Source organism: Hippopotamus amphibius, chromosome 1, assembly GCF_030028045.1.
Source record: "Hippopotamus amphibius kiboko isolate mHipAmp2 chromosome 1, mHipAmp2.hap2, whole genome shotgun sequence".
Classification (NCBI taxonomy): domain Eukaryota; kingdom Metazoa; phylum Chordata; class Mammalia; order Artiodactyla; family Hippopotamidae; genus Hippopotamus; species Hippopotamus amphibius.
This window is the reverse complement of record NC_080186.1, coordinates 232932606-233163922: the sequence shown is the minus strand read 5'-3', so window position 1 is coordinate 233163922 and position 231317 is coordinate 232932606. Positions and strand designations below refer to the sequence as shown.

The 231317-nt window shown below is 37.0% G+C and overlaps 3 protein-coding genes, 1 non-coding gene and 1 pseudogene across 11 annotated transcripts; 3 read left to right on the top strand and 2 right to left on the bottom strand.

Moving 5' to 3' along the window:
- Positions 1 to 35350: 35350 nt before the first annotated feature.
- On the bottom strand, positions 35351 to 131172 carry SLC38A9 (solute carrier family 38 member 9). 8 transcript variants are annotated; one of them, XM_057743376.1, is made up of 16 exons: positions 131044 to 131137; positions 130375 to 130488; positions 110895 to 111041; positions 93020 to 93152; positions 88114 to 88235; positions 87915 to 87978; positions 87585 to 87678; positions 85782 to 85952; positions 80659 to 80718; positions 77893 to 78087; positions 68757 to 68864; positions 52294 to 52400; positions 42789 to 42902; positions 41059 to 41207; positions 37262 to 37351; positions 35351 to 36072 (listed from the first exon to the last, which is right to left on the bottom strand). In XM_057743376.1, the coding sequence occupies exons 3-16, from the start codon at positions 111005 to 111007 to the stop codon at positions 35907 to 35909; spliced, it is 1686 nt and encodes a 561-aa protein (XP_057599359.1). In that variant the 5' UTR covers positions 111008 to 111041; positions 130375 to 130488; positions 131044 to 131137; the 3' UTR covers positions 35351 to 35906. The 8 variants fall into 8 exon arrangements, with proteins under 8 accessions (XP_057599359.1, XP_057599366.1, XP_057599370.1 ...); XM_057743383.1 differs by lacking the exon at positions 131044 to 131137 and adding an exon at positions 130754 to 130980; XM_057743387.1 differs by lacking the exon at positions 131044 to 131137 and adding an exon at positions 130806 to 130980.
- On the bottom strand, positions 54432 to 54562 carry LOC130843354 (small nucleolar RNA SNORA18). Its single transcript, XR_009050928.1, has one exon. It is a non-coding gene; the product is annotated as a small nucleolar RNA SNORA18 (small nucleolar RNA).
- Positions 59721 to 60901, top strand: LOC130857705 (ras-related protein Rab-27B-like). The gene has a single exon (XM_057743411.1). The coding sequence runs from the start codon at positions 59751 to 59753 to the stop codon at positions 60405 to 60407; it is 657 nt and encodes a 218-aa protein (XP_057599394.1). The 5' UTR covers positions 59721 to 59750; the 3' UTR covers positions 60408 to 60901.
- Positions 131173 to 146670: 15498 nt separating the features above from the next.
- On the top strand, positions 146671 to 214105 carry DDX4 (DEAD-box helicase 4). The gene is made up of 21 exons (XM_057700722.1): positions 146671 to 146742; positions 155393 to 155453; positions 170561 to 170638; positions 173737 to 173814; positions 175903 to 175953; positions 179114 to 179173; positions 187860 to 187961; positions 188915 to 188995; positions 190046 to 190087; positions 191787 to 191834; positions 191938 to 191985; positions 192214 to 192356; positions 192997 to 193149; positions 194298 to 194452; positions 197988 to 198117; positions 199507 to 199673; positions 203971 to 204116; positions 211326 to 211425; positions 212213 to 212483; positions 212635 to 212745; positions 213419 to 214105. The coding sequence occupies exons 1-21, from the start codon at positions 146671 to 146673 to the stop codon at positions 213503 to 213505; spliced, it is 2184 nt and encodes a 727-aa protein (XP_057556705.1). The 3' UTR covers positions 213506 to 214105.
- An 11417-nt stretch (positions 214106 to 225522) lies between these two features.
- On the top strand, positions 225523 to 225983 carry LOC130835505 (cytochrome b5-like; annotated as a pseudogene).
- Positions 225984 to 231317: the final 5334 nt, after the last annotated feature.

Here is a 231317-nt window from a genome sequence, read left to right as displayed (position 1 = left end):
ACCCACCTATAATCTCACCATTTAGGAAGAACCAAAGCTTACATTTTGGTATATAGCCTTCTAAAATTTTTCTGTCCACATATACACACATGCTTTTTTATACAAAAATAACATTATTCTATTCATGCAGTTTTGTGATGTGCTTTTCCTTTTAACAATAGTTGACAGAATCAAAACTACAATGAGGTATCACCTCACACCGGTCAGAATGGGCCTCATCAGAAAATCTACGAACAGTAAATGCTGGAGAGGGTGTGGAGAAAAGGGAACCCTCTTGTACTGTTGGTGGGAATGTAAATTGATACAGCCACTATGGAGAACAGTATGGAGGCTCCTTGCAAAACTAAAAATAGTGTTACCATATGACCCAGCAATCCCACTACTGGGCATATACCTAGAGAAAACCATAATTCAAAAAGACACGTGCACCCCAGTGTTCATTGCAGCACTATTTACAAGAGCCAGGACATGGAAGCAACCTAAATGTCCATCAACAGATGAATGGATAAAGAAGATGTGGTGCATATATACAATGGATTATTATTCAGCTGTAAAAAGGAACAAAATTGGGACATTTGTAGAGACATGGATGACTTAGAGACTATCATACAGAGTGAAGTGAGTCAGAAAGAGAAAAACAAATATCATATATTAATACATATATGTGGACTATAGAAAAATGGTACAAATCAACCGGTTTGCAAGGCAGAAATAGAGACACAGATGTAGAGAACAAACATACGGACACCAAGGGGGGAAAGCGGAGGTGGGGGGGGTAGGATGAATTGGGAGATTGGGATTGCCATATATACATTACTTATAAGAAAAAAAATCATATTGTATATACACTTTAAATATATGCAGTTTATTATCTGTCAATTATATCTCAATAACAGTTCTTAAAGAAACAAAAATGGTTGACAGATAACTTTCCATTTCAATAAATTTAAATTTGCATCATCCTTTGTCATGGCTGTAGAATATCTACTATATTTATTTGTTTATGTGTTCAATGAATATTCATATATGTACCAGTCACTGAGCTAGAGTCTTGAGATACAATCATAAGTAAGCAAGTCTTTAAAAACACAAATTTACCATAATTCGTTAAATGAATCCCCTATAGTTGAACAGTAAAATTCTTCAGTTCTGCTCTTATAAAAAAGAGTTATGATGAATACCCTGTACATACATTTTTATGCCCTTGCCTGAATAGTTCCTTAGAATAAATTCCTAGAAGTGTTAATTGCTTGATTGAAAGTAAATGTGTTTTAAATATTGATAAAAATGCAGATTGGCTTTCAGAGAAGTTGTTCCAGTTCACATCTCATCAACAGCACGTACTGCTCTGTATTCTTGCCAGCACCAGGTGTTAGCAATTTTTAAAATCTTTGCCCATCTAGTAGGCAAAAATTCAAATAAGCTTTATCTCTGCCTCTCTCTCTTTTGTAAATTGACAGCCCATATCTTTTACCTTTTTTCAGTCATTTGTAAAAGTAATTATGTACATTAAAAGAAGTGCCATGTATTTTATAAATACTTCCCAATTTTTTGTTTGTCTTTGGACATGGTTGTGGTATTTTAACCATATTGAAATTATTTTTCCCCACATGGAACTACCCATAAATTTCAATGATGACTGATGATGAATAAGGTTATTGAGTTGAAAGAGTTTGAAGTGACCAGGATCCAGGGCTTTGTGTGTAGAAACACCAATGAGTGTGCAGATCTCCTGTTGAATTCTTTTCTTTTTTTTAATAATTACATTTTTAAAAAGTTTATTTATTTATGGGCTGTGTTGGGCCTTTGCTGCTGTGCACTGGCTTTCTCCAGTGGTGAGCGGGGGCTACTCTTTGTTGTGGTGCTCAGGCTTCTCATTGCCGTGGCTTCTCTTGCTGCAGAGCATGGGCTCTAGGTGTGCGGGCTTCAGTAGTTGCTACGTGTGGGCTCGGTAGTTGTGGCTCAAGGGCTCAGGCTCAGTAATTGTGGCACACGGGCTTAGCTGCTCCGTGACATATGGGATCTTCCCAGACCAGAGATCAAACCCGTGTGCCCTGCATTGGCAGGTGGATTCTTAACCACTGCACCACCAGGGAAGCCCTCCTGTTGAATTCTTGGCAGAGTGAATTGAGGCCCTCAGGAACATGCGAGAGGACCAGTAGAATGACCTGAACGTCCGTTCCCTTTGCACGAGGCAGCGGTAGTTTCTGCTGAGTGGAAAATGCAAGCTAAGTGATTTAAAGAAAGGGAGGAGGAAAAGAGGAAACAACCAGTTTGGCTGTGAGACGTCTGGGGAGGAAGACGGGGCAGAGAGACAGAAAGAGATGTGGTGCCTGTGGTGAGGAGTAGAAATTTGAGGAAAGAGAAAGAGGTTCACAGATAATTTTTAGGAAGTTGGTTGGTATGATCGCCGGTTCTCACAAAACCTGTGGAATACAAAGCGCATTACGCATCCACCTTTGAAGTTGGGCTCGGACATATTTTTGGATTCAGGAGTGGGAGACGGACCCCAAGGCAGCTGCTGGTGAACGCGCTGCCGGCCCAAGGCACCCAGCCGCCTTCAGGGTCCCCACTGTGCTCACACTGAGCTTGACTCCCCAGCGCTCCGTCCGGGGCACGGGACTCATCCAGGCCTCCAGGACTCTGCCCAGGAGCCTGTGCCCATGAGACGCCAGGGAATGCTTGCTGGGCTCTCAGGAAACGGAAGTAAGTGTCCCTCCTGTTGAAAAATAACAGGGAAACCTGTTGTCCCAGGTTGTTTGGCCTCAAGGGGAACCTGCCTTAGAGAGTCGCTGAGCGGGTAATCAGCAGAGAGACAGACAGAAAGAAGCTGGGTCCCTGATGACATCGTGAAGCCACCGGGTCCACCAACCCTCACGTCTGCCCACCCTGTCATATGAGATACTAGAAGTGCTTAGTCTTTAAAGCTGTGGGAGTCCGTCTCTGTTACTTGCAGCTGCAAACGTTCTGACTGACACGCAGAGTAAAGTGTGAGCAAGCGGGAACCCCGGCAAAGTGCTGCATTCCTAAACAGGATGGTCTGGCCTCGACGCAGACCGAATGTTCAGAGTGGACCTGAGCTGCTTCCGGTTCCCAGAACCTGCGCTGCTCTCGCCCGCCTCAGGGTCCTCGCAGGTGCCGTTTTCTCTCCCCCCCCCCCCCCCACTCTGCTCTTTGCATCCCTGACTCTGGCTCCCCTTCTGGCCTCAAGAAGGAAGCAGGGGCTCCAGAAACATTCCCCCGGCCCATCGTGTCTGAATGGGTGTCCCTTCCATCTGCTCCCACAGAGCCACGTGCTGTGTTGAATTGTCCGTATCTGCCTGTGAAGGCAGGAATGTATCTGTGTGGTCACAGGTTGGATGAACCTTGAAGACTTGTAGCTAAGTAGACGAAGGCAGACACAAAAGGCCACCTGTATATAGTATGATTTTATCTATATGAAATCTCCAGAGCAAGGAAATCCATAGAGGCAGAAAGGAGATTTGCAGTGGCCAGGGGCTGGAGGGTAGGGAAATGGGGTGAGACTGCTAATTGATATGAGGTTTCTTTTTGGGGTGATGAGAATGTTCTGGAATTAGGTAGTGGTTATGGTGGCAGATATCTGTGAATGTACTAAAAACTACTGAATTTTATGCTTTAAAGGGGGGGGGTGGGGGACTTCCCTGGTGGCACAGTGGTTAAGAATCTGCCTGCCAGTGCAGGGGACACGGGTTTGATCCCTGGTCCTAGAAGATCCCACATGCTGCGGAGCAACTCAGCCCGTGAGCCACAACTACTGAGCCCGTGTGTTGCAACTACTGAAGCCAGCGTACCTAGAGCCCATGCTCCACAACAAGAGAAGCCACCGCGATAAGAAGCCTGCACACTGCAATGAAGAGTAGTCCCTGCTCGCCACAACTAGGGAAAGCCCACGCAGCAACGAAGACTAAATGCAGCCTAAATAAATAAATAAATAAATAAATGGGGGGAGGTTATGCTATGTGAATTGTATCTCTAATTAAAAGAAAGAAAAAAACCTCCACCGTTTTCCTGTTTTAGCTGATGAAACCAGCTGAAAGAAAATGAAAAATATCAATGTATACTCATTTATTTAGTGAAATACATAGCATTTTACAATAAAAATGTCATCCTAATTGTAGCATGTCAGTGCTTCATTCCTTTGTGTTTGAATAACATTCCATTGCACGCATATATCATCTTTTATTTATCCCTTCTTCAGCTGATGGGTATTCATGTTGTTTCGAGTTCTCAGCTTTGATGGATAATGTTGCTATGAACATTAGTATACAAGTTATGTGAACATATGTTTTCAATTCTTGCAGGTATATACCTAGGAGTGCAATTGTCGGGTCATATGGTAACTCCATGCTCAGCTTCTTTGAACTGATTTCCAAAGTGGCTGCACTGTTTTACATTCCCACCAGTAATGTATGAGGGTTCCAACTGCTCCACATCCTAGTAAAGATCCACCTGGGTGAATTTAGTTTAGGCAAACAGGATGCTGACTTGGGGACATAGAAATGATACACTTCATACTCACATAGTTAATGTGCAGGAATCAGTGATCAGTAATGACCTCGCCCATCTGTCTTTTGACATCCGAGAGCTCATAGGAAAAGGCAAAAGAAAAGAAAACGACCAACTTGGGAATGAATGGTTGATGTTATCTGTTACATTTTTTTTTTTAAAAAGCACACATATTGGCTAAAGAGCCTGCAGTAAATTTAAACTTGAAAGTTATAAAGCAATGGCCTTAGCTTAAGCCTAAGCCGTCCCCTGCTGGGGTTCCCATGTGTCTGGGCCTGTTTGGTGAACCGAGCCGCCAGAAACGGATTTTTCACAGGAAGAATAGACTTGAGAGAGAGGACTACTTTAAGGGGAGACAGACGTAAACAGAAAAGCTTTCTAAGGCTTTTGGGGTGAGGCATAGTTCCGAAAACACAGGACTCCCCAAACCCTGGTCTTGCCTCCATGAACCCAGGACTGAGTCCCAGAAGAGAAAGGCCTGTGCGTAAAAATCTGAACGCATGATTCTATGGTTTGAAGGTTTGTGTCCTCCTCACATTCATCTGTTGAAATCCCAACCTCGCGATGTGATGGTACTAGGAGGTGGGACTTTCGGGAGGGGATTAGGTCAGGAGCTTGGAGCCCTCGAATGGGTTGAGGGCTCTTATACAAGAGACCCCACAGGGCTCCCTAGCCCCCATGCCAGGTGAGGACACAGCAGGAAGTCAGCAGCCTGCCGTGCGGAAGAGGGCCCTCCCTGGAACCCACCCGTGATGGCACGCTGATCCAGGACTTCCACCCCCAGAACGGTGACGAATAGATTTCTGGTGCTTATAAGGCCCCTCGTCTGTGGTACTGGTGTGATAACAGCCTGACTGGGCTAAGATAATTATTCTCATCAAAAACTCTAAGACACAGGATGAAAGGTAGTACTGCCTCAGGATTCCATTCATATAGATATATTACACAAAAGGGAGAGGACTTTCTCACATTTTGTCCCCAAACTTCATGACCTCCAGAATATTCCTCTCGACATGGGTACGCTGAAGGCCCCTGTGCCTGAGTGATGGAGGCAGCACGGTGCCTTAAGGAGCTGCTAGCAGGGGACATGGGAGGGGGGCTTGAGGCACAGTCACACAGTTGCCTGGGCAGTGCTGGGTCGCTGACATCACCGGAGAGGAACAGGGCAGAGGAAGACGGTGGTGGCAGCCTGTGGTGGCCCTGAGCTTTCTGGTGACTCCAGGTGAGATGGCCTCTGGGGACTCCCAGAAGGGACATTGGTGGGGATTAGAGGTGAGGATAAAAACAGGAGACACCTGAATCATCACTATTTGTATATTCAGAGTGCACAGCATTCTGGCTGGCGTGGCCTAGGGAAATACAGTCTAACCACTATTGAAAAAAAAAGGGAAAATAAGTAGGTAGCTGAGGAATGAGCCAAATTTGAAATGAATGGCTAAAAACACATTGTTCTTTTGGAATGACTGGTAATCTTCTAAAATGATAATTTTCCACCCCAAGAGCCTTTGCTATTGTGATAGCTGATGTAATAAAGCTGTTTAGTGGCCTTTCCCACCATAGGTTGCTGTGTTATTCTCACATTTGGGAGCTTTCCATTGCTTCAGAGTTGAACTTTCCCACAGTCTTCTACCCCGTGACGTCTGAGGTTATAGACGAGAATGTAACTAGAGGTTAATGGCAGGAAAACTAAGCGGCTGATAACAGTGTGTAATAATCAAAAAATGAAGCAAGTTCAATTCAGTCCAAGATGTTGCATTAACACAAAGCCAATGCAATAGAACTGGGGAGCGTAGCCACACCCTAGGTTCTCCCACCTCATGAGGGAGGTGAGAGACCATCCGTAAATGCTGCCTTCTCGAGCGCAAGGAAATGAAACCACGTGATCACACTTCTGTTTTTGTAGGAGAATAAAATTCATCAAGTTCAGGCCAATGCTGTTTTTTTTTTTTAATAAATTTATTGACTTATCTATTGGCTGCGTTGAGTCTTCATTGCTGCACACTGGCTTTCTCTAGTTGTGGCAAGTGGGGGCTACTCTTCATTGTGATGCGCGGGCTCCTCTTTCGTGTGTCTTCTCTTGTTGCAGAGCATGGGCTCCAGGCGGGTGGGCTTCATTAGTTGCAGCACATGGGCTTACTGTGGCTCACAGGCTCAATAGTTGTGGCTCACAGGCTCTAGAGCACAGGCTCAGTAGTTGTGGCGCACGGGCTTAGTTGCTCCGCGGCATGTGGGATCTTCCTGGAGCAGGGATCGAACCTGTGTCCCTGGCATTAGCAGGCAGATTCTTAACCACTTTGCCACCTAGGGAGTCCCAGAATAAAATTCATTAAGTTCAGGCCAATGCTGATTTTGAAGATATCACAAGTTATCATTAGACTCATTTTCCATCAAAGGACACTTGCCAACGTTTAAGAAAGAAATACAACAGATCTCACCCCGTTAAGTTCTTGGCGTGTGTTGAAGCATAAAACCAGTTTGGGGGAGGAGTGGGGAGGTGTTGTTTGAGGAGCACCTGACGAGTCAGGATCAGAGATGCCATATTCCCTCTGTGCGAGGGGAAGACAGATCAAAGCAATGGTTTTCAAACCCTCGATCCCGTAGGGCTGAGCAATACCCTGAAATTACCCTGGGGTGACGGGGGAGGGGCCACATGGATCCACAGCCCCCACAAAAAATCAGATGGGCAGAGTTTTGATCTCTTTTGGTGTATTGGTTCTTATATAAACTGTATATTTGAACATAGGGAAAAGAGAGAGAGGGCATGAGAGAGAGAGATTGAGGTGGAAAACCACCGGAGTTTGCTTGAATCCACTTCTGCAAGTGTTATGGTTTCTCAGGAGGGGCCTTCTCCCGGCTGAATCCTGCATGTTCATCACAGTCGCAGCAAACTCGGTTGCTGTTTTCCTTACTCGCACTGGGAATTCATCGACTCCTGGCGCCCAGAGCATGGTCTTGGCAATACTCGTCTTGGCTGCTTTGTTTCTGAGCCGCGTGGTGGAAACTGAGCAGAGCTCTGGGCTGGACTCGTCAGAACGACCCCTGGCTGACCTTCCCAACTGTACATCTCCACGTACAGGGGCAGAAAGCTCAGGAGCCCCAGAGAGGAGAGGGCTGACCGGCTGGTCCTGTCCAGAACTGGGGAAGCTCTGCTCAGGACGGCTATTAAAAAGAAGAGTCAGGAAAGATAAATCAGTGATTCCTTTAGGGCCCAGAGAACTTATGGCAATGCCAAAACACGACAAATCCAGAGGGCCTGGAAATTTGGTCACTTTAGCACTCAGCTCCCTGACCTTTGGAAATGACGTGTCACAGTATTAAGTCCAAAACCAGCTTTGATAGATTTTTTTGTTCATCTTTGTACTCAGGCATTTTAAGACACCACAGAGAGGGCTTCTAATGTTTTCCACACATCATAATGGCATAAAACCAGGAGAGGCGCAGCGACAGCCAGAAAGAATTACAAATAGGGAATAGAAGACAAAAAAATGTTGGGTGGGGGGGGAGGCGGCCAAGGGGACGTCTGTGGGCTTCATCAGTAATTTACTCTGGCAGTGCAAAATGTAACCAGTTAAGAGCAAACAGAACCCAGTTAGGCCCCTGCCTCCTCATCAGCACTTACCCCTACCCCGGGCTTTCGGGCTCTGGAGCCAACAACACGCAGACGTGTCCGTTCCTGCGGGTGTCAATCCTGTCTGGCCTCTGGAACAACGGCCAAGCACTTGATCATTCAGCATCTCCCAGCCCTGAGCCTCCGGAGGCTCCATGTGGCATTACTGGGAGCTCTTGGCTTGGAATTTGCCTGCTGTACGCACATCTGGCTCCCAGGCAGTGGGGCTGACCCAGGTGTGCACTCAGCTGTAGGTCCCCTGCGTTATGGTCAGTCTGCCTGCCTGGCCCTCGCTTTTTCACTGGAACTAGAACTTAGTCCAGAGCTGGCTGGCGCTGCCATGCCTCCCCTGGCTCCTGCCCGTCTGCTCACGGCACCTTCTCCCTCTCACTGCCACGCTTCCACCCTACAGCACAGATGAGAAAACAGAACGATGACTAGCCACATATCCCTCACTTAGATTTACTAATTGTTAGCCCTTTACCACATCTCCCCGTGCACACACACAGACGCACACGCAATTGTCTTGCTAATGTCTTTTATGGCTATATTTCTTTTCAGTTCAGGATCCAGTCAAGGGTCATGCATTATGTTTAGCTATCATGTCTCTTTAGTTTTCTTTAGTCTAGAGCAGCTCCGTTGTTGTTGTTTTTCATCTTCCTTTTTTAAAAAGTATTTTTTATTGGAATATCGTTGATTTACAATGTTGTTAGTTTTTGCTGTGCAGCAAAGCGAATCAGTTATACATAGATCCACTCTTTTTTAGATTCTTTTCCCATATGGGTCATTACAGAGTATTGAGAAGAGTTCCCTGTGCTATACAGCAGGTCCTTATTAGTTACCTATTTTTTATATAGTAGTGTGTCTTGACTTTGATATTTTTGAAGAGTTCAAGACAAGTGTTTTGTAGAATGTCCACAGTTTGGATGTCTCATTATTTCCTCCCAATTAGATTCAGTGGGGCCACAAGGATTTTTTTTCCCCATCCCCTGCTGCACATGCAGCATTTTTGGCAGGATTACCCTCTAGGTGTGAATACCTCTTAGGCATAGGCTGTACCCAATGCCCACTTGCTTTCCTCTGTACGTCGCTGCACAGTAACCGCCTCGCCACCGTCCCTGCCAGAAGGCGACGCAGTGAGGGTGGCTGAGGAGCCTGTGCCAGGCAGACCTGGGCTCCCAGGGGGTTGGCACGGCTGCTGTACCAGACACCACTCTGACGATTCAGCCCAGCTGGATTGGTTCCGAAGGGAAATAGCTTGCATGTTCTCCTTTGGCGCCCACTTTCATCTGTCACAGATGAGCTCTCAGATATACTGGGCCCTTAGAACTCCGTCACAGTCCAGTGGTGGTTGGCTGAGGAAGCAAACAGGGCAGAGATCCCACAGAAGCAGCATCTTAGAGCCTCCATAGGCTATAACCTTTGGTATGTGGACAAAACTTCTGAACTCAAGTGGAAACTCCAGGCAAAGGGCTGCTGTGCTGGGCTTCAGAGACAAGAAGAACTAGGAGAAGTTGGGACCAGACGTCTGGTTGAGTTCAGGGATTTGGCATATATCCATGTTCTGCATTAGCAAGAAAACCCGGTTCGTCCTTGGAAAGGAAGCATGGATGTTATAAGTTCAAAAAGTCAAAGTCAAAACCCCAACCCAGAGCCCTCATGGGTTGGAGGAGACCTGGAACCAGGAGCTCCTCCACAGTAGGAAGCCTTTCCTGTTTTCCCGTGCATCCCCGTGACGGAGGGCCATGCTTGGTGGATGGGAGACACCCAACCCTTGCTGTTGAATGAATGCAAGGATAAATAAACAAGTAGATATGATTTCTAAAGAAGCAGAGTCAAGTTTAAAATCCAAGAGTTCAATTTAATTGGGAGGATTTAAGAGTCAGTATCTGAGGGTATAGATGGGGAGAGATGGCAGAATGTAGAATTTGTTGATACATACTTCAAGGGTAACTGAGTTGAAAAATGGGGTTAAACCACAGTAAGTTATTGAAATGTATTATAATTCAGCCTCAACCCACTTAACTCCAGATTTTTCTTTCATGATGCGCTCGTTGGTGTCCTGGTTTTCTTCGGGCAGAGAGAGACCTTTTGTTCAGCCACTGTGTTGCCCAGCGTGCCTGTCCCCTCAGACACACAATCGGCTTCTGAGGAGCTGGGAGTGGGGCCACAAGGATGATTTTTTTTTTTTTCTCTTTCCCTCCCTGCTACACGTGGCAGAAACAGAAGGTGAGATGTGGACACACGCATATAATATCCGGGCTTTTCAAACATCATAGGGTGGCCTGCACACTCACTCTCTAATATCATAAAAGATGGGGGGAAAGTCCAGAGTGGTAATGGAGAAATTCCATGGAAAGAAAGATCAGGAAACTCCTAATAAAACAGAGCTTAAACATAAAAATTTGGCACTTTATTAAGACGAGGGAAATAGTGAGGGGGTGACTGAGCTACAGGCTGCGTTCAGTATCTGGAGTGCTGGAAGCTTCCAGCAGGACCTGCTAGACTGATAAAGGGGCTCTGGAAGATCTCTTAATGGATGTAAGTGCTGTGCCCGGGGTAAAAAGACTTGTCAGGTGATTCAGAGGAGAAGTATTTTTAAGTCGAGAAGAGTGCAATTGTATGACCATCCCCACATTTAGAGATGAATAAAAAAGGCACAGAGAAAGGAAATGGGCTGTTACTGGGCCTCCCATAACTACAGTCCAGCTCAGCTTCCTTATATAGGTTTCTTTGTGCACACATGCTCTTCGTTTAGGTTTCTGAAACCCATGGTTTTTATTTATGGGTTAAGCAAACCCCAATTTTTCTAAATACTGAAGACGATGCTGGCCAGACCTTAATTGGGGTTATCCTTGCACCCTCTGCCTTCCTGTCTGAGTCCCTTTGGGAGGAACCTGGGTGGCCTCTTCATTTCTATAAACTTTCCCAACTTTCTTCTGCCTTTCCTTCCTTCTTCCCTTCCTTCCTTCTTTCTTCTTTCTTTCTTTTTTTTTTTTTTTTTTTTTTTGCCAGCGTGTCAGTACAGCTGAGCCCTCCTGATCCCTGTGGGCTGCTGCACAGACCCAGCTCCAGGTCTGTCCTTCTTTTACTGGGGAACTGATGTCAGCCTGGCTGGATTGCAGCCCAGCAACCGTTCTGCTGCTAATGAATTGGCAGGGAGAACAAAACACTGCAGCTCTCCTGGAACAGTTTTGTCATCTATAGTTGGAGCACATAAAACCTTGGGATTTGGAAAAGAACAAATGTCATTCAAATTTGCTTATCTGCCTTCAGATAGTCAGGACCCCTGGTTCACCACGCCCTGAATGTTTATCTGATTACAGAACTCCTGCAAATAACAAAAGGTTAAAGGAAAACTCCACCCTTGTAGCATTTCCCAACACATTTCCCGCCCTCCAGAACTGGCTGGCAGCCTTGAGTCGGGAAAATTTTTAGTATTTATAGTCCTGTGAATAGGGGGGCCAGACTTGGCAGCTTCCAAAGGGCTGAGTGAATCTTGGAAAGCTGGGATTGAAAGAGCCCTTAAGGAGCGTTAAGGCCAAGATCCTTCTCTAAATATGAGAAGCTGAAGCCGGAGAGGTTGCTGGGTGCTAGGGGTTGAATTGTGTCTCCCCAAAGTTTGTTTATTGAAGACCTAATACCCAGGATCTCAGAAAATAACCTTATTTGTGGGTAGGGTCTTTACAGACATATAAGTTAAAGTGAGGTAATTGGGATGGGTATAATCTAATATGAGTGGTGTTCTTGTAAGAAGGAGAAATTTGGGCAGAGACAGCTATACAGGGAGAAAGTATGTGACATGAAGCCGGCCGTCTGCAAGCCAAGGAGAGGGCCGGGGAACAGACTCATCCCTCACAGCCTTCAGAAGGAAACAGTCCTGCCAACACTTTGATTTTGCATTTCTAGCCTCCAGAACTGTGAGACAATAAATTTTTATTGCTTAAGCTCCGTTTGTGCTACTCTGTTGCAGCAGCCCCAGCAAACTATTACATCTGGAATCGCAGTTCCAGAATGGCCATGCCAGTTGGGTCTTCTGACTCCCTTGCCCAATGCTTCTTTGGTCACATTGCCACCTAGACTAGATACATGCTATGAAATTCCTATTTACAGAAAACAAGAGTCATTTTCAAGAGGGACAATTTGTCTAAGAATTTGAAGAGCGATGTCTGTGATCGTCCACGCTGGAATCTCTATCTGCAAATAGAGGCAGGAAGATGCGCCCCACCTACCGCCATCTTACTCAGTTTGAAAAGCTGCTTCCATTGAATTTATTTCCTCGGAACCCAGGAAATAGGCATTCCCTTTTTATATGACTGACCTCATGTTTGGTACTTGTCTCAAACTCCTAAAAAAAATTACGTGGCCTTAAAAGACCATGACTAGAAATACAGAAATTATGAAAGAAAAACATCTCATAGGCAAAGGCAAATATACAGTAAATGTTGTAGATCAACCATGTATAAAGCCTGCAGAAAGGTTAAAAGATAAAAGGAGTGTAATAAAATCGCAGTTAACTTATAACTTGATAGCAGTTGTTGAAATGGTTTGTTTATTGGCAACACCTTGCTCTGAAAGTTACTAACATTCAGTATATTTCTATAGGAGAGAATTACAATGAAATAAAAAATTGTATTTGGCATCGTAAAAAAAAAAAGTAGTGTGCTCGTCCACATCCACGATAAGTAGTTATGGAATACACAAAATAAAAACATGTCAAATATGATGTCAAAAACATTACTGAGGAGGGGAGGGAGCAAAAAGTCAGGGTTGTTAAAAAAGTCAGGGTTGTTAAAATGTATGGCCTTTTTCTATGTCTTATGGAATTCAGTTCACCAATATTTTGTTAGGAGGGTTTGCTACCTATGCTCACAAGTGAGAGGACCTATGAACTGCATTTCTTTTCTTTTTTCTTTTTTTCAGTTAAAAAAATTATTTTTTGGCTGCATTGGGTCTTTGTTGCTGTGCATGGGCTTTCTCTGGTTGTGACAAGAGGGGGCTGCTCTTCCTTGTGGTGTGCAGGTTCCTCATTGTGGTGGCCTGTCTTGTTGTGGAGCATGGGCTCCAGGCACGCAGGCTTCAGTAGTTGTGGCTTGTGGGCTCTAGAGCACAGGCTCAGAAGTTATGACACGTGGGCTTAGTTGCTCTGCGGCATGTGGAATCTTCCTGAACCAGGAATTGAACTTGTGTCCTCTGCTTTGGCAGATGGATTCTTAACTGCTGCACCACCAGGGAAGTCCAAAGTGCATTTATTACACACACACACACAAAATTAAAAATTAAAAAAAATTACCTAGCCTTTCTCTTTTTGTGAGAATAGTCTCCGTTTAGCCACTAGCATCCTCTATTGTGTCCAAAGTTGTATTTCTTATTTGTCATTAATTGTATCTTTGGTTTCTATCAATTTATAATTATGAATGGGCTTGAATTTTATTTGTATGCAGATAAATCATGGCACTTTTTCATTGGAGGAACATATTTGAGGAATGCAGTGATAAGAATAATTTGCATTAACTTTTCACAATAGATTAAAATTCTGCCCTCAAAGTAGTTAAAACAACATCATCAAGAACAAAAACAGCCTCTGTTATGATGGCAGGCTCTTTTCCAAAGTGAAGTCCCCCTAACGGGGGTATTAGGAGATGAGGAAACTGCCTGAGAGCGAGAGAAGACTCTATTCTCTGCAAGTCTCCATGCTGAGGGAGAGGCTGGGGCAGTAAAGCATTTAGACGAAGCTTAGGAACATCCCAGAGAAATCCTGAGGGACAGGTGAAGAGCCCAAGGACAGACACTGGGTGTAAGGGGCCAGGGATCTGCCAGCTGGCCCCAGAAGAACATTGTGTGAGAAATCTGTGCCTCTGCTGTCACCCCAACCCATGGCAGTCAGGCTGGCCTGTGCTGCCAGGGACCAGCCACTCCACTGACTTTACCACGTGGCTAGTTTGTATAAACTCCTGTGTTAGATAGCATGTTCCCATGTGAGCTTGCGATCAGTGTAGGATTTCATGACACTGTCCTCTTACCCCCCTGCCCAATAAAAGAGGGACACTGGCAAATGATTGGCAGCTTTTAATTCTGGAAGATAAGACTATTATTTAAAACATAGTATCTTCTATCAATATCATTTCATAAAAACATGAACACTTAAACAATTTTTTAAATTAAAAAGGCAAAACCTACGAACAGTGACAATCTTCCCATTGTGGCCAAAAAATGTCGCCTGCCAAATAAGTAAGCAAAGGATGTTTTGGCCATCAAGCCATCAGCCACTGCAGCTGGTGTGATAACTTGGTATGATATTTTCATAAGTTACAAAATAAAGGTAAATGAGATAAAAATTTTCAGGTGAACTCTTTAGGAATAATTATGCTTTGGGTATGTCTATCTAAAATAGTTTCTCCAGATTTTTGGTAACTTGAAACTTTAGAGTTTTGCTAAATTAAATGAAGAGAATTCAGTGAATATCCAGGTCATTTCAAATAAGATAAAATACTGGAACGCTATTTGCTAAACAGGCGTACTTTTGTCTTCTTATGAGAGGAAAACTACAGATGTTTGCGGTTTTATTAGACATGTCTCGCACCACACTGAGAAAAGAAATTATGCTATCAGAAGAAGTATGTTTCTAGAGGTTACGAAATATTCCTAAGTTTGCCTACCAGGAAATGCTGGTGTGACAAACAGTTCACAATGACTTGCTGCTTGTCGGTTTTCACTAGAGATTAAGGTTTTTAAGGGTTAAAATTGTAATATGTAATCAACGCTACTAGAAATAATAAGGGAAACATGCAAGGAAAGTAGGATGTGTGTTTTCCACAAGAGAAGGTATGAGAAATGGAACTATATTATCTTAAGGGCAAAGAGCGATTTTGTCCTAAAGCTGGTTATCTCTAAATCGAACAGGAGAGCAAGAGATAAACTAATATAGACACAGAAAGTTGTGGAAGGTTTGTGGAAAGGGAGTCCTAAAAAAAGAGTTTTGTACCTGGTAGGCTGGGATCAGGTTTAATTTAATTAGGTAAATAAACTTTGTTATTGAGAGTGGACTGGGGCAGGACTGGAATTTGTTTCTTTCTCTCTATTAAGAGAACAAAATTTTCTTGGAATGTGGAACGACTTTTGATAACAAATTATGAATTTCTTTGCCTTCTAAATGATCTGTATTTGCCTTAAAAACCTTTTATCGTCACGTTGGTTGAATAAATAAGTATGAATTCACAGCTACCTATGATCCTATTTAACCAAGTGTTTTCAAACTTTTTGATATCTTTGACAAACTTTCCCAGTCAAATTCTAAATAAAGTTCATTAGACCTCCAGCTAACTGTGGGATGCTTCAAAGCGCCCCTGAAATATCCCAAAGGGAGATATTTTATTACTAGGTTTATTTACATTAAATTACATGAGAAACATTGTCAAGTAAGTGGTGATAAAACCTTCTTAGATTAGATGTCTTTAATATGTATATATTCCAAAATTTATATGGCATTCCTAGAAGTCTGATATGTTCTGGTATAACGTTATCAGGCATAATTCTAGTTATTATCTTAAAATGTTGCATGTAATAGAAATATCCAAGTTCCTTGTCAACTGCATTGTAATCAAATCTTTAACCGTGCCATTTTAAGTCTTTTGTTGTTTATGAACAATCATTGTTTTACTCTGATGCTTTCATAAAATGAAGATCTTCAAGAAGGTTCATAAGAAGGACTTTCTGATAATTACAAGTTTCTGATAACTTTTAGGTCATACCACTGAACTGGGTAAGAAATTACAAAACTCTAATGGAAAACCTGATGATTTCATTCCAGGTCAACAGGAATTAATTATACAGAACTAAATGAATTGATAAATATGGTTTATAATTTTATGACTTTTTCTAAAATATACGGGCTTTTAATCTTTGTTTTCTACAAAGCCTATCCTCTTACACTAATTATGACCTACAAAAAATTGATAAAGTATACCTTCGTAAAGAAGATGAAGCATTTATCTTTTTCCCTCAACTGGATCCTTCCAAAATTTGGCTTCTCCAGCTGGCTTCCCTGTGGACCTGATGGCTTATTGCGACCAGATTACAAACAGTTATACTAATCATTGTTTTAATGTGCTCTCTCCTGTTGTTTTCAAATTATTTATGCCATGTGTCTCTCTCTGTTGCACTGTGACTGTATTAATGTTGCTAGGTGTATTACTTATACCCTGTCTGCTTTATAAGATTGTTGTGTCTTGCATTATGAATGTGTAACCAGGCCTCCAACAAAATTAATGATGTCTCAAGATAGTTGATCATATATATAACTCTATGTAGAATAATTGTTATAGTGCAATTCTAGGTATGGGAAGAAGCAACAAGGGAAAACATTTACTGGATTATACTAAACTAGTAAAACGGGCAATCCAGAGACTTCTAGGTTATCAGCACACTGAGTGGCCCAGAATTCTTGCCTGGTCTAGGAATAAGAGTTCCTAGTGCCGTGGGACAAAATCGCTCATGAAATGCCTCCCAAATCTTGGTTGAATTTATGACCATGATGAGGCCCTGTGGACAAAGAATGTTGCCTTATCAGTATACAAAGGACGTTGTAGCCATCAAATCTTCAGTCACTACAACTGCCCCCCAGTGGTGCGCCCTGAAGGGAGTCAGGTTGGAGAAAAACAAAATACTAGCCCTAGATAGTTAAGATGCATATGAAAGGAAAAATTTCATTAAGCCCAGACTCTTGCATCTTCTCATACCTAGAAAAGTACTAAATTCATTAACCTGAGATGTCTTTTTTTTCTTTAACAGTAATCTTTTGGTGTTTGACTACCTGTTTTTCTGTTTGTTTTGCAAAAACTCCTATATATCCTGGCTCCTCCCTTACTTCTTCCGAACAGTCCCTCCGAGCTATCAGAGAGCCTGTCTCCCGGGCTTACATCCTCAGTAAGTCTGCTGAATAAGAACATAATTCTCAACATTTAGGCTGTGCGTTTTTTTTTTTCAGTCAACGCCATCACACAGCATTTGGCAACTCTGAAGGGACTTTTTTTGAAACAAGGATATATGTATAATTTTTTCAAATGGAAAAATCACAACATAATGTTTTATTTATCACTGCTGCCTCTGGTACAGTTACTGGTGCTTGAGCCTGGACCTGTCTGTGGTCCCAGGCTCTTGGGGAGATTCTCTTAGCAAGCCCAGCAGCCCCACTGATTCAGCTAGATGGTGTCAAGTATGATGGGGGTTCCTTGCCCTGAGATTCACCTCTTCCTTTTATAGCTCCCTGGTTTCTACAAAACCAGAAGAATCTTTGCATCTCTTTACGGAGTGAAGAATTAAAATTCATTATTACTTATAGGTAGCTCCTTAAAATGCTTTGTTAGCTAGTATCAGTGCTCAAGAAGATAATGTCATCCCCCACCACAAAGGTGATGTCCCCTCGTGTCTTAGTTTGGTTTCTCCCAGAAGTAGAGACAAGGATTGACGTGCAAGTGGGCTACTTGGAAGGGGATCTTGGTTGACGAATGGGGATATGAGACAGTTTGGAAGGGGATGTTGATAGAGGAATAGGGATGTGAGACAGGGAGGGCAAGGCAGTTCATAGAGAGGAAGCATTCACGAGCCCGCGGCCACTGGGGCAGCTGGGAGACTCCTCGGAAACGGCAGAGTACCCTTAGAGCATTGCACCGTAATTCCCACCTGTGGCTGGTTGAGTGCTGCTCCTGAGGGCATGGCTTGCCCTGTGCACAAGCCACGTGAGCTTCTGCACCCAGAGCAAGTCTTCAGGAAGAGGCACAGAAGCTACATGCTTTAATCATAGCAGAGAGTGCTAGAGTATGTGGGCGTGGCATCAAAGGCATCCTCTATCCCCACATCGGCAACCTCTGAACTCTTGACATGAAATCATATCACGGAGCCTGCCCTTTGATAGATAAAGCAGGAAGAACTCTGACTCACCTCAGCCCTTAAAGGAAAAAGGGAGGGCCTTCTCTTTCCCAAAGTCACATCCTGCTTTTCCGTGGGTGGCCAGAACACTTCCAATACCCTTGTATTGAATCTGTGGCCAAGACCACGGATGCACCTCATGGTGATAAAATGCATACACTCAAGACAAAAATCTTCCACTGATACCACAGGACTTTTACTAACAGTGACCGAGACCAGAGATGGCAAACTGATTCCACCCGTGTGTCAACCCTGATCAGCTGGTGGTGGCTGCCCAGAGCGCTGTGTGGAGAATTCTGAAACGTGGAGAGAGAAACAGGGTGTAGATTATGGATTGGGGCAGCTGGGTACCCATACGTGAGGGATGCAAAAAAAAAACCAAAAACTGAGACCATCCAAATACAATGAGGCAGAGAAACCTGTATTTTCAAGATCCTTTCAGGAACCTATATATGTGTACATATGCTATTGGAAGGAATATTTTCACAAGATCCTTGGAGGGTGTGGGGGGGGGGCCAGGCATGCACTGAGACTCTCGGAGGGCAGCACGCTCTAGGTGCAACGCGAGTGGGAGTTGGGTGGGTGGTGGGGCGGACAGTCCGGGTCTTATTGTTGACATGGTAGGCAAAATTATATTTAAAAGTCTTCTCTTAAAATGTCGCTCGTGTCTGGGCCCTCAGAAGATTACAAGCCTGTACCGTTAAACCCCGAAATGCATGTATGATGCTACTGTTCCGCTGTAACATGTGGTGCCTAACTAGCCTTCTCAGGGGTCCACAGGGCTCAGGTTTGGTAGGCTGAGGGCTTTTATTTTGCTGGGTGGATCATGTAGCCTGGTGGCTGCCTCTAGCGGCCTCCCTTATTCTTCCCACACCTGGTGCTCTGCTCCTCCGCTCAGGTTCAATACTGGCCAAATGAGCAAGTGAGGCCCCCATCTCACATGGTACAGGAAATCACATTTCAGACAGATTAACGAGCTACAAGTAAAAGACCAAAATTATTTTAAAAACTTAAATTAGGGGAGTTCCCTGGTGGTCCAGTGGTTAGGAGTTGGTGCTTTCACTGCCGTGACCTGGGTTTGATCCCTGGTTGGAGAGCTGAGATCCTGCAAGCCGCATGTTGCAGCCAAAATAAGAGAAAACAAACAAACAAGCAAACAAAAACCAAAAGCCAAAAAAAGCCCTTATGGTTACAATTTCCTAAGAGGATGATTAAATTTTTTACTTCATTTCTGGTTATTTATCCTGTAAAAATACTAAGTAAATCCTAAGAAGCCTGTACAATGTTATTCACTGCAGCATTGTTTATAGTAGTGAAAAAAAATTGGAAATAACCAAAATAGTCCTCAAAGAAATATGGCTAAATAAATTAAGATACATCCTTATAGACTGTTACACAGCTTTTTTTAAAAAAATAAGGTACATGTATACACATTGGCAGGGAAATAGCTCTAAGACACGTCAAAACTTACTTGAGTTCAATTTCTTCATCTGTAAGATGGGAAGGTTGGACTAAAAAAAATCTCTTAGATTCCTTCTAACTCCATTCTGTGAAAGGGACATACATCATGTCGCTCAAGATTTTTGTGCTCCTCGAGGATGGAAGATGCCTTAGAGGACTGGGGCAGGGAGGGTGGGGGGGACTTGAGGGGGGGCAGTCAAGGAAGGGAGGGAATACAGGGATATGTGTATAAAAACAGATGATTGAACCTGATGTACCCCCCCCAAAATAAAATAAAATAAAAATTAAAATTAAAAAAAAAAAAATAAATAAATAAATAAAGATTTTTGTGCTGCTGAAAATAGAGTTGTCCTCTTCTCAACTTTTTCCCTGGGAAAATCTAAAATTCACAAAACCAATAACTCCCTCTCTACTTTTTTTCCTTTCTCAAGATGAAATCTTTCTTTCTCAGTTCAGATGATTGAAACGTCTTGGAACCTAAAAGTAAATACTAAAACTCTGAGGGTGAATATGTTCAAACAGATTTACTAAGCGAAAAAGCCCTGAATGCGACCAGCGGCTGAGTGGATCACCCCCACACCCTCTGGGCGATGCTGGTGACATCCATCAGCGATGGCCTGTACGCCAGAAGAGGGCTGTGTTTATAGGCGAAGGAGAGGCCTAAGAACAGGCTCCTCACAACCAGTGCCTGGGGTGTCCTGGAGAAAACCGGTTCCAATCAGAGGGAATTCCGAATTTATATGTGTCAAAAACAATCTCCTAGGAACTGATACAATGGAAAGGATTTAATTAAAAAAAAAAAAAAAAGCAAAAAAAAAAACCCCAACCCCTCCCCCGCCCCCAAAAAAACAAACCCAGGAAAAACAACCTAAGGAAGCAGAAGTTCCATTTCCATTTTGACTAGATTTCCATAACCACTTGAGAACCCAAGAGTTCCTTTGTTGCTCTGGTAGGGAATTTGCTTAACCTTTCTGGGCCCCGGCTTCCCCATATGGAAAGCAGGTATGGAACTTCTGACTCATCTTTCAGGGTCATGTTGAAGAAAGGTGGATCTTAGGAAAGCCTTCTGAAAACAGAAGAGAACATATCAATCACTGAAGGAAAACCAGGACATAGAGCATAACAATAAATTATCCACTGCCTAAGAAAGTCCTGGATCCAATATAGACAATCCTTTTGGTTCTTATTTACAGCCAGAGAGGCCTCTGAAACTCATTAGAGTCTGGAATTACTTCACACACTGAGCTGGAAATTTCAAAGGAAAAATTTCAAGAAATGTTAAAGGAAACTTCCAAATCCACTAGCTGGTTTGTGCTTCACTAGATATTAACTGGATCATTTACTTTTAAAAATCAGGCTGAATTTTGCACTGGCTGAGCCAGATTCTGTCTCTATCTCTGAGCAGCTCTTGCTGTTGTCAGTGGAGCTCCGTGTGTGGACAGGAGAAGAGAATACGGCCCCTTGTCCTACCAGATGCAAATTATGGTCCTGATTCAACAAAAACATCTGTCCTCCACGCAGGAAAATAAGAACAGACTCTGAAGCCAGACCGGTCTTTTGTGACATGGCACCCTCGCTCTTGCAGAAATTCACACTGTGGTTTGTGATTAGCAAGCAAAAAAAAAAAAAAAAAAAGGATTCCGAAATTCACATGATTTGTAATTTTCCTCAGTTTTGAGACCTGTGCTAATGTTAAATCTCCATTAAATTTTACTTAGAATAAACTTATAGTTTTTTAAAAGAGAGAAGAATTTGAAAGAAGAAATTGTTGTTTCTGACACGGCTGGATGTGACAAAGGTGATGCCTCTTTCCAACATTCTCTCTGGGTCTTTGGGAAACCAATACCCAATAAAAGCAGTATCAATAATATAAGTGATTTCATAATATTCTGTAGTCACTGATGCTTCTCTCACTGAAGGTATGAATGACTGAGATTGTTGGAGGACTGCATACAGATCATACCCCTCAAATTAATAAATTAATATATTTGATCCCTACCTACTTGTAATAGAATAGTACTATAATATTAATCTTATAGTTCTCAGTTCTTTGTACTCCTACCCATCTCCCATCCTTTCAGCAGCAGCGAGGGCTTTTGTTTTGTACTGCTCCTAAGGTAGGATCTAAACAACTAAAGTGCAGAGAAAGAAACTGATTCAATGCCTAGCTTTGAGTTTGAAAAACTTGGCTTTAAAGATCAAGAGCAAATATGAGGGAGTGTGTGCAACTTACTGTACCCTCATCAGTAATGAGTACTCTGATTTTTTTCTTTTTGTTAATAGTAGTTGTGAGAAAATGATTTTTGTTATTTTATGACCTAGTCATTCATACTTCCTCTTTTGTGAATGGTCTGTTTTTATGTTCTTCCCATTTTTGAACTGGAATCTCAGTTTTTCTCCCTTATTTACTTTCCCACTGATATGCCATATATGTAGCCAATATTTTCCCAGTTTGATATTTCTTTTTAAATGTAGCTTATGATTTTTTTTTGATCTGTAGAGTTTAACAGTTTCATGTAATCAAATCTACAGCTTTTTTTCTGTATGATTTTTTCCATGGCTTTTAAACTTGATAGTTTTTATCCATACACAGTGGAGAGAAACATTCACTCATACTTTCTTCAATTTTGTCTGTAGTTTGATTTGTTACAACAAATTCTTTATTTTACCAGGTATCTTATTTATTCCATCAACAAGTCTTTCCTGAGTGTTTATCTGCGTGTGACAAGGTAACAGATGTTGAGAATAAAACAGTAACCAAAACACTTCGAGAATAACAACAGGCAGCTTCCAAACTGTTGAGAAGTGCTTGGGGAAGGACGTTTGGCTGCTCTCGGTTCAGTATTGAGCCCAGTGAAGTCGGTCAGGGTTCAGAACTCCTGCAACCTCTGCAAACCTTGGCTTTTTTCCTCCAAGAATCCCCATGAGTTAACTTGATAAACTGAAAGAATTTCTGCAGAGGGCTGAATCTGATTAACCACAGAGCATTAATTATACTCCAGGTAGTAGGCAAAAAGTCATCAGAAAAAAAAAGGAACCCAGAGAGCTATTCAAGAAGGACTTAGAGAAACAACAAAATATACTTTCAGCAGGATTTCAAATCAGGATTCAGAGTAGCAGGGCTGTCAGAGATGATTTAGACTTGGGCTTCGCATAATAAACAATTAAAGGAAACCTTAGAACCACCAGTAAATATGGAAAAAAGGGAACAATCTCAACTGCAATCACAGAGGGGTCCAAGTGTTTCACGAGTGTTGTCACCCAAACTGAACCTGACGTTGCCTTTTGGGCTCAGTCTGTGGCCTGGGAGGTGCTGGGCCCCATGGACAGGGGTTAGAACGGCCTTGTCAGGGCAGTGTTTGCTGCTGCGCCTTGAGCAATGGCCTGACCTGAGGATCCCTTCCTGCACCTCACTCCTGGTCCCAGGGTGGCTCGTCCCTGGAAGCCGTCCCAGTTGGGCCTCATCTCTCAGTGTTTCAGAGCTGCTGTCTGCTGGACCTGCTATCACATGACGTGCTATCTCCCAACACGGCACACCCAGCATCACCCTTGGACATTCAGCCTTAAGAAATTCCTGGAAGACTGACAAGGAAGGGAGAGGGAAACTGTTTGCAACCTGCTGCTGTGGTTTGTAAGTCGATGAGTGTGATGCTTAATCTTGCGTCATCTTGGCTGGGCTATGGTATCAGCTATTTGGTCAAACATGGCTGGATGTTGCTGAGAAGGTCCTTTTAAAATGAGATTAACAATCAAATCAATAGTCTCTAGTAAAGCAGAGTCTTTACTAGATAGTGGGTGGGCCTCACCCAGTCGGCTGAAGGCCTTAAGGGAAAGATTGACATCCTCTGAGGAAGAGGGAATTCTGCCAGCAGGCTGCCTTCAGACTGCAGCTGTCACGTCAACCCTTTCCTGGGTCTCTAGCCTGCCAGCCTGCCCTGCAGATTTTGGACTTTCCAACCTCTACAATCACAGGAATCAATTCCTTAAGATATCTCTCTTTTCTTCCTTCCTTTTTCTTTCTTTTTCTCCCTTCCTTCCTTCCTTCCTTCCTTCCTTCCTTCCTTCCTTCCTTCCTTCCTTTCCTCTATCATCTATCTACCTATCATCTATCTATCATCAATCTATATCTATCTATATCTATCATCTATCTATCTATCTATCTATCTATCATCTATCATCTATCTATCATCTATCTATCAATCATCTATTTATCTATCATCTATCTAATCTCCTATTGGTTCTATTTTTCTGAAAACCCTGACTACTACAGTGAGTAAAGAGCTCAAGTGACCCTACTTTGGGCTTAGACTGAGGAAAGAGCTGAGGAGTAGGATGTCTCCTTTATCTTTTTTTTTTTCTTCCTTAAGAACTTTTATTGAGATACAATTGACATACAATAAACTGCATATATTTAAAGTGTACCATTTGATATTTTTTTTCTTATTAGTAATGTATATATGGCGATCCCAATCTCTCCTTTACTTTTTTAAAATTAATTATTTATTGGCTGCATTGGGTCTTCATTGCTGCACATGGGCTTTCTCTAGTTGTAGCAAGTGGGGTCTACTCTTCATTGCAGTGCGCAGACTTCTTATTGTGGTGGCTTCTCTTGTTGCAGAGCATGGGCTCTAGGTGCACGGGCTTCAGTAGCTGCGGCATGTGGGCTCAGTAGTTGTGGCTCACGGGCTCTAGAGTGCAGGCTCAGTAATTGTGGTGCACAGGCTTAATTGCTTTGCGGCATGCAGGCTATTTCTGGACCAGGGATCGAACCCGTGTCCCCTGCATTGGCAGGTGAATTCTTTTTTTTTCCTTTTTTAATATATTGGCTGCACTGGGTCTTCGTTGCTGCAGGAGGGCCTTCTCTAGTTGTGGCAAGCAGGGGCTAGTCATTGTGGTGCACAGGTTCCATTGTAGTGGCTTCTTTTGTTGTGGAGCATGGGCTCTAGGTGCGCGGGTTTCAGTAGCTGTGGCACAAGGGCTCAATAGTTGCGGCTCGCAGGATCTAGAGCACAGGCGCAGTAGTTGTAGCGCACAGGCTTCGTTGCTCCTCGGCATGCGGGATCTTCCCGGCCCAGGGCTCCAACCCGTGTCCCCTGCATTGGCAGGCGGATTCTTAACCACTGTGCCACCAGGGAAGTCCCCCTCCTTTGCGTTTTATTTGTGTACATGTAATATAATCATGGTTTCGCAAAAAATGTCAGGACTAACTAGGACTAAATAGTCCGGATTTGTGTGATGTAATTAAGTGGATCAATATTTTGTGTTTCTATGATCTGCAGATGTTTTACCATCCACGCGCACTTGAAAACCACTCATCTGACTGTGCAAGACAAGCTTTCACTTCCCAACCCACTGCCATGCTTCTCTTCTAAGCTGTGCAGCCCCTCAGTAAGAGGAGCCTGGCCAGTTCCACGACGTGTTTTCAAGAATGTAATGATATAATCGCCAAACTGAGCATTTGTACAGCATATCACAGTTTAGTAAGGTGCTTTTACATACAGTGTTACGTATTCTTGTAAATAACTACATGGATTAGGTAAAAGAGATATAATTACTCTAACCACATGCATTTTGCCACAGAAGAAACTGAGGGCCAAGAAGTATGAACGTGTCATAAAGCTATTCAGGGACTTCCCTGGTGGCGCAGTGGTTAAGAATCCGCCTGCCAATGCAGGGGACACAGGTTCAATCCCTGGTCTGGGAAGATCCCACATGTCGTGGAGCAACTAAGCCTATGTGCCACAACTACTGAGCCTGTGCACCGAAACTGCTGAAGCCTGCGCGCCTAGAGCCTGTGCTCCACAAGAGAAGCCACTGCAATGAGAAGTCCACACACCACAATGAAGAGTAGCCCCTGCTCGCTGCAACTAGAGAGAGCCCACATGCATCAACCAAGATCCAATGCAGCCAAAAAAAAAAAACACAAATAAATAAGAAAATAAATAAATAAATAAAGTTATTCAGTGAGTCTCTGGCAAAGCCAGGATTAGAAACCAGTTCTCCCATGCCTCGCAGAGCACTTTTCTTACCACCCAAAGATGTATCTGACCAGGTAAGCAAACTCTTTGTCAGATCAGAATGCCAACTCAGCATCCTAAAAAGGAAATTTACTGTCAGTGATTTTGGACGAGATGAGAGGAAAGGGAAGCTGGGGCAGTGGGAACCAGGCTTAGTTAGGGTTGAGGATAGCTGGAGAGCTGGAAGTTCAAGGAGTAGCTGGTGAGTCATTTCCATTTTTCTTCAGAATGAATTTCTGAAGTGTAACAAGGGCCTTGAGGCTTTTATTCCTTTCTTCCTCTGCACTTGTCAAAATAAGTCTAATTCAAATGGACCCCATTCTGGAAAGCAATTCCTAATCACCAAGTAAAAATTAATCACTATCTCTTCTGTATGTTCATTCACATCTTTTATTAAAGGACTAATATATTAGACAGGCATGTCTCCCTGACTACAAGTAACTTAAGGGCAAGGGCTGGGTCTTTATGCGCTCATTCAACTGAGATTGCAGGCACTTCTATTTCAGACAATGTGCTAGAAGCAGTGGATACAAAGGTGAACTTCCTCATCTGGATGGTGAAATATACAGCCAGTAATTACAATACAACGTGATAAATGCTATAAGAAAAGCATGTGTGAAGTGGAGAGCATAGAAAAGTGGGCACCTAAACTATCTGGGAGGCAGTTAAGAAGGCTGATTTCCAAGCAATGTCCTGGAAGATAAACATTTGTCAAGTGTACAAAAGAGAAAGGCCATGTCAGGCCCAGGGCACAGCATATACAAGAGCAGATGGAATAAGAGAGCATGGCCAGTGAGAGAATTAGTCGTTTTGTATGAAGTGGTGTGAGGTTCGAAAGGTATAAAGAGCGTAATAAAAAGGGCCTTGGTTACCAAGCTTAAGCATTTCTACTTTATTCTCTAGGTTGGTCCTTCCCAACCTGCAGACTATAGTGTTGTTTCAGTTTGTAATGTAGACTAAATAATTAAGTCTAAAAGCTGTGTGTGTGTGCAGGGGGTGGGAGGTGCTTGTTTAAATGTTTGTAGATACTTTAATAGTATATTCAAAGCTATGTAGAAGTGGTATAGAAGTTATAGTAGCTTTTGGCCATTATTTTTATCAATCAATAAATACTAAAAACAGAACTACTAGTGTGTGAGTATCCAAAGGATTTTGCTATTAATATCGAAAGGCATCCTTATAGTTAAAAAGTATGAGAAGTCAGTGAAAGATTTTTTTAAGAAAAAAACCTTTTATTGCTTTTTTTCATAAAACATGATACATTTAAAAACTTTAGAAAATACAGATACACAAATGAGAAAAGAAACACCCAACAGTCCCAGAGATTACCAGAGATGCGTAATATTCATGTTATATAAACTTCCAAATATATACATATATATACACAAATGTTTTAAATTCTACACATAATTGTACTCTCTTCCCTTTAAACATCTTTTTGACACATTACATAAGGGCATTTTCATCATCATTTTAAATAGCTACACAGTGTTCTACTGATGGGTGTTCTATAATTTACCTCCTATTGTTGGACATTTATTTATTTTAAATTTATTTATTTTTTTATTTTATGGGCTGTGTTGGGTCTTTTTTGCTGTGCGAGGGCTTTCTTTAGTTGTGGTGAGTGGGGGCTACTCTTCGTTGTGGTGCGCGGGCTCCTCATTGCCGTGGCTTCTCTTGTTGTGGAGTACGGGCTCTAGGCGCATGGGCTTCAGTAGTTGCAGCACATGGGCTCAATAGTTGTGGCACACGGGCTTAGTTGCTCCGCGGCATGTGGGATCTTCCTGGGGCAGGGATCGAACCTGTTTCCCCTGCATTGGCAGGTGGATTCTTAACCACTGTGCCACCTAGGAAGCCCTATTTATTTTAATAAACTTATTTATTTTTTGGCTGTGTTGGGTCTTTGTTGCTGCACACAGGCTTTCTCTAGTTGCGGTGAGTGGGGCCTACTCTTTGTTGTGCGTGGGCTTCTCATTGTGGTGGCTTCTCTTGTTGCAAAGCACGGGCTCTAGGCGTGTGGGCTTCAGTAGTTGTGGCACGTGGGCTCAATAGTTGTGGCTCGTGGACTCTAGAGCACAGGCTCAGTAATTGTGGCACATGGGCTTTGTTGCTCCACGGCATGTGGGATCTTCCTGGACCAGGGATCGAACCCGCATCCCCTGCATTGGCAGGCGGATTCTTAACCACTGTGCCATCAGAGAAGTCCCAATTGTTGGACATTTAGGTTGTTTCTAATTTTTCCGTTAGTAAAGAGATAACTGTGTTTATATATCCTTACCTTCCAATTAGGATATACATCTGAAAGTGAGTCAAAGTATATGAGCATTTTGAGGCTTTGATGCATATTGTCAAATTACCTTCAGAAAGTTCGCACCCACTTTTACACCTACCACTTGTGTATGAGTGTTCATTCCCATACTTTCGTCAGTGTATAATAATAATGTTATTATTATTTTAGTATTTGACAAATAGAAAGCGTTTTAAATTACTTTTCTACTGAGGTTGAACTTTATTTTTAAACTGCTTCAAGGGATAATTTAGACATCATAAAATTCAATATAAGTGTACAATTCAATGATTTTAGTAATTATATACTTGTGCAACTATTACTGCAGTCTACTTTTAGAACATTTCTATCACCCTAGAAAATCTCCTCCCCGTAGCCATTTACAGCGAAACCCTGCTCCCACCCCCAGTCATAGGCAACTACTATTTTGCTTTCTGTTCCTATTAATTTGCCCCTTTTAGACACTTCATACAAAGGGAACCATAAAATGTTAGTCTTTTGCATTTAGTGTCTTTCACTTTCATAATGTTTTTGAGGTTTATCCATGAGCACAGGTTAAGTATTTCGACCCTGAACTTTTTTAATCTTCATGTTTACTTGCAGTTGTGCCTCTGAAAGCTGCCTGTTGCAAAGGCCCTTGTCCATTTTTCTACTGGGGCACTGATGGATTTTACAGAGGAGGGATATACTCGGGGTCATATTACGTAATGAGAACCCTGGCAGCACTGGGAAGGATAACTCTATATTTGCAGTTCCAATTCTAGGACAATCAATACGTTTACTGCATTGAATTAGGCTTTATCTACCTACAATAAAGAACTATAATATAAACTGCAAAGAATATAAAATTATAAAAAGGTATAATTATTTGAAGTTTCCTCTCCTTAAGCAGTGTCATAAATTTCTAATTTAGTCTCTAAAAAAAATAAGAGACTTCAAGTTAATTCTTCAAAGTTGATTTTACTTTATTGCAGTAAAAATAGGTCCTTTCTGGAACACAGTGAAGTATGAATAAATAAATGTTGCTTTATTTTACTGTTGCTCTTGGTGGTTTGTTTTCTGCATCAAGAGCCCTTAAAATGTTCCTCATCTCTAAGATTCATCGAATAGCTATTTGACAAACGGTATATTTGAAATCTTTATTATTTCTGTAAAGTTAAGAGGAAAACCTCCCAAGCAAAACCCATCCCTAAGTAAAAACTTCTAATCTAAAAAAATGTCCTATTGTGATCCCATATTAACTATTACTGAATTTTATCCCATGCTAAATCCAATCAGACTTCCAGAAGTAAAGGTTCAGGTCTGGTGAAAGTTGCAGTGTCTCAAAGGAGACACTCGGGCTTCCCTGGTGGTGCAGTGGTTAAGAATCCGCCTGCCAATGCAGGGGACATGGGTTTGAGCCCTGGTCTGGGAAGATCCCACATGCCGTGGAGCAACTAAGCCTGTGCACCACAACTACTGAGCCTGCTCTCTAGAGCCCTTGAGCCACAACTACTGAGCCCACACAACCCAACTACTGAAGCCCATGTGCCTAGAGCCAGTGCTCCGAAACGAGAAGCCACCGCAGTAAGAAGCCTATACACTGCAATGAAGAGTAGCCCTTGCTCACTGCAACTACAGAAAGCCCATGTGCAGCAATGAAGACCCAACGCAGCCAATAAATTAAAAAAAAAAAAAGAACAAAGGAGACACTCAAAGCTTGGACATATTAGAATGCTGAAACTTTTCTTCATCACACCTTCTTCAGTCTTCTAAATCCCGTCCTCACGACCTAGAGGGGTGGGATAGGGAGGGTGGGAGGGAGGCGATATAGGGATATCTGTATACATATAGTTGATTCACTTTATTGTACAGCAGAAACAAACACAACATTGTAAAGCAATTACACTCCAAAATAGACGTAGTTAAAAAAAAAGAGAGGTGAGGAAAGGCTAGCTGGAGAGGCTACTTCAGCAAAAGCAGTCAATGCAGCTGACATGCTGAGTGGGCCACCATGACTTCTTGCAGGGTTAACTTTTGTGCATCTGTATACTTGCAAACCATACTGGGAATGTGTGAAATGATTCAATAGTGAATTCCCAGAACTGCTTTACTCTGTCTGAGAGGCTGCATTAAATAGGGTTAACTGGAAGTATTTAAAAAAAAAAAATCCCATCCCCAGAGCTGTCTGTGGATGATCTACCTTAAAGCTACAAAAGTTAAAGCAAGGGATCCTCACTTGTATTGGGTTCTTCCTAATTTTGTATGTTTTTCCTTAAGAAGGAAGTACAAATTATACAAGCTTCAGGCCCCACAAAACCTGGACGTGCCCTGTAACCAATGATCTCTATCCCCCATTCCAAATGTTCTTTGTAAGTTGGTCCTTTACTTCATGGGCTGAGTGTAGATATATTTCTACAAACCTTCTTTTTCATGATTTATAACAGACACCCTTTTAGGAAGTTTGTCATACAAATAATAAAGTAACGACATAAATGATTCACCTAGAATCTCATCACTTCAACAGGTAGCCCATGTTTATTCTTCTGTGGCCCCTTGCAGTTTGTGTCCATATATCTACATAACGTTTTGTGATTATAATGAAAGCTGTATCGTAATAAACAACATTCACTTCACGAAGTTGCATTTATTGCACCACTGTTCTACAGTCATCTCTTCCCAACACGTATATGACGGGACTACACTGCAGCATATGCCAGAGAGAGGGCAGCAGAAGAGGGTCACAGTCTGGCCTTCGCAGAGCCCAGGGGAGAGGAACAGCTGCCGGCATTCAGAGGGTGGGCAAGGACGCAGGCTGTCAGGGCCACACCCCACCTTGTTCACCACTGGATGCTGCGTGCTTAGCGCAGGGTCTGGCATTGCATTAGTGCTTACATATTGGCCGAGAGACTAATCCTGAACCTGACTGACCCCATTTTTCTTCTTTTTTTGGTATTGAACTCCAAGTAGAAACAAAAAAAAACTGCTAAAAAAACCAGCAATTGTTGTTTTCCATTACAGTAGAATCTTGCCTCATTAATTGATTAAGTACACAAGTATATATTGAGTGTCTGTTAGAACCAAACACAATTTGATTACTTGGGATATCAAGAGAGACCCAAAGGAGGGAAAAATCTGCAGAGTGTGTGCTCTTTCTAATCCCTTGGAGAAATCTGTAATCTTTTAAAAAGACACAGCCTTATTTTATCTTTGCAGAAGAGTTGAGAAATTAAAAAAAAAAAATGACATTGGGAAAAAAGGGAATTTTACTTAAGGAAGGCAGATGAGCAGAACTCTCTATTGCCTTAAATGGCTCTGTAAGATTATGATAGTAAGCTCTTTGCCAGAAACTGGGCTACGCTTATCTGAAGTGTCACATGCATCCCGAGATGCTCTTGGAGAAGGCACAACAGTTTAGCATCCGAAAGGGACGACCATTCTAGGTTTTGGCTAACGTAAAGAAGCACTGACTTTTCTTTAGGAGCTAGAACACGGGGCAGGGCATGTGAGACACGCGTTGGTCACTTGAGTGACCTGATGTGACACATGCAGAGTCACTCGAGAATTCTGACCCTGTAGAAAAAGACAGACTCCTTCTGCCCTGGGGTCATTGTTACTAGGCAATGGCATTTCCTGGCAATGTTCAATTAAACAAAATCCCAGAGTTGTTTTTCTTCAAAGTAATTTTGATTTAATTTCTTCTTTTATATAAAAAGACAACAAATTACATTTCAGAGAACACTGTTTAGGTTACGAGGTTCCCGTCAGAGCGGTTGTGCAATACGTGTTTACATAATCGGAAGTGAAGTGGGCAGTCAACTGTGAGACGGGGGCCAGCCAGGCCGCCTCGTGTGCCTTCCATTTTGGACGACAAACGAATGTAACATTCTATTGTTTAGGTGTCAGCTACATTTGGATTTTGCTTTGTACATTCCAATTGGCATGAGAAAACACACCACCACCACCACCACCACCTATTCTAAAAAGCAATAGGTCAGTGCTTTGTAAAGAAAACAAGCTGCATCAATATCTTCTCCTTTAATTAATAAGTGCAAACATTTGACATTTTGAATACTGATATTTAAATAAGCCAAATTTTTGGAGAGAAAATTTTATAGAATCTTTCTGTTTGTACTGCCCAATGAGTTACTGATTATTTCCCCTATTGATCGACTGTACTTTGCTGTCCAAGATTCACAGACGTGAACAATGCAGTGCTAAAATGCAAAGAGAACAATAAATAGTATACAGAAGCAGTTAAATATTTCTTATAAAACTTATCTTAGAGGCAATTTGCCAAAATAAAAGCAATTACACTTTACAAGATCCCACTTGATGGTGAATGTATCAAATACCTAAAATTTTGGACTGTTATAAGGAGACAGCTGAAAATGGGTCTTTGCAGCTTTACCACTCAGCTTCCTTCACCTGTGCTCCCTGAGGATCCCGACTGGAAGGGATCTGTTTCTCTTCGTCTAAGAGTGCCTTGCATTATAGTTAACATGGGCATAGTTCCTTTACTAGACTAAAAGTTCCTTTAGGATATGAATGATGTCTTATACGTATTTGCCTCCCCCAAATTACTGAACACTGCAGTGCTGGGGCTCAGGGCAGGCCACCCCAAGACACGCCACAGTGGCATACTGATTATTTTGAATTAGAGTTACCTGAGAAAGAGCTGGTGGAAAAAAAAAAAGATATAAGAAACACTCTGACCTCCCCCTTCCCCATGAAAGTGAGAAATAAATCTCCCAGGTGAAGGTATCCTCCCTTTCCCAGGAGGCTAGAAAGCATCCTTATCACTAGAGCTAGGGAATTCAAGTCTTAAAAAGCTATATAAACAAATGCTACTTCTTCATTAGTTTATTACCCTAGCATAAGTTAAATCTTCACAAATCTTTCGTTGCCTTAAAATGATATATTCAGTATAAACAGCTTGTTTTGGTCACTTCGAGGGTCCCAATTCTAAGAGAATTCTACACATGCAAATTAAATTGTTTTGTTTTTTTCCTCCTGTTAATCTGTCTTGGGTCAATTTAACTATTAGACCAGCTAAAAGAACTCAAGAGGGGGACTTTCCTGGTGGTGCAGTGGATAAGACTCTGTGCTCCCAATGAAGGGGGCCTGGGTTCAGTCTCTGGTTGGGGAACTAGATCCCACATGCACGCCGCAACTAAGAGTTCACATACCACAATTAAGGAGCCCGCCTGCTGCAATGAAGGAGCCATATGATGCAACTAAGGAGCTGGCGAGCCACAACTAAGGAGCCCGCCTGCTGCAACTAAGACCACACGTAACCAAATAAATAAATAAATAAATAAAGCACTTAAAAAGCAAAAACAAAAAACAACTAAAGAGGGATGGGGGAAATTTTCCCTCCCCTGACAGTAGTTGTTCAATTACTTATGGAAATGAGTAAGTCAAAATACAGATAAAACGTTCTCCTAATGAACTCCCAGCAGAAACAAAAAACTCTTCTACCTCTACATTGAGTGGCTGTATTGTATCTGCAAAATATATTTAGTGTAAATACAGTGAATATTTCCCTCTAATACAGTCCCTTTTGTGGGTAACTTTATTCCTTACTCCGGTACACGTTTTGGGTGTGGTGCTGAAACTGACTGTGCATGATCACTCACAGGTGTCGAATGTCAAAGCATATTTCCTTGTCCTTTCTGGCTTGGTATTAGCACACCACACACTCATGCAGAGCCCTTCCAAGGAAGAGCTCTCTAAACAGACTGTTTTAAATTTTTTAAGGTCCTCAGTTATGTGTTAAGTAAGCTAAACTCAAAGAAACTAAGATAAACACATCAGAGCAAAAAGTAAAGAAATTTAATTAGAATATTCAGAGAGATGACAGAGAAAGTCTGAAATTAATTGTAATATGACTGGAATGAGATCTTATCTCATCATTCTAATGTGTGAGCCAGGACACACATACTCACACAACGAGTGCTCCCCACCAAGCTGATGACAGGCCAAAGGAGCTGGTTTTGTGAAGAAAAACCGGAGGAGGCACAAGTCATTCAGCATAAATCTAACATAGGACTTTGGAAGTTTTAAATTAGCAAGTCACTGAAAGAAAGCAAAAAGCAAATATCCACGCTGTTTTTTAGTTTGATAAATAGTATTCATTTTCATATTCACTTTGATATTCAATGGGCAAAAATATAACCAAATCACTTTTCTATGTGTTGAAACATTTGAGTGTATCACTGAAAAAAGGCAATGCAACTTTGAAGTTTTTAAAGAAAAGGGAGGCAACTAGAGATAAACCAGGATTAAGGATTAAGCTTGGAAGATCTCTCAAGGTCTGGCTTTTGATTCCTAAGTCTCTAACTGAACAAAACTCTCAAGTCATAAAGATGCAGAGACAGAGACACACTTTCTCCACACCTCATACTCCTGTTCTAAGAGAGGTTAACAAAGGGATCCAGACACCTAACTTCTACCAGGAGTTTCTGCCGACAAAAAAGACAATAAACATAACTAAGTTCAAGAGGCTATTAGTTTGTAGAGATGAAATGACATAACGTCCAAGATTGACTTTAAAATGTTTCAGCAGAAAAGAAAAAACGGGGGGTAGGTGAGCAATGTGGCAAAGTCTTATAATTATTAAACATAGGGGATGGGTATGTGGGGGATTTATCATATTATTTTCCCTACTTTTATGTATGCTTGAGAATTTTCATAATGAGACTTTTTAAAAAAGCTTTAAGCAATATAGTTCATCAATACAGGTATGGGTCTATGGTCTAGGCAGAAAGCTCTGCTAAAAGAAAGAACAGCTGGTCTTCAATCTGGGGCTCTTTACCAGTTTTAAAAAACCATTTCACTTGTCTTTCTCAAAGGAAGGAAATAACACAAATCTACAACTATCTTGGGATGTGCATTAACACAGTACACTGTTTAATGTTATCATAAAATTAGAGAAATCTAATTTTTCCAGGTAAACATGGAGGCTGTATTACATAGAAGACATGGATTTGGACTTTGGCTTAGCTTTTAGTTTGAAAGAAAAAGAGAAGAGTGTTAATTACAAGAATTCAGATTCCCTAATCCTTTTCTCAGATCCAAGTAGTTTTTCTGATGGGGATTTAACCTCTACCCTGCCAGTTACAGAAGTAAGCTGAGGGGTGTCTCCTTCTAGAGGGAATCCTTTCCTGTGTTGAAGAAATCAATTTCACCCCCCAGCAGAGAACACACTTTTAAGGAGGCGTCAGTCTTTCTAGCCCCTCTCTATTCCCCTAAACCCTCATATATCCCTCTCTTTCATGCTTCCTATACTCTTCCCCACCGGTCCGTCATCACATCCAGTGCAATCCTCAGGGATCCAAAAAGCAAAAGAGCCCCCTGGGTCTATGAGGACAATCATACTTGTTCCTATGCAAAATGTGGCTGGGGGAACTGGAACTGGATTACAAACAAAAGAGGAGTCAGATAGCAACAAACGCGCCTCGTTCCTTTATTTTGTCTAAGTTTCATGACCATGGGCCTGTTCTGACGTTGTTTTTTTTTCTTTCTTTTCTTTTCTTTTTTTTAAAAATAGAGATTAAGGACTCACATAAGAATTCACTCTACTAACACCAATGTCATGGACACTTCTTTTTTAAAATGAGTTATTTGGTTTGCTGTCCAAAACAGTAAAGGTTTGGGCAAACTGCAGGAATTACCTAGCAAGGAAAAAAATGAAAGTTAATCACTGAAACATCAAACAGAAATGGGATCTGGCAATACAGCTGCTATGACACCCTGAGAATCTTTATTGTAGCTAAAATAAACCCACCCACCTTACATCTCTAAAAGCAAAACCCAGCATGATTCTTCCTAGGGGCATACATTTCTCCTCAGAAAAGACAGTGAGAATGAAGAGATGGGTGAATATGAAAAAGGTAAAGAGAATCAAGACCACTCTTACTGCCTTTTCCCCACTCTAATTGTAATTACTCAATAATGGACCACTATTTCCCTTATTTTCAAATTACTTTAGGAAAACATTTATAATTACGGCAACAACAGCATTTACAAGTGAATTTATGTGGAACTGTTGTCCAAGTTCAAAATACCATGAAAGATCTTGAGAAGACAGTTGACTATTTCACATAAAAAACTGAACAATCAGGTTGGCCAGTCCCAAAATAATGATGAAAACGTGGAAGATTAATTTAGGCCATGTTAGACAGTCTTCTTGGTAGAGGGAAATTATATAGATGAGGGATGGATATATGAATACAAAGGCCAGGCCACATGCTGCTCCTGAATATCTGCAAAATAAAAGCTTTTGGGTTAATATTCATCCTGCATTTTCCTTATTTACAATTATGGTAAATATAGTACAATTTAAATCTTCCTCCATCTGATATTACAATAAAATTATTTTTGATTCATTTATTGTTGACATAAAGCATTTGAGTTTAAAACATTTTACTTGCTAAGTTAATATAAAATATTATTTCCTGTTCATCTTTATAGCATCTGCTTGACAAAGAGTTTTTATTCATCTCTCAAATCTCCATAGTTCCTCTGTATCCCAGTGATTATGGCTACTTCCTCAGAAACATCTGGAGATAGGCTTCCTATCTTTGATCTTTTATAAACTAATTATAAATTCTGAGCTGTTGAAGGACTGCTAGCATCTGCTTAAGACTGAGAACAGATGAGTGCCTCCTTGGCATTCAGCATAATTATCAAAGATAGTAACAAAAATACCTAAACACATGACAAAGGAAACTATACTTTCTTCTCTCCTTCCCTATACTTAGTTTTCTTGAAAACAGCTTAATGGGAACTTGTCAATCCATTATATTCAATAAGCATCAGGCTAAAAGTCCCCCCTTTTGTTTCTTGCTACTTTCTTAGGTAAACATGACTCAGTCCTGCTTTCTACAGGTCAAGGAAATCAGATCATTCTAAACTTCAGTTTTCCATGAGAATCTGAGGTCACAACTTTATTCCCAATCTACTCAACCTATTACAATGTATTTGGAGAAAGGATATTAAGGAAAGAGCCATCAGGGATGCAAACTCAGTTTCTGACTACAATTGACACTGAAATATCTTGAGTAGAAATGGATTAAGAAAGTTAGGACATGGCCTTGACATATTAGAGACATTCCAGGTACCCCAAGAAGTTACATATTATATATTAAAAATAGCTTTATTTTGGATAAAGAGAAAGGAATACAGTGGAAAATTATGAGAAAAAGGAAAAGAGCAGGGAAAGGTACATAAGGCTAAGGGGTAATGGGGCCTCTAGAGTCAGGAATACGCGGGAATGGAAGGTAAGGAGTGCCCTAACCGACACCAGGGAACTGCATTTGCATCTTATCAGTTTTAGATACTCACAGGAATTTCATACAATTACATAAAAACAACAACAACAACAACAACAACAGGAAAAGCATAAAAATAAAGACCAATATATGAAGGGACAAAGTTCCCTTACAGGCGTACCTTATGATTCCTCCTATGTTTGGGTAGAAACAGGCCATGAGTACTCCAGCTCCCACAATAACTAGATTAAGAATCAACACGTGGAAAATGCTAAAGTGGAAAAGAGAGTTTGGAGGAAGAAAAAATATAAAAACAGGCAAATTATAACAATTAATATGAGAATAAAATTCCATATTATTATCTTTAAAATAAGACTGTCTTAAACTTGGCAATAAAATTATAGCATAAATAGAAGGCAACAGTAGTACTCAATATACTCAATACTGGTGATGGGACAGTGATACTGGCCCTTTTGTGCAATTATATAAATAGGTTAAATTTTGTAGGCGCAAACTGGTAGTGTGTATCAGGGTTCACATTCTTTGATCCATAATTCCATTTGGGTGGAATATCATAAGAAAATAATCAAAAAAGCTATTAATATAAAGATATTTGTGAAAAGACAGAAGCATCCTAGACATATAGCAGGGTAACAATTTACTTGATGGAATATATTAAAAAATATTAAAAATAAATAATCACTGTTACCTACATGGTAAAAATCCATCTAGGCAGCTTGAGGAAAAGCTAGTTAAAATTTTACTACACAAGAAAATCTGAAAACACTTGAAAAAATAGCAGAAGGAAATACACTGAAAAGGGAGTAGTGATTGTGACTGGGATTTGGGGTAATTTTTCTTCATTTCGATATTTAACAAATTTTATTTTACTTTTTTACAATATTTCTTTGTAAAGTGTTTATTTTATTTTATACTTAGAAAAATAAATTTTTATTAAGGCAAAGGCATAATGGGCAGGCTTTTATTTTTCACTTAAAGCTATTCAGTATTTACCATGAATAGAATACCCACTAAATAACTTGAACTAGATGTTAACAATTCAAGGCTTGAGACTCAATTCTGGACACAAATAAACATAATGTGATGCTTACTCAATTTCCCCAAAAAATGATCTTTAAAAGCCAAATTTATATACCAAAGCAACCTTCTGAGCCCAGGTTATCAGAGGTTAATTACTCCCAAGTAAAGATTATGGAAAGAATTAAAAATAAGGAAAATTATTTACACAAATAGTGGTTAGTCATCCATCTTGATGAATTACAAAGATATTCAGGCTTCCAGATCTTACTATTTATCCAGAAACTCCAATCTTAAAATTGCTTCAGAGCTTTGAGACACTGGCGGGGCCTTTGTTATTTCTGTATTGTAAGAGGAAACAACTTGGTGTATTTTCCAAAGCAGTGGTTCTCAAAGTGTAATCACGAACCCTAAGGAAGTTTCCGATTCCCTTTCAGGAAGCCCTGAGGTAAAGATTATTTTCCAGCTGGACAAAACATTACTTGCTTTGCAAAAGCAATGGTGGAAAAACGGCTGCCCCCTTAGCATGATTAGGGGCCGCTGCGCCTCTCTCTACTCTACACCGTATTCCTTACCGTCAAACACTCTCAAAAAAAAAAAAAAGTTTTATTAAAAATTGTCCTTGATAAAGGAGTAACAACTATTAGTTTTATTAAATCTCATACGTTGAACATACATGTTTTGAATATTCTGTATGATCCAATAGGAAGCGTATAATAAAGCACATCTGCTGCACACTGACATATAATAGTCGTCTTGAGGAAAAGTACTTGTGCAACTGAGCTGGGGGACAACCATGCCGCTTTTTCCAAAGACGGCTATTTTTACTTGAAAGGCAGATAAACTATGGTTCTTTAGACTTGGGTATCTGACAAACATTTTTTTGAAAATGAACGATATGATCTTATCACTTCAAGGAAAACAACTGGTAGTTTGTGTTGTCAATGATAACATTTGAGCTTCTGAGTGAAAATTAGAATTCTGGAGAGTTTGTATTTGCCACTATGAGAGCTCGACAGTTTTCCAAGATCTAAAGACTTCTGTAATGCAATTAGTGGTAATATTAATGAACGTGGGTTTTGATATTATATAATGAAGTGTGTCAACATTTGGAAGATCTACAGAACTCAGTGAACCAATATTTTCCAAAGGACTAACCCTGATGTTACAAAATCATGCATGGGTAAAAGATCCAAAGTATATGATAGACAAATGAATTTTAATGTAACTGAGTTTCAGCTTCAAGTAACTTTTAAAAAACTACCGCTTGTCAAGGTTTGGCATAGTATCAAAGAAGAATATCCACAATGATATGAAAAGGCTACTCAAAGTACTCTTTCTTGTTCCGACTATTTGTCCGTGGAAAGGTGTATTTTCTTCATATATTTAAATGAAAATTACATATTACAACCGAATGAATGCAGCAGAAGATAGGAGAGTTCAATGATCTACTAGCGAATTAGACATTAAAGTTTTGAAATGTAAAAAAAAGTTTTTTTGGAAATTGTTATTTTTCAAAAATGTTATTTATGTTAGTAATGGTTTTATTACTGCTTTTTAAATAAAGTAATACACTTTTTAAAAATTCTGTTCTAATTTTTCATATGTTAAATATTGATGGATATAAGCCACACAAACCGAAGTTCCTGGGGTCCTCAGAAAACTGACTCAGTTCTGCTTTCTACAGGACTTTACACTTTTAAGGGGTCCTGAGACCAGAAAGTATGCTCCAAAGTATATAGTCTGTAGGGTACTTGTAACTGTAGGATAAATGATAACGTGTTCTTGGTGGTAGGGGGAGAAATGCAATGTGAAAAGGGAAATTCCAGACTTTTTCCAAGAAGAAAAAACATTCTTACAGCCAACATTATGCAAAATAATGGCAGAAAACAGGAATAATGCATTTACCTAGAATTTTTTTCATCTATGACTTCACTGTATTTATTTTATTTTGGTGAGTGTAAATACAGCAGGGTGTATAAACACAACAGGAATCTTATATTTATTGAAATCCAGTGTGAGACCTGTAGCTGCTGCTACTGTCAATGCTAGAGGCCTGGTAACCCTTGATTTCCGCTTTTAAAAGCTTTCTGTTTTTAAGCCTACGTATTTATAAATAATTATTTACTAAATGAGGGGAAAGACTGCATTAGTTCACTTAAAATACACTGATTGAGACCACTTGATTATCTGGTTACTGTAAATGTAATTTTTTTTCAAATTTTATCCAAGAGTTTTCTTCATTTAAGATCATTTATTCCCAATAAAATAGGTTAGGACTAGGTTTTACTATAATGAATCTATAATAAAACTTAATGTAAGAGTAGGAGTTAATCAGGGGTCCACAAGAAAGTTTCAGGGAAACCTGAAACACTTCTCTTGGATGAGGATGACTAGCTTTGAACAGATTTTCGAAAGGACTCACAACTCCTCCATCACCAATAAGAGATTAAAAATCACAACAGTTACAGAAGCAAATAAGAATTTAAATCTGTTACATATCTCTCTTTTAATCCTAAACAATGACCATTTATGTAAAAACACATGAATGTTAATAAATATACAAGTAAATAGCAATAATCAATAATTAAAATAAAAGAGTTGCTTCTCATTAGCCATACACTGCTAACACAGGTACTACATACTATTAACTTCTTGGCCAAGAGTAGATTAATAGCAACTAAATCATAAGATAAATATAACTCGTATCAGAGCTAACATAACTACACTGGAAGGAATTAACTTTAAATCATTCTGGACAAGGGAGTGGCTTCTATTTTTAAAGCTCTTCTGGGAAAAGAACACCAATGATCTATCCTTAGTAACCATCTTCATTAGACAAATTTTTATAGCAAAAGGATCAGTCACATTTTAAACTGACCTGTTTGCACAGTCATTTGTTGCTTGGCACATCTTGCTGGTCAAGAGAAGAGCCCTTACCTAGGATAAACGTCACCGAAGACGTGGCCCAATAGCTGAACACGAGCCAGGTAGCCCAGGAGTGGATATACAGTCACCATCTGGAACAGCAGGAATATCCTTGCAATGAAGGAGAGGATGTCACTGCTAGGGAAGTTGTCTAAAAAATTCTAATTCAAGAAAGATAAGAAAGTAATGTTACAAATCCAATTCAGTATATACGAATTTATAAAATGGAATTTTGTTGCTTATTTTGACCATAGGTGCCACTCAAATTGTGGTTTGTGGGGTGGTACCCGTCCATAAATTGTTAACTATTATTCTTCAATGAGCTAAGCACAGAAATTGAAAGTAAGTGTTTGAAAACTTACAGAAATTTGACATTGCCACATTTTTTATTCTATTTTATAAGAGTATCAGTCTGCAATTGGTTTGACATTGAAACAACTACAAAGACCTTGTCTACCACCGACAGTTTGAGAAGTACTGCTCTATAAGGTTCAAGCACAAATTTGTTTGAATAAATTTAAATAGCTAATTCAATGCTATTTCATCCTCAGTAGTTCTCTTGCTTTTCCTCCTCTGAAGCACTGTAGCACTTTCAAAGTAAAGATTACATTAGGTGAGAGTGTATCTATCACCTACTATCATTATTATGCATAGTCTATCAATAAATAGAAAATAATTTATTTCTACTTCCTTTCATGACTTTTCTCCATTTTTGTTTGGCATCTAAGAAAAAAAGCTAATCACTCAGATTTCTTTTTTTCCTTTCAAATACAAATACCACAGATATTCTTATTCCCAAGGGAGTGGGCTTTATCTGGGATTGTTCACATCAGGGGAATTTTCTGAAAACATTTGGCTGCCAAAGAACTTCTGGAATCAAGGAAATCAAGAGAATATTTCAAGCTATCATAACAGCAATAACTCAAACCTATTTATCTTATAAAGATGTGAACATTATTACCACTATTATGCTGAAATAACCTTTACAGTTCATCAGTAATAAATCACATTGCATACTCCACTACACTCTACTAGAGGAATTTCTTCTAAGTAGAAAGAAAAGCATCTGTGAATGCTATTTTTTGTGAGAAATTCTTCAGTTACATAAAACTAGAGATTATACTATTCCCAGGTTTATGATAGGCCAAAGCAAAGAAAATACTATTTATGGCAACCTTTTAGTAAAAGAATGTTTCTTTTATTCTTTCTGTCTTTCCCTCTGTCTTTTTAACAGTCAAATAATCTTTCTTTGCTTTGATGCTTGCCACATAGTACCAAAATGAATGTCAGACCTATTATTAGAGACTGATGAACTAAGACCCCAATTTACTCAGGATATTTCCAGATCTGGACTTTGGAAAATAAGGGAATTGAATATATTCTCTGTGGAGGGTTTATAAATTTAAGACTTCTAGTAGTACAATTCTCTTCACACACAAAAATACTATGCATATAATAGGAATCATTTATCTGAGTACCACAAGATGCCAGCATGCAGTAGGTTTTCTCAGAGAGTCCATCTAAAAAATCTATGGAGTACCTATTATAATATTTAATGGAAGAGGAAACCGAAGCTCACAAAGGAGGGGAAGGTGCCTAAATTCCCACATGCAAGGTAAACAGGAGAGATTGTGTTCAAATCCAGGCCTGTTTGGTATTATGTTTTGCTACTGTATCACACTGCTTGCTCTGCAGGTATGAAGGTGTAAACAATCACACAGAGAGGGCACACAGTGCCTTACCTGCTCTATACAATCTTTGGATAATGGTGGTGAAGGAAACGAGGCAAAAACCAGGACTCCAATATAAAGATAAGTTAATGTCACCAGCATATAAGCAATGGACAAGTCCCTCACCTGTAAAGAGAGAAGAAAATTCCCACAATGTTGAAGAAATTTTTAGTAAATAAGTATGCCTGAAGAGGTTAAATAATAAGACTGACAAATAAATTTATCTTTTTGCTCCATGTATGTGTATGTACCTCCTAGGTATCCAGTTTGTTCTGAGAAAGTAGTTAAAACAAAATTCATGTACTTTACAATTAGTCTGACAACTTTTTCAAAACTATTCTGCAGTATGTAGACTAAGCTACCTGTTGGCAGACTTAGAAAGTTAACATAAATGGTGATTTAACATGATTGAAATTCTGACTTAATTTCGAAATGTAATTTATTTACCAAAATATAAAATACTTAACGAAAATAATAAAGCTAAGGGACAACAAGAAATCAAGAATAGGCTACTTTCTGTATGACCTATGGAATTAAAAAAATTTTTTTTCTTTTAGAATTAACTTGTTAAATTATCAAAGTATACCTAGACCAAAAGAGACTGGTATATATTAAAATGTATTTAATAAAGAAGGAAAGTTAGTTAAAAAGCAGACAGTAAGCAGGTATTAAAGACAAGCTTAATAAACCTAAACAGTAAACAAAAGGAAATAAAAAGACAGCTGTTCAAACAGCTGCACAATGTTATGACTGGAACCAGTAAACAAATGCAGAACATTAAATAAGTGGATTGCTTTCTTCCACTGCTGTTCCCATCCTCCCAACCATCCCCTTGCAAAGTAAAAAACTCCAAGATATTTAATGCGGCCAGCTGTCAGATCCAAACAGGACAGATCCCACAGCTCATAAATCTGGTCTCCATCACCACTAAAGTTGTGGCCAAACAATTCAGCACAACTAAATTATGGCAATAAGCCTATTCATTTTTCATTTTAAACACAAATTACTTTGAAAGCTAAGAAAACAGATAGGAAAAAAATTATATACAATTTTGCTTTAGTTTGATACCACAATAAGAAAACTGGACATTTGGTATTAGGGAACATTTCTGATTTTTGGGAAAATGTTCCTCCTTAAGTGGGCTAAAGCAATAGTAGAGAGTTATAAACTTAAATGTTGATAAATTCACTTAAAAAGCAAGTAACAAGCTACAAGAAATCTGAAGTTAAGTCTAAGTTGACAATCAGCTTGAAAACAAAACAGGGATTTCAAACCCTAAATTAGACGGTGGATAGGCTATGGAACCTGGATTATGGAGACTGCTTCCAGCCTTTTCAGACTTTCTAATTGTGTAGGGTTGAAGAAGGAGAGGCTGATCAAACCTCCAGGGAAGCTTCAAAGTTTTTCCTCTAGTTCTTGAAGCTCTAGGGCCCATCTCAGGCTAGACTTCAGTCACCCCTTGGGTTGCCTGATGGTCTTATGTAGTATGAACAGAAATGAACCAGGCAACTGTTATTCTCATATCAAAGGGTAGTTGTCTCCCATTATGATATCTGAAAATCATTCTACCGCCAACTACTCAATGTCACTCAAGAACAAGGAAGTTTTGCAAAGCGCAAAATCTTGGAAGACCAAAATGGCAGTGTTAGAGAGAGCTATATATAAAGAGGGACAGCTACCATTTCATGGACAGTCTTTAGCCAGTATACCACCTGATCAACACATTATTTTGGGCAGGCTTCCTGCAAAGATGTGTACCTTAGCAAGTTTGGGGAAAATCTGATGGAGATAAAAAGGCAAAGATGCAAGAGCTTCCTGATAAGAGTTTCCCCCTTCTGCTTTCCTGTTCTTATAGCACTGTATACATATCTGAAATGTAGTATCTACTACCCTATACAGCAATTGACATTAATTTTTATTATAAAAGAATCTATATTTATGATATGAAGATGTCAACTGGAAAGAAAATGTCCTTTGACACCCAAAAAGTAGTCAAGGTTAATAGTTCTTCTATCATGTTGTTGGTATTTTAATTTTTCCATATCTAAGTTGGTCCATACCACTAGACTGTGAGATCCCTGAGGACAAGGACTGTGTCTTCTTCATCTTTATATCCCCAATATCCAGGAAAATACCTGGAACTCAGTAAATGTAGATAAAAATAATCATGTTGTCCACAATTATTAAGTGCTTCTAGGTACTAGGCTCTGTGCAAAGCACAGTCCATATATTATTTCACTTAATGTAGGTACAATCCTTTTCTTTATTTTATGGATAAGTAAATTAGTGCAGCTAGGTTACAACACTTTTCATGGTTATACAGTGAGTAGTTGGTGAAGTCAGTACTCAAACCAAAGACTTTCTGGCTCCAAATTGCATGCCCTTAGCTACTACAATAGAGAGATAACCAGTTTCTAACACATCTGTGTCACAGTTAATAAACAATAGTAAAGAAAACAGTGAAAGGGAGGTAACAAGTTATGAGTAACAAAGGATACAATAAAGCTCACATATAGACACAAGAGAAATAGTATAATCAGAAAAATTCTATTTCACAGTAGTCTAAATGTACATTCAGTAGAACTAGGTCAAGAGTTACATATCTGTTTTCATCTGAAAATACTCTAATGAACAGAAATGATGTTTCAATATAAAAGCAGCTGAGATTTAGCACGATTCCGGGAAACATGCCACCTATGAATAGCATGCACACATGTGGGCTTTGCTATTCTCTGGCTTGAACACAAGCCATCACTATTCTAGGCCTGGAGATATGGCCTCTTAAAAGCCTATTTAATGGAAAATGGTGTAAAAAAAACCAAACAAACCCATCTTTTAGAGAATGAGGCTTAAAGTAAAAATATATATTTAAAAACAGGCACAAGTGACCATATGCACTGATAACGCGTCAAGAATCCTATACATTAATGAGGTAACTTACTCCGCCTCACAAATAAGCAGTGGCTGGCAGGGCTGGCAGTAGAGAACTAATGACAGGAAGAATGACAGCTGGGGCCCAAGTGGGGCTGGGAGCACACTCTGTTTCTCAAATATGTTTTATAATCTATCTGTTCCACGTATTGTTCATAGTGAAAATACTATCCAGTGGAGCATTTACTAAGAAAATGACAGACCTGCCCCAAACATTTACATAAAAACTTCCACTGATGTATATAGTTAAGTAAACTACACAGATGCATAAGAAGCAAAAAGTAAATAATAAATTAAGATATAAGGCATCTCAAATAGTTTTGAAAGAAGTAGGCAGGGTATAAAACTAAACAAAGATAGGCAAAACAAAACAAAAAAAGCACGGTATAGATTCTGATTGAAACATAATGAGGAAATTCAAACATGGTGAGGAAATACCGTATCCAGGATGGTTAGAGAGGACATCTAATCTGATGATAAGAAATGAGTTGGATGATCTTCAAGTCTGCAACTTTTTTTCTTTGGTAAGGTATGCCTTACTAAAGAATGGAAATTATATCTCATTTCGATATACACATAAGAAATTATGTTTAGTGAAAAAAAAAACCCATGAAATTAAGTCAAATTTGGAAAACCTGGAAAATTTGAGCCTCAGTGTTCTCCATCACAAATGTCTTTAGATCCACATACAACTATAGCTTATATAGAAGAGAATGAGGCCTTTTCTATTCATATGTCTTCTTTTCTATTTTCAAACTTTTTTAAAAATGATCTCTGGATTACTAACCCAATATCAACATTAAGAATTCAGAGTTCCTGACAAGCTTCACATTTTCTGACTTGAATCTCAAGAAAATAGTGTATCATGATACTAACAAAACTTCTATGAGTCAAATTACTTACCGAAACCTGCTTAAAAGTACAATCATTAAATAAGTCAAATGACAAAGTTTTTCTCAGAATACAGTACCCATTTAGCTTAATTTATGCAATATATAAGTATAATCAAAAGGAGGCTATACATATGTACAAGTGTTTAAAGTGTTTAGAATTTTGCTGGCACATAGTGCTTCATAAATATTAGCTTTACCATTAGTAATTATTAATATTTTTAGACATTAACATGAAGTATAACTGACTTTTTTGAAAGCTGGGCCACATTTCATACACTAGTTTCAACCAATTAAGACAGTAAGAAGACATCACCCATTTAAACTTTTATTTTTAAGCCTTTAAAAAAATATTTTCCACAAGTGACAAAAGTTGAGTCAAATTTTATTAGCTGAACCTCACATATTAGTTCTACAAAACGCTAGTCTCAAAACTCAGTAGAAACAAGAACTCGTTTTATGGTATTTACATATGGAATACAGATTTCAAGGCCCATTGAGTGGTTTAGCACAAAAGGCAGGCAAGGACTCTTCCCATGACCTTCGGGGACCATGAACAGAAACATTCATCCCTTTTATCCAGTCCTGAGCTTCCCACACTGAGGAATGCACACCTTCAGATAACCTGGTGTGGATTTCCAGAAAAGCTATTCCACTTAAGAATTTTCAGCAGCAAAGTTAAGTATAAGACAATCCTGTCTCTTCATGTGAGTGTGAGGCTGTGGAAGTGCCTGGACACGTCTCTGAGGAAGATGCCCTCACAGCGGCAGCAGCCGGGGTCGGCCTGCTCCTGCCTCACTGCTGTTCACTCTCACCCGGGAACAGCTCAGTCAGGCTGCAGCCAAGGCTTGCAGATACTGGGAAGACCCCCCAACACCTCACCTAGGGAGAATTACGCCAAGGGTGTGCTGACGGGCTCAGAGGCACAAAGGAAAAGAATCTAAAAGCGAAAGGACAGTTCGGATGCCAACCACAACTCTGGGAGTCACTACAAGAAAAACTCCTTGAGGTGAAGGTTCTGAGACTCTAAGATTTTCCAAAGTTGGTTCCAGACGAGGATCCATAAGTGATTCACTGACTTGCACAGCCTTTCAGAGATTAAGCAGGTTACTTCCATCCGTACTGAGCAGCTGAAATCACCATTGCAGATGCTTATATCAACTATTTTAATAGATTAATGGTTGTTAAAAAAAAAATGACCATGCAGTGCCATCATTATAATCAATGGGAAACATTATGATTGTTCCATGACGCTTCCTCTCTCTCATGGTACATATAGAAGAAGCTTCTTTTCTATGCCTTGGTTAACTGACATATTCCTTTCTTCTAAGTCTGCATCAACTTCCAACATTTCATTTTTTTGTGCTTTCAATGTTGTGAAGTATTGCTAAGAATTCTTTCAATGTGAAGTTTTTTGATAGAGTCACTTCCTCTGGGACATCATCATCCTTTTCATCACAGCCACTTTCCTCATTCATGCTGATAAGCTCACCTTCCCTAAGTGCCTCTGGCTGCATCCCTAGAGTCTCTTCAATGGCAGCAGTGTCAACATTTCCACAGTCAAATATGTTTGATTCAAATTTCATTTCCAGCATTATTACTTTTTTTTTCATTGTTGCACTTTTGTGTTTGTTTGCCAATTTCCTCTTCATTCTCCATTTTTGTAAAATATAATGTGGGTCTACCACCTGGTGACAGGGAGGCAACTGAACTATCTGCTTTGCCGCTTGGGTGTAAAGTGAATAACAGATGGGCAGTAACCAATCTCTGACAGACTTGGAAAGAAGTGGTGTGACTGGCAACGAATCATGTTGTGCATCTGTTATTTATGGAGTGATTTATGAACTGAAGGGCTGGTACCTACTGCTTTATGCAAGTACTCATAGTTCAAATCCTGTGGTAACCTAAATTTGAACCATGTTGTTAGGGGGTACTGATATAACGTAACTAAGCCATGGTAACTGAAATTTAAGTGTATGGTAACTGCACAAAGTGAAGTCTGCCTGTAATTTAACTCATTATTTTAAAATTGTTTTCTAGTAAGACAAACTAATTACAAGCACAATAAAAATATGCATGAGTGTTTAAGATGAAATATGAGAGTTCACTGACATGGTGTTCCTTACCCCAGATCCCCAGGTATACAGGTGTTGACATACATTATTTCTTTGTCATTAAGGGGACTTTAATGGTGGTAAAGTTTGAAAAACACAGCCTTATGGATAGAACGACGCAATATACATGAGAATCCAACTTGACAAGGTGGGTTTCTGTGGGACTTGGCTTAAGCTGGCATAGGTGATTAGGATAGATAGGTAATTGGCTGACACAAAGGTATACACTGTTAATGATATACATTATTTCCTGTGAAGATAAAATAGATACTTTCCAAGTATCTCTAAACTTCCTAAAACTTGTGGTAGGCAGCTTAGTTCAAGTGGCAATGAGTCAGGAAATTTGTGGAGGAGAGAGGGACTTAAAACTAAAGGCCAAAGGTATATCCTCAATTTTCCCTCTATACCGCAAAGTTCCAAATGTTTACTTAGAATAAGTAAAATTTTCTTCCTATTCCCTCAAAAGATTTAAAACTATTTATGACAAAAATACAGTAAGCCTAAACATTTCCAAAATAAAAACGGTATCTAAAGTGTGAGGGATACGGGGAAAGATAAAAACTCTAAAAATACATTTGCCTAAGAAAAGTTATAGAAAATAAGAGAACTTAATATTTAAGTTTTCCAAAAGTCAAAGCAAAAATAGAAACAAGAATAGTTATATGACCCTTATTGTCAAATACTGAGTTTATTAAGAGAAACTTTTTCCTCGCCTTGAACACAGAAAATTTTCTCTCCACAGTCTTTGTATAAAGGACATTGAGCAATTTAACAAAGAATAACGCAATTACGGTTCTTATGAAACACTGAAGCAACATTTTGCACATGCCTTTCTTGTATCACCATGAACCCTTGGTAAAAAGCCACTTTTAACATTAAAATCTACTGCAGTGATGAGAGAAGAGAGAAAGAAAGATTTGATGTGGTTCAGTTATTTAATTTTCTGACACTCTAACATTAATATCATAGGAAGAAATCTTACAGAAGACTTAATATGTTCTCATCACAAAAAAAATTTAAAGGCACTAGAAAAAATCTGAAGGATAGTCTCTCCTGTGAACAGAAAGATCCACAGCTTGTAAATGTCAGGAAAGCGAGGGTAAGAGAGGTAGAAAAGCTAAAAATGTCTAGCCCCTACTATACACCAGGGCATGTTAAACCCTTTTCCTATTTTATATATTTAATTATGATTAAAAACCTGAGATAGGCATCAAATAAGGCTATTTTTATACACAAAGAAAACAAAATTTGAAGATCACCAAGTTAGGAAGTTTGGAGAATCAAGATTTACTCAATCCCAACATCACTCACACAGGAATATGCCAGATGTATATAACCAGGTAACAATAAAGATGAAAATGGAAGAGCCTGGCTTATATTCTTGCCCTAAATTTTTTCTCTCTTTTTTTTAAGAACTTTTATTGAGATACAATTGACATACAATAAGCTGCATATATTGAACGTGTACAATTTGATATTTTTTTCTTATTAGTGATGTATACATGGCAATCCCAATCTCCCAGTTCATCCCCCCCCCCCCCCCCCGCTGGCCACCCCCACTGCTGCTTTCCCCGCTTGGTGTCCATGTGTGTTCTCTACATCTACGTCTCTACTTCTGCCTTTTCTTGCCCTAATTTGAGTCCTGACTTCCTTCTACTTAGAAAGGCCTTCAAAATGACTCTGCCAAACATTACTTAAAGCCTTCTCAGAATCCCCAGGCACAGTGAACCCTTCTTTTCTATGTATGTCAGTAACAATTGTATAGACTCCTGTTAGAATTTTATCATTTTTGTTTACATGGTTAGAAGCTATCAAATTGAATTCAAATTCTACACACAAGGCCACAGGTAACTGGTTAAAATTTGCTTCCTTTGGGTTTAGTTTGCTCTTCTTTTTCCAGTGTCTTAACGTAGAAGGTTAGGTTACTGATTTGAGACCTTCTTTTTTAATGTAGGTGCTTACAGCTATAAGTTTCCCTCTGAACACTGTTTTAGCTGCATCCCACATATTTTGGTATGTTGTGTCTTCATTTTCAGTAATCTCAAAGTACTTTTCTAATTTTTCTTGTGCTTTCTTCCTTGACTCATTAGTTACTGAGGAGAATGTTGTTTATCATATTTGTCAATTCCCCAAATTTCTTTCTGTTGTTGATTCCTAACTTCACTGTGGTCAAAGAACATACTTGGTATGATTTCAGCCCTTTCAAATTTATTGTGATTTGTTCAGTGACTCAGCATATGTTCTATCTTGGTAAATGTTTCACATGCATTTGAAAAGAATGTACATTCTGCTGTTGTTTGAGAGAAGACTTTTATAAATGCCAATTAGATCAAGTAGGTTGATAGTGTTTTTCATGTTGTCTATATCCTTACTCATTTTCTATTTGTTTTATCAATTATTAACGGGGGGGAAATGAAAGCTCTAATTATAATTGTGGATTTGTCTACTTCTTGCAGTTTTGACAGTTGCTGTTTCATTTACTTGGAAACTCTGTCACTGGGTGCATACATTTTAGGGTTCTTATGTCCTCTTGATGAATTGATCCTTAAAGATCATCATATAATGTTCTTCTTTATCTCTGGCAATACTCCTTGTTCTGAAGTCTACTTTGATATTAAAACAGCCTCTCCACCTTTCTTATGTTTAGTGTCTGCATGGTATATCTTTATATTTAAAGTAAATTTCTTGGGACTTCCTAGGTGGCACAGTGGTTAAGAATCTGCCTGCCAATGCAGGGGACACGGGTTCGATCCCTGCTCCAGGAAGATCCACATGCCGCAGAGCAACTAAGCCCATGTGCCACAACTATTGGGCCTGTGCTCTAGAACCCGTGAGCCACAACTATTGAGCCTGTGTGCTGCAACTACTGAAGTCCACAGGCCTAGAGCCTGTGCTTCACAACAGGAGAAGCCACTGCAATGAGGAGCCTGCACACCACAATGAAGAGTAGCCCCCGCTGGCCGCAACTAGAGAAAGCCTGTGAGCAGCAATGAAGACCCAATACAGTCAATAAATAAAGAAAGAAAGAAATAAGGAAATTTCTTGTATATAGCATATAGTTAGGTTTTGTTTTTTAATCAGACCGACAATCTGTGTCTTTCAATGGTAATATTTAGACCATTTTTAATGTAATTATCAATACTACTGGGTTTGAATCTACTATCTTTCTATTTATTTTCTATTTGTCCCATATATTCTTTGTTTCCTTTTTCCTGTCTTCTTTTAGCTCACTTGGGTATTTTTAAAGATCTTATCACCACTGTTGACTATTAGCTATACATTTTTTTTTTAAAGTGACTGTTCTACAGCAAACTATGGCCAATGGGTGAAATCCAGACCACTGTCTGTTTTTGTAAATAAAATCTTCTTGCAACACAGCCATCACCCACTTGTTTACATATTATCTACGGTTACTTTCATGCCACAATAGCAGAGCTGGGTAGTTGTAACCACATGGCCTGCAAGACCTAAAATATTAACCACCCGAACCTTTACAGAAGAAGTTTGCTGACCACTGTTTTGTGGTTTAAATTTAAAAATTAAGATCTGATAACATAAGTCAATCCTCAGGTAATTACTCACATTGTTTTCTTGGTTCTTGTTGTTCTTCAAGAGTGTGATAATACAATTATGAATAAAGAAAGCAAGGGTAAGTACCCCAGTCAGCTGTGGAAACTGAAATCTTATCTCTAGAAGAAAAAGAGAGGGGAAAAAAAAAACACAATTAAAGCTGATAATTGAAAAATGAATATTAGTAGCCGAAAGTTGATTATTAAAAATCAGTTGTCTCTGTTTTGTCTAGAGAATAACAATATTAAAATGTCTTTACAAAGTTCCTCAAGGTTAACATTATACTAGCAAATACTTGAAAAGGGAAAGAAAAGGAATCAAGAAATGAGTACTCTGTGAAGCTACTTTATATCAGTTATTTCTGTTTGAGGTCATACAACTAGTATGTGGCAGAGCAAGATCAAATTCAGGGTCTGTCTGATCAAAATGGGCAGAAGACCTGAATATACATTTTTCCAAAGAAGATACACAAATGGCCAATAGGCACATGAAAAAATGATCTACATTGCTAATCATCAGAGAAGTGCAAATCAAAAGCACAATGAGCTATCACCTCACATCGCACAAAATGGCTGTCAACAAAAAAATCTATAAATAACAAATGTTGGCGAGGATGTGGAGAAAAGGGAAACCTAGTACACTGTTGGTGGGAATGTAAATTGGTGCAGTCAATGGAAAACTAAAAATAGAACTACCATATGAGCCAGCAATTCCATTGCTGGATATTTACTGAAAAAAATGAAAACACTAATTTGAAAAGATAATGCACCCTAATGTTCATAGCAGCATTATTTACAATAGCTAAGATATGGAAACAATCTAAGTGTCCATCAACCGATGAATGATAAAGATGATATGGTGTATATATATACAATAGACTATTACTCAGCCATAAAAAAGAATGAAATTCTGCCATTTGCAGCAACATGGATGAACCTAGAGAGTATTATGCTTAGTGAAATAAGTCAGACAGGGAAAGACAAATAGTGTATGTTATCACTTATACATGGACTCTAAAAGATAAAACAAATGAATAGAACAAAACAGAAACAGACTCACAGATATAGAGAACAAACTAGTGGTGAACCAGTGGGCAGAAGAAAGGGAGGAGGGGCAAGATAGGGGTATGAAATCAAGAGATACAAACTACTATGTATAAAGTAAATAAGCAATGAGGATATATTGTACAGTACAGGGAAATATAATCGTTATTTTGTAATAACTTTAAATGGAGTACAAATATATTGAATCACTACACTGTACACCTGAAACTAATATAATATTGTAAATCAACTATACCTCAATAAAAAAATATTCAGGGTTTGTCTGACTCTAAAGTCCTTCCTCTTCTATTACTTGAATTTGCCAGAAAAATACAAAAGTAATCAAGGAAGGGAGAATTTGTCATTTAATATTCTTCAATGGCTAATCTAAAAAGCATTGCTTAAAAATACTGGAAATAATTTACATAGAAGGGGATGGTTAAACTATGACACAGTTTCACCATTTATGCCCAGTGGTATACATTATGCAAGAATTATGTTCTGGAGAAAGATTTTATGCTATGGCAAATGTTCATGATTCAAATAGCATGTGTAGTACAATTTTACTTTTATTTTAAAAAGTGTGTGTATGTAAACAACAAAAAAAACCTGTAAAGATATCTTTTTAAAAAAATTATGTTGTAGCATAGGCAAAATTATTTGTCAATAAATTTTAAAGGAATTTCACATGTTCTGATTCTTTCCAATGCCAACCACCTTAGTTCCTCCAAAGTCATAATCTTCAAGATAAGTGCGCCCTTTCAAAAAGAAGTTTTGCTCAATCCACAGTTGTCATGTCAGTCAGTCCACAATTCTTTTAGTTGGGTTTCTTTGATCTCCAGTGGAATATGGACACACTTCAAAATTCCCCACCTGTATAATCTTTGGGATTCAATTTCCTCAAGCAATTTACTTTAGGACCATGTTTAGGGTCAGGAGATGGATCTGCCTGGTTCTGAATTTTAGACACCCTCTAAACATGCACTAAGTTCAAATCATATTCACTTCTAAGCTATCACACCCTAGAACAGTACAAATCGTTGGGATGTGCCAATACCTAAGATAAAAAAAGTTTGACTGTTAGGTTTTTCATAGTTTATTCAGCAGCTCTGTCTAGTAGTTTTTTCCCACTGATCTAACACGAAGTTCTATGAGTAAAGGAAATCACATAGTTACTCTATGAGATGCTTCCAACAATGTAAGTTTACAGAAAAAGCCCCATCAGGATAGATCTCAACAGAAGGATACTTAGTCTTAACAAGAAAAAGAATGATTGCTTCAGTTCAACAGTTAGCATTATATTTATATAATTAAATAGAGCCCCAATTTGGGGGAAGATGATTTATACATGACAGGCCTACCTCAAGAAATAAGAAAAATCTCAAACGGTCTAACTTTACACTTACAGAAACAAGAAAAAGAAGAACAAATGTATCCCAAAGTTAATAGAAGGAAGATAAATAACAAAAATCAGAGTGGAAATCAATGAAATAGAGACTAAAAAGACAATAGAAAAGATCAATGAAACAAAGAGCTGGCTTTTTTTGAAAGATAAAACAGACAGACCTTTAGTTAGATTAACCAAGAAAAAAAAAGAGGACTCAAATAAATAAAATTATAAGTGAAAGAGGAGACGTCACAACTGATAGAACAGAAGTATTACAAAGGATCATAAGAGGCTACTGTGAACAATTATATAAGAACAAACTGGGCAATCTGGAAGAAATGGATAAACTCCTAGAAACATGCAACCTACCAAGGCTGAATCATGAAAATACAGAAAATCTGAAGAGACCAGAGATTGAATCCATAATCAAAAACCTCCCGAGAAACAAAAGCCCAGGACCAGATGGCTTTGCTGTGAATTCCACCAAACATTCAAAGAAGAATTAATACCAATCCTTCTCAAACTCTTCCAAAAAATAAAAGAGGAACAAACACTTCCAAACTCATTTTACAAAGCCAGAATTACCCTGATACCAAAGTCAGACAAAGACATACAAGAAGAGAAAATTATAGGCCAATGTACCTGAGGAACACAGACACAAAAATTCTCAACAAAATATCAGCAACCCAAATTAAACAATACATTAAAAGGATTACACACCATTATCACGTGAGATTTATTCCAGGGATGCAAGTATGGTTCAAAGTGTACAAATCAATCAATGTGATATACCACGTTAACAAAATGAAGAATAAAAATCAAATGATCATCTCAATAGACGCAGAAAAAACATTTTACAATATTCAACACCAATTTATGGTAAAAACTCTCAACAAACTGGGTATGGAGGGAATGTACCTCAACATAATAAAGGCCATATATGACAAACCCAGAGCTAACATCACATTCAATGGTGAAAAGCTGAAAACTTTTCTTCCGAGATCAGGAATAAGACAAGGATGCCCACTCTTGCCATTTTTATTCAACACAGCAGTGGAAGTCCTAGCCAGAGGTGTGCCTATAGACTGTTATTCAAAGAAGACATGCAAATGGCCAACAGGTTCATGTAAAGGTGATCAGTATCACTAATTACCAGGGGAGTGCAAATCAAAAACAATGATAGTGCTTGCTCTAGCAGAACGTATATGGAGAAAAGGGAACCCTTGCGCATTGTTGGTGGGAACGTAAATTGGAGCATCCACTATGGAGAACGGTATGGTCGTTGCTCAAAAAATTTTAAATAGAACTACCATATGACCCAGCAACCCACTTCTGGGTATATATCCTAAGGAATATCTTGAAGAGATATCTGCACTATGTTCACTGCTGCATTATTTACAGTAGCCAGGATATAGAAAAAAACCCAAGTCTATCAACAGATGAATGGATTAAGGTGTGGTAAATATATACAATGAAATATTATCCAGCCACGAGAAAGAAGGAAATCTTGCCATTTGTGACATGAGTGGACCTTGAGGGCATTATGCTAAGTGAAATAAGTCAGACAGAAAAAGACAAATAGTGTATGATATCATTTATATGTGGAATCTAAAAAAGTTGAATTCATAGAAACAGAGATCAGAATCCTGGTTATCAGAGGCTGGGGAGGTGCTGGTGGAAGAGTATAAGCTTCAGTTATAAAATGAGTAAGTTCTGGGGAGCTAATGTACAGCATGATGATCACAGTTAATAATACTGTATTACTTGAAAGTTGCTAAGAAAGTAAATCTTAAATGTTCTCACCACAAAAAAGGAATGGTAATTATGTGATGGAGATGTTATGTAGTGCTATGGTGATGATCATTTTGCAATATAGAAGTGCATCAAATAAACACATTGTACACCTTAAACTTATACAATGTTATATGTTAATTATATCTCAATAAAGCTGGGGAAGAAAAGAGTTCAAAGTAAGGAAGCTAGAAAGAAAATTTTATATAAATAAATATACATTTATGAAATCAACATCTTTCTTATATACCTATAACTGATTAGAGGAGGTAAAGAGAAATTAAAGCATTCCATTCACAATAATAAAATAAGCATACATATTGTTAAATGTTGTTAGTTATTCCTAGGCCATAACCAGGAATAACATTAACATGCCAAATTTATGTTAAAATACTATAAAACTTCACTGTGGCAGCCATGTAAATGTACTACTCTGATATCCTTTCAAGTGAGAACCTGATGCAAGGAATGCAGTGAGCAGAAAACCTCCAGCTGAAGCCTCTTTGGGCTGTGCTCTCCCTGGGCAGCCAATGACTGAGCAAAGCAGAGTGCTAGGGCCTGACCACTTCTGCCCCACCCTGGACTCCTCTGCAGGCAGTCTTTGACAGAGCTTCACACTGGGTTAGCTAAGACCTTCTTAATTTATTCCTACCCAATCCTCCTTTTCTTTTCTCCTTTTCGAATGTGAGCTACAATGTGGTCTCGTGTAGCCACCTACTCCTGCTCACTCTCTATCTTTCATAAATGCTCCAATAAACTTCTTGTACTTCTTTTTTTTATTTATTTTTTTTATTTTTTTTGGGGGTACACCAGGTTCAATCATCTGTTTTTATACACATATCCCCGTACTTCTAACTCCATTTTGATGTCTGCTTACTGATAGTGAAAGTTGTCTAAGAAAGCAGACAGTGAGATGGGATTTGGACACGGGATTAGTCATCGCTCACTTCTGAATTACCATCTCAGCAATGCTTTAGTGATGTCCCAAGGTTCTAACAGTGTTCTCACTATCACTGCTTTTCTACAGATTCTGTTGATTCAAAGAGAGTGATGCCTCAACTTACCTCTTTTTTTCTTTTTTGATATTTGATTGTAGCGGCTCCATTATGAATCCTATTTTTAGGCAGGGAATTATAGGACCCCTCTTCCTCTACCCTATTCACCTATGGACACAGAAGCCTATCTCTTGGTTCATCCAATCCCAAATAAGGGGGAAGGAGGGTCTCATAGCTAACAAGAGAGTAATTTTTAGCTTCAAATAGAAGGCTCTTCATGATCTGGGCTTTGCCTCTTTATCTGTTATCTCCTATTACTTCACCAACAAGTATTCTTTTTTCTGTAATTAATTAATTAATTAATTGGCCGCATTGGGTCTTTGATGCTGCACAGGGGCTTTCTCTAGTTGCGGCGAGCGGCGGCTACTCTTCGTTGTGGTGTGCAGGCTTCTCATTGCATTGGCTTCTCTTGTTGTGGAGGAGGGGCTCTAGGCGCGTGGGCTTCAGTAGTTGCGGCGCACAGGCTCAATAGTGTGGTGCACAGGCTTAGTTGCTCTGCAGCATATGGAATCTTCCCGGAGCAGGGATCGAACCCGTGTCCCCTGCATTGGCAGGCAGATTCTTAACCACTGTGCTGCCTAGGAAGTCCCCACCAACAAGTATTCTTTCACTTCAGCCATGCAAATTCTTGTAATTTCCTAAATGGGTCATGTTACTCAGGCTTTAACTGTTACTTATATTGATGCGCTGACTTGGCATAAACCCCTTCCTCCGATTCTTCATTTAAAGAACTCCTTTTGGCCTTAAATACTCTTATTTAGAACCCTTCTCTGATTCCTAATTCTTATTTACATGCAATTCCTCTACACTACTATGTCTCTTCTGTATCTTCATACTGTGATCATTAACTCACAAAGTGGTCTTACTGCTCAACTGCAAGCTCCCGGACGGCAGTGGACCATGCCTTTCTGGACAATGTAACACATAATCAGAGGCATTCATTTACTTCCATAATAAAGGACTCTCAGCCACGGAAGCAGTCAACATTCTACTTTAAACCGTTCTTCAGAATGATTTTGCTTTTTGCTAAGATTTACTAGTTTTCAACAAGCTCTCTTCAATTTAGCTGATCTTTCCTGTCTTTTGGAGCACTCAGCATCTGTTATTTCTAAGTTGCCTTGTGAAGCAACTTGTTAGTTGATTCTTCTCTAATTAAGGCAGGTGATACCACTGTTATTTCTAACTTGTCAAATCAGAGTCAGTGAATATTCAAATTTTTCCAATTAACTAACAAAACCTCTCTGAATAAATTTCTTGAAAACCTAAGATTAACAGCTCTATTGAGATAAAATTTATATACTTTTCACCCACTTAAAGTGTACAATTAAAAGTTTTTAGAATATTCCCAGAGTTGTACAACCATCACTACAATACCTTACTCGTTTCTATTGCCAAATAATATTCCATTGTATGGATATACCACATTTATTGATCCATTCATCAGTGATAGATATTTGGGTTGTTTCCACCTTTTGGCTACTATGAACACTGCTGCTATGAGCATTCGTGCACAAGTTTTTGTATGAAAAATATGCCTTTTAGAGAACCCAGACATTCATACCATGATCAATGTGTAATAAATTAAAGAAGGCAGATTCCTTCACAAAGTGGATTTAAAGAAGCCCCAAACCTCCAATCATTCTCAAACTGCCTACTTTATTCCTCTGCGAAGTCATATTAAGAACAGAATAAGCAGAGGGGAGAAGATAATTGAATGCATTAATCTGACAAAGGACAGGTACTTAGGAAGTGTAAAGAACTCCTATAAATCAATAAGAAAAAAAATAGAAAAATAGGCAAAAGACTTGAAGAGGCATTTGACAAAAGAGGAAATTCAAATTGCCAATGAACATATAAAAAGGTGTTAACTTCATTAGCCATCAGGGAAATGCAAACTAAAAGCACAGGACCAGGAGCAGAGAGGGAGGGGGCTGGCTGAACGCCGGGCGGGGAAGGATGCCCGGGGATGCAGTCCCACCACCATGGGTCCCAACCACAGGCATGGGACCATTCCCCTTCCCAACACCCAGGGGAACCCGCACGGACCACCCACGGAGCAGGGAGCCCCAAAGGGACTGCAGTGGCGCAACTGCGGCAGGAACTCTAAATGAGGCACAGGAAGCCCAGAGAAAGAGCATCAAATGCCACATCCAACAGGTTTTCAAGGCAAAAAGGCCCACCAAAACCATCACCATGACCGATGGGGACTATGATTATCTGATCAAACTCCTGGGCCTTGGAGTTTCAGGCGTGGGGAAGACGACATTTCTTTATCGATACACAGACAATAAATTCAATCCCAAGTTCATCACAACAATAGGGACAGACTTTCGGGAAAAACGTGTGGTTTATAACACACAGGGACCAAATGGGTCAACAGGGAAAGCATTTAAGGTGCATCTTCAGCTTTGGGACACCGCAGGACAAGAGCGATTCTGGAGTCTCACCACTGCGTTTTTCAGAGACGCCATGGGTTTCTTATTAATGTTTGACCTCACCAGTCAACAGAGCTTCTTAAATGTCAGAAACTGGATGAGCCAACTGCAAGCAAATGCTTATTGTGAAAATCCAGATATAGTATTAATTGGCCACAAGGCAGACCTGCCAGACCAGAGGGAAGTCAACGAACGGCAAGCCCAGGAACTGGCTGACAAATACGGCATACCATATTTTGAAACAAGTGCAGCCACTGGCCAGAACGTGGAAAAAGCTGTGGAAACCCTTTTGGACTTAATAATGAAACGAATGGAACAGTGTGTAGAGAAGACCCAAGTCCCCGACACTGTCAATGGCGGCAGCTCTGGGAAGCTGGATGGTGACAAGGCAGCAGAGAAGAAATGTGCCTGCTAGACTTTACCCTAGGACCTGATCATCCAGAACCCCACGAAAACATCACTTCCAAGAAGAGCGACAAACCACACAATTGCTGATGAGTAGACCATGCATAATGGCATGGCTTTCTTTTTCTGTCAGAAAATCTACTTTAAGAACCAGAATAGTCAACAGTGTTCAAAAGAGTTGACCAGTTGTCCCTGAGGCCCCTCCAAACGAGATCACAGATTTCCCAGTGTCATCATACCATCATGGACACTCAGCTCATTTTTCTTATAAAGAAGATGAGTATGTAAGAGAGTATACAAGAAGAAATACCAGTGAGTTTTCAATTAGAACCAAAGGCACCTTGTCACATTGAGGACAAGAATAGGCTTCTAAAGGGATAATGTAGAAAGGTGACTTTCTAAAAAGGTTGGATTTACTTCTTATATAGAATTTGATTTGTACTTTTAGGTTTGCCTTGGGGGAAACATATTAACTAAAAATGCATATACACAATAAAGAGTTCTAAGTGGCAAAAAAAAAAAAAAAAAAAAAGCACAGGACCACTACACACCCACCAGCAAGGCTAGATGAAAAAAGAAAACAGAAGTGTTGATAAAGACATGGAACAACTAGAACACTCTCAATATCACAATATAATGCTGAATGGAAGAAGCCAGATACCAAAGAATACCTACTGTATATTCCAAATATAGTCAGTGAAAAACAGACAAAATTAATCTTTGCGCTTAGAAGTTAGAGCATTTGTTATCTCTGCAGGGAGCTCGCAACTGGCAGGGAGCATGAGGGGGACCTCTGGGGGGCTAGTAATTTCTGGTTTTGATTCTGGGTGCTGGTTATCTGGTTTGTTCAGTTTGTGAAAATTAAGCTGTACACTTATGAATTGTGCACTTTTATATATGTATGTTATACTTTAATAAAAAGTTCAAAAGCAAACACAAAAAACGAAGTAAGGCATACACAAAAATAAGATGAGAGAAATTCCATTATATTTTGAGGCATTATTAATATCAGTGAGTGGTAAAATGTAGTTTGCGCCTAATGGAAAGTGAATAAAAAAACTATTTAAAGTATATGTGTTAGAAAATTATTTTATTTTTTTAATTAATTAATTAATTATATTTATTGGTTGCACTGGGTCTTTGTTGCTGCGCACAGGCTTCCTCTAGTTGCAGTGAGCAGGGGTACTCTTCATTGCAGTGACGGGGCTTCTCATTGTGGGGGCTTCTCTTGTCGCAGAGCATGGGCTCTAGGCTTGTGGGCTCCAGTAGTTGTGGCACGTGGGCTCAACAGTTGTGGCTCATGGGATCTAGAGCACAGGCTTAGTAGTTGTGGTGCATGGGCTTAGTTGCTCTGTGGCATGTGGGATCTTCCTGGAGTAGGGATCAAATCCACGTCCCCTGCACTGGCAGGCGAATTCTTAACCACTGCACCACCAGGGAAGCCCAAAATATTATTTTTTTTTCTGGTTGCAGAGGAACACAATGGTGCTATCAAATGGCAAATCTCCCCATAATCCTCAGTGTCTGAGTCTCTTTTTGAAGTCAGTTTCAAAGCCTTTAAGTTCTTCATTTTAAAAATGTAATCTTAATTGCAGACTTAAATGCATGCATACTAATTGTTAAAAGTTAGTAAGTATCACAAGGTTTCTCAAACAACCCAGTCAAAAAATGGGCAGAAGACCTACATAGGCATTTCTCCAAAGAAGACATACGGATGGCCAAGGGGCACATGAAAAGCTGCTCAACATCACTATTAGAGAAATGCAAATCAAAACTACAATGAGGTATCACCTCACACCAGTTAGAATGGGCATCATCAGATAATCTACAAACAGTAAATGCTAGAGAGGGTGTGGAGAAAAGGGAACCCTCTTGCACTGCTGGAGGGAATGTAAATTGATACAGCCACTATGGAGAACAGTATGGAGGTTCCTTGCAAAACTAAAAACAGAGTTACCATATGACCCAGCAATCCCACTACTGGGCAAATACCTAGAGAACACCATAATTCAAAAAGACACATGCACTCCAATGTTCACTGCAGCACTATTTACAATAGCCAGGACATGGAAGCAACCTAAATGTCCATCAACAGATGAATGGATAAAGAAAATGTGGTACATACATAAAATGGAATATTACTCAGCTGTAAAAAGCAATGAAACTGGGACATTTGTAGAGACATGGATGGACCTAGAGACTGTCATACAGAGTGAAGTGAGTCAGAAGGAGAAAAACAAATATCGTATATTAACATGTATATGCAGAATATAGAAAAATGGTACAAATCAACCGGTTTACAAGGCAGAAATAGAGACACAGATGTAGAGAACAAACATATGGACACCAAGTGGGGAAGGGGGGGTTGGGGGGGAATGAATTGGGAGATTGGGATACCAAATTGTACACTCTAAATATATGCAGTTTATTGCCTGTTAACTGTATCTCAATAAAAGTTCTTTAAAAAAAATAATCACAAGGTTTCTAACAAAACCCATCATTCTCTTGCTTCATACCTCGCAATCTGAATCTCGTTTCCCAGAGGCAACTAATTATAGCTCTTGGAACTATTTAGCATATCTTAAATTTATAATCTAGTTTACTTTTAAGTAATATCCTTATATTCCTTTTCCTTTACTTTTAAATTTTAGACATGATCCATTGATTTTCCACCAGAAGGCCTTAGGATTTTTATCTCACTATGACCCCTCACTTCCCCATGTGCTATCCCCCCAGTATAATCATAATTTTGATTTTATAACATCAGAGTTTTCATTTTTATGATTGTTATATATTATTCATAGTTAAGCCATGGAATGTTATTATTACATTTTTCTTTCTTATATAAAAATACTTTTGTTGACCTGTTTTACTGAAGGTAATAATTGACTTTTTCCCTAATGGTTGCCTAATTTTCTAGTTAACACTGATTCCTCCCCAAACTCTCCAAAAGAATGGAAAAACTCTGCTTTATAAAACGCATCAAATAATCTTTTCCATTTTACTTTTTTATTCGGAAAAGTGCCTCTTGGAGCCATCTGTCTACCTGCTGTATTCTGGGCTGGTTGCTCGCTAGGCCTGCTGCACAGCTGTTTCCTAGGATCTCCCTTTACCATCATTCTGAGAATTTCTTGATATCCTACTTTTTTTTTGCTGGAGCATGCTTTGCAGTATTTTCCTGAGAAAGAGTGCACGGAAGGTAAAATTTTGTGAGACTTTACTTTCCGAAAATACCTTTATTGTACTCTGTCAAACGACAATATGGTGAGATGTAGAATTTTAGGTTAAAATAATTTATTTTGAGACATTGGATGACACTTCTATTGTCTTGCAGCTTTCAGAGTTGTTAATTAAAAAGTCTGATACTATTCTGATTTCAGACCTTTTTTTTTTTTTTGATTTCAGACCTTTTGTACAGACTTGTTCTTCGTCCTTGAAAGCTCTTCTCTTTATCTCTGGTGTTGTGAAATTTCATAATGATATGCTTTGGTGTGGATTTTATTCACAATGCTGGGCATTTTGGGCCCTTACATCTAGATACACATGTTCTTCAGTTCTGGGGAAATTTCTTAAATTATTTCTTTGATAATTTCCTCACCTTCATTTTCTCTCTTCTCCATGGCACTACTGTCAGCTGGATATTGAACCACCTGGATTAACTCTCTATTTTTTCATCTTTTCTGTCCTATTTTTTTCCCTTGCTTCCTTCCAACCATCCATCCATCCATCCATCCATCCATCCATCCATAATTTCTAGTCTTCTGGGGAAGTTAATTTTATTTTCCAAATTTTCTTCAAATTCTTAATTTCTATTAAATTTTTTATTTCCAAGATCAACTTCCCACTTCTTTCCTTCCTTCCTTGGCATCCAAATATTGTTCATGTATATCACTGTCTTTTGTCACTTCGAGGATGTAATTTTTTGGAATTTTGCTTTTGTCCCCTTTTTTGTTATTATTTTCCCTTTAAGTTCCTTTTCTTATCTTTCTTGTTTTATTTTTATGTAAGAGGTTTTCCACAAATATCTAGTGGTCTTTGTTTACATTTAAAAGTGCACACTTTGTGGACATCTAAATGGTCTGATACAAGCAAGGTATCAGCCATTTCTTTGGTAGAACCCAAATATCTGAGGCTCTAGGTCTTTCTTCTTGGGCTTATCAGTTTCTCCTGAGGAGAATCCTCTATTATCCAATGCTGTCAGCGTTCTGGGAACCAAGAAGTAAAGAAAAGAGAATTGGAGGGGCAGAAGGTGGGGTATAGCCTCACCATTTCGCTCAACCTGTTTTCAGACCAGAGCCTTATTCCTACCCTTTTGTTGTGCTTGGCAAACCCCAGTTCAGAGCGTGTCTGATTTAGTTTCTTCCACCTCTTGCTAGATTGAAAAGGGAAAGGGGGTGGATTATATCTAATTATTCCTGATAAAAACTTGCAGGGAATTCTCCCATTTTAAGACCTTCTCCTTTACCTTTGCTTTCAGAGTTACCCAAATGTCTCCAAATACTCCGGCTTTCAAGGACTGTGTAGTTCAAACTGGCCTTCTCTCTACAGGTACTTACATTTCAGCTTTCTCTGCTTTGCTGTCAGTTACCAATCATGTATCAGTTTTCTAGCTTCTAAAAATCTACTGCTCTCTCTTGTTTGCTATTGTCTCTTCTATAGAGTCTCTGTGTTTGTTTTTCACATTTTTTTTTTTACTGTTGTTTTAATGGGATTTGGGAAGGAGTAGCTATAAACACATTAACTCATTTAATAATTATTTATTGAGCATTCATTATCTGCCAGAAGTATTATAGGCCTTGGGGATATAATAGTAATAGAGAAGTATAAAACACACACAAAAAAACCATTTCTTTTCTTAGAGAGCTAACATTTTAGTTAAGGAAGACAGATACACAGGTGAAAAAATAAATAGAGGTATTTCCTACCATCTGAACTTTTCACTATCTGAATTCAAGAACCAAACAGATTTGGCAACATTTTTAGGTAAGTCTCTTGTTGTCTTAATGTCTGCAACTTTCTAAAATCTGAAACTCAGAAGCCAAGTTGATTAGAATAACAGACATACCTCAGTATTCCAACTAGTCAGAATCAGGAACTTAATAGACTTAGATAACCAGGGATACCTGTATATAAGATTTGGTAGTGATGAGAGCTTTAAAGAAAATAAGGACCAGGAAGGAGGTGTGAAGTGGGCAGGAAGTCAGGGAAGACCTCTCTAACAATACCAACCATATAGATACCTGAGGAAAAGACAACGACATCTCATGTGCAGGGAATCCTAAGTGCAAAGATTCTGAGCTAGGAGTGTGCTTGGCATTTTTGTGGAACAGAGAGGAAGACAGTGTGGTTGCAGTGGACTGAATGAGTAGGAAAGTAATGCGGGATGAAATCAGAGAGGAAGCTAGGAGTCAGATCATACAGGGCCTGTGGACTATGATAAAGACGTGCCTTTATTCTGAATGAGATGGGAAAACATTAGAGGTTTTTGAAGGTTGTATTTAAAAAACACCAGTCCATCTGCTAGGTGTAGAACAGACTATGGAGAAGGAGGCAAAGTAGAAACAGTGAAACTAGTTATAAGGCTACTGCAGTAATCTGGCTGAGAGATTAGGAGCTTAACATAGTTCTTTTTGGTGGAAATGGTAAGAAGTAGTCAGATTCTTAATTTATTTGAAAAGTAGAAAGCAGATTGTGTAGATATGGGGGGTGGAAAAAAAGAACAGTCAAGTATGACTCCACAGTGTTTGGCTGATCAAGTGGTAAACTGGAGCTACCATTTTCTGAGAATGAGAAGCCTGGGAGAAGGGCAGGTTAAGCAGGCTGGTGGAAGCAGGTGGATGAGGAAGAAAACCAGTATTTGGTTTTTGTAAATTAAGTACACAAAATGGACATCCAAGTGGAGATGTAGAAGGGGCAGTTAGATATATGAGTATGGATTTCAGTGGAGAGATCTGGGCCAGAGATAAAAAATTGGGACTAGTCACCATATAGACAATATAAAAAGCCAGGTGACTAGATGGCATTATGTAGAGATTAAAGGTAGAGAGAAGTGGGGTTTGCGTACTAAACCCTGGCTGACTCTACCATTTAGAGGTCAGAGATATGAGAAGGAACAGTTATGTAGAAGAATCAAGAGAGAATAAGGTTTTAGAAGTTAAAGAAAGAAAGTGTTTTAAGATGGAGGGAGTGACCAAATGTGCCCCATGCTGCCGACAGGTTGAGTAAGAAGAGGTGTGAGACATATATGTGGAATCTAGAAAAATGATACAAATCAACCAGTTTGCAAGGCAGAAATAGAGACACAGATGTAGAGAACAAACATATGGACACCAAGTGGGGAAAGCGGGGAGGGTTGCGGGGGAATGAATTGGGAGATCGGGATACCAAATAGTACACTCTAAATATACGCAATTTACTGTATGTTAACTGTATCTCAATAAAAGTTCTAAAAAAAAAAAAGAAGAGGTGTGAGATTTGGCCTTTGGGTTTGGAAAGATGGAGTCACTGTTCGTCAGTCAGCGGAGTGACAGGAGCAAAAGCCTAACAGAAGTGAGTTCAAGGCAAAACGGAAGGAGAAATGGAGAGAGTGAACACGGACAACTCTTACAAAGAGTTTTCTTGAAAAGGAAACAATAGCTAGAGAAGAATGTGGGGTCATATGAGTTTTTGTTTTTAGATTGAGAAATAGGCTTGTATACTGGTAGGAATAGTTCAGTAGGAAAAATCTGACGATACATGATTAAAAAAGAAAGAATAACTGCGAAAGTCAAGTCCCTGAGTAGGCAGGAAAGGATAGGATGAAATACATGAGTAGGCTTTTCTCATTATTTTTCCAGCTACCTGGGAAGAAGTGTGATGGGATCTACTGAACTGAAAAATGATTTTTCAGAAACACGAGTACATAAAGATTCAATTCGAACTAGACGTTTATGAGAATTCTGCATCAGGACAGTAAAGATTCACCCCCCCCAAGTTCTCTGATTTTTGATTAGCCTTTACTGAAAAAGATTTATGACATATTTCCTTTCCTGAGAAATTTTTCAATCACTAAAGTAATTTCAGGACCACAAATATTTACATGAATCTCTTTTAATCCTCATGATTCTCCCTTTATATCTTTTAGAAATAAAGTGAAATAAATGGCTTGATATCTACTTAAATATGTTCTCTTTTCCATGTTTTAAATAACTACTTATACTCTCCCTTTCTCCCATATTTGTCTCTAATGTCCTATCATTAGCAGAAACTTTTATCACCAACACTCAATATAAATCAATATGGATCTACTTTTAGAAAATAATATCCTAGACGATTTTTATTAATCAACGGAAGAACTACTTAAAGTTGCCATTTTCATCACTGTCCAATTTTAAATACAATATCTGAGAGAAGGATGCCTTGCAAGCCCTAGTACTTCCTTTATCCTGAATTTCCACTGACTTTTTAGTCTTTGTGGGCTTCTAATAGAAATTAAAAAATCAAAGCTGATGCAGTCAGATGATCTGAAAACAAGTAACATAAATAACAACTTCCAATGACCACCAACTCAGCACACCTGGAAAACTCAGGAATGTTATAACAAAAGAAACAAAAGAAACAAAAGGGGTGGTAGATATAATTGCAGGCTTTCATACTAACACCAGAAACTGAATAGAGACTTGAAATTCTAGACTGCCAGAATCAACAGTTGAAGAACGGAAAGAAAGCAGTCTTTCTAAACCAACAACAGAATTTTGTACTACTTTCCCCTTATTATTAGTTTTTAAGATACAAGCATAATAGTCATTTCCATTCTCTACTCTGTCTCCTCATTTAGCATTATGCATTCATTGCTTCACGGTGCTTCTATCATGTCCAAAATCCTCTACATTTGGGTGAAACTTAAGAAATTGCCAGGTTAGAGCCATGAAAAAAAAAAAAAAAAAGGAGGGAAAGAACACTTCATAATCACCATCTCAGCCAGGAAAACATCAATATTAAAAGAAAAAACCCACAAGGGGAATAATGATGTGAACTACGAGCATTATGCACATATATTTATCACTGACTATGTTCTACGTCTCTGAAATTCTAGGGGTGTGTTTTCTAAGAGAAAGTCTAGGGAATGAGTTCTTGATTTTCCAACTGCATTGTAACTTTAACTCCCAGGTAGAAATGACAAAGGGCCCTGGCAACCCCTAACTGTAAGAAAAGCACAGTAATTTCAACTGTACTCCTGTTTTCAGCTTAACACCACTGGTAAAGATGCTTATCACAAAAACTACCATTACTTGTTTTATAGTAACAATAGTTAACAACAGTTAACTGAAGAACACATTCTTGTAATTTATTAATTCTTTACTTGGCCAATATAGCTCACCTGGGACAAAAAATTCTGTTGGCATAAACCAATGAAACTCCAAATGAAATCCCAAGCGAATAGCCTTCAAGGTGACAAGGAAAATCAAATAGAGAACGGATACTGTGCCTGTAAGGAAAAATTCAGAATCCATTATCATCTTTGTGTGTTTTACAGACTACTTCAAAATCAAGTTTTGTTTCTACATTCTCAGCAAAGTTTGGAAACTTACTACCTTCATTGTTTATGCTAAAACCCAGGTGAGATCTAAAGAACAGAAACAAGCTATGGGAGATATCAAAAATCAAAGCAAAAAACTATGTAGTGGGTCTAAGAAGAACTTATGAGCTGAGTTTAGCGGAAGATACATGAGGAGAATCCATTACAAAATTGTAAGGTTATATAGGAGAGAAAAAGAACCTGAAGCTGACTCTTATTCTTTGTATTGAAAGTATTAGAGGGGAATTTCCTGGTGGTCCATTGGTTAGGACTTTGCACTTTCATTGCTGAGAGTGTAGGTTCAGTCCCTAGTAGGGGAACTAAGATCCTGCAAGCTGCGTGCCGTGGCCAAAAAATATATCAAAAATAGAAAATAAAAAAATGAAAAAGGGACAGGTTAAATTAACTGAAAATTATTAGAGACAGTAAGTTGGAAAAGCCTGTCAAAATATTTCGTGTAAGAAAGAAAGAAAAGTAGTCAATGTGGATCATAAACTTATTTGAGAAAGGCAATAAGCCAAGTAATCCATGGACAATCTGATCTAGTATCTACGAGGGTGAGTCAAAAATTATCCGCACTCCAGTTACATTAAAACTTCTGTTGGCCCCACTGTCTTATCAGCGCTTTCTGTTCAAGGCTACTGTCTCCCCAGTCACTGCTGTGCAGGTGTGAACATCAGTTCATTTGTAACTGTGGTGCGAGCAAAAATGGATGCCCCGCTTGTGATCTGTACAAAAGAGGAGCAGCGTGCAGTGATTTGTTTTTTGTGGTCTGAGGGTGTATCTGGTGGGGTTATCTATCGAAGCTTTTGTGCGCAGTATGGAGAAAGTGTTTTGTTGTGAAGAGGTGTGTATAAATGCATAGAGAAGTTCAAGGAAGGTCACACAAATGTCAGCCATCAAGAAGGAGCCAGGAGAGGAAAAGATGGCGGCGAAGTAGAGAGACGTGGAGTGCATCCCTCCCCACAGATGCATTGGGAATGCATGGAAGGACGCAGTAATTCTCACAGAGAACCAGCTGAACACCAGCAGACGGCCTCGGACACCGGATGGGACTGCGGGGAGCCCGACATAGCCGGTAGGGAGGCATCTACGAGGGCTCAAAGAGGGTGAAGCGGCGGAGCTGTGGCAGACGGGAGGGAGTGAGAAACATTCAGAGGGTCCGCAGCGCAGCTCAGCGTTCCCGGACCAAGACATCGATCCGCGGCTGAACGGAGGGTCCAGGAGCGGGAGTGTGGGAGCAGGAGAGCTGGTTCAGTGTGGGAAACATTGTTGCCGGACCGAGAGGACAGGAGGGAGGAGGCCTGCGGAGAGGAGTGCCCGTTCCTGAGAGCTGCCTGGCCATGATGGCGGCTGGAGGCTACAGGCTCACTGGCGGCTGGGAGGAGCCACGCGCATAGCCTCTCTCTCTCTTTCCGCGCCTCTGCAACAGGCAGTGGAGAGACGCTCTGCCGGCCACCTAAGGCGCTCAGGGATAACAAGTACCCTCAGGCACTCGGGTGGGGCTAGATTAAAACCCCTTGCAACGCCAGCAGCAGGGAGGCTGCCGAGAGGAAAAAAAAAAAAAAAAAAAAGAAAAGAAAAAAACCCCCGAGAGAGGCCCCAACTCTAAGACTTTCTGTTTACGCCTGAGCCACCGGCGCCCTCTGCAACAGGCACCTCCAAGCCTGACTGAGACATCAGTGCGCCACTGCTCACTCCCTCCCAGGAGAAGGAGCCACTGTTGTACCCTCTCCCTCCCCACACACCGACGCTTACAGACGAACAATAAAGGAACCTCTGCTGGTCACAGAATAACGCAAAAAAACCCAAGGACAAGCAACCCCAAAAGTTTGGACAACCATGAGGAAACAAAGAAACACCATGCAGGCAAAGGAGCAAGAAAAAAACCCACAAGACCAAATAAATGAGGAGGAAATAGGAAAAATGCCTGAAAAAGAATTTAGAGTAATGATAGTAAAAATGATACAAAATCTCGATAACAAAATAGAGAAAGTACAAGAAACAGTTCATAAGAACTCAGAAAAACAAACAGCAATGGACAACAAAATAACTGAAATTAAAAATACTCTAGATGCTATAACCAGCAGAATGACTGAGGCAGAAGAACGAATAAGTGAGTTGGAAGATAGAATGGGGGAAATAAATGCCACAGAGCAGGAAAAAGAAAAAATAATAAAAAGATTAGAAGACAGTCTCAGAGACCTCACTGATAACATTAAGCGTACCAACATTCGAATTATAGGCATCCCAGAAGAAGAAGAAAACAAGAAAGGGTCTGAGAAAATATTTGAAGAGGTTATAGTGGAAAACTTCCCCAACATGGGAAAGGAAATAATTAACCAAGTCCAAGAAGCACAGAGAGTCCCATACAGAATAAACCCAAGGAGAAATACACCGAGACACATATTAATCAAACTAATGACAATTAAACACAAAGAAAAAATATTAAAAGCAGCAAGAGAAAAGCAACAAACAACATATAAGGGAAAACCCATCAGGATAACAGCTGACCTTTCCACAGAAACTCTGCAGGCCAGAAGGGAATGGCAGGATATACTGAAAGTCCTGAAAGAGAGAAACCTACAGCCAAGAATACTCTACCCAGCAAGAATCTCATTCAGATTTGAGGGAGAAATCAAAAGCTTTCCAGACAAGCAAAAGTTAAGAGAATTCAGCACCACCAAACCAGCCTTACAACAACTGCTAAAGGAACTTCTCTAAGTAGGAAACACAAGAAAAGGAAAACACCTACAAATACAAACTCAAAACAATTAAGAAAATGGTAATTGGAACACACATGTCAATAATCACCTTAAATGTAAATGGATTAAATGCTCCAACCAAAAGACACAGACTGGCTGAATGGATACAAAAACAAGACCCTTCTATATGCTGCCTACAAGAAACCCACTTCAGACCAAGGGATACATATAGACTGAAAGGAAAGGGATGGAAAAAGATATTCCATGCAAATGGAAGTCAAAAGAAAGCTGGAGTAGCAATACTCATATCAGACACATTAGACTTGAAAGTAAAGACTATTAAAAGAGACAAGGAAGGACACTACATAATGATCAAGGGATCCATCCAAGAAGAACATATCACAATGGTAAATATCTATGCCCCCAATATAGGAGCACCTCAATACATAAGGCAAATGCTAACAGCTATAAAAGGGGACATCGACAGGAACACAATAATAGTGGGAGACTTGAACACCCCACTTACATCAATGGACAGATCATCCAAACAGAAAATAAATAAAGACACACAAGCTTTAAATGACACATTAGACCATCTCGACTTAATTGATATCTATAGGACATTCCATCCAAAAACGACAGAATACACGTTCTTCTCAAGTGCACACAGAACATTTTCCAGGGTAGATCACATCTTGGGTCACAAATCAAACCTCAGCAAATTCAAGAAAATTGAAATCATATCAAGCATCTTCTCAGACCACAACGCCATGAGACTAGATATCAATGACAGGAAGAAAACTGCAAAAAAGACAAACACATGGAGGCTAAACAATTCACTCCTAAACAACCAAGGAATCACTAAAGAAATCAAAGAGGAAATCAAAAAATATCTAGAAACAAATGACAACGAAAACACAACAACCCAAAACCTATGGGATGCAGCAAAAGCAGTTCTAAGGGGGAAGTTTATAGCAATACAGTCCTACCTTAAGAAACAAGAAAATGATCGAATAAACAACCTAACCTTACACCTCAAACAACTAGAGAAAGAAGAACAAAGAAACCCTAAAGTGAGCAGAAGAAAAGAAATCATAAAGATCAGAGCAGAAATAAATGAAAAAGAAAGGAAAGAAACCGTAAGAAAAATAAATAAAACTAAAAGCTGGTTCTTTGAGAAGATTAACAAAATTGATAAACCATTAGCCAGACTCATCAAGAAAAAAAGGGAGAAGATGCAAATCAACAGAATTAGAAATGAAAAAGGAGAAGTCACAACGGACACCTCAGAAATACAAAAGATCATGAGAGACTACTACAAGCAACTATATGCCAATCAATTGGATAACGTGGAAGAAATGGATACATTCTTAGAAAAATACAATCTTCCAAGACTGAACCAGGAAGAAATAGAAACCATGAACAGACCAATCACAAGTACGGAAATTGAGGCAGTGATTAAAAATCTCCCAACACACAAAAGCCCAGGACCAGATGGGTTCACAGGCGAATTCTATCAAACATTTCAAGAAGAGTTAACACCTATCCTTCTCAAACTCTTCCAAAATATTGCAGAAGGCGGAGCACTCCCAAACTCATTCTACGAGGCTACCAACACCCTGATACCAAAACCAGGCAAAGATGTCACAAAAAAAGAAAACTATAGACCAATATCACTGAAGAATATAGATGCAAAAATCCTCAACAAAATACTAGCTAACAGACTCCAACAGCACATTAAAAAATCATACACAATGATCAAGTGGGGTTTATCCCTGGGATGCAAGGATTCTTCAATATACGCAAATCAATCAATGTGATACATCATATCAACAAATTGAAGGATAAAAACCATATGATCATTTCAATAGATGCAGAAAAAGCTTTTGACAAAGTTCAACATCCATTTATGATAAAAGCTCTCCAGAAAATGGGCATAGAAGAAAATTACCTCAACATCATAAAAGCCATATATGAAAAACCAAAAGCCAACATTGTTCTCAATGGAGAAAAACTGGAAGAATTCCCCCTAAAAACAGGAACAAGACAAGGGTGTCCACTCTCACCACTATTATTCAACATAGTTTTGGAAGTTTTAGCCACAGCAATCAGAGAAGAAAAAGAAATCAAAGGAATCCAAATTGGAAAAGAAGAAGTAAAATTGTCACTCTTTGCGGATGACATGATATTATATATAGAAAACCCTAAAGACTCTACCAGAAAACTGCTAGCACTAATTGATGAGTTTAGTAAAGTAGCAGGATACAAAATTAATGCACAGAAATCTCTTGCATTCCTATACACTAACAACGGAAGAGCAGAAAGAGAAATTAAGGAAACTCTCCCATTCACCATTGCAACCAAAAGAATAAAATACCTAGGAATAAACCTGCCTAAGGAGGCAAAAAATCTGTATGCAGAAAACTTTAAGACATTGATGAAAGAAATCAAAGACGACACAAACAGATGGAGGGACATACCATGTTCCTGGATTGGAAGAATCAACATCGTGAAAATGTCTGTACTACCCAAAGCAATTTACAGATTCAATGCAATCCCGATCAAATTACCAATGGCATTTTTCACAGAACTAGAGCAAGAAATCTTACGATTTGTATGGAAACGCAAAAGACCCCGAATAGCCAAAGCAATCTTGAGAAGGAAAAATGGAGTTGGTGGAATCAGGCTTCCTGACTTCAAACTATACTACAAGGCCATAGTGATCAAGACAGTATGGTACTGGCACAAAAATAGAAAGGTAGATCAATGGAACAGAATAGAGAACTCAGAAGTAAGCCCAAACACATATGGGCACCTTATCTTTGACAAAGGAGGCACGAGTATACAATGGAAAAAAGACAGCCTCTTCCATAAGTGGTGCTGGGAGAACTGGGCAGCAACATGCAAAAGAATGAAATTAGAACACTTCCTAACACCATACACAAAAGTAAACTCCAAATGGATTAAAGACCTGCATGTAAGGCCAGACACTATCAAACTCCTAGAGGAAAACATAGGCAGAACACTATATGACATCCATCAAAGCGCCATCCTTTTTGACCCACCTCCTAGAATCATGGAAATAAAATCAAGAATAAACGAATGGGACCTCATGAAACTTAAAAGCTTTTGCACAGCAAAAGAAACCATAAACAAGACTAAAAGGCAACCCTCAGAGTGGGAAAAAATAATTGCCTATGAAACAACGGACAAAGGATTAACCTCCAAAATATACAAGCAGCTCATGAAGCTTAATACCAAAAAAGCAAATAACCCAATCCACAAATGGGCAGAAGACCTAAATAGACATTTCTCCAAAGAAGACATACAGATGGCCAACAAACACATGAAAAGATGCTCCACATCACTAATCATCAGAGAAATGCAAATCAAAGCCACAATGAGGTATCACCTCACACCAGTCAGAATGGCCATCATCACAAAGTCTGGAAACAACAAATGTTGGAGAGGGTGTGGAGAAAAAGGAACTCTCCTGCACTGTTGGTGGGACTGTAAATTTGTACAGCCACTATGGAAAACAATTTGGAGGTTCCTTAAAAAACTACAAATAGAACTACCATATGATCCAGTAATCCCACTACTGGGCACATACCCAAAGAAAACCATAATCCCAAAAGAAACGTGTACCATAATGTTTATTGCAGCACTATTTACAATAGCCAGGACATGGAAGCAACCTAAATGCCCATCAACAAATGAATGGATACAGAAGATGTGGCATATATATACAATGGAATATTACTCAGCTATAAAAAGGGATGAGATGGAGCTATATGTAATGAGGTGGATAGAACTACAGTCTGTCATACAGAGTGAAGTAAGTCAGAAAGAGAAGGACAAATATTGTATGCTAACTCACATATACGGAATCTAACAATGGTACTGTTGGACTCAGTGACAAGAACAAGGAAGCAGATACAGAGAATGGACTGGAGAACTCGAGGTAAACCCAGATTATTTTTTTTTGGCCACGAGGTGAGGCTTATGGGATTTTAGTTCCCTGACGAGGGATCGAACCCCGGGTTCCTCACAGTGAGAGCACCAAGTCCTAACCACTGGATGGCCAGGGAATTCCCCTAAACCCAGATGTTTTTAATAAATATCAAATACTTCGTTTTCTTCAACAAATTATGTATTTATATAAAACAACAAAGGTCTTCTAAGAAAAAAAAAAAAAAAAAAAAAAAAAAAGAAGGAGCCAGATGCCCTGTCCATGTCCACGGCTGATGACAACACTGAGCGTACACGTGAAATGATTCTGTCCAACAGACGAATGACAGTGGGTTATGTGGTAAATCATTTGCAAATCAGCCATGGCTCTGCCTATGAAATAATCCATGACAGACTTAGGTTTCGAAAAGTTTGTGCTGAAGCCTAAACTTTGGATTAAATGCAGAGGACTGCTCTCCAAGGAGGTTGTGATCTTGTAATGACAATGCACGTCCACACACTTCTGTCCACACTGTCGACACTCTGCAAAAACTTTGTTTTGAGGTGTTAAAGCATCCTCCCTATAGTCCTGATCTTGCTCCATCGGACTTTCACTTGTTTGGTCCCCTAAAGGCAGGCCTATGAGGATGAAGATTCACTTCTGATGAAGAAGTGAAGACAGCAGTGCATTCGTGGTTCGCAGCTCAGCCTAAAACATTTTTTAATGAGGGAACACGAAAGCTTGTTGACAGATGAACAAAGTGTATTGAAAAGCAAGGAGATTATGTCTAAAAATGATGTATCTGTCTTTACTAAAAGTTAATTAAAATAAATTCTACAGCCAGAGGGTGGATAATTTTTGACTCACCCTCATAGATGAAGTTTTGATTGAGCAGTACTACTTGTTAGATGGAAAGATTCCAGATTCCACTCACTGTGTAAAGGGTAGAGTGCACATTCAGAATTTTAGGATTTTTTAGTGGTCTAGAAGTTGCAGGATTTAAGGAATTAAGTCCAGTCATTATGGAGTAGAGTCAAGAAATCCAGAAAGGTTTCTAGAGGAATTAGATTCTAACTTCTCCAAAGAAGCTATATGTAGTTTTAGAAGGGAAAGCACCAAGAAAAAGGGCAAAAACAAAATATCCTTAAGGAGGTGGAGAATAATTAACCTGGTTAGAAGCCTAGTGATTGTTCTGCCCAATTGAGCAAATTCTTCTATAAGTTTACATGCTAGCTTTTAAAGATCTGTTCCATTGGAAAGTCGGCAAGCAAATCAGGAAACCACAAATGAGCTGTACAAGCTCTACTGTGGGTTTGGAGGTTAGCTGATTCAGAAAGGATAAATACAAGAGGCTGAAGCTTTTATGACACAAGTCTTCATTTCCTGTGTGTGTCTGTGGTAGTTAGTCTTACGGTGAATCCTGTTGTGAGGCAGAGGTATAGAGAAATATCCTTACCTCTTCCTTTGGTCTTCTGAAAACCCAAAGCCACCTCCTTGATGTGATCAGTAATCTATTTCATACTCTAGGCTGCCTATCAAGAGGTCAGATCTATGGGGAGGAGGTGAAATCCTATTATCTGTTTAGGTTATCAATTCTTTATGAATGATATCCTTGTCTTCAGTTAACCAGAGCTAAGCTTTCATAGGGGTTCCTTTTCTGAAATTTCTTCGGTGATTTCAGAAATTTCTGAAAAACAGGTCTCACAAAAAGAAGTCTGTTCCTTTAAGGAGGCAACAATGTTCTAAGAAAGAAAAAGCACTGAGGAAGAGAGCAAAAGCAGAATAAACCTAGGGAGCTTGAGCTAGAGAACAATATCCCAGGTTGAAAGTCAAGTGATAATTCTGTGCTATACTCTTAAATAGAAACTGTAGCAAAAAAATATTCCATAACCTCCACTTAGTAAGTTCTGATATTTCCAACCCTTAGAATTGAGAATTCCCAAAATATCCACTTTGGATCTCTTTTGCTGAAATCTTAGTCTACTTCCTCTAGTTGTATTCTTAGAGGAAATGAAGAATAGTTGTTCAGTAAGGATAGAATGGAAATCTAGGCAACTCATCTTAAAAAGGGACTTGGACTTGAAATGGTCATCTATATTTTTCTCTGTGCCAAATTCCATGAAGAAAACCAAAAAGCAGGGTAACATATGAGTGAACAAATTAAACATAGATGAACAGGCCTGGAAGGTAACTTGATATTTCCCCAGTCAGACCATACTTCCACAGAATCCAACATGTATTCTACTACACAGAGGCTCTATAACACAGTACTTTGGCTTACCTAGGATATTAAATTTTGAAAAGAATGAAGGAGATTTGAAATTAAGCAGTGGCAGGAGGAGTCCTATGAGGTAAAAGGGCACTGTCTTGGACTTATTCCACCACTTTTCAAACTGTTGGAGTCCTGAGTCATTGGCGTAGAGAATCATAGAGCCGTTGTCAGGATGGCCGCCACTCCTGGCACTTGGACAAATCACTGCAATAGGGAAGCAACAGATTAGAGAAGGCAGCAAAGAACAGAAAGTGATTACCCCCGAGACTGACACTTGTTCTACCAGTCTCAATTTTTACCATGAATGCTAAGTTTCTCCTTTCTGGAAAAAAACAGAGGGTTACATTTAGATACATTAGAATCTTTTAAATTTATTTTTATTATTTATTTATTTTTATTGAAGTACAGTTGATTTACAACGTTGTCTTAGTTTCAGGTATACAGCAATGTGATTCAGTTATTTATATATATATATACACACACACACACTCATATATATACACACTATACACCGTGTATACACTAGGTCCTTGTTATCTGTTTGATACATAATTATATTAGAAACCTTTTACCTATAAATAATTAAAAGTAGGAGAACATTAGAAAATTTTGAAGCATAGCCTTACTTTCTACTGGAAACTATAAAATTACCCTACCAAATATCCTTTGGTCCCATTGCCAGAGAGAAAATATTAAGTTGGATGATATTTGACCTTACTTACACAATAATATAAGAAATATCATTCAGGATAATTGTTCGTTGTGCTAATAACCCACACAAAGGCCAAAGAACAGGTTTCTTCTAACAATAAACAAAATCTGTGGGTTTGGAATAAAAAGTGGACACCATCAAAGCATCTGCCATGGTATTGCCAAAATCGAATTATTGCTTATAGCTTAAGAATCCTGAATTCCAGCAACCCCAGAGTAATTGTCCTGGAAGTTTATCACACCTTATAGCAGCTTAAGAGCCCAGGTGATATCCAGAGAACTGGGAAGTGAGTAAAATGTATTTTTCCTAACACTGATCTACAAGTGGCAGTTTCTTCTGTTAGCAGAGAGAATACAAATCATTCTCACTGTGTTTCTAATTTCATAATAGTACTTTTGCTAATAATCAGCTCCTTGTAAAGAATGTTTAATGCTAGTGAAAAATGCTAAGCCACAATTTTACTCCCTATCCATTATTTGGCATACCACAAAGCCAAACAATTTATTTTCACCTTCTTTCTTAATCAGCACTTTAACATTATGCTCTGGACAGAGGTAAATTAACTTGAATTTTTCTTGTGCTAATAATTACAGTGGTAAAGAGCACAGGCTTGGAAGTATGCTGACTGAATAAAGAATCTCGACTCTGTCACTAATGTCTCCGTACCTTGGTTTCTGCATAGAAAATGAAGAGAAGAGTATCCACCTTATGGAGTGGCTGTAAAGCATTTAGAATAAGGCCTGCACACAGTAAGTATCCAATAAATGTCAGCTGTAATTTTTAATATTAACTGAGATGGATTGTCTCATACCCTCACTATTTAATACATTGTTCAAAATAAACCGAAGAATCAAGAAGTGCTACTATCAACGTGAGATATCGCGATGCAGAGTAAACTCACGCTGCGGATGGTGCTCCCCAAATTATCAGTGTGTTTGTGATATTTATGAACTCAACAATGAACTGACTCTCTACTGAAGAAATTCGATTAGACATTAATAAACTAGTTTTATCAATTGATATCAGAATAGCTATACTAAAATGAATTTCTTTTTTAAGACAAGTACGTTACTGGGTCTTTTGAAAATTATGAAGTAAGGAAAAAGGCGCAAGAGATGTATGTTTCAATTATTATACTAAAATACTTTAGTATAATAATTGAAAAGTGTGTGTGTGAAGCTGATACTTCACTCATTTTCTAGGGTTAACAAATGACAGGTTAATCAGTTTAATTAAGGTGTAAAGTAAGACACTGAGTAGCAAACTTTGGAATGTTTGCTTCAGGAGAGGAGAGGCTCTTATCTGTCCATTATATCCCAGAGCCTAGAACAGTTCCTCACAGGTAATAGGATTAATAAATATGCATTGAATGAACTGTCCTCTCAGTGACCAACGTGTGCGTCCATCAAAATGATATCAATTCATATCTCTGAAACTTAAACATATAAAAGCTTTAGGTGATGTCAGTTATACTGTTAACCAGGTTATATTAGCTTTTCTGTTCACTTTTCCTGTGACTGCCAACCTAGATAAACCCGTAGGCCACAAACATTTATTTTTAATAAATTAATTAAAAGAAACTTTTCTAAGAAACTAAGGGTTTTTTTTTTTTTTGACAAATCTTCAATTTATTTTTCTGTATTTACTAACCTTGGTTCATCACTAGGAAACTTAAGACACAGATTTGTGTATCTTAAATATTACTAACTGTGGTTCCAGGCTTCCAAAACAATTAGCAGTGTTATAGGTTCTTGAAAATATGTATCGATCATAGGCAAATATGGATACTACAGATGTGAGCTATAATTGTGAACTGAATAATGTGAACTAAATACTGTTTAGATCACATTGTTAACACAAACTTTAGAGGAGGTTTTTTTTTGTTCTGTTTTGTTTTGTTTTGAACATACTGACTGCCAACAATTTAATAGTGGCTTAGGTAACATAATGATTTTATGCTGGCCATTTACCTAAAATGAAGTTACAGGTTCTACCTTAAATCATTTTTGAAGCGAGGTAATGAATAAAGAAACAAGCCAAACTTTCAGTTCCAAACCACTCACCAGGGTTGCTGTCGTTGGTGCTCAGTACAGCATCTGTGTCATTAATGTGATGGATAAAATCTAAAAATTAAGCGGAAATATAGTTTAATACTGAATGAAAGATGCTAAATCAATCACCCTCTAAAGTCTTGTATCTATAGAAATCTTTTAAGATCTACTGTATGGTGATATTATCTAGTGCACTGAATGAAGACTACTTCATTGTTAACATAGCTTCATCTTCTTCAGCTTTCTCTACTTAGAGGAACCATGTTATCGGCGTCACAGTCCCACTGTGTTTTAAAAAAACTGAAAATTAAAAAAAAAAATACTGCCCAGAAGGCTGAATTTACATAAAAGCCCTGGAATAAAGATAATGTGCACAATTTTTCTCCTATACTGACACTAATTTATATAAGTATAGTTATATCTTACATAGTAAAGTTCTGAAGTCTGCGAAAGGGGGAGAGCCAGTACTCATAACGGCTGAATTTATCTGGAAAATCACTTAAAAGTTTTTACAAAGTATAGGACGTGCTTTTATAAACTGAAGGCTATATAGTAATGATTGCTCACGAGTACCACTAAGAAATACTAAAAGAAGTAGCAAAATAAAAAACTAATGTAGATGCCTGAGCATTCGTATCATTCTATAGTGAATGAGAGAATGGGTAAAGAATGTTTTTTACTTGCCTGAGGGAATTTACTTTATTCTGTTTGAAGTTAACCTTTTATAACCTTAGTAAACATTAATAAAAGCAATGTAAAATTTAAAAATAAGAATGTAAAAAATATTGAATTAGATTTTAAGGTAAGTTAAATATGTGAATTATTCAATTATTCATCTACATTGTATGCTTCTCAAGACAAAATAAAAGAAATAGCCTAGTGCTCTAGGTTTTTACAGTTTCTCCAGGGGTTATTAGTGATTTAAGATTGGAAGTTATTAATCTTTACATAATTCCTAATGCCAAAGACTTACATAAGGCTAGAAAAACCTTGATACAAAGTATACTGGGTTGAACAGTATTCTCCCCAAATCCATGTCCACCAGGAAACTTAGAATGTGACCTTATTTGGAAACAGAGTCTGTGTAGATATAATCGAGATTAGGTTATACTAGATGAGGATAGGCCCTAAATTCACTGACTGATGTCTTTAATAAGAACAGGAAATTTTGGACACAGAGACACTGAGGGGAGGTGGCCATGTGAAGGCAGAGACTGAAACTGGAGAGAGACAGTACAAGTCACGGAACGCCAAGGACCGCCAGCAGCTGATCACAGAAACTAGGAAGATGCAAGGAAGGCTTCTTTCCCAAAGGCTTCAGAGGGAGCAGAGAGCCCTACAGACACTCTGATTTTGGACTTCTAGTTTCCAGGACTGTGAGCGAATAAACTTCTCTTGTTTTAAGCCAAACAGTTTACGGTAATCTGTTATAGCAGCCCTAATACATCAAGGCTCAGTGAGCACATATGAGAAAGAATTCTAGGCCAGTATCTCTTATGAAAAAACACAAAAGTTCTAAATAAAATATTACTCCTACTCCTCGCCAAAAGTAAACTGAATCCAGTAAGAAATTTTAAAATATACAATCATGACTTACAAACTAATTTGTCTGTCCCAGAATATAAGAATGATTTAAATATTACAAAATACACTCATTTAATTCTCCATATTAGCAATTTAAAGGAGAAAAGCTTTACAATCATTTCAAGAGGTGTAGATTAAGTCTTTGATAAAATCCAGCACACGTTAATAACAATGCTTAAGAAAACAACAGGCTGGAGCATCTTTAAATTACTAAAGGGTACAATCCTTTTATCCTAACAACCAATGTAATATTTAATGGTGAAACATTTGAAAGATTTCCTTAGGAACAATATAAGGATGTCTACTAGCACTGCATCCATACAACCTTACAGTTTAAAAAACGATAAACATATCTATATGTGTATATATATAAACATACAGGAGTGTGCACGTGTCTGTGTGTATATATATATATATATATATACTAAATATAAATGTATGCATATAATCATTCAAAAATAATAACCAAGCAATTATATTCCAACAAAGAACTTAAAAAAATAATAATAACCAGATAGGAAGAAGTTTTCACTATTCATGGATGACATAACTATCTAAGCAGAAAATCCAAAGTGAACCGACAAAATTATAAGTGATAAGAATTCAACACATTTGCTAGATTCAAGATAAACATTAAAAAATTAATTAGGTTCTTTAATTTTAATAGCAACAAATAATCTGAAATTTTTATAATTAAAAAATTTATCAGTACTTTCTGGGAAGATGGAAATGTTTCAAGAAGGGGGTGTGGGTTACATGGATGTATCCATTTGTCAAAATGGTTTGGCCAAGATTTGTGTATTTGAATGAATGTAGATTCTATCTAAAAAAGAGAATTGTATTTATTATTGTATAATAATATAATGTATATTATTATAATATGTACAATCACAATGTTAATTGGGGTAAAGAGTGAGTATAGACATAGGTCATCTTTTCTAAATGGATACCATTACTTAAGCAGGAAAAAATTCATTCTTAGGGGATGAAAAAGAACTTACTCTCTTTACATACAAAGCACAGATATATATATAGTTTATAAATGGATATACAGTATATCTGTGATAATAAAATTTCATGGGAAGGCAATTAGGAAAAAGATGTCTAAAAAGACTCAAGAGGGTAATATTGAAAAAGAGGTTGAGAAACATTGGTATCATCTGATCCAAGAATGGCAGAATGTCGATAATTGTTGAAAATAGGTGAGAGGAACATGAAGGTGGCTTATACTGTTTTGTTTACTTTGTACATGTTTGAAATTTTCTATAATAAAAAGTATGTGTATTTGAATATTAAACTAAAACTACTTTACCAAAAAAAAAAATTTAGGGTACTGAGAATAAAATAAGTCTAAAAAGAAGATACGTAAGACCTTTATCAATAAAAATTTAAAAGATATTTAAAAAGACCTAAATAAATGGAGAACTATTCCATGCCATGATCATGGATAGTAAGATTCAGTATCCTAATGACATTACTCTCTCCACATTTATAAATCCTATGCAATCCAATCAAATTCTAAACTCAGTACCCTAATGACATCAATTATGGTAGTGGTTGATACATTATGGTACACTGACTGATAAATTCTATACAATTTCAATCAAATTCTGATTTGAATATTTTGTGGAATTTGACAAGCTGATTCTAAAATGTATGTGGAAGAGTTGTGGACCATAATGAAAAAGACTGAGTAATTTGAAAGTAAAAGAAAAACTTCTGAACCATAGAGCCACCATATATAAAGTGAAGTCACTAACGAGAAGATATTTGCACATATTAATGAATAAATATTAGTATCCGAACTTTACAAACAGCTCCTATAAACAAATAAGAAAAAGACCGACAATCCAAAAGAAAGCGGGCGAAGGATATGAATAAGTTATATACGGTCCAATTGAGAAAAGATGTCTAGATCACTCCTTATGAGGAGAAATGCAAATTAAAATCATATCCCAACTGGCAAAATTTAAGTCTCATAATATCAAGTGTGGATGAGGATGTGGAACAAGGGGAACTTTCATAAACTGCTGGCAGGAGTATAACTGGTATAAGAATGATAAAGAACAATTTCAAAATTTCTAGTAAAGTTGAAAATGTGAATAATCTAAGTTCCAGAAATTTGTCTTATAGGTACATAGTTTGAAGAAACTCTCCCACATGTACACAAGGAGACAAACAATGATGTTTAACAAAATCTTGTTTGTGACAGCAAAATACATACCTGAAAACAAATTAAATACCAAGAGAATGGATAAAGAAGTCATGTACATTCATATTATGGAATAAAGCAGTTAAATTGAAGTAGAACAATGTATTATTGAAGATGATTACAGAAAAAAAGCAAGTTACAAAAGCATTTATACAGATTAAAAACATGCAAAATAATACAGCAAGTTGCTTGTATATTTATATAGTAAGAGAAAAAAAAAATGCATGTACCATATTTTGTACCAAAATTAAGGAATAAGGCAAATGAGGTTGAAAAGTACACTTGGGGCTTCAATTATGTGTCTACAAGAATAGAGAACTAATGTAAATACGGCCAAATGTTAAGCCATGAAAACTCATTTAGTGAGTACACTGGTATTTATATTAGCCTCTCCATTTTTTTGGTAGTTTGAAATATTTCATAATTTCTCATACAATAAAAATGCCTGATAATTAAAAAAATCTTAATAAAAATACAAATTTTATGGTTTAAAATAAAAAACAAAATTATCTTCCTCACTCACCTGCCTCTCAAAAGCTCTTAGGAAAATTAGCTGTTGTAGTTATGTTAGAAGTTATTTCAAAATTTGGTTGTCATGTAAATCTAGGTTTTAAAGATATAGGGCTTATTTAATAATATAATAACCACATAAATTCCATTATTCTATTATTTCCTAATTTTAGATCCTAATATTTTGAAAATACGTGACTGAAATTTGTTTCTTCAAGACTACACGTCAAATTCTTTAGTGACAAATGCCAATAAGCTTTGTAAGTTTTTCTGTTACACTAAAATTTTGTGGTAATATTGAGCCTGCTCTCTAGAGCCCATGAGCCACAACTAATGAGATGCTCCGCAACTATGAAGCCCATGCGCCTAGAGCCCAGGCTCCTCAACAAGAGAAGCCATCGCAATGAGAAGCCTGTACAGTGCAACAAAGAGTACCCCCGCTCTCCACAACTATAGAAAGGTCACACACAGCAATGAAGACCCAACACAACCAATAAAATAAAAATAAATAAATCAATAAAAAAATTTTGTGGTAAAAATTGAAACAATGCTTAAAACATCTGTTGGAACTTAGAAATATTTTATGTTAATTAGAGAATTTGAAGGAATATTATTTATTCAAAAACTAGTTTTTGAAAATTAACATAGATATTATATTTGAGATCATAACCATAGAAAACAAACTGAATCAAGGGTATCTTCTAGAATTACAAATATTACTTTTTACTTTATTAATTCCAAGTCCAGAATTTAAGGTTGAAACTGAAACATTATAGTAATTGCAGTATCTGAAAGTAACTGTGTTAAGTCATATGATATGGATACTTACTAAAAATAAATTTTCCAGTATTAAAAAGAAAATTAGACATAAGCACCCAATACACTATCATTGCTCCAATGAGAGACACCAAGGAGAAAAGGAGACTCGACCACTGGCCAAAGGAGCCAAAATAATATCTGCAGACATCTGGATATTCCCAGGTAGTGGTATCAACTGATGCTAGACAAAATATAGAAGGTAAAGAATAAAATTAGATGTTAATCATATATTCCATATTCATAATTTGTGTTATCCAAATTATTCAAAATATTTAGCAAAAGATTATAGTTATTCCACCACCAGGTATCAGACCATATTATGAAACAACAGTAATTAAAACATTATATACAGCAGAAATTGACACAACATTGTAAATCGACTATACTTCAATAAAAAAACAAAAACAGAACAAAAAATTATAGAACGAATACATAAAAAGAAATGTAGGTCAATGAAATAGTACAGGTAATCTGAGAAGTAGATTATATAGTATCATAAAATTTTATAATTAATAAAAGCAAGTGATAAACAAAGGCTAGACAAAATCATCAATAAGGGACGGAAGACATTACCCAATATTTAGCATACTTAATAACAATATAGAGGAAAGTTTTCTTGAGTCATACTTCATACCACATGCCAATTTAAATTTCAGACAATGAGGGAAGTGGGGAAGGGCAACAGAGTAGTAGAATAAGAGGTACAAACTATATATTATGTATAAAATAAGCTAAAAGGATATACTGCATAACATGAGGAATATGACCAATATTTTATAATAACTATAAATGGAATATAATCTTGCAAATCACTATATTATACACCTATAACTTATATAACATTGTACATCAAACTATACTTCAATGTAAAAAAATTTCAGACAATTGAGTTAAGAATTTAAAAATTAAACAACAGAAAATTTAGATGACAATGTAAAAATAGAACCTGAAAAGTTATCCTTCTCTATCAACTGAAGAAGTAGAAAGTACAGTGGAAAAGATAGGCAGATATAAACAAATATGATACAAAAGCCATTCAAATATTGAATAGGAAAGAAATTAACAAAAAATAACAGATAAAGGGCTAACTGCCTACCTCATATAAAGAATTTAGCAGATCTATAAGAGCACCAAGGGACTTGTGGATAAATGGGAAAGGAATATGACTAAATAATACCATTAAGAGAAAACATAGAGATAGTAGTAGAGATAGAAAAAAACTGGAGGCAAAGCCTGGTCTGCTGATTCATACTTTTTCTAAGATTCAAAGAAATAATGTATGTCTATTTAGGTCCTAAACTAATTTAAAACAATCTAAAAAGGTATTTCCCTGATCTAGAAGTATAGAAATGAGTGGAGGTGATGTGTTGGTACAACTTTGAGAATTCATTATAAAGGACACATTGCTCACATTTTCATTTTCACAATTTCCACTTTTAGGAGATTCCAACGTTTAGATCTTTTGGTAGGGAAAGGTCAAAACAAGTCACCATTAACTGATAAGAATCATAGAATTCTCAATTTAGTTCTGGCAAAGACTTTATTTTTAAAATACGATTTTTTAAATTACTCTTATGAGGAAATTAGCACCAAAGTAAATGCATGCTGCAAAGAACTAGCCTCTCAGAATTTCAAAGGCAGCCACTAAATTCATTAATATATCAGTTCAGCCAAATGCGATGAATTAAAGAAGTAAATCTTTAGGCACAAAATAGTTAACACACTTGTGAAATGTACATTAGTGATCTACCTCAACATAAATTCTTATTAATACCCATAGCATTTATTTGTTTTTACAGTGGCTAATTCTTACATATCATAGCCCGTGATTTCACTACTCTGTAGCAGCAATAAAGGGTTAACAGGCCCATCAGCATGATGACACACACTCCAGTAGTAAACCCAGCCTGTTCAAAAAAATAAAAATATAGAACATATATCATCTTGTTAGAATAAATTCATAAGCAACCACATTATGTTACCCTAAACAATTATGATAAAAACCTGACAACTGATGTAAAATTAAATATAGTCATCAATTTTCTTTAAGAAATTTATGTAGATTTATTAAAACCTCTATTGTAAAATTTACAATACAAAGAAAAAAAAATTCTGGCAAAAAGTGTGCTGAAAATTATATTACCTGTTTTATGCCCCAAGGAATACTTAGTATAGATGTTCCCATCATGGTATTCCAAATCATAAAACTGAAAGCAGAGAAACAGTAGTAAAAAAATGAAGTTTGACTCTTCAAACATTTTAATTAAGACAAAAGTTAAAATAGTCAATTATTTTTATTTACATATAGTTTAAGTTACACTCCAAAAAGTAGTTTTACTCACATGGTTACTAAACTGGTGTTTTTACCATATCCTTCAGTATAACTTTGAAGTTTATAAGCAGAACCTAGTGGACTATACACATAGCACTCTTCTGGAGCTGGAACTACATGATCTGGGGCAACCTGGTTAAAAAAAAATGTAGAGAAATGTTAGCACTAGTAACTGTTCAACACAGGATATTTTCTATAAACAGAGCATCTGACTCTAGACACATTTCCAAATATGAACAAATAGTGTGTATCCCTGATTAATAAATATAAAAATTACTTTTCAAATATAGTAGAAGATCTAAAGAAGCAAGAGTTTAAATACTATAAACAACAAATTGTTCATCTCAAAAGAGAATGAATTCCTAGAATATGCAACTGTCAAAATATTTTTCTCTTCATTTTCATGAGAAGGGAGGAAGAAGAGCCAACAAAGACCGAGATTAAGTAATTCTAGTTGGAGGAAACTTGGGCCTTAAGTGAGGTGAATTGTAAGAATCAAGTGTTACCAAACGCCTATGTGAAGGTGGTTTTAGCAAAGAGGTAGGTAGGGAACTCAAGCTATAAAGAATTGAGGCGTCAATAGAAGGGAAAGAGAGGAATAATAAATATAGACTATTCTTTTCATTGCTTTGGTAGCAGAAGAAAAAGGTGAGCTAAAGAGGCTTAAGGAAAAGGCAAGGCAAGGATTCTTTTTTTTTTTTAAGAACTTTTATTAAGATACAATTGACATACGATAAACTGCATATATTTAAAAGTGTACAATTTGATATTTTTTTTCTTATTAGTAATATATATATGGCAATCACAATCTCCCAATTCATCCCACCTCAACCCCGCCCCTGCCTTCCCCACTTGGTGTTCATGTTTGTTCTCTACATCTGTGTCTCTATTTCTGCCTTGCAAACCGGGTGATTTGTACAATTTTTCTATAAGGCAAGGATTCTTAAAGACAGAAGATATGAGCAAAAGGGAAGGATCTGGGACTTCCCTGGTGGCCCAGTGGTTAAGACTCTGCGCTACCAATGTGGGGGCCTGGGTTTGATCCCTGGTCAGGGAACTAGATCCCACATGCATGCTGCAATTAAAGAGTTTGCATGCCACAGCTAAGGAGCCTGCCTGCTGCAACTAAGGAGCCTGCCTGCTGCAACTAAGGAGACCGCCTGTTGCAACGAAGACCCAGTGCAACCAAATAAATAAATAAATATTAAAAACAAAACAAAACAAAATGGGAAGGAGCCAGCAGAGAGAGGTTGAAGACGTACAGAGAGACTGAATAGATATACATTTCTTATAAGCGTAGCTCCCACCTCACTCTGACACATTTCTAATCCTATCTCCCTATTTTGGAGGGAAAAAAAGTATGGTTTCCTGATGGAATTCTGACCATCTCCCTGAGAACTACCTTTTGAGAATATGTAGTCCTTTCATATAATATTAAACACATAGGAGCTGACTGGTATACATCAAAATCTTTTATATCAGTACTTGTTATGTAAATCTACAACTCTGTGCTAGGTTTAGTGTTCAAGAAAAAAAAAAAAAAAGCCCCTAACTTCAAGAAGGTTAAATTCCAGCTGAAAAACATATGAAGCAATTAGACAAGGCTATAAGAATAAAAATTAAGCGTTCAACCCTGGAACCCAGGAATGACAACAACAACAACAACAACAACAACAACAACAGGGTCTAGAATAGTTGGGAAAGGCCTCAAGAAAGTGATGGAACATTAGGCCTCAGTAGGCAGACAGGATACGAACTAGTGCAAAAAGAAAAAATATCAAATCCTTCTCTCTTTATGCATATGATTGGTGGTGTCTTGTGGGCAAAGGATGTCTTGAATGCCATGCCTGGTGTGGCTTTGGAAACAACTATTTCCTAGAGATACAAAAGCATATATGGAAATAGGTCTGCTGCCTTCTCTTTACCCTCAGTCCTCTTGGGTCTGCATTCTGTGGTCTTCTACAATGGAGTAAAAAGAAGAAGGAGGCAGGACCATGTCTGTATCAAGCAGGAGATAACAATGATATCTAGCAGAGCAAGTTCAGAAAAAGTGAAAATCAAAAGTTATCAGGGATAGGATTAGAAGCTAGAGGATAGGAAATTATTAGAAGATACAGAAAAATTGGAAGATTGGATCCCACACTCTGTCAGTGGTCTAGGACAGTGCTTTTCAAACTTGAATGTTCTTGTGATTCACACAGAGAATTTGTTAAAATACAGATTTTGATTCAGTAGATCTGGAGCAAGGACTGAGATTCTCCCCTTTTAACAAGCTCTCAGTGACGCTGATATTGCTAGCCTGTGCAGGCCACACTTTCATTAACAAGAATCTAGGAGAGGTTGGCAGCCAAATATTTTACTACCTTTCCCCAATTTAGAGTAACAATGTTAGGGTAAGTGGGGAAATTTTCAGAAATAAAAGGGTATAACTCTGTAAAGACCTGACACCTGTGGTTTCATATTACTGTTCCCTGAAAAGTCTTTTAGGAAAAATAATTTTGGGATTCTCAGAAAATGAGTGTGAATATATACACACAATCATAAGAATGGTCATATCATATTGTTAACTTTAGATCACTGTTTATATATTTTGATTAACTAGACTCATCTCACTGTCAGTTAACAAAAGGACTCAACTTGGTGTACAATGCTGACTTAATTTCCAAGCAAATAACATACACTCAGATCTAAGCTAGCCCAGCTGGTACCTCTGAAGTTTGCTTCCACAAGTACAGTCTCTAGGAGGTCTGATCTAGACCCAGATATACCAGATTACTTCAACTCCCCAGAAGGCTTAAATAATTCTGATATGGAACTAAGACTTTACTATAACTACTGATGTAAAGGCCCAAGGGAGGAAAAAGTAAAAAAAATGGGGAAAAAATTATCCTACCCAGAATATTTTCGAAGTACCTACTTTGACTACACAAAAGGAAATCTTAATAATTCACAAGGCTTAAAATGACTAGCCCCGTCCTTGCCCCTCAGTAAACATCTGGAGTGTTGAATTCCCTTCTCTCTTTTTATTATTACCTATAAAAAATCATTCCCTCAGAGTGGGAGAAAATATTTGCCAATGAAGCAACTGACAAACGATTAATCTCCAAAATATACAAGCAGCTCATGCAGCTCAATGTCAAAAAAACAAAGAATCCCATCCAAAAATAGGCAGAAGACCTAAACAGACATTTCTCCAAAGAAGACATACAGATGGCCAACAAACACATGAAAAGATGCTCAACATCACTAATCATTAGAGAAATGCAAGTCAAAACCACAATGAGGTATCACCTCACACCAGTCAGATTGGCCATCATCAAAAAATCTAGGAACAATAAATGTGGAGATAAGGGAACCCTCCTGCACTGCTGGCGGGACTGTAAAGTGATACAGCCAGTATAGAAAACAGTATGAAGGTTCCTCAAAAAACTAAAAATAGAGCTACCATATGGCCCAGCAATCCCACTACTGGGCATATACCCAGAGAAAACCATAATTCAAAAAGATACATGTACCCCAATGTTCATTGCAGCACTATTTACAATAGCCAGGACATGGAAACAATCTAAATGCCCATCAACAGATGAATGGGTCAAGAAGATATGGCACATATATACAATGGAATATTACTCAGCCATAAAAAGGAATGAAACTGAGTTATTTGTAGTGAGGTGGATGGACCTAGAGTCTGTCACACAAAGTGAAGTAAGTCAGAAAGAGAAATACAAATATTGTATGCTAACACATACATATGGAATCTAAAAAAATGGTACTGATTAACTCAGTGGCAGAGGAAGAACAAAGATGCAGATGTAGAGAACAGACTTGAGGACATGGGGAGGTAGGGAAGGAGAAGCTGGGACAAAGTGAAAGAATAGTATTGACATTTATACACTACCAAATGTAAAATAGATAGCTAGTCGGAAGATGCTGCATAACACAGGGAGATCAACTTGATGACTGGTGAAGATGTAGAGGGGTGGGATAGGGAGAATGGGAGGGAGGCTCAAGAGAGAGGGGATATGGGGATATATGTATAAATACAGCTGATTCGCTTTGTTGTACAGCGGAAAGTGGCACAACAATGTAAAGCTATTATACTCCAGTAAAGATGGAAAGAAAAAAAATCATTTTTTTCTCAGAATGTTTCATTTTTCTTTCAACATTCAAATTTATGACTATCTTGTATGTGGTAATTCTTATAAGCAATGAAATTACTTGTAATATATGTTTTTGATCCTAAGATAATAATACAAATTTTCTAAGATCAAGAGTCAATAAACCATAGCCCATGGGCCCAATTTAGCCTTCAACCTGATTTTAACAGCCCTGTTGGTAAGGATGGTTTTTACATTTTAAATGATCATAAAACAAAAGTAGAGAAGACTGCAACAACAGGTTACCCGCAAAGCTTAGTATCTGCTCTTTGACCCTGGTTTTTGATCTATAAAAGGATATTACCAAATAGGAAAATATTATATGTATGTATGTATATATTTCAGTTTCTCATTCCTGTAGAAAATTATAAAAACATTTCCCCTGTGGCTTCAAACTTAAAAATTGAATTGACTAACCAGAACTTGCTATTATTTATGTTACTAATCAATGACCTAAACTACTACAACAGATTATCCTCCTCAAAGCTTTTAGGATTGTGGATTAGCAGAACTGAATCCAACAAATCTCTAACGCTGTTGTCAACACAGAGAGATTGTTTTAAATCTTTCTATGCCAGGCTAATAAGAACGAACTAGCCTGAGATGTAAGGCGCATTAATTAATATCTCTGACTTTCCATGATTCCATCCTTGGAATATGGCCAGCCAAAAGTTCATCCACTGGGAGTTGCCGTGGCTTATGTTGTTCACTGTTCATTTCAACTTAAGCTTAGACAATTAGCAATGCTTTGCCCCTTACCAGTGCCTTGTCTGCAGGAGCGGTGAGCCGGCTGTAGTAATGAATCCTCTTGTTCATGGCAGAGGCATGGTCACTAACCCTCTGAATGACATCATTCACATTGACGATGTTTGTGGGCTCTATATAGAAAGGCCTAGAGAAGGGAATATACACTTGACAAAGAACGTTCAGGCAGAAATTCTGGAAGTCAGCCATTGAAGAAAATAACTTCTTGTCCTCCATTAGAAATGGGATGTACCAAGGCAATGCATTCACTTCTCACTTTCGGTGGGAAAAGAAAATGTCACAAAAGAAGTATTATCCAATCCAGAGAATAAAGCTTTTGTTTCATAATGCTATTACGTTAAACACACTTTTTTAAACTTAAGGAATTTAGCAATAGAGGAGATATAACAGAAGGAGTTTCAATCAGTTATTAAAAAGAAATATAGCAGCTGTCAGTTTTCAACAGTGAAGCTTTGAATATTTTCTCAAAAAGCATTTGGCACTAAATCAGAGAAATTACGGACAAAAATGTTCCTCTACTAAAGAGTCTCTATTTCTTTATGGGCCAAAGTTACTTCCTATGATAAACACAATTCTTATTTGTTGATTCATGTACTAAGCATTACTGATCTCAATCATCGCCCTTATGAACCTTAATCCAAAGTACTACCAAATGGAACATTAAGACACTATAGAGATATTTTGTCTCATTCTACTTTTCTTAGATTTCAGTAACATGCCATTATGTTACTATTCATATGCATGCTTTCTCCTCATAACTGTGTCCCCATCAACTGCAGATTCTGAGCTTCAACCCTTACTTTCAGTCATTAACCCAGGCAGTTCCTTACTGAAGCTCCCTCCATTTGCTTTCTTTCCAGTAATAAACTACCCGAAACGGAAAGATCTGGCAGAGGTGCGTGAAATGACTGCATTCCTCAGATCCCCTTAAGTCACAAATGACACTGTCTCCCAAACTGTATATACACAGATCCAAATAACAAACAGAAAAAAAAGGCAGGAGAGCTACTTCCCTCGTGGCGCAGTGGTTGAGAATCCGCCTGCCAATGCAGGAGACGCGGGTTCCATCCCTGGTCCCGGAGGATCCCACGTGCCGCGGAGCAACAAAGCCCGTGCGCCACAACCACTGCGCCCGTGCGCCCTAGTGCCCGCGCTCCACAACAAGAGAAGCCACCCAATGAGAAGCCCCAGCACCACAACAAAGAGTAGCCCCCACTCACCCCAACTAGAGAAAGCCCGCCTGCAGCAACAAAGACCCAACACAGCCAAAAATTAAAAAAAATAAAAAACAAACAACAACAAGAAGAAGCCAGGAGGTCTATCACTGGTTCCATATGTCTTCTACATTTACATTTCTGAAATAAGCTTAACATTTTTTAAAGTATGGCAACCATTTTTGGCGATACTGTTAATCTAATCTTATGGGAAGCACTTGAAAAGCTAAGTGACCAGAATTGTAGTTTATGCTATTTTTCCAAATAACTCTGTGATATTAGGGAAATTAAATTTAGCCTAGTCTCTCTAGTTAGCATAGAGAATCTTTGAATCTTTTTATTATTTACTCCCCACCACAGCACCTAAATATGGTGGGTACTTTCTAGTTCAATCCAACAAGTATCTAGGAGCACTTACTAGAGCAAATATGTGGATATAGAGATCAACATGACATACTATCTATAGTAACCATATAATTGCTAAATGAATTCAGTGGTGTCAATAAATCTCAAGGGGATACAATGAAAATGAAGAGGGTCAGAGGCCAAATAAACCATCCCAACTTATATATCTGGTAGCCTGATAACTACCACTCCTTCCAAAGCATTAAGGTGTTTTATTTTACATCTCTACTGTGACACTCAGTAAACTAAAAAGCAATGTGAAAATATTTACGTCTGGGAGACAGTGTGTGGTCGCACTCTACAGGGCATTCCCTTGTTTTGTAAGAATGATATCCCACAAAATTAAAGAACAAACTACAGCTTTAATGCCAACATAAAGCAGAGATTTAAGCTAATCAAGGATTACTAACAGAGACTAACAAGTATGATATTGATATAAAGTGACGTAGATCTTCTACTTGTAGCTTATTACATCTGAAAATTCAATGGTATTAATATCAAGCACTAAGTTGGCTTGAAGGCCTGTTGAAAAGCTGTCCAGGAAGTGCTACATTTTTTGGCTCCTGGCCTCTTACAGAAGTGTTAACTGTACCAGCTTAGTTGGCTTGGGTGCTCAGAGAGCAGAATGACTCTGAAAGTTTTTCTTTCCCAACAGTTTTCATCAAGATGCTGAGTGCCTGTTCAAACAAATATTTTGGAATCTTTTCAATGCAGATTCTCTTTAAAAATATACAACTCAGCATATTTTAACTGAATTATTAGAAACATATGCTTAAAGCTTCACCTGAGAATGCAATAAATATAAATTATATTTCTAAATTGAACTCTAGTTGGATCTGAAAGAACTTTTAAAATTAAAACTATACAGAGAACAACATTCAGAATAAAGTATTTTCTATGCTCCCTATCAATGTTACTTCCCATTTGAAATGTAGCTCAACTGGGCCACACTGAAAATAAATTATAATATTTCATGTAGAAGTTATATTTGTCTCACCTTAAAAATATTTATGGCCATGCTACAGAAAAAAATGCTTTTAACATTCAGCAAAATTAAAAAAAATATTTTAAAATGTGACTCAAAACCCTATATTTTCATTTAACACACTTATAAACAGAGAAACCTTATTTCTACCTAACACCTTTTCTAGGTTCCACTCCTTAAATTCCTTAAAAATTTTTGGCTTTTAAATGTCTCCACCCGTCTGCTGACCAGTTATGCTTCTCTGAAGTTTAATAATTCCATGACTCTCAAGAAGGTTCATACTCAATATGAAGACCCTTGATATAAAACTATTCCTTTATGCACATCCCTATGGAAGCTGCAACTCTCAAACACCTGCCACACTGGTGTAGTTTGTTAGAAAGTGAAAAGGGAATCAAGGATTCAAAAAATCTTATGCAAATAAACATCCAAAATAATGAACCCACTGTACTCATTTCTACCTGCCTGGTAAAACACTATGTCTGCCAGGCAGTTTTTCAATAAAGAAGACAGAAAAGAAGTTAATCAAGCCATTGTACCTAGATATTTACTGCTACCAGAAAAATATTAGTAACCTCTGGCTTGCTGACATGTTTCTTGCTTCCTCTGATGTCTAAATAACACCCTCTTTCACGAAAACCCTGCTCTACATTTAATTATATACTGTTATAAATATTTATGTTATAAATAAAAATATATAAATTATAGAGAAATTGTAGGCGTCAACCTGCAACGTCATGCCAATTATTACTCTCCTTCTTATACAAATCTACCAACAGAATTTCTGGAAAAGAAATGAAATTTCTAGTTTCAAAAACCTAATTATTACCCATTTTTAAAAAAAAAAAGCAGGGAAGAAGAAAATTGCCAGGCCAGTATTTTAACTAAAATTTCCTCAAAAACTGGAAATGTAATAAAAGACAGTAAATGTTTCAGTAAATATATGTATTGCGATAAATCTTATTTTTAATATATACATGTGATTCTTCAGATGAACAGTAAAATTGCTTTCTTCATTATCTTAATTCTGTTATCTAGAAATTGAAAACACAAAAAACAAAATCCATCTACTCTTTTTTTTTTTAAATTTTATTTATTTATTATTTTTTGGGGGGTACACCAAGTTCAATCATCTGTTTTTATACATGTATCCCCGTATTCCCTCCCTCCCTTGACTCCCCCCCACCGTCCCTCGAGTCCCCCCCACCCTCTCCGCCCCAGTCCTCTAAGGCATCTTCCATCCTCGAGCTGAACTCCCTTTGTTATACAACAACTTCCCACTGGCTATCTACTTTACAGTTGGTAGTATATATATGTCTGTGCTACTCTCTCGCTTCGTCTTAGCTTCCCCTTCACCCCCTGCCCCCTCCCAAACCTCGCAAAATCCATCTACTCTTTAAACAGATTACCAAAGAAAAAGAGCCTCTTTCTTATTTCTCTCCTGTAACTTAAGAAAGGGATACTACTTATCAAGCCTTAGAAGTCTTTACCATGGCTCCCAAGAAAGGTAAATGGGCTGAGAGAACTTCTGCTTTGCCACTAGGAAGACACTAGCAACAAATGTTCTACACAAACTGGCCTTTCAGGTGACGATGGCTGTACTTTCAACCCAGACGGCAAATACTGCAGTAGCCTGACCAGAATCCACTGTTGCTTGTATGGCATGTTACTCAGTAAACCAATCCCCAAATAACAGAATATAATGATAAAGGCAAGAGTCCAATGGGAAACCTGCTGCCAACTGGCTCTTATCAACCAACTTTTACATATAGGAACATTTTAAAAACAAAATATAGGATATTTTAGTAATAGAAGAAAATAAATAGTGCTAGAAAGGGGATTTTGAAACAGGAACTTTCACACATTGCTGGTAGGAGTAGAAAGTGGCACAACCTTTCTAGAAAACAATTTGGCTATATATATCTATCAAGAACCTTATTGTGCTTTACATCCTTTTATTCCAATAATTATGCTTTTGAGACTCTATTAGAAGGAATAAAAATATGGTATAAATATAGTATGTAGAAAGCTGCTAATTGAAGCATCATTTAAAATAAGTAAAATTATAAACAACTTAGTTAAATATTGTTAAATTATGATATATTTAAGTAATACATATTTATTTAAATGATATTTAGAAAGAATTCTTAATATGGAAAGATGCTTGTAGCTTTTTGGGACATTTCAGTGATTCTTAAGGATAATTTTTATTGTAAAATTTTTTACTATTCCTTGAAACCTGGTACTTTACCCTTATTTATCATTCTTAGCCTCACTCACTAACTCTAGAGTTTATTCTAAAATCCTTGGATGACCTTGCCAAAGAACTGTAGGTTTGCTGCAGGGGCGTGAGGTTCGGAGAGAGACTGGAGACTGTTTTGCTTTCCAAAAGGCTACTTTGATTAGAACAACTTTATTGAAAGCAATTATGAGGGTGAACTGAAATGAAGGTGAGTGGGCCTCACTTTTTTAACATCTCCAAAAGCAAGGCAAAAGATACCCTAGGGGTCACAGCAGTAGGAAGTACCAGTCCCTATGGCTGCTTACACCTGAGTCCAGAGTCTCTCTTTGCAGACCAGAGGTTGGTAGTTATGGCCAGATAGGATAAATCTGGTCCATGGTCTGTTTTCATAAATAAAGTTTTATTGGAACACAGCAAGGCCTGTGCAATTACGTGCTGTCTATGGCTGCTTTCACTCCACAATGGCAAAATTGAGTCCATATGCCCACAAAGCCTAAAATATTTACTATCTGGCTCTTTACAGAAAAAAAAAGTTTGCTGACTCCTGCCCTAGACCACCGAATGTTCTTACACAGAGCAATGCCTGCACAGAAACCCCCAAAACACCTAGCCATCAGTACCACAAATGACCTCATTTTACGCCTGGCTGGACTAAGCCAGACCCTACAGCACAGTTACTCACTGGGATATGATTCCGTGAGTTCTTGGTAATGCTGGATCAGGATGGGTTAAATCAGTATTTTTTTTCCCATTGAAAAATGAGTACTGCGTTAAAATATGTGTGTGTGTGTGTGTGTGTGTGTGTGTGTGCACATGCGTCTGTATATATACATAACAAATCAAATATTTGTAACCCCTCATCATTTATAACTCCTTCATTGCTGAGTGTCTATCTCCTTCCCCAAAGTGTCTGACACCGAAAGGAGCTTAGTGAATGTTTACTGACAAAAAGAAGCAATAGAAGAACAACAGGAAGGGAGAAAGGAAGTAGAGAGGGAGGGACAGAAGCAGAGGAGAGAAACAGGCAGGCTGACAACTAGGGAGTAGTTTGCAGAAGTAACAACAGCATGTAATAGAAATTTAAATTGAAAAAGTAGCACATTCAGTTGTATATAGTATATGATCTCATAAAAAATTACAGAAAAGAAGGATGGAAGAAAATATACTAAAATGTTTTAACAACACTTGCCTCTGTATGATGGGAATATGTTTCTTTATGCTTTTGTTTTTTCCCAGAACCTTCTCTATACAATAAGAACAAAATAATAACAAAATGAAACCTCCCCTAAATAGAGAAAAAGGATAATTTGTATCATCTGATAGAAGCACAGGTGATTTAAACATTGTTTCTAAGAAAATGGGTTTTTCATTTCGTATATACTATTTTTATCCTAAATTATATGAATGCTATATTTTCTGAATAACTTTTTTCTCATTATAAAAGTAGTACATTGTTTATATTGAGGATAATATAGAAGTTAGAGAAGAAAATAAAAATCACCCATTAGAAATAATCAGTTAACACTCTAGCATATTTTCAAAGGAGTGTAGACCCATATACATGCCCACAGGTGCACGCATACATGTGAAATTAGTTTTACTTGCTTTTGAACTTTACATAAAGTGGAATCACAAATCACACAATATGTATTTTTCTGTATAGCTTCTTTTGCCAACATTATCTTTCTGAGATTCATCCATATTCTTGTATGCAGCTATAGACTGTTAATTTTCATAGCTGTGTAATATTCTATTACGTGAAAATACAATTTATTTAACCATTCCTGTTTGGTGGGTATCTGGGTTGTTTCCAGTTTGGCACTCTTATAACTTATAATCTATACTTTTGTACATATCTCTTGGTGAAATGTGCACACATTTCTGTTGATTACAAAAAGCATATCCTCAATGTTAGCAGATAATTACAAACTCCTTTACAAAGTTATCATACTAATTCACACTTACTCTAGTACCGCATAATCATTCCCACTGTTCTGCATCCTTGCGTTGATTTTGTTTTCATCATTGATTGATTTCTTACCTTAGGTTACTGTTTTTTGTTATTTTTGATTTTTAGTTTTCAGTTTCGGATTTTTCCATTTGGTTATTTTTTTATTCAAGAAACATTTTCCATGAATTTGGTTCTTTTTTATATTCTAGCCAGTGCCAAAATTCTCAACCTTATTTCAATTTCCTTGAACATATTAAACATAGTCTTTAAAAGTCTGTTTCTCATAACTTCATTATCTGGATCACCTGTCAGTCTTTATTGTTTATCAAGTCTCTTAATTTCTAAGCATGTTGTCTCATCTTCTCTTATGCCTAGCTATTTTTGATTAAGTACCTGGCATTGTACTAAATGGAATTCTAGTATACAGAAAACAGTATAAATATGTTGAAGCCTAGAATAATAATATTTTCTTTAGAAAGGGTTTACGTTTGCTTTTGGGAGCTGATTTGAGACACTTAGCACTCCTAGATTACCTTAATCCAGTTTTAGGTATTGAGATGAGTTAAAGTTGAGCTACAGTCCCTGAAAGAAGGCCATTCTATTTCCAGTTCACTCATATTTCTAGGCTTATAGACCTTAGGGCTTCCAACCTAAAGTTTGCATGGGGACTACCTACTCTTAGTGAGCCCTGGATTCCATTTTTTCTCCTGCTAGCCTTGTAAAATGTCAAAAGCTCTGATAATTTAATAGCTTCTCAGCTAATAAACTGGAATTGGCGGGTACTCTTGAGGAATTGCTGGACTCCCCTTCTTGGTTTCCTCTTCCTTCTTGATCTAGACTCCATTGTCTTAGTTCTCCCATGTCTTTAGGAAGATTAAAAAAATATTTTTTGTCAGTTTTCCTAGTTATCCTCAGCAAGCTGACTTGTCCAAATTCCTCAATCTGCCCTTGTCATAAGCAGAAATCCCCCATGCCCTCTTTAATTTTTTTAAAAACTAATAGATTATTAAGATATTAATTCCCATACCATAAAATTTACCCATTTAAAATGTACAATTCATTTTCACAGAACTAGAGCAAGAAATCTTACGATTTGTATGGAAACGCAAAAGACCCCGAATAGCCAAAGCAATCTTGAGAAGGAAAAATGGAGTGGGTGGAATCAGGCTTCCTGACTTCAAACTATACTACAAGGCCATAGTGATCAAGACAGTATGGTACTGGCACAAAAATAGAAAGGAAGATCAATGGAATAGAATAGAGAACTCAGAAGTAAGCCCAAACACATATGGGCACCTGATCTTTGACAAAGGAGGCACGAATATACAATGGAAAAAAGACAGCCTCTTCAATAAGTGGTGCTGGGAAAATTGGACAGCAACATGTAAAAGAATGAAATTAGAACACGTCCTAACACCATACACAAAAATAAACTCCAAATGGATTAAAGACCTACATGTAAGGCCAGACACGATAAAACTCCTAGAGGAAAACATAGGCAGAACACTCTATGACATAAATCAAAGCGCCATCCTTTTTGACCCACCTCCTAGAATCATGGAAATAAAATCAAGAAGAAACAAATGGGACCTCATGAAACTTAAAAGCTTTTGCACAGCGAAAGAAACCATAAACAAGACTAGAAGGCAACCCTCAGAATGGGAAAAAATAGTTGCCTATGAAACAACGGACAAAGGATTAACCTCCAAAATATACAAGCAGCTCATGCAGCTTAATACCAAAAAAGCAAATAACCCAATCCACAAATGGGCAGAAGACCTAAATAGACATTTCTCCAAAGAAGACATACAGATGGCCAACAAACACATGAAAAGATGCTCAATATCACTAATCATCAGAGAAATGCAAGTCAAAGCCACAATGAGGTATCACCTCACACTGATCAGAATGGCCATCATCACAAAATCTGGAAACAACAAATGTTGGAGAGGGTATGAAGAAAAGGGAACTCTCCTGCACTGTTGGTGGGAATGTAAGTTGGTACAGCCACTATGGAAAACAGTTTGGAGGTTCCTTAAAAAACTACAAATAGAACTACCATATGATCCAGTCATCCCACTACTGGGCATATACCCAAAGAAAACCATAATCCCAAAAGAAATTTGTACCATAATGCTTATTGCAGCATTATTTACAATAGTCAGGACATGGAAGCAACCTAAATGCCCATCAACAAATGAATGGATAAAGAAGATGTGGCATATATATACAATGGAATATTACTCAGCGATAAAAAGGGATGAGATGGAGCTATATGTGATGAGGTGGGTAGACCTAGAGTCTGTCATACAGAGTGAAGTAAGTCAGAAAGAGAAGGACAAATATTGTATACTAACTCACATATACGGAATCTAAAAATGGTACTGATGAACTCAGTGACAAGAACAAGGATGCAGATACAGAGAATGGACTGGAGAACTCGAGGTTTGGGAGGGGGTGGGGGGTGAAGGGGAAGCTGAGACGAAGTGAGAGAGTAGCACAGACATATACATACTACCAACTGTAAAACAGATAGTCAGTGGGAAGTTGTTGTATAACAAAGGGAGTTCAACTCGAGGATGGAAGATGCCTTAGAGGACTGGGGCGGGGAGGGTAGGGGGGACTTGCGGGGGGGAGTCAAGGAAGGGAGGGAATACGGGGATATGTGTATAAAAACAGACGATTGAACTTGGTGTACCCCCAAAAAAATAATAAAAAAAAAATGTATGATTCAATAGATCTTAGAACAGTCATGGAGTTACGCCTGCATCAGCACAATCAGTTTTTGTTTTTGTCTTTTGTTTTTTTTGGCTGTGCCATGAGGCACACAGGATCTCAGTTCCCTGATCAGGGATCAAACCCGTGCCCCTTGCAGTGGAAGCACAGAGTGTTAACCATTGGAGCACCAGGGAAGTCCCACCATAATCAATTTCTGAACATTTTCATCACCCACAAAAGAAATCCTGGACTCCATTATCCCGTCTCTCCAGCTTCTGGCAACTATTAATCTGCTCTCTGTCCGTATGACTTAACCTAATTTAGGTAGTTCATATAAACTGAATCATACAATACATGTCTTTCTTTGTGTGGCCTCTTTCACAAAGCATTTTTTTTAAATTAATTAATTAATTGGCTGCATTGGGTCTTTGTTGCTGTACATGGGCTTTCTCTAGTTGCAGAGAGCAGGGGTTACTCTTCATTGTGGTGCGTAGGCTCCTCATTGTGGTGGCTTCTCTTGTTGTGAAGCACAGGCTTTAGGCACACAGGCTTCAGTAGTTGTGGCACATAGGCTCAATAGTTACAGCTCACAGGCTCTAGAGCACAGGCTCAGTAGCTGTGGCTCACAGGCTTAGTTGTTCCGAGGCATGTGGGGTCTTCCTGGACCAGGGATTGAACCTGTGTCCCCTGCGATGGCAGGCAGATTCTTAACCACTGTGCCACCAGGGAAGCCCTTTCACATAGCATGTTTTCAAGGCTCATACATATTGTAACATATATTGATACTTTAATCCTTTTCTATGGTCAAGTAACATTCTGTTGTATGGATATACCACATTTGGTTTATACATATATCAGTTGAAGGACATTTGGATTGTTTCCACTTTGGGCTATTATAAATGTTATAGACATTTCTTTATATTTGTGTGGACATATGTTTTCAATTCTCTTGGGTATATACCTAGGGGTGGAATTGTTAGGTCAAATGATAATTCTATATATAACACTGCTAGGAATTTTCAAACTGTTTTTCCAAAGTGGCTATACTAAAAAAAAAAAAAGTGGCTATACCAGTTGCAAAAGGACTCATGGGTATGAAGTGAAGAGTATGGGGAATACAGCCAGTGCAATAGCTTTGCGTAGCGCCAGGTTGTAACTAAACGTACCGTGGTGGTCATTTTAACATGCACAGAAATATCAAACCACTATGTTGTGTAACAGGAAGTAACATAGAGCTGCAGGTCAATTATACCTCAAAAACAAACAAACAGACAAATTCATAGAAAAAGAGACTGGATTTGTGGTTACCAAAGGCAGGGTGGGGGTGGGGAATGGATGAAGGCAGGGAAAAGGTACAAACTTTCAGTTAAAGATAAATAAGTACTAGAGATATAATGCAGAGCATGATAAATATAGTTAAATATAGTTAACACTTTTGTATGTTATATATGAAAGTTGTTACGAGAGTAAGTCCTAAGTTATCATAAGGAAAATTTTTTTTTCTATTTTTAAAATTTTGTTTCTATATGAGATAGCAGATGTACACTAAACATACTGTGATAATCACTTCATGATGTATGCAAGTCAAACCATTATGGTGTATACTTAAACTTATACACCGCTGGATGTCAATTATATCTCAATAAAACTGGAAGGAGAAAAGAGTGGCCATACCGTGTTTCAATCCCACTAGCAATATTTAAGGATCATGCCCTCTTTTTAAGCAAATATTTTTAACACCCAAATTTACTAGCCTTAATAAAATAGACAAATTATGCCTCAATAAAGCTGAAATAAATAAAATAGAAATTATTTATAAAAATAAAGATAATTCTCTTAACTATAGTAAAGGAGAAACAAAATCAAAGTAATGTAATAAATTAATGTAAATTTTAATATGTAAGTGGTAGGGCATAACAACACTCAAAGACAGAATGAAGACCAATGCCTGCATCAATTTATAATGAATAAGCCAGGATTTAAGAGAAGATTAAGTTATTCTATAGAAGAGGTATAAGAAAATAAAAATCAGAGATATTGGTAGATATAAAAACTTGTGTTAGAATAAACAATAAAAAGTCAGATATGAATTTGATAAAAGAAATAACCTTAACTGAAGTAGTGATAACACGCCAAGATAAATTATAAACTAACTGAAATAGAAAAAACAAGAAAGTGTGACGCCGTTGCAAATGAGTCAGATTTTTAAAATAAGTACAGCGGGGCTTCCCTGGCGGTACAGTGGTTAAGCATCTGCCTGCCCATGCACGGGGGACATGGCTTCCATCCCTGGTCTGGGAAGATCCCACATCGCAGAGCAATGAAGCCTGTGCGCCACAACTACTGAGCCCTCGTGCCACAACTACTGAGCCCTCGTGCCACAACTACTGAAGCCCGCACACCTAAAGCCCATGCTCCGCAACAAAGAAGCCACTAAAATGAGAAGCCCATGCACTGCAACAAAGACCCAATGCAGCCAAGAAAGAAAGAAAGAAAGCAAGCAAGCACCAAAGTAATTTTCTATATTACTTTATAGAAAACATATTTCCTAACTTGAAATGTTGAGGTATTCAGTTATCTCTTAATATTTAAAAGACCATGGAAACCTTATCTTGTGACAAAGGAATACAGAACAGATTGCAAGAAGAAATCTTAAAATAAAAAGTTATAGAAAAATTATGTAATAGACTTTTAGGGACACTTGCAGACTAAGACTAAAATATAACAGGCAAGCCAAAGATACATAATCTCAGTATGTTATTTTTACACCAATTCCATATCTTTGGGTTACAGTCATCCATCAGGCTTTTAATAAGATCCCTAAATTTCATGTGTCTCCATAATTTTAAAATATTTGATTGTAAGTCTGTTAAAAGGAGTTTCAATTTTCTTATTGTACACTTGCAATTGGCCTCATTGCTTTTGCAGTAATAGTGTAATTACTTGTGAAAGAAAAATCCAAATGAAGTTGGTATTGCTGAGAGCTCTCTAAAATGGAACCAGGAAGCCATTAAGAAATTGTGACTTATCCACCTCTCAGCCCGGATGGAGTGTGACCTTTTGACCTTATAGCAAGTCATCCAGAACATCTGCCAGAAACTCAAGATACTTAATCAGACCCTTACCCTAAAAATAACTAGTGACAGTCTACCTATTTGTAGGATCCCTATCCTAAAACAACTTGTGATTCCTTAAGGATAAATCACAATTCTTTCCAGGCAGTTTTTAACAACCTTGCGGCTTTTTGTCTTTATAAGCCCCTGAGTCTTTCTCTTCCTCAGAACACTCTTTCAGGATTACCTGAATCTGTGTCTCTCAAACTGTAATTTTAAGCCTCCCACCCCAAATAAACTCTTTTCTTATTTGCAGCCCCCTACATTTTTTTTTTTTTTTTTGGTTGACACACTAAAAGCCTTTTCAACTATATACTTGGAGATGTTATAATCCTGAATAGAACTGAGTAGACAGAGAAAGATGCTAGCCCAACTCTTCATATCCTTTCCTCCCAACAAAACACACTTGATTGGCCCTAATAAGCACCAGTCAAACTCATTAGGCTCCCTCTTGAGGCTTGTCCAAATAATGTTAATGAGGGAGGAAGAAGGGGAAGAAAATAAAGCACTAATTTACAGGCAATGAAAGAAACAGCAAAATCAGACCCCAAACAGATCTTGGAAAAGAAACAGAAGCAACTCAGGCAAGCATATATGGATACAGAAAGATAGTTAAGCAAACAAAGACATCTGGAAAGAGAGAAGTAAAAGAACCTATGAACTTGAGGGAATAAAAAGGTTCTGATGGGACTAGAAATAAGATTCCATTCTAACAAAGTCCACAGTTAGATTTAAAGCATCTCTAAATCCATGGCCAGGATTGCCCTCTTCGAGCATTTAGCAAAAAGAGTTCCATTGGAGAAAAATAATCATGGAAAGTGGGGGGAAGAGAGGCAAGAGAAGTGGACTAAAGAGGGAGAGGAAAGAGGAGAAGGAAGAGAATAGGGAGAAAAGGAGGGAGGAGAGGGAAGGGTACAGAAGTTGTAATACAATCAGCAAGTTGGTCATCAGCTCCATGGCACTGATAAATAGTCCCGTCTACTTAACATGGATGGCAAGTTCCTCAAAATGCAATTCACGTAGCTCTGGAAACCAACCCTCCTGGGAAAACTACTTTTCTAGCTCTGTATAAATCCCCAACTACAAAACTACCAAGCCTCAATAATCACTTCCAACCACTGTTATTGGTCCAGGACACATTAATAGATAAACTCTTCACTTTGTTATACACCCCCTTCCCCCTCCCCCAGACCACAAATACCAAAAACAGTCAATTCGGGCTGCTATTCAGAGATAGTATTATTGACAGATGAAAGCGAGAGAGGCCAGTTTACAGAGGCACAGACAAGTAGACACTATAAAAAACACAGGGGCCATAAGCATGCAGCGAGTGTTTAAAGGGCACCAGGAATGCTGCCTATTTTAAATGTCTACCTCTACCCCACTGGCTTACCAGAGTACTTGAAATGTTATCAATTAGAAAAATCTAACCTTTAGGTTAGGCTTTTCTATTACTAGGATTCCCCCTACTAAAATGCAAATAGCCATGGAAAAGTAATAGACTAGGTCTTTGACACATCAGATTGTTTGCCATCATAACACTAAACAGACAAGAGCCCTGCACGAATAGGACAGATACGCACTAGTGAATAAAGGGAGGAAGAAAAAGTATAATTTACAAAGCATTGTCTAGAGGGAATTTTTAAGTGAATTCCCTGAGAAAAACTGGGCACACAGAGAGGAACAGGAAAGTCCTACTTCCTGGGAGAAATGGAAGAGGTCACAGAGTTTGAGAAAACTGAAAAAGGGAAGTTCAAAACCAAAGTAACCACTTCACAACTTGGTTTCAGGCTGGATGGGGTGGTCAACTCCCAGAGGTCATAATCCCAGAGCAGCAGCAGAGCATGAAGGAATCCTGAATACCAGGTCTAATATGTGGTTACCAGAAAGTCTGGGAAAAGCAGGAAAACAATCTCTAAGACCAGCGATTGCCAATGGAATATATCAAATACAGTACAGCAGATTTCTAAACCTTTCTGTCCCTCTACCCACATTCCTCACTCATCCCCAACCAGGCAAAAAACTAATAGGGCAGGAGAGGGGAGGGGAGTGGAGGCATGCAGAGGGAAAAGTGGATTTGCTGTGTTTACAAAAGTTCCCCAAATGCTCATGACATATATTGTTCCGCTACAGTGACAAGCTCCTTCCTCCAGCTAAGTCTAATTAGACCCAGGGCCACCAAAATGGTAATCAGGTCCAGCACAATATCAGTCTAAAGCAGTTCTTGAAATTCTTATATTTGAACTGAAACAAGATTTTGATTGCCACCTAGTGGAAGAGGGAGAGTCAACCACAAACTAAACCGAGGATCAGCAATCTAAAAGTATCAAATGTTGTCTATATTCTAGTTTCCAAAAGTGTGGTTATATGTAAGATTTTAGGTAGCACAAGGATAAACACTATTTTAACTACTTGGTAGTTATTGCAACGCACATTAGAAAAAAATATAAACAATATTTCATCATTTCTAAATACACGAAGAGGCTAAATTAACCCTAATTTTTCAAAGTTAATAAACTAAAAAAAAATTAAATTATAATACTACACAGTATTATAATGGGTAATGGGATATAAGCAAAGTCATATGGTTACTAAAATGACTGAAGTTTTGGAAATAGTTGCCTACGTTCGTCTAATTGAAGACACTTTTTTCTCACTGTCTCTGAGATTTATGTATATAAAGTGAAATAACCCAAATTTTAGTAGAAATAACAATGTTTTAAGGTATTCTTGTTTTTTTCTCATCGAATAAGTTTCTGAAATTATTTCACAAGCAAATTAGCATTCAATACTGCTAAACCCCTATAAATATTTGCCTTCCTTAAAACATGCTTACCTAGTTATCCTATGATTGAAAATAGTTGATTCCCTCTTATTTTGACAAGTTTCATTATAGAAAATATACTTCCATTTAATCTACACGGTTAAACAAATTCTCAGAGAACTGTATGAACTCTTGCCAACCTACAGCAGTGGAATGCATTTTAATGACCTATGTTCTATTGTCACAGTGGTCAATTATTTATCACAGAATTTAGAGGTTTCAAGAAAATCCTGAGCATTTAATCAGCACTCATTAGTCCTTGTATTCACTGATATTGGAACATATAAGTGAAAATTACAAGATTCATTTCACTATCTTGCCTGATGGTCACTTTAAATGAGAATGATAATTTTCTCATGTGCTAAATTTCACACTGCTCTAGCTGCAAAAAAAAAAAGACTAAAAACTTAAATATCTGGAAAGTGGAAATGGGATTATCAAGACTAGCTTAAACCAATCCTCCTTCATCTCCTGGACTGGAAACTACTTTGACCCTTAACACAATTAGGCTTCTGCTGGCAAAGAATAGGTGGGGTTGTTGAATAGCTGGGTTATTTACCAAACAGTAATCTGCCACACATCCCACCTCAAGCACTCAGCTTCTTTCTGAGGAGGCAACCACTCTTACAGTTTCCTATCTATTCCCCCAGAGTCATTTATACATATTTTCATAATATATAACTTCTTGATGTTGTTTTTACCCAAATGGTAGTATACTATATACACTGCTCTGCACTTCATTTCTTTCGTTTAACAAAATAAGTTGAAGACTTGTTCCATTTTGATATGTAATAAAGCCACCTCCTTCTTTTTAATGGATGAAAAATACTCCATTGTATCAATGTGCCATAATTTATTTATCCAGTCCTGTAAGAAAAGACATTTTAGTTGTTTTCAATCTTTTGCTATCATAAAAAACACTGTATTAAACAACCTTGTACATATATTATTTGACGTTGCAAATTAATGCTTAGGAGTGAAATTGTTGGGCCATGTTAACTTTGGAGCTGGTTGCTGGCATTTTTTTTGGTGAAGGGCAGACCACATTAATTTTATGGATTAAAATTTAAGGAGTATGGCATTTTATTTTAGTGTCTTCCCTACTGAGACCAGTATATGCCTTTTTGTTACATCACAGCTTACTCATTCTAATGCACAGATTTAATCATTTCTAAAATATAGATGCATCTCATAATCCAGGATATCTTTTAGTCACTGTCAGCCAGGTGGCAGTCATGAAAGTAATTATTTCTGGTGGCATGGCAGGTAACTGTCACCTATGGTCATTTGGTCATTTCAGTCATCAAACCATTTAGGAACATTTAAGGAAGAAATATGAGCTGTAGTGTTGTTAGAAAGCTTTCTGTGAAACCTTCTGGTAAGATTAGGAAAGTGCAAGCATCAAACTAAAAAGTGTCAGTGATTTGGAAGAAAATTCTTTCAAGAAACGCTACACTATCAATGTTCTTAATGGTACTAAGGACAGTTTTGTGTGGGCAGAAAAAAACACTGATTTTGATGACCCCAAGTCAAAAAGAGATTCAGAAGAATTAGACTCTGTATGTGAAGAATCAGATTTGTAATATCTTAACTGATATATTTTGTTTATATTTTCCTTTTCGTTAACTGCACAAGAGTTCTTCTAGTAAATACAAAAATAAAATTCTAAGTCCTAAGAAATTGTTGCATCAGAGGTATGGATAGCAGTTTATGTTAGTATTATATTAAAAAAAAAAACAAACCCAAACACTACAACTTATAATCAGCATCTGAGGTTTGAAGAACTACTCTACATGTTATTTCAGGTCTCTCGGTAATATTTTAAAAGTTTCTCTCATATAGATTTTGCACATTTTTAAGGCTGTTCCTTTATGTTTCATCTTCTTCTCCATTATATTTTCTCGTCAGAATGCTATTTATTTTTGCCTATTTTGTAAACAATCACCTTACCGAATTGTCCTGCTATTTATAATAATTTTTCAGTGGATTGGATTCTTCTGGGTTTTCCCAAAAGGTACACAATGAAATAAATTTTAAACTCTAATTATCTTAAACTACCTGCTGGAATTTACACTCAATGAAGGTAAGGATTATGTATTACTTTTACTGTTCTATCTGCAGCACCTTGCCTATTACCTTGCACAAATCAGATAATCAATATATATTTGTTAAATGAGTTACATGCATCTTACTTCATAAAACTCACCCCAACCAGCCCTGACAGAGAAGTAGAATTTAAAAAGTCAAATATAAGTGAGGAAACAGTGTTCATATTTATTCTCTTCCACATACAAACATACAGATCCTATAAGAAACTGGATATTTTATAATCAAGTTATATATTTCGTTATAATTAGTTCTATCTTAATAATTAAAAACCTTAATTATACAATAAGTATTTTATTTTAAATACTTACCTTTTGGATCTTATATCTGATGAATCAAACTGGATATTCATAGGTCCAGGATTTATTTCATGATCTACCTCAGGGATGAGGAGATGCCTAGAATCACTATCCATATTTGCCATTTTTCTCAGACTCTAAGCAATGAAGAAGTCAGTCCTATAATAAATTAGAAAAGAGAAATGATTAAAGTTTAACTTAAAAATTATTTTACTATTAATAGGTAGTATATTTGCATGCATAAGAAACTGAAAAAACAGAGGAATTTGCTGAAGATATCTTAATGAGCTACATGCCTAAAACATTTATATTATCAGAAACTTAAGTTGAAATGGAGTTACTGCTTATTTTTCAGCTTAGTAAAAAAGAAGCAATCCATTTCCAGTAATAAAATAGATTAGGCTATCTGGACTCATTTTCCTGAAGAAAACAACTAAAAATATTGGATAAAATATTAAAAAAATTTTTTTGAAAAGCACCTTCTTGAAAATAGTAAGGAAAAGCAGGCCATTTGTAGGTGAATTTAAGGAACCTAGAAAGTAAGTAGCTCAAAGAAGCTGCTTCTGCTCTGAGGGTATTTGCTGTGCCAGGAGAAACTGGACTGAGGTTTTCAAGACCTTATGACGTATTAGGGAAATAGAAGACAAAATCCAAGATTCACCCAAAGTAAGGAGTGACTGTAGTGAGAAATCATCCCCTCTCCCTACTTCCCATACACCTGGGACCGCAAAGAGCTTTATCATCAGATTAGGAGTTAACAAGAAGTAAAAGTGCCTCACTCCCTCACAAGGAAATGACAAACAAGTTTTCTTGACACTGACTACAGCCTCTGTGTGTGTGTGTGTGTGTGTGTGTGTGTGTGTGTGTGTGTGGGTGTGTGTGTGTGTAGAGGGAAATACTACATACCACAAACTGCACCTCATATGGATTTGCAAGGTGATCAAAGAACACTTAAAGCTGTGAATATAATTTCAGGTTACTTGCTTGTTACAGCTCACAGGTAACTGGCCAAAGCAAACGTAAATCTTTTCTATGAGGATACAGAAAAGATTGATCCTAGGCCTCAAAAAAGACTTGCTAACAATTTTTCAAGAACAATGAACAGTACACAGTCAAAAATGACCTAGCATATAAAGAAAAAAAGTACTATTTGTGAGAACCAGAAGAAACAGCAGAAATAGATCCACAAATGCTTCAACTACAGGGATTATCAAAATAAGATTATAAAATAATTATGCTTCCTATGTTTAAACAAATAAAGGAAAAAGTGGACATTTCAAAAAGTAACAGCATGTTTGAAAAGGACCAGAGTGAATACTCAGGGCTAAATAAATCAATAATAAAAAACAAAAACAAAAACAAAATGTAATAGCCAAAATTTAAAACTCAATGGATGCATTTAAAAGTTGAAGAAAGGATGCTGGCAACATGGTAGAATAAAAAGCTACCTTTATCTTTCCCCTTCAAACTACAACCTGTAAAACAACTAAAACACAACAAAGGTGCCTCTGCCCAACACACTAGGATCCTGGAGAATTCCACACATCTGTATATCCAAGAGTGACTGGACTGCAACACACAGAGGAGGGGGGAACTGAAGGAGGGAGAAACCAACGGAAGAGCAAAGGCAGTACCTGTAATGGTAGCCCTCTGGCTGCAGCAGCTGAGACTGCAGCCTTAGAGAACGGGGTAGCAGCAGAGGAGGTGAGGCACATGACTCCTGCCTCAGCAGCCTCCGTGGCCACAGAGGCAGAGATGGAAAACCTTACAACACTGAACACAGCAAAGGTGCCCATGCAATCCTGGCTCTTCTTCCCTCTCCTCTCCCATCCCCTGCTGTGTCAGAGTCTGACTCAGGAGATCCTAGATGCGAAGGAAGAGTCCACCATCCTAGCTGGTGATGCCAGCAACAGTAGCAGAAGCAAGGCATCAACAACCCTGGAGGCAGAAGAAGGAATAATGAGGGCCCAGGGTAACACTGCTAACAGAGGTGATGGAGGATGGAGAGTGAAGACAAGTATAACCAGAGGTGGCTCAGGTGAGAGAAACCAAAAGATTGTTCTATAGCACCACCTACTGGAAAATAAAAGAAAGACTTCTAATTTTTAATCTGTTGAACCTGTTATAATCAAGCAAAAAAGTGGGGGAAAAATGTGCCTGAGGAGAAACAGCTCAAATGTGCCTGTGGAGAAACAGCTCATCAGGCACCATGAACCACAGTAACACTGTACTATAAAAAGAAAATGACATGAAATATTGTGATCTAATTGATAGAGAATTCAAAATAGCTGTCATGAAGAAACTCAACAAGCTACAAGTTTTCTTGTAGAAAGGCAGTTTCAATGAGCTCAGGAATAAAATGAATGAACAGAAGTAATACTTTAACAAAGAGATTGAAACTCTAAAAAAGAACTAAACGGAAATTCTAGAGCTGAAGAATTCAATGAATGAGAGGAAGAATGAATTAGAAAGCATTGGAAATAGAGCAGACCATACGCAAGAGAGAATGAGCAAGCTTGAAGACAGAGATCTACAAATTATACAAGTAGAAGAGGAAAGAAAAAATATTTTTTAAAAATGAGGAAATTCTACAACAGCTATCTAAGTCTCTTAGGGTAATGAGTATCCCAGAAGAGAGAAGGGAACAGAGTATACTTAAAGAAATAATAGCTGAGAACCTCCCAAACTTGGGGAAGGAAGTGGATATAAAAGTCCATGAAGCTAAGAACCAACTACCTCAATGCAAAAAGACCTTCTCCAAGACGTATTATATTAAAATTGTCAAAAGTTAATGACAAAAAAAAAAAAAAATATATAAAGGCAGCCAGGGGAAAAGGACCTACAAAGGAACAGACATTATACTCTCAGCAGATTTCTCACCAGAAACTCTACAGGTCAGGAGGGAGTGGGATGATGTTCTAAAAATACAGAAAGAGAAAAGCTTTCACCCAAGAATACCCTATTCAGCAAAGTTATCATTCAGATATGAAGAAGAAATAAAGACTTTCCCAAACAAACAAAAGCTGAGAGAGTTCATCAACACTAGACCTGCCTTATAAGAAATGTTGAAAGGAGCTCTTCTACTAGAAACTAAAAGGCAAAAGTACAAACCTGAGTAAGGTGATAAATAAACAAAATCAGAAAAGTGCAACTCTTTATTAGAATAACTTCAGTTTGGTAACTAACTCACAACATAAAAAGGGATAGTTTGAGACAACAAAAACACGAAAGGGGAAAAGGACAGAATCCATATAGGTAAATAAGATGTTATCAGCAAAAAGTACTATTTTATGTATGACAATTTTACACAAACCCAATGGAAACCACAAAACAAATCTAAAACAGAGACATGACACATGGGAAACTTAGAAAAACACCAAACCAAAATGGTAGACAGAAACACAAGAAAAAACAATGGAAATGCAGAGCAAAACAAAAGAAAAAATGGCAGTAGTAGGTCCTCATCTATCAATAATCACCTAATTGCAAATGGACTGAATTCACCAATCAAAAGACACAAAGTGACTGGATGGGACAATTCATCGAGAAGACATTACAGCAAAGTGATTCAATCATGTGTGTGTGTGTGTGTGTTTATTTTTTCAGATTCTGTTTCCTTTAGGTTATTACAAAATATTGAGTATAGGTCCCTGTGCTATATACTTCAATAAACAATTAAATTAAATTAAATTTAAAAAGACATCACAGTTACTAACATATACGCACCTAATACAGGAACACTAAAACATATAAAACAATTATTAACAGACCTAAAGGGAGAAATTGAGAGCAACACAATAATAGTAGGGAACTTTAACATCTCCTTTACATCAATGGATAGATCATTCAGACAAGAAGTCAACAGAGAAAGAGTGGCCTGAAATGAAACATTAAACCAGATGGATCTGATAGACATGTACAGAACATTCCATCCAAATGCAGCAGAATACACATTCTTCTCAAGTGCACATGAAACTTTCTCAATTGATAGACCACATGTTGGGACACAAAATAAATCTCAATAAATTTAAGATTGAAAGTATATCAAGCATATTTTCCAACCACCATGGTATGAAACTAGAAAGCAACTAAAAAGAGAAAGCTGGAAAATACATGGAGATCAAACAACATGCTACAGAACAACTATTGGGTCAAAGAAGAAATCAAAGGAGAAATCAAAAATTACCTGAAAATAAATGAAAGTGAAAATACATCATACCAAAAATCTTTGGGATGCAACATTAGTGGTACTAAGAGGGAAGTTTACAGCAATACACAGCTACCTCATGAAACAAGAAAAATCTCAAATAAACACTCTAACTTTTGCCTAAAGGAACTCGAAAAAGAAGAACAAACAAAACCCAAAGTCAGTAGAAGGAAGGAAATAATACAGATCAGAGTGGAAATTAGTGAAATAGACTAAAAAGGCAATGAAAAAGATCAATGTAACTAAGAGCTTGTTCTTTGAAAAGATAAACAAACCTTTAGCTAGACATAGTAAGGAAAAAAATGCTCTGATAAATAAAACTACAAATGAAAGAGGAGAAATAACAACAGATACCATAGAAATGAAAAGGATTATACAAGAATATTATGAACAGTCATACACCAACAAATTGGACAACCTAAAAGAAAGGAACCAATTCTTCAAATTATACAATCTTTCAAGACTGAATCACAAAGAAATAGAAAATCTGAATAAACCAGTCACTAGTACAGAGATTGAAATAGTAATCAAAAAGCTTCCAAAAAATAATAGTCTGGGACCAGATAGCTTCACAGGTGAATTCCATCAAACATTAAAAGATGTAATACCTATCCTCTCAAACTCTTTCAAAATACTGAAGAGGAGGAAATGCTTCCTGACTCATGAGACTAATGTCACCCTGATACCAAAACCAGAGACAGACAACATAAAAAAAAAAAAAAAAAAATTACAGGCCAATATCTCTGATGATATTAGATGCAAAAATCCTCAACAAAATATTAGCAAACCGAATACAACAATACAGTAAAAGGAATATATACCATGATGCAAGGATGTTTCAAAATTTGCAAATTAATCAATGTGATACACCACATTAACAAAATAAAGGATAAAAACCATATGACCATATCAATAGATGCAGAAAAAACATCTGAGAAGATTCAACACCCATTTATGATTAAAAACTCTCAATACAGTGGGTATAGAAGGAATGTACCTCAATATAGTAAAGGTCATATGTGACAAACCCAGCAGCTACTCACACTCAATGGTGAAAAACAGAAAGCTATCCCTCTAAATCAGGAACGAGACAAGAATGCCCACTCTCACCACTCTTATCCAACACAGTATTAAAAGTCCTAGCCATGCTCACACAGCATCCATCCATCTCCTTCCTTCCTACATCTCTGGACACTCTCCTCCTCCACAGGTGGCATCCTCAGCCCATCCTCACTGCGTGCCCACATGATGGGAGTGGTGGTGGATCTTGCACGCATGTCCCTGGAGCAGCCTGCATCAGTCAGTCAGGGAGGTGGCCATTCTGCCTAGGCTGGGGGTCTTGGGCCGAACAGCACCTTCCCGCCAGAGAAAGGGGTGAGAGGGAAGGGGGAGGTGCCCCTTGTAGCACTTCCCACTTTGGTGCATCATATCTCCTCCCCACCCCACCTGGGCCCAGCTCATGGGCTGGGATGGGGAAAGGGGAGAGGCGAATGCAGATGGTGGGGGTGTCAGAGAGCGGTTCCACAGATCCCTTTCCGGGGCAACTTGGGGCTGGATGGCAGCAGCAGCATGCATGTGCACCTGAATGCATTGGTACCTGGGTCCTCTGCCACCCCCAGCACAGGGAGTGGTCCAGGGGACCCAGTTGGTCACAGCCCTTGTGCTTGTCCCCTCCTCTAAAAACAAAACCAAAAAAAAGAAAAAAGAAAAAAATGTCCTAGACAGAGCAATTAGGCAAGAAAAAGAAATGAAGGGAATCCAAATTGGAAAGGAAGAAGTAAAATTTAACAGTCTGCAGATGATATGATACTATGTATAGAAAATCCTAAAGACACCGCCAAAAAACTACTAGAACTCATCAATGAATTCAGTAAAGTTGTAGGATATAAAATTAATACACAGATATCTGATGTGTTTCCATACACTAAAAATGAACAACCAGAAAGAGAAATTAAGAAAATAATTGCAACAGAAAGAATAAAATACCTAGAAATAAATTTAATGAAGTTGAAAGACCTGAACAATGAAAACTATAAGACATCATTAAAAGAAATTAAAGAAGATACAAATAACTAGAAAGATATTCTGTGCTTATAAATTCAAAGAATTAACATTATTAAAATGTTCATAATACCTAAAGAGATCTACAGATTCAATGCAATCCCTATCAAAATCTCAAGCACATTTTTCACAGAAATATAAAAAAAAAAATCTAAAAGGTATATGGAACCACAAAAGATCCCCAATATTCAAAGCAATCCTAAGAAAAAAGAACAAAGCTGGAGCTATCAACTCCTGATTTCAAACTATATTTCAAAGTCATAGTAATCAAAAAAGATGGTTTTGGCAAAAAAAGATGTAGGTCAATGGAACAGAATTGAGAGCCCAGAAATAAATCCACACCTATACGGACAATATAAGACAAAGGAGCAAAGAATATACAATGGAGAAAGGGTAGTCTCTTCAATAAATGGTGTTAGGAAACTGGACAACCATTAGAAAAAAATGAAATTAGGCCACTATTTCACACCACACACAAAAATCAAGTCAAAACAGATTAGACGTGAATGTAAGACCTGAAACCATAAAAATTCTAGAAGAAGACATAATCAGTCAGCTCTTCGACATCAGTCTTAGCAACACCTTACTAGATATGTCCCCTCAGGCAAGGGAAACAAATGGGACTACATCAAACTAAAAAGCTTCTGCACAGCAAAAGAAACCATTAACAATATGAAAAGACAACCTACCAAACTGGAGAAAATATCTGCAAACCATATATCCGATGGGTTGGATAATAATCCAAAATACATAAAGAACTCTTAAAGCTCAACATCAAAAAAACAAACAACCCAACTTAGAAAATGGGCAGAGGAGTTAGATAGACATTTTCCAAAGAAGACATACAGGTAGCCAACAGGCACATGAAAAGATGTTCAACATTACCAATTAATTAGGGAAATTCAAACCAAAAGTACAATAAGACATCACCTCACACCCATTAGAATGGTTATTATCAAAAAGGCAAGAAATAACACGTGTTGGTGAGGATGTAGATATACAGAAACACTTACACACTGTTGGTAGGAATGTCAATTGGTGAAGCCACTATAGAAAACAGTATGGAGATTCCTCAAAAAATTAAGAGTGGAAGTACCATATGATCCAGCTATACCATTTCTTGGTGTTTATCCAAAGAAACACTAACTCAAAATGACATATGCACCCCTATTTTCATCATGCCACTATTTGCAGTAGTGCAAGAAATATTTCCAAGGTACAGAAACAACCTAAGTGCCTATCAATGAATGAATGGATAAAGACAGTGTGGCATATACGTACAATGGAACAGTATTCAACTATAAAAAAAGATGAAATCTTGTAATTTGTGACAACATGAATGAACTTTGAGGATATTATGTTAGGTGAAATAAGTCAGACAGAGAAATAAATACTGTATAATTTCACTCATATGTGGAATATATATATATATTTTTGTAAATTATAATTTGATTTTAATCAATCTTTTCCATATACTCATATGGGAAGACTGGTAGACCACTAGAAATGATCTCCCCAGTATTCATATTAACATGCATTACAAACACACAAGCAAAAACAACCATTTTTATTCATCACCTGTTACTTGCTTTGCCCATTTTTTTCTTGGGAAAAAAACTTCCTGAATTCTTGTTATATGAAGCTTTGTGCTCTACAGTATACATCTCTCAAGCTTCATGAAGTTATTCTAATTACTTAGATACTTTGTAACATTCACTTCGATTTTTGTATGGCTATTGTTAATTTCTCAATTTAATTTTGACAGTTTCTATGTTTATACTTCTCTCAACTCCTCAGACATCTAGATTTGCCAGCTTTATATCTTCAGTATTTATAGTCTCTTTAATTCCTTTTACTCTGACCCACAAGTTTTTTTTCTCTAATGATAAAAGAATTCATGCTGGCACCAGATCTTAAAGTTCCTCCAAAGGGCATAGAAACTATTTTCGTGAGTCCTTTAAAAATAATCTTCCATTAGAACTACTGAAAAACTAAATGGCATTTTCTCTAAAACTTCCCTTTAGTTTTCCTTTGCACTGAGAGTCTTTGGCATGCAGAGCACAGGAATTCATAGTATAAAACCCCCTCTGAAGTATATATATATATATGCGCACACACACACATAGATATGTATATAGATATATACATATATATGTCTCAATCATAAATTTATACTTGCATTAGTGTCTAGGAATTTGCTCCAAGGAACTATCACTGAGAGTGAACAAAGATTTAGCTAAAAGACATTGCTGCCATATTTTAAAAAAATATGAACAACTTAGATATTTCCTAATATCCCTAGAATAGAGTGTATTTAAATCAGTTATGATATCCATATGAGAGAATGCCATACAGTTTGTTATATTTTAAAAGAATATTTAATGAAAACAAAATATTGCTAAAAGAAATCAAAACTACAAATAGAAAGACATTCCATGCTTATGGATTGGAAAAATTAATGTTGTAAAAATATTCATACTATCCAAAGGAATCTACAGATTCAATGTAATCTCTATCAATATCTCAATGGCATTTTTTTTCATATGTGGAATATTAAAAAAAAAAACTAAATAAATGAACAAACTAAACAAAAACAAATATGCAGATACCAAGTATACCGAGTAGCGGTTATCAGAGGGAATGCGGCAGAGAGAAGGGTAAAAGGCATCAACTGTATGATGATGGATGGAAAGGTAATTTTTGGTGGTGAGAACACTGTAGGGTATACAGATGTAGAAATATAATGAACAGTATATATTCATATATATATATTTTATAAGCTGATGGTACCTCAATAATAAATAAATCTAATAAATACTAAATAAATAAAATTAGCAAACTTTATAAAAAACATTGAAGAGAAAATTAACAAACTAGAAGATAAATCAGAAGAAACTATCCAGAATGCGGCAGAGAGAGAGAAAAAAAGGCAGAAAATGTGGAAGAGACGTTAAAATACACGAGACAGAATGAGAAGGTCTAATGTGCATGTAATTGGTGAACCAGAAAGCAAGGAGATAGCAGAGGTAATATTTGAAGAGATAATGGCTGAGGATTTTTAGGAATTCATAAAAGATAATGATCTGCAGATTCAAGAAGGTTAATGAATTCAAGTAGAATTAATAAATAATATGTTATAGAGTTGGGGAAAAAAAAGAATTAAAATTCCAGACCAAAGAGGGAAAGAAGTTCTTGGAATTAAAGTGTTCTAAAGTCCTTATATTGTCCAGATCAACATTACACTTTGATGTGATGCATGGTGTAATTTTAAAGGTAACTACTAACATAACAGAAAACAATATATAACAAAATCTAGGAGAAGGAGAAAAGAGAATGTTAAAAAACAAATGATCTAAAGAAAGGTAAGAAAGGAGAAGAAACATAAAAGAGGTAAGACAAATAGAAAGCATAAAATAGATAAGATCCTTTCTTAAACCCATGCTAATCAGGCTATCTTCCCCATCACTACACAAAACCTGCTCTTAGTAAATCACCAATGACTTCCACATTGTAAACTCAACTTCTCAGTCTTTAACTTGCTTACCCTATCAGAAATATTGCCTCAAGGAATCATTCTCTTCCTTATTAAACTGATTCAATAGGGCTTCAGGTTTTTTCTATATCTCTCTGGTCCCTCCTCCTTTTCTGTTTCCTTTGCTTACTTTGGTACTCTTTTCTACTTACCCTCAATTTCTAGGTAATGTTATCCAATCTCATGGTTTTAATAGCATGTTATACAATACAGCAGCCACTAGTCACAAGTGATTACTTAAATTTATATTAAAATTAAGTTTAAAAAAATTCATAAACTGAGTCACTCTAGCCACGTGTGGCTAGTGGTTACCATATTGCACAGTGTAGATATAAAACATTCCCATCATCATAGAACGTTCTATTGATCTAGATAATGACAAATTTCACATTACATTTCTAGCCAAAACTTCTCTCATAAATTTCAGACTTGCATATCCAACTGTTGACTTAACATCTTTTTAAAAATTGAGATATAATTGACATACAACATTATAGTTGTTTTGGATGCACAATGTAATGACTTGATATATGTATATATCCAACTTAACATCTTTACTTGAATATAATAGACAACTAAAACCTGTCTAAAACTGAACTTCTGACCTTTTCCCAAAAACCTACCCCATGCATTGTTTTCCTGATTTCAGTTAATGGTATCTCCATCCTTCTAGTTGCTCAAGCTAAAATTCTTATAATCACTCATAACTTCTTTTTCTCAGTCTACATTCAATCCACTAGGAAATCTTGTTGGCTTTCCTTCAAATATGTTCAGAATCTGACCACCATTATTTGTTACCAAGATTCCTACAATGGAGCTCTCTGTTTGTACCCTTACAGTCTACTTGCCACACAAGCAGGTAAAGCTGTAGAGAGGTATAGTAACGAATCTGGTTGCACCCAACTGGTTGTTACAACTGAGGGAGGTGCTATTAGCATCCAGTGGGTAGAGACTAGGGATGCTATTAAATATCCTACAATGCACAGGATAGCTTCCTACAGCAAAGAATTATCTAGCCAAAAATGTCAATAGTCCCGAGATTGAAAAATCTGCTTTAGGGGGGTAAAATAGGAGGTTGTGTTAGAGAAGGATAGAAAGGGACCTTATGTGGTAATGCAGTATTCTATTTCTTTAACTTGATTGTGGTTACATGGCCATTTGCTTCATAATCATTCAATATTCATGTTCTATACACTTTTCTGTAGAATGTTATATTTCACAATTATTTAAAAAAGGAAACTCCATAAAATGAAGTAAACAGGTTTTAACACAAAATGAAGTGCTTTACCTTTCTTTTTTTTTGAAATTCATACCTAGCTTTTATTAACTGGCTTGGTTCTTCTTTGCCACTCTGCTGTGCTGTTTTTCTTGTTCTTTGCCCTTTCTTCCTCTCTTTTATCTTTCACCTTTTCTTCTCTTTCTTGTTACAGCCCAGCCTACTCAACAAGTATAGTTTTATTATTGCTGTATCTGTTTAATGGAGTTTAATGTCCACTGTTCTTATTATTCTAATTGTAGCATTTATGGCAGAGTAGAAAGAAAATGGGGTTTCTGAGGGGGAAGCTTATATTTGCCACTCAGTACCTGTGTAATTTAAGACTAACAATTTAACCTCCACGAGACTATTTTCCCATTTGCAAAATAGAAATAACAATATCCTCTCCACTGGGGTGTTTGAGAATTAAGTGACATGATGCATATTATACTTAGTACTTTGTAATGACAAAATAAGTGTTCAAATGTATTACTATTCCTTTCAAAAAACAAATAAAAACACCTCCCCCCCTTTTCTTTTTTACATATGCAGCATCTTGAGTTTTTCCCTATTTTTTTTAATGAAAAATCCTTCTTAGTAACAAAGAGATAAGCAAATATTGTCAACATGCCACTATTATATATTCTACTCCCTAACATGTTTTCTTTTCTGTTTCTTTCCTTCCCATTTCCCTATTCTGCTCTTCTGTATTTCTGTTCAACATTTAAGCCAAAGCTCTCATTAACGTAGTTCAAATGAAGATAATGTTAAATAAAAATGTTAAAGCATTACCTTACAAGGTAATAACAGTAACTTTCACAGAAACTTTTCAAAAAAAAAGCAAAACCAAATATAGTTGACCTTTCAACAATGAGGGAGTTAAGGGTGTCAAACCTCTGCACAGTTGAAAACTGGTGTATAACTTGAGAGTCAGCCCTTGTATCTGCATCTGTAGATTCAACCAATCATGGATAGTGTAGTACTGCACTACATATTTATTGAAAAAAAAATCCACATATAAATGGACCTGAGCAGTTCAAACCTGTACTGTTCAAGGTCTACTGTATTACCATTTCCAATCAAGAGTCCTTATTTCTGTATCTTATAAAGAGTACAAACATAAAAATGATTATCTATTTTCATATGAGACAACTAAAATAGTGAGTAATGGTAAACTCTGAAGAATATATTCATCCAACAAGTTCTCAACGAGCCTCTAGAAGGTACTTGGGTACTGAGAAAAACAGAAAAAACATAAAAAACACATGGTCCCTATCCTCAACAAACTTAAAAAATATAATTTATTAAGCCAAGAAGTCAAGTAACTTGTCCTAAATCACTTAAATAATAAAACCTAGTAGGATGCTAACAATCAGTTCTGATTTTCTGTTCTTCATTTCACTTTTAGCTCATATCTACACCACTTGCTAGTCATGGCACCCAACTAGCTTTCTAATAGATCAGTGCAAGATTTATTCTTTTAAGATAAAAAGTTTAGTTGACTGCTTGAAACACAATCATATAATGTATTGCATATATTCAAATGTGGAGCATCAGAAATGATTTTGAACATAAAGTGTACACGATTCAATAGTAATTGTTATTAAAAAATCTCACTAAGATGAAAGGAACTGTGAATAAGCTGAGTAATTTCATCAGAACACTTAGTTGATGTGCAAAAACAGAAGCTTGATCTTTCAGTTCCTTTTTTAATGTAATAAAACTGATTAATAATTCACTTGACTTCTTTGGTCTTAAGTTTTAAAACTAAAGGCAGAATTAAGATTACTTTGACCCATTAATTTACAAAACTCGAATGGATAGTCCTATTAAATACCCTTGGTCTAAAACTGTCAATTTCACTAAATAACTTGAAAAAAGTACCCCCTAGATGTAATAAAAACATAATATATAAAATATCAGTGAAAAATGTATTTCAAATTAAGGTAGACATCTAAGATCAGCAACAACTCAAGGATGCCCACTCTTGCCAATTTTATTCAACACAGTATTGGAAGTCCTAGCCACAGCAATCAGGCAAGAAAAAAAATAAAAGGAATCCAAATTGAAAGGGAAGAAGTAAAGCTGTAATGCTTTGCAGATGACATGACACTATACATAGAAAATCCTATGATGTCACCAAAAATCTGTTGCACTTCTATATACTAAATATGAATTACCAGAAAGAGAAATTAAGAAAACAATCCCATTTACCATTGCATCAAAAAGAATAAAATATCTAGGAATAAACCTATCTAAGGAGGCAAAAGACATGTACTTTGAAAATCATAAGACACTGATGAAAGAAACTGAAGATGACATAAACAGATGGGAAGATACCATGCTCATGGATTGGAATTAATGTTGTTAAAATGACCATACTACCCAAGGCAATCTTTAGATTTAATGCAATCCCTATAAAAATACCAAGAGCATTTTTCACAGAACTAGAACAAACAGTTTCAAAAGTTGTGTGGAAACACAAAAGACCCCGAGTAGCCAAAATAATCTTGAGAAAGAAGAGCAGAGCTGTAGGAACAATGTTCCTTGACTTCAGACTATGCTACAAAGCTACAATAATCAAAACAGTATGCTACTGGCACAAAAACAGACAAATAGATCAATGGAACAGGGCAGAAAGCCCAGAAATAACCCATGCACTTATGGTCAATTAATCTATGACAAAGGAGGCAAGAATATACAATGGAGAAGAGACAGTCTCTTCAATAAGTGGTGCTGGGAAAACTGGACACCTACTTGTAAAAGAATGAAATTAAAACATTTTCTCACACCCTATATAAAAATAAACTCAAAGTGGATTAAAGACCTAAATGTAAGACTGGAAACCATAAAACTCCTAGGCAAAAACATAGGCAGAACATTCTTTGACATACATCACAGAATATATATGGTTTTGATCTGTATGCTAAAGCAGAGGAAACAAAAGCAAAAATAAACAAATACAACCTAATCAGACTCAAAAGCTTTTGCATAGCACAAAGGAAACCATTGACAAAACAAAAAGACAACCTACTGAATGGGAGAGAATATTTGCTAATGATGTGACTGATAAAGGGTCAATATCCAGAATATATAAACAGCTCATACAACTCAACAAAAAAACCAAACAGCCTACTTTAAAAATGGGCAGAAGATCTGAATTGACATTTTATAAAGAAGACATACAGACGGCCAACAAGCACAAGAAAAGATGCTCAACATCATTAATCATCAGGGAAATTCAAAACCACAATAAGATACCACCATTAGAGTGGTTATCATCAAAAAGGTAAGAAATAACAAACCTTGGTAAGGATGTAGATATAAGGAAACCCTTATACACTGTTGGTGGGAATGTAAATTGGTGCAACCACTGTGGAAAACAGTATGGCAGTTTCTCAAAAAAACTAAAAATAGAACTACAATATGACTCAGCAATTCTACTCCTGGGTACATATCTGAAAAAAATGAAAACATTAATTCGAAAAGATACAGGTACCCCAAAGTTCATAGCAGCATTATTTACAACTGCCAAGATACAGAAGCAACCTAAGTGTCAATCAATAGATGAATGGATAAAGAAATGTGGTATATGTATAATGGAATACTACTCAGCCATAAAAAAGAATGAAAATTTTGCCATTTGCAACAGCATGGATGGACATGGAGGATATTGTAAGTGAATAAGTCAGACAAATACTGTATGATATCACTTATATGTGGAAACTAAAAAATAAAACAAACTAGTGAATATAACAAAAAGGAAACAGACTTACAGATATAGAGAACAAACTAGTAGTTACCAGTGGAGACAGGGAAGTGGGAAGGGGAAAAATATGGGTAGGGGATTAAGAGGTATAAACTATTATGTATAAAATAAGCTAGAAGGATATATTGTATGACATAGGGAATATAGCCAATATTTTAAAATAAACTATAAATGGAGTATAATCTTTAAACACTGTGAATCACTATGTTGTACACCTGTAACTTATACAGCATTGTATATCAGCTGTATCTCAATTAGAAAAAAAAAAGAAAAAAGGTGGACAGGGGCTTCCTAGGTGGTGCAGTGGTTGAGAATCTGCCAGCCAGTGCAGGGGACATGGGTTCAATCCCTGCTCCAGGAAGATCCCACATGCCACGGAGCAACTAAGCCCGTGTGCCACAACTATTGAGCCCATGTGCTGCAACTACTGAAGCCCATGTGCCTAGAGCCCGTGCTCCACAACAAGAGAAGCCACGGCAATGAGGAGCCCATGCACCACAATGAAGAGCAGCCCCCACTCACCGCAACTAAAGAAAGCCCACGCACAGCAAAAAGGAGACCCAACACAGCCAATAAAATAAATAATTAATTAAAAAAAAAAAGGTGGACATAGCATAAGAATTAAAAGCTTGGAAAATAAACATATAGTACAGAAGTTATTAGCTTTAGAGAGTTTTTAAAACATCCTCTCAATTTAAAAAATTAAATATTTTAGAAATTGAAAAGATGACTGTCAGGAAGACAGTACCCTTTCATCAAAAAGAATAACTTGAAGAACTTGGGGATAATTTATAGAAGAAAATCTAAACAACATAAAATAAATCTATAAATTAATATGTCTAAGCATTTAGAACTATTCCAAGCACTACTGAATTTTATAAAGGAGTTTGCTATTATTATTCATGACCTTAAACTAAGCTTAATGAAAAGAGCTTAATGAAACTGTTATACTGTGGGAGGAAAAAGTCATCAACAGAATTGCTAAGAAATGCTAGAGAATATTTTTAATATTTTTAAGTAGGTAGAACCTTATTACTCCTAAGTCTCCAAAAACTGATGAAACCACCATCAGAAGGTATTCATTTGTTTGAATTATACACAATGGTTTAATTGGGATATGGCCTATTCTGGGTCTATTAAGTAGAATGTGGTGGTTTATAGCTCACATAAGACTGCTTGGATTTGAATCCTGGATTTACTGTGTGACTTTGGGCAACTTATTTAAATTCCCTAAAGGAATCTGGGTTTGAGATTTAAATGAGATAATGCAGATAATAATGTGACCGGCCCACAGTAAGTGCTTAATAAACATAGCCATCATTTTTATTCTGAATTTGGCTCTTTAAAAGTAAATAGCAAAATTATATTTTGGCTTAATTTAGTGGCCCGAATAAAATCAGCTGACATATCTACATGTCTTTAGCATAAAGTGAGTAAACCCCATGAAGTAAGAAAGAAAAAGAAGTTAAGCTTCATAGAATTATTGAACTGTCACAAACAGAACAGACCTAAAGGGAAAGAATTCATTTCGGAAGAAGAAAACTGTGTCACTTTGGAGAAAAACTCACAGAAAAAGACAAGTCAATAGAAAAGTAGTGGGAGATGAACTAACATTTATTTATTGAATGCCTCCTACTGGCCTAACATTCGGTTTACGTGTTGTTTATCTGCAACTAATCCTTTCAGGTTTGGAAAATAGGCATTAGCTTCAAATTACCAAAAATTAAAAAATAAAAAATAATTGAAGCTCAGAAGTAACTTGTCCTAAACCACTTAGCTAATAAAGCCACAATTGGGAATGAGGGAATGAAACCAGGTCACTTTGATCCCAAATGCAATTTCCACTACAGTGGTATGCCAGCCTTAAAGAAGTAGGCAGGTTATTTGGAAAACAAAAGAAGCATCTGATAATCAGGTCTTGTTCAGATTTGTAAACAAAAAAGCAATAATACCTAGAGTGCCAATTGGCCTTAAACTCTTTAAAAACAAAGTTTAGGACTAGAAAGAGTGAAAATATGTGTCCAAGTATCTCGATTACAAATTTTACAGGACGTGTTTTTCTTGAAGCAAACTATCTTAGATCAATTTTTTTCCCTTGATGCAAACTTCTTTGTCTCAAGGCTAGATTTATTTCCTTAGACAGTAATACTCCTTCCAGCAGCTGTGAAATAGAGAAAAAGTTAATAGCCAAGTCACAGTAGGAAAAAAGATACCTGCTTAAACAATGGCAGAAATACAGGGCTACACTTCTGACTTACTTTGTTAACCAATACTCTCCACTATATTGGTTCCTAAACTAAACTGAGAATGTGGTTGAATTTAGAAACAGGATTCTTTTAATTCCTGGAGATGATACTTTCACTGAATACTAAATGTTAGGAAACCAGAAAAGAGGAAAATCTAGAAAGGTTCTTAGATTTCAGTCAGCCTCAACAAAAAGTGATAATCAAGGCTGGGGAAAATATGAAGGACAGTCAGAAATTGATATAAAGGTTCCAGTTTAATCACATACGTGTATGTCCTGAGCAAACCTGAAATTCTGTGGCATTGTCAAATAAGCTTTTTATTCCAAACAGGCAGAAAATTGATGATATTTCAATGATTTAAAATCAATCATGAATGAGTCCAAAGTTCCTAGCGCCTTTCAAAGATTTAATAATATTCAAATATGAAGAATTGTAAGGAAATTGATAATTTTCAGTTGCCTCAATCAGTCAACTAACCTGAAATTCAAATTCCCCCAGAATGCTGTTTCAAAGGAAATTTAATACCTTTCTGAAAGTCTTGATAAGAACTATAAGATATTCTGAAGTTTGATGAATTAGGTTGAGAGGTGAATTGGAGTGTCATAGTTAACATTACTTAGATGGTAACACAGCATAGTGCTATCAGTGATTAACTAAATGTTAAATATTCCTATAGCATTACTTTGTCATAGGCTAACACACTTCTATTTCATTCAGTCCTCTGACCTTTAAAATATTAAAGTCCCAGATGCAAGATTATTAATGTCAAAGATAAGTCATTTAATAATGAGTCCCTAATCATTTATTTTACGATTAGTATTAGTAGGGGGTCTCAATATGAAAACAGTTTATTAACTTGCTTGCTGGTGCCTATGCGGAAGCACTTATCTCCATAAAAAGAACATAGAAAACAACCAAAGGAAGCTCCTATAATGTTATTTTTAAAAGTTATTAAGTGTGTAGAAACTTTCACAATTCTTTGCAAAAGCAAATCTACAGTATATATGCAAAGATGCTAGCAACAATCTGTAATATGAGGTACTAGCTTTTGCCCAAAGAAATGGATTATGAACCCTCCATACAATTATTTATGAGTGAAAATTACTATTAACTAATACTTCTGCATATGGTATTGTTTTAGATACTATATCTATATTCAGTTCATCAGGCCAGGGGTTGATTATTTTTTTTCTGTAAAGGACCAGATAGTAAATATTTTAGGCTCTGCCAGCCATATGGTCTCTGCAACTACTCAACTCTGCCTGTGTCTCAAAAGACAACATATAAATGAGTAAACATGGCTATATCCCGGTAAAACTATATAAAAAAAAATACATTTGGCAGTGGGCCAAAGTTGGTCATAGTTTGCCCACCTCTGTAGTATGCCAATATGAAAGCAAATGGAACCATATCATTAAAAAGGCAGCCTGTTGAAGGCGGTTATGTTATGGATGTTCTTCTGTGTAAGTCGGTAACTTCTATAAAGTCCAGTAACGAACTTATCTAAACTTCTTCTTTATGAATTTCTTAATTGCCAGCCAATAGGAGCCATAATACTCAAATTCTGATGCGACAGTTGGAATATGCTTTCAATCTGATCAATAAATCCTTCAAAAGGTGTTAAATCTGCCAGGGCTGGAAGACAATGTGGTTTAATAAAGAAATTACCAGTCAGAACAATGCAATGGCCCTAAAGAACCTCTCCTCCCACACTGGGAACGCTATATGCTCTAAAGTTATGTTTACGCAGTAGGAAAAGAAGAATACTGGCAAAATACTGAGATTTAAGTGCATTATAAAATGCTGGCCTGGTAGAAATTTTTACCCTCTTCATGATTTTTTTTTTTTACTTTCATGCTCATTTCCTTTTTAAAATAATACTATAAATCATTATTTCAATTTGTAATTCAGGTATTCCCATCCTCCTACGCTGTTTACCCGTTACTGTAACTATTTAGGGTATCATAAAAATCACAATAAACAGCATACTATTTTTATGTATGTAACAGATATGTAGCATTTAAGATTGACAGAAGAAATCTAAGGCTAAATGTTCTCAGAGCGCTAGTGGGCATACAGTGGGAAAAGAAATGTGAACTTTATTTTCTTCGAGGCAAAGAAACTATAGGTGACATCTCAGTTTGCTACCAACCTTTCATCTTAATATTTAAGTCTGTAGTTGTTTGTGAGACAAGGAGATTTTTGTTCAAGTTACAACAAGGGTTTCCTTGACCTACTGAAAAGTTTAAAGCCTTGCCCTTCTGGGGCTGCCTTGTTACCCTGTATATGACAAGCAGTAAAAAGATAAAAGGAGGGGGAACAGCTTATAATTTACTCATCTACTGATCTCAGCAATAGATTACGGCATGGCTTGAGAGTCATGAAAATTAGGTTTTAGCCAAGCTGGCCATTAACTGGTTACCTGGTGGTGAGCGAGCCAGTTTCTTCAACTCGGTGGACCTGAGTTTCCTCATGTGGAAAGTGAGGCAATGCGCTTGACTAGCTGCTCTCAAAAGCCCCCTTCAGCTCTATTATTCTAAGACAGGAAGAGGTCAAGCCACCTGCTATCAGCGCACTGGAAAAGGCGTGGCGAGGACTGACTTTCTCTCGGCCCTCACCCCACCTGCGGTCCTAGCTGAAGGCACCAAAGGCGCTTCCTCCCCACCGCTCCTCTCTAGCTCTCCTGCTCGGGACTGAGAAGGGCGCTGCCATTCCTGCAGCTCCCCCCACTCTCCTCCTTCCTCTCACCCGGGTGTTCCCCCCCAGCAACCCTGCCTTTTCCCCGAGGCTCTGGCACACACCGACTCCTACAGCCCCTCGAGCTCCTTCTCAGCCCCCGACAGAGGCCCTGACCTGCTCGCACCCGAGCCCTGCAGGAGCGCGCGCCGCCCCTCCGGACCGGTCTCCGCGGGCCCCGGCTTTGGCCTCGCCGCTCCCGCAAGAAGCCACCGTTCCGACGCGCTTCCCCAAAGAACTTCCCCGGGTGACAGCCGGCTCCGCCGTAAGCTCAGCGGTTCCCGCCGCGCCCCCCACCCCGTTCCCTCCGCTCTCTCCCGGGAGATGAGTTTGCAAGACCCGGAACATGCTCTACCTGAACAGGCCGAGCCCTTAATCTCAGAGAGCTCGGCAGGAAGGAGAACACCCCTTCCCCAATCTTTTCGACTTGCTGCAGCGCGGCTTGTCGTCCCCTGGACAGGAAAAGTCAACGGCTTGGGTCGCTAGGGCCTGTGGGGGATGGAGTTCTGAGAGCGCTAAGCCGGTCGCCGCAGTCAAACCTCCCGCCGCCAAGGACTACAACTCCCAGAGGGCTCTGCGACAGCCACCACGCCTCCAGCCGCTGAGCCGAGCTCTCCGGCTTCCGAAGGACTAGCGGCCGGGGTGGGCTAGTCGCATCTTATCTGCAGCTAGGTGTTCGTGCCAGAGTCAGTGGCCTGCCTGAGGCCCTTAGGGCATCTAAGAGGAGGGACGCGATCTCCTGCAGTCCTTACCACCTGAGAAAGGGCTGACGTGACATTCCCATCTAGGGCTAACCTCCCATTATCTGTCTGTCATCTCAGACAGTATCTGTCTGTCTGTTCTGGCTGGTGCTTTGTACTCTCATCACGTGCCTGAACCCTGTGGACACCAGGGGAAGCTGGTTTGAAAAAAAAAAATTGTTGGATCGGCACTTTTTCTCCGTTGTCTAGACATTTAGGGGTTTTGTTGTTGTTTTTTACGTGTTGGCAATTTAGTCACTAGGCTGAAAGGGGCTTTGGTAGGATTTTAAGCACACTCTCGCCATCCTTAACAATTTCTCCCACAGCCACCCCAAATAAATGTACAATCTAAGGAAAATCAGTATGCTTGTTATAAATAGCTTAAGGTAAATCTCCTGAAAAGCGTATGGCAAAACCTAAGCTCTTCTTACATAGGAAGCCAGTGGCTCTTTTTTTTTTTTTCTTAAAACAACCAGGAAAAATCCAACAATGTGGTGTAATGTGTTAACCCCAAATGAAAGAACCCAAATTTAACGAAAAGTCAATATAGAGTGCCAAGCATTTTACATACAATATCTCTTTAAGTCTTTACCATGATTCTAGAAGTGTATATTATCTCTATCTTACAGATAAGGAAACAGTCCTAGAGAATTTGAATTACCCAAGGCCAAACGACTATCAAGTGGCAGAAGAACTGGAATTCAAACTGAGGTCTTCTTCCAAAGCCTGTGCTCTCAAACTCTGCCTCTATTATTCAGGGTGTGACAAATGCAAGGCAGGTGAGGTGATGAATATTGCCTTTAAGGGAGATAAAAGTTATTTTGCTAATGGTGTCCTTATTAAAAAACTTTTGCGACTGCTTTTTAGCCTGCCTTCAAATCAACAGTACATTTTTTGATAGCTCCAGTGATGGCAAAATTTTCTTCTTTCTCTGCTTTTCAGGCTGAGAAAATATTTTTAGGCAAGGCTGAGACACATGAAAGTAGATGGTATGGAATGACATCAGTGAAAATGGCTGAATAGGGAACTTGAAAACTGTCCCTCCACAAAAGCAATGAATAAGCTGGTGAAACTGTCAGAATCAGCTTTTTGGGGGGAACTCTGGAATCTAATAAAAAACTTAAAACAACCAGGGGAACACTTAAGAAAAGACTGCTGAATTTTGGCAAGAGAGCTCTGTGATCATCTCCAGCTTTGCAGTGGCCTTGAGGACCGTAGCCCACATTCTTGGTGTAGGTTGCTGGTACCAGAGAGGGCAATATGGACTTCATTCTAAAGAAGTTGTGATTTTGTGTTTTGACCTATCTGGTGGTCTCCTGAAGGTTTGGCTCAAGGACTTACCTCTGTTTCGCCAGCCTTGGAGCCTCCCCAGGGCTGAGGCAGCTTCCCAGGTAGGACTGACAAAAGGATTTTAAAGCAAATGTATTAGCCACTGCCACCAGGGTAAGTGTAACAGTTGGGACAAGCAATAAACAGGCCAAAAAGCCTAGGAAGGAAGAGGCTGGGGAAGCAGATACTTGAAGAATAAGGGTTTTGAAAATCTTCCTCCTCTTCTGGGGAATCTAGAAGGCCACATGCATGCCTTGGTCTGGACACATGCTCAGAAAATACCTGAGAAGACCCTAATATGTCACTTCTGGCTGACCTTCAGACTCTGTGCAAGCGGGAAGTGAAGGCTCATACAGAAATGTAAATTATCTTGCTAAGCATTGAGGGAGTGCCCCTACACACAACTAGTTGACAAAGACTGGGAGAGTTTTTTTGCATTTTAGCTGTTTTTTAACTTTAATTTTTTGCTTCTAGGCATTTAGTAAAAATACCTCTGCTAAATCATTAGGTAACCACTAAGCTAATGGAACAGAGTGGTCACACAGCAAAGAATAGAGACTTTATAGAATTAGTTGACTGGTAGTTAAGTCTAGAAGCTTGATCATATTTAAACTTGATTTTTAAAATCAAGCCTTTACAGGTGGTGTTATATACTTCCCATCACATCAGGAAGCACGTTTCTGGAAGTCTTTCATTTGTGATATTAGGACTATCCAGTGAACTCAAATATCATCTTTTACAAAGTTTCCCTTTAGCTTTTCACCGGTCGTTGATGGTCAGTAGCCTTTGGTGACCACCTTCTAGATCAGAGGTTTGTGTCACCCTTGGTATCTGAGTAAATTTTTCTGTGTCATTAGTTTCTGTTTACTAAGTAGTTAGATCCAAACAAATTAATATGTTTATTAATATGTGTTTATTTAAATATATATGTAAATTGAAAGAAAAAATTTTCATTCTTTTGAAAAAATTTAATTTATTGGCTGTGTCGGGTCTTTGTTGCTGCACACGGGCTTTCTCTAGTTGCAGTGAGTGGGAGCTACTCTTCATTGTGGTGTACAGGCTCCTCATTGTGGTGGCTTCTCTTGTTGCAGAGCATGGACTCTAGGCACATGGGCTTCAGTAGTTGTGGCACATGGGCTCAATAGTTGTGGCTCACAGGCTCTAAAGCTCAGGCTCAACAGTTGTGGCACACGGGCTTTGTTGCTCCGCGGCATGTGGGATCTACCCATAGAGGGGCTCAAACCTGTGTCCCCTGCATTGGCAGGCGGATTCTTAACCACTGCGTCACCCACCTAGGAAGCCCCTGCACTTCTCACTAAATACACTGACCTGACCAAAGGCAATTTAGAATATCAGTGGCCATTATGGGGATGTTTTGCAATCCCCAAACTTAATTTTCTTAAAACAGAATTGGACTACAATAGCTCAAATCTTCCAGAACTGAGCAGAACGCTTACTTCGATGGGTATTTTGAGGCTTTCCAAAATTATCAGGGGTCTAAAATTGCCTCTGCAAAATCAGACTCTAAGATTAACTGAGGCAAACAAATGATTAAAGAAAGCTAACATGGCTCCTGAAGCCTCAGGCTTTTCTTCCTTGGCGTCTTTGTCTCAGGTTCTGCCTCTGGCGTCATCTTATATCTCCCACGGCACCATCTTCCTCCCTTTTACGCCATCCCTATACTAATTCTCTCACCAAACTTCCTCCTTTCTCTGAAACTCTCCCTACTCCCTTTTTCTCTGAACTTGTCAGAACCTGTCGCTTTAAAACTAAGCATTCTGAGGATCTAGAGGCTAAAAGCTTAATTTCTTGGTATTAAAGCTGAACTACAAGCTATAGCCAAAGATTTTCCCAAAGTAACTGAAGGTCTTTACAGATTTACTGAGGAATTTAATATAGTCATTCAAATATATAACCTGGTTTTTCTGATTAATATCAGCTGGTTTATATGCCTGTTGCTAAAGGCCAGGCCCAGCATTGGATAAAAACTGCTAATTGGGAAAGTCCTGAAAGAGCTCTAGAATTACAACTGAGAAACCAGCACAGTGACTTATTATATGATTAGGCCCAGGCAGTTGCTAGACAAGCAATTCCTAGGGCTTTTCCAAAGCCTGTTAATTGGAACAAAATTCAGACTTGCACACAAAACTCCGATGAACCTGCTCATGAATATTACAATTGACTTCAGATAAAATTCTTAAGACTTTAAATAAAATTCTGGTCTTTCTTCAAATGTTGATTCCAGCTGCGTAATTAAAAAAATTTTTTTACTCCTAATTTATCCCTGACTGTACTAGAGCAGATTCTGGAAACACTGACCATTTGTCCCTATTGAATTGGCTACCACTTTCCTTATGAACAAAATCTCCAAATGATGTTAGCAAAATTCTTAGTACATTTCCCATCAAAATTCAGATAGACCCCTCGAAACCTCTTCCCAAAATTAATCGATACCCTAAGAGTAAGGAAGCCATTCAAGGTGTAAAGCCCAAATAGGAGATTACAAGGCTCAAGGCCTCATTATCCCTTGCACTAGGCTAACACTCCCATTTTATCGGTGAGAAAACTAAGGGCCAAGGGTGGAGGTTTGTCCAGGACCTCCCAGCAACAAACAACATTGTTAGCTCTATTGTTCCTAACCCTCATAATTATTAGGTTATAAGTTCTTTACTGTAACTGATTTATGTAGTGTATTCTTTAGTATTTCAGTTGATGAAGCTACCCAATACCTTTTTGCCTTCACTTGGGGAGAAAGAGAGTTCACCTAGACCAATGCTTCAGGGTTATACTGAGTCCTTATTTCTCCTGACAATTGTGAAGGTTGATCCCTAGAGATTCTACTTTGTTGCAATATGTGGATGATTCATTTCTTTACTCTTCAAGTTTCCTTACAGAAAGACAGTATCCATTTGCTTAACTTTTAACCTTAAAGGGACATCATATCGCTAAAGAAAAGTTGCAGTTTGCCCCAAACCACATTTGATATTTGGGGCATCAGATATCAGAACAAGGTCTACACTTAGGTCCAGATAGACTTCATGGTGTCTTAGTTTCCTAAAACCTAAAATTGCCAACTGTGAAATTTTCTTGGTCTAGTTTGTAATTGCTGAAATTGTGTCAGGTTTTCTTGGGCTAGTTCGTAATGGCTGAAATTGGATTCTAAATTTCTCTCTTATGACCAAACTTCTGTATGTTTTACTTAACAATAACACAATCTAATTTTATGGGAAGAAATGGATGACATAGCCTCAAGGTCTTAGAGAATTGTTTGCTGAACCCACCTGCCCTTGATCTTCCCAATTATCAGATTCCTTTTTGCCTTGTTGTATATGAAAAGGAAAGGAATGCCCTTGGGGTACTCACCCCAAAACACAGACCCACCATGGGCCCACAGGGTGTTATAGCCAGCAGCTGGACCCTGTGGCATGAGGATAACCCCCTTGCCTTAGAGCCGTTATAGCCACTGCCCTTTTGGTTAAGGCTATGGAGAAAGTCGTTGTGGGATCCTCTAACCATTTTTGTATCTCAGGCAGCAGAAGCACTCCTAAATTCCCACATTTAACATTCCTCAGCCAGCTGCCTCAACTCCTATGAAGTACTTTGGTTAACTGCCCTTCACATAACTGTTTTACCTTGTAATAACCTTAACCTGGCTATTTTTCTTCCCTCTGTCACTGATGAAGTACCTCATGACTGCTTACTGCTGACAGATCACCTCCTGAATCCTTGTAATGATCTAAAGGAAATTCCATTGGGTAATATTGACTTCTCATGATTCACTGATGGTTCTTATTTGAAAGGTGACAATGGCAAATATTATGCTGGGTATGCAATTACAACTCCTTTTGATGCTGTTGGGGCAGCATCTTTACCCATGCCTACTTCCGCCCAATGTACTGAATTATATGCTCTCATGTGGGCTGTACTTTAGCCAAGAACAAAGATGCCAATATTTATACTGTTAGTAGATATGCTTTCAGAGTAGTTCACGATTTTGGAATGTGGAAGCAACGTGGCTTCCTTCTTCCAGTGGAAATAAAATTTAATATATTGGTTTGATTTTTTTTAAAAAGTTCTGTTTTGGACAATCCAATCCTACTGGAGACCCCCAAATTCCCACTCTTCACCAATGTACATGCATTGAATCATTAGTATACTGACAAAATGATAACCTTCATGAATCAATATTGGTAGGGAAAACATTAACAAGGCTGCAAAAAGTGCCTACCTCACTTGTCCCACTTGTCCAAAGTATATTCCAGGGAAGCCTGTTTGTGTTGCCCTTGGACATTTTAAACTGCTTCGTGGACCATCTGAGATCTGGCAAGTGGATTTCATACAAATTCCTCCGTCTAATGGATAGAAATATGTTTTAGTCATGGTCTATATGTTTTCACACTGGATGAAGCTTTTCCTCGAAGACAGACTACCACTTCTGTGGCTAAACTGCTTTTGGAAAAGATTACTCCCAGCTGGGGAACTCCTCTAGAACTATGAGGAACCCATCTTACTGGCCAGGTGCTTTGGCAAGTCTGTGCTATTTGGCCGGTTTTACACCACTTTCACTGTGCATACCATCCTTAATCCTCTGGTTTAGTCTAACGCACTAAGGGTGTTATTAAGACTCAGTTGGCAAAATTTGTAGAGGCCCTCCAAATACATCAGGCCAAAGCATTGCCGTGATCCTTCTACATCTCATATCCACCCCTTTTGGAATTCATAAACTCTCATCCTTTGAGCTAATCATGGTATACCCAATGAACTTGGCTCCTGCTTCTTTGACCTACAACTAATAAAAGGAGAGATACTCCGATATTGCAAAGGCCTAACTGTTTCTATTACAAATAACCATGTTTTTGCCGCGGAGCAACTAAGCCCATGAGCCACAACTACTGAAGCCTGTGCACCCAGAACCCGCGCTCTGCAATACGAGAAGCCACTACAATGAGAAGCCCTCACACACAACCAAGAGTAGCCCCTGCTCTCCACAACTAGAGAAAGCCCGCGCACAGCAGTGAAGACCCAACGTAGCCAAAAATAAAATAAACAAATAAATTTAAAAAATAACCATGTTTTAGTAGATCAGTCTTTTCACAGTGCACCCTCGGGGGACAAAGACCTTAAGCATCACAACTTGCCACCTGGAGATTTCTGTCTATTGGAAAAGATACATCCAGAAGAATTCTCTTCAACCTTGGTGGAAAGTACTCTATCAAGTACTCCAAAAAACCTTTGTGCTTCCAGACTCCAAGGAATAGACTCTTGGATTCATGAGATACACCTAAAGAAAGCAGTGAACTGCACATCATCTGGTGACCTGAAAGTAAAGATTTTCCAGAATTGAAGCAGGTGACATCTGATGTGACAGCTTTCCCAAGATATCTAGACCAGGCATGTTGGAAGTTTGTCACCAAACCTTTGATGATGGCGTAATGCTTCAGAAGGTCTCTGATGTCTATGATTTTGATAACCAGACTTTAGATAAAAAGTGCCTGAGAATCCTCCTTCCTCCTCCTTGTTACTCAAATGGGACCTTAATAGGTTTCCAATCTGTGCACTTTCCCTCTGACATGAGACATTATACCCAGAAATGGTCCTTCTTGACATTGAGGGACAAAAAGCCATTGAAACTAGAAATCCTGACTCTTGCTCAGCAGTGCTTTCAGAGAAGAATCCTAATCAAGAGAGGAAAATGTAAAAAATTAATAAACAGAAACCTCAATTAAATAGAGTTGGGAGACCAGAAGGGGGAGCTCTCACACCCTGTGATGATAGTAGAACCTGAAAGAAAGAAGAAAGACTCATCTTCTGGCAAGGACTCAGCCAATGAAAAGCCATGAGCTCTTTGTTCTAGTTATGGTCTGTATGTTTTTACAGTGGACTGAAGCCTTTCCTTGAAGACAGACTACCTCTTCTGTGGCTAAAGTCTTTTAAGAAAAGGTTATCCCTACCTGAGGAACTCCTCTAGAACTATGAGGAACCCCTATTACTGGCCAGGTGCTTTGACAAGTCCTTTTCCTCTCTATAAAAGTGTTCTCCTTGCTTTGCTGTGCTGGGACTTGCATGTGGTTTGGCATGGTTGCAGACCCCAAATTGCAATTCTCTCCTGATCCTGAATAAACCCACCTTTGTTGGAGAAATATTTGGCAGTGATTTTGTTTTTAGGTCGACAGTAGTCTGTGTGCTAGCATGTGCACTGCCAATGGGTTTGTCATTGTTTCTATGCTATTTCAGTGGGCAGAATAAGGAAATCCTTTTTTTTTTTAAGAGATATATCACAAGTTCATACTGATATTTCCAATTTAAGTTTAAGAGTATAGGGTTATTTCTTAATCTCTGATTTTCTATTTCAATCTCTTTTCTCTCACACTAGAAATCTTACTACTTAAACAATATTAACTTAAACATGTACCGGTTTATTACCAACAATATGATTACAGAATTTTTTTTTTTTTGTAGTTCTTTTTGCCTTATGATATATCCCACTAGGGACATATGGTCAAATTACTATACTTTAAATCACTTGGAATAACTTCTTTGCGTGGTTAAGCCACTAACTCAACACACATTTATTTAAGTGTATTTTTTTTTGCTTTAAATTTTAAAATAGTTTTTAAAGTTTTGATTTAGTTCAGTTTTATAATTTTGCATAACAATCATATGGTTTCACAGTCAAATCCACTCACTCAGAGATGTCTGGCATACATTCTTACCCTTTTCAACCTGTTCTTTCTTATCTTATAGGTAGTCATTTTATAATTTTTGGCTTATCCTTCCATTTTTAAAAAATATAAGCAGATATATCTCTTTAGATATAAGCTAGCATACTTGACACCCTATTCTGTACCTGGCTTTTTTCCAATAACATATCCTAGTGATCACTCCATAGCAATATATAGAAATAACCCTCTTTCCTTTTTACAGCTGGAGAATACTCTGAAGGGGAGCACCCCAAAATATGCCACTTTGGTATATTGATTAGTTTGAATTAAAGGTACTTGAGAAACAGCCAGTGTAAGGACACTCTGAGCCATCTTTGTCTCTCTGAAAGTATGATATAAATCTTCCATATGAGAGGTACTCTGCCCACCCCCTCCACCAATACCAGAAAGGAAGAAGGCACCCTTATCACCAGAGTTAGGGAATATAGGGCCTTCTTATCCCTAAGCAGATCTTGTTACTTCACCAAATTTACTATCACAAGGCCAAACCCCTTTGTCTTGTCAATTCTTCACAAGTTTATTGTTTCCTTGTCTAACGAGGTATAAAAGCTTCTTGCTTTGGCCTCTTTGAGTCTAATTTTTATGCAGCTCCTGTACGTGTGAAATTAAATTTGTTTTTGTCCTTTTAATCTGTTTCATGTCAGTTTAATTATTGGACCAGTCAAAAAGCCTAGAAAGGAAGAAGGGAGAAATTTTCTGCCCCTACAACTCCATGGGTGGATATTTCAGTTTGCTATTGAACTTTTGAATTATTTCCAGTCTTAAGCTTTTAGTTCTGCAATTAATAGCTTGGTGTATATGTCCTTTTATATTTTTTGCCAGTGTGTCTTTGAGATAAATTCTAGAAGTAGGATTACAGGATCCAAGGGTAAATGCACATGTGATTTTGCTAGACGAAGTCAAATTCCCATGGAACATCCCCAACAGTGATGTATGAGGGTGTCTGTTACCTTGAAGCTTCTCTAATAGTCTGCATTATCAAATGTTTGCCATTTTAATAGGTGAAAGATTATATCTTAGTGTAGTTTTAATTTGCATTGCTCATGAAACGAATAAAATTGAGCATTTCTTCATGTATTTAAGGGTTGTTTGCTTTTCTTTTCTGTGAATTCTTTGTTTATATCTGTTGCTATTTTTCTTTAGATTTGTTGATTTTTTTTTTTGACTTTTAGACGCTCTCTCTATTACAGACATTAACCATTTTTCTGGATTATGTTGGAAACTTTTATTCCCAGTTTGTCATTTATCTTGTGGCTTTGTTACTTTTTATTTTTTTGTCATGAAAAGTTTTATATTTTAATCTGTGTATAGTCACACTATGTGACATTATTGCTTCTGGATTTTGAATCATAAATAGGAACATTTTTCCAAGTGTAGAGAAATTCATCAATGTTTTCTTCTAGTTCTTGCATGGTTCTACTGTTTTTACATTTGAATTTCTTTTTAAAAAATTATTTATTTATTTATTTATTTTTTGCTGCATTGGGTCTTCGTTGCTGCTTGGGGGCTTTTCTCTAGCTGTGGTGAGCGGGGGCTACTCTTTGTTGTGGTGCGTGGGCTTCTCAGTGTGGTGGCTTCTCTTGTTGTGGAGCACAGGCTCTAGGCGTGTGGGTTTCAGTAGTTGTGGCTCGCAGGCTCTGGAGCACAGGCTCAGTAGTTGTGGTGCATGTACTTAGTTGCTCCCCAGCAGGTGGGATCTTCCTGGACCAGGGATGGAAGCTGTGTCCCCTGCGTTGGCAGGTGGGTTCTTAACCACTGAGCCACCAGGGAAATCCACATTTGAATTTCTTATCCCGTTATATGGTATGAAGAACAGGTCCAATTTTATCTTTTTCCATGTGGATATGTAGTTACATATAGAGTATTTTTATAAAGAAGAAGTAGCCAGGTGTCAAGAACTTCTAAGAGACCTGATAGGTTAAGAATTGGAAACTGTCAGTTGGGCTTAGAAACAAGGAGGTCAAGGTGACCTTGCCAGTAGCAGTTTCAGTGAAGCAATGGGGGCAGAAGCCATACTGTAATGGGTTCAGGAAAGAAATTAGGTGGGTAGTGGAAAGAGCAAGTGTAGATAACTCCTTATGAAGTCCTAAATTTAAATAAAGGCTTTTTATTAGGCACTGTATAGAAGAATCAGCATTCTAAAGGACAGATTTCAGGCAAAAATGTTTTTCAGTAAAATCCCTGTATCAGTCAGGGACCAACCAGGGAAATAGAAGCCATTATAACTATCTAAAATAGAGGGTTTTTTAACCTTTGTGAGAATTAGAAAACGGCACCTCACACGGGTGGATGGGGCTCTGCAGGAGCATGACTTGGTAGGTGGAGTGCAGGCTGAGTTTAGCTCCTTCTTAGAGCCTTTGTGCAGAGCCCAACATCCAGAGCTGTATCTGGTGGCCCTGGTTATCCCCATTTTACAGAGAGAGAAATCAAATAACTTGCCCAAGGTCACATCATTAATAAATGAACAACTAAAGATGACCAATGCTGACCTCTCAGCCAATTGCTAGTGATTTAATCTTCTCTAACTTTTTGAAAGCTCCAACCCTCCAGTCTTAGGAGGGGTAGATAAAAGAGATTCAATCCTGGTCTAGGTTCATGGATGGGACCAGGTCACTACTTCTCCTCTTGAGGTGGGATACTTCCCTCTTTTATACCCAGGATGACTGACAAAGATGACATTCATAAATTGCTTTTGCCATTTAAGACACAGAGAAGTCAGCTTTCTTTGTTAGATGTACCTAACACCTAGTAGGAATGGAAAAGACTAGATCTTGTTATACTCTGCTTTCCTAAGTGACTGTTTACCAAATCCCCCATAATTCACTGATGAAACATCATTTCGTAGCAAGGAGCCAAGAAGACCCCTTAGTCTTAGGAAGGATTGTCCAAGGTCCCCAGACACAGTATTTGACTCTTTATCCTTCTTTTACTTTAAGCTCTCATTAAATACACTTGGAAAGCTGCTTAGGGCCCACTGAATATATTATGTCATCTAGGAGGTCTGGTTGCTTACAAGCAGATTCTCTCTCAGGAATGCTAGTTTAACTCAAAGCAGACTGATTTCTGAAGCAGAATCTCAATGTATTAATTCAAAATGGGGACCAAGTAAGGCTTGTATGTCTTATTCACTGCACCTCCTTTCTCAGTATCAAAATACTTGGGGGAGTTCAATTATTACAGAGGCAGTTGCTAAGTGAGCATGGAATCAGAACAAGTACTGATGAAATATCTTTACCTCACAATGGCAAAAATCTCTCTAGTCGCCAGTGTCCAGATCCAGTCTTTTCCATTTGCACCAATGTTTCCCATACTTTAGTCATTTGATGCCACCTTCATGAATTTTGCTATCCCTGTATACCATTGATACTCAGTTTTATTCTAATTGAATAAACTTTTTAAACTTAAATATATACTTTAGCCTCATCTAAGCAATTATATTTCTGAAACCATAGGTCTGATGATTTCTAATATACATTAAAATGTTAAATATAAACACTAAAATAACTATAAAAATGTAAATTGACTATGAACTGTCTAAAATTAGTGTTATGTGTACTACAGTTTCACAAACACTGCCTTAGCTATTAATGGAAAAACACAGATATTTTTGGCTCTCTGAACCCTGCTTGGTATGCTGAAAACCCTTTTCTGATTACTTTTTTCCTCAGATGTTTTACTAGCACAAGTTGTGTTAGCTCTCTTGGAGACATTATAACCCACTGCACCTCCTTTTGTGTTGATGTACAGGGCTCCAACCTGCAGTGTTTAATTTTTTAGTCTGTCATATGCTTATCTGCATAATAGGAGATTCTCAAATATTTATAATACTTAAAGAATTAACATCTAACTCTCCCCCACTTGAGGTAATCCATTTTTGTACTTTTGGTAGATTGAAGGAATTTTTAATAGATTTGACATGGCACTAGGCACAGTCCTCATCAATTAAAAAATCAGTATTGGAGGGCTTCCTAGGTGGTGCAGTGGTTAAGAATTCGCCTGCCAATGCAGAGGTCACGGGTTTGATCCTAGCTCCAGGGAGATCCCACATGCCGCGGAGCAACTAAGCCCGTGTGCCAAAAAAAAAAAAAAAAAAAAAAATCAGTATTTGAATAATGTGGAGATGATGCTGAAAACAAAGTCTGAAATATCAGTTCTCTTTATCTGCATTACTTTGAACTTAACTACAAATACTGATTCCAAACTGAGAGACATCTTTGAGAAAACTCTTGTCCTACCTTATTATATGGGATTTAGGGAATTTGGAGAAACTCTATATAAGCTTTCCAGGGAATCTGGAGAGACAGGAATCTTAAGGTTTTAAGTTCCATTAGCCACTGCCATTCTTTTCACTAGAATGTTCCTTGATAGGCTAATTTTACCTGTAGCATTTAGCATAGTACCTGGCATACAGTAGGTGCTCATTTAAAGCCTATTTAACAACAGAATGAATTCCTGCTTTTCCCCTATGTCGTGATTTATTACCAGCACTAATTTAAGATCTTTTAGATGGAACCAGAAAATACTTGTAGAATATACTGGCTTCACTTTCTTGGGACACACATTAAGGAGCAAGTCTTTACTAAACTGTGCTTGTCCTTTTTGACTGTTTATGTTCAATTTTTGAATTATGTTATTTTCATCCATTGTTTATCCTTTCCTTAATACTGAACTTCAGTTCTCATCAGAATTCACTTTTTCTTAACCGGGGCTAGCTCTCAAAAATTATATACATTGAGTGTTTCATAAAGAACTATTTCATTGAAAGCAACCAAAACCCCTTCTCTCCAAGAGTTAATAGCAGAGAATATTTGCTAAATGTTTTAAAATATATGCTCTTTCAGAAAATACCTCCAAAGTTTCTATTCCTAAAATAAAAAATCTAGTTGGTTACCATTCTATCTACACAATTTCATATTTTGCTCTTTTCACTTAATACATATTTTCCCATAACATAAAAATTTTGAAAGAACATTCAATCCAAAGTGAGTTAAAATACCTCAGAGGACCCTGTGTACAAATTCGGAGCACTAGAAAGAGTACTGGTGTCTCTCCCCCATACATATACCGTGATTGAAAGTATCAGCTGCCTCAAGGGTGTGATGTGAAAATTGTGTTTAAAAGTAGAAATAATTAAAAATGACAATTATGTTAAAACATATTCCGGTTTGACTTTTGTTAAATATAATCTTTTAAAGATAATTCATCTTGAAAATAGTCTGACAAAGTTTGGTGCTAACTAAATAAATCCTGACATATTTTTGATGGAAGAGAGAGACCAATAATGGTGGTTCTAGAGCTGAAAAGTATGAACGGTGCCCACAAGATACCTCAGCCTCTAGCTTGGGTGTCACACTGTGTTGGAGTTAATATTGATGAAATATTCGGAACTTATTCAAAGATTCAGAGAACGGAAAATGATGTAAATAGAACCAAAAAAGAAAATGCCACTTTTCAAGGAGTCCGTTGTTACGCCTTTTGGAGGGACGGGAAAATACGGAGGGATTTTCCCGGCTTTTTGTGGGGCAGAACAAGAATATCTGATTGATGAGAGCGTAAGTACTGGAAGGACCTTCGGTTACCGTTAGGTTTGGCCAGTAACTCTAGGGATATAAACAGGTGGGCCACGAATCCAAGCGTTGATGGACGACCTACGCCAGCACAATTCCCTTCTTCCTTCCGGATCAGAGGACATCTTCCCAAAGAGTTGGACCCCCACCTCTATAAGACAAGCTGCTTTCTTTACAGCTCCCTGGATATCAGCGTGACAGTCTCATCCCAGCCCTCACTAGGAGGAAAAGGAAATGCACCACGTCCACCGGCCTCAGCCGTACGTTGAGGCACTTGGGGAAGCCCCGGATGCGAAGCAAGCGCCTGGGCAACGGAGGCAGAGAGGCCAACTGCCAGGGACGGCAGTCGGCGGAGAGGGAGCGAAAGCTTCAACAGGTGGGTGAGAGGGCATTTTATTTCTCTTCTATGTTTAACTTTGGCTTACATAGGGAAATTCTATAGCTTCCCCAAGTTGAGGATCCCACCTAAGAATCTACAGACAAGGGCAAGCGGTCAATCTTGCGCCCCGAGGCCTAACGGGCCACCCTGTGAGGAGCCTAATGGGTCCGGCCACCGAGGCCTCGAAGGCGAACAAGCGCGGGAGGAGAGGCTGGAGAAGGGGGCGGGATGACGCGGCTGCCTGAGCGCTGATTGGCTGAGGGCGCTCGTCGCCTGGTGCCATTTGTTGTTGGAGCCGCGCAGCTGACGCAGTCGGCGTCCCGCACGTGCAGCCGTTTAAGCGGCGTCAGTGCTGGGCGAAGACCCCGGGAGAGCAAGCGGCGCTGGGGTGAGTGGGCCGGGGGCTTTGTTCCTGGTACGTGCCTCGTCCCGACCCTCTGGGCTTCCCAGCACCTGGACTTTGGGCCAAGCGAAGGAGGGATGGGGTGGGCGGCGGTTAGAAGCAGTCCTTTGCGGTCATTCTGCTTCCTGCTGGAGGGTCCCAAAGCACCGTAGTGCCCGAAGTCTGGGGTTGAGGCCTGCAGAGGCGGCGAAGGAGCCTTTTCGACCAGCCCCTGCTCGTCTCTTTCTCTGAACGGGGCTGGTTGTAGTGCCATTGCGTGTAAACCTTCCTTGGCGAAGCTAGTCCTTTGTTGGAGGCACTTGAGCCACCTAACCACCCCTCCCTTCCCTGTCAAACTTCAAGGCCTTGATCCCCGGTGGCCCCTCGCCTCCCCCGCCGCGAAACTAAATCAAAACTCAAAAACCTCAGGGTAACCGGCTTACCTACTTTCGAAGGGAGGCACCTTGAGTAGTACCTGAAAAATTTCCCTTCCCCTTAATATCCATTAAGACGTTTGGGGACCCTTTGATGGAGAAGATGAATTCTGTCAACAGATTTTGGGGGAAAGCCTAAACATCAGTGGGAGCATGGTGATTGCTGGAGTGATTATGTAAGTGGTTCAGCTAGTTTTTAAAAATAAAAAAGGATGGACATAAATGCTGTCTCTCGGTCAGGAACAAAACTTAATGGCTCTTTTTGCAAAAACTTTTGGGGAGGATCGACACTTAATTGAGTAGTTTGGAGGGGTATATGGGAAATGATGAGGGTTTATGTTTTTAGACATACGATTCTGATCTCTCGGATTCTAATTGAGGCCACATGTGCATGGTTGTATTTTTATGAAAATAGAACTGGAAGCCACCATGGAAGATGAAGATTGGGAAACAGAAATAATCAAACCTCATATGTCTTCCTATGTTCCTGTATTTGAGAAGGTAATAAAATTTAAAGTTTGCGGTTATTAAATGCTACAGATTTTATCGAAGTTGAAAATCACTGTGGTGAGAAAGTTCTAAATTACAGTATGCTGTGCTTAATTCCGTGTGATTGTTATTAACTATCTTATGGGGAACGATAAGGCACGCTAAGCCTCAAATAGAGTAAGAGTCTGAGGTAATTTGATAATTAAAAACTAAAATGTATATAATAATATTATTAACAATTTAATTTAAATCTCAGTGATTTAGAACTTGTGGGTGAAAGCGAGCTTGTGCTAATGTGGTTGAATGTCTCTGAGATACAGTTGTGTAGAAAACTGAAAAATATAATTCGTTTTTGGTTGACATTTTGAATTCTGAAAATTGGTTTTATACAAGCAGGGCTCTCAAGGTAAAAACATTAGCCTGATTCAGATGGTAACAATCAGTTTGATCTTCAAATGTGCAAATCAGATCTTTTTCCTCAATGGCATTTGAAGAGTTACATTGTAATTCAGAAGAAGGGGTTGTGAAGTGGGTTTTTGGATTTCAGTTTTGACTTGAAAGTTGACTAAAAAAGTGAACAGACTCTACTTTAGAAGATAGTGTATTTTAATGGATTGCTTTTACATAAGTGTTATCTACTTGAAAATGTCTCCAAAGATTGGTTTTTTTTTCCTTTTAGAATTTCCAGTTTGTGTTTATGTTAGTCAATTCTGACACTTTCAGGCGATGTCGTAGTGGAAATTCTTAATTTACCCCAAATCATAAAATATATAATTCTGTATTTATCTTAATTGAATTTGATCTGTACGTACATAAAGTTTGTATTAAAATACCTAAGAAGTTAATCTGAATTTATCATGTTTCTTGTTTTGGGACTTATTTTAGAGATAATATCTTTTGTATGTTATCTTTTTATAATCTTGCTATCACAAAAATATTGTAACAGCATTGGGAAAAGAGGAGAAAAATCACCTAACAATTTTGCTCACTAGCACAAATGCTCTGTTAAGTTTTTAGTAAATATTCTTCTATTTTTCCCAAACATGTTTTTATACAGATTGTAATGATAGTATGTAATAATAATTTTTGATTTCAGCTTTTTCACTCTTCAGCATTAACTACTCTATGCTACTAACTTCCTAAAAATAATTTCTAATGGTTATATGATATTTCATGGAATAGATCTACCATAACATAATTGATTTTCTGTTGGTACGAATTTAAGATGTTATTTTTTCACTGTAATATTGTCATGAATATTTACAGTTTATTCTTTGTTTTAATTTGGGAGTTGGTTTTTCAAAAATGGAATTGGTCAAAGAATATTTTATGGTTCTTTTTTCCCCCTGGTTCTCAATAGACTTGTTCTAATACGAAGTTTTTTTTTAAGTTAACTTATTTTTTAATTTATTTACTTATTTATTTATTGGCTGTGTTGGGTCTTTGATGCTGCACACAGGCTTTCTCTAGTTGCAGCGAGCGGGGGCTACTCTTCATCGTGGTGTGCAGGCTTCTCACTGCGGTGCCTTCTCATGTTGCAGAGCACGGGCTCTAGGTGCGTGGGCTTCAGTAGTTAAGGCACACAGGCTCAATAGTTGTGTCTCACGGGCTCTAGAGCACAGGCTGAGTAGTTGTGACGCACGGGCTTGGTTGCTCCTTGGCATGTGGAATCTTCCTGGAACAGGGATAGAACCCGTGTCCCCTGTGTTGGCAGGCAGATTCTTAACCACTGCGCCACCTAGGAAGTTCTAATACAAAGTTTAACTCACAGGTTCCGATGTTCTTTCACTTGGACTTGTCTAATTTTTATTTTTTCTTAATCTGAGATTTTGTCTTCACTAAGTATTCTTCAAACAGTATACTTCACTGTAGCATGTTGTGCGTGGTTATTGCAAAGGGTGTCTGAAACTGAGGATTGTCAACTGTCAGGCTTCCAGATTTACCTTTTGGAAATCTTTATGCTATTCAGTAACATACTTTGTTTCTTGATATTGGTCATACCGAATTGAATATTAATTTTTGGTAACATTTCTACCTTATGATTCTTAATACATATTTGTGTGGGGCCAATTTGTAGTAAACTTTTTGCACTTGTCTGCAGTCTTAACACCTGGTGCTGGTTGTGCAGTTAGTTATTTGGCTTACTTGACTTGAAGAAACATGGTGCAGTCAGTGGCTTTGTTTGCCTGCCTTGGTTGAATAAGAAATATAGCAACTAAGGTTGAATACATGACATGTATGTGTAGTAAAAATCTGAGGTCTTTTCTTCAGCCTATTTTCTTTTAAAGGCACCATTTCGATTGGTTGTTCTAATTGAATTTCTATTTCAAGAGGCACCTGGGCTTCCCTTTTGCTCAATTTATATTGACTCTGAGACCATCTTGGATTGGTAACAATATCTGTGATCAGCCTTTTCTTTTATTAATTTTTAAAAATTGGAGTATAGTTGATTTACAATGTTGTGTTAGTTTCTGCTGTACAGCAAAGTGAATCAGTTATACGTTATATCCACTCTTTTTTAGATTCTGTTGCCGTATAGGTCATTACAGAGTGCTGAGTAGAGTTGTCTGTGCTTTATACACTAGATTCTTATTATGTGATTAGCCTTTTCTGACTGCTTCTCAAAATTCTTATTTGGAGATTTAATATTGACACAAGCTTATATAATTTTGAACTAACAGACTACTGTTCTGGTAGTTCTTAGAACTTCTCAATTCTAGTTTTTGAAGTGAGTGTACCACCTGGGGATAGAATAATAAAAGATGTGAGGTTGAGAGAAGTTTGAGAATCTAGCAGTTACATTAGTCTGGAGATCTCAGTGGTTAGGCGTTTGCACATGGCATGCAGACTTGCTGGGATAACTGGAGGAATGGATGAGTATGATGACTGTAACAGGATACTGGGTTTGCTTGCAAGATGTAATGTTTCTTGTTAGATGACCCTGGGAGTAAGTCTACACAGTGATCACTTCTGTCTAGTCTTTTTGCCTTTTTTTGTGGCATATTTCAGAAGGCAGATACTCTTGTGATTAAAGTGTAAACAGCTTGAGATAATTAGTCCATCCACAATTATAATTTTATTAAGTAGTAAAAGCAAAGTTTGTAATAATTGTTTCGATAAGAAAGTAAAATTCATGACTTCTTTGTTCATGTTCATACTGCAGTTGTGAAGTAGCAGGGGGAAATGTGGTAGTTGGACATCGTTGGGTTGGCAGACCTAAAGAAGTTGAGGTGCTAGAGCCTGAGGAAGATTTCCAGCAATTTCTGCTGCTAGTCATCAGTGAGATGTGGAAAGATATTGTGTCTCTTACTTGAGAGCACAGAAAATCATATATGCTGAATAGGAACATGTTGTGGGAGATATACAATATGTTCATCCAGATAAAAACCCAGGAATGTGCTCTCACTCACCTCCAAAATCTAAATGATGGAGTCAAGGGCAGAGTGACAACAAAGTGAGGAGGCTGAGGAGAAGGCTAAAGAGATTGCAAAGATGGTAGAAATGTTGCTTGAGCTAGTCCAGGGGATAGAGAAAAATGAATCCTCTTGAAGGCATATTGGCAGTTTTTCCAGTCAGCTGATAGAGATTGGCTGACACCCACGAGAACCTAAAATCAGAGAGCCTTTCATTTTCTCCCTTTTTTTCTCTGTATATACTCTGTCCTCACAGTAGGTTTGTGATATAGTCTGCAGTTGATAACCTCAACATGAGTTGTGATTGTTAAATGTTTTTGTTTGGGGAAATAACTTATTTGGAAAATGTCACATACAGAAATTAGGGCTTAGGTTGTGTTTGTAACAGATACGTTTGTTCCTGGGCTTTGGTTATTGTTTACATTTTGAGGTGCTTTGCTCTTTCTTGTGTGACGTGATAGGTCAACTGGAACCTTAGGTCTGTGTGTGATATATGACACTCAGAGTTGGAGTTCTCTAGCTCTGGAGGTGCTGAAGGAGCTGCATTAGTTCCAGAAGATGACTCCATGGAGCAATTGCTGGAGAAACTGAAAAAGGGACCAGATTTCAACTGGGAATGTGAATGGGGCTGATTTGGCTTGGACTGATGAATCAGAAGAAGGGATGTCTGTATTTGGGAGCTTTAATTTCTGTTTTACATCAGAGGAGGAGAGATGTATTTTGTTCAAAATTTAAATTTTATGTGGTACAGATCTGATGCAACCTGTCTGGTCAGTTTATTTGGACAACCTAACTCAGCTTTATTTGACATGGCACCTAGAATAGGAGATGAGATCTTGGTATTTTGTACAAGTTGATGTAGTACTCTGATGCATTTCAGTTTATTTTGGGCATAAAATGGAAGATATTTGCGAAGGCCCTTATAGGGCTGGGGAAGAAACACATGGAACTGTCTGCATAGGTCCCTAAACTGGACAGGGAAGAGGCATCTTTCAAGGTTCTTAAGCTGTCCAGCTATAAGTTCACTTGAGTAGCAGACCTGACAGGTAATTGAGGTCAAAACTCTACCATGTTTTAAAGAAAACAACTTAACACGTTAGTGGAAGTATTCATTTGTTTGAAAAGACAAAAGACCTTAAAAAAAAAAAGTGAGATGTTCCAGATTTGAAAATAAGAGTACATACAAGGTAAAAAGAAATGTGTTCATCAAAACATAAACAGATTATTTACAGCTAGGTGTGAGAGCGCTGATGTTTAAAACATAGAATTTCTCAGTTGGTTCATTTGGATGGGGAAAGAGTTTATAAATGTTCTAAAAATAAGGTAATGTCAAAACCTAAGACTCATTCAACACATTTTTATTGAGCCTTAAACTAGGTGCTGGAGATAGTGGTGAACATGATAGATACGGGGCTTGCTATCATAGATATTGTATTTTACTGGGAGAGATAGAATAAGCACATTGAAAATCAAATGTAAATAGTGAAAAGTATTATTAAAAAACAATCAGGAAACTGTGTGTGTGGGGAAATGGGAGAGAGAGAGATTGATTGAGGTGGGGTAGATTTAGATCACGTGGAGAGGAAAAGCTTCCCTGAGACTATGACTCATGAGCTGGAGACCTGAAGGAGCCCCAATAGGACTTGATTTGTAGAGATCCAGAGGAGGGAGCAAACTTGGGGTATCAGGGCAACAGGAGATAGTATGATGTATTAGTTTCCCATGGCTGCTGTAACAAATTACCACAAACTAGGTAGCTTACAGTAACAGAAAAATTTTCTCTTACAGTTCTGGAGGCCAGAAGTTAGAAATCATGGTGTCAGCAGTGCTCTCTTCCTTCTGTAGGCTCTAGGAGAGAATCCATGCCTCTTCCAACTTCTGGTGGTTATAGTCCTTGTTCTGTGGCTGCCTCTCTTTCTGCTGTCTTCACAGGCCTTCTCTGTATGTTTGTGTTGATACCCTTTGCCTCTCATAAGGACACTTATGATGACATTTAGGACCCACTATGATAATCCAGCATAATCCTCATTTCAAAATTCTTAGTTATATATGCTGGAACTCTTTTCCAAATAAGATAACATTTCATAATTCAGGAATTAGGACTTGATATTGTTGAGTGGCCATTATTCAATCTACTGTGGGTAAAGCACAGTGAGATAAGACAAGATTGGTAGAAAATGAAATCTGAGAAGGAAAGAGAAAAGGAGGCGAGGGAGAGGACCTTGGAGATAGTGGTGGACATAGAGTTGATAGGACTGGATGGGCTGGATAAGGGGAATGAAAGAGAGAGTGATGCCAGGTTTTTAAATTTAAGCAACTAGATGGATGATGGTGCTCTTTACTTAAATGGGAAATATGTGGAAGATGAACAAGTTTGGGAGGAAAAAAAAAAATCAAGAATTCTGTATTTGCTGTGCTCAATTCGAGATGCCTAAGAAAACATGCCAGTCAGTAGATTATATGAATTTGTTGCTTAGGAGAGCGATCAGAGCTATAGATTTATCTGTATATTAGTGGAATTATGTATTAGTGGGATTTAAAGCTGTGAGATTTGGTAAAGTTGGATGGAGTAAAACAGATTTCGAGGGCTCTGCCATGAACTGTGGGGCGCTCCAACTTTAAAGGTACATTGGAGGAGGAGCTGGCAAAGGAGACTGAGGAGGGAGTGGCTAGTGGGTCAAGAGGAAAACCAGGGGAGTGTGTGTTGTTTAAGCCAGAGAAGAATGTTGGAAAGAGGAAGGAGCTAGTCTTTTGTTTCAAATGCTGCTGAGAGCTCTGGTAGGATGAAACATAAAAGTAGTGATTTTATTACATAATATCCTTATTGTAAGCTTTTTCAGTGTGGAGGTGAGGATGGAGGCTAGACCAGAGTCACTTGAAGGAAAAATGGAATATGAGAAAGTGGAGGTAGCAACTGTAGACAAGATATTTTGCCTACAAAGGAGCAGAGAAGTGATACAGTAGCTGAAGGAAATGTAAAGTTTATTTTATTTATTTTTATTTTTTATAAATGTATTTATTGAATTTATTTTTTTATTGGCTGTGTTGGGTCTTCATTGCTGCACACGGGCTTTCTCTAGTTGTAGAGAGTGGGGGCTACTCTTCCTTGTGGTGTGAGGACTCCTCATTGTGGTGGCTTCTCTTGTTGCAGAGCATGGGTTCTAGGAGTGTGGGTTTCAGTAGTTGCGGCACATGGCCTCAATAGTTGTGGTTCACAGGCTCTAGAGTGCAGGCCCAATAGTTGTGGCACATGGGCTTAGTTGCTCTGCGGCATGTGGGATCTTCCTGGACCAAGGCTTGAACCCGTGTCCCCTGCATTGGCAGGCAGATTCTTAACCACTGCACCACCTAGGAAGTCCTAAATTATTTTTAAGCTAATGAAAAAGGTTAAGGATTTTTTATGATGAAAGATGAATTGTACTGAAAAAAAAAAAGTTTTTTTTTGAAATTTGCCTTGGAATGTATGTGGGATATTAAATTCTACAGTCTGAAGATTGTCTAATAATAGTAATTTTTCAATTCTTTGGTGCCAGAGTGTTTCATTACTTTTTTATCAGTTATATAAAGCTGAAAGTTTTATAACACTTATAAAACTAGCCCCTTTTTTGGGCTCTATTCATCCAGTAAAACTTTGGCCACTAGAAAAGAGAAAAAAAAGTCTTCAGGTTTCCCTTTAAACAGGGAAAACTGGATTACTTGTTTGTTTTAATATGTATGGTAGTCATCAGTTGGAACTTTTACTGTAGCAATTATCAAAAGCCCAAGCCATTTCCAGGAGTCTATTGTCTATTTTTAATAAGTCAGAAAAATAACTGGATGACCTTCGAGGTTTATAAAGTAGTTGTTTAGTGTCTTTTGTGAAAGAAATTTTAGAAAAAAGTATTACTTGAAGACTTGGTGCACTTCCTCCAGTTTTGGGTTTATTTAAAGGAACTTATTTGAAAAAATATTGATTCTTCTAATGCAGTCAGTTAATTAAAGTATCATCTGTAAGTTTTAGGTCACTTTATTGAATTTTGATTTTGATGTGCAAGAATTTCAGAGGTCTGATCAAAAGTTTTGCCTTAAGTATAGGAAGCTTATTTGAGAGGAAATAAAGGTTTAATGATGATAAGGATATCATAGGAGTTAGAGGTGAGAAAAAAGATACTCATGTTGTCATTAACCCAGTGATCCCCCTGAGAAATGTTGGAAGGTTCCAAAATTAACTTGACATTTAGCTATTGATTTTATAACAAAAGTTGAATTTTCTGAGTCCAGTAGTCATTATACTGTTGCAAGCATAATGCATATATATTAATAGTGAATAAATTTTGAGACTAAAGTAGGGAAAATGGGATTGTCAGTATTTGGGAGCATTAAAGACAATCTTGAACCATTTCTGTGACAAATTTGATTGAAATTAACCATGTATATTCTGACCTGTAGCTGGCATCCACCAGTTCTTTGGATTTTTAGTGTACCTGCGAGATGTATCTGTAGATACATAGTTTTTAGTGCATGAGGTTTTCTTTACTTTAGAATTAATTCTTTTTTTTAAAGTGAGTACATTAATTTCATTAATTATAAACACAGATGAAGCTTTAAAAATAAGTTTCTGTAGTGCTTTACTGTAGAAACTGTTATTTGCCACTCTCCTTCTGTGCTCTACTTTATTCTGTACAATTTTGATGAGTATACTGTAAAATACTGAACTCTGTAAACTATATTGTGTATTGGCAGGCATTGATTTATACATGTATTACTTTGGTTAGATTTTATTCATATAATAATAGTATTTGATTATACTTTGAAAATAGGGTGGCTAAACTTTTATTTGAGGTCGTGTGTCAGCAAATTCCATAAAGGGCCAGGTAGTAAACATTTTAGACTTTGAAGGCCTTATGGTCTCTGCAACTTTGCTATTGTAGTACAGAAACAGCCATTGACGTACCTAGATGAATTGAGGGTGGCTGTGTTCCAATAAAATTTTATTTACAAGAACTGGTGGCCCACCAGATTTGGCTTGTGACTATAGTTTGCTGACCACTGTTTTAAGTGATATATATATATATTTTTTTTAAAAGTGATATATTAATATGATATACATACAATGTTAAAGTGAAGGTGTTTTAGAGTAATGAAAAAAAGAACATGCAGTGACCAAGAAAATCTTACATTCTGTAATTGTTTTGTTCCAGTATTTATGAGATAGATGACACATTTTTATTATTCAAAGTAGAAAACTAGTCTTTTCTTTCTTCTTACAGGATAGGTATTCTTCTGCAGCAAATGGAGACACTTTTAACAGGACTCTGGCTTCATCATCAGGTATGTGTTAAGGCAAAAAAGGTAAAACCATTTTTAGATTAAGGGCTCCATCCGGTGAGGAGCAGACTGGTAGATGTCTTGTAGAGGGTTTTTTTTAAATTTTTCTAGTGAGAATTCATTCTGGCTTGAGTATTTTGAATTGGGGGCCACTTAAAACTAAAGGAAGGGAGAGAGGAGAGAGTGTAGTGCTATGGAGTGTATCCTTTGATTTAGTGGGTTTGCTATAAAACCTTTCTCAACCTGGAAGTTGCATGTGTGACTTTCAGGCTCTTAGGGAATTGTCAGGGTTCCTGATATAAGGCAGTAGAAGACTGGACTCTGTACGGTGTTGAAGCAGATTGCAATGGTGGTGACCTGTCAGGATAACAACTGTTTAAACCAAACTCATATCAGGATAATGTGAGTTTCTTTGGGATCAGAAAACAAATTTAGGGGAGGTCCTAGGCAAATAAAAGAAACAAATCAAAATAAGGGAGCTGTTGTTTTTCCCCTACCACTTGTTTTCATCTGGTTTGCCTACATATTTTATAAAGTTGATGTGGATGGGAAAATGGGGGGAAGTGGTAGGACCGCGGCTAGGAAGTTAAACTCATTGCAGTAGCCTTTCATTTTGTTGAAGTCCAAAGTAGGCTGAAATGCTATTTCTACAATTTTTTTTTTTCAGTTTTTCTTGTTGTGGTAAAATACACGTGACATAAAATTTACTGTGTTAATCATTTTTTAAAAAGATTTTATTTATTTATTTATTTATTTATGGCTGATTTGGGTCTTCATTGCTGTGTTCAGGCTTTCTCTAGTTGCGGAGAGCTGGGGCTACTCCTCTTTGAGGTGTGTGGGCTTCTCACTGCAGTGGCTTCTCTTGCTGCGGAGCACAGACTCTAGGTGCATGGGCTTCAGTAGTTGTGGTGCGTGGGCTCAGTGGTTGTGCCTTGCAGGCTCTAGAGCGCAGGCTCAGTAGTTATGGCACACAGGTTTAGTTGCTCCGCAGCATGTGGGATTTTCCTGGACTAGGGATCGAACCCGTGTACCCTGCTTTGGCAGGTGGATTCTTAACCACTGTACCACCAGGAAAGTCCCTGTATTAACCATTTTTAAGTGTACAGTTCAATGACATTAAGTACATTCACACTGCTATGCAGCCATCACCACTGTCTACCTCTGTAACTTTTTCATCTTCCCAAACTGAAACTTCGTACCCAGTAAACAGTAACTCACCAGTCCTTCCTCTCCTCAGCTCTTGGCAATCACAGTTTACTTTCTATGAATTTGAGTTACTATGAATTTACTGTGAGTCTCTATGAATTTGCTTAACTACTACTTTTACGTCTTACTCTAGAACGAGAGAGGGCCTGGTGACACCAGGTAGTTTCATTTCTTTCATCAAAAATTGGTGGATGAGGTAAAACATTTTATAGTCAAGGGAGCTACTGGCTCACTGAAGCCTGTCCCAAAGTGAAGAAACCTGTGGAGAGGTAGTTCCAAAATGTAAAGGGGAGTTTGAGAGTCAGAGTTCATCAGGTTAAAGCAAATTTAATTTCCATGTTCACCTTAAGTTCAGAGTAATTCTCTTGATAGAAGGAAGTTGAATTTAGAAGAAATGCTTTTGCTATTGCCAAGATGCATTTGTCTTTTGTAAACATTTAAATGCAGCAGTTTAATATGGAATATTCAGATTATCAAAAGTTTATGAAATTATTGCCTGTTGAAACCCCAGCAAAAGGCGAACCACATGCATATGTGTGTGCTTGAAGTATTCAAAAAAGAAAATTGGAAAAAGTAATCTATACTACTTAACACATCTATATGCATAGATCATTGTGTAATCAGGAGAAATCTTTTTCTGTGAGGTGTCAAAGATAATTTTTTGTAAAGGAATGAAAGTGGGTCTATGGTATATTAAGACATAACATTACTTTGTAGTGAAATTGTCAATAAGCTAGATTGAAATAGCCACCAACTAAAAACTCAGACTTTTCTTAGCATTAGATCTTGAATGTTCAGGCTTATGAAATAAAATCAAATAATGAAAAATATAGATTGCCTGCTTACCTCTGGATAACAAGTACTTTGGTAGATCTTTTTTTTTTTTTAAATGCTATATCATTGTACTCAGCGTTTTTTTAAAAAATAAATTTGTTTTTTATTGGCTGTGTTGGGTCTTTGTTGTTGTACACGGGCTTTCTCTAGTTGTGGCAAGCAGGGGCTACTCATTGTGATGTGAGGGCTCCTCATTGTGGTGGCTTCTCTTGTGGAGCAAGGGCTTTAGGCACGTGGTCTTCAGTAGTTGTGGCACACGGGCTCAATAGTTGTGGCTCATGGGCCTTAGAGCACAGGCTCAATAGTTGTGGTGCACGGGCTTAGTTGCTCTGTGGCATGTGGGATCTTCCTGGAGCAGGGATCGAACCCGTGTGCCCTGCATTGGCAGGCAGATTCTTTTTTTTTTTTTTTAATTTCAGACTTTTTGGAGATACATTTTAAAAATACTATTATCAAGATTGATAACTGGGATACCTAGAAACTAGCTTCTCCCAAATCAGAAACAGGCAGGTTCTTAACCACTGCACAAGCTAGGAAGTCCCTGGTAGCTCTTTTTTAAGTAAAATATTTTTTTCATGAAAATAGATTTTTTTGTTACAGAAATATGTACTAGGCCAATGAATGCTATACTAAGTTACTACCTGAATATTCTTATGGCAAAAAAAAAAAAAAAAAAAAGTGAAAAACTTAAATACAGTGGCGAAAAGAAAGAAAATGATCTGAAATCTTGGCTCCCAGGTTTAACCACCATTGTCTGTTGACAGTCTGTTGACTCTGATTTTTTATATTTCTGCGTGAATCAACCGTGGATGAAAAATACTTAGAAAAAAATTCCAGAAAGTTCCAAAAACCAAAACTTGAATTTGCCCTCCACTGACAACTATTTATATAGCATTTACATTGTATTAGGTATTATATGTAATCTGGAGATGGTTTAAAGTATGCAGAGGATATTAGGTTATATGCAAAAGCCATACGATTTTATATGAGGGACTTGTGCACCCAGGGATTTTGGTATCCCTGGGAGTCGGGGGCTGGGTGGAGGGAATTAGATGGTGGGTGCTGGATCCAGTCCCCCTCTGATACCAATATTTAGCTCTTCCTTCCCCTATATACTCTACTCACACTTCTTCCCTTCCCACTCTTCTAATAGTTAGCACACTTTCTGCATAAAAATCTATACTCAGTTTTTATATCATGTCTCTGTGTGTGTGTATCATTCACATATGAACCATGTACTATATTATGGTTACATTTCCTTTATTATTTAATCTTCTGTTTTGTTTTTACTAGAGTTAATCATTACCTTGTTTTGTTTACTTGACCTGTGTTTCTATTGCTAATTCACTTCTAAACCCTCTGCCAGAAGCACAGCTATCCATTCATATCATAGTTTTTAACACATCTTTCTAAGCATGGATATCCATCAAACTATCTATATTCATAGTTAGTTTCTATCATGTATATAGTGATCTGTCAGTTTCAGTTTTTTTTTTTTTTTTTTTTTTGATTCCTCTGTCCTCTCCAGTGTAGGCTTGCCTCTCTAGGCTCTCATCTCAAGAATTACCCTTCACCTCTTTTGTGTGTCACATTCCTTTTTCTCTGGATCCCGTGTTTTTTCTATCTTGATTCCCCTGCCTTGATTCCTACTTCAGTGGAGCCCATTTTCCTATAGCTTCTTGGGAAAGGAAGCATGGGAAATAAATTTGAGAGATTGCAGTTATCTTTACTTTCATAATTGATTCATAATTTGAGTAACATTTTAAGTTGGAAATAATTTCCCCCCAAACTTTTTGGGTTTCCACTTCTGTAAGTTGCCTATCATATCATATTTTTAGTCCATTATTCTGTTGGGCTTGCTCTCTTTCTCTTGCTGATTGGCAGGCATTCTTTTTATGTTCCAAATTTTACACTTTTTTTTTCTGAATTACACATTGTGAATATCTCCTTCCATTTGTTATCTGTCAACTATGTCCATGATATTCCTTACTGATCAAAAATTTTAATTCAAAGCCATTAAACTAATTTTTTTTGCTTTCTGATTTGTTTTCACAGTTTTAGTTAAGATGCTCTTCCCTACCTCTGTGTCAAAAAAGTAACCACCTAAGTTATCTTCAGAGTTTTACCTTTCACATTTAGTTTTTATTCATCTGAATCTGTCTTTTTAAAAAAAAATTCGTAGTGGCCATATTTATTTGGGTGCCAGATCAGGACATAGTGTATGTAGTATGAGTGTACCTATAGGGCTGACAAAAAAGAATCTTCGACATTAGGGTTTTTCTGGTTAACTTGGACCATAGGTCTTCAGTTATAGTGGAGAGTTTTTTAAAAAATATCTTGGTAACATAAATATAACTTAAAATTTACTGTCTTAATCATTTTTTAAAATAAAAAAAATTATTAGAAACTACTTTTTAGAGCAGTTTTAGGGCCACAGCAAAATTAAAGGGACGGTATAGAGTTCCCATAAACCCCCGTCCCAGCACATGCTTAGCCTCCTCAACTACCAATATCCCCCACCAGTAGTACATTTGTTATAATTGATAAACCTACATTAACACATCATTATTACCCAAAGTTGATAGTTTACGTTATGGTTCACTCATGATGTTGTATATATTCTGTGGGTTTGCACAAATGTGTCATGACATGTAGCCACCATTATAGTATCATACAGAATATTTTCACTGCCCTAAAAATCCTCTGTGCTCTACCGATTCATCTCTGCCCTGATCTTTTTACTGTCTCCATAGTTTTGCCTTTTCCAGAAGGTTGTATAGCTGGAATCATACAGCATATAGCCTTTTCAGATTGACTTCTTTCACTTAGTAATATGCATTTAAACTTCCTCCATGTCTTTTCATGGCTTGATAGCTTGCTCTTTTTTTTGTTTTTTTTTTTTTAAAGTAATGAATAACATTCCATTGTCTGAATGTACCACAGGTTTCTTTTGGTTTTGTTTTTTAAATATTCACCTACTGATGGACATCATGGTTGCTTCCAAGTTTTGGCAGTTATGAATGAAACTGCTGTAAACATCCATGTGCAGGTTTTTGTGTGGACATGTTTTCAACTCCTTTGGATGAATACCAAGGAGCACAATTGCTGGATGGTATGGTTAAGAGTATGTTTATTTTTGTAAGAAACAACCAGACTGCCTTCCAAAGTGTGTCCATGCCATTTTGCATTCCCACCAGAAATAAATGAGAGTTCTTGTTGCTCCACATCCTTGCCAGCATTTGGTGTTGTCAGTGTTACAGATTTTAGCCATTCTAATATGTGTATAGTGGCATCTCGTTGTTTTAATTTGCATTTCTCTGATGTCCTATCATGTGGAGCATTTTTCCATATCCTTATTTGCCCTAAATTCTTCTTTGGTGAGGTGTCTGTTAAGGTCTTTGACCCATTTTTTTAATTGGATTTTCTTACTGTTGAGTTTTAAGAGTTGTTTATTTTAGATAACAGTCTTGATCTTCTGCAAATATTTTCTCCTAGTGTATGGCTTGTCTTCTCATTCACTTGACATTGTCTTTCACAGAGAAGTTTTTAATTTTAGGGAAGCTTATCAATTATTTCTTTCATGGATTATGCCTTTGGTGTTGTATCTAAAAAGTCATTGCCATTCTCTTAAGGTTGTTTAGATTTTCTCCTATGCTATCTTCTAGGAGTTCTCTAGTTTTGCGTTTACATTGAGGTCTGTGATCCATTTTGAGTTAATTTTTGTGAAGGGTGTAAGGTCTGCTCTAGATTGATTTTTTTTTTTTATCACGTAGATGTCCAGTTGATCCAGCACCATTTTGAAAAGATTTTCTTTGCTCCATTTTATTGCCTTTGCTCTTTTGTCAAAGATCAGTTGACTGTATTAATATGGGTCTATTTCTAGGCTGTTTTGTTCCATTCATCTATTCTATTGCCATTACCACACTGGCTTGATTACTATAGCTTTATAGTAAGTCTTGAAGTTGGGTAGTGTCAGACCTACAACTTTGTTCTCCTTCAATATTGTATTAGCTGTTCTGGGTCTTTTGTCTTTCCATATAAACTTTAGAATCAGTTGTTGATGTCCATAAAATATGTAACTTGCTGGAATTTTGATTGGGATCATATTGAACTTATAGATCAAGTTGGGAAGAACTGACATCTTGACAATATTGAGTCTTCCTATTCATGAATGTGGAATTATCTCTGTTTATTTAGTCTTTCTTTGATTTCATTAACCAGAGTTTTATAGTTTCCCTCAAATAGATCTACATATTTTGTTAGGTTTATACCCAGCAGTTTCATTTTTTTGGGTGTTAATGTAAATGCAAATGTGTTTTTAATTTCAAATTCTGCTTGTTTGTTGCTGGTTTATAGGAATGCAGTTAACTTTTGTATAATAACCTTGTATCCTCCAACCTTGCTAAAATTACATATTAGTTCCAGGAGGTTTTTTGGTCAGGTCTTTTGGATTGTCTACATAGATGATCATGTCATTTGTGAAAAAAGACAGTTTTATGTCCTGTGTCTTCCTTCAAAATATGTATACTTTTTAGCTAGAACTTCCAGTATGATGTTGAAAAGGAGTGATGAGGGCACATCCTTGCTTTATACCTGATCATAGTGGGAAAACTTTTGAGTTTCTCACTATTAAGTATGTTGTTAGCTATGGGGGTTTTTTTAGCTATACTTTATCAAGTTGAGTAAATTCTCTCATCTTAACATTTTTTAAATGTACAGTTGAACCCATCCTTTTGAATATGGTGTGAAATAAAGATCATTTTTTCTGCATTTGGTAACACACTTTTCCCAGCACCATCTGTTAAACATTGTGTCTTTTTCCTCTTGATGTGTGATGCAGATTTCATATCTTATACAATTTTGTTCTTTTTTTGTCTTAAAGCACTGGATAAATCTACCATTCATTGAATAATAGTAGAAGTAATAAGCATTTAGGCTTTTCCTCATTTCAGTGGGAATGCTCCACAGTTTTTTTTTAATTAAAGTATGATGTTTGCTTTAGGCTTCTGCTCATTTAAAAAAAAAAGAAAACATGCCGAGAATGTTTCTTTCCATTTCTGCTTGACAATTAGTTTTGTTTAAGGAATGGCAGTTGAAAGTTGGCTAGTGCCCCACTTACTGCGCACAGAAAAAAGGACCCAACAAGGCCAATAAAATAAATAAATAAATAAATAAAAAGTTGGCTAGTGCTTTTTTTTGGAATTACTGATTTCTGTTGTTTTTGTTCTTTAAATCTGTTAGTGAAGGGAAATAAATTGATTTTGTTTTTCAATGTGAACTGACTTTGTCTTCCTAGAATAAGTTCCTAGGATAAATTTGTTCCTAGGATAAGCATAGTTATTTTATTGCAGTATTGGATGAAATTAGGTGTTTTATTTAGCACTTTTTGAATTATATAAGATTGGTCTGTAGTTTTCCTAAGTTGTCCTCATTTGATTTTGCTTTCAGGCTTTTCATCTTTTTAAAAAATAAGCCCTGGAATATGGAAATTACCTGCTTTTTATAAGTTTAGTAGAATTTGTCCACAGAAATGTCTAGGCCAGACCAGGTTCTTCTTAATTAAACAATTTTTAAAATTGAAGCATAGTGTACACACAGATTCAGTATTTTTAATTGAGTAATATACACATCATAAATGTGCAGGTCACTGGATTTTTACAAGCTGAACACTCCCTTGTAACCAGCACCCAGATCAAGAAACAGTGCATTAAAGGAGAACGCTAGGAGCCCTCCTGTGTCTCCCTTCAAGGCACAATCCCTCTGTCAGGAGTAGTTGCTATTCTGATTTCTAACAGAGACAGGAAATCTTGGGAAGAGTATATAGAAACTTTAGTTAGTTGATTGAAGGGTATGTTAGTCTGTTTCTTGAGCCTAGAATATTTCCTGTTGACTCTTAAGAGCTTGCCATTTCTTATACATAAATTACTTATGTATTGGAGTACCGTTGCAACATTTGCTTTATATGTTGATTCAAGATAGAAAATGAATGAGCACTTTATTCCTTTTTCCATTTATGTCTTAGTGATACAACTTGGGAACTACCAGTCTTAGACCAGTGCTGTTCCTTAGAACTTTCTGGAATGATACAGATATTTTCTAGTTGTACTGCATTTGGCTGTTGAACCACAAGCTATGTGTGACTGTTGAGCACTTGAAATGTGACTAGTGCAACCGAGTAACTGAGTTTTTGATTCTATTTAATTTTAATTAATTTTGAAGTTAAATAGCCACATGTGGCTAGGCACTACTGTATTATACAGCATAGCTTTAAAATTTGAGCCAGCTAATGCATGGCTATTCTCATCTTATAAATTTGGGGAGAGCCTGGCAAGCATTAGAAACTAGTGTTCGGAGAATTGTTAATTTTTCTGGCTATGTCTGTGCCTGGAATGTTCTTGTCCTTGTAATGTCCCCTTCCCTTTCCTCTTTGCCAAAAGCAAGGCTACTTCTTACTGTGATGCCGAAATTGGTACTTCCCTCGTGAGGAATCCCTTGAATGTTGGAGCAGTTAGATTTTCAAGTACATCTTCTTAAGTTGGCTTTGAGCTTTTCCATCATCTGAGAGCATTTGAGCTTTACCTAGTTACTACTGCCTGGAACTTAGCAGGCTTTGGGTTATTTGATGAAATGTTTAGCTTCATCAGGGGAGAAGGAAACTACTATGAATTGTGATTCCGGAATCTAGCTAGAGGAGGAACTTAGAGAAGAGGGATATGTGACTTAAATATTTTTTACCTTTTTTTATTTTTGGAATTTTTGTTGTTGTTTACCCTAATATGTGGCAACTAGTGAGAGTAAGAATTCAAAGAATAATGGTTACTTTGTGACTTTATTTTATTGATAGAACCTTTTTTTTTTAAGCTCTTTATTGGAATATAATTGCTTTACACTCTTGTACCAGCTTTTGAGGTACACCAAAGTGAATCAGCTGTATTTATACATACATCCCCATATCCCCTCCCTTCGGCAACTCCCTCCCACCCTCCCTGTCCTGGCCCTCTAAGGCATCACCCATCATCGAGTTGATCTCCCTTTGTTATACAGCAGCTTCCCACTAGCTATCTGTTTTATAGTTGGTAGTGTAAATATGTCTGTGCTACTCTCTCACTTCGTCCCAGCTTCCCCTTCGCCCCCTTGCCCAGTCCTCCAATCTCTTCTCTGCATCCTTATTCTTGCCCTGTCACTGGGTTCCTCAGTACCATTTTTTTTTTTTTTAGATTCCCTGTATATGAGTTAGCATACAGTATTTGTTTTCCTCTTTCTGGCTTACTTCACTATTGATAGAACCTTTATTGAAGACCTTTTCAAAAAAAAGAAATACCTACTATATTAAAAATCTCACATTTGCAAATTATAAAGCTTAATAGATGTTTTGAACTACCACCCATTTTTAAGAACATCACTCACACTGTTATATAGTTTATGTATTGTTTTCCTGTTCTGTTGTCCAATCCCCATCCCGCATTGCTTCTTTCCCTTCCTTTTCAAGAAAAAACTTTATCACATATGTATGTCTCCCCGAACACTGTATTTAAGTTTGCTTCTTTGTATTTTACAAAAATGGTACTGTATTATAAATAGTTTTTGTTCTGCAATTTGAATTTTTCGCTCAGTGTTCTTTTTACAGTTTGTGGTCGATTGTAGTTCATTTATAATTGTACTCTGTGTCAATCTACCATATATATACTATATAATATAGAACACAGTGTATGTAAAACTGTTGTGTGACTGTACCGCATTTTAATTCTTTTCTTGGTGCACATTTGAGTTTCCTTTTTTGTTGAACAAAGCTGCCATGAACATCTGTTTTTTTCCTTGTTTGCTAAGTATGTGTTTTAAGTTGTGAATGGTGTTGAATTGTATATACTTTAATCTGTGGAGATAGTTTTTCTTTTCTAACCTGTTAATATTGTTAATTACCTTTTTAAATGTTCTGATGTTAAAATACCCTTGCATGCTGGGTATTATCTGGTCATAGTGTGTTTATTATCTGTTCAGTTTACTGTTGGGCTTGATTCGCTAATATATGTTTTTGAGATTTTGTATCTATTTATGAGTAAGAGGTTTATAATTTTCTTCTTTCTTGTCATATCAAAATTAAGCTGGCCTTCTGAAATTAGTTGGGAAATAATTCTTTCTATTGTCTAGTAGATTTGTATGACATTGGAATGATACGTTCTTTGAGAGTTTGGTAGAATTCATCTGTGAAACTTCATTTAGGTATTATGCAGAGATTTAAGTACTGGTTCAATTTATTTTTTATTTTTTATTTTTATTTTTCAAATTTTAAAATTTATTATTTTAGTGCTTTATTGGAATATAATTGCCTTGCACTGTTGTGCCAGTTTTTGCTGTACAACAAAATGAATCAACTGTATTTATACATATATCCCCATATCCCCTCCTTCCTGCGACTCCTTCCCACCCTCCCCATCCCAGCCCTCTAAGTCATCACCCATCATGGAGTTGATCTCCCTGTGTTATGCAGCAGCTTCCCAATAGCTATCTATTTTACCTTTGGTAGTGTATGTATGTCAGTGCTACTCTCTCACTTCGTCCCAGCTTCCCCTTCTCCCCTCTTGCCCCCAACCCCGTGTCCCCCAGTCCATTCTCTGCATCTGTATCTTTATGCTTGCCCTGTCACTGGTTCATCGGTACTTTTTTTTTTTTTTTTTAGATTCTGTATATATGAGTTAGCATATGGTATTTGTTTTTCTCTTTCTGGCTTACTTTGCTCTGTACGACAGACTCTAGGTCCATCCATCTCACTGCAGATAACTCAATTTCATTCCTTTTTATGGCTGAGTAATATTCCATTGTATATATGTGCCACATCTTCTTTATCCATTCATCTGTTGATGGGCATTTAGGTTGCTTCCATGTCCTGACTATTGTAAATAGTGCTGCAGTGAACATTGGGATACATGTTCCTTTTTGGATTATGGTTTTCTTAGGGTATATGCCCAAGAGCGGGATTGCTGGATCATATGATAGTTCCATTTTTAATTTTTTAAGGAACCTCCAAATTGTTTTCCATAGTGGCTGTACCAATTTACATTCCCAGCAACAGTGCAGGAGGGTTCCCTTTTCTCTGCACCCTCTCCAGCATTTATTATTTGTTGACTTTTTAATGATGGCCATTCTGACCCATGTGAGGTGATGCCTCATTATAGTTTTGATTTTCATTTCTCTGATAATTAGCAATGTTGAACATTATTTCATGTGCCTATTGGCCATCTGTATGTCGTCTTTGGAAAAGTGTAGATCTGCTAATTTATTGATTGGTTGGGTTTTTTTTTTTTTCTTTTTTTGTTATTGAGTTGTTTGTATGACCTGTTTGTACATTTTGAAAATTAATCCCTTGTCAGTCACATCATTGGAAATATTTTCTCCCAGTCCATAGGTTGTCATTTCATTTTGTTTATGGTTTCCTTTGCTCTGCAAAAGCTTGTAAGTTTGATTAGGTCCCATTTGCTTATTTTTGTTTTTATTTCTATTTCCTTGGGAGAGTGACTTAAAAAAACATTGGTAAGATTATTTCAGAGAACATTTTGCCTGTGTTCTCTTTTAGGAGTTTTGATATGATTTTAAAAGGGATTTTTTAAAAACTTTCCCTTTCTGATATTTCATTGTTAGTGTAAAGAAATGCAACAGATTTCTGTGTGTTATTCTTGTATCCTGCTACCTTGCTGAATTTGTTCATCAGTTCTAGTAGTTTTTGTGTAGAGTTTTTAGGGTTTTCTATTATCATGTCAACTGCATATAATGACAATGTTACCTCTTCCTTTCCAATTTGGATATCTTTTATTTCTTTTTCTTGTCTGATTGCTGTGGCTAGTACTTTCAATACTATGTTGAATGGAAGTGGTGAGAGTGGGCATACTTGTCTTATTCCAGATTTAAGCAGGGAGGCTTTCAGCTTTTTACCATTAAGTATTACGTTGGCTGTGGGTTTGTCATAAAGAGCTCTTATTATGCTTAGATATGTTCCCTCCATACCCACTTTGGTAAGAGATTTTATCATGAATGGATGTTGAGTTTTAGCAAATGCTCTTTCTGCATCTATTGAGATGATCATGTGGTTTTTGACCTTTGTTTTGTTGATGTGGTGTATTACATTGATTTTGCGTGTGTTGAACCATTCTTGTGATCCTGGGATGCATCCAGCTTGATCCTTTTTATGTGTTGTTGGATTCGGTTTGCTAATGTTTTGTTGAGAATTTTTGCATCTATATTCATCAAAGGTACTGGCCTGTAATTTTGTTTTTTGGTAGTGTCTTTGTCTGGTATCTGGGTGATGGTGGCTTCATAGAATCACTTTGGGAATATTCCCTCTTCTCAGTCTTTTGGAAGAGTTCGAGAAGGATTGGTACAAGTTCTTCTTTGTATGATTGGTAGAATTCCTCAGTGAAACCATCCAGTCCTGGACTTTTGTTTGCAGGGAGTTTTTAAATTAGTTTCTGTTTCACTTCTAGTAATCAGTCTGTTCAAAGTATCTATTTCTTCTTGATTCAGTTTTGGTGGGCTGTATGTTTCTAGAAACATGTCCATTTCTTCTCGGTTGTCCAATTTGTTGGCATGTGATTGTCTGTAGTACTCTCTCTCTCCCTTTTTTTAAATTTCTGCAGTATTAGTTGGTATTTATCCTCTTTAACTTATTATGTTGTTTATTTGGGTCCTCTCTTTCTTCTTGGTGAGCCTGGACAGAGGTTTGTTGATTTTGTTTATTATTTCAAAAAACCAGGTCTTGGTTTTATTGATTTTTTTTCTATTTTTTTTAAATCTCTGTTTGTTTCCTCTTTGATCTTTATTATTTCTCCCCTTCTTTTGACTCTAGATTTTTTTGTTCTTCTTTTTTCTAATTTTTTTAGTTGGTAGGTTAAGATGCTTGTTTGAGGATTTTTCTTGTTTTTTGAGGAAGGCCTGTGTGATGATAAACTTCCCTCTTAGGACTGTTTTGGCTGCATCCCATAGATTTTGTGTGGTTGTGTTTTCATTGTCATTTGTCTTAAGATATTTTTAAAATTTCCTCTTTGATCTTGTTGACCCGTTGGTTTTTTAGTAGCATGTTGTTTAGTCTCCTGTAGTCATTTTTTTTTTCTTCTCGTTTCTCTTTCGGTGGTTGATTTCTAGTTTCATGCCATTGTGGTCAGAAAAGATGCTTGAAATAATTTCTATCCTCTAAACTTTTTTGAGGCTTGTTTTGTGTGGATCTTAGTATGGATCTAACCTAGAGAATATTCCATGTGTGCTTGAAAAGAATGTGTAGTATATGTATTTTGGGGATGTAATTTCCTAAAAATATAAATTAAATCTAACTTCTGGTGTGTCGTTTAGGATCTCTGTTGCCTTATTGATCTTCAGTCTGAAAGATCTGTCCATTGATGTCAGTGGGGTGTTAAATTCTCCTGCTATTATTGTATTCCCATCCATTTCTCCCTTTATGTCTGTTGGTATTTATGTGTTTAGGTGCTCCTGTATTGGGTGTATATTTGTTAACAAGTGTATATCTTCTTGTATTGATTTTTTTTATCATTATATAGTGTCTTTCTTTAGCTTTCTTTTTTGTTTTAAAGTCTATTTTGTCTGATATGAGTATTGCTACCCTCACTTTCTTGTCATTTTCATGAAATATCTTTTTTCCATCTCCTCACCTTTGTCCTAAAGTGGGTTATTGGTTTCTTAAACTAGGTTTTGGCCTTGTTGAGCAACTATTATATGTTTGTTTCCTATTTCATTAATTTCTGCTCTTACAATTTTTTTTTTCTCCATTACTTCTGGTGATTTATTTTGTTCTTTTTCTAAGATTCTTACTAGTTAAGATGGCTGTTTAGCTCATTAATTGAGTTCTTATTTTTTTGTATAAGAATTTAAGTTCTGATGTGTATCATTTTTATCATACAATTCTAAGTGTTTCTAAAGTTCCATTGTAATTTTTTTCTTTGAGCTGTGTTGTACAGAAGTTTTTAAAAAAAATATTTCCAAATATAAGAGGATTTTAAACAAATTTTTTTGGTATTTAATAATTTCTAATTTTTAAAAATTGAAGTATACTTGAGTTATAATATCATATTAGTTTCAGGTATATAACAGTGATGTGATTTTTTTTTTTTTTTGGATTACACACCATACAAAGTTAGTATAAAATATTGAATACATTCTCTGTGCTATATATTACATCCCTGTAATTTATTTATTTTATAACTGGTAGTTTGTACCTCTTAATCCCCTTTACCTCCACCCCTCTCCCATCTGGCAAACCACTATTTGTTTTCTGTATCTGTTAATCTTTTTTGTTGTGTATATTTGTTTTGTTTTTTAGATTCCACATATAAGTGAGTATACACTATTTGTCTTTCTTTTAGTAACTTCCAATTTGATTGGATTGCAATTAGAGAATTTTGTGTATATGATATTGATTTTTGAAGTTGTTGAATTTGCATTTTGGCCTTCCATGTGGTCAGTTTTTATGAACATTTTATTGTTGAAGAATGTCACTTCTGTAATGTTTTTAGTTCTGTGAATGTACACAGTGTTCTGCAGATGACTATAGTTTACCTATTCTTATTTGATTTTTTTTCTTTTTGGCTATTATAGACGTTTATAAAAACATCTTTATGTGTTTCTGTGTTACCATGTGAGTATTCCACAGGGAAAATCGTACTAGTATGCTTCCAAAAAGTATTTTCTTTTAAAATTAGGATAAAGATTGATCCAGTTAATAGCTTCAATATTGTATATGATTTGTGTTTGGTTCCCTATGTCCTTGACTAGTCTCGGTATTAGCAAACTGTTTTCCAGTCAGTTGTGGTTGAGAAAAGTTATATCCTTCTTTAGATTTCCAATTTCTTTAAGTATAAGTGAGAGTCACTGTTTTTGTTTTTTGTTTTTTTTCCTTTTGGACAACTACCTATACTCATAGCCTATTTTTCTACGAGGCTATTCATCTTTCTTACTGCTATATAAAATTCCTCCTTTGCCATGTGGATGGTACGTTGAGAAGCTTTAAAATTTGCTTATCACCAAAATACTTTGTTACTTTGACTTGCTTCAAATGTTATTTGCTTTAGAAATGGCTGATGGATCTTCTCGAAGAGATTGTTTCATGAGGAGCAGGTTTGCCTCTGGGAGGAGTTTGGGAAACAGGGGTAAGTATCTTTCCTTAATCTTCTGTTAAGTAGTTGAATAGTGGAATGAATAGAGGCTTTTATGGCTGTGTAGTGCAAGGTAAATCTATTATAACTTTGTGTACAGTAGACTTTGTTGGGATAATGAGTTTTTTTTAAAATGTCAGTGTTCTTTTTGCTGTTTTACTTTTTTAAGATGGCAGGAAATAGTTAAATTGATTAGATAGATTGGTTAAAGAGAGTTGCTTCCCAGAGCTTCTTAATGTGTTGATTATTATTACCAACAATTGCCATGGGAGGAATTTTGTAAAAGCTCCAGAGATAACTGTGTGAAGGACCTCTTTCTTAAGTTTTATATTTCTCAAGAAAAGGCAGTATGAAAAGCAATTCTGTTAGCTCATTAGTTTTTAAGAGGTGGTTTTCCTCAAATTGGAATTTTTTATTGTTACTTTTAGAACAGCCAGCACTGGATTTGACAGATAATGGCACAGCAAAATACCTTCCTCCAGTCCATTTTTAGATTTGATATTAAAATGCTAAAAATATTCTGCATTATGTTTTATTATAGTGCAACAAAATATTTATTATTAGAACCTCAAATTAAATGGTCATATGGATTTTTAAATGAATTCGTTTATTTTATGGGATGCCATAAGCTAGGGTTAATTGGCAGTTTTAAATATACATGACACTTATTCTTGAATTTATTGTTATTTTTTGAAAAACTTTGGTACGTCTAGATGTTTTTATTCATTGGAAACTAAAGTTTGATGTGTGTGGGATTTCATTTGCTATTTGGAAAAGTTTTTATTTTTATTTTTTACATTTATTTCTATTTGTTTATTTATTTATTTATTTATTTATTTATTTATTTATTTATTTTTGATCTTTCTTGGAGTATAATAGCTTTACACTTTGTTCCAGTTTCCGCTGTACAACAAAGCGAATCAGCTGTATTTATACTTATATCCCTGTAACCTTTCCCTCTTGAGCCTCCCTCTCTTCCCTCCCTATCCCACCCCCTAGGTCATCAGCAGTCTTCAAGTTGATCTCCCTGTGTTAGGCACTTGCTTCCCACTAGCTACCTGTTTTACATTTGGTAGTGTATAAATGTCAATACTAGTCTTTCACTTTGTCCCAGCTTGATGTGTGGTATTTCATTTGCTGTTTGGAAAACTTAATTTTTTTAGATACAGTTAACATAAATGTGAATTTTATGTTTTGACATGTATCTGCTACTAATGGAAATAATTTATTTGTTAAATATGCATATATACATTTTATTTTTTAAGCCTGCATATTAAGTAAGAGGCATTGATGATTTGGAGCATGTAGTTGTGCTAAGAGGTTCAAGTGTGGGTTTTGTTTGCCTACTACTAAGATTAGAAATAACAAATACCTTAATATTATACTCAGGGAATTATTTAATATTTAGATACATTTTAAAACCCTAATTTAGAATGGATTATGATACTTTTTGATGCAGACCTCTAAACATTGTTGAATAAAAGCCTTTTAAATGAGAAAGCCATCACTGAGAGAGACTGCTATAAATTGTTAATTCTGCATGTTGTAGGTTGAAATACATTAAATTTCTGATCAAAATTCTTTGTGATGTTAATACTTTGAAAAGAATCTGAAAAAGAATGAATATATGTATATGTGTAACTTTGCTCTATACCTGAAACTAGTACAACATTGTAAATCAACTATACGCCAATTAAAAAAATTAAAATAAAAAAAAGTTATCTTTAGTACTACATCCAATCCTGGAAATTCATAGAAGACTCATGAACATAGCCTCTTTCCTGAATGATTCATTTAACATTTTAGTTGGTTTCAGTCTCTGTGATATTTTTTCTCAGAACTTGCATATCTAGTCACATGGTTTTGAAATTGACTCTTAATTGCTTAACATATATATTGATTAGCTTTTTATCTTCTGTGAAGTATGGTCTAAAAAGCCTTAACTTCCTGAATCACACACTTCTTTAGAATCTAATGAAAATACTGAGAGTTGCCATATGCAATTTTGCATGTGGCATTAGGAGTTTCACAGATCCTTTAACTCCTCTGTATTAGGATATTACAGGTATAGGTAAGACAGTCTATGAGGATCACAAGATAATGATAGTTATCCCAATGATAGTTTGAAGTGGCAGTTTGTGACGTTTTGGATGTCTGTTCTAAGTTTTTGTTTTCAATAACTATGCTGCTTCCCATAGCAACTCTGCCCTCAGAATTCTTAATTTAGTTGTAGATAAACACATAGAAAGAAACATTGCTAAAAAGGAGATACACGTAGTATCCTGTGGGAATGTGACTGAAGGATTGATTATGGCTGGAAGACTGAAGGAGGACTTCACAGAAGAGGTGGCAATTTTGAACCAGGCTTTTGAAGAGTGAAAAGAATTTTGCTAGTTAAAATAGGGAAGCAGGGAATATCATGCTGAAGAAACAGCATGTAGGAAGGTAGAAAATGTTAAAAGTTCACGATGTGAAGTATGGGAAGTTGTTTTTTGAATTAAAATGTTGGGTGTTCAGAGTTGTGTAGTGGGAGATAAAGCTAAGAAGGCTGATATGAGGAAATACTATGGAGGGGTGGGAGATAAAGGGGAGTGGTATTCATAGCATTTTTTTCTTTATTATATAGTCCCTTCCTAATTTTAATTTAAAAAATTGGAAAGATTGAGAGCGATTTAAGTACTAGAAAAATGAGTAAATAATAAATAGAATAATTAAATACGGGACAAGAGTGTAAAATTTTCAGTAGCAACGACTTTCACGTAGGGGTATAATGTAAATAGCTATCAGGGTGAGGTTTCAATTTATAGAAAATCAGAGTTGAATTTCTTGATGAAAGGTCACTAGTAAAATAACAACTAGTAGACAGCAGTATTTCACCAATAGTATATTTGTTTTTACTTTGGTGTAATTTAAGAGTTTTTTTAAAAAGAAGTTATAGGTATATTTTATCTTTGTAAGTTCCTGTACTACTCTTTCCCTGACCTTGGAAGTTCCCTTACCCTACATGTTCATTTAATTCCTACTTAATGATGACACGCTTGAGTTTTATATGTTTTATATGTTGAGTTTTAACTCTATCTGAACTTTTCCAGATCCTGGCGAGTCTAATAAGAGAGAGAATACATCCACATTGGGTAGTTTTGGAGTTGGAAAGAGTTTTGGAAACAGAGGTAACCTGCTTATATCTTACAATCAAACTTAAGTGACCCCAAGTTTTATAGTCTTTGAGTTCTGTTTTCCTTTGGTATACATAGAAGGTATGTGCCTTTCCCAAGAATTTATGGAAATCACAAGGGAGTGCTTTCACTTTCCTAGTCATGGTTTAGAGCAGCAGTTTATGCTGCTTTGGGTGTGTCTGCTATTCTGTTTTTGTTTTCTTTTTAATAGCCTTGCTTCTTGCTGCAGCATCTCTTCAAGTTGATTTACCCCACAGGTGAACCCCAGTTCTTTTCGTGTGTACTCATGACTTCCTTGCCCTGCTCATGCAAACAAGACATCTATCTTATACTTCCAAAGGTGAACCTGAGTCTCCATCTTCACTTGAGCAAAGAACCAGTAGAAGCTTTGAAATTACATTTTTTTCCATAAAAACTTTGAAAACTGTAAAGTAGAACTTGGGGTAGAGTTTAAGATCAAGACCAGTAGTGTGTAGGTGGAAGACTTTCTCAAGCATTTTGGAGACCCAGCACTTGACTTCTCTGGGAGAGGTGTATGGAGGGGAAGGGGCAATTGTAGAGGGCAGTAGAATGTAATCCTTTTCTGAACCAGCTTTAAAGATTGCAAATACTTAAATGAATAAAATAACTCAAAAATCTAAATTTTGTGATATATACTCTTTGTAGGGATTCTCTTTATTTTGAAGTTACGTATCTGCTCAAGGAAAAAGTGTCATTCAATCATATATCGAGGCCATGGGGTACTTACTTTTTTATATGCTAATTATGTATTAAATTTCCATGGAGTTTAATGCTGGAAGGGACATTAGATTTTGTTGAACCTGAGATGTTAAATGACTTGATATGTAGACATTTTGCATATAAATTTAACATCTGTCAAACAATAATTGATTGGTCTCTGTGGTACCAAAGCCATAATTTAATGTACTTTATTACTTAGGTTAGATACTGATTGATAGGCATTGCATATTGACAGTTTTTTTTTTTTTATAAATTTATGTATTTATTTTGGCTGGCTTTCTCTAGTTGTGGTGAGCAGAGGCTACTCTTTGTTGCAGTGCATGGGCTTCTCAGTGCAGTGGCTTCTCTTGTTGCGGAGTGTGGGCTCTAGGCATGTGGGCTTCAATAGTTGTGGCACATGGGCCCAGTAGTTGTGGCTCATGGGCTCTAGCACTCAGGCTTAGTAGTTGTGGCACGTGGGCTTAGTTGCTCCGTGGCATATGGAATCTTCTGGACCAGGGATTGAACCCATGTCCCCTGCATTGGCAGGTGGATTCTTAACCACTGCGCCACCAGGGAAGTCCCTATTGACATTTAATTTTAAGTCTCATTATTCCCTGAGTATCTCTTCAGTAAAGATCATTTTATTAAGACTCAAATTTTTAAAATTTTATGAAATATTACTGATTTATGAAATATTAAAATTTTATGAAATATTCATATTGAAATATTCATATTACTGATGAAATAATATTGATGCTTTTAAAATGAATTTTAGAGATACATCTATAGGTTCCAGAGATGCATAAATCTAAACACAAGGTTTTAGTAAATGAAAATTTTGAAAGAGCTTGATGAAAAATTGTTCTTTAAAAATTTTACACTCATAAAGAAGTTGGCAGAATTTCCTTATTATTGAGAAGGGAAAAATTATTGAATACTGGATTATAATTTGGTTGTATTGTCCTCCAGCAGATGAAGAGATTACAAGTTAATTTATAAAATTTAATAATTTTTGGTATTTTGAATAGAAAGTACATAGTTATAGTGATACACAAACACCCATGTACATATAGAGGAATATATGACATTTGAAGTAGTATAAGATTGGCTGGTAGGTATTTTAATCTTAATAAACTGACACAAGGCAGAAGTTGTCATACAATGTGTATGAATTCTCATTCACTATTTATATATAGTTTTATATGTTTTATAGTATTTTTAAAGGGGCAACATAACTAGGAGTCCCTGTAAAGTGTGTTTCTTTGTTTCTCTTTCTTCTTCTCTCTTTCTTTCTTCTACAGAGGTATAGGTAATTGTTGTTTTCAGAAATTTGCAAGTTAAATTTTATATTTTTGGTAGGTTTTTCAAATAACAAGCTTGAAGAAGGTGATAGCTCTGGTTTCTGGAGAGGTGAGTTCAATGTTTTTTGTAGTGACTTAAGAATTTAGTGTCTAGAGTACATGCTAAAGAAAAACTAAGATTAAGTATCTTACTCTGTTCCAGTTCTAATTTATTTAAACCCAGTTTTGTAAAGTAGCTATCTATAGCCAGAGCCTTAACCAAGAATTCAGGCATCCTGATTTGGCCCATTGTTACCTCCCTTAATTAATCTATAAAGTGCAGTTTTTGAATGCTGTGTTTCCTTAAGAGAAAGAGGATAGTAAAAAGAGGAGGTCAAGAATAAAAATTCCACTTTCATATATAAATACAGTTTGAGACATGTAGGTCCTTATTCAGACCCAAATAAGTATTAACAGTGGAAGAAGATTCGTGAGACTGGATCACTGCTGAAAGCAAAGACATTTCTGTCAGAAGTATGACACTCTGGTTTGGAGGAATACAGAGAATGGTGAGAATAGAGTAATGTTACCAGAAGATAGACTACAATAATTAACAATACTTTCCTAGGAGAACCTGATTGAGTAGATTTGGGTGAGGCCCTGGAACCTGTAAAGCATCCCTGGTGACTCTGATGCCTCTTTTGTTCGGTAACCACTGATCTGTGAAATCTTTATAACATAATACACTTTGGAATTCCAGACTGTATTTCATGTCCCTGCTCTGCTGCCTACTAGTTGAATGACAGTGAGCAAATTGCTTAATTTCTCAGAGCCACGATTACCTGTTCTGGAATGGAGACCATTGATTTATAGCTTATTAGGCACACTAAATGAGAATGTGTGTAAAAGCGTGAAGCTTATTACCAGGCACACTCATGGTAAACAATAAATATCATCTATCTTCGTTAAATATTTGAGATTTAATCTTAACTGTAATTCTCAAAATCAAAACCAAGCCTAGACCTGATCACCTTAAAACCCTATTGGAACATGGTGGGGTTTTAATATATCAGTTAAGACTGCCTACCTAAACTGGTGTCAGTCTCATTCTCCCTGCCTCTGTCTGCTTTTTCTCCTGTCCTGTTCTAATTAAAACATATGTAACATAGAGCTAATGTTTGAGAGAAGAAAAAAAAATCACCATTTTTATTCTTTTCCATTTCTCCTTGTCCTAATTTTCCGACTTTTAATTAGTATTCAAGATCATTTCTACTCATCAAAGACATTCCTCCCCAGTTGACTCTTTACTGGTGAGCCAGAGCGCTTTTGAGCACAATTTCCAATTTCTCACAGCACTTGAGAGAACATCTTTCCTCCAAAACGGTATACTTTCTTCTCTTTGATTGATTTACTTTCTTCTGTTCTCATTTTTAGTTCCCCTAAACTAAGGAATTGTATGTATTACTAAAAAATTCTTTCATGGTTGGTGGCAAGCCCAGGAGCAGGTTTTGCTATCATGATAGAAGCTTTCTCTCCGCACACAGATGTATAGAGTGTTCTGTGGTTACTTTCCCTGCAATCTCATGTACCCTAGCTGGTGTAGTGTAGCGATGAGGAGCTCAAACATTCAGATCCTCCTCCTCCTGGTCAGTTGTATTATCTTTAAAAACTTGTTTAACTTCTGTGTATTTCTTTTTCTCTGTTTATAAATTGAGGATAATACCCACCTCATAAAGTTTTTGTGAGGACTTAGAAAGTTAAAATAGAATTCATTTAGAACAGTGCCGGACAGATACTAAATTCTGTGTGTTGTTATTAGTATTATTTTTATATAATTAATAGATTATAACTAATCTTGGGATTATTATCTCATTTTTGTTTGTGCTTGGCTGTATTTTCTAACTCTACAGTGATTATTTCTTTTGTTAATAACTTTTTATTTTGAAATCATTTGACTCAAAAGAAGTTTCAAAAATAGTACAGAGGGTTTCCTTTGCCCTTCATCTTTTAATGTAATCGTACCCTTCACCCAACTTCTCCTAATGTCATCAGTCTATTTTAATTCCCAGCGTAGTCAAAATAACTATGGGCTTGTTTTAGGAGAACAGTTAGCCAAAGATTATATGAGACCTCTTTCTCTTATCAGGTCCCAAATTGATTCATGAGTTTTTTCGTAGATGGCAATAAATGTTAACTAACATCATCATTATTCTAGAATTATTATTCCAAGAATCTTTCCAAAATTCTTTCTTTCCTGTTCAGCTCCCCGTCATATTACATCTTGCTTCTGAGAAAGTTGTCTTGATGTTTGTCAGTTGTTGATATCAGCTCAGATAGGAGCCTGCAACAAGAGCTCTGGGTTATTGTTTATTATAAAACAGTATTAATTGAGTAGATTAGTACTTTTGCATGGAAACTTAACTGATAGCTTCTAATCTGTTTAGCCATTTGTGTCATTGCTGGAACCTAAAGTTATCAGGTACTAAATGTTAGTGATATGCACACAGATCCCTTGCAACCATCTTGGTATTTCCCAAACATAGCTTTATTGGCATCTTCTAGAAAGCTTAAGTTATTTTTAAAATTTATATTAATAATATATAATTTTTTAATTTAGAAAAATTATTCATTCCTCGCTGTCACTCTGCATTTTCAAAATAAACATCTCTGGTGGTGGGGTCTGTTAATTTATTTTTAACCAACTTTCTAATTCTGATTTTTAGGCAGCCTTCAGTGTAGTGATCCTCATATCACTATTTAGAAACCCTGGTAATGTTACTTGATAATGTCACTAAAAACAGAAAGCCAGGATATCCCCAAATTCTTCCATTAGGATGCATGAGGGAAAGTTTGCATATACTAAAAAAAAGTTAATGTCTCAGGTTTATTAAGAAAGGCAAGGTACAGAAATAATGATATTATAAAAAGAATAGTCATGCATTTCTGAGATTCCCTTGACTACTTGTTTAGGTATTCAAAAACTGTTTCTAGTTAAACTGACATTTATAAAATTCTTATTTTTTGTTGTGCTCAGAACCTGACAATTTATATACTTAACATTTAATATTTAGATATATTAGGTGATTTGATTTGGGAACTGACTGAAAAATGTTTTTGTATTTCTGTTGTTACAATTATTTTAAAAATTAAAATGTTCATTTTAACTTACTAAGATATTTATTTTTTCTTACTAATTTCTCTTGTGACAGTGCTATTCTTTAGATACTACATTAATATAAATACTAAAGTAATTACTTAGATGCTATTCACATGTTAAATTTTTATTCAAGAGTCTAGTAATGACTGTGAAGATAATCAAACACGGAACAGAGGGTTTTCCAAGAGAGGCGGTAAGGACCACATTTTGGAACAATTTGTACTTAAGACAGAGCTACTAAACTGAAAAACTGATTTTGGAAGAGCTGAAAGAAAGAAAAATTCTGGTGGTGAAAACCTTTAAAGAAAAATGCTTTGGCATATGTTTTATGCTATTAATATTTGAGCTAATATTCAGTAGGTGTCCCTCCTTCTGCTTTCTAATGTTACTGGATTTGTTTTTCCTAAGACCTCAGAGTGTGCTATGAAGTACAAAAGGGAGACTGTGTGAATCTTGGTCAGTCACAATATAGATGAACTGGGATGTCTTTGTCTCTGAGTAGGATCATTGGAGATATGGAGGAAGGAAGAAATTGTAGATTAATTTTTGTTCAAGTCTAGCAGTACCCTACCATACTCTGCTAATCCTGTCTCTAATGAAATGGAGGTGTGATGGTATAAAAATCATCATGCTCAATTCTGGATTAATTGTAGTCAGACATGTTAAAATAGCAACAACAAAACCCACAAAAAAACCACAGGGAACTTATAAAATTGCTACAGGTGTGTAAATATATTTATGATAAAAGAATTTAGTTTTTGGAACTGAATAGTAATCAGATACATCATTGTTTTTGCTGCAACTTGGGGATATCCTTTTCCCTTGCCTATTAGATGTTTGGCTCATTGAATAGATCATTAAATAGCAGGCCCTCCTCATGAAGCTGAAACTTGATGTAGATTTCAGGATAGCCTTGGTTGAGTTGTGAGGTGGAGAGGAATTTGGTGGTGAATGAGGGATGGCTCATTTGTCTTGTAAGTTGAGTCTTTTTATGACAATTGCAGGGGGCCATGCAATGATAGGGAGGAAATTTAGCTAAGGAAAAAGATTCCTCTTTTGTTTTTCAAACATTGCTCCCCTCCCCGCTTTAATAAGTAGTTTTGACACTAATGTTCCTAAAACATAGCCGTGATTTTAAAATTTTTGGTTTTCTGCAGAACGGTGACTGTCTTTCTTTCTATTAAATTTTCTTTAAATCAGTTTAATTTATATTTAAGTGAAGCAGTCAGAAGCCAGTTGCAGCTCTGTGTGCTTGATCCTGGATTACTGACTAACGTAGGGTGACTGGCAGGAACAGTCGTTTCTCAGGGTGCCCCTGATTGCTCTTTTCTTCGTTGTATACATTCGAGGGTACGAAATTTGCACATGGTGGTCACTCAGTAAATATACGTGTGTATGTAAACATAACTAAGTTTATGTTGAAGTGTGACATGATATAGCAACAGCCAGGTGCTTATAGCATAAATGTATATAGCTAAGTGATTTTTCAGTAACAATACACCTGGGTTCTGTGTTTTTACAAGCATCCACATCAAGGAATAGAAATTACTAGCTCCTCGAAAGCCCCTTTCATGCTCGTTTTTAGTCATTAACACCCCTCCCCCAGTTAATCTCTATTCTGACTTCTAGCAGCATAGACTTTTTTTTTTAATTTTGTACTTAATATAAATGGAATCATACAGTATGTACTCTTTTCTGTCTGGCTTCCTTTTAATGTAGTTGTGAGATTAATTCTTATTGTTGGTTGCAGTTGTAGATCATCGTCATTGCTCTTCTGTTGTACTGTTTTGCTAATGATGGATATTTGGATTTCTTGCACTTTTGGGCTGTTTTGAAACTGCTGCTATGAGCATTCTAGTATATTTCTTTTGGCGACAGTTGTTACTGTTTGTCTTTTTGATTGTAGCCATTCTAATGGATGTAAAGTGGTATTTAATTATGATTTTTTTATCATTGAATTATAAATTCAGTAGTTGATATAGCTGATGTACAATATTATGTTATAGGTGTACAGCATAGTGATTCATAATTTTTAAAGATTATACTCCATTTATAGTTATAAAATATTGGCTATATTCCCTGTGTTGTACAACATATCCTTGTTTCATTGTGGTTTTGCTTTGGATTTCCTAACGACTATGATGTTAAGCAGATTTTCATGTGTGTATTGGCCATTTGTATATATTCTTTGGGGAAATGTCTATTCACCTCCTGTGCCCATTTAAAAAACAGAGTTATTTATCTTCTTGTTTTGAGAACTCTTTATATATTCTTGATACAAGTGTTAACAGATATATGATTTGCAAATATTTTCTCCTTTTCTGTGGGTCATTTTTTCACTTTCTTGATGGTGTCCTTTGAAGCACAAGAGTTTTAAATTTTGATGCAATCCAATATTTTTTCTTTTGTTGCTTGTGCTCCTGATGTCTTATCTAGAAAACCTTTGCCTGTTCCAAGGTCATGCAGATTTTCACCTGTTTTCTTCTAAAAATTTTATAGTTTTTACTCTACTCTTACATTTACGCTTTTGATCCATTTGAGTTCATTTTTGTATATGGTGTGAGATAGGGGTCCAACTTAATTCTTTAGTGTGTGAATAATCAGTTGTCCCAGCACCATTTGTTCATGTTTTATATTGACATGTGTAGGTCTATCTCTTTAAATTTATCCAACTTGCAGTTTATTAAGCGTCTTAGATGTGTAGATTAATATTAAATTTGGGGGATTTTTTGCTTTTTTATTATGGTAGAGTAACTCTTAACATAAAATTTGTCATTTTAACTATATGTGTATAATTCAGTGGCATTGGGTACTTCTGCAGTACTGCACTGCTGTCACCACTGTTTCCAAAACTCTTCATCAGCCATGCAGAGACTTACATCCATCAAGCAATAACTCCCCATACCTTCTTCTTCTCAGTCTCTGGTACCCTCTGTTCTGTGTTCTTTATGAATTTGTCTGTTCTAGATATTTCATGCAAGTGGAATCATACAATATTTTCCCTTTTGTGTTTGGCTTAATTCACTTAGCCTAAAATTTTCGGTGTTCATGTTGTTGCATGTTTCAGAACTACATTCTTTTTTAAGGCTGAATACTACTATTCCATTGTATGTGTACTTTTTAAAATCTGTTTATCTGTGTATGTACACTTGGGTTTCTTATTACTTTTTGCTATTGCGAATAAGCTTCTATGAACATTCGTTTACAGTTATCTGAGTCACTGGTTTTGCATTTTTTTGGGTGTATGTCTAGAAGTGGACTTGTGAGGGGATGGGACTGGGGTAAGTTAAAATATGCCACAAAACTACTGCTCTTACTGAGAATCAAACTTTAAAAAAAAATGTTCCAGGGGTTGATGCAAGTCCTTGTTTAATTTTCAGTTTGGAAAATGTTAATTCTGACAATTTTGTCCATTTTTTTTCTTCTTTGGAGTGGCAGAATTTGGAGTCCCTTACTTTACCATTTTCACTGATATCAGTGATATATATCATTTAATAATTTTCATTTTGTTTGCTAGTGTGTAGAAATACAATTAACTTTGTATATTGAAGGTTCAGTAACCTCACTAAACTTATGATAAGTAGTTTTTTTAAATGACAGAGTTGTTCATGTTCTGTTACCAAAGTTTATTTATAAGTTCATTTCTTTCTGAAGATTGTTACTAAACATCTTCAAGAACTGCAAGAAATTGTCAGCTCTCCCTTATGAAATGCAGAACATACCTTATGGGAAGGACTTAGGTTACCTTTAAAAATATGTTGTTATTATATTATGAAAAGTGACATTTTAGGTGGTGAATTTTGAAATATTTTAATAACTCACAAAAGCACAGAAGACTCTGTTATACAAAAACCTATATATTACCAGCTGGATTTAACAGGATCATTTTATCATATTTGCTTCAAATATAGAAAAAATTTATAGAGTTGTTGGAGGACCCATCTTCCCTTTAGATTTTACATCTTCACTTTCCCAGAGTTAACTTATCTTGACATTGGTGTATATACTTCCTATGCATATTTTTGTACAAGTTTAATATTATACCTGTCTTTTTGTGACTTCTCTATTCAACATTTTAAAAGACTTACATATTGAAAGTGTAGATCTATTTCATTCATTTTAACTTTTATGGTGTTTTACATTTTAACCTATTTATTATATTTTTGACAAAGATAATTATTTTTGAGACCATGTAGTGAAGTTACTACCCCTACCTTCAAACAGGAAGGTCATGCAGACTTTTAATTCTATGTAACATTTGTGTTCTTTTCATCTGTAGTTATTAGATTCCTTATATAACTTGGAATTGGTATCAACTATGAGAAAAGAAGAGCTTGTTCATTTAAATGTTTGAGTTTCTGTTGTGTATGGAATCATTAACCTATAGATACCAGAGGTACTGAGGCATTATGTAGTTGTTGGTTCATCAGGGAAGGTAGATTTGAAAAGGAATGGAATCGAATTTACAGAAAAGAATAGTTATTAAAAACATGATGCAACTCGAGGATGGATGATGCCTTAGAGGACTGGGATGGCGAGGGTGGGGGGCAGTCGAGGGAGGGAGGGAATACGGGGATATGTGTATAAAAACAGATGATTGAACTTGGTGTACCCCCCAAAAAAAATAAATAAAATTAAAAAAAAAAAAAACCCATGATGGATTAAACAGATTAAACACAGATGAATAGAATAAATGAATCCAAAGATAGATCTGAAGAAGTTCTCTAAATTTGAGAATGGAAAGCATGAAAGCTGTTAGCAGGTATGAAATATAGAATAAGAAGCCCTGTTATTCCAAAACGTGTAAATATCTCCTGAAGAGAGAATAGAAAAAAATGAAAGGAAGGAAAGGAGACTGTTCAAAGATAATAGATGAGGCTTTTCCAGCGTGAACGAGGTACAAGAGTCTTGAGCAAACTGAATAAAAGCAAATTTACACCCTTATGCATGTATTGAAATTAAAATATTACAGAGATAAAAAACCTTTTAAAACCACTATAGAAAAAAGACGGATCCACCTGGAAAAGAACAATAGACAGTAGAAATCTTTTTTTTTTTTTTTCAGTAACAGCAGAGGTCAGAATATAGTAGAATTCAGAATGCTGAGGGAAGATAACTCTGAACCCAGACTGCTGTATTCAGATAATTTGGGTGTCAGGAATAATATCATTTCAGACAAAGATGACATTTAATACTTTAAGGCCATTGAGGAAAGAACTGCTAAGTCATATGTATTAGTAAGAAGGAAACTAAATTTTGGCAGAAAGGAGTGGGAAGCAATGATGAGCCAAAATAAAAAATAAAAATTTTTAAATTGGCAAGCATGTTGGTAAAATCAGAAAAGTATTGACTGCATAAGCTAGTAATAATAATGATTATTCATTTAGAGGTTTTAGAAATAAGAAAAAACTAAAATATTAACAAATGAAAAGACTTAAGTTCTTTGCCAGCTATATAGGAAGGAGAATAGATTGAAACTAAAGATTTCTTAAATATGGTAAAATTGAAGAGTAATCAGAAAAAATAAGATAACCTACTAGTGGAGGAAATACAGTAGAAGGAGGAGAGGACTTTGTAGGAAGAAGACTAGGTTGAAAATAATTTTAATATTTCTTAAATATTCATGGTGAAATAAAGAGATGTCAGTAAAAACATAAAATAAAATATAGCCTTTGGGGAGATCTAACAGAAGGCCAGAAAGGAGAACAAAAAGCATTGAAAAAACTCACTGAAGAGAAAACACAAAATAAGATGATAGGAATAAAAATCCATATATCAGCAATTCTAATATATGTAAACATTTCAGTGCAGAGTTGAAAATAAAGAGAAAAAATGTCTGCAATATTAAACAAAGCTGGTATAGAAGAAATAGACAAAATAGACTCTAAAGCAGATATATTATAGTTCTGAACATGGTTTGAATCTAACAACATATTCTTAAAATATATAAAGCAAATATTCATATGGAAATAATGAAATATTTAGAATAGAATGGTGATAAAAACAGAACATATCAAAACTTATGGGTTGTGTGTCCATCATGCTGTCATGGCTGCAAACTGCCCCATGGTGTGGACACCACCTCCCAGGCATTCCATGGAGGCCACTCCCATTGGTCGAGGGAAGTTCTCCAAATCAGTATGCAAATGTGAGCAACCAGTCACTGGGGACAGTGTACTGGCCTCATGAAGGGGGTCCAAGAGGGGCATCATCAGTGCCTGCTATAGCCACCATCTCCATTTCTACTTAATGGTGTGCGGAAGGCCAATGCAATCAGATAGGAAAAAGTTGTTGAAGACATAAGACCTTGAGGAGAAAGCACAAAATATGATTTGATTATATATTTGTAAAATCCAAAAGAGTTCTTGGATTATCAGCCATTGAAAGTAATTTCATACAGTGTCAGATTGTGAAATTAGCATATGGAAATTAACAGCTTTCCACACAAATGCTGTTAGAAGATTTAGGGAAGAGATCCTATTTGCAGTTGTAAAATAGTATAAAACAGAGTAGAATAAAGTAAAATAAAATAATAAGACCCACAGGCATAAACTTAAAAGCTGTCAAAAACAAAAAACAAACAAAATAACTTATGGGTTACAGCTAAAGCAGCTAGCTTTTAGAGGAAATTATATAGTCTTAAATTCATCCATTAGAAAATAATGAGCTAAGTGTTTAGCTTAAGTAATTTAAAAAAGAAAGAAGAAAACTCAGTAGAAGGATGGAAAAAAGATGATATACACAAATGAAATAGAAACAATGAAGTGTTTATTCAGCAGTAAAAGTGAAGAAAATACAGTTTCATACATCAACAAAAACTGTGTATAAAAGAAGCAAGACAAAAAATACATATTCTGTATGAGTCATATAAAGCTCAAAACCAAAATATGGTACATAATGATATGTGCATAGTTAATAAAATAAGAGCAAGGAAATATTCAGGATATTGTTTAGGTGGGAGGAGATTCTCAGGGGGAAGGAGGGAAACATGATAGGGCAAAGACATATGTAAGCTGCAGAAGTACTGTATTGGGAACATTTTAGTTTTAAACTGGGTGGTGGGTCCATAGGTTTTTCACTTTATTGTGCTTTAAGTTTATGTGTATATTTTAAATATATTTTTATTTACACACACACAAAATTAACTTTATTCTAAAAAAGAAAACAAAGATAAACTTTCTTGAAAAGAGGTAAATCCTGACAAGATTTCTTAAAAGAAAAACAAAAAGATAAACTTTTTCTTGAAAAGAGGTAAACCCTGATAAGATTTCTTAAAAGGCACAAGTAAATAATTTATAATACGAAAGTGGGTATACTTGTTAATAGATTTTTCCTAGATTGAAGCGTGCTGTTTAAGGTTTAGGTAATAGGTGCATAACTATGGAATCTACTTTCTGCCTCATTTTATAAACAGGCTTAAAAAATACATGTAATCCAGTATCAAGAAATATCATATGTGACAAGAGTATAAAATGTTAGTTATTATGAAAAACAGTATTGAGGTACCTCAAAAAAATTAAAAATAGAACTACCATATGATCCAGCAATCCCATTTCTGGACATATAGCTAAAAGAAATAAAAATCATTATTTCTAAGAGTATCTACACTCCCGTGTTCATTATAGCACTAGTCACAAGCCAAGATATGGAAGTAACCTAGGTTCACCACCATATGACTAGATGAAGAAAATGTGATATACATATTATAGAATATTATTCAGCTTTAAAAGGAAGGAAATCCTGCAATTTGTGACAACATGGGTGATCCTTGAGGAGATTATCCTAGGCGGAAACAAGCCAGACACAGAAAGACAAATACTGCATAATCTCACTCATATGTGGAATCTAAAAAAAGAAGTAACAGAGTTACAGAGAATAGAATACTTGTTACTAAGGGCTGGGGTGGGGTAAAGGGGAGATCCTAGTCAAAGGGTACAAAATTTCAATTACAAGATGACAATAAACAGAATGTTTACTATAGTTAATAATTATCTATTATATACTTAAAATTTGCTGAGAGTAGATCTCAAGCATTCTCACAACAAAGGGAAGGTGTTAACTATGTGATGTGATTTATATGTTAATTGGCTTGGTTGTGGTAATCATTTTACAGTGTTTACATAGATAAAAATGTTGTACACCCTAATGTATACAATTTTCATTCGTCAATCAGACCTCAATAAAGTTGGGGAAAAATAAATAAAAATAAATCCCTCTCTACTACTAAAAAAAAAATATATATATAGCATATGTAGAATTTTTAACCTTTATTAATCAGTTTCTTTAGGTGTAAATGGTTACAAATTCATAAACTAAATAATTTTAATTTTTTATTTCCCACCGACTTGGCATTTTGGTTCTGAGTTGATCTCATTCTGCCCTAGGTGGGATCAAATTTTACTTGAATTGTTTCTACTGATTTTTTGGTATTCAGTTCAATTAAAAATGCATTGCTCATAAAGGAGATCAGACTTCATATGTATCTCTATGTCTGTGCTCTGAGTAAGATGTTTAATATTTCCTATGGGGAACAAATGTAAGCCTAGGTAATCTTTCTGTGGATTGTGGAAATCCTGTTAACAGTGCAGTTGTGGAAACTTTTAGTGTTTTACAACTGTCACTTTTTTCTTTTAGTCATTTTTAGTTTTCATTCCCAAAGCAAGTAGTGGGTTTTTTAAAAATTGTAGCTATATCTATTTATACTAATAAAGTTGAACATTTATAGGTCAAATACAGAATTTCTCTTTAGTAACTATCTGTTAATGGCTTAAAATATTAAAGTCATTGAATTATGCAAGGCTTAAATTAACTTGGTCACCATGTTCCCAAGATTTCCTTGTTGTTTTGTGTTGTTTTTGTGTGTGTGTTTTAATTTATAGGTTATCAAGATGGAAATAATTCAGAAGCTTCAGGGTCGTCCAGAAGAGGTGGAAGAGGTAGTTTCCGAGGTTGCCGTGGAGGATTTGGTCTAGGAAGTCCAAGTTAGTAGTGGATTACAAATAGTATGTTCATTTATTAAGAAAGAAATGATAAAAAATGCTTATCACATAAAGTTGTTATGATTATATGAGAATAGTGTAGCATAGTGGCTGGTACATAAGCATTTATATTGTATAAAATATTTTTTAGACACGTAATTTCTTACAGGTTAGGTGGGAATATATGAATCTTTAGCAATTTGTGTGACTCCGTTCTTTAATATTACATACTTTGAAGTGTTTTAGAGCTTTGATAAAGGTGGCTAACCTTACAAATAGGTGGCCTTCTCTATGGCTCTGCTCCCATTGTACCTTTTCTTACACCAATGTGGCTTTCTACCTAAATTCTTCCAGTCGTCATTCCTTGGTTCTAAGGTATTGTCTTCTGACGTCACTGTTGGAATGCGTGTGTCTCTTAAAAGAGGAGGACGGAATAGTGGAAGCTAAAAACGTAAATTGTAATAATGATTTAATAGATGTGTGGCGGGTTAGTGAATTGCCACTTTTAAAAAAGTGAAGGGATCTGAAGGGTCGCTGTTCAGGACTGATGAAGTTTGATTTGGGAATAGTGGGTTCAAGGGCTGTTCTTCTGGAGAATAAGCAGTGAGATGATGTAATGTGAAGTTTCTGGAGGCAGTAACAGTGCTACTTTTCAGAGGTGGTTTAACTTTTGTTTATATCATATTTTGGCATAATATTGGCCCTAACTAGTTTTGTAAAATAATTTTAATAACATAAAAATTTTGAGGAAGTAATCTGTAATTGAAGGAAATAATTTGTGGAGAAATCCTTTTGTGTGCTTAGAAAAATACTGTGACTCCTGTTAAATTTAAATTATTTTATCCTGCATCTTTTTAACTTCTGACACCATAAATTGATTTTTTTTTAATCTTTACTGCATGATTTAAAAGCTTCTTAAAAGTAACATAATCTAAATTTATTATCTGAAAATCTAGATAGTGAATATGAACAAGATGAGGGTACCCAGCGCACTGGTGGCATTTTTGGTTCTAGAAGATCAGCATTAAGTGGTGCAGGTGAGAAATAATTTATTACTGAATATTAATCATTCACATTTGCTCTAGGATTAGTATACCTAATATATATGTTTAAGTGTACTAGATTGGCTCATGGTGTTCTTTGCTTTTTAGATTTGTAGGCAAAAATACATGGACAGTTTTGCCTCCCTTATAAAATTTGTGCTCCGTGAATTATTTCTTCTCGCTTATCTACCAGTTAATTTGAGATATAAATTATACTTTTAATTGGAAGAAGGAACATGAAGTTTGCTTTAGTTTCAAAGAAAGGATTCTGAGTTAGGGGACTTGAGGAGAAAGTGAAAAAAAAGGAATATAATTGGTAGAAAAAAAAGGAACATAGTTATTGACGAAAAATGTTTAAATGTGGATAAACTGTGATACTAAAGAGAAATGAGCTATCAAGCCATGCAAAGATATGGAGGAAACTTCAATGTGTATTACTAAGTGAGAGAAGCCAATCTGAAAAGGCTGCATACTGTATGATTCCAACTATGTGACATTCTGGAAAAGGTAAAACTATAAGAAAAAGGGTGAAAAAAAAAAAACCAGTGATTGCTAGGGGTTGGGGGAAGGGAGGAATAGGAGACCATTGAGGATTTTTAGGGCAGTGAAGTTACTTTGTATGATACTGTAATGGTGGAGACATGCCATTAAACATTTGTCCAAACATAAAGAGTGTACAATACCAGGAGTGAACTGTAATGTAAATGATGGATTTTGGGTGATTATGATGTGTCAGTGTAGGTTCATCAGTCATAACAAATCACCTCTCTGGTGGGGGATGTTGATGATTGGGGGGGAAGGCTATGCAGGTGTGGGGACAGGAGGTATCTGGGAAATCTCTGTACTTTCTGCTTAATTTTTCTGTGAACCTAAGCCTGCCCTAAAAAAATGAGAAAATGGTTTATAGAATTAAGAGATGGGTAGATTAAGGGACTAGGAATCCTGAGTAATTACTCAGTATTTGAAAACAAATAGCTCTATGGTTTATGTACTTGAGGAGGAGCTGTGTTTTCTCTAAATACTCTGTAAAACAATGCCTTACAGGTAATGGTGACACTTATCAAACCAGAAGTGGAAGTGGACGAGGTGAGTTCTTGTCTGGTTTATCTGGAAATGGTTAAAATTACTGTAATCCAAGTTTAATTTTTGAAGTTAAAGCTAACTGTTGCTGCTTTTATACACTTTGAGGAGTATACATTTGCACAGCCAGTTTTGGGGAGTTGTTTACTACTACTCTTTTAATACAGCAATTCCATTATAGGAATTACATGCTGTTGGTGTATTTGCTCAATACATGTAAAAGGGTGTTCACTGAAGCTTCACTTATAATAAGTAAAAAGTGAAAATCACCTAAAAATTCATCAGTAAACAACTGTTTAATAAATAATATAACCATAAAATGGGAGATACCATGCAAATGTTAAAGATTGAGATGTAGTCTATATGTACAAGTTCTTATATTAAAATAATGTTTTTTCTTATGAGAGTTATTTGGCTTGATATAGGGGATAAAGAAAGTTCAGTGTAGATGATTTTATACGATGAAAAAAATTTTCAGAGTTAAAAATATTTAAATGTCATATAAAAGTTAAAATGTTTTCCAGACTAATAAAACAATAAAGCTTGTTTGATGTCTCTGAAAAATTCTCAGTTATCATTATTAGTCTCCACTTCCCTCCTTCAGATTCTTGGATTCTTCACTATAGAAAAAGATTATTAATAGCTAAACGATACCTTCTACACATGCTGAGATCTTCTTTGAAAAAGGATTTCAAGAGCTGTGGACATACAGGACAAGAAAATTAGCTCACATATAAAAATATCTAGTTAGCCTTTCAAATCTAATGCAGTCCTTATTCTTTTTTTGTGATAGTACCTGAAAGTGGCACAATAGATGACTTTGTGTCTAAAAATCAGAAAGATAGTGTGTAGAAAAGTGTTAACATGGCAGGCCTGACTGCTGTTCTTTGAAAGTCCTGCTTACAAGGTTGGCCCTTATTTGGCTTCTGAGAACTTGGGTTTAAGGAGGGTTGTCACTACTCTTAACTGGTATGAGTGGCTCACTGTGCCTAAACGGTTTGTGCAGCAGTGGGGTTTACGCTGCATACCTGCTGTTCTTCTGGGTGTTTGGTACATGCCGGTCAGAAGGTACCTGCATTATCAGCTCCTCATAAGAATCCTGGGTATTGAATATCTAATGGGCTTCTCTGGTAAACAGCATTTCCAACGTATTGTCACAATTGTCCTGTCCTTGTCCCTGTCACAATGTGTTGTGACACCTGTGGGAGAGACTCTTGAAAGCATGTGCCTGGTTTTCTCTGGACTTTTCCCCATAAACCTTATTCCTTTGCTGATTTTGCCCTCTCTCCTTTCTATGTAATAAGTCATGGCTTTCTATGTAACAGCCATGGTTATGACTTTATTTTGAGTCCTAGCAAATCATAGAACCTGTGGGTTGTGGTGGGGACATCTCAGAAAAGATGGATTTTTAGTTCCTTTTAAAAAATATATTCCTTTACTAAGGAATATAGGGATTAGGAAAGAGACATAACAGTTTAAACAAAAAATACTAATGTGTTGTAACAGTGCAGTCTGCATAAAATCAGCATTTTGAATGCTAAGGAAACAAAATGTTCAGGGTTCTATTTATCTTAATTATCTCAAGTATTATTTGTGCGAAGGGACTTTATCCATTTTTAGAACTTTTTCTCTTTGAAGACAAGCAATGAAAATAAAGATGTATACAGCCTTGTATCTTGACTGTCACTGTGAATTTCTTTAATAGGTGGTTACAAAGGTTTAAATGAAGAAGTAATTACAGGCTCTGGAAAGAGTAAGTTTTACTTTAGATAAGGTATTTGATTTTTATAGTGAGCATTCTTTTACGCCTCGGCTTTTAAAAACATTTATCTTTTTTTGGTTTGATTCCTTTTAAGATTCTTGGAAGTCAGAAGCTGAAGGAGGAGAAAGTGGTGACACTCAAGGTATATCAATTTTTGTGTGATCCACGTGGATGTATATTGCGTTTTAATACAAATGCAGACTATTTAAAAGCAGAGGTAACTTTTTAAAATTTGAAGTGAAAACTTTACTGGTAAACATTGGGAATTTCTACAGTATTTAAAATTTGAGTTTGTCAGTTTTTGTCTGTTTTCCCTCTTATTTTTATTCTAGTCCTTGTCATGTAAATTTTCTTTTATTTAAATTCTAAGGACCAAAAGTGACCTACATACCACCTCCTCCGCCTGAGGATGAGGATTCCATCTTTGCACATTATCAGACAGGCATAAACTTTGACAAATATGATACTATTCTTGTAGAAGTATCTGGACATGATGCACCACCAGCAATTCTGGTCAGTGTAATAATTGTTTCTGTAATGTCTGTGTAGCAAACTTTGTTTTTAAAAATTGGTACATTTGTTTAAGCTGATATTAAAGAATACAAAAATTTCATCCTTAGTCTCTAATGTCTTAGGTTGGAAATTTAGGACCATGTCTACTGTCTACATTAGAATTAATTGCTATGTTGAAAGGGAGGGTACTATATATTCTCCCCACCTCCCCAAACCAGGATGAGAACTTTATTTAAATTTACTAAAAAGGATACTTTTCCTAGAGAGTCAACATTTCTGTTTCCTAAGTGTGTGAGAAACTGTGTCTCAGGGGAGTGGATTTCTAAGGAGTGGAGGAGCCCAGAGTCCCCTGTTGATAATGAACCATTTTTTTACTGATTAGAGTTATTTGTATCTCACAGGTTTTAAGGGGGCAGAAAAAAGTTTTTAGAACCACTGTCTATAGGGAATATTCCTTAATTCTATCAAATAATAACAGACAAGTTCTGGATATTACTTTTGAGTGTGGGGCGTATTTGTAAGGTTAATGTAGTATAAAAAGTGAAATTAACAACTTGAAACTAATTAAAATGGAATATGTTTATGGAATGACCTGTATATGATATATGGAATTTAATCACTGCCCCCTGCTTTTTTTTAGACTTTCGAAGAAGCTAATCTTTGTCAGACACTGAATAGCAACATTGCTAAAGCTGGTTATACTAAGCTTACTCCTGTGCAAAAATACAGTATTCCTATAATACTAGGAGGAAGAGATTTGATGGCTTGTGCTCAGACAGGGTCTGGAAAGACCGTAAGTCACTTTCCTGCATGTATTCTGCCCCATATTGAAACTGTTACTTTTTGAACTTTGGTTCTTCCCAAGTAGATGATTTCAGTGACCTGTCATAAATATTCATGTTTTTTTTTTTTCCCAATTTCTGGTTTTGTTGAGGTTTGTGTACTTCTGAAGAAAGAATTCTGAACTATTTCTGGAGTAGTTCATAGATTTTTAATCTCTTCAGTTTGTTCGGCTCTTTCTGTGGGACATATTATCTAAAACAAAATAGTTGAGGGTCAAAGCACCAAAGATTATAAGACACAGAGAAAGGGAAAAAATAATTTATGTAATATAGCTGATAGAGTTTTGGAGTCAGGAGAATGAGAAATAGCTGTACATAGTGTACCTGGTCCTTAGTGTGACGTGACCTCAGGTTATGCTAATTCTAAAAGAACTCTGATGGGACCAGGTTGGTCTTAGGACTAAACTGTGGTATTTGTCTGTTAAATAGGTTCCATGAGATGAATATTAAAAACTGTCATTTCCAGGATCATAGTGTCTTGGCTTATACTATATTAGTCTTAAAAAACCTCCATAGTAGAGTTGAAGGGAAAATAAGTGAGTTGTATAATATAGCAGCTGATGTGTGATTTAAATGTGGTTTTGGAGGTAGATTTTAGTGTCTTATTTGTTCGATGAGAAAACTATAGCACAGAGTTTCTCTTGCCACATGTAACTTTAATAAAGGTGATATGTTTAGTAATCCAAATGAATGATTTCCCAGTTTTTACTCTGCTTGTGGACCACTTTTGTCATGCATTCTGATAATTTTATTTCTACCCCAAAAGGAGTCATTTAGAATAAATGCTGCATGCTACATTACCTGTAAAAATAAGTTACTGTTTATTTATTTAGACTCTGTGGCTGTGTTTTTTAAAAAAAGAACAAAAGATATTTTCATAGGGTAGATTAACTTTATCAGACATTTTATATTGTATAATATGAGCAGGAAGACCTAAATGTTAAAAACTCATTGAAATAAAATTCTTTCTCTTTCTCATCTTAAATTTACCAAAAAGATGGAAGAAGAAGCTAAAGGATATAAAGACACAAGGAATAGGTTGCCATAGGGAGAAGGATGATGCACTATACATTTGTAAATTACGCAATTTAACTTCTAGGCAGCTTTTCTCTTGCCAATTTTGGCTCATATGATGCGTGACGGTATAACTGCCAGTCGTTTTAAAGAGCTGCAGGAACCAGAGTGTATTATTGTAGCACCAACTCGAGAATTGATCAATCAGATCTATTTGGAAGCCAGAAAATTTTCTTTTGGGTAAGTACATCCGGAATGCCACTGATAAACAAGTTTTTCTTTAGAGAATTTTCTTACTTATTTTGGGAAGAACTCAATGCATGAATAAGAATGCACTCATGTAATTTAGTGTTGCTTGATTGAAGTTTACTTTTTCATAATCTTGTTTATAGAATCTCTTTATTTTTAAAAAGAAACACGGTTATTAAAAATTAGATGATAATAGAAGTAGAAAGATAAGACAATAGTGAACATATTGGTGTGTTTTCTGATAGTTTTTAAATGTATGTTTAAAAAATGAACTTAGGGTGTACCTAATAATTTTCTGTTCTTTTACACATAACTTCATGAAATGGATAACTGCTTATTTAAGAATCAGACCTAATTTTTAATGACTGTAAGATTGTCCATGTGTATGTATTTCATTTCTCTATTTTGTCCATGTGTATGTATTTAGGTTGTTTCTAATTTGAAGCTGCTATAAATAAAAATAATTCTTGCTCTAGTGAACAGTTTGCTGTATAAACTTTTTCTATTTTTATGTTTTAAGTATTTTCTTAGAGTAGATTTTTATAAATTTAATGTTAAAGAATATGGACTTATTTTAAAGCTTGCATTCTACCAGAAGTATATGAGAATGCCAGTTGCACTATACACTTTGCCAGTATTTGGTATTGTATTTGGTATTGTATCTGTTGTTGCTTACCTTAAAACCTAGTTGCTCAAAACAATGAGAAATTATCTTATCGTTTCCGAGGGTTAGGAGTTGAGGAACAGTTTAGCTAGATGTTTCTGACTTGGGATCTCTTAATGAGGTTACAGACAAGATGTCAGCTAGGATTGCAGTCATCTGAAGGTTTGACTGGATCTCTTTGTAAGGATGCTTGATTGTCCTTAGGAGATGACAGCTGGCTTCCCTTAGATTGCATGGTCAATGAGAAAGAGCAAGGAGGAGGTTGCTGTGACTTTTATAAAACAGTCACTTTTGCCATATTCTGTTTGTTACTAAGCAAGTCAGTAAGTCTTGCCTGTACTCGGGACTGGCTGTGTAATTGGCTAGAACTAGTGCAAAATGAAAATGCAGATTCCTTTGTTAAACTATGAATTTTAAGGCAGCAATTAGAGCATTAAACCAAGCTCAGGGCTCTTCAAAGCTTGGGACCCTGTATGACTGCACAGGTTGTACACCTGTGAAGCCAGCCTTGCACACACCCAAAGGGAAAGGAGTTAGGATCTATATTTAAAGGAAGGAGTATTGAAGAATTTGTGTACATATTTTAAAACCACCACAGGTATCTTCTTTTTTTTTTTTTTTCATTTATGTGGTTATTGAGAGGTTGAACTAGCTTTTGAGTGCTTTATACATTTTCCTTTGTGAATTATCTGTTTGTAATCTACCAGTTTATGTATTGGGATATTAGTTTTTCTTTACAATTCTTTTTAAAGTTGATCTATATGCATTCTGTTTATTTATTTATTGGCTGCGTTGGGTCTTCGTTGCTGTGCAGGGGCTTTCTCTAGTTGCAGTGAGCAGGGGCTATTCTTCATTTCGGTGTGTGGGCTTCTTATTGCTGTGGCTTTTCTTGTTGGGGAGCACGGGCTCTAGGTGTGCAGGCTTCAGTAGTCGCGACACGTGGGTTCAGTAGTTGTGGCTCATGGGCTCTAGAGCGGAGGCTCAGTAGTTGCCGCGCATGGGCTGAGTTGCTCCATGGTATGTGGGATCTTCCCACAGGGAAGATTCCTACAGCTCGACCCTATGTCCCCTGCATTGGCAGGTGGACTCTTAACCACTGTGCCACCAGGGAAGCCCTCTTTATAATTTTTAGAGCTTTCTCTGTATAGAAGAGAAAGTTCTTGTGTACAGAGGAGAGCTTTTATTTTGTTTAAATCAGTATTTAAAATGAGAGGAGAAAAACCAAATTATTAAAATTCCTTTAATGTCAGGCTTGACAGATCTTTTGAAAAAAGTAGGTGTACATGGCTTATACCAGTGTCTATTTCTTGCTGATCCCCATGTACTATGTTGCTCTTCAGGCTTTTAAATCAAGTAAAAGATAACAATTTTTACAAAAACAAAGACACATGGATGATAAATTCAGATAATATATATGCACAAAATGAATATTTTTGTGGCAAAACCCTGAAAAGTATCTAAATGTCTGTCTTTAATTCTCATCTTTAGAGTGTACTTACTATTAGGAGTTTTATGTGAATTATTGTAGACATAGCTGGTGCACATGTGTGTGCTTTAATTCTCCTCTCAACAGATGGGGCACATTAGGCTTGTTGTCACCCTGTTTTTTAAAAATGGTGTGTTTGGAGCTAATGCTTACTCTAGAACTGTACTCCTTTTTTGTTTTTTTTAAAATTAATTTATTATTTAGTTGTGTCGGGTCTTAGTTGCAGCACATGGGCTCCTTAGTTGTGGCATGTGAACTGTTTTAGTTCTGGCATGCATGTGGGATCTACTTCTCTGACCGGGGATCGAACCCAGGCCCCCTGCATTGGGAGTGCAGAGTCTTAACCACTGCACCACCTGTACTCCTTTTTTGAATGCTCAGTATTCCTTTGTATGGGTGGGCTATAATTTTAAGTCTTTTATTGTTAGACAATTATGTAATTTTCAATCTTTTGATACTGAAAATGATGTTAGTAGTGAATATTATTGTATAGTCATCTTTACCCATTCGTGAGGACAAGTCTGAAGGGAAAATTCCTAGATGTGAATTTATTGGGAAAAAGAAAAGTTTTAAAATTTTAATAGAGACTAAAATTGTGACGGGGTTGTATCAGTTGCTCTACCTGAGCGCCAGTTTCCCTGCGCCCTGGCGAGCATGGTGTTATTGGCACGTGAAGGAAAATGTTGTTCGTCTTCATTTGTTTTGCTTTTAAAAGTAATGTTGAACTTAAAGTGTTTAAAAATCTTGGTATTTTTATTTGTTTATTTTTATTTTGGCTGCATTGGGTCTTTGTTGCTGCAGGTGGGCTCCCTCTAGTGGCAGCGAGCGGACACTACTCTATGTTGTGGTGCACAGACTTCTCATTGCGGTGGCCTCTGTTTTTGCAGAGCACAGGCTCTAGGTGCGCAGGCTTCAGTAACGGCAGCACGGGAACTCAGTAGTTGTGGCTCACGGGCTCTAGAGCGCAGGCTCAGTAGTTGTGGTGCATGGGCTTAGTTGCTCTGCTGCAAGTGGGATCTTCCTGGACCAGGGATGGAACCCCATGTCCCCTGCATTAGCAGGCGGTTTCTTAACCACTGTGCCACCAGGGAAGTGCCAACCTTTGTATTTTTATGAACCATTTGTTCATGTTTTTGGCCTATTGTGTGAGTGCTGGTGGTGGTTATCATTGCTTTTGAAGAACCCTTTATCAAACAGGTTGCAAATATTTTTTTCCCCCACAGCTTTTCAGCTTCTTTCTGGGAAGAATTTAACTTTTTTAAAAGAATGTTGACTGTTTTAGCTTTTCCTTTATGGATTTCATTTTACATCTTGTTAGAAACAAACGGCTGATTTTCAAGTAGCTAGGAAATGACATTTATTTTTATTGTTAATAGGACTTGTGTAAGAGCTGTTGTTATATATGGGGGAACCCAGTTGGGGCATTCAATTCGACAAATAGTACAAGGCTGTAATATATTATGTGCTACTCCTGGGAGACTGATGGATATCATAGGTAAAGAAAAGGTAGGCTCTAAAGGGATAACAAAGTTGTGGGATTGATTAATAATTCTTTTTTTGTTTGGGAAAGAGAGAGACTGGTATAAAGATACATACATTTAGTATAGCACCATTTATATATTAGGCCCCCATCAGATTCTTTGAATGCATTCTCATATAAATCTTAAAATAATCCAAATAGGAGATAAATAGTATTTTCCATTTTATGCTTGGGAAAACAAACTTAGTGAGATTATATAATTTATTTTAAACCTCTAAGTTAGCTCTAGTAAGTGATAGAACTAGGTTTAGAATCTGGATCTGATTCCAGAATCCATATCCTATATCTCACTACACTGTGAGAGAAATGCAATAAATGCTTTTATCTAGTTTCGTACATGTCATGATGAAATAATTTTTTTCCTGGAAGAAAGCCTTTGTGGCATCAGTAATTTTGTCTCCTGTTTTAAGTGTGGGGATGATATTATCCAGGATTGTTAATTTTCTGTCTTTAGGAAGAGATTTTTAGGGCTATGTATTTATTTTCAGTATTCACATACCACAGTATTACATCTCTGTATCAGTATTTTCAGTCCACTTTCATGACCCCGATTTGCTTTTTTAAGGCTCTTTTCTAAAAGGATTATTCAAAACATGCTTTTTCTGCATAAAGGGACTTTTCATAGGGTACTTAAACTAAGAGTATCCAGAGAAATCAACCTTGTTATTCCACTAAACATCTTCCATAGGGTACCAAAGTCACTTGTTCTCTTTTTTGCAAATGTGTGCTTCTGTTTTTAGCGCTAAGTATTCATGATAGGTAAGAAAAGTTTCCCATTTGTTCCTGAGTGATTAGAGAGTGGGAGATTAATTAAGGGTTTAAAGGAGTTGGAAATAAATTTACCAGTTTTAAGACATTTGAATATGTCATGCTACTGAGATTTTATTTCTTACATTAAAGAGTCTGACTTTATCAGATGATATTATAGTCTAGATCTTTGCTGTCCAGTACAGTAGTCACTAGCTACATATGTCTATTTAAATTTTAAAGTGATATAAAATTAAAAGTTCATTTCTTCAGGCACACTAGCCGCATTTCAAGTGCTTAATAGCTGCACGTGGCTACTGGCTAACAGTGAAAATATAGACTTTTAAGTAATTACAGAAAAGTCTGTTGTATAGTAGTGATCTAGATATTTTCGCTTCTTTCTTATAAAATGTTTTATAACATAAGACAAAATTGAGAACTTAAACACAAAGTATTGTCTAACCATGACAATTCTTATCATTTTATACATTGATTTCTAATCTTCATCCTTAAGAATATATTAATAGTTGGAATTGTGGAGAGTATTTTAGTTTGATATATTAACTAGTATGCATTCTCTGCTCTCACCCTTGAAAATATCCTTAAAGATTGGTCTCAGACAGGTCAAATATTTAGTTTTGGATGAAGCTGATCGCATGCTGGATATGGGTTTTGGACCAGAAATGAAGAAGTTAATTTCCTGCCCAGGAATGCCATCAAAGGAACAGCGTCAGACCCTTATGTTTAGTGCAACTTTTCCAGAAGAAATTCAAAGGTAAATTTTTTCTTCTTAAAAGTAGTTGCTATGTACTTAGATGCTTTTATAGCAGGAGAAGCAATATGAATATCTTATTTTTGAGAGATTTACTTTTTAAAGAAAATTTAAGATTGTAACATAGGTAGTTTAAAAGTAGAAGTATTTCTAAAAAGTTTACCGTGTTTTTCATTGTTTCTTACCTTAATTCCTGGCCTTACATTAGCATCACATTTTATTAAAGTGCGTGTGGGTCAATGTGTGTGTGTTTCCAGAGAGAGAGAGAGAGAACAAGAGTACGTGAGCACAGCACCTAGCTAGGATTTAATAAGTGCTTACTAAATGAAATTATTTTTATTGTTGTGCCTTCTCTTCAAACCAAATTATAGAGCTTGGGGGAATTGTGCTTGTGTTAGAAAATTTATATACCAATTTTGACAGATATTTGAGTATCATACCATGTACTGTGTGGCCTGTGAGTTCTGAGATTAGGATGACACACTCCTGCTAGAATGGTGACTCTTCTTCCTGCCTGCTAATCCCTTGGCCACAGGGAACTTGAAGTGCCCATACAGCAGCTCTAGCTTACGGTTCAGTAAGACTCTTCCTGTTTTCTCTGGTGGAACTGTTCTGTCTTTGGGAACTAAGACTTCCAAAACTGCAGAAGCTACACCTGTAGTGGGGGCAGGAAGCACAGATTTCCCATGTGGGTCACTGGGAGGGATGGATGGTATGTGGGCCACACTTGCTTGTATCCCTTGGTTCCTAGACCCATGTACCACATGAAGATCTTTGATTCCTGCTGAATGATGCTCCATCCTCATAAAGAAGCACTTCCAAGCTGGCCTTATAGCTGTTCTTTCAGTGGACAGTTCCGGTTTGTTAGGCTGGCAACTTCTGGGTGTTGTGGTATGATAGGGACCCCGTGGTTATGCACTTGCTGCGGTACCACCTTTGCTGGAAGTGGACCCCCTGGTCTGATAGAATGTTATGTAGGATCAAACACTCCATAAGCCTTTAGACAGTGGTGCTATCAATTTGTATTACTTATTACATGATTTTAAAAGTCTTTGTATAAAGTTAAAAAGAGCTCTTTACAGGGGAAAAAGTCCAAATCGTAATTTGGCCAGTTGTCAGGATTTTTTTCTTTCTTAGTGGTACATAAAAGAAGAGTTTCTTATATTTAAATGGTGTCTTAAATTTGAAATGGAGTATCTACATTCCCATCATCATCTTTGGTACTTAATACTAGGTAGGTAAATACCTACCTAATTAGCAGGTAATATTCCTGCTGCCTATCTATTTCTTTAATTTATCCTGAAATAGGAAAGTGTTTGGATATTGGCCAGCCCAAATGACTAATGTATACTACTGTCAGTCAGTAGTATTTGTTGAGGACTTTTTATGAGCACCTCTGAGGTGCTCATATCAAGTAGCATAAATATAGTTACTATAATTTAAAATATTTTATGTAATTTAATATTTACATATTTTAACTATTTAATGATTTACTATAATAATCTAGTGTTACAATAGTTAACATCTGTTGAACCTCACTATATTCCAAGAAAAGTGAAAAGTGTTTTAAATAGTTTCTTTCACGAAATAACAGGATTCTTTCACAAGACTGGGCAGGAAATGGATGAAATGATGTCTGTTAAGAGTCTTCAAGTTTGACCGTAATCCAAAAAGAAACATGTATCCCAATGTTCATTGCAGCACTATTTACAATAGCCAGGACATGGAAGCAACCTAAATGCCCATCAACAGATGAATGGGTAAAGAAGATGTGGCACATATGTACAATGGAATATTACTCAGCCATAAAAAGGAATGAAATTGAGTTATTTGTAGTGAGGTGGATGGACCTAGAGTCTGTCATACAGAGCGAAGTAAGCCAGAAGGAGAAAAACAAATACCATATACTAAATCATATATATGGAAGCTCAAAAAATGGTACTGTTGAACCCAGTGACAGGGCAGGAATAAAGATGTAGTTGTGGAGAACAGACTTAAGGACACAGGGTGGGGGGCGAAGGGGAAGCTGGGACGAAGTGAGAGAGTAGCACTGACATATATACACTACCAAATGTGAAACAGATAGCTAGTGGGAAACTGCTGCATAAAACAGGGAGATCAACTAGATGATGGGCGATGACTTGGAAGGATGGGACAGGGAGGGTGGGAGGGAGTCGCGGGAGGGAGGGGATATGGGATATATGTATAAATACAGCTGATTCACTTTGTTGTACAGCAAAAACTGGCACAACAGTGTAAAGCAATTATATTCCAATAAAGAGCTTTAAAATGTGAAAAAAAAAAAAGTCTTCAAGCTTGAAGCATGATCTAAGGAAGCAGCAAGCAAAAATGTGAAACAATGATGCCTGGGGAAAGGCACTCTATGCAGAAGGAAAGAAGAAACAAGGATAAATAATGAGGAGGAACAGAATTTGGCTTGTGTGGCCAATAGGATGTAGTCTAAATAAGCCAGAAATACACCAGTCCAGGTAAAAAAGTGACAGATGAGGCAGAAATTGTCATGTGTAGAAGTGTTTGAAAGTTGGTTAGTCTGCAGAGATGGAAAGACATGAGAGGGTTTATTTATTAATTAATTTATTTATTTACTTTTTTGGGGGGTACACCAAGTTCAATCATCTGTTTTTATACACATATCCCCGTATTCTCTCCCTCCCTTGACTCCCCCCCCTTCGAGTCCCCCCCACCCTCCCTGACACAGTCCTCTAAGGCATCTTCCATCCTCGAGTTGAACTCGAGAGGGTTTATTTTAAATAAATGGCTATAAAGATCAGGTTTTGTTTTGGAATTTTTACCAGCATAAAAGTGAAATCCAGGCAGGGTTAGACAGCTATTACCAATGAGCAGAGGGAAACTGAAAAGGACCTAAAATAAGGTGGGAAACAGAGAAGAAACTAACAAATTTGAAATATTTTAGAGATAATTGCCAAGTAGAACACTTTTGAAGGGCAGAATTAAAGGAGTATGAGGGGGAATCAATATGATTCAAAGGACTTTCGCGTCCCAACACCATGATGCCAATTAAGGAAAACTGGAAAGGAAAGAGGGAGTTGATGAATAGGTTCACTATTGGACTTGATGAACATGAGTTACTGGTAATTCATCTAAGAGGAAAAACAATCCTAAAGAGTTTATATAACTATATTTATGCTACTCGATATGAGCACCTCAGAGGCAGAGACCACCATTCATCTTTATACACCCAGTGCCTTGTACCATGTATGCCTAACATGAGGCACTAAGAGTATGTTTTAACGAGTGCAAACGATGATTGACGGTTAAGAATTGCGGATGATTTCAAGGTTTGTTCCTAGATGAGAGGGTTCTTTAGAGGTAGTATATCAACAGTAAGTTTTTCTTTTTCTTTTATGGTAAGAGAGCAGATGAAGAGAGAGAAGCAGCAGTGATTTATTAAGATTCTGGATATACTGAGTTTGAATTATTTTCTTGATATGCTAGGGGTGGCTAGAAAGTAAGGGACTGCTACATAGAGTATATACATGACTGCTACATGACCTCCCATTTTTTCCTCCCAAACTTGCTCTGTAATTGGCAACTCCCCTTCTGTCCACTCCATGTTCCTGGATGATCTAGAGCAGGGCCTCTGAACTGTATGCTGTCAGTAAGTGGTGTGTGTGTCAAGATGCTGACACTCCCAACCTTTGGGGGCAGGATCTGCAGCTTGGTGTGGCCCTAGCCCCTAGTCTCTTCACCTCATTTCATTTTTTTGCCCAATTATGGTCTACAAATATTATCATTTTCTATGTTTGTCATGCTGAAAAGCACTGACTTAAGATCCGGTTTGCTCATAATAGTTCATTTGAAGTATACTAATTTAACAAATATTTTCAGGAAACAACTCCTAGAAATAACATACATGAAAGCAATGAATGAAGAACAGAATTTTTGCTTTAGGTTTACATTTTAATTTTTAATAAAAGAAAATCCTGCTTGTTGTAGTCTGATACTTAGTTTAGCATACTTTTTATTACTGTTATATACATGTTTTATATAGTTTTGTATGGTCAGCACATCTACTTGAAATTACTTATCCATATTTTGATACAGACCTTTTCACTAGTAGTTGTTAAGTATTTTGCAAAATCTTAACATTTTATACTGATATTTGAAAGTAGTACTTGGATGATGTAAATATCTGCCTTCTCTTATAGCTGTTATAATCTGGCTTATTAATATTGAAGTGACACTTGCAGGAATTCAGTGAATATTATGAGTATTAATGGAAGAGGATAAGTTAAGCAATACTCTCTTGTCTTTCAAGGTTGGCTGGGGAGTTTTTAAAGTCGAATTATTTGTTTGTTGCTGTTGGACAAGTGGGTGGAGCATGTAGAGATGTTCAGCAGACCGTTCTCCAAGTTGGCCAGTACTCAAAAAGAGAAAAACTTGTTGAAATTCTACGAAACATAGGTACCTTACGTTGATATAATTATCTATTGTTACGATTTTGACAAGATGATTTTTGCAAAATGACTTTTAGAAATGACTTTAAGCATTCTTTGGCATGAATTAAATAAGTTTTCACTGTTTCCCCTTTCTCTAAAGCTCTTTTTCTTATGATTCGATTTTTTGGATAAATTATGTAGCAGTACAGTCCTTTCTCCTCCATAAATGTTAAAAATAGGAAGAATTTGAGACTTTAACAGTGTTTGACCAAAAACTATTCCAGGAGAAATACATGTGTTCTTGTTTTAGAAAATAGAAAGGATTAGTAATGTATCTTTACATCAAGCTCTGTTTACTCCACTAAAAGTGAAATCTTTGTTGTGTTTCTAGCTCCCAGCTGCTCTCTAAGGCTTCCTGTATTCATAGATTCAAAGAATTTTGGAGCTAGAAGGGTCTTTAAAGATCTTGTTCTGTTCCTTCACAATGTTGGTAAAAATTTTATCTCTTTCCCCTCAAATTTTCTTTTTTTTAATAGAAAGTTGTATTTCTTTGATTGAGATAGCTTTAGTTTGTGCCTGGAAATAAAATTTTCTATATGGCCATTTAATACCCTTTTGTTACACATGCACTTATATGTGTCCATTCTCCTCATCCTCCATTTTAGTAAGTCTGTTTCAGCTTGTGTGTCAGTGTTGGGATTGGGGAGTGAAAAAGCAGGAAGCTGTCTCATTTCCAACAATAAGAAAAGAGAAAGTTGATTTAGAAAGCACTTTTTAAAGGCTTCTAGTCTTCAGTTTTTTTCTGAGTTTTACATGTAAAAAAAACTTTTAAACACCAAATACTCATCTTGAGTTTGAGAAATGTTATTAGTTTGCTTCATATGTATTATAGCATATACTCTAGTATACAGATTAAAAATAATAACTGCTATGGGCCACATACTGTTCTGATTGTTTTACATGTGTTAACAACTCATTTAATTCTCAAAACAACCTTCTGAGGTGGGTTTTGTTATCCCCATTTTAAGGATGAGTACACTGAAATACAGAGATGTCAAGTAAGTTGGCCAGTATAAATTGAAGTTCCAGATGTAGCAGGACATAAGCAATATATGGTTTTGCTGAAGTTAGAACACATTTCTAGTGTAATTACCTTAAGACTTTTTATATATAAATTTGTGGAATAAAGTTTATTTAGAAAATAATTCTACTGAAAAGAGTGTTTCAAAAGTGCTGGTTTCCCTTTGGGAATCCTTTGAGGTCAGTGTGTAAGTACTATGGGTATACTTCTGTATTTAAACTGTTAAATGTTTTGTAGTTTACAGTTTATTATTCTTGTGGTTTTTTTGTTTTTTTTTTTCACTTTGCATGGAAATGTCATACCATATATCCTCATATTTTACATATTTTTGTTCATATAATTTATCTCTGTTTCTAACTGTTAACTTAAATCTTCTGACTTTCCTCTTCTGCCTTTAAAATGTATAGGTTTCATTATTTCATAGTAATGTACCATCTGCCTTTTTCACAATTTTAAATGAACAGGTGTCAAAGAGTTTATTGAGCTCATTAATTACAAAGGGAACTAGTAAGATGTTACAGCTAGTTCAAAGGAGAATCCAAAGAACACATTTATGTGTAAGATATCAGGAAGGCTAAGATGAATTTACAAATAGATGCAAAAAATGGTCAGTATCCACAAAGCAATAATCAGTTACATTTGCAGGGAAATTTCATTTGTATTTTTATTGATAAAAATCATTTGCATCACTATTTGTTGCAATAGAAGTATAAAACAAATAAAAATAGTAAAAGGCAGAGACAGCCCTAAAGAGTGTGCTAATCAGTAATCATCTTTGCTCATTTCAAAGTTTTTTTCTGACAGTTTATATTCCTGCATGATCACAGTAATCTCAGAGATTATTCTTGATCACAAGAAAGGCTGGTCTCATTATGTTTGTCCTATTTGCATAGGTGTAGCAAGACTGTTCTGTAACAGAGGTCTTCTTGAGTTTGTTTTGCAAATCTAGAACCGTACAGTATTGAACAACTGTTAAAGTCACTAAGTTAACTTCTATCTAGAAGTTTTCATAAGAAATCTGAGATTGAATTTTTAAAGGCCTCTGAAGAATAGGAAACTAAGTCTTAGAAACTCTGCCATATTTCATCTGCAGTACCTAGAAATTTGAGTGAATTCCTCTTTTCTAAATTTCCCCATTTTTAATGTATTAATTCTTATTTCATTGAATCTGTCAGCAGTCTGCTTTCATGAGTCCATCTGCTTCTGGACTGTTAGCAGTCCTAGAAATCATATGTAATCCAATGATGTTTGCAAGTTGTCAAAAATGTCAATTTACAACCTTCTACCCAAGGCTATTCTTTGAGGTATCAAAAGTTTGAAGTGCTTGGAACAGTCTTCCACAAGGCTTGGAGTCTGTTCTTTTTTATTGAAGATGGAAACTGATCTGTAGTTTATATAGAAAGCCTTTGAATAATCATCAAAACAAAACAAAACTATCTATAGTTGACAGAGACTTAATGATTGTGGTTATTACTGATCATTGTTAAATATGGAAGATCTGATGAGGGTTCATGATAACAATAATGCTACAAATAAGGGAATATGTTTTTTTTTCTGTGGCATGCAAAATAAAGGTAATAAAGCCATTCCCACAAATTATAGCAAAATGGCTATAATGGTGATGATTAAGCCTATTTTCAAAAACGTATGTGAATGTTATATCTGATTTATGAAAATTGGTAGACATAATTTTTCATACCAAGAATAACAAGTACATAGATTCAGTAAGCATAGAATAGGATCTAGTCATCTGTATTTTTACAAAAGTCCATGCGTAAGTCTCATGTACATCCCAATTGAGAACCATCAGATGCTAGATGCAAATAAGAAAAAAGTAAGATTGTAGCCAAATAAACATTTTAAGTAACAGGTGAAATTATGGTTGGCAACATTATACTGTTGTATGGAGCAGTGTACCTCCAGGCCTCTGAAAAATACAGAAAATCTTTATAGAGTTGTTTCACAAGTGTTTTGATCAGTGTTTCTCTTGAAGGTAAAAAATAATATGAACAGCAAGGGAATTTACACAATTCTAGGGACTTCCCATAAAGTATACATTTTTGAATGTATGAATAATGTTTTACCTATAAATTTTAACCTAGGGAAAGCTTAATGTCTCTTCTGATTCAGCAGTTCTTACCACACGACTATTAAAAGTGGTAATACATTAAACAAGCTTAATTATTTTTACTCTCTCTTTTATTTTATATGGTGAAATAAAAAAACCTATATCTTTTCTCCTGGGGTTCTCTGAGAAATCTCAAAAGTAGTTTAGTAGTTTTTCTAAATTTATGGTCTGATCTTAAAAAGGCAAAATCAAAAGTTGTCAGAGGAAAGTTGAACATTTGATTAATGTAAGATTATTGGTGTCTGAGAAAACAGTTCTTAGTTACCAATTTAATTGAAGTGACAAATAAAGCATTTAAAAATAAACTTAGAAGGTAATATGGTTGTAAAGAACCATAGCTCTTTCATAAACAAGGGGATCTTTTTCCCTTTAAGTAACCAAAGACATAATAAAGTCAACAGAATCTCTGCCATATAGGCTGATTACAAGGAAGAGAAAGAAAAACCTTTCATAATGTAAGTAATTCATTAAACGGTAACTCAAGAAATAGTTCCATCCAAATTGATTGAATTTTGCTAAAATTTTAACACATTTCATAGCTTCTTGTAAGACTCACATATTATAAACCAGCACGTATAAAATTTAGTTTCTGAGTTTTGTCTTTCATTGTGCTTTTTTCATAATCTGGAGCAAACTGACAATTTAGGACAAAATGAATCCTCCTCAGGGTCCCTAGGACCCTTTCAAGGAGTCTGTGAGGTAAAAACAATTTTTGTAGTTATACTAAAAATTATTTTAACTTGCAGTATGTTCCAATAAGTTTTAAAATGTTTTTGATTTTAGTTTTTAATATGGTAAATATCAATTCTTATAACCCACATAACAAACTCTTTGGGATTGTTGATACTTTTTTAAGAGTTTAAAGGGGTCACAGACCAAAATTTTGAGAGCCATCACTTTAGGGAAAATTTACTTTTTCTTTTCTTGAAAAACAAACCCACTAATGGTTTATATTTCTTGGTCACTATTACTCCAAATATAGGCTCAACCACTTATGTGAATTATTACTTTTAACCAGAAAAACTTCTATTTCATAGAGTAAACTAGAGGCAGGGATGGACAATTGAGAGGTGTCATACACAAACATTGTAGCTGACTGCCAGAGCTCATGAACTTTCTATACTACTTTCTATATCACACATATCTTTTTATACTTAAAGTAGCAACATTGAATCGATTTATTAATATGACTCAAAGATATTGTCTATAGTATATGAAAACTAACAAGCAAAAGGACATAAACTTATGTTTAGTAATTAATCTTTAAGAATTCTATCCTATATTCAGTGATTATTGAGTTAATTAACTCAATATAGTCTACTATGTTAAGCTACCTAAAGCCAAAGATCTTGAAAATTATCTTCCAGGTGACAGTATGCAAAACGGTAGATTAGTGTTGGATAGTCAGTTTAGTTGAACACAGATTTACATTTTCATACCATTAAACATTATGGAGAATATTACTTAATTTGGCTGGCAAATCTCTATACATTGAGAAAATAAGTAAATACATGTTTGTTTTCTTCTTAACACTAATAAATTGGAGAAAGGACATGTATTTTTGAGTAAGTTAGTCTTGTGTATCAAAGATTTCACTTAATTATGGGAACTTGGAATCTTAAAATATTTCTGCTTTAATTCCTAGAGAAAGAGTTTTTTTTTTTAAGTTTAATATAGTTAAAAGTATTATGAGTGAATTTCTTTATTTTACGGGAATTTTAGGAATATTTATCTCTATAAACTCTCTGTCTCTGTAAACCAGTCAAAATTGAGCTCAACTTTAAGAGACTTTATAGTTTGTTAATACTCTCCATAGGGATTAACGTAATGATTTACATAGTGGTGGATAAAACCTTCTGAATTATAGATACATAAAGAGCTTATAGCTTCAGTTCTACCACTTCAGCCATGGGTCAAGAGTAAACACGAAAATACAGAAAGTTATAATCTAACTATCAAAGCTAGAATTCTTTTTAGATTCTTAATTGATTTTAGTTCACAGTACACTAATTGTCCAAAAAAAAAAGCTAACAAGATGAATTCTCTATTATTTTTCACCCAACAAAATAAGTAACTATAATTCAATCCATTTACAAAGATGACCAGATGGTCTGATCATAAAACTAAATTTTGCATTATTGCTGCCACCAAAGGCGTATAGCTTATTGTCTGAACTAGAAAAAATACAGAATCAGTAGAGGAAAAAAACTAGATAAAGTGTTAATGGAGTTAAATTTTTATTACCATTTGGGATTCACACTGGGAACCAAGAAAAGATGAAATCAAGGCTTTGAGCTGCACAGTAGTATTATGTACCTGACCGTATCAAATGAATCAGTTTTGGCCTTGGGCATCTTGTTGGATTGAAAGGTAATTTTTGATAAAACATGAAATCATTACTGTCTAATAAATAAAATGACTATATCTCAAGGGTATAACTCATTTATTACTGCAGGAATCAGTTGCTCTATTGATTTCCTACCTGGCTGTCTAATAGATATCTGTGATTTATTGATAATTAAACATCACCTCTAAATCTTACTTTCTTGCAGTCCTCCTATCTTAGTGTTTGTTCCATTCTTCCAGTTGCTCAGACACAAAATCTGAGGCATCCTTGGTTTCCTTCTCCAATGTACACATCTGATCTGTTAGCAAAATCCTCTTGTTTCTACCTAGCATCAAACTGTATCAGAACCCATCAGCTGCTCAGTTAAAATAAAGATCAGATCTTTCCACTTCTTTTCTTCAAAGCCAGTGGGTTTCCTCCTCAAAGTAAAGATCTCTCAGTGGTTGTCAAGGCCCTTCATGGTGTGGCCTCCGTCACCCCGTCTTCAGATCCTGCTGCTTCCCCTTGCTCACCCTGATCCAGCCGCACTTGCTCCTTACGCGTCCCTGCACAGACCACACGTAGTTCTGCCTCATTGCCTTTGCTCTTGACGTTGCCTCTGCCTAGAACATAAAAATCACACGGGGACCTCTTTTCTGTTTTGTTGCTGTTGCTTTGTTTTGTTTTTGAGCACATCAGGACCACCCATACCCTAGATCTGACCCTTTATATTTGTTCCTACGTCTGGCGTGTAATACTGTTTCTTTGGGTATCTGAATAGTTCGCTTATTTTAGTAATATCTCTACTCAGATGTCATCCAATTAGAGAGGGTACATCAGGCCACTTGGGCCCTTTATTCTGCTTTTTTTTCCTTTTTAGACTTAATGCATAAGAGTTATTATTTGCCTCCCCACAACACCTAGAATAGTTACTGGCATCTACGAGGCACTAAATATTTGTTGAATAAATGAAGCCAAATGATAAGAAGATGAGGGAGTGGATTATGAAAAGTAATACCTTCTTACTTCCATTAAGGCTATAAATTATCATCTTCCCTCTAACATTTTATAGAAAAGTTCCTTGTGTGGAAAAGTCTCTGGCTCATGCTTGAATTTCAACCAATTAAATACTTATAAGCTAACAAGTAAATATTAATTAATGCGTTAAGACCCTGGGATAATTTTCTCTTTATATAAGATACTTTGGGGATTAAGGGGTTTGAATTAAGAGATAATGTTGGAACATGGAATATTGTAGAGTTGGTCAGCCCTGGGTTAGATGCCATTATTATGAATACCTCTGGCAGTCAAGGTAGAATAAAAGACTCTATGGTCTTGGAAAGTAAAGAACAAAGGAATTTATTTATAGAGAGGGAAATGAAGGGCCTGAGACAAATTTGGAACTGCCAAGAGTTGGCAGGTAGATACCATTTATCTTTCTCTATGTCTCTGCTTCTTGGTTGGCCTAGGAAGGCAAAGGGCAAGCTGATTTTTTTAGTCCTGAAGTAGGAAAAAGTCCTTGTCTATCTTTTACATTCATCCATTCAGGAAATATTTGAGTTACTGTTACCTATCAATCCTGAGTCTAGGTTCTGGAAGTACAGTGGTGGATGAGACAGTTTCCTCTTCACCTTACCCTTTTTTTTTCTTCTCCTAATTTTGTAGTTTGATTGTTAATCATTGTTTCATTGTCTTGTAGGAGATGAAAGAACTATGGTCTTCGTTGAAACTAAGAAAAAGGCAGATTTTATTGCCACTTTTCTTTGTCAAGAAAAAATATCAACAACAAGTATTCACGGGTGAGTAGATTAATATGATTTCCTAGTAAGGAGGTAACTTCTGTTTATCATTTGTTAAGACACATCAGTGTATTTAACTAGTGTAAAACCCTGGAATCAGGGTCTCAGGCTCTAAATTGTTTCTCTTCATCTCCATGTTAAGTTCTCACAGGAGCCAAGTGACAGGAATGGGCGAGTTAAAGGTATAACTTAGACTCCTCATCATGAGGAATGGTAACGTCACAAGACCTCTCACTTAAAAGGCTCTCTGATCCTTAGATCTAGGTGTTTCTTCAGCTGAATCTAATCTTTCTGATACTTGATTTTTTTTTATTGGAGTCCTTAAAAATGTCATATTAACACAACTTCATTGGCACTTTACTAGTAGATCTAAAATATTAATCAGTGAATACGTAGAATTCAGAGGTTTTACTTTTTAAAAAGCAGTCATTTTTGAGATCGCATTCTGAGCAAGTAGTTATATATTTTTTATCAAGACTAGAAAGATTATTAATAGGTAAGAGTTGATGTTTGTCATATTTGAGTTTGTATTTTGGCTCTGTATCAGCTGTCACCTTACCTCATCTGCAAATGGGGTTAATTGTCCTAACCTCAGAGGGTTGTTGTGAGAATTAAATGATGACTTGAAAGGAATTAGTATAATATTTGGCATGTAAGAAGTAGATGTTAATGTTAAATGTTGCTATTTTTTACTATTATTAAAAAGAAGTTTGTGTTGAAGCTTTATTGGTTCTTTTTAATAATTTTCTTAAGAGCTGCCCTAATACATGCTTTATTTTCTTTCAAGTGATCGAGAACAGAGAGAGAGAGAACAAGCTCTTGGAGATTTCCGCTGTGGGAAGTGCCCCGTTCTTGTTGCTACTTCAGTAGCTGCCCGAGGGCTGGATATTGAAAATGTTCAGCATGTTATCAATTTTGATCTTCCATCTGCCATTGACGAATATGTCCATCGAATTGGGCGTACTGGTCGTTGTGGAAATACTGGCAGAGCTGTTTCCTTTTTTGATCCTGAATCAGATAGCCATTTAGCACAGCCTCTAGTGAAAGTTCTGTCAGATGTAAGTTCTTAATTTTTAAGACTGAATGGATAGTGTTCTTACCTTGTCACTGAAGGTAGACGTTTTATGTATATGTATTTTAAGGAAAAGTAAACTGTGCCAATCTTTGAGACTTTATGCATGTGGTATATGAAGTTAATTTTTTTTAAAGGCTCAACAAGATGTTCCTGCGTGGTTGGAAGAAATTGCCTTTAGTACGTATGTTCCTGGCTTCAGTGGTAGTACAAGAGGAAACGTGTTTGCATCAATCGATACTAGAAAGGTTAGTTGAGGGGAAGAATGTAGTACTTGGCTTTTAGTTATTCTCTGTAAATGTTGTGCTATTGTGAAGTAACTGTAACATTCAATAATTTACCTATTCCATTATTTTCATACCAAGAAGATTAATAGTTCTCTAAAAATTTTATATACATACATAGTTTTGGTCTTAAAGGTGAGAAATTTGAGATTTATGCCCAGACACCTTCCTTTCCCAGTTCTGCTGGGATTTTAAATTCTAATTTGAGATCTTTTGAGATTTTTGTAGGAATTCTTTGTTTTTTGAATTTTGACCCTATTATTAAGATAAAATAATAGAGATGTGGTTGCATATCTTTTCAGTTTATAGGCAACACCATTTTTATACAGAAACAGTGGGCATACTAATCATTAAATACTTATGCTTATTCATTGAAGTGAAGAGCTTTGTTTTTCCACTTGCCAAAACTATTGACTTAAATTTTTCTTGGAATACTCTGTGATTTAGACTTCCCTGGTTGATATGGACCTTTTTTCAAATGGATTGGATCAAGTGAGAGGGACATTTTTTATATATTTGGGGAAGACATGGTGGAAAGCTTGAGTCCCTGCTCTCAGTCTAGGCAATGTAACTTTAAAACTGCATAAAATTAAATGTTTGTTTGCTTCTTTGTTTTTTCTTTTTTTTTCTTTTTAAGAATTACCAGGGCAAGAGCTCTTTGAACACAGCAGGGTTTTCTTCTTCACAAGCTCCTAATCCAGTAGATGATGAGTCATGGGATTAACGCTAAAACAACCTTCAAGTCTGTGGTACAGTTTTGATGCAGAGAAGAAAGTAGTTTTGATTTTTGATTTTTGATTTTTTTTTAATAGAAGCATGAAACTTGACACTCTTGTATCTCTTGTCCTTCTGTTCTCACTCCCACCCTTAAAACAAGATCCTTACTGCCTAGTTATGTGAAATGCTAAAAGTTACAACGTTGCAATTACTGATACAGATGGTGTTAACTGGAAAGATTAAAGCATTCTAAATGTCTTGCTTATTTTTATTGTATTCTTCAGGGGTTTTAGACATATTTCATGTCTAAATGCCATGTCTTAGTATGGTGCTTATTGATCCTATAACAGGATATGTGAAACACTTCAAAAATTATTGGGTCCTATTTTTACTTAAAAGGAACCTTTAAACAGGACTGTGTCACTGAAATGTAATGTGATTTTCATGGCACAAAGAGTGAAAGACAAGCTTTTAAAAGTAATATCATCAGATATGTGATGAACATGGTTAAATGTTTGCAATGTGAGCTCTGTACTCAATGATACAACTGTTTGTATTTATAATATACAGACTTTCCTTGAAAATAAAGGATGAAACTCTTTTCCCCTTAAGTTTTCCAACAGCACTTTTAATTTTCCTTGTTACAGGTCATAGTTCTCAACTCTTGTCTTTTGAAATTTTATTTTGAGTCTTGTGAAAGCCATGAAGTGAATAGAAAGTCTTATATAAATTTTTAAATATGTGTAATATACATTAATACACAGATGTAATAATGAAAGTCATTCTTGGAACTCAAACTATATCAACAAAAAAGTGCTGTTCACTCTTGCCATAATTTTTTGATATTTTAATATTGAGAGAAAGAACTTGTTTTTTTCATTTACCATTATATATCTTAAACTTACTATGTCTAGAATGTAAGAAATTCTTAATAAATCATTAAATCAGTGAGCCAAAACATTAGGACATAAAACAAGTGAGACATAAATATTAGGGGGACAAAAATAATCCATTTCAAATGTATGTCATTATCACTTAAAATATCCAAAGCAACATTTCCCCAACATATATGTCTTGTTATAGGAATTTGGTTAATAAATGAAGCATCACATATAAAAAGAGGAGTGGAATATTCAACAGATTCTGTTGGGATAACTAGTTAGATGTTTACCCCATGCCGTGTTAAAAATCAGCCCTATGTTAATTATATAAAAAATTACAACTACAAAAAATACAGTTAAATATTAAACCTTTGAATTGGGAATGCGAGTTGACATTAAGCTCAAAGGACAGAAATCATGAAGGAAACAAGAAACAGATTGATCACAAAAGAATTAGTTGCTTATATAAGAAGGTTGAATAGTAGACAAGGAAAAGTATAACTGTGACTACAGCAAATTATCAATATATAGTTATTTATATGTGGATATGTAGGAATACCATTAGACCAATGCACAAAGAACAGACAACTCAAAAGGGGATGTGCAATTTTAAAAAATATTTGACAGGAATTCCCTTGTGGTCCAGTGGTTAGGACTCTGTGCTTTCAGCTGCCAAGGGCCTGACTGGGGGAACTAAGATCCCAGGAGCTGGAAAAAAAGGGGCGGTGGGGATATTTAACTTGTACTGCTTTAATCTCACTTCTGGGAAAGGCTAAATGAAGGTGTTTGCATTGTTATTTGTAATATCCGTATGTCTTAATTGTTTTTTCCAGTTTGTTTTATTTATAAAGAGCATTTATAGGTTACTTCCCCCCCCCTTTATTTTTTTTTTTTCATTTCCTCAAAGAATTTCTTGGTCATAGCCTGATTGCCTTAAAACTCAGTTTGAATTTGCTTGATTTGTCAAATTTACCATAATAGCATTATGGAAACAAATGTAAAAAGAGGAAGCAAATCATACATAATCCTACCATCGTTATAAACCAACTGTACATGTCCCCGTGTTCAGTTACTTTCCTCATTTGTAGGTGTAGATTTGAAGAATTTCTTTAAAAAATAGCAAAGTAATGGATACACATATGACTAGAAAATAAAGTTCTATAGAAAGATTAATAATAGAAAGCAATATTCTGCTGCGTCTCCCTTTCTAAATTGCTATTCCACATCCCGTAATCAAATATCTTCAAGCATTTACAGTGTTTGCTGTCATGTTTTGCCTTTGTCTCACCAAGTTTAGACTTCGTGAGATAGCTAAAGATCACTCACCTCACTCTTACTTCCTTGGTAACTGTATTATTTTTTTCAAGTTTTATTGAGGTATAATTGGTGTACTTCCTTGTATAATTTGAAGGTGCGTGATGAGCATAATCCTTTGGCTTACACTGTACTGTGGAATGGTTACTGCAGTGAGCTTAGTTAGCATCCATCATCTTATATAGTAGATAAAAAGAGAAAGCAAAAAAAGGAGATAAAATGGTTAGAAGTACATTTTGTGAGATGAACCTTATTGTTCATGTTTTTTCATCTTTTTGCTTACATTCTGGTAGAATACTATCTTTAAACTCTTTAAAATTTTGTTTAGCAATTTTATTTCCAATCTTATTTTCTTTTGTTTTTCCAAATGTTGCTTAATAGTGAATTTTCTGCTTCACTAATACTTGTTTAATCCCTGAGAAATCTTTTTTTTTTTTTTCCATTAAGCATTTGTTTTCCTGCAGCTTGGCATCAGAAATCTTAAGCCTTTATCAGCTTCTAAGCTGCAGTATATTGAATGCTGGCTTTAGTCAAATTCAGTAATCTGTTCATTTCTGTGCCTTTCCCCCCAACCCCTAGAGTCTAGTGCCCCCGCCAACTCTGTTCATGAAGGCCTCCTCCCAAGAGAAGGGATGGGTTGAGATGTGAATAATAAAACTTAGATTTTCTTCCCTTGAATTCTTTGCATTTTAAGTCAAGCGTTCTGGCCTAAAGTGGGAAGCTCAAAATGTGGAATATCAAGCATCAGCTGTACCAGTGAAGGTTTGGGAATAATGATGATGTTAGTAGAGCATAAAGATGAAGAGTGGGCCTGACTTCATGCTGGGTACAGACCCTACTGCCTCTGTCCGTTAGGGCCTTGGGGTAGAGAAATACTCATCTTCTGATTTAATTTTCAGCATTGATCACATTTCTTTATAGGGTAGCAGCGTTGGTCAGACGTTTACTCCTCCCACTTTTCCCCTAGCTTTACACTTTGAGCTGTTCGTATAATATCTTTATTGGTCCCCTAATTTTGGCAGAAGACAGCTTTTCATTCTGTTCACATGTTTTGTGTGCTTTTTATAGATTTTTAAATGTGTTTAAAATGGCCCTATTCATATTTCAGCCACACAACAGTGTGCGTGATGCTGTGGTGGACAGGGGCTGCTTATGTTCAATGTCGGTTTTAGATTTCCCCACAGTGCCTCATGCAGAATAGGGAACCTAGTTCCTCCTTTTGTAAAAGTCCAGAATGGACTCACATTATGTCCCATGGTGCTGGAGGCGGAGAAAAGGCTCTCTTTTTACGATCCGGCCAGCAGAGAGCCAAGCCTCGGCGACCTCGGCGATCGGAAGGCGGTGTGCGGCTGCGGCCACCTTGAAGCAGCCAGTGCTGGAAAGCAGCTTCGTCTGCATCCCGGCTCCTGCTCACGAAGGCAGCGCCCCGGGGGCGGCCCTGACATGGTGGTCCTTCCTCTCGCGGACCTGACAGCACTCGCTCCGCGGCCTTGGCCGGGTGACGACAGCTACTTAGGGGCGTGGGGGCGGCGGGAGACTTCCCCCCGGGGCGGAGCCGGAGGTTGGCCTCGTAGGATCCTGGGATGAGCAGCTACGAAGGCGTCCCTGCCGTCAGGAGCGCGGGCTGACCAAATGCAGGCGAGTGTGGGGCGTGCGCGGCGCGTGGTGGACAGGCACCGTGGGCTCTCCCTTTCGAATCGCAGTTCCTAATCACGTTGGATCACGTAGGTTATCAACCCAAGCTTTACCTTAAAATCTCGGGACTTATCAGCCTATGTAAAACCCATTCATAGACCCAGCGAAAGGGCAGGGGAACCGAAGATTAAATGACTCCTGCCATAGAGACGGTTGTGCCCTGAGGAATTCCTTGTAAAGAGAGGATGGGGGTGGGTGTGTGTGCGTGCGTGGTAGGGGGAACAGTAGGGTTCGTGTGCTGAAACACGGCAGATACTGGAAATTGACGTGAGCAAGTGATTTGTTCTAGAGTTTGGGATCTGGTGATTCAGATTAATCCTTTAAGTGATTCATTCATTGTTTTGCTGTTGTTTAGGAGATTGTCAAATTGACAAAGTAGGGTGTTGAAATCTCTTTTTCTGTGGGGAATTTTGCATGTGAGAATTCCTGGAAAGATTCCCCCCCCCCCCCCCCCCCCAATCAGTTAGTGTTTTCTGGATTTGGAGTCTCATCAGGAACAAAACCCAACTTTTCCCCCCTTCTGTATATATAAGCTTATGAATTATCCCAAAGTCTTGGCTATATCTATTTAACTTGGTTTTCTCCTTAGTTTTGGGAGGGGATTACCATGTGGGGGATAAATTCTCAACAGAAATATGAGCAGTTTAAAATACTCAAAAACTTTTATGCATAGGAAGAGAAGCTCCTGTATAACAAGGTGGGTATGACGCTTCATAATAAAGAACTAGTTGGAGAAGCCTTAACGTCGGGTTTATTTGTTGACTTGGGTGGCACATAGCATTACCAGTGACCTGCTTTACGCCTCAGTTTGCTTTTATATAAAAGAAAGACAATAACTGGATTTTTCTTCATCCAATTGTCATCCAGTGTAGATATCACACAGTCAGTGCATGCAGTTACAATAAAATACTTTTAAAGAGGCAGCCCTGTGTAAGAATGCAGGGTATCATAGCCAAATGGTGATGTGCTTGTATTGTGATGTTCATCTTATTCTAAAATTGAAGTAGCTGGTATATCAATGTTCAATAAATAGTTGATTCTTGAGAAATATGTCAGAGATCACATTTGCAACTGTAATGCTTTGAATTGCTTATAAATGTCACAGGGGCATGAGTGACTCTGGTTAATTGGCCATTTTTGCATCTTACTGTATACCTCATCTATCAGTTGTTTCATCAGTCTTAGGATGCTGCACCACTGGAGATTTGTCCATGGTAATCTACAGGTGCTAATCAGCTAATGCATTTGTGCCAGTTAAATGCAGTGCAGGTTCTGACAGTTTTAACATGTTTGTTCTTCAGCTGAATTATCGTACTATATTAACAGTCATGTGTGATGGTGGAAAGTTTGGTTTCAAGAATTTATTTCAATTATATAGACAGAATTGCTGCTGTTATAGTGTCATAAAGTTAAAACCAGCATTTGAAGAATAGAATGTTCTGGTGCCCAAATAAGCACAGTTTATCCTAATGTGGATATTATGATTAAAATATGTAGAGAGAATGATGCCAGTCACATATTTAAAATAGGTAGTCTGGTAGTTACTTTAAAACTGTCTTGTAGCTTTCTCATCTCTGTATATAATTGGGTAGGAAACTGAAGCCTACTTAAGTCAGAAGACTCAGATTGACCTGAGTTTGAACCCGAGCTCAACATCTTACTATTTGTGTGCTTTGAGACAAGTTAACTTTTTAATCTTTTTACTTGAAATAAGATTTACATATTATAAGTGCACAGATGTTTAGTGTATGGTGTAAATTTTTACCTACATATACTTAAAACCATTGTGCAAATCATGGTGGGTAACATTTCTATCACTCTCTGGCCCCTTTGCACTCAACTCCCTTGCCCAGAGGTAACTGCAATTCTGATTTTTATAACCATAAATTATATTTGTTTCTGAACTCTATATAAATGGAATCATAGATACGCTCTCTTTTGTGTTTGGTTTTGTTCAACACAGTATTTGTGAGATTCATCCATGTTGTGTGTATCAATAGTTCTCTTTTATCGTGTGGTAATATGTCATGTGAATATACTGTAAATTGTTTTTCCAGTTTCTTGGTGGGCATTTGAGTTGTTCCCAGTTTTTTACTATTAGAAATAAAGCTTCTATGAGTATTCTTCTACAAGTCTTTTGGTGAACACAGCCCTCAGTTCTCTGAGGCATGTACCTAGGAGTGGAATTGCTGGATCATAGGGTAGGTATGTGTTTAACTTTATTAGAAACAGCCAAAGAGTTTTCCAGAATGGTTGAATCATTTATTATATCCACCAGCATTGTAAGAGTGTTCCATTTGCTTCACATCCTCACCATTTTTTTTTTTTTTTTTTTTGGTATTGGCGGCTTTTAAAATTCTAGCCATTTACTGTGGTTTTAATTTATGTTTACCTGATGATTAGTGATGTTGAGCACATTTTCATGTGTCTCTGTTGGTCATTTATTTCATTCTTTCTTCACCTGTTGACATGTCTACCAAGTCATAGACTTGGCAACAGTACACCTGGGAGTGGTAAAAGAGGGTGGAGAAAAGGTGGAATCAAGGGGTGGGTTGCTATCTTGCTGCTTGCTGGTGACAGCAAGAATTGTGAAATGGTTTATTGTTTTTTGAGTCACTGATTATATCTACTAGGATGACATTAGCTGCTTTTACAACCTCCCAAAACTTCAGTGACTTAAGATAGAAGTGGGTTTTTGCTCACCTAACTGTCCAAGGATGGTGTGCCTGCAGGGTAGGTGGCCTCTCAAATAGTTATTTAGGACTCCACTCCAGGCTTTTTCCATCGTGTGGCTTTGTGATCTTTGGTACATGGCTTCCAAGGTCTTTATACTTCTCTTCATCAAGCCAGGAAAAAGGGAAGAGGAGGGTGGGGGAAGGCAGAGGGGCACATATGAAAGATTTTTATGGATTAGGCAAGGAAATGGCATATAGATCTCTTTTCACATTCCACTGTTGAGAACTTAGTCACATCTAATTGTAAGGGAGTCTAGGAAAAATAGCCATATCTGTACACCCAGGAAACTGGGAATCAGCTAGCAGTCTCTGCCAGTACTGGTGAATGGGATGTTCTCAGAAACAAAAAAAATCTAACCTGCACAATGTTCCTCAGTGTGAAAAAAGGACTATGTTCTTTGAGATTGGGAGTTTTATCTTTTAACATCCATATGTTTTTTTTCCCACTAGTTACCCAAATTTTGCTCATTCATTGCTCTACTCAAGTCACGTTTCTTTCACAAAGCCTTCCTTGGTTACTATAGTTCATAGTGTTTCCTCCCATCCCTGAATTCCTTTCTCATAGACCCAAGTATTTTGTCATCCAGATGTATATCTATAGTGTTGTGAATTGTTTCCCATTTGACTCATGTCATGTCTAGCCATTCCAACTCAGTGTTCTCCGTGTTTAATGAGTAGCAGTTGCTGAACATTTCTTCCATTACACAGAAAACAACAAATGGAAATCCTGGCTGACAGGCTTCTTAAGAACCTCTGACTGTTCCTGTGCTTTGTGTTCAAATTGCTCTACTGCATTCTGTTTGACTTGAGTAGTGGCAGCAGCTTGGCTGAGCTGGAGAGAGAGAACTGAACTGCCAGGTGTTGGAGTACTAGATTAAACAACAAGCCAAAATGAAAGTGACAGTCCAGTCGTTAATCACTTACTGTGTATAAACAAGGGGCTAAACTAAAGAAAGACTCCCTCTGTTCGACTTCTTCCTGTGGAATGGCCTACTGGTTGAGGGTCAGGTGGATCAGCACAGATGTTGGGGGTTGTCTCACTGTTCAGGGAGCCCTGAACAAAAGGCACCTGCAGATTTATGGACCCAGGGGCTGGGAGAAAAGGAGGAAGGGCTAGGAGTGGGAAAATACTGAGTCAGGGTGTAGAAAATTGTCTTCAAGTTTTCCCCCATAGGAGGACTTCTAAATAGAAGTGCCTGGGCCGGGAATGCAGATGTGTGTAAGAGCAAGGCCACCCACGGGGACCTGAGTCTTTGTCTGCAACGACTTTCAGTGATGGCAATGCATTGCCTATTGCTTTTACACCAGTCTGATGTGGGGAGGGCATCTTTCTGCTGTGAAGCCCGCTAGGGAAAGCTTTGTAATTGCCTATGGTCAGGCCTGAGAAGTCAGTTTTTTTTTGGCCAGGGAGGTGGACTTCTTACATATGAAATCTAAATGCTTCTCTTCTCAAGACCTGAAACTACTCTCATCTATTCTAGGATGGACGTTTCTCCACATTTTAATATCTTTGAAATCAGAATGCATTTTACAAATTGACATCATCCAGGTTACAGTTGTGATCTGACACTTTTGGATAAAAGTCAAGAAAGTACTAGAAGATAGAGAGCAAGAAGGCCAAGCAGGAGAATATAGAGCTCACCTCCTCTGATGAACACATAAAGATACATCTACATGTGGAGCAAGTCTCACAGAAAACAAACGAGACTGCCAGAAAGACTTATGTAACTAAGGCTGTAAGACAGATCTACGTGGGGATGTGTAGGAAGGAAAGAAAAGTGGTCAGGTCAGGACCTGTGCCCCTGGAAGGAGACGCAGAAGAAGAGCAGGATTATGTGGACTGAGAGATCCTCCTTGGGGAGTGAACTGTTCAGCCCTGAGGTCTGACATTGGGAAGACAAGTCCTTTTAGCTGGTGTGAAAACCGGTGGGACTGACAGTAGAAATGTTAGGAAACTAGACTTGGCTCATGAAGAACATGCACATGCTTTCTTACTCCTAAAACAAGGCAGAGGATGTAGATTGAAACTTCCTGGGACTTAGGTTGGGTTCCCTCGACCAGTGCATGCCCCAGCCTGTGCCAAGATTCTGCTCCAGCTCCTCTTGCTCTGCAGTGCAGCTTCCCACTAGGGTGAAGGCTGCTGTTTCTGATGAAGGGGTACACTTGTGGGGGATGGAGATGGCTCAGACCCAGCACAGCACCCACATAGGGTGAGGGGAACCATTACTGGCATTTATGGGGGCAGCAGATCGGGAGTGGTCTTGAACTCTGGTGTGCTGGGACTGCCCCAGTGTGCACCCTGGCCTGCGCCAGTCACCAACCCCCATCACACGCTTGAGTCCCTCTTGCTTTAGTGTTGCTTCCCCCTGGAGTGAAGGTGCTGATGCTGGGAGGGGGAGAGCACAGACTTGGAACAGAACAAACTTAGAGGGAGAGCACAGACTTAGAAGGAATAGACTCAGACCTGATCCTCAGGCCTTTTGTTCCAGCAATTTAGGACCTGCCCCTGACCCCAGTAGGTTGATGCTGGCCCTTGAGCAGAGGAGATGCCCTGGCTTGCACCTGCTCTGGCTCTAGCTCCTCCATCTCCAGCCCCACCTGCCACCAAGGTGATAGCTGTCAGCATACCCTGGGGGAAAATGTGACTCGTGATCACTGCAGGTCCAGTTCCCCCAGAAAAGTCACTGGGCACATGCAGACTGTGTAGGCATGTTCCCACACAAGGATACCCTTACGAGACTGGGACAGGTAACTGTTTCACCTAATTTCATGAGAGACGGAGAAAGTTAAGTAAAATGAGAAGATTTTTTTTCAAATGAAAGAACAAGCAAAAAAAACCAAATAAACCCTGAAAAAGCTAATGAAAAAGATAATTTACCAGATAGAGTTAAAAGCATTAGTAATAAGAATGCTAACTGAACTAGGCAAAAGAATAGATGAACACAGAATTTTAATAAGGAAGTAGAAAATGTAAAAAAGAACCAGTCAGAACTGAAAAATAAAACAGCAAATGAAAAACACACCTGAAGAAATGAACAACAGACTGATACAAAAGAACATGTAAGTTATCTGGAAGATAGGGAAATCACCCAATCAGAACAGCAAAAAGAAAAAAAAAAGATTCAGGGACCTATGGGAAAATTCACGTTATAGGCATCTCAGAAGAGGAGAGAGAAAAGTGTGTTGAAAATGTAATTTGATTAAATTGTGGCTAAAAATTCCTGAATCTGAAGGAAACAGATATCCAGATATAAGAAGCACAGAGTCCCCCAAAATATATGAACCCAAAGAGACCCACACCAAGACATATCATAATTAAAATAGCAAAATTTAGAATTCTAAAGGCAGCAAGAGAAAAACAGTCACGTTAAAGGGAACTCCCATAAGGCCCTCAGCTGATTTTTCTGCAGAAACTTTGCAGGCCAGAAGAGAGTGTCATGATTTATTTAGTGCTGAAGGGAAAAACCTACAACTTAGGATACTCTACCAAGCAAGGTTATAATTCAGAATTGGAAGAGGGAGAAAGAACTTCTTAGACAAGCAAAAAAATTAAAAATTCATTAATACTAAACCAACCCTAAAAGAAATGGTAAAGGATTTCCTGTAAGTGGAAAAGAAAAGGTTACAACAAGAAGAATTTATTGGAAAGGAAAAATCCAATTAGTAAAGACACATAGTAAAGGCTGTGAATCACTTTAAATAAGCTAGAACAAAGATTAAAGGATTAAAAAAATTGTAAAATTATAACTAATAAACAAGGGATAAACATGATGTAAAATATGACATCAAAAATAGAAAAATGCAGGAGTGGGAAGTTAAAAAATGTAAATCTTTTAGAATGTGTGTGAACTTACTACCAGTTTAAAACAAGTAGATATAGTTACAGGTCAGCATATATGAACCCCATGGTAACCACAAATCAAAAACCTACAATAGATACACAAAAACTAGAGAGAAAAAAACACAAGCATATTAAAGCAAATAATCAAACCAGAAGGCAAGAGACTAAAAGAAGAAAACAGAACTACAAAAACAACCAGAAAACAAGAAAATGGAAATAAGAATGTTTAAATGTCAATGGACCAAATGCTCCAATGAAAAGACATATGGTGCCTAGTTGGATAAAAAAAAAAAAAAGACCTGTGTATATGCTGCTTACAAGAGACTCACTTCAGAGCTGAAGACACACACAGAATGAAAGTGAGGTGATGGAAAAGAATGTTTCATGCAAGTAGAAATGACAAGAAAACTGGGATAGCAATACTCATATAAGACAAAATAGACTTTAAAACAGTCAATAACAAAAGACATTATATAATTAAAATTATATAATGACAAAGGGATCAATACAATAAGAGGATATAACATTTGTTAACATGTATGCATCTTATATAGGAGCACCTAAATGTAAAAAGCAAATATTAACAGATGCAAAGGGAGAAATTGACAATAATAGGTGACTTTAACACCCCACTTACATTAGTTGACAGATCATCCAGACAGAAAATCAATAAGGAAACAGTAGTATTAAATGATACATTAGATCAGTTGGACTTAATAGATATCTGTAGGATATGCCATCCAAAACCAGCAGAATACACATTCTTTTCAAGTGCACATGGAACATTCTCCAGGGTAAATCATATGCCAGGCCACGACACAAGTCTCAACAAATTTAAGAGGTTAGAAATTATATCAAGCATTTTTTCTGACCGCAGTGGTGTGAAACTAGAAATCAGCTACAGTAAGAAAAATGGTAAGAAAAAAAACAACAACATGTGGAGACTAAACAACAAGCTACTAAAAAACCAATGGGTCAATGAAGAAATAAAAAAGAAAATCAGAAAATATCTTGCGACAAAATGAAAACACAACTTTCCAAAATCTGTGGGACATGGCAAAAACAGGTCTAAAAGGGAAGCTTATAGCAACACAGGCCTACCTCAGGAAACAAGAAAAATCTCAAGTAACCTAACCTACCACCTGAAGGAATTAGGAAAAGAAGAACAAAGCCCAAAGTCAGTAGAAGGAAGGAAATAGTAAAGATCAATGAGGAAATGAAATAGAGCTGCCCCAACCCCCCCAAAATAGAAACGATCAGTGAAGCCAAGAGCAGTTTTTTTTTTTTTTTTGAAAAAATAATGAAATTGATGTCTTTAGCCAGGCTCATCAAGAAAAAAAGAGAGAGGACCCAAATTAAATAAGAAATGAAAGAGGAGAAATAACAGATACCACAGAGCTACAAGAAATCATAAGAGAATACTATGAATAGTTATATGCCGCTGCCCAGGCATGGAGCCTGGCTGTGGAGAATGTCCTAGGCTGTTTGCTGAGATGCCCGCCCTACTCCATCTGGCTCCACTGCTGCCTTTAGGACCTGAGGCTTGCCGCATTCTGAAATGGCCAAGGAGTCCAACAAAGCCGTGAAGTACTACACCCTGGAAGAGATCCAGAAGCACGACAACAGCAAGAGCACCTGGCTGATTCTGCACTGCAAGGTGTACAATTTGGCCAAATTTTTGAAGGAGCATCCTGGTGGGGAAGAAGTCTTAAGGGAACAAGCTGAGGGTGATGCTACTGAAAACTTTGAGGATGTGTCAGAAACTCTATGGATGCTCCAGAATTGTCCAAAACGTTTATCATTGGGGAGCTGTATTCAGATGACAGATCAAAGATAACCAAACCTTTGGAAACTCTTATTACTATTGTTGATTCTAATTCCAGCTGGTGGACCAACTGGGTGATCCCAGCCATCTCAGCACTGGTTGTAGCCCTGATGTATCACCTCTACACGTCGGAAAACTAAACACATTCTCAGAAGCCAATGGAAGAAAAGACTGCTTTGGTCTGGGGAGAAAGAAGCCACCGTTAACTGCTTCGACTGACAGAACCCTTCACCTGAAAATAATCTGAATGCTCCTGTTTCCCGTTCCTCCTACATTAGACACAAAACCAAAAATCTTTCTACTCCTGAATGTTTAGAGTGTGCCTTTTTATTCATCAGCTTTGTTTTGATGTTCCGTCACTATGTCACTTGCTTACTGTGGGCACGATCTTTTAAAACATACCAACACGTTTGGCTGTCTATTTGGTATATAATTGTCTTTAACATTTGGAATCTGATTATTTAGCAGTCACTTAATGTGCTAATCTTTCAGACCCAAGCTGTCTGTCTGATGTGAGGAGGGGCGTCTTTGGATCTCTTCTTGTGCTGCTTCATCTAATCAAATAATCAGATATTGCATGTTTCCAGTGTGGTTTTTTTTTTCAAGGAAATTAAGGAAGACCCAGAAATAATAGCTTAAAGATTTCTAATAAATGTTCTACTTGAACAATTGAATAGATGATAAAGAGAAAGTGGCCTACAAGACCTAGAAAAGATACTCCATCTCTTCTTTGATTAAAAACACCAGCAACATCAACAAAAGCCTGTCCCTTCTCTCAGCTTAAACATGTCATTCTGAAGAGATTCTCAGTTATACATGTTCTCAGGTTTTACAGATTCCTCCTTCAGAGGTGAAAACTGTTTACGTGCTCCTGTAAGGAAATGTTAATCCCCTGATTTGTAAAAACACACATTTGAAAGAGATTGTGGGACATTTGGAACCTGATTTTTGAGGAAATTTAGCTCTGGTGATGGGCCATGAGGAACTCTGGTATTGACTGATTCAGTCATCCCACCTATATTATTCTATGCCCTGTGCTTTTTTTTTTTTTTTTTTCCTTTAAATGAGGAAACTTGAGAGAGGAGTTTATAGACTCGAAGTACTTCATAGCTATCGATGATTGTCCATTGGCATGCTAGCCGACTGATGAGCCATGCAGTTCTTCAGAAATAACTAAACACATTGGAAAAGAATTAGTTTAAATTCTAGAGCATAAGTTTTTATAATCAAGGACACATTGTATCACCCTCTGCCTTTTTTGTCACTGGAAGTTAGAGTGAATGTCATAGGGAGCTGGGGCAGTTGTCTGTATCACATGGGAAAACACCTTGCAGAGGAATCCTTTGTTCAGATTTTAATAAATGTATGCCTGTAACAACAACAACAACAACAACAACAAAAACAGTTATATGCCAACAAATTGGACAAACTAGAAGAAATGGACACATTTCTAGAAGCATACAATCTTCCAAGACTGAATCAGGAAGAAATAGGCAATCTGAACAGACCAATCACTAGTAGTGAAACTGAATTTTTAATTAAAAAAACTCCCAGCAAGCAAAAGTCCAAGGGCTGTAAAGCTTCACAGGGGAATTCTATCAAACATAAAGAAACACTAATACCTGTACTTCTCAAACTATTTGAAAAAATTGGAGAGGAGGGAACACTCCCAAATTCGTCCTATGGGGCTGCTATTACCCGATACCAAAACCAGACAAAGACACTACAAAAAAAGAAAATTATAGACCAATACCTCTGATGAACATAGATGCAAAAATCCTCAATAAAAAAAATTAGCAAACAAAATCCAACAATATACAAAAAAGATCATACATATCAATCAAATGGGATTTATTCCAGGGATGCAAGGATGGTTCAATATTTGCAAATCAATCAGTGTGATACACCACATTAAGGAAGGGTAAAAAAATCACATGATCATCTTAATAGACTCAGAAAAATAATTTGACAAAATTCACCTTCCATTCACGATAAAAAAAAGCTCTCATTGAAGTTTGTATATAGGGAACATACGTCAACATAATAAAGGGCATTTATGACAAACTCACAGCTAACATCATTCTCAACAGTGAAAAGCTGAAAGCTTTTCCTCTAACATCAGGAATAAGACAAGCATGTCCACTCTCACAACCTTGATTTAACATAGTATTGGAAGTCCTAGCCACAGCAGACGAGAAAAAGAAATAAAAGTCATCCAGGTTGAAAGGGAAGAAGTAAAACTGTCACTATTTGCGGATGTTGTGATACTATGTATTGGGGGGTCCACAATGTCCCTTCAGTTTTTAAAGTAAAGATGAAAGACACAATTTTCATTTTCACCAAGAACTTTATTGAACAACGTATTCACTGTTTTGTTCCACTACCTTCTGCCATTTTCCAGACAGCTTCATAATTCCATCTTCCCAAAACTTTTTATCTTTTTGAGCAAAGAACTGTTCCAGGAGGCTTTTACAGTCTTCCAGGGAATTGAAATTTTTTCCATTAAGAGAATTATGTGAAGCCCCAAATAAATGGAAATCTGAAGTTGCAATGTCTGTTGAATATGGCAGAAGAATCAGAACTTCCCAGTCAAGCTGTAGCAGTTTTTGCCTGGTCATCAAAGAAACATGTGTTCTTGCATTATCCTGATGGGAGATATGCATTTTCTGTTGACTAATTCTGGACACTTTTTGCCAAATGCTGCTTTCAGTTGGTCTAATTGGGAACAGTACTCATTGGAATTAATTATTTGGTTTTCCGGAAAAAGCTCATAATAGAGGACTCCCTTCCAATCCCACCGTATACACAACATCACCTTCTTTGGATGAAGACTGGCCTTTGGGGTGGTTGGTGGTGTTTCCTTTCACTTGCCCCCTGATCTCTTCTGTTCCACATTTTTGTGCAGTATTCACTTTTCATCACCCATTACAATATGTTTTAAAAATGGAACATTTTTATTGCATTTAAGTAGAGGATTGCATGCAGAAATATGCTCAAGAAGTTTTCTTTCTTTCTTTCTTTCTTTTTTGCTTCACTTATGTAGAATCCAAACACCAAAGTGATTCACATAACCAACCTGGTTCAAATGATTTTCAGTGCTTGATTTGGATATTTTGAATATATTGGCTATCTCCTGCATGATGTATCATTCATTGTTCTCAATGTCTCAATTTGATCACTATCAACTTCAACTTGTCTACCTGATTGTGGAGCATCGTCCAGTGAGAAATCTGCACCACAAAACTTTGCAAACCACTTTTGACATGTTCAATCAGTCACAACACCTTCTCCATACAAAGCACAAATCTTTTTTGTTTTTTTTGCATTTCAGTTGCCTTTTTACCTTTTTTGAAATCATAAAGTATAACATGCTGAAAATGTTGCTTTTTTCTCCCACCTTCAATATTGAAATGGCTTCACAAATATTCACGAATTTTGATATTTTTTTTAAAGCACATGATATGACAGCTGTCATAATACAATCTAACAAAATTGTTTCAAATGAAGTTAAAGACAGCTAAGTGCTACTGGAGCCATCTTGTGGAAAACAACGAGCTTTTTGGCCCACCCAATATATAGAATCCCCTAATGTCTCCACTATCAGAAGTAATAAATGAATTCATTAAAGTTGCAAGGTACAAGATTACTATACAAAATCCATTGTTTTTCTAACTAATAATGAACTTTCAGAAAGAGAAAGCAAGAAAGCAATTCTATTTAAAATCACATCAAGAGAGTAAAATACCTAATAATAAATTGAACCAAGGAGATGAAAGACCTATATTCTGAAAACTATAAAACATTTTTTTTTTATGCTGCATGCAAGGGCATGTGAGATCTTATTTCTCCAAACAGTAATTGAACCCACATCCCCTGCATTGGAGACATGGAGTCTTAACCACTGAACTGCCAGGGAAGTCCATGAAAACTATAAAACACTGATGAAGGAAATTGAAGATGATACAAAGAAATAGAAAGATATCCCATGTTCATGGGTTGGAATAATTTTGTTAAAATGTCCATACTACCCAAAGCAATCTACAGGTTTAATGCAATCCCTATTTAAAATACTCATTTTAAATACTAAACACAGAAGTAGAACCAATAATCCTAAAATTTGTATGGAATCAAAAAAGACTCTGAATATCCACAGCAATCTTGAGGAAGAAGAATAAAGTTGTAGGTATTACACTCCCTGACTTCAGACTATACTACAAATCTACAGTAATCAAAACAGTATCATACTTACACAAAAACAGACACATAGATCAATGGAGCAGAACAGATAGCCCAGAAATAAACCCACACCTTTATGTTCAATTAGTGTTTGACAAAGGAGGCAAGAATATACAATGGAGAAAAGATAATCTCTTAAGTGGTGCTGGGAGAACTGGACAGCTGCATGTAAAACAATGAGATTAGAACATTTCCTCACACCATAGGTAAAAACTCAAAATGGATTAAAGACCTAAATATAAAACCTGAAGCCTTAAAACCCCTAGAGGAAAACAAAAGCAGGACACTCTTTGACATAAAGTGTAGCAATATTCTTTTGGATCTGTCTCCTAAGGCAAAAGAAATAAAAGCAAAAAGAAACAAATGGGGTCTAATTAGACTTAAAAGCTTTTGCACAGCAAAGGAAGCCATTAACAATGAAAAGGGAACCTACTGAATGGGAGAAAATATTTGCAAATGATATGACCAGCAAGGAGTTAATATCCAACATATATAAACAGTTCATACAACTTAGCATTAAAAAACTAAATAGCCCAATTAAAAAGTGGGCAGAAGACCTGAATAGACATTTTTTCCAAAGAAGACATGCATGTGGCCAACAGGTACAAGGAAGGATGTTCAACATTGCTAATCATTAGGGAAATACAAATCAAAACCTAATGAAATTAGAGAAATGCAAGTCAAAACCACAATGAGGTATCACTTCACACCAGTCAGAATGATCATCATCAAAAAAATCTGGAAACAATAAATGCTGAAGAGGGTGTAGAGAAAAGGGAACCCTCCTGCACTGTTGGTGGGAGTGTAAGTTGGTACAGCCACTATGGAAAACAGTTTGGAGGTTCCTTATAAAACTAAAAATGGAACAACCATAAAACCCAGGAATCCCAGTACTGGGCATATACCCAGAGAAAACCATAATCCAAAAAAAACCATGTAACCCAATGTTCACTGCAGCACTATTTATAATAGCCAGGACATGGAAGCAACCTAAATGCCCATCAACAGATGAATGGATAAAGAAGATGTGACATATATACAATGGAATATTACTCAGCCATAAAAAGGAATGAAATTGAGTTATTTGTAATGAGGTGGATAGACCTAGAGACTGTCATACAGAGTGAAGTAAGCCAGAAAGAGAAAAACAAATATCGTATGCTAACTCATACATATGGAATCTAAAAAAATGGTACTGATGAACCCAGTGACAGGGCAAGAATAAAGATGCAGTTGTAGAGAACGGACTTGAGGACATGGGGTTGGGGGCGAGGGAGTTAAGGGGAAGCTGG

Coding starts and splice junctions, on each gene's coding strand:
- DDX4 (XM_057700722.1), top strand. CDS start 146,671: ATGGAAGATGAAGATTGGGAAACAGAAATAATCAAACCTCATATGTCT. Junction 146,743..155,392: donor ATGTTCCTGTATTTGAGAAG/GTAATAAAATTT, acceptor TTCTTCTTACAG/GATAGGTATTCTTCTGCAGC. Junction 191,986..192,213: donor AGAAAGTGGTGACACTCAAG/GTATATCAATTT, acceptor TTAAATTCTAAG/GACCAAAAGTGACCTACATA.
- SLC38A9 (XM_057743380.1), bottom strand. CDS start 111,007: ATGGCAAATATGGATAGTGATTCTAGGCATCTCCTCATCCCTGAGGTA. Junction 52,401..68,756: donor AACAGAATTTTTTGTCCCAG/GTGAGCTATATT, acceptor TTTTTCTTCTAG/AGATAAGATTTCAGTTTCCA. Junction 42,903..52,293: donor ACAAGAACCAAGAAAACAAT/GTGAGTAATTAC, acceptor CTCTCTTTACAG/GTGAGGGACTTGTCCATTGC.
- LOC130857705 (XM_057743411.1), top strand. CDS start 59,751: ATGACCGATGGGGACTATGATTATCTGATCAAACTCCTGGGCCTTGGA.